This window comes from Rattus norvegicus, chromosome 12 (assembly GCF_021556685.1).
Source record: "Rattus norvegicus strain SHRSP/BbbUtx chromosome 12, alternate assembly SHRSP_T2T, whole genome shotgun sequence".
Taxonomy (NCBI): Eukaryota; Metazoa; Chordata; class Mammalia; order Rodentia; family Muridae; genus Rattus; species Rattus norvegicus.
In genome coordinates, this window is record NC_141545.1 from 51,082,166 (window position 1) to 51,366,767 (window position 284,602).

A 284,602-nucleotide genomic window follows, 5' to 3' on the forward strand; every position below is an offset into this window, starting at 1 on the left:
CTACAGGGTCAATATGCCTCCTAGGGGTTCCCATGGATCAGAAAAGGAGTGTCACGTCATATACGGTTGAGCATCTCATGGGGGACGTCCATGTCTTCTTTCTCCAGGAAGGAAGGGCATAGCTGGTGCCAGCAGCCTAGCTACCTGTGTAGCTGCTACATGGGCAGAAGCCAGGGCAGCCATGGGCAGCCTGCCCTGTGGTAGGTAGCTCAGCCCTCAGGTGCTGTTTAGTCCTAGTCTCCAGTGTGGGGGATGCAAGCTGTCCCGCCTGCTTCTTGTCCCTGGAGAGCCAGCTCGCTTTTGCAGGAATCTGACAAAGAGCTTGAAACCTCCATGTTGCACACACCAATATGTGTGTGATGAACAGATACAAACACAGGGTTATGGGTGAGTGGTAGAGGGCAGGGTGAGGTCACAAGGCAAGGCAAAAGTGGCCACTGTCTGGGCAGGTGTAGGCTAGAAGGTGGAGTTCAAGTGCTGTGTGCACAGACACATGGAAAGCAGCTGTGTAGGTGAACACTGCAGATCACACATGCCCTGTGCCTATAAGTTTTGAGTGCCTCCATGGGTGGCACCCGGCTGTTCACATATGCAGCCCTGATGCCTGGGAGGGTCCCCAAATATCTGGGAGGTTAACTCATGGCGCCCAGCAGTGTAGGGATTGGAGGAGGCTGATAGGAGCTGGTACCACACATGCAGATTCCCAGATCTCTTGCCTACTGGGAATGGTCTTGAGGCTACCCTTACTTCGGGGCCTCTGCTTGCACTGCTCAGGAGTGTGGGACCCCAGCCACTATAAGGGTCATGCTCTATGGCTGCCTCTTCCTCTAAGGCTCAGGTCTCCATTTCACCCCTGCATCCCAGTCCTTGTTTAAAGGTCGGCTGCCACGAGGGGCTGACTGTGGAATAGATTTGTGTCTGAATATTTAACACACAGAGCCAGAGAGCTGCAATGCTGTGTGCCAAGACCATAAGGCCCTGAAGGAGTGGTGGCACCCCACAGGCAGACACGGGGTTCAGACATGGGATTAGAGTACCAGGATGTGTTTTGAAAGCGTTAGTAACAGAAATACCAGGGCAGAGTCCGTGGTGAGATACTTGTGGTCTGCACTCAGTGGGCATGTACTACACCATTTTTGTGTTTGGAAAAAGAGAGGGAAAGAAGAGAAGGGAAGGAGGAGGGAGGGAAGGTGCGACCGAGAGGGAGGGGAGGTAGGAAAAGAAGGGAGGGAGGGAAAGATAGGAAAGGAGGGGAGAAGAAGAGAGGGGAGGGAGAAAGTGGGGAGGAAAGGGAAGAAAAGAAGGGAGAGAGGAGGAGGGGGAGAAGAAGGGAGGGGAGAGAGAAGGAGGGGAGGGGAGGAAGGAGAAGAAAAGGGAGGGAGAAAGGGAGGGAGGGGAAGGAGGGAGAGAGAGAGGGGAGGAGAGGGATGGGTTGGGAGGGAGGGAGAAGAGAAGGGAGAAGAGGAGAGGGAAGGGAGAGAGAGAGAGGAAGGGAGAGGGAGGGAGAGAGGAAGGGAGGGAAAAAGGTAGTAAGGAGGGCAGGGGAAGGAAGGGGAAATAAGAGTCACAGCAACTTGACGTCTAACCTGGAGATGTTGAGCATAGTGAATATCCTCTGTGACCTCCTTGGTCAGAGCCCTGTCAGGCCCAGCTCCTAACCAGGCCACTCAGTCCCTCTTTTCAGAATCCACAGCATCTGCCTCCTTTCATCTCCAACACAGACCGATGCTGTCAACGTTGGCCAGAAACACCGAGCTCCTACCGCATGCCTCCTGACTCCTCCACCTACCCAGATCCTACCCAGACTCTCCTGTGTCAGGGACATGTTCCCCATCATGCCTGGAATCCCCCACAGACAAGTTTCCCATACCCGATGGCTGACGCCTGCTTCCGGTTCCCATGGCAGCACCTAGCACGTGCCCACGAGACCCCCTGCTCAGCTCTTACATCAGACCCGAGGCTTCTCTGGAGAGACTCAGAGTTCTGGAATCTTTGTCCACACTATACCACTCCCAGCCTCAAAACAAGCCAACCAAATAACAGAAAAAGCATCCAAAGTCTGATAAAAAAAAAAAAAAGCCTTCAGCAAGTCATCTTGGCACAACAGCAGCTTCTGTCCCAGTCAAGACTGTCTCAGGCAGCTTAATTATCCTAATTAGAAGCCACATTAAAGCATGATTATAACATAAAATTTGAATTAGCTGTATAACACGCCCAAATTTTTCGGTACGTTTATCGATTCTGTTCCTCTGTTCATCGGAAGGCCACAGTAAAGTTAGATACATCTAGTTCAATTAGAACAAGCCCCAACCAACGAAGCTCATTAGCAGTTGTCCCTTGTTGGGGACAGTGAGCTGGGAAGGTGCATTGTCACAGGCAACAGGGACCACAGTCCTTCTGGATCCTGCATGGGCCAGGCTGTGCTATCCTCCCTCTGGATAACTGTTTTGAAAACAGATGTGTGTTGGGAGTATGTTAAAAAAAGGAGATGTGGTTGGTCCTAAGGGAGAAGGTGTGCTCCACTGGTGACCGGCAGCGCACAGCATGTTCAGGTGTGGCAGTGTGGCTTTGAATCCCAAGAGCCTCACGGTCATGGCCTCACCGCCCTTCACTACCTCTGTGGCCTGAAGAGTCTTTCATTTGGGGCTAGGGAGATGGATCAGGCCTAGCCTAAGGCAAGTTCCAGACCAGTGAGAGATCTGGTTTCAAAAAGTAAGAGTGAACGGTGCCCGGGGGACAACACCTTCAGTTGTCCTTAGTTAGCCCGCATAGGTACCCACACACATGAACATATTCACACACACACACACACACACGCACACGCACACGCACCACACGCACACCACACACCACACACACACATGCACACACACACCACACACACACCCGCACACACACCACACCACACACACACACACCACACCACACACACACACACACACACACCACACACCACACACCACACACACACACACACACTAATGATAATAATAATAGTAATAATTTTGATTTTGCATAGCAGAACCTCGTCTCCCACAGCTGTGGGCAGAAGCCCAGCAGAAACCTTTCCTTCAGCAAAGAATTCATGTCAGGTGCATGTAAGCCCAGTGTCTGAAAGGCTTGGGACACAGTGCCTCAGGATTTTGGATATTCACACGTTCATAATAAATTACCCTGGACCCAAGTCTAAATCTGACACTCGCTCGTTTGTTGTTTTTTTTTGTTTTTTTTTTTGTTTGTTTGTTTTGTTTACGAACACTTTCCACACACAGATGACGATCGCTTTAGCAAATATTCTCAGTGTGATTCATTTTGACTGAGACCGCCGAGGTCAGAATTTTTCCACTTGGGCCTGACTGTTGTTATGCAACAGAGTTTGTGTCTTGGAGCACATTGGAGTTTGGATTTGGGGATGTGTGCCTCCCGCTGTCTCCTGCTTGAGAGTTGCTGTGATCTTCATTGACGTCACTGACACCACATCTTTAACTTCACCCGGTAAAACTACCCTGGCTCTGAAGAGCTCCACAGTACTGTGGAAACAGCACCGTAGACTTCAGGTCTGGGAAGCCTCCAGCCTGGGCCACACATTGGCTTGTAGCTTAGGTCTTCTGATCACTGCTCACATTTGCAAAATAGACATGACTTTCAGGTTCTGCGTGTGAGGAGAGATTGGGACCACCCAGATATCCTACCCTGTGCCCTGAGAGATGGTGATGACACACCTCAGGTGTCTGGTCACCTCTGCAGCCAGTGGCTTGCAACATAATAACTATACCTCAGCCCTGATCTTTTTCTGGGCACTGTTTCTATCCAGCCAGTGTCCCCTGTGCTCTGGTGGATTCCCCATCCTCCCCTGTGGTGAGGATGAGGTCATTTGACAAACTTCTGACCAGGAGAGCATAACTTGGCACCCCACTGGAAGGCTGTGAGCATGGGGCTTGGTTATCAAAGTGATTGGATCTGGAGAAAACTGAGCCAAACCTTGGAGGGGAGGGGCCTGAGTCGAGGGGCTTCTGTGAGGACATTTCCTAGGATTAACTGAGAAGGACCCTTACCAGAGTGGGAGCACCACCAGGGAAAACTCACTTTGCGTTTCCTCTTCTCTAGCTGCCTCTGCCGTCAGAACCCAGCTTCTTCAGCCTCCATCGTGGACTGAGGACTAACACCTCTCCAGAAAGCTTCCAGGCTGCTGGGACCAAGCTAGGGCTACTGAGATCTCCAGACCCTGGGTACGGCTTCTGAGAGAGCCCAACACCCTCTCTAGTAGTTGGAGTGCCAAGCTGTACATGTATGTTAATATGACAAACCTCTTTATGTGTACAGTTATTCTACCAGTTTGTCCCTCGGCTCCTAGTACGCAAGGAAAGGAAGAATCACCAGGATATCACACAGCCACAGCATGCAAGTGACCTAGGTCCTCAGGTCATCAAAGGGATACAACTTTGGGGAGCACTGAACCTTACAGACTCCAGTGAGTGGCCACCAAAGCCCTTCTGCACAAAACCACTAAGTCCTGAAGCCCTTCAGCATGACAGACTGATGACCCTGTAGATTGATGTCATTATGTAGGTGAAGGCAGACAAGATAAAGCGAGGCCTGTCACTGGGCAAGAAGGAAGGGTGGTGGGGAGAGAGTTTTTAGAAGGGAGGGAGAAGAGGAAAGAGGAAGCTGGAGTGAGGAGGAGGGAGCTGACGACGGCCGATGTTAAGATTCTTCTCTGCTCATAGATACAGGTTATTATGACTATTTTTAAGGTGTGGGTGTGTACAGGATTTTGTGTTATCTAGATGGGAAAATTATATCTTATCAACTGGACCAGAGGATATTGTATGGTGTGTTCTTTCATGTGGCAACTTAATTGAGTTGAAGAGAGTGTATGGTGGCGGGACACACCAGGCCCACCACGTAACTTGGATGTGTATGCCTGGCATGGTGGCAACCCATCAAGAGAGCTATGAGTGAGGGTAGGGTGGCCTGACAGGGTGCTGCGGAAATGCCTCTTGGACTGCCCAGGTCAGAAAGTACTTGGGGACAGCGTGAAGCCACTGAGACAAATTAGCGCTAGTTCCAATGGCCCACCAGAGTCATAACTAGCAAGAGCGTGTCCACCAGGGTATGCTCGAACCAGTTGTGCCTTTTTTATTTTTTACTGCAACATGACCCTGCCTCTAAACCAGACCTACCGGGAACTTCTGGGCCCAGGGCTTATGCAGCTCAAGGCTGGTCCCTCACAGTTCAGAGGCCACAGGTGGCCCAAACAAACACAGAAAACAGAAGAAACCCACAACATAGCTATGTGGCCCTCTCATGGAGCAGAGTACGCACACAAGTAAACACAGCCAGTGCCACCAGCATCGACTGCTTCCCCTGCACCCTAATTACACCTACTTCTACTTTGTGCTCATGTCATAGATTTGTATTAAAAAACCTCTTGTTGGTGACGTGGGGAGACGCTCAGTAAGAACCAAGTTCAATTCCTGCTACCTACTTCAGCTCACTCACAACCACTGTAACTCTAGCACTAGAGGATTGAGTGCCCTCTACTGATCTCTGACAGCACTGTATTCTTGTGCACATACTCTCACATGAGTGCATGCATGTGTGAGAGCATACATACACACACACACACACACACACACACACACACACACAATTTTAAAAAGAAAAACATAAAACTCCACTCACTGGATGCAAGCTCTGGATTTGCCCACTAATGAAGTTGTCTTAGTCAAAGTTTCCATTGCTACAATGAAACACCATGACCAAAAAGCAAGTCCGGGAAGGAAGGGTTTATTCAGCTTACACTTCCACATTGCAACATTGCAGTAGAAACAAAGTCAGGACAGGAACCAAAGGCAGGAACCTAGAGGCAGGAGTTGATGCAGAGGCCATGGAGGTGTGCTACTTACTGGCTCGCTCCTCATGGCTTTATCAGCTTGCTCTCTTATAGAACCCAGGACCACCCGCCCAGTGATGGCACCACCCACAGTGGGCGGGACCCTCCCCATCAGTCACTAATTGAGAAAATGCCTTAGGGCTGGATCTCATGGAGGCATTTTCTCAACTGAAGCTCCACCTCTCTGATGACTCTAGTTGTGTCAAGTTGACACAAACCAGCCAGAAGTCTTCCTCCTCTGTCCATGAAGCAGGCAGATGGCTCAATTAGGTGGTTGGCAAGTATAGTCATGGGCTCATGGTGGCTTTTAGGTATGCAGTGTCTTCAACAATGAGGAGCTTAGCACACTGTAGTTGGGACCTCTAGCACACTGTAATAAGGACCAATAGACTCTGGGGTAGATTTGGTTCCAGATGAGGCCCTGGACATTCATCTGTGGCTGCAGCTTGGGTTAAGAGCCTTCAGTCCAGTGTCTCAGAGGCTAGGTTGCATACTGTTTCCCAGAGCATGATGGGTAACCTTGGTTGGGACCCAGGCATGGGAAAAGGACTGTCAGAGGTTTGTTAACATCCTGACATGTATTCTGGAAGGATAAGATGCACCCAGGCACCCTTCAGCATCTCCCAGAACTTCTCTCCATTTTATGTTTTTTTTTCTTTTAATTCGGTTCAACCAGTGTTTATTGGTTTTCTACATGGTCCATATCCCGAGTTTCGCACTCCCAGATTCAACCAACTGTGGCCGAAAACGGTCAGTGACACACCTCGGATCGAAGACTGGCATCTCCTGCTGGCACCTGACAAACAATATGGGAGATCAGTACAATTCCACAAGACGCACGGCACCTAGAGGTGAGTGAAAGGATGGGCAGGCGCTGTGCTATTTGAATGATTTTGTGTCCCAGGAGGATTCTGAACCTCATCAACTGTATTAGACCTTGCTGGACACTGTACAAGACTCCAATCTTCTCCAACTGGAGAACCTTGGGGTTCAGGATCCCACGAGAACTAAAGTATGTTTGAAGGGACCATGGATGTCAGAGAAAAGGAAGCTACCAATGGAGAGGATGATCAAGGAAGAGGCGAGCAGATATGGGGGAAGGGGAGATGTGTGAGGAAGGAAGTAACCAGAGAGGGAAGCCAGAAGACAGGGGCTCCCAGCAGACAGAGAGCCAGAGACACTGATACCCATGCTAGGGTTTGCAGCCCCTGATAGTGTAGAGTATTGGGGAGTCACGGAAGCTGTACATTAGGGGCAGTGTTTATCCTACCCGTGAGACTTCAGGGCATGGCTGTTATTGAACTGCCAGCTTGAGACACAGACAAGGGAGAGCCTTTGTTTGACAATCGACAACTCCCTTTCCTGTCCTGAGCAATTTTGTATCCATTCCCTCCCATCAAGCAGAAACCTGAAGTTTTCCAGACAGCCCCGCTGCCATGGCAACATCAGGAGAAACAAACAAAGCTCACATCAAGCAACTAAACACAAAGCCTGTGCGGTCTCCATACCATTATTTTAATAATCAGCCATGGCCATGCAGGGCCTCGAGCAGCAGCAGGCTTTCTTGGCACTGCCGCCAACATGTGTTTCTCTCTTGAGATGGCTTCAAGTGCTCATGGACACGTGGGCCTTGGCACTCAGATCAGTAGCCAGGAGTAGTGTAGACCCTTACTGTCAACAGTGGTCACCAACTCCTGGGCTTGGGAAAGCCAGGTGGCCAAATGGTTAGAGGCCCCAGCCTCAAGCCAAGCAGCCCTTGGGTGTCCAAGATGCTTCTTCCAAGCTGATGGTGGTTCATTACATCACCCTGCTGAACCTCTGTTTACCTGGTGCAAAGTGAAGATCTATTCGGCAGTGGGGGTGGGGGTGGGGGTGGGGGTGGGAGTGTCATTCGAAGTTTAACCAGGCTTTGTTGAAAACCTGCTGGAGCTTCATGTTGCAAAAGGTCCCTGTGTTTACCAAGCCCAGTCTGCACAACATCAATAGTATGCATACAAGCACCTAAATAAACACAGAAGGTGTGTGGATAGTTTCCTAAGCTAAGAAAAATCTCAGAAACTGGAGGAGGCCTCTCTGGAGTGGAACCCCAGGGAAAGATTTGGCAGGTCTTAGGTCAGAAACTTCAGAAAGGGGTACAGACAGATCTGAACAAAGAGATATGCGATGCCACAAGGCCTTCCCTCCAGTACTGGGAAATGGGGAGAAGACTCTGAGTTCAAAGCCAGCAAAAAAGTGAGACTCTATCTTTTTTTTAAAAGGTAAACAAAATAATGGTTTTTTTAAAGATTTTTTATGCATATGAGTACACTGCAGCTGTCTTCAGACACACCGGAAGGTGTTGGATCCCATTACAGTTGGTTGTGAGCCACCATGTGGTTGCTGGGAATTGAACTCAGGACCTCTGGAAGAGTGGTCAGTAATCTTTACCACCGAGCCATCTCTCCAGCCTGAGACCCTATCTTAAGCGATGAGAAGGGATCCCATAAAGAGGGTTCTGTGGGTTGGGTAGGAGTTCAGCTTAGTATAAAATAGTATGACCTCTTTGAGTGGTTGTGAGGACTCGGTGGACATCAGACGTTGAACTGCTCACAAATGTCAGCTTTCTCTCTCACCAGGGTAGGTACGGTAGAATCTGTCAGTCACTGGGTATGAATGAAACAGTGTAGCAACATTGATGTTCAGAAGTGGGAGGTGCGATGCAATCCGAATCAAAGAGAGTGAGGCACATCTAGACTGAGCTCAGGGGTCAGACTTTTGGGGTCCACAATGACTCAGGCTCTTGAACTTTAGACTACGCCAAGGTCAAAGTCCTCTGGCACAGTGTCGGAAAATGGACCCGCACAGACTTAGTGAGCTTAGGTGTGTGGCTTTTCCCTGCAGGCCTCAGAAGTTCCACAGACGTTCCTGCCCTCTGCCCCTCCTCTTCTGTCCCCCTGAGTACTGAGGCTGGGCTTTGGCTAGGAACAAGGATGGAATACAGATTAGCAGGAGGCTGACCCAGCCTGACCCCTTCCATATCCCACACTGAAGAGACTGGTAAGGTTTGAGAAGGAGGCAGAGAGCTCTGGTATGTTCCCGGAATTGAACAGAGCAGGCTGTCTGTGTTAATTCTGCAGGAAGCCAGTCACCCAGAAAACGGATCTGACTGGCCGAGTGTCTGGAAGGCTTGGGAGCATTCGTTTCTCGGTGCCCTCGGCCTCAGCCAGACTTGTGCCTCGATTGAGATGCTGATAAATTTGCTTGGTGAACCCCACCTGAGCGGCTCTCTGCCCCCACCCTGTGTGAGCGGCTCAATACCCAGTGCTGACCAGCAACTCCAGAGGCAACAGCATTCACCCCTGCTGAGAGCCCTGCTAAGTCAGGCTGGGTGCTCAGCTCCCTCTGACAGTGACACTGCGGTCATTGATGATCCATCAAAGATGGGGAAAACTGAAGCAGCTCACAAGCTACGTCCCAGGATGGAGCTCTAGCTCAAATCAAAGAGTGTCTGACTCCAAATGAACCCACTGAGCCCAAGCACAGTCATGCTCAGGCCTTCAGAATCACGAGGCTTAGGATAACCCACCATGCAGAGAAAGGCTGCTCTTAGTGACCTGGAAAATGGGTGTGTTATGGTTTGCAACACCAGACTACGTAAATACAGAGTCCTTAATTAATGTTTCCTCCCTTTTGAGGCTGGGCACATAACCCTTCATGAGGAGAATCTCCCCCACAGGCTTGTAGATGTCAGCGGCTGTGGGGTGTTTCTGTCCCCCATCTTTGAGCTTTTTCTACGCCCGTGGTTGTGCTTTTTTCCATGCTCTTGGCTGTGCAGTAGCTTCCCATCCCCTCTGGCCTCAGGAGAATGCACATCAGTCAGCAGGCTGGCTTTGTGTTATGTCAACTTTCAGTTGGAAAGTAGAGGCCCTGTCTTCTAGCAGCACATCTCCAAGGGAGTCAAAGGGGCAGAATGTCCCCTGCAGGTGATATGGGTGCCTGGGTGGGACAGGCTACCTCACCTCACACTTGGCTATGTTCTTGCCGGCTTCCAGTCTGAGAGTGGTGTGGGCCCAAGCTTCCCACTAGGGGTTGCAGAAGCTGTGCTCCATGATGAAGACCAGATAAGATTCTGGAGCCTCCGTCTTCAAAGACATGAAGGGGGAGGGGTGAAGGAGGTCCATCTCCTGAAATACCTTCTATTGGCATTTTTAAATTAAACCCTGCTTGTCAGTGACCTCTCCTTTTATATTGGTTCCTCTCTGCTCAAGACAGCATATATTTTCTCCTCCAGTGTCAGGTGATAAAGTCTTTCGGTACACAGATGTTCCTGACAGCACACACTTCGTCTGAACAGCACATGAAGAAGCATGGACCTCGATGGCCTTGTTGAAGGAGACACAGTCATTAGTAGGAACATATTTAAACTGCAGGCTGTAACGTTTTGAAGCCCAGACTTCCAGACGCTGTGTGAAACTGATTCCCTGGCACAGAGCATTGGTCAGCTGGAAAGGACATGGGCATTTGGGTTGGCAGGCATCACTAGACAGCCCTAGAAAGCAAGAGATGATATCCACCGTGTTTGTGGCCTGATGTACTGTTTGACATCTAAGAACCATTCATTGAATGCAAAGAAAATGGGATGGTGGGTAGATAGATGGGCAGATGGACAGAGTGATAAATAGTGAATAGGGAAACAGAAGGAAGAAATGATGGGGCAGAGGGAAGGGAAGGGGGAAGGAGAGGCTAGTGGGTAGATCATGATGCTTGGATGGGACAGTATGTGATGTACCTTCATACTGTGAAGAGACAAACAGCTAGATGGAAAGGTAGTGCATTATAAATGGATGGTTAGAATGGGAGGATGGAGAGACAGACGGCTGGACACATTAATGAATGGGAGGAATGGATGGGTGTATAGATGTACAGCTGGGTGTGTGGATTGTTGGGATGAGTGGATAGTGAGTGGATGGATGGATTATGGATGGATGAATGGATGGGTGAATGGATGGATGGATGGGTGTGTAGATGGATGGATGGATTATGGATGGGTAGATGAATGATGGATGGATTTGTGGATGAGTGGATGGATGGATGGATGAATGATGGATGGATTTGTGGATGAGTGGATGGATGGATGGATGGATGATGGATTTGTGGATGGTGGATGGATGGATGGATGGATGGATGGATTTGTGGATGGGTATGCCAATGGGTAGATAGTGCATGGGTTGGATAGAATAGATGGTGAGTGCTTGGATGGTTATGACCAGATGGGTGGGTTGGTGGATGTATGGGTGGGTGGATGGATGAGTGGATGGATGGGTGGGTGAGTGGATAGATTGAGAGACCAACTCCAGAGAGGCTACACACTCACTCACAGAAAGACACTCAGAAAGGCAGAGAAAAGGTCAGAAGCTCCAGCTTCCTCTCCACTCAGTGTTGATAACAATTGCTCAGACTGAGGCCAAGCCCCAGACTATGCTTTGAGCTGACCTACCCCTGAGGTCCTCTCCTCACCCTGTAAGCCTGCACAGTGCATCCTGTCACAGTTTGAGGATACTGTTGCACATTGTCACTCCACATGGAAGGCATCATTTTTATTCCTACTCCTCTGGAAGAGGCAACTAGAACCCAAAGAACACAAGTCCCTTGTTCTTGGCCTTCTGCGAAGGCATAGCTGAGACCAGGGTCCAGCCTTTGTCCTCACTGCTGATTTTAACTGCACAAAGGGGATTGCACACACACAGCAGGATGTAGGGAGGTCGGACCTACAGGCTCACTCCAACTGCAGGAAAAGAACCTGGGGTTCTCAACCCAACTGGCAGTGGGCACAGGAGGTCCCCACTGATCCCCCTCCCCCAAGCGAAGGCCAGGCATTATCTGGCAGTAGACAGAGCACAAACCTGGGCACAGCTGGACCGTGCATGGTGTTGAGCGTGTCACCTCACCTCCCCACACCTCAGTTTGCTCTTCTTTAAAATGGGTCTGGCAGTGGGGAAGACCCTCCCCCCCCGCCCCATAAGCTACTTCTGTTCCCCCTCTGACCCCAGCTGGATCTCCTTTCTGGTGACCTTCATCTGCCCGACACTCTCAACACTGTGTCTTCAGACTACTGCCTTTCCCCCCTTTACAGTTTGAGCACACGTGGAACTAGTTAACTCCTGCTGTGGGCTCAGTGGGTTGAGAGTCTATGGCACTGTTGTGTCTCCCCTCCCTGACTAAGAGGTGACTGCAATGATGGACTTCTAGCTGCCTGCTGGGAGTAGGGGAGAGGGTGAACATCCAAGAGGAGCCACCATGTCTCAGCCCAGAGGCAGCCACCTTGTTGCAAGGAAGGATTGTGTTTGGGGACAGGAGTCTGATTTTCAACCCAGGCCCGGCTTTGAATCCATCCACCCTATCACATCCTGGGTGAGTGGCTTTGGTCAAGCGGGTTCCAGGGGAGATATTGATGATCACCGCGATCACTGCCGATCATTATCAAATTGAAACAGAGACCACTCCAGAGTCTGGCAAGCCGTGGGTACTGACAAGCCTTCCTACCCTGCTCTCCTATCTCCGTTCTCCCCTCCGTGTTTCTGTATCCCTGCCCTCTGCTTCTGATCCTCAGGGTTTACTGAACGTCCTGCTGCTAGTCCTAGGCAGGCCTGAGAGTGAGGGGGTGGGCCAGGCCCCTCTTCACAATGGGCCCACCCTCATGCTTCAAGACAGGACAGCATGTCATTCCCCTAGAGGAGGAACCAGGACTCCTGCATGTCCTTCTCAAACACCCCCCCCCCCCACACACACACACACTTTCTGAGACTTGACTGGCCAGGCAGAAAGCTTCCTTCAGCCCAGATGAGTATGGAGGAAAGAGGATTCCCTCCATCACCTTCAGCCCTCTAATCTGGGCTTCAGGCAAAGAGCATCCCAAGAGTGAGTGAGGGGGTCCTCGGGAACCAGGAGCAGAAGAGTCCCTCCTCCTCCCTGCTCCCCTCCCACCTCCCATGCTCTCCCCTCACCACACTCCTTTTTCAGGGATTCCCAGTCTCTCCACTCTGCTAAAGACTTTTTTTAACCCCCAATTGCTACAACCTTCTCTCCATCTGCTCCCTGCTTGAGCAGAGTGTCAAAGTAGGGTGGGGGAGGGAAAGGCGTCTAACTTGGGGTGAGGGGCCTGGGAAGCCAGCTGGGCCTGTTAAACTCTGCAGAACAAGGAGAGCAGTCTCCCTTGGTGTGAGGCATCTCCCGCCTGGCCCTTGGCCAACGCCTGGCTATAAGTGGCTGCTTGTCTTCCTCACCCACTGCGCCCCATCTCCTCTGTTTATGGAAGAAAGACGCGTTGCTAGAGAATTTGAACTGGACAGAGGCAGTCAGAGGATGGGCCTAGACCCAAAGCTTTCGCTGGGGGGATGGGGAAGGGGGAGGTAAAACAGGGCTCAGACTCTGGAAGCTCGAAGGATCTGCAGGGCCCTGTTGAGAGTGCTAATGTAGCAGATGGAGCTGCAGTCATAAAATGGGTGGTGGGTCTTCACCTAAGAGTCTGTGGCTGGGCGTTTCCAAGGTGAAGAACCTCTTGGTATCAGACAGGATTCCGTGGACCTGTGTATTGGTCCAGCGAGGTCCCTGGATGCAATCGGTGTGGCTTCCTAGGTCACCAGGACTCTCTGTGGAAGCACCAAGGCATTCGGCGGATAGGGAAGAGTGGGGGAGGGGAGGAAAGGGTGGAGGCGGGTGGGGCCCTCAGGGGCCAGAGAGGGCTGTACAGTGGGGATACAGGCCAGGCTGCTGGCGGACTGGGTTTGCAAGGACACATCGGGCACTCTTCCGCCTCATCTGACTGTCCCAGCATCCTCAAAGAGAGTGGGGACCACTCGGGACCGGGCGACATCACCAACTTCTCAGGGCCGGAGGGCCAGGCTACCCCGGAACGGCCCTCGGCCGCCTCCTCGTGCTCACTTCCCTAGCTCGCTCGTTCGCTCTCTCTCTCCTGCTAGCTCGCTCGGGCCCCAGCCCCCGCCCTCCGCTCGCTCGCCGCCCGCGGCTCCTCCTCACTCGTCCGTCGCCCGCGCCCGGTGCAGCTCGGCCAGAGCCACGGCGGGCTGCGTGTCCGCCAGGAGCCGCTGCCCTGATCCTACTGCCCGGATCCCTCTGCCTGAATCCCGCTGCACCAATCCCTCTGTCTGGACCTCGCTCTGGGGTCCGGCTGCTCAGAGCCTTCGGTCCAGATCTCTCCCTCTCCCTGGACCGCACTGCCTGATTCCGGCTGCCCGATCCTTCTGCCTTGATCCCACCGCACGGATCCCTCTGCCTGGACCGGCCACACGGATCTCTCTGTGCCGACCCCGGCTCCGTAGCTACAATGACTGTGGCACCGCCACAAGCCGCGGGACCCGACAGGATCTCTCTGCTCCTGGTCGCCTTGCTTCTGGGGAGCCCCGTGGCAGCTCGGGCGGAAGGTAAGAACCCTGAGGGCCCCGGCCCAAAGAGGGTAAAGTTGTTGCGGCTGACCCGAGCGGTCGGGGGTCTCGGCTGGTCCGGGAACACTCGCGCCACCCACGGGACCTTCCGGAATCCGGGCTGGGCACCTCGTCCCTGCCGGAGAGCGGAGGCGGGGACGCATCTGAAGGACTCCCGCCTTGGGTTGCGGGTCCTTCGTCGGTCTCTGGGCTGAGGACAGACTCCCTTTTGCAGTCCGGAAAAGCTTCCCGGAGAAGCTCCTGGGAGTGGGGTCCTCTCCAAACCTCCAGATTCTGGAAGCTCTCTGCAACTGCACCCAGGGCTGGCTGCCAGGCTATTCTGCCAAGCTCTGTGGAAGAAGATAGGTATAGGAAGCGGACAGCTGACTGCCTGTCTCCAGAACCAGATTCCCTCCCATCCCACCATCCCACGCTGTCTCGGACTATTCGGAGGGGTTGTCTCCTGGATAGAACCTAGCCAGGTGTCAGAAAATTGGACTTGGGTGTGGCTTCCTCCGATGGAGGGGAGCTCAGGGCTCCCAGAAGTTGGTGAGAAGAGAGATGTTAGAACCTCGGGGGATGGGCCCCTTTTTTGCCCTCTACAGTCTCATGGATATTAGGAATGAAGAGAGGGTGCTAGTAAACCCCACGTGCTTGCAGCTTAGGAAGGAGGGACTGAGTTTGTGGAGATTGTCGGTTCCTTCATCTACCTGGGGTACACCTTCGCTCCACCCTGCTGGGGTCCCAGGAAGTTATAGTGAGATGCTGAAGTGTCGAGAGAAGGGAGGCAAATAACTCACCGAAACCTGACCCCACCCCCAGCCCCGGAGCTATGAGGTGAGCTAAAGACATCTGGAGAGCCTACTGTGTCAGCTATCGGGGTTGGACCACTTAACCTCCCATTCTCTTGGCAAGGTGTTTCCTCTCGTGGTAACTTACAAAACAAAGCTGGGAGTCTGCCTGAGCTGGTCACAGCCTGGGGCGCTCATCCCCCACCCCTGTCCATCTGGAGTTCCATTTCATTGGGGTCTTCTTGGTCTGGAATTCTGGAAACAGACACGCATTGCCGCTTCACCGCGGGGAATTCTGGGCCCCTGAGTTCAGCACCAGAGTCCCCGGACAGCTCTCGGCTCCAGGCCCTAGCTCTGGGTCCCATCTCTTGCTCAGGGCCTGGAGTGCCCTCCTCAGCATACATTAGGCCTTTTATTCCCAGTCTGTTGGGCCCAGAAATGAACAAGGGGAATGATTTGCCCTCCTTTATTTAACAGAAGATATAATTAAGAACACCTCCCGCCCCCACCCCTTGTGAGACAATGGTATTTCCAATTTACACCATGTCTGGGCAGCTTCCCTAGAAAAGATGGGAAAAGAGATTTGGTTTGAATCAATGGTCTCTACCCAGCATGCCCTTTCTTAATTAGCTGCCTCTTTCCAACAATCTCGTGGTGGCCTTGAACCGGATCCAGATTGCCCTGCCCCAGCTCTTAAATACACATACACACACACACACACACACACACACACACACACACACACACACACACACTGAACAAACAGAACTCAAAGATGTCCAGAGGCTCACCATCTTCCCAAAGTGACCCTACCTCTGAGTTCGACATTCTTCTCTAAGGCATCACCATGGGCATGGGGGTGGGGTCCTAATGGCATGTAGGAAAATGTCACCCAAGATCAGAATCCTGTATCCTGATTCCTCAGTATGTGCCAGAGTGTAGGAGGGAGAGCAGGATGTGTGCGTTTGTGATTTCAGTTTTTAGACATTTTATATTTTGCAACTGCCCCACACCGTGGTTGGTGAGCATATAGTTTTAATTAACTTCAGGTCACTGCCAAATTAAAGTCCACCAATGTACTTCATCCAAAGGCTCGTTACTAACCGTGGGGTTCCAACTGAGTCATAAGAAGGGAGCTAGGGTAGCCCACGGGCACTGCCAGTTCTCATGGTCCATTTGGAAACAATTGATCTTCTGCAATAAATTCTATTTTTAGCCGGCAGCTCATATCCACAAACCAGAGAGGAGAGGCACCAGAGGAGCCCAGGGTTGCAGACTTGTCTTCCTGCTTGCGGTGCGAGGGGTGGGAACTTGTTGCAATGTTCCTATGCAGGGTGCGCATTCTCTGGGCCGTGGTTGCTGAGAATAAAATGTAGCTTGTTTTTCTAAGAGGGCCTTTGTGGCCTAAGACGTGCACGTGAGAGTAATGCACATATAAGCTAAGACTGCAGAGACTGACGTTTCTTTTCTTTTTCCCCTTGGACTAACAAAGCAAATTCAGTATTTTTCAGTAAGCCTCTGACATGTAGTGATAGGTATCATTGTTACGTTGGTGTACTTCCGTATGAATTTGCTATCCTTTCGCAAGGAGTTTTGGCTGCCCCCACCAGAGACGGCCGGACCCAAACTTGAAAGATTCATCTTTTATCCACACAGTTCTGCTGGGCATTAGGGAACAATACCGACTTCCTTTCCTTCCTCTTCCATGTCAGAAAAAGATATTTCCTGAACAATTTGGTTTATGACTTTGGGTTAGGAGTCCGTTCCTGCAAGCCGTTTTCAAGGGAGCGCAGTATACAGGTTCTCCTGTGTGCCGGTTGAGGCGGCATGGCAGGCCCATACTGCATACCTCCACTAGGGGCGCTCAAAGCTGCAGCTGGTGACTGAGGGCAGGAAGGAGGCAAACACGTGTATGTCCAGTTGAAAGCTAGGGTGTTCCTCAGCCTGGTAGCTTGAGCACCTGGCTCTACACCCTCCGGCTGGAGGTACTTGGTCCTTATTTCTCAGGGAGAGATTACTGCCGGCTTTTGGCATACAGTGAAAAGGGGGATGCAGAGAGGGGAAGTTTGCAGAGGATGCTCTCCTGGAAAGTGTCATTGCAACTCAGACTCCAGCTCCCGTTTGGACTCCGCTATAGAGGCAATTGCAAAACGAGGGCCGCGCAAGGCTGCTCTGGTGAGCGGTCGGGCTGAATTTGAAAAGCAGATCAACAGGGTTCAGGAAATTTTTTTGAAAATCAGAGCTGCTTCAGCCCAAGATCTCAGTCTGTTCATTGCTTAGGTGCGCTCGACCTTCAGAGAGATCATCTTGACTGGGACTCTATTCTGCCATCTGTGGGACATAAATAGAATGGGGGCTGATGGGATCAACCTGGAAGGGTAGTTGTAGGATTCGGTAACTCGTGTAAAAGGAACTAGCATACGTTCGCACACAGGCAATGGTTTCCTAGTCTCCTAAGAGCAAACTTCCTTCCAAACAAACAAACCAAGTTGGGGAGGAGGGCCAGCAGGCAGCCGTACTTCCCTGTCCACCGCCATTTAGAGAGGGGGATCTCAGTAGCACACAGTGTAAACTGCTTTTCTTCCCAGACACGGGACACTGCATGGCTTTGAACCCATGACCAGGAATCACAGTTAATGGCAACAAAAGATGACAGATTGGAAAGATGACATTAGAGGGCCGTCCTGTGTGCCAGTTTCTGATATGACTCGCTCTGTTAAAGCTACTGTAACCCAAAGGGTGAAAAAAAGAAAAAAGAAACCTCAGATTCTGTGGCTGGAATCCCTAGTCTATAAATCACAGTTCTGGCGGCTGGTAGTCCTAGTTCATGGAGCTAACAGAGTTTGTCTGGTAGGAACTGTCTTCCTGGCTTGCAAAATGTCCATTGTCTCATGGGGCTGCAAAGATAGTGGGGTCTGGTGCCCTCAGTTTGCAAAGGCAACCATCTCATTTTGGGGCTCAGCCTCCTCCCCCTCTCCCCCTCCCCTTCCCTTCCCCTCAGCTTCACCATAACTCAGTTGCTACTGATTGGTAATTTGTGTCTTTGATGTACTGATGGGAAGGGAATTGAGGAAAACTCAGGGCACAACTTTCCTTTGCTGGGCACCACTTCCTGTACCCCAGCAAGAGATCCACAGGGTCCTAGCTGTCAGCTGTGTGCTTTAGTGGAAGAATGGAGCACTATGGAATCTGACGGGTGGCTGTGTGACTTTCGCCAGGGCTCCAGGGCTGGCCCTGGAGGGAAGCAGCAGATACCAGGAGGAGAATTCTACACAAGGCAGGGAAACCCTGGAGCCGGCTTTACTCTTGGGGTTAAAAAGAGAACAGGAGACAGCAGGAGGAGGGAGACAGGCACACTTGATGATCCTCATCTCAAAGATATAGACTGTGATGGTTTCAATATGCTTGGCCCAGGGAATGGCACTATTAGGAGGTGTGGCCTTGTTGGAGTGGGTGTGGCCTTGTTGAAGTGGGTGTGTCACTGTGGATGTGGGCTTTGAGGCATTGATTCTAGCTGCCTGGAAGATGAAGATATTAAGCTCTCAGCTCTGCCTGCGCCGTGCCTGCCTGGATGCTGCCATGTCCCCCCTACCTTTGATGATAATAGACTGAACCTCTGAACCTGTAAGGCAGCCCCAATTAAATGTTGTCCTTCTAAGAGTTGCCTTGGTCATGGTGTCTGCTCAGAACAGTGAAACCCTAACTAAGACGTAGGCCGTTGTCCTCCCTGTGCCCTGAATCTCAGGAGTTCCCTAGATGAAAGGGGGGAAAGGATGGTGACTGAGTCACTCATTATCCTTCGTTATGGACGGAGAGTGGCCTTTTCATAAGGGACTGGAGTCCAGTTGCTAAGGACAGACTGGTTCCCATGCGGCTTCCCACTGGTTTGTATGTGGAAGCAGTTCTGAGGTGGCCATGACAATGACATAGAACAGACATGCTGACTTTGTAGGGGGCTTGAAGCAGGGGCATGGGGTGCCTCTGCAGACCTGTGTGGACTCAGTTAGCTGTAACAGACTGTGTACACAATGAAAACGCTAATTATGGAGTGTTGGTTTTGTTCCAAGCCTTGCACTGAGTGGTTTGTAAAGATCATGGAGCAAATCCTCACCACAAACCCACCAGGCAGAAGAGTGTGTTAGTCCTGCTGTGCAGATAAGGGAAACTGAGGCTCAGGGAGAACAGGTGAAGGGTATAACAAATGGGTCTCAGACGGCATTAATCCCAGTCCTGTACTCTGCTCTCCTAACAGGGAGGGTAGGTGTCATATTTAGGAATCTCATCATGGGAGGCAAGACATGAGAAGGGTGTCAGTGGATTCTGCTGGGATGTCTATTTCATTACAACCAGTCTCTTGGCTGATTGTGGCGGCACACCCATCATCCCAGCACTTGGGAAGCTAAGCAGAGGATTGCGATTTCCAGACCAGGCCATATAGTGTGTGTGTGTGTGTGTGTGTGTGTGTGTGTGTGTGTGTGTGTGTGTGTGAGAGAGAGAGAGAGAGAGAGAGAGATCTTGTGTGTGCTATCTTGTGAGTGTATTTGTGTGTACTATTGTGTGTGTATAATCTTATGTATGTGTTTGTGTATGCTATCAGGTGTGTATGTATTTGTATGTGTGCTATCTTGTGTGTATACTCTCATATGTGTGTGTGATCTCATGTGTGTGTGCTATCATGTGTGTTTGTGCTGTCTTGTGTGTGTGTTTTCTTGTATGTGTGCTATTTTGTGTGTATGTATGTGTGTATGCTCTCCTATGTGTGTGTTTTCTTGTGTTTGTGCTGTCATGTGTGTGATCTCATGTGTGTGTGCTATCATGTGTGTGTTATCTTGTATGTGTGCTATTTTGTGTGTGTATGTGCGTGTGCTATCATGTGTGTTTGTGTGATCTCATGTGTGTGCTATCATGTGTGTTATCTTGTGTGTGTGCTATCTTGTATGCATGTTTTCTTGTGTGTATGCTATCTTGTGTGTGTGTGTGTGTGTGTGTGTGTGTGTGTGTGTGTGTGTGTTATGCAGATACAGTCACCTGTATACACAGGTTTGGAGACCAGAGGCTAACATTGGGTTTCTTCCTCAGTAACTCTCAACTTTTCTTTTTGGAACTGAATCTGGGGTTCACTGATCCAATGACACTGGCTGACTAGTGAGTCCCAGGGGTCCATCTGCCTCCATGTCGCCAGTGGTGGAGTTGCAGACACACTTGCTTGCTGCTGACCTTCACAGGGTGCTGGGGTCTGCATTCAAATCCTCATGCACATCCTGCAAGCAATTTACCCACTGAGCAACTTCCACAGCCCCCAAATCGTATCTTCAAAATATACCTCTTGACACCAAGCCCCATGCTGTCTCCCTACCCAGAATCCTCTGACACAGCAGAAGCTGACTGGCTCCAGAGACATGGATGTTGAGTGCACTCTGGTGACTGGCACCATGCCTGGATGAGGAGGATAAACTGAGTCAGAAGTGAAGGTGTAGGGGGCAGTGCCAAGTTACTGTGATAGTGACTGGTTGGTATGTCATGGGAACATGCTGTGGTTATAGTTCCAGGTCTTAGTCCTCCCAGCATCCCTCCTTTCTGTAGGTGGGGAAACTGAGACTTAGAGCAGCAAAGATTTCACCTCTAGCTGTCATCCAGAGGGGACCAGGGAAACTGTGAACCCAGCCAGTTCTGTGAGAATGGCTGCTTACTCTGGGTCCTGACCTGTTGTAGAATCATAACAAGGGGGTAGGGAGAACTTCACTTCCACCAAGGTACAGCTACCAGGTGTGGCCATCTCTGAGCTCACTAAGCACCAAAGGCTGCTGGGATGGAGATCTCAGTCAGCTAGAGTTGCCCTAAGTTCTCAAGAACTTTGGAAAAGGAAGCTTGGGGTTTATTATGTGCAGACAAGAAGCCAGGCCAGGGAATGACCCGACCCCAGCAGCCTTGGTTCACATGGAAACTGACTGAGATTCCTCATTAGTTGAAGAGAAATCAAAATACAGGACCCAGGTTCAGCACGTCCTAGCCACAAGCCAGAGTCTTTCCATCTGCTGGTGGATTGCAGCAAACATATTGCCAGATTCATGAGGCTGCCCTCACGGGACTGGGAAAAGGCAAATCAGGAGCTTGACACTCATCAAGTAGTCAAGCTTCAGGAAGGTGTGGCTACTCTGGAAGCCAAAGACCCCCCAAAATACCAACTTCCTTCTCTTCTCATGAGGGGAGATGGATTTGAGAGTGTGAGTGTACTACATTCTTCTCTACATTCTCCCACACGATCTTTGTCTGTCAGCTGACATCCCTACCTGGGTTCTACAGAAGGGGAAAGTGTATCTCAGGAATTTCTCAGGCGCTTTCTCAGGATCTGTGATGTCTTGTTTTATGTCTACTTGAAACAAGTTAGAGTCACTTGGAAAGAGGAAACAGCAGTTGAGAAAATGCCTCCATCAGATTGATACGTGGCCAAACCTATGGTACATTTTCTTGGCAATTGACAAGGGAGCAGGGTCATCCCTAGGCTGGTGGCCCTGGGTTCTACAAGAAAGCAAGCCATGGAGAGAAAGCCAGTAAGCAGCACCCCTCCACAGCCTCTGCATCAGCTCCTGCCTCCAGGTTCCTGCCCTGCTTAAGTTCCTGTCCTGACTTCCTTCAGTGAAGAACAGTGCTGTGGAAGTGTGAGTCGAGAGTAAACCCTTTCCTCCCCAAGTTGTTTTGGTCATGGTGTTTCATCACAGTAACAAAAACTGTAGACAGAGGTCTCACGGGCAATGCATGACAGTGGCAGGATTCAAACCTAGGATCTTCAGATTCCAAAGCCTAGCCTTGTTCTAGATGGTGAGCCATCCTGAAGAACCCTCTGTCAGCACTCCACACTGGGATGTGTCAGCTTGCCCTGCAACAGAGCAGTCACCCCAACTTTACTACAGGATGGCTCCTATGTGAAATCTATGTCCCCACAGCCCTGACTGTCAACCTAGGACAACTTCCTGTAGGCTCAACTGAGACCACAGATAATATTCCCAGTGGGAATGTTTCAGAGGCCAGTCTGGAGCTGTTTGCTGCAGCTCCCTGAGCCTTGGAGATTAATGTTCAACTGTGTGGATGTGTCCAGCTCGTTGCTCAAGAAAATAGTTTCTATTGCTGCTATGATGATTTGACTGGCCAACTCCTATTCATCCTTCATCACCCCATTCCTGTAGTTTCTTCTCCTGTGAAGCTACCAGTTGCTTCTCTTCTCCGGTTTCAGCCTCCTCCTCCCACTTCATCCTTCAGTGATGGGCAATTCACACACCGTTTGTTCACATGCCTCCCTTTCCTTAGATGGTGTCCTCTTCCAGAGGCTTGGCTGGATGTTAATGTGTCTGAACACCCACCCCTCAGCTGGGTCTGGCCCCCGGTGAAAGGGCGCAGACCATTTGTCAAAGATGCCAAATTACTTTCATCTTTGTGGTGAGCTTGGGTTGAACCTCCCAGGTTTGTTTGGTCTCAGGCGGCCTCATCTTAAAAGACGGCAAAGACACGGTCCTCCCTCGTAGGGTGGCTGCAAGGAAAATCAATGAGGTAACAGAGGTGAGATTGCTGAAGGCATCTACAAGGAAAGGATGAACAGAGGGAAACCAGACATGAAGGAGGAGAAAAATACACCCTGTAATGAGGGAAGACCCCACTTGGAGCAATGCTGTACAATGACGGGTGTTCTGGAGGGCCTCCAGAAGCCATCTTTCTTTCCAGAGAGTGTGCTGGGTGCAGTCAAGCTCATTGTCAGATAGAGACTCTGCAGATGCCCTACAGGGTCTCAGGCAGCTCCAAAATCAGCACATGTCCCGCCGAATGCTGGGATAGCACAGCAACATTAATAAATGTCGGACTTCGGAGTCGGCAGCCTTGTTTTTTAATGTGCTGCTAGGTCCGTCCTTACGGGAGTCACTTTGAGTCCTGAGCTGTGTAACGCCAGCCTTTCCCGCTGTGCAACAAGCAGACAGTGGGCCCCCACACGAATCAGTGTGCAACCCCTGCAGCTGTATGTGGCAGCCCTGGTTGTAGATGTGCACCACACCCCTACATTAATCTTCAAAAGGAGGGCACAGGGCGCCCGCCCCCCATCTCATTCCCTGAAGATTTCTGAACAGCCCTCTACTTTCTGCACCCCTTTTAAAGCAGGTTTAGCAAGTTGTAAAGCTAATTTGGGGCCAAATGCCTTGGAAATTAATGCAAAATATGTGGAATCAAGCCTCATTTTCCAGGGCTTCGGGAGGGGAAATTTGCCTAATTTATGGCATAAATAAAAATAATGTGTCGAGGCTAATCTGCATACTTTTACTTCGATTGGGGTTAAAGACAAAGGTTTTCTTTTTATTATTTTGTCTTTGCTCTTTCTTCCTTTTGTTCTTGTACTTTTATCTTGTTTTTAAGGAGAGCCTGTGATCTCTCTTATTAGTCCAAACGTCAAAGGCATCAGCATGTAAACAGGTCCCCCACTATTCTCTGTTCCTAGCCTTCTCAACTATGAAGTGAGCATGACAATGGCCCCCAAGTGTGGCTACAAGGAGGACTTACATGCTGAAGAACTCAGAGCCCAAGCGTGTACTAACATACAACAGGACCCTTGTGACAGGTGTGCAGGACAGGTGTGCAGGGCAGGTGTATCACCATCAGCAATAGCCACACCTGTTTAGAAGTCATGCCTTCCTTCCTGTATCCTGTGATACTCCAAGGCAGGACGGAGCCTCGATTTTCTCCATTGTCAGCTCTCGCTACTACATGCAAGTGGAAATATGCCACCAGGGTCAATATTCAGGAAGTGTCTATGTTGGAGAGAGAGAGAGAGAGAGAGAGAGAGAGAGAGAGAGAGAGAGAGAGAGTAAGCACACTCACCTCTGCAAGCACAAACGGTGGTCAGAGGTCAACTTTGGATATGCACATCTTTTTCTATGACTTTTCATTTTACATTTTAAGACAGGGTCTGTCACCAAGCCTAGCAGTGACAGTTGGGCTCTACTATTTGGATAATAAGCCACTGGTCCTCTCGTCCCCCACATCTGTGGTTACCAGAATGCATAGGTCATGCCTAGTTTTAAAGTGGGTTGACTAGGTGCCAGGCATCCAAACTCAGCAAGCACTTCACACTTAAGCTGCTGTCCTGGGGAAGTGGTTCTTAAACACACACACACACACACACACACACACACACACACACACACACACAGAGACAGAGGCAGAGAGAGACAGAGAGAGACAGAGAGAGACAAAGACAGAGACAGAGAGACAGGGAGACAGAGAGACAGAGACAGAGACAGAGAGACAGAGAGAGACAGAGAGAAAGAAAATGGCAGAGAGAGACAGAGACAGAGACAGAGAGACAGACAGAGACAGAGACAGAGAGACAGGGAGACAGAGAGAGACAGAGACAGAGAGACAGAGAGAGACAGAGAGACAGAAAGTGGCAGAGAGAGACAGAGACAGAGACAGAGAGTGGCAGAGAGAACTGGTGTGCTCCTTGAAAACTCAGGGCATCAGCAGGTTTCCCTTGGGAGTCTCTCACCTTTGCAGAGCAAGCATGTACTAGAGATGTAACCATGCCCTCCCCACCCACCTGCCCGGTTTATGAGCTGGGTATGGATGAAAGTTGGGCCTTCCCCGGCATCTCAAGACAGCAGTATCCTCTCGGCTTATAATAACAACCAGGGACAGAACTCGCACTTTTATGATTCCCAGTAGATAAAACATTTTGTGTAGTGCTGAAGAGTGGCATGGCTTTACAACCTCACGTCTGTGCTCTCCTTCCCCAATTTAAGGCATTTTACAATCTCCTTTAATAAAATTGAAGCGCTGAGCAAAAGGCTCGGGTCCAGGTGAATGCATCCCCCTGCTCTCTCACTGGTAGCTGATGAGCAAAGATCGGCTCATCCTAGCCACAGGCCTTGGGACCTCCCTGAGCCTGGGCCCCCGTGTGCATGAGGTCCTCTCTTGGCCACTCAACTCCCTGAGTTCTAAATCAAGTAGCCCCAGGACGCCACAGAGAAGAGACTTGTGGAATGTACTAGAATCCCTATGGTTATTTCATGGACAGGTCCACAGTCAATGATAGAAAGCCACTTCCTAGTGAAGTCAGGATCTGTTCACTCTTGAAGATCTACTGTCCGTCTGAGACAGTCTAGCCGTGCTGAGTAGGTAGTAGGTGTGTGGGTCATAGCAATATATGAATAAGGAGTTTAACCTGAAACTGAATTGTTTGAACCCGGGTGACATTCTACTGCACCGCCTCTCCCGTCCCTGGTGAACCAGTTAACTCCAAGCCGCCAGCACCGGAGGCCCATGAACCCCAGGACTACTATCCGCAGCCAAACAACCTGGCTCTCTTTTCGGTTTGCCCTCTTCCCATCCTTATAAACGACTACCTAGTTAATGCTCTCTAATGAGCCAAATAAATGTGTCACTTCCAGAGAGCCTGCAATACCCATCCCAGAATTCACAGGGGCGGGAGCAGAGCCTGCTCTCTATGTGCCCAACTCCGTTGGTCACAGGAATGCACCTCCATTTCACTCTGGGCCAAGCATGGGCAAACATATCCCGATTGATGCTGTGTGGTGGGGTCCAGAGGTGCAGCCGAGTGTATCTCATAAAGTATTAACCTGGACAATTGGTTAATGAGATTTGTTCCCAAGCAAATTAATGATCCCAGGTCCTGGGGGAGGTTGATCGTAAGCAGCAATGAGAAGAGCCGTTCCTGATGCATGGCATGGGATCCTGCTACTGCGCCTGTTGTTCACAAGCAAAGCTGCAGAGCCTGTGCTGGGGAAAAATGAGTCCATTTTTCAGATGAGGAAACTGAGGGCCATGCAGCTCCATGACACAGCTGCTTGGCTCTTTGCTTTCCCAGTATGACCTCACCTGAGGTGTTCATTTACACCTCTGATTCTTACACACTGGTGGCCTGCCATTCACAGTGGTCTGTAACTAGTGGTCTCTTTTTTTGTGGTTGGAGTAAGATACAGGATTCCTCACAGATTCCCAGCAAACCCTTCTCAAATCCTACTGCAGCTGCCTCCCTCCTCCCACCACCTACCTCATCCTCATTGAACCTGATAGGTGTGCGGTCTCCTCATTCACAGTGTTTGAGCATCTCTTTGCCAGGAGGGCATCGAAAAGGCAGGGCCTGACACAGTGACTCATCCCTAAACAGCAAACAGTTCTGTTGTGTGGCTCCTTCCTGGGCTCCGCTCTGGCTGTTGGAGCAGGAGAGAGCAATACCACCCTCTGGGAGCGTTGACTTTCTCAGATCCACCCACCACTCATTCACAGAGGCCATCCGTGCGTGCATGCCTTTCAGTCCATCGCTACTCATTAATATTTCATGAGCTGCGCTGAATCCTTCTAGCATTTACATGGTGGGGTTAGTGATGCCCGTGTGTTCTTGGAGTGTCAGAGACAGGGTGGGCATGCTTGCCTGTGACCACACAACATAGGAACATTGGGACCAGCTGGTAAAGTGTACTGTATGATTTTGGAATTGTTGCTATTCTTCTCTGGGCCACCATGTCCTCATCTCTGGAGTCTGTGTTGAATCAGTAGAAATCACACAGGATATTTGGTAAGACCCAGAAGCCCTGGTAACACCATGTCCACTACCTGGAAACCACAGGTGGGCTTCTCACGCTGGCTTCTGGGTATTTCTGGTGCTTTGGTAGACTGTGTGTGTGAGTGTGAGTGTGTGTGTGTGTGTGCGTGTATGTGTGTATATGCATGTACGTGTGTGTATGTGTGTTCACTCGTGCATGTTCATGTGTGTGGGCTTGATGTTGACACTGGTGTCTTCCATCATTGTTCCTGGCCATATTGTTTGGGGCAGAGTCTCCTACTGAATGTGGGGGTCACCAGCTCAGTGAGGAGAACTGGCCAGTTAGCTCCAGGGTCCTGCCTGTGTCTGCCTCCCTGGTTCTGGAATTTCAGATGTGTGTTTCTATGATCACATTTTTTATGTGGGTGTGAGAGACTCAAACTCAGCTTCTCGAGATTGCGCGGCAGCAAGCTCTTCCCTGACTGAGCCGTCTCCCCGGCCTAGACGGCTGGTCACTAGCTATCCCCTCAGTGTGCGGTTGTTACATTTGTGTTTATGTTCAGTGAAGCCTGCACATTGGCCCTTTGAGCCAGCCCTACCTGTACAACGGCCACTGAGGCCTGAAGAGATGGGCTGACTAGCTGCAGCTCACACAGTAGGTATGAGTCCTGCCTCTGTGAATCTAGAAGGGTCACCTTTATCCCGGTGACATGTACGGGGTAGATTATCCTCCCAGCCACCTCATTCTGTTCTCAGTGCAGCCAAATTCCCGTGGCCCCTCTTCCTGAAAAACCCAGTTAACTCTTTTAATGAGCCACAGAGATGTGGACCGTGAAGTGTGTGGTCAATCACATGCTGACCTCCTGCGTGCTGGGTGCAGGTCTTTTGTGTTCCAGGGACAGCATGGCGAGCATGAGCCCATCAGCCTGCTTCTTTGCTCCTTTGTTTGCAAGAGAGCAGCTGCAGCTGGGGTAGGTGGGTGCCCCTGCCTCACTCCATGAAGAAGTGGTCTGAGCCTAAAGCATCTTAACGAGTGATATAAAGCTGGTGAGGTTGGTGTCCCCCAAGAAGAGGGCAGGGCAGTTCAGAGGTGATGTTAAAGAGAAAGGTTGCTCCAGGCTGGGGAGATGCCTCAGAGTCTAACATGTTTCTGCACTAGGAAGGGACAAGAGTTTGGGTCCCCAGAACTCACATAAATGCCAGTCCTCAAAAGGCAGAGATGGGTCCTAGCAAGCAGGCTAGGTAGGGAGTTGAATTGGGAGCTCTGGGTTGAGTTGTGAGACCTTGCCTTAGTAAATATGGTAGAGAGCAATCAAAGTAGACCTCAACACTAATGCCAGGCCTTCACACACACACACACACACACACACACACACACACACACACACACACCACATATACACCACACATATACACACACATACACCACCCACACACACACACCACACATATACACACACATACACACATACACACACATATACACACATACACACATATACACATATATACACACATATATACACATATACACATACACACATACACACATATACACACAAGCATACATACATACACATATATACACACATACACAGATATATACACACATAACACAGTTATACACACATACACACAGATATACACACGTATATACACACATATACACACATACATACACATATACACACATACACATATACATGTATACATACATACACATGTATGCACACACATATACACACATATACACACACATACACACACACACACACACACTGACACAAGCACACTAGGAAACAAAGGCATCCCTGAGGCCAGGTGGAGAGTACAGACTGAGTGGATATGCTGTGTTTTCAAATACTCGATATCAAGAAGAGGTGGCCTTGCTAAAATGCTATGATTTGAAGATGCAGTGTCCCCTACGAGTGCCTGTATTTGAAGGCTTTCTCCCCACCTTCTGGAGCTGTCTGGGAGACTGTGGGACCTTCAGGAAATGTAGTATCATCAGGGACTAGGGGAAGTAGGTTTATAGAACCAGTCATTCAGGCTTTTATAGAACCAGCCCCTCGTCCTCTGCTCCCTGGTTCCTGACTGTGGACATAACTTGAGCAGCCATCTCACACTCTTACCCTCGAACCCTCCTGGTTTCCACAGGCTACCTTCCTAAACCATGAGTCAGCATAGATCCACCTCCCCCTTAAGTTACGTCAAGTATTTGGCCCCAGCAATGAAAACCCTTTTAACACTAAGCAGATGTGTGGAGGTCTTCCTCTACATTGGGCTTGACACAAGGTTCTGGAAACTGAGGTGTTAGACAGACAAAATTGTCAAAGTAGAAGAGACAGGACCCCTCAGGAACATGTGAACAGATGGGAGATGAGAAGAGGGTCTATCTAGCTCAGTTCACAAGCAGGGTAGGGCCTGTTTGAGCTGGAAAGAAATGTTGTTTATGAGGCAGGCAGGGGCATTGACGAACAGGCCAGGTCCCCTGGGAGCTCCTTGACAGTTTCCAGACCCTGTGTTCCCCGTAATGTAGCCCATGGGCTGCTTTGTGCCCCAGCTAAGGTCAAGACATTGAAGTGCTGCCCCTAAAGCCCTCTCTGGGTACAACCTTTCTCCAGCACAGGAAGGGAAGGGTGGGTGGGTGTTCAGAGGCTGCTGGAAATCTACAGGCTTCTAACCTGGCTGGAGTCTCTCGCCCTTGCCCTCTCCCCTACATGCCAACCACTTGGAAGCCCTTCTTTGTTCCTCCCTGAATATCTCGAACACAGAAAAGGCAGCAGAGAAGGAACTAGAAGGTTATCAATTAAGGCATATGATAATTAGTTCACGGTCCCTCCTCCTGAATCCCGATCAGACCAGACAAAAAGAATTGGATGTATGCTACCTACCATTTACTGCCTGCCCAACGACACTAGGTAAATTAAATGACATTTATGGTACAGCTTAACTATAAAAATGTGCTTGGGGCAGAAATTAGACGTAGCGAGCTTGTTCTGGCAAAAGACATTTTTATAAACGCACGAACACCTGAACCAATTTGGAGGGCCTGTCGTTTTGATTTAAAGCAGCGATGGACGACGCTGGGCTGATCCCTATAGAGAATGTGTGATTATCCAGATGAGAGAAAGCTTGCAATGCCAGCGTCCTCAGGGGTCTGTCTCAACTCAATAGCACCATGAGAAGAGTGGGACTGACCTGTGACTGCAGCTTTGTCCCTGCATAGGCACCATACATATACCCCAAGTTGTCCAAACGTCCCCTCCTCCAGAGAGCCCTCCCAGGCCTGTATGCTGAATTAGCAGCATCCCAACCTTTGAGCTAACTACTGTTGCTCAATCCCAGAGCTTAATGGCTTGAAATAACAGGAGTCTCATGAGCCTGTTATTGCACTGGGATCAGCATGGAAGCTGCTTCACTGCACAGGGTACTTAGCAGAGCCCAGGGCATCCAGAAGCTTCAGTGGGCTGGAAGGTCCTTGGGGATCACCCTTGATGACTCTGCTCACCTGGACCTGTAAGTGGAGATCCCCTCCTATACACCCTGCCCCTGGCTTGGGCTTCTCCCAATGTAGCCCCATTCCAGGAGTCAGGGGTGAGCTTGTCTAGTAGAAAAAAAAAACCAAAGTTGTCCTCAGAGGCAGCATTAGGTTGTTCACTCTGCATTCTTGAAATCAAATCAAATTCCTGAGGCAAACTTGGATTCAAGGGGGTGTGGCAGAGACCCTGTGGCCTCTTTTCCCTTCCTCGAGGTGTTGTCCCTTCCTCGAGGTGGGCTGTCGACCCAACAGGTGCTACACTGTGCTCTCCTTTCCACACTGAGTTGTGGGTTTCTCCATGTCTGTTTATTCAGAGAGGAAAGCCCTTGGCTTGTTTGTTTTTGAAATGCTGTGGATTCGGCAGAAATACCACAATCCTGCGTGCTTACTTCAAGCACAGTCCCTCTTGACCCGAGAGAGTACTCTAAAATGTGGTGGGATCTAAGGGTATTAGTATTCATTTATAGAGTTGGCGGCTATAATGGTGGCAGGTCGTCATAACAAGGATTAATATCAGTCATAAGTATTAATAACGGAGGAACTCCAATTGCTTCAGCACTAACAGATGCGGCTCTGCCTACACTTAAACCGTGTTTGGCTTTTAGAATAGGCTTCTATTTTCATCCACTTCCTCCTCAGCCTGACCAGAAACCTTGTGAGCCCCACAGAGACATCCATAAGAGGCCTGTTTACACATATGGAAACTGAGGCAGCAATCGGATCCATCAGCTTGCTTGCAGATCGTTTATAGGGCGCTTACTACGTGTCCCTCACAGAAGAAAGTCAAGGTCCTGCAGCGATGCCGTGAGACTGGTGCAGAATGGTCATGGATGACCGTGTCACGGATAAAGAGACAATCATGCAGATGTGAACTCCTGTGCATGGCTTCACAGCTGAATTCACCTAGAACACAGAAGTCCACAGATCTTTCCAGAAGGCTACCCTCACTTTCTCCCAGATCATTGGTAGGGAAGAGGAGTGAGACTCGGTCTCACTGTGTAGGCCAAAAAAGCCTTGAACTCACCATGTAGCCTCTACCTCAGGACCCTCCTGCCTCAGCTTCCAAACACTGGATTTACAGGTGTGAATCACAAGTCTAGCCTCTAAATCCTATTACTTTGAGCTGAGATCGGAGATAACCTCTGTATAGAGAGGGCATGCCAGTGTCTGAGGAGATGTCTCAGGAGATACGGCACTTGCTGCACAAACCTAAGGGTCTAAGTTTGATGTCCAGAACTCCAGTGAAAGAGGAAACCTAGGGGCACCTGCTTCTAAATCCCAAAGAGCTTCAGGTCCCAGCGAGAGACCCTGCCTCAAAACCAAGACATGTTTCTGAAGAACTGCACTGTGACCTCTGACCTCACCACACACATGTACACTCACCCACAAACACCCACACATACAACATGCTAAATTAATTTAGGAAAAAGGCCCACAAAATACAACTGAGGGCTCTACCTTGCCAAGACCCTCCAGTTATGTCATGACCCTTTTTGGGCACATGAAAGCATTCGTTCTTGGTCTCTGTCCTGCCATTGAGCACTGCTGATGCTGATGTGAGCGAATACTAATTATCTGCCTGTGGGTTCCCAAAACAGACCCCTGTGATTTTGGAGCATTTTCTACACAGCCCAAGTTCAAGTCTGAAAGGCAGGTTAGTTCAGGGTTATGCATGTCCAGGCTACCTGAGTTCAAATGCCTCCCTGTCCAGTTGTGAACTGTAGAGCCACAGAAACATTATTTCATTTCCTGGTGTCTCAGTTACCTCATAATTAATGGGGGTTCATCGGTGTGTGCTTCACAGGGTTGTGGAGGTACTTAGGCCCCACAGAATGCCGTGGCTTGCAGACTCGTCCTTGAACAAACCACTGCAGCTACTGTGTGCTTCAGGAATCCATCCCCCACCCCTGGGTTTCCAGGATATGGACTGAGAGAAAAAGACAGAAAATGGGAAAGCCATCAGCTGAGAAACACCACAGGAGCACCAAGGAGATGTCAGGGAATTGAGGACCTCCCTCTTCTCCTGTTGTGTCTCAATTGACAACACCCCAGGGACTCAGGGAGTGAGCACAGAATAAAGTACCACTGAGTTAAGCAGATGCTCCTCCATGGAAGCGATGGCAGAGTGATATGAGACCGTCCTGCCTCCTGGACAGCAGGGGACTGAAGGAAGATGCTGGGGTTCACGGCAGGAGCTACTCTTGGTTATAAAGCTCACTCTCACACCAGGGCCAAGAGACTGGAGCTAGAGATCATTACGAAACAGCCATGACCCAGTGACAGCTCCCAACCTGCCACCAGTTGAGCCCCTTCCATTCCCAAGGCCTCAGTCTCCTCACCCATAAATGGCAAGATTGGATTGTACAGTCTCTCTCTCTCTCTCTCTCTCTCTCTCTCTCTCTCTCTCTCTCTCTCTCTCTTTCTCTCTCTCTCTCTCTCCTTTTGTATTTATTATATAAATATAATATAGCTGTCTTCAGGCACACAAAAAGAGGGCATCAGATCTCGTTACAGATGGTTGTGAGTCACCATGTGGTTGCTGGGATTTGAACTCAGAACCTCTGGAAGAGCAGTCGGTGCTCTTAACCACTGAGCCATCTCTCCAGTCCAGGATCACACAGTCTCTAGGATGCTTCCACACTTGACCTTGGGCAAACACTGGAGTGTTAATGCTTTTCCTGAAGGACAAAGTGTGAGGAGCCAGGGGACAGCCACAGACCCACTGTGTGACTCTGAGGAAGTCACCTCACCATTCCCTCCATGTGTCCTCCCGGTGATGTGTCTGTGTCTGTCCACGTGTCCACCCATCAGGATCTCCTACCCATTCATTGTCTATTCTACCCTTAGTCATCACCTAAGCATCTTTCTGACCTTCTGTCCATCCATGCATCCTCAATCCATGCGTCTGTTAACCCATCACCTGTCCATCACCCCGCCATCTGTCCATTACTGGGACATCTATATAGATGGTCATCTCTATCTCTATTGCCTCCGTTAGGGTTTAACTGCTGGGAGCAGACACCATGACCAAGGCAACTCTTATAAAAGACAACATTTAACTGAGTCTGGCTTACAGGTTCAGAGGTTTAGTCCATTATCATCAAGGTGGGAACATGATAGCATCCAGGCAGGCATGGTGCAGGAGGAGCTGAGAGTTCTACATCTCCATCTGAAGGCTCCTAGTGGAAGACTGACTTCTAAGCAGCTAGGACTAGGGTCTTAAAATCCACACTCACAGTGACACACCTCCTCCAAAGCCACACTTCCTCCAACAAAGCCACACCTACTCCAACAAGGTCACACCTCCTCTAACAAGGCCACACCATTTCCAACAAGGCCACACCTCCTCCAACAGGGTCACACCTTCTAATAGTGCCACTCCTTAGGCCGAGCATGTACAAACCATCACATTTCAAACGCATTATTGCAAGCTTCTTTATAATGGCGCAATAAAGAGGATTTGAATTTGTGGGTTTGGAGGCAAGTGTGAGCCTGTTTAGTCCAGCCCGTCTATATCTCAATATAAGCCAGACATCCACGGATCATTTATCCATCGGTTCCTGCTATCTATTCACTAACTCATGCAAGCCTCTTCAGCTACATTTATTGGTTTGTGTGTGTGCTTGCGGAGGTCAGAGGACACCTGTGCGTAGTTAACTCCACCCCGTAATATGGATTCCAAGGATGAACTCAGGTGGTGGGCGTGGTACCATTCATTGTCCCTTTACCTAGCCAGAGAGCTGTCTTGCCTTCCCTAAATTGTCCCTCTCTCTCTCTCTCTCTCTCTCTCTCTCTCTCTCTCTCTCTCTCTCTCTCTCTCTCTCCCTCTTAATGGTTCATCGAGGACACACACAGACCCTTCCATACCTCCGTGTATTCGCAGTGGCTTCCCAACCCCCCATTGGTTAACATATAGATCGTTTTATCTACCCATCCCCCTTTACACTGCAGCCCGACTCACACCAGACCATTTGACTAAACGGGCTCACGCTGGAGCCCCAACTCCTCCTCAGACAAGTTTAAATCCTCTTTATTGTGTCTTCATAAAAGAAGCTTGCAAAGTGGCTTTTGAAATTATTTTGTTAGTAGCTGTGTTCTCATTCTATATTTTTCCTGTAATTTCCTCAAAGTCACCACGTATCCTCAGAAATCCTTATAAAATGAGACTCTAGCCCATCAGCCCTCTCCAAACATAATGAAACTTTTATGAACACTAAATTTATATATATATAAAAATAACACCGACATAATGGAGTAGTCTAGAAACATTTCATTTAATCCTTTATTAATTTTGCCTCCAAATTCTTTTTTTTTCAGCTAATATATTGTTGGCAGCTCTCAGGTGTTTTCGTGGGCTCTTAAAAAGCATGTAGGCCTCAAGGCCTAATGGGTAAAATGGGACGTTTCCCAGGCTGTTCAGCCTGCAATTCCAGGTTCTCACTGAGCAGAGGGGGCAGCAGGTGAGGCAGAATGGCTGCCTGGTCACTGAGGGAGTGGGAGTCCAAGCCAGATGGAAACAGCCAGAGGGCTTCAACCTCCACAGGGCGTGGTGTGGGTTGTCTCACCTATCTCTGCCCTCTGGACACTCCTGTCCCTAACAGAAACACTAAATCCAAGTCTTCACTGTATTCCAGCCCCTCCTCCCACCAGTGCATGGGGTGGGGGGAGGTGAGGCAGGTTGATGGCATGTTGCGAAACTGCAGATATATTTCCTGTAATCACAAAGGGAACAGAAGGTCCCCCTCCCCCAACCTCCCGACATATAAAAGGAAGTTTAAAGAAATGTGAAAGGTTCAAGATGATGAAGGCAAATTGTTTTTACAGCAGTGGGGTTGGGGATGGAGTGTGTGCACTCCACACACATGTGCACGTGTGCATATACATGCATGCGTGTCTGTATCTGTGCATGTGTGTGCAAGTGTTTGTGTGTGTACACGTGTATGTAAGTATGTGGGTGTATGTATGTGTGTGTCTGTGTGTGTTTGTGTATACATATCTGTGTGTATGCATGCATGCATATGTGTGGGAGGGGGTGTGCTGCATGTGTGTGTGTGTGTGTGCCCCCGTGTACATGTGTGCATGTGTATGGGTGTGCCTGGATGTCTCCATGAATATGTGTGTTTGTGTGTGCGTGTATGTCTGTGTTTTTGTGTGTGCATGCATGCATAGGTGTGTTGGTGTGTTGGTGTGTTGGTGTGTGTGTGTGTGTGTGTGCGCGCGCGCGCGTGCATGGAAAGAGAGGAGAATTGTCCACAGAAAAACCCAGGAGAGACAAACTTGGCTCTGCAGAACATGCCTGAGCTGGTTTTACTTAAGGGCAGGGGGTAAGGTTGAACACTCCTGTGGTCTCTGCACTTGATGGGTGAAGGAGAAGGAGTCCAAGGTCTAGGCTGGCCTGGGTCACATCCAGACTCTGAATCAAGAAGCAAAAAAGCAGAGACTAGGAAGGCAGCTTACTTAGCAGACTGTTTGCCTCATAAGCACAAGGACATGAGTTTATCTGAAGAAGCCACACAAAGAAACCCAGCACTGGGGAGGAGTAGAGAGACAGATTCCTGGCCAGTTATCCCAGCATCTCCTGAACTGTGCCTGGTCTGGTGGTTTCTTCATTGTGTCTGCCATATTATCCAAAATAGCTGATGTGTGTTAGCTCACAAAGGGCTCTGCACTTGCTTTTCGTGTATTGTATCTTCTCAGGCATTTGGGGAGGAGTAGAAAACTAAGCATAGCTGTCCCACCCCAACTGGTGGCCCACCCTGGAAGCCCCTTGCAGACCTGTTCTGCCTGTAGTTTCTTGTCATGAGGGTTACTCAGACAGACTCTGCCCACTTCCCTGAATTCAAAAAGTGGGAGCTCTGTGCACTGGTGGGCCAGCCATCTGTGGTCTGTGGTCTGTCTGCACATCCCACCAAGCTGAGTGTGCTCTTTGGGGTCTGCACTGACTTGACCAATGGGCTAGTGAGTTATAGGGTCTGAGGGAGGAGAGAGCTGGGGACTCTGGCAAGGGTGAGAACATCAAGCCCACTCGGTAAGAGCTTGCACTCTCCACCTGGACCTTCCTCAATATGTATCCTAGTCCACCGATCACAAGCTTGGGCAGCCACATCTCAGACTCCCCTTAGAGGAAGATGATAGGATTGGGGCCCACAGGTCATGGGGATGCATCCCTGTCTGCAATCCCTCCTCAGGAGGCTCAGAAAGGAAGCTTGCTAGGTCGAGACCAGCCTGGAACTAGCTTTGACTGCCTAAGAAGACCCTGTGTTTAAAAAGAAATCAATCCCTGCCACCCCCTAACGGTACCCATGTGAAGGGATTTTGTGTGAGACACGGAAGACCATTCATCACATCCTAAGCTCCAAAGAAACAGAAGCGGCTTGCATGGTCTTATTTTAACCCAGCCTAAGTCCCCCTCAGCCTCCAGAAACCATTTGGAGCCAGCTCCCCTCACTGACACATTTAAAAAGCAGTTGGTGTTGGACATAAAGAGATGGGGAGGTGCGTGCTGCAGAGCGTCCCCACATGCCCCCAAGCCTCCCAGGCACGGTCAGGAGTGACTCAGGGAGCCAAGTTATTTCTGCTCACCCTTAGTCTCCTACATGCTTGTTGTTCGGATGGGCAGACTCTGCCTCATTTTTTCTAAGCTAAGTTGAGCCCTGGCCCTTGGGTTCTCTGCTACACACACCCCTGCTACCTGTGAGAGAGAGGCTGCCCTGTTACATACAGTGCAGGAAGAGGCCTGGAGAATGATGTTGCCCAACTGTGCAGGGAACACCAGCAGCTTCATCTGGTCACTGAGACAACGGAGAAGTCATGGGTACCTCATTGACTTATCATGAAGATCTAATTGTGTCTAACCTTCGAGTTCAGGGTACAGAGGCTTCAGAGACTTCCAGCAAACTTCCAGCCAGTCTTTGCTATTGCAGCTACACCTTTTAATTTTTTAAAGATTATTTTTAACTGTGTGTGTATGGTGTGTTGTGAGGTGTGTTTGTGTGTATATGGTGTATGTGATGTGTGTGTATAGTGTATGTGCGAATGTTTATATATGTATGGTGTATATGTGATAAGTGTGTATGGTGTATTGTGAGGTGTGTGTAGTGTATTTGTGTGTGTGTATGTATGGTATATGTGATATATGTGTGTATGTGGTATGTTTGTGTATTTATATATGTATGGTATATATGTGTTAAGTGTGTGTGGTGCGTTATGTAGTATATGTACGGTGTATGTGTGATGTGTGTGTGGTATATGTGTGATGTGTATGTGTATGGTATATATGTGATGTATGTGTAGTGTATTGTGTAGTGTGTTTATGGTGTATATGTGATGTGTGTGTACTGTATGTATGTAGTGTGTATGTATGGCATATCAGTGATATGTGTGTGTATGGTGTATGTGTGATGTGTGTGTATGATATATGTGTGACATATGTGTTTGTATGTGTGTATAGTGTATGTGTATGTGTGTTTTGTGCATATATATGTATAAGTTTATATGTATATAGTATGTATAGTGTGATGTGTATGTGGTGTATGTGTGATGTGTATGTATGGTTTGTGTGGGTGTGTTTGTGTGTATTTCCAGATGCTAATGGGTACTGGAACAATGTGACTGGGTAGGGGAGCCTTAAACTTTGATCTCCAGGATAAGGGGCTCATGGAGCAAGAGCAGTCAAAGCCGTGACAGCAAAAGTCCTGAGGAAACTGTGGGCTGATCCTGGTGGTGTGAGAGCCATGGCCAAGGCCAGCAGGGCAGGGATGGAATTTGTGGGTGAGGACAGGTATATTGGTGACTGAAGCGGGAGAAGCAGGCTCCAGAATGGACGGAGCCTTGCAAAAAGAAAAACCACCTAAGCCCAGCAAAGAAGTTCTGACAGACACCACAGAGTGGGTCTGAGCTCAGTGTCGGAGATTCATTTCAACTGCTTGGTGGAGAAGCAATCGGGGAGCATCTTCTATGTTGCGGGGAAGCGGGGAGCACAAAGCCATGGCTTGAACTTGAGTGAAGCTGTGCAGGCATGGGGAGGAGGCAGGCCGATGTCGTCAGTCCTGTTCACGGTGCATTGGACTGATTGGGCCGCCATTGAGCATAAAGAGGGAGACCCGAGAGCCTGAGGAGTTCTTGTCAGGTCTGGGTGGAGAATATCAATCCTCGGCCATGCAGGGCTAAAGTACGCATGCGCATCTCAAGATGCGTGCTGTCATCTCATGCTGAAGCGGGTGGACTGTGAGTTCCAGGCCAGCCTGAGCTTCATAGTGAGACCCTGCCTCTGAGTGACAAATCAAGGTACCCACAGATAGCCTGACATGTGGGCACGCTCCTCAGCCCTCCGGGATCCTCTCTGGGCCGTACTCGTTCCTTCAAAGCCTCTGCAGCAACCAGAACGATCCCGTTTATGGATTTTTTTCCCCCTCACTTCATGCGTGTTTTGTCTTGTTTTTATTAAGAAAAGGTCTCACTTTGTAACCCAGGCTAAACTCAAATTTTACTATTCTCCTGCTTCAGACTTCTGACTGCTGGAAAGACAGGTGCACACAATCATATCCGCCTGGGTCATCCACCCCTTTTCATTCCAATTCATCCAACATAAATGGGCATGGGGAGGGGCCGTGGGAGGGGCTGTGGGAGGGATTGAGGGAGGGGTATAGGGAAGGGGCCTGGGGAGGAGTCCTGGGCCTGCACGTGGGAGGGGCCAGGGAGGGGGCGTGGGAGAGTCACGGGGGAGGGGGCAGGGGGGAGGCACAAGCTACCCAGTTCCCTGTTAATCCTCTCTGTTTAACCTTGGTCTCCACACATAGTGGATGCTCATTCGTCACTGCCGGTGTTTACCCCACGGCCACCTGTACACATGGCTTTGGCTGCTTGCCAGCTGTTGTGTTCCAATCAACACGGCCCAGTGGGTTCTTGATGCTTCTCCAGCCAGTGGAGACTCTCCCCAGAGAGCTGCATGTACATCCTCCCTTGGGGGAGAGATCTGCAGTTCTGGGGCAAAGTGACCAGGACCATTTGCTGGTGTAGGGACAAATGAAAGTCGGTGTGAGTGTTCTGTTATGGAAATGGGGTGGTTGGTGGCCTTCCAGGGAGACCCAATGTCAACTGACTGTGGGAAGAGTTAATAACCACTCCCGGCCCAGCCAACTGGGCTCGGTTGCTAAGCAACTGCCTCCCGGAGTTACATAATATGAAAGAGAAACACTTATTTTTTCCTAAATGGAGCAGGGTTTCCTCGGTAATGGAGGCATTTTCACCTTGATGTTTCCTGTCTCCAGTGGACCTGGTGACTTAGATGTGACCATAGCCTTGTGGTAGCCTTGAAGCTGCTATGACCCCCATCTAAAAATGTTCCGAGATAGTAGCAAATGAGACAGACCACTGGGTTTCTCCCTCATGTACATGGAATTCCCAGGCACCCCCTGGCTCCATCTCTCTCTGGAGATTCCTGAAAGGGATCAGATGACAGCACTTTGACCCACCTAAAAGCTAGGTTACTGCAAAGTGGGACAGGGTGGAGTAGCTCCTGCCACTGGCTGTGTCCTTGCTCCAAGCTCCCAGATGTATCCCGAGCAGAGATAAAGCTGGTTATCCTTCAAGGAGTGGTATTGGAGATGAGACCTCACTGTTCTCATCTGTGAAATGGACTCAGTGTTGGTAGTGGTGGTATCCCTTTGTGATCAAACCAGCCTGAAGAGTCGTTCAAGACTGCAGCCAAAATCTGGTGGACTGAAAGCTGAAAGTACTCCAGAAACCCCGTATATGTTAGGTGTCAGGGAGGTGGGGCCAAGGCTAGAAACTGAGCAGAGGGTTCCTGTGGCCGCCTGGGGTGGACAGGAACTGCTGAGGCTTCTGGGCAGAAAGAGATGGCAAGAACAGATAAACCGCAAACAAGATTTGGCAGGCAGGAAATCACCACTGAAATAAAGTATCAGAGACTAAGGCATTTGTAAACAATAGAAATGTATCTCTCACCCACGCTGGGCATGCTGGCAACCTTGCTCTGGGATAGGAGGGCTTTCTCCTTCCGAGGTGTCCTGTTACTGCTGTGTCCTCTGGAGGGGACAAGTGGTCTGATTTTGAAGAAGCCAGAAAGCCAGAGAGGGTTGCAGTCAGGCCCACCACCACTTCATACAGTACTATCCCATTGGACCTTGAGTTCGGGTTTTGAACAAACGTTTAAATCACAGCAAGAAGGAACTACAGGGTCAAAGCAACTTCCCACAGAGATGGGACTATGAATATTCATGACAGGCACATCTGATTTGCATACTAGGTAAATGAGGAATTGATTTATAGAAAGCCCTCCCACTGAAGTCTTTTAATTTAGTCATTCTTGATTCCACGAGGAGCTGCAGAAGTTTTTTAAATGTACAGGTGGCCAGACCCCACCCTGCTGGTGGGTTCTAGAACTTTCCCTTTAATCCCCCCCATGCTGACACAATGTGAAGGGGCAGAGTGCTCTTCATCAAGGTCTCCACTGAAGCCAAGTGACTTGCCCAAAACCACACAGGCAGTGGTGTAGCTGAGACTCCGCTCTGACTCCAGAATCTTACTCTCACGTGTTCCAGGATTCTGTTTCTCCAGGCACATTGAAATCGTGAGTTTTGGCACCCTCGGTTCCTTTTTCCCGAACATTTCCAGAATCTTCTTTTTGGGTAGAACAAAATTTCCTTTACAGTTAGTGTTGGCAGTGTCCTGGTGACTGTCCAGACATCAAGGTCAATAGGTTTCTAGTGTACTTGAGGCAGCAATGAGTTGCTCTGCCATGCCAGAGTGGTCAGTCCTGAGCCAGGGAGGTAATTCCAGGTTATCCGGGGCCCAGGCTCCTACCTCCTCAACCTCTGGCTTCCTTTCATTATCAAAGATGGTTGCTCTAGAACCTGACCCTCATATGCATTTTTTTGGTCCAAAAACAGGGTAGAGAGGAGGTCAGGACTTCCTCTCCCATCAGAACTTAAAACTTTCAGTTCCACTTGTTTCCCATTGGCCAGAACATAGTCACGTGACCATAATCAATGCATAATTCTAGAACAGCCTCGTGACCCTCCACTGGTCAGGCGTGTGCTGAGAACTGTGTCACTAGACAATCCTACTATGAAACATGGGCTCTCACCTTCCCCCATGGGGCTGGCCTGGCACAGTTCAGCCACTGACTAGAACACGGTTGTGTGGTATGAGGCTGAGCATTCTCAGTGGCTGTGTCTTTAGTTGAGAAGTAGAGACTTCATCTAAAGTGGGGTAGAGATCCACAGGGAGGGGATGTTAACAGTCTCAGCTTTGCCAGGTTCTTGGAGGTTTCCTCAAGGACTTGGGGAAGATGATGATGATGATGTGTGTGTGTGTGTGTGGGGTGATCCAGGACATTAGGAATCATCAGTTCTGGACAGATCTGTGAAAGAAGGTCCTTCTGCCATTGAAAATATGAGGCTACTGATGTGGGGAACAGGAAGCATGTCTCAGGCCACCTGCAGATCAGCCACAGAGAAAACTAGCTCAAAGGCAACCCTGATCAGTTACTGTGTCTGAGACTTTGGTCCAGGAATGAAACCAAGGCTTGATCCCAAAGCCCAAATAACCCCAGTGCTGAGGAAGCAGAGACAGGAGGATTTCTGGGGCTCACCAGCTAGCTAGTGGAGTGAAATTGACAAACTCCAGCTCCAGGGAAAGGCCCTGTCTTTTGTCTCGTGTCTCTGGCTCTGGCTGCTGTTTCCGCTCTGGGCTGTTCTCCAGGCCCCTCTCTGGCAAGGGGAGAGCTTGTGACAGAGGATGTCTGAGATGGATTTATTTACCTTGCTTTTGTTCATCCAAGGAGATCCCATGACTTGACGGCATAGGAAGCCACTTTCTACACAACGATAACTCAGGAGAGAGGAGACACAATCTTTTTAATTACATTAGCTTCCTGATGCCCTGGGAGAGAGGTTAATTTAATTGAGCCTCTCCTATATGAAGTCCCATTACCTCTGGCTGTTTTCCAAACATATTGATGTGTCAAAACTTGAAGCAGAGAGGGATTCCCTTGAGATAGACGGGAAGACTCACCCGAATTGTCAGCTCAGCTTTGCAGGAGACTTGGTTACCTTTCTTCTACCTGCCACTCAGCAAACAGTGTCGATCGAGCACATCAACATGGGAGATGGCTGCGGTCTCTCAGCCCTCCCCCAGCTTTCAGGCCTAGCCAAACAGATAAGATTGCAGAGAAAGCTAGCACGCACAGGGGATCTCCTACATTTCAGGGCCTTATATGCATCAGGAGCCCAGAATTGACCAAGCATACCATGTGAATGCCCTTCAGATCTCTCCTCCGCCCTGGGAACTTGGCACTGCTCATGAAGTTTTATTTTAAACTCACAGATAATTGTATATGTTCAAGGAGGACAGGGAGAAGTGTGTCAATGAGGCTACAGGACTTGGTAGTCACCAGCAAAGATCACACTCACAGGAACAGGAAGTCAAGGCCCAGCTGCTGCCCTGCTCCTGCCTCAAACCCATCCTCCTCACTAAAGCCTTCCCCTTAACTCCCCTCCCCAATTCTAGTGGAAAACCTATGAAAATGTATGTGTGTGCATGTGAATGTGTGTGCACATGTGTGTGCATGTGTATGCACAAATGTGTGTGCATGTGTGGAGGGTGCTGAGGAATCTGTGAGGTGCCTGTGCGCCCAGCCCCTTCCTTTGGGAGACCACGGCTGCTCCCTGAGGCCCGAGACATCTTGGTTGCCAGAGTTTCTTGTTTTAAGAATAATTTCTTTTTCAAATGATTTCTTAAAGTTACATGTTTTGAAGGTTTATAAGAGAACAAGAGAAGGCCTTGCCTCAAACAAGAAGAGACTCTCCATCTCAAACAAGGTAGAAGGCAAGGACTGACCCCAAGGTTGTACACACACACATACACAGAAAGAGAGAGAAAGAGAGAGAGACAGAGACAGAGACAGAGACAGAGAGACAGAGACAGAGACACACATAGAGACACACACAAAGACACACACAGAGAGAGACAGAGACAGAGAGACAGAGAGACACAGAGACAGAGACACAGAGAGAGAAGGGGTGGGATGGGTGGGGTAGAGAAAGGGGGCAGCTGAGGAGTATTCTCTCTTCCCCCTCACTCCTGGGTCCTGGCCCATCATTATCAGCAGCTCCCCACTGAACAATCCCTATGGGTTCTTCTCTGTCAGAGGTGGCGGTTGCTGATGCTAGGGCATCCAGTAAGGCAGCAGGAAGCTCATTTCCTGCCTTCATAGCCTTAGCCAGGCAAAAGAGACACACGGGGCCTCAAATCCATGATGGCACACCCTCTGAGGAATGAATGGAGGAGGCCTGCCTGTGCTATCTGTGGAATTGTTCCTAACCTCTGAGAGAGATGGGTGAGCAGCCCTGTCTGCCTCCTCCCCCATGCCTCCCTTAGAGGCACAAAGAATCCTGAGCCAGAAGGACCAGAAGGCGCCAAAGGTCAGCTCCAATTCCCTTTTTGGTAAACACTTCAGGTTCCCTGTGCCCCTTTCCTCTGAGGAGGTTAGTGGCGGAAGAGAGGGATGGTTTAATACCACCCAAACACACACACACACACACACACACACACACACACAGAGAGAGAGAGAGAGAGAGAGAGAGAGAGAGAGAGAGAGAGAGAGAGAGAGAGAACAGAGATGGACCCTGTGCGATTGGGAACATTTCCACCAGCTGTGTCATTGAGCTTGTGGGCCATGGGTCATTAATTACCATTAACTAACATTTAATAAAAATAGTATAAAATAATAATTGTCACCGGGCAGTGATTGCTTTCCTTGGTTCCAATAAGCAAGGGCTTGGCATTTTGGCATTTTGCATTTTGGCAGCATCATTTTGTGGGGAGGTGCAGGCCAGTTCCCATCTGCATCTGAGCTGTTCTCTGAGGACAGGAGGTCTCGGCACCCTAGGACCGACCTCAGCGAGGCCATCTCTTCTCTTCTTAGTATTGATATACAATCCATCATTAATAATTAGCTCATTGTACAAGGTAGTGGGTCTCACTGTGACGTCTCCAGGCTTGTTCGTAAGGTGCTCTGATTGTGTTTCACCCCTTGGTACCAACATTTACCCACTCTCCCTCCTTGCAGTGCCCCGTCTCTCCCCACGAGGCCTCCCCCCCCCCTGTGTTCCTGTTTACAGTTCACACACAGAGAGAAACTTGTGTCCCTGAGCCTGATTTGTTTTGCTCTGAGGGCTGATCCATCTGCTCCCCGCCACCGTGATCATTTCATCTCTCTCTGGGGCTGAGCACAAGTCCCCTGTGTGTGTGTGTGTGTGTGTGTGTGTGTGTGTGTGTGTGTGTGTGAGAGAGAGAGAGAGAGAGAGAGAGAGAGAGAGAGAGAGAGACTTGTCTCTATGGCAGGCTGACTCCTTAAGGTGCGTACTCAAGAGCAATTATCGGGACGGCAGTAGAGCTGATTAGGGGGTGTCTTGGTCGGGGTTTCTATTCCTGCACAAAACATCATGACCAAGAAGCAAGTTGGAGAGGGAAAGGGTTTATTCAGCTTACACTTACGCATTGCTGTTCATCACCAAAGGAAGTCAGGACTGGAACCCAAGCAGGTCAGGAAGCAGGAGCTGATGCAGAGGCCATGGAAGGATTTTACTTACTGGCTTGCTTCTCCTGGCTTGCTCAGCTTGCCTTCTTATAGAACCCAAGACTCCAGCCAAGGGATGGCCCCACCCACAATGGGCCCTCCCCACCCATCCCTTTGACCACTAATTGAGAAGATGCCTTACAGCTGGGTCTCATGGAGGCATTTCCTCAAGGAAGACTCCTTTCTCTGTGATAACTCCAGCTTGTGTCAAGTTGACACAGGAAACCAGCCATCACAGGTTGGGTAGTTGGTTCCGTTGTTGTTTGTGTTTGAGGAACCTTCATGCTGATTTCCATAGCTGAAGGGAACCTGGCTGGTCCTCTGTCCAGCATCTCACTCAGCAAGAGGGTGTTATAGCCATGCCTTTGAATTTTGGGAGAATGTCTGAAATTCCCAAAATGCATTCTTGAGTAGCCCAGATCTTTGGGCACATGAGTCTAGAACCCAACCTCTGGGCCTAATTATGTGGTCTGTCCAAGACTTTGAGGAGCCTCGTTAAGATCATTCTCAGCATCAGCATCATCAGTCATTATTATTGTTATTATTATATTGTTATTATTATATTATTATTATTATATTATTATATTATATTATATTATATTATTATATTATTATTATATTATTATATTATTATATTATTATTATTATATTATTATTATATTATTATATTATTATATTATTATTATAATTATATTATTATTATTATTATTATTATTATTATTATTATAGTCAATACTATATTCCATCATGGAGCATGTGTGGAAACCAAAGGACAACCTTGTAGGAGTCAACTTTCTCCTCCTCCGACCACAGGTTGTTGGGTTCAAACTCCATTTGTCAGGCCTGACAACAAGTCCTCCTTCCATGCTGGGTCCACTCAACAGTCTCAAGCCTCTTTCTGATCACCGTGACTCCTCGGTTTCCCATTCATACCTTATTTCATCATGTACTGTCCTTCCATGGGGATTGGGCGTCCACATGTGCAGGGGACTGGAGTGGCCATGATTGCCACACAGACTTGCTCTTTTGGGGGCTTTTAATCCATGGGGTGGAGTGGGCAAACAAGTAAAGCCAAGACTCCTAGCAGAGAGATTCCTGGGAAAACAGTATTGGAGTAGTTAAAATACGAATCTGGGGCTAGAGAGATGGCTCAGTGGTTAAGAGCACTGACTGCTCTTCCAGAGGTCCTGGGTTCAATTCCCAGCAACCACATGGTGGCTCACAACCACCTGTAACGGGGTCCGATGCCCTCTTCTGGTGTATCTGAAGACAGTGTGCTCATAGACATAAAATAGATAAATCAAAACAAACTACAGTTTGGGCAAATGTAAAGTGACAGCCATTTGCTGGCCACCATCTCAAGCAACATTACATGTCTTAACTAGGTACCAGTCATGCTGAGAGAACACGCCTGTAACTGACATCCCCCCACCCCTATTTTACAGATGACAGTTAGAGAAATTAAGCCATCTCCCCAAGGTCACACAGACCATTAACCTGCAAAACCCAAACTTAGCCTGTCTCCAAAGCCCTGAGAGCCAGTGTGTATCAGGGTCCGTTGCTTCAGCATACCTACCTTCAGTGTGGGATTGTGTTCAGCGGTAGGGAAAAGCTTCCACAGGAGATGGCTCCTCACCAAGAGAAGAAAGATGTGAGAGGTAAAGAGAACTGCAGGCCTATTGAGCTCATCAACTTGTCTCTCGGAGGGTCAGAGGCAGACAAGCAGGCTCAGCGCAGGGCGTTCTCTAGATCCTCAAACTGCTTTTTCCAGAAATGTTCAGCAGGGCTAGAGATTAAAAGCTGAGGGGTGGAGAAGGGGTCGACCCCTGGGCTCTCAGGCTGGACAATCAATCCTGCCTGTGCAGCAAACTCAAAGCCAGTAGAGACCGTCCCAAAAGAAGTGGGCATGGCTCTCGGGAAATGACACCCAAGGTTTCCCTCCAGTGTCCACACGGACACCTTGCCGGCCTCTCCTGTAGCACTCCCTCAAAACGTCACACGTGAGAAATTGCCTTATTGCCAAGGTTCCTCCCAGGACTGCAGAATGCTCCCCTAAAAATGTCATTCCTTAGAAAGTACCATCTGGAGCTGGAGAGGTGGCTCGGGGGTCAAGAGCATTGTCTGTTCTTTCGGAGGTCCTAGGTTTGATTCCCGGCATCTACACAGTGTCTCACAACTGCCTATAACTCCAGTTCTAAAGGAACTGATGATCTGATGCCCGCTCCTGTGCTGTAGTAAATCTCCAACCCCGATAATCCTGTGCAAAGAACATACAACTCAGTTATAATATTTATGAGCTGCACCTCTAGATTGGGCAGATTTACCACTACACTAATCTATTTCCCAGCTATGAGGGTGCCTTCCTATTTGCTGCCTCTCCAAGCCATGTGGTTCTGTCCCATCTTCCTTCCCTCTCCTCTTCCTCTGTCTTCCTCTGTCTCCTCTATCCCCTTTTCCCACGCTCCTCCTTCCTCTCTCTCCCTCTTTAAAACCTCTGGTTCCACCTTTCCCTTCCACCGCCCAAACACAGGCTCTAGCCTTTACTTGACCAGTGAAAATGGGGAGAAGGTTCACATGAGATCACCTGAGTATGTGATCTACTCCTCAGTGGGGGAAGCCCCTTTGGAGGAAACAATTAGCATCAGAAAACCAGGAAGATCCGCACCACTCCTGACCTTCACAGACACCAGACATGCACACCCAGAGCTCAGATATACACGATGGCAAACACCTATACGCCTAAAATAATAAAATACTTTTCACTTTAAAAGATAAGGAGAAAAATGCTCCCCTCCCTGCAGGAATCAGCCTAAGTGTCGTTCGGTGTGACTCCTCCCGACCTCCTGAATCTCTATCCGGGACACAGATAATAATGTGTTCTCTGGTTTTAGGGCTCTGCGGAGTGCATAAATGGGATTTCAACATTTAATTAAGGGCTTACTGAATAAGCTGCCTCTTTGTGAGGTCTCCCCTTCCCATATCAGCCTGACCTTTATGAAGTGAAAACTCTTGTTATCATCCTTCCCCTGGAAAATGAGGAAGCTCACCCAGGAAGATAAGAGAGCCCACGGCAGGGGTCCACAGAGGATCTGAGTAGTGACAGTTCAAAACCACAGACACAGAGGACTCTTCTCTCCTGGAGAGCACAGAATCTCAAAGACTCCGAAAGCTCGGTGACCCCAAAAGCTCTCGGTGACACTGGTTACAATGCAGCCTATCCAGATGCCCCAGCTCTGGCATCAGGTAAATAGGAAATCCACTCATTCCGGAAGAAACCCAAGGCACTAAGGCAGGACCCTGGGGGCAAATGTGTTTTGAGCTAGGAAAAGTGGTGAACCCAGAGACACGGAGCCATCGCTGTCTGGGCAAGCAATTTAGAATTCGGCTGAGGCATCGTGCTCAGAGCTAATCTTCTGTGCCTGATGAAGCCACAGTCATTTATTTTGAGAGCTCCGAGGACAATCTGTTCCTAAAGGGGACCGCTGGAATGAGCCGGCATTGTTATGAACCCTGACAACCCCGATTTCCTATTTAATGAATCTAACATCCCTCTTAAAGCAGAAAGCATGAACTTCAATTTTAGCTTCATTCATTCTGACATGGCCGCTCTTGCCCGTGGTAAATCTTGGGGCGGATGCTCTCTCCTGTTTCTTGCCCCACATTGTGTCTCAGGCCCCTGTACACACCGCGGCCGCCATGTGATGCGAGGATCAGGGTACTGCAGCTCTGTGTAAGTGCCTCAGAGGCCGGGCGGGCACTGTTAGAGGAACTGACACCCCCGCTTTTAGCTATGTTAAGAGCAGCATCTCAGGGCCTTAATCAAACTCCCCTTCTTCAGCAAAGGTGTGTTTCTTCCTCATGTTTGCTGGCAGAATCCTAGGAATGAGTTGGAAAAGGCGTTTGCTGCTAATGTCTATGGCTGTGGGTGGATGTAGGGATCCCATATTAGCAACACTCTCTGTTTTGTCTTCCTTCCTTCCTTTCTCCCTTCCTTCCTTCCTTTCCTCCTTCCTTCCTGTCTTCCTTCCTGTCTTTCTTCCCTCCTTCCTTCCTTCCTGTCTTCCTTCCTTCCTGTCTTTCTTCCTGTCTTTCTTCCCTCCTTCCTTCCTTCCCTCCTGTCTTTCTTCCCTCCTTCCTTCCTTCCTGTCTTCCTTCCCTCCTGTCTTCCTTCCCTCCTTCCTTCCTTCCTGTCTTTCTTCCCTCCTTCCTTCCTTCCTGTCTTTCTTCACTCCTTCCTTCCTTCCTGTCTTTCTTCACTCCTTCCTTCCTTCCTGTCTTTCTTCCCTCCTTCCTTCCTTCCTTCCTTCCTGTCTTCCTTCCTTCCTGTTTTTCTTCCCTCCTTCCTTCCTGTCTTCCTTCCTTCCTGTCTTTCTTCCCTCCTTCCTTCCTTCCTTCCTGTCTTCCTTCCTTCCTGTTTTTCTTCCCTCCTTCCTTCCTGTCTTCCTTCCTTCCTGTTTTTCTTCCCTCCTTCCTTCCTTCCTGTCTTCCTTCCTTCCTGTCTTTCTTTCCTCCTTCCTTCCTTCCTGTCTTCCTTCCTTCCTGTCTTTTTTCTCTCCTTCCCTCCCTCCTCCTTCCCTTCCTTCCTTCCTTCCTTTCTTCTGCTCTTTCCCTCAAAACATTTAAAAATGTTTAGAATTACATTTTATCTGGACTGCTGACCTGGCACAGCCCCTACGATCCTGGTGACCTGAGTTGAGTCCCCACATAAAGGTGGTAGGAGAGAAGTGACTTCCACAGAGTGGTCCTGTGGTTTCCACGTGAACATCACACACAGCACACGTGTGTCCCCAACACACACACACACACACACACACACACACACACACACACGCACGCACGCACGCACGCACGCAATAATAAAATAAGCTTAGAATTATACTTTCTCTGTTGATGGTTTTACCAGATCTTTGCAGTTTGGGGAGGCCATGAGAGGATTACAACATGCATCCTTAACTTCTCCTGCCATGCTTACAGTTAATGCTGAGCCACTTTACATAAATGTTGGAAAATTCCAAGGCCTTGACCTTGGACCTACAGTCTCATCCTTCAGGGCTCAGTTCTCAAATTATCATACCACAAGGCTATGCTGGCTGGCTGTCCATCTGCCTGTCTGTCTGTCTGTCTTTTCTTTCTTTCCCTTTCTTTCTTTCTTCCTTTCTTTTTTCTTTCTTCCTGTCTGTCTGTCTGTCACTTTCTTTCCTTCTTTTTCTTTTTTTCTTTGAGCTAGAGAGATGGCTCAGTTATAACTGGCACTATTTTCTCTTAGAAAAGATCTGGGTCCTATTACCAGCATCCACCTAGTAGCTCACAACTGTCTGAACTCCAGTCCCAGGGATATGACATCTTCTGGCTTCCCTGGATACTGCATGAGTGTGGTGCACAGACACATGTACAAGCAAAACAGCCATGCACATACTCATGTGCATATGCACACACACACACACAAACACACGAATAGAAATAAAATCCAACTGTTTATGTTTTTTGTGTGTGTCAGTGTATGTCTGTGTGACAGTGCGTGTGCCTGTGAGTGTGTATGTGTGTTACTGTGTGTCTGTGTATGTGAGTGTGTGTACCTGTGTATGTGTGTGTTAGTGTGTGTCTGTGTACCTGTGTATGTGTGTGCCTTAGTGTGTGTCTGTCTACCTGTGTATGTGTGTGTATTAGTGTGTGTCTGCATGTGAGTGTGTCTGTGTATTGTGTATGTGTGTTTTTGTGTATGTCTGTGTGTGTCTCTATATGTGTGTGTGTCTGTGTGTGTGTGTGTGTGTGTGCACACACACGTCCACATGCAGAGGTTGGAAGACAACTCTCAGAAGTCATTCTTTCCTACTGTGCAGTCCCAGGATTCAAACTCCAGTTGTTGAACTTGGCATCAGGTATTTCAACTTCCAAGGCTGTCTCCCTAACTCTCTTTTGTCTCAAATAGAAGGAATGTGTCGAGCTGGAATGTAGTAGGTTGTTAAAGTGTTTCCTGCCTATGCCTATATGGCATAAAGTCAGATAATGACACACACTTGTGGCTCCAGCTCGCAGGAGGTAGAGGCAGGAGGATTAGTAAGGTAAGGTCATATGTGGCTACATAGTGAGCTAAAGGCCAGTCTGGGCTGTATGTGACCTTGCCTCGGATAGAAGATAGGTGATAGATGATAGATAGATAGATAGATAGATAGATAGATAGATAGATAGATAGCTGATAGACAGACAGACAGATAGATGATAGATAGACAGAAAGATAGATAGATAGAATGAAAACGGCCCTATATATCCTAAAGATAGTAAGAAAATATGAATTGCTTACTTGAACTTAAATATTGATTCTTTGCAATATGCTAACACTTTTTGGTCATTATTTCTCTTCAATCTGTGGGCTTCCTTTGGTGCTGGGTGTGAAATGTGTTCTATGATATAATTGTCTTCATTTCACTTTGATTCTTGGAAGGATGCAGAATTTGGCTTTGAGGGATTTTGTGTTTTTATTTGTTTTTGTTTGTTTTTTAACACCTCTAAGACACTAGCCCACTGAGTATCTGGTCCTATAGCCTACAGGACAAGTTCATGAGGCATCCTGGGCACACACATAGTAGGTGCACATGATTCATTCTGCACCTACTGTGTTGCATTCAGATTATGTCTCGGATGTCAATGCTCCGACCAGACTGTGCCCTGGGAGACTTTTCTTTAAACTTGCCATGTTCAGAATTTGACTAACCTGAGACTACAGATGTGTTTGTTTCACCAAATGGGACAGTTTATGCCATCATACATTTACGTTTCCCGCCTTTGCCGTGCTGTTTCGTCTGAGATGAAATTACACTGTGTGTGCCATCGCTGATGCTGTGTGTCCCGGGAATCCTTTTTCAACTTCCCTCCTTCATGTTGAAAAAACTCCCTGTGGGTCTGTTCTCCAGCCTGCTCCGTCTCTTTCTTTTTCTCTCTCCTCCCACAGCCCCGTCACCCTACCACTTTTAACTTATTCTGTGGGTTTTAGACCCTTTTATCCATTCTAAACTTCGCACCCATTTTTGTGCTGTCTGACTCACTAGTGGTGTCTGTCTCCCCACTGACTTCTGGGTGTATTTATTGACTTTAGTTAAAGCAGTTTTCTTAAGATCTACACATCCAGGCTACTTGGGATGTCTGTCAGCTAAATGTCTTTTTCTTTAAATTATATGAAATTTTCCTGATTCATGTGCAGTGCGCATGTGCATGTGTGTTTGTGTGTGTGCATTTTATGTGCATGTATGTTTGTGTGTGCATGTGGTAGTGTGCATGTGGGAGTGCATGCGCATGTTTGTGTACTTGTGTGTCTGTGTGATTGTGTGCACACGTGTGTATGTGTGTGCATGCTTGTATGTACATGTATGTACATGTGCATGTGTGTTTCTATCTACGTGGACTCACTTGGAGAGATGACCATACATGTATGTGCATGTGTGTCCACGTGTGTGCATGTATGTGCATACCTGTGCACGCGTGTGCATCTGTGTACATGTGTGTGCGCACATATGTGTACTCCTGTGTGTATGTCTGTGTGTGTGTGTCTGTGTGTGTGTTTATATATCTGCCTATGTGTGTACTCTCTTGGAGGGATGAACATGTATGTCTGTGGAGATGCATGTGAGAGACGTGTGTTTCTCTATGACTCCTCCATCTTATTTTTTGAGACAGAGCTTCTCACTGAACCTGGAGCTCACTGATTGGCTAGACTACCTGTCCTTCAAGCTCCAGGATCTTTCTGTCCCCACCTCCCAGTATATGTACTTGTCTCTGCATCTAGCACTTTATGGGTACTAGGAACTGTAACAGGTCCTCCTGCTTGGGCAATTGTCACTCCCAGGCCTTCCTAATTCTGTGTGGGGATATTTGGGGTGTCTGGGTACTGCTCATAGCATATTGTACAAACTTAAGATTTTGGTATATCCCTCTGAAGAGTGTTGACTTTTGTTTTTGTTGGCAATTGATCTGGTTGGACTGTACCCAAACTCTGCCTTTTCCTCGGCAGCCTGACTCCCGGTTCAGTCCTATCTTTAGCTCAACTGCCTACTGTCGACTCTCCGTCAGATGTGTAAAGCTTTCAAACCAGACTAAGACTTAGGCAGTTGATACATGGAGCATAGGGCTTCTCCTCCACTGTCTCCTTTCAGGAACTCTCCCCTTACTTCTTATCGGCTGTGGTGGTGGCCAAGTCTGCCTTCTGCTCTCCACACCAGAAAGATGAATCTTTCAAGTTAAAGAAAAACAAGTAAACAAACAAAAGCTGGAGCTGAAGCTGCAAAGCCACAGGAGCAGCTCACCCCACACTGTCTTCTCTGTTCATACTTCATCTATTTTACAGCCTACTTTTGTTTATCTTCTATAACCTTCAGTGTTGGTAGCTGTTGCTGTGGTCTGTGTGTCAGTCTCAGGGTTAGGAGGCTCCCACAGTGGTAATGTTGAGAGGTGATGTTAGGATGTGGGGTGCAGGAAGAGTTACAAAGTTGGTACCTACCTGCATCTCCACACGAGCTCCCACCCTGTGTACATTCACACCTGCTCTCCTCCTTCATGATGGGACACACGTGGAAAGCGTCCCAGGGCCAGTGCCCAGCTGTCACTCAGAAGCTGACCCTTGTTACTGCGTTTCTATATTTTCAAGATCAAATACACCAGGAAGCACTACTGCTGGAATTCCAGACTGCCCTTGTAGGAGCTTTTAAGGGCACCAACTAGCAGGAGAAAGGGGGTGGGTCAGAGAGAGAGAGAGAGAGAGAGAGAGAGAGAGAGAGAGAGAGAGAGAACCAGAGACACAGAAAGACACAGAGAGTGTGTCAGAGTCTCATGTATGATGTACTTTCAGTCAGTATTTTGTCTCTATTTTAAGAAGAATGAAGCCACCTAACTAGAACATTTCAGCCTGACCCACACGTGACTGAGTGGCTTCTGAACAGCACAGACATGCCTCATTCTGATCTCCCACCCCTAAAGGCCGTGTACACATCCCAGTTGTTCAGAGGCATCTGTGTGGTGGGCACTGGGTGGCAGTAACATCTGCTGGGAAGATAACACCCCTTCATTGTCTTGTCTCTGGAGGATACTCCACTCAGAGTGGTCAACTCAGACACACAGATGAGGCTCCAAAATCAGCTCATGAAGCCGATGTCACATGGATGGGACCTTCTGGAGACTACTCTGCTGTCATGTCCATGCAGCCCCAGTATGGATTTCTGAGGGTTCTGGATCTCCTGGGTGGGCTCTCAGCATCCATCCAGAAGGCTAGGGAAAGGCAATGAAGTCACACAGGGAAGTGGTCCCACAATGTACCCTTATGCCATACAACTCAGTCAGTATGTAGCTGCAAGGGAGGCTAGGTATGTAGTAAAGCTCTGTACCCCAGAGGAAAACAAAATGTGACCTAGTGAGTGCCCAGAAGCACCTGTCACATGGCCCAGTTGTCATCTAGAGGTGTTCAAGATGTCCACTCTCAGAGGGAGAAGGGACAGACGCCACCTCTGGTTTTCAGGCTCCTTCCTGGTAGGTGCTTGTTCTGTAGAATGAGCCGGAGCATGCAAGCTACCTAAACGTCATCCCCCAGAGCAGGATGAATTCATGTACAGCAAACACAGAGAGTTTGCCCACAGCCTTTCAACTTTGTAGAGCAGCTGCACCACAAGACCTTCTGCTCTCCACTTTCAGTGTCTGACAAGTCACATGTGGCACTCAAGCCCAGGTTATGTAGCGCAGGCCTTGGGTGAGGTGGTTAGTTTGGCTGTAATCTGCTTTGGAGAATTCTGAGTGTGCTTACATTAGGCTGGGCTGCGCTGTGACTTCGTGTATTTGATGTAAGATGTCCTTAGTTTCTGGTGAGCCCACGGAAGGATGGGAAGGGCAGAAGAAAGAGAGGAGGGGAGAGAAAGGAGAGGAAGTAAAGTGGGGCAAGAAAGGAGGAGGGAGGAAGGGGGTCAAAGAAAAGCCACCTCCCAGCCTCCATACCCACCACATTCCTACACGCAAAAGAGAGCGTGTTCCTGTAAAGCAAGGAGAGAGAACTGAAGGCTGATTCTCAGCTCGCTCTGCCGTGGGCAGCATCACCTGTCCCCACCTGCAGGCAGGGTGCACGCCCATTGGCCCTGCTCTGGGGACCATCAGCCAGTTTCTATTGTTAAAAAGCCAGCATAACTGTAAAGGTGAAACAGCTTTCCCTGAGCAACCAGGGAGCCTGTATCCATCTCTTCTCCGCCCCCAGGGGAGGCGGGGGCGGTACCACCAGAACACTCATTTCCCTGAGTGGGTTCTGATCAAGGCCAGAACATTAGGGTGGTCCTTCCCTCCTCTTTAAGGGAACATGGTGCTTCTTTCAGAATTCATCGGGACATTTTGGAACACAGACAGCAACAGCGGAAGGCACTCTCTGGTGATAATTTGCCTTAATTCCATGTCAGTGGCACGCTGCCTGGCCCCACCAGCCTCCTCGGAGGCGGATGCTTTTGTGCTTACTCTGTAGAGAGTGGGTGAGCTCCTGGGCTGCCCAGCACCTCCATAGAAGCTTCCTCCCTTTCCATCTCCTCTCTCAAAGCAATGGTCTGATTCCATTCCAAAAAACTCCGGGGCCCTGAAATGAAAGGAAGTCTCCACGTTGCCAAGCAGAAGTCTGAGAGCCTGAACTATCCATGCCCGTGTTGTACTTTGGTCTGGAAAGTCCTTTGCAGTTCCTTGAAGTTTCTTGAAGTCGTTCCAATATCTAAATGTAGGATTTTACGTGCTGATCATGGCTGCAGATATCCCCAGGAGATACAGCGAAGGTCCTATATGGGACTCAACATTCCCAGAAGCAGAAAGCTTTGCTTCCCTGAAATGCAGGCTCCGCTGTGGGGAACATTACTGTTTCTTCCCTCTGTAGACATCTGGCTCCGTCTATCCTACCTCTGAGCCCCAGGTCCCTCCAACCCTGGAGTTCTGTGCGGAGGGGAGCAGGCTCTGCTGGGTGGAGATTACCATGGGGCAGAAAGGAAGAGGCAAGTTCTAGGCTGGTTTCATGCCATAGGCCCTTCCCCCTGTCAATCTCCAGTCCGCCAAGTTTTTAATCCAATGGAGTCTGAGGGAATGAGCTTGGACGGATGGCTAATGACGCTAGCCATTTTGCCGAGGATTGTTGCCCTCTGGAAGCAGGCCACAGGCAGTGCTATAATTTAATCACCTTCCTGTGGATTGGGGAGGCAGACTCAATTCTCCCATAATGGAGATGGCTTCATCTCATGTTCACTATAGAGCTAGAGTGTCTGGTCCACAGGGCCCCTTGCACTCAATCCAGTCAGCCCCGTGGTTCATGGAGATCCAGCCGGCATCAGGGAAATGGACCGGCAGGCTGGAGACCTTCCAAGCCTGCTTAGGCATTCAGGAACTATTCACACACACACACACACACACACACACACACACACACACACACACACACACACTGCCTGCTATATGCCTGGCAGATGATAGCAAACCAAAGAAACACAATCCGTCATCTGACAGAAGTCAGGAAGAAGCGAAGAACCAAGGGTCTCCCAGGGCTTGTACTTAAATGATGGCCTCCAGCAGCCTAGGTGCACAGATTGGAAAGTCCTACCACCATGTGATTAAAATACGGAGCAAACACGGATGATAAGAAGGTGGCAAGCTGGGGGTTGGGGATTTAGCTCAGTGGTAGCCTAGCAAGCGCAAGGCCCTGGGTTCGGTCCCCAGCTCCAGAAAAAAAAAAAGAAGAAGAAGAAGGTGGCAAGCACAGGAGTCCCGTGGTTGAAGGGAAGAAGAATCCTTTTAAAAATTAGACACCTCTTGTTCTATTGTTCTTACCCTCTTTCCCCTTTGTCCCTTCTCTCCCCATTCCCCTCCCCCTTCTCTCTTCATGTGCTCATGGCCAGCCTCTACCTCTCTCTCTCTCTCTCTCTCTCTCTCTCTCTCTCTCTCTCTCTATCTCTATCTCTATCTCTATCTCTATCTCTCTCCTCCTCCTCCTCCTCCTCCTCTCCTCTCCTCTCCTCTCTCTCCACCTACTACCCTCTTTTTTTTTCTTTTCTTTTTTTTGGAGCTGGGGGCCGAACCCAGGGCCTTGCGCTTCCTAGGCAAGCGCTCTACCACTGAGCTAAATCCCCAACCTCCCTACTACCCTCTTAACACCCTTCCCCATGCCCTGAATAAACTATTCTATATTAGAAGAAGAAGATGGAGGAGGAGGAAGGGGGGGAAGGATGAGGATGAGGAGCAGCAGCAGCAGGAGGAGGAGAGAAATTGGACACAAGCCTGTTCCTTGAAAGGAGAAAGGGGGCAGAGAAATCTCAGGCCACCCAGGACACTTCAGACCAGGGCATGACTTCTCTAGGAAAAACCTATTGGCTTTGTACCCCTCTGGAGTCAGCCAGAAAATTCTACTTTTATCTCTATTATGTACTGAGATTCCTTTTTAAAAGGGGTGTGTGTGTGTGTGTGTGTGTGTGTGTGTGTGTGTGTGTGTGTGTTCCAAAGCAGGCCAGAAGAGAGTGATTCATCCTTCAGGTTGGAGTTACAGACAATTGCGCAGGCAGTTGTAAGTCACCAGACGTGGTGCAGGGAATGGAATTCGGGTCCTGTGCGAATAAGTGCTCCTAACCTCTGAGCCTTCTCTCCAGCCCCTCCTGGGGTCTTGATGTTCTTATTGGAATAAGAGGCCCTACAAGCCAAAAGAGACGGGTGAAACATGCTACCCAGGACGTCTCAACACCAGAGGCCCAGGAAGCAGACCTGAAGCCTCCGGATTGAGAAACCCTGGGTGGGGAACGAGGGGGAGGCAGGGTGTGCGGTTTAATGAGCAACCTGTAAATGGCAGTCAGGTGTCCGGGCAGCAGTGGAGGAGACGCTGAACTGGAGCCTGGGTCGCTGTAGTCCTGTTCTTGGGATGGAGTTTGGAAAGAATGCCACACAGCAGGCACACTGTGTGCTGTGACGTCATGCAGGAGCTGCAAATTCTATCACCTGAGCCCAGCGCAGTGACAGCCATCAAAGTAGCGAGGACAGCTGAATCCTGGAGCCCAGAGTGAGGCTTGGCGAGATGTCTCCATCGTCCCTGTCCCCACAGTGGTCACCGTCCCACGCCTCTGTTGCCTAAAAGGAGGTTTAACTGCCCCACAGCACCTCCCTCCAGATCTAGCCCAGTTGCCACTTTATCCCAAGGAAGGACTTTTCTGGTATCTCAAAATGTCATCCTCCCAAAAGAAACCACCCCCAGTTTACCCCAGAGCGTAAGGGAATGAATCCGGTTGCTGGCCCCAGTCACTGACTAGAGGCTACTGGCCACATCTATGGGCCCCTTTGTTTTTTGCTCTGCAGGGTGGGAAGGATACAGTCCACTATTATCAGGGAGGCTGTTACAGAGGTTCCCATCTTCACCACTTTAGAGGACCATGGGCCACAGTCAGCTACAAAGGAACCGTTAGTGGATCTGTAACCCAGCTTGGCTCACAGGCCACACCCCAAAGACTCCTGTGCTGTGGCTTGGGAAACCCAGCTTCCCCCTGTCCTTTCATCTTTGGGAAGAGTCACTCACTAGATCCTTCTCTCGACTGCTTGGCCTCTGCTCTCAGCTAACTACGGTTCCCCAGTGAGAGCACACTCAAAGGCTCTGAGCCATTGCTCAAACTGAACACTATGGAGACCCAGAGCTGGCTTGGTGGTTGCATGGTGTTCTTCTGCCCCCCAACACTTTCGAATCTAGGGACAAGCAGACTCCTCAGACCTTCTTCCCCTTCAAGAGAAACTGATACCTACTTGGAGCAAAAGGATCTGTGAAGACTGATGCTTCCTGGCTTTGTCCTACACCCTGCTGTGTGTCTTTGGCTGGGTCACTTCACCTCTCTGAGCCAGTTTCTTCCTCTGACAAGGGGAAGTGACTCGACACCTGCCTTGCCAAGCTATTCTAGGATTCACAGAACCGATCCGTGAGAAGCATCCAGTGCAGGGTAGAGAGAAGTTATAAATGTCAGCTATTCTTAGCTACTCCTGTTCTAGACCCATTTTCCCAGGGAGGACATTTGGCAGGACCCCAGATCACAGGGCATAGCTTCCCCGGTGAGAATGAAGAAAAGCCACGAAGCCTGAAGGAGTCAGAATCCCACCCACGGGGTTTCTGTGAGAGGCCCTGGCTTGGGCAGTTTCCGAAAGGAAGCAGCTTGTTCGGAAGCAATACAGCTGTCTTGTGCCTCTTCAGAAGCCTCCACAAAGGGCTCCTCGCCCAGCCATTCCTAATTCAGAGAGGAGGGAGGGACAGACACACGGGCAGCCTGCGGGGACAAGCAGTCCAAGAGCAGACACTGAAGCAGAGCGTGACGTGGGATCCGAAGAACGAACCCGATGTGGGTCTGTCTCTACCAGAGACATGGAATTCTTAGGACTTTCCCCGCTGATGATAAGACTTTCTATAAACAACTCCATAAGATGGGCGTATGCCTGCTCGTAGTGTTAGAAGAACCTGGTGCAGGGCTAGAGAGGTGGCTCAGTGGCTGAGAGCACAGAGGACCCAGATTTGATTCCCAGCACCCACTGAGCGGCTCATAGGTGCCAGTAACTCCAGTTCCAAGGGATCTGTCGCCCTCTTCTGTTTTCCCTCGGTACTGCAGGTATCTGGTGTGCTTATGTAGAAGCAAACAATTAACACACATAAAAAAATAATAAATTTAGAAGCATCTGAACAGCTAGGTATTCGGTGGACAGGAGCTAATGGTGGTCTGTTGAACTAAAGAAGTGTCTAGAAGGAGGGGAAGAAAGGCTACAGGGAATGTTTCTCAGAACTGTACTGCTTTGAATGACTGAGATACATTGTATAAATATGACATTTACATAAATTGGTTAACTTATCTATTGGTTTTGTTTTGAGTTTTGTGTTGAGACAGTGTCTCACTGCATGACCTAGGCTGGCCTTGAACTCTTAGTCCTTATGGGCCCCCACCACCACATCCAGTTTTAAACTAATGTTAATTGTAGTGCTGAGTAAGATTGTGGAGGGCCCTGTTCCTCTCTTTCTTCACCTAGAGATCTTTCTGTGTAGATTCTTCCCCACCAGCTTGGAATAGTTGAGCAAAAGTACAGGGGCCGTTCCTCTCCCTTTCAAAGAAAGGTTGACACTGAAATGAAAGAAAGGTTCTGTCTGTGGGGAAAATTAGAGGCCCAGTTCCCTCTGGGAAGGACAGAACCAACTAAAGGAGACATAGCCCACCCACTCTCTCCCACATACCCATACTCCTCCACAGCACACCCCACTCTGTAGTCTGAAGACAGGCTGTTGCAAGTGGGTTTGTCTGAGGCTTTCAACCCAGTGGCCTCTTCCAATGCCTCACCTCAGGGAAGGAGGGTTCCCTGGAAAAGCTGAGGTATCAAAGGTGACACTTATTTGATGAACAGGGACACCTCTACAGATCGTAGACAGTGTCCTGAGGTTGGACCCAGACTCACAACACTGAACTGTCCTCTTGACCAAAGCCCCTACAGTTCCTCATTTTGTGAAGGAAGTGCATGATGAAGCCATGGAAACTGACTTGAACCAAGTCCCTCTTCCCCCTCCCTCTCCTCAGCCTAGAGATCTCTTGGCCTGCAGCAAGCTTAAAGGGCTGGCCTCTCAAAGAAACCAAGACAAAGGGGCTGAGATCAGAGGAGTAGGGTGAACTGCAGCCTGGGAGGCCCATAGGGTCAGCAAGGAGAGGTGAGCAAACACCTCCCCTACATTAGCCTGTCCATGGAACTGGTTTAGAACTCTCCAGAGAAATCACTTTACTCATAGAGGGTCATCTAACCTGCCTCAACATGGTAAATATTTGCGTCATTGTCCTTGGGTGATTAAATAAACTTAGTTGCAAAAAAAAGAACAGCATATGCCTGCCTGTATTCCTGACTGCACTCTAATACATTCTGACAACTCCCATTAGAAAGCATCCTCTATTGTCCCAGCATGTATCTGAAGAAACTGAGGCACAAACGGGGAAAGTCTGGTGATCCAGGCCTCGCAGGGGCTGGGGGCAGGTCCTGAATGCACCAGCAAGTGTTCATAGCAACAACTCACTAATGACATGTCACCTTGTTCACCCAACAGCCTTGGGGACATTGTGTTTCCTTTCTGGACCACAGTTAAGAAAAATCTCTTTAGAAAGTGCAGGATTGGGGTTGGGGATTTAGCTCAGTGGTAGAGCGCTTGCCTAGGAAGCGCAAGGCCCTGGGTTCGGTCCCCAGCTCCGAAAAAAAAGAACCAAAAAAAAAAAAAAGTGCAGGATTTACTGGTTCCCTGGGCTCAGGGGAGGGTTCTCATCAGGAAGGTTCCAGAACATTGTGAAGTTCACATGGGCAATGGATGACAGGTCCTCAGTTTGGGAATGAGTGGTCAGCCCCTGATGTTTCCCAATCCTGTTTTTGTTGCTACCTTGTGGGAACATCCTGGACCTTCCTGCTTTTCCTGGATGTTTGAGGCTCACACACCTGGAGCACGGTCCATGAGGAGGAGATACAATGTTCCTCTTCTCATTTCATTTACCCATGAACAGTGCCTTGTGAGGAAAGAAAGTCAACCTTACTTGGTTAGTTGGGGAAACTGAGGCTGGGAGAACAGATTGCTGCCTTTCAGTCGGGGACCTGCCCATGTGACAGCAGCCATCTTGCCCAAGACACAGGAGAATGCTAGGATAGCTGGAGAAAGATCTGCAGAAAAGAAGTGAAGCGCACATACTCTTTGGTGAGGAGGCTCAGGTTATTTCTTCACGAGGTACCACGTTTGAAAAGTCAGCAAAACGGAGGCATGACTGTGCTCCTTAACACCTGTGATGACTGTGCTCCTTAACACCTGTGATGACTGTGCTCCTTAACACCTGTGATGTTGTGTTCCTTAACACCTGTGGTGACTGTGCTCCTTAACACCTGTGATGACTGTGCTCCTTAACACCTGTGATGGCTGTGCTCCTTAACACCTGTGATGACTGTGTTCCCTAACATCTGTGGTGAGTGTGCCCCTTAACACCTGTGATGACTGTGCTCCTTAACACCTGTGATGGCTGTGCTCCTTAACACCTGTGATGACTGTGCTCCTTAACACCTGTGATGACTGTGCTCCTTAACACCTGTGATGGCTATGCTTCTTAACACCTGTGGTGACTGTGCTTTTTAACACCTGTGGTGACTGTGCTCCCTAACATCTGTGGTGAGTGTGCCCCTTAACACCTGTGGTGATTGTGCTTCTTAACACCTGTGTCTATGCTTCTAAAATACCAAAGGAGAAAAGTTTGATTTGGGCTCACGGTTTCAGAGGGCTCTGTCCATCACCACTGGCCTCACAGGCTCACAGAGCATGGGGGTAGCAGGAGTATGTAGCTGAAAAGAGTCAAACACATCATAGTGTCCCAGAAAGGAGAAGACAGGCAGGAAGTGGACAGGGAGAACACACTACCAAGAACCCACTCACCACGACCGACTCCCTACAGCCTGGCCCTAGCTCCCAAAACTTCATAGTTTCCCAAGGGATCAGGTTTCAACAGTGGTCTCTGGGGATCCCCCGAGGCTCCCAGCCCAGATGTAGCTCTGTGATCAGGAGGGACATCGATGCCTTGTGGTCGTGGAACAGTGAGTGTGCTAGGTAATAAATTACTCCTGCGACGAAATTCCTGACAGAAGTAACTGAACGACAGAAGGGTTTGTTGTAGCTCATGGTTGCAGAACACAGTCCACCATGACAGGGAAGCCAGAAGCGAGAGGCAGCAGTTCACGTGGCACCCAGTCAGGAAGCAGGAAGATGAAGGCTGATACTCAGCTCACTTCTTTTTATTCAGCCCATGGGATGGTGAGGCCTACACCCAGGGTGTGCCTCCTTCCTTGGTCAAATCTCTCAGGAAACGTGCCCTCAGACAAGCTCAGAGGTGCATCTCCCAGGTGTCTCTGAACCCAGCTGAACTGAGAGTGAAGAGGAGCCATCCCCGTGGCTACAGAGTGAATAAAGAAGCAGCCGGTTGAGACTGGCGGACGCACATCACAGGTGGGAGTGGTCAGGCACTTCCACTAAACCATAGTGGTAGCCTATGGAACCTCTGGTGACCATAGATGACGTCCCAGGTGTACCACGGTCCCACTGTGGGCCGTGACGCTGTGGGCAAGTGGATCTATTTCTCTGGGCCACAGTTGTGATGACCGCAAGATACAAACACAAACTCCTTCAACAGATGTTAACTGAACATATGCTGCCGTGAGCAGGCTTGGACCCAGGCTCTGATGCTACAAGGCTGAGGGAGAGGGGTAAGTCCATGCCACACGCAGTGCTGGTATCTGTAAAGATCTGAGAGTCAGCAAGTGAGCAGCAGTAACCACAGGGCCCTGGATGCTGTGCTGGATTCCCTGGTATGTTCTGCGCTAAGGCAGCCAGAGCAGCCAGTGTGCCAGCTCTGCAGAGGAGCCCGAGGCTCAGGAGTACAGGTGATGTTAGATGACGAGATGATCAGCTCATTTACATGGCTCTTCCTGCTGGACCCTCCTTAGGGGGTTGACCTCGAGAAGATGTCTACTCTGGGGCTGTTTCGTCATCTGTAACTCAGGGACCTGACCTAATCTGGCTGGAAGGATGCTCTGCGTGGCCTTTGATCTGTGGGATGCTCTCATAACTGTGGACAGTATTATCGTCGCAAAGTCTCTGGTAACACTGGCTGCTGGTGGCCATGAAGCAGCGGAGGCTTAAGCTGCAGAAAGGAGAGAAGTCTGCCTCTCCTGGGAATTCCTAAGAGGACAGAGTGTTGTCCCACAGGACGATACGGGGATATCGTGTGTGTTCCTCCACAGAGAGGCTGTGTTGTAAAGCAAAAGACAGCCAGGCTGGGGGCAGAGTGGTTGGCCATGGCTAGGCCTGGCTGGCCACGGGCAGCAGTGGTTCAGAGAGTGGTGGGAAGATGGGAGAGAGGCAGGGGCCACAGAGGTGGTGAGAGTCTGTGCTGACTCTAGGTGGGATGTGAGGTCCCTGCTGAGATGACCCCAGATCAGGACCTGACACTATGCAGTGGCCAGAGGTCAGAGTGCAAAGAGCCCAGCAGGAGGGCAGCTGGGAGGTGCTGCAGTCTTCAGGATGAAGGCTGTGGAGGTGGAGACAGGACGAGTGCCATGGCGGCAGAAAAGAGAAGAGGCAAAGAGCTGGATGCCTTCGTGTGTGTTCTGTCTCTCTGACTCCCTCTCTCCCTCTCTCTGTGTGTATGTGTGCACATGCGTGTGCGAGTGTGTGTTCATGTGACAACTTAAACCCATAGGCTGGGACGTTGACAAAGAGCAAACGTCCTCTTGGCTCCACTTCTGGAGGTGGAAAGTCCAAGGCTATGGCGCTGGGATGCTGTCTGTCTGGCACGCGAATGTGAGAGTCAGTTATCCTACACAAACCATTTAGGAGACACATTTAAACAGAGCTCAGGGTATGTTTGTTAAGTCAGGATGGCTAGAAGTTCTGTGAACGCTCTCAAGAGATACAGACCCAAGAGAGAGAAAGAGGGGGAGGGGGAGGGGAGGGGGGAGGGAGGAGGGGGAGAGAGGGGGAGAGGGGGAGGGAGAGGGAGAGGGAGAGGGAGGAGAGGGGGAGGGAGGTTAGTAAATTGGCTGACAAGATCATGTGTCAATTTAGGAAGGCAGAGAACAGAAACCAGGCTAGCAATTTTATAACAACTCACTCCCACAGAACTACCCAGGGCCCCAGGAGACCAACCCTAATCTCTTCCAAGGGTGGTGCTCTCTTGATGTAATCACCTCCCTCTATAAGTCCCGCTGCCCCTCACCATCACCATACAAGGCACTTCTAACTTCTAACACAAAAGCCCTGAGACAAACCACATCCCACCACAGCAGGTCCCAGGGCCAAGTGCAGGGTTTTGGGGAGACGGTTCCCATGTTAGAGCTGAAGTATGTGGGTAGATGAGGGTCCCTGCATCAGTCAGCTCTCACGGCTATAATGTTGCGTAACAAATAGCCCCACTTCAGGAGCTCCAAACTACAAACAGGGAGTCTGAAACCATCAGACGATTTCAAAGGAGGAGACCCGATTTAGGCATGGGACTATGGCTACAAAAGTTCTCCAACAAACCTGTTTTCTTTTGCGGTGTGGAGGAGAAGTTACTAAAATGGATGAGGAACTCTGGACAGAGGGAGGAGAGAAATTAATAGTCGGGGAAGCTGTGGAGATACAGTTCCAAAGCAATTTGTAAAGCTCCATCCCAGCCGTCCTACGAGAGAGAGAGAGAGAGAGAGAGAGAGAGAGAGAGAGAGAGAGAGAGAGAGAGAGAGACTTGTTCGTGCCCATTTATCCCAGGCCCAGGCAATTTCAGCTTTCTGATTAGCTTCCTGTAGCCAGCAGGGACTTTATCAGGCGGATAGCTTGTCACGTTAAACACAGGACGAACTTGTCACTGGTCAGGGAGCCAACTTGGTGGGAGAGATTGGCTCGCCTCCCCTAATCGATGCCAACCCCGCGGTGCTGCGAATCACAACTGCCGCCAAGTTGGCTCCTGTTCCTCCATCACCGGCTTTGAACTGTGGGATCACTCCATCTGTCAGAAGCCATTAGATGCTCAGGCGGCTGATGGGGAGACGGGACGGGCGTCCTTTCAAGGACAAGCTGCTGCACACATAAGAAAGAAAGGGGTTCTGACGGCCACACTTGATGGGCGTGAGGCATTGGATGGTCGCAGCGGAGTGACATCCGGCAAGATGCCCGCAGCCATGTTGGAGTGATACACCGTGGGCCTGAGGAGAGAGGGATGTGGTGTTTTTCTTGAGGAAGGCTGTCGCTGTGAAGATGGCTGTGAGCAGCGGGGACAGAATTCATCAGGGGAGCTGTGGGACTTTGTGGGCTTTGTGGAGAAAATGTACTTTCCTTCCTGGAAGCTGAGCTTCCCTAGAATCTCACCTCTCAGCTGAGATCTGTCCCTGCCCCCACAGGGCGTGCTGGCTCAGAGTCCGGCACTACTCAGCCCCGTATGTGTTGGTGGAAGAAAGTTTGGAAGCCGTTCAAGACTCTTTGCCCCTCAACATCCCCCACTCAGCCAAATGTAGTTCTCTTCCCACAGGTTCTTCAAAGTGGCCTGTTTACATTACCCCAGCACAGGCCTGCCTACACCACCATCACCTCTTTCTGGACACCTCAAGACACACGCACCCCCAGTCCTCCCCCTCCCAGCTTCATCTCCCCATTGCCCTGTGAGCAAAGACCAAAATGATCCATCCAATTCGCTGTTACCAGCATGACCCGGTTGTCTGCCCGCCCCTCACTGCTGCAGGAGCTGCTCCAAGGTCTGGAACTGCGTCCTTGCAGCTCCTCTGAGTTCACTTCACCATATTCACATTCTGCATCCCCACCAGACATCTATGGCCAGGCCTTGAGGTCTGAGCTGCCCCAGCCAGCACTAGCCTCAGAGGGCAGTTGCCCTCTTTGTTTTCCCATAATTGTGTGTTTGCCTCTGACTCTGGACTCTGCGGTGAGCTCACTGAGCACCCATGTGTGTCCTCTCTAGCCTTTCTCTGCCACAGCTGATGTCCCAGGCTCCATGACAGGAAAGAATGGCCATGTGATGCTGTCTGCCCAGTAAGACCTAAACTCCGGCCAACGCTGCAGGTTTTCAAAGGAGACCAGGTTCCTCTTTGATGTTCTTTTTCCATTGAAGGTTCTTTGAAATCTATAGACGGTGCAGACAAGCCTCATGGTCAGTCTCCAACCGCTGTAGAGTGAAGAGCAAAGGCAGGTGGGAGGCTTTCCTGGCTTCTGTCCACACATCACCCACCTCTCCTCACTGTTGGGTTATTGTCCTATTTCTGGAAGCTGACCTCACTTCTCAGCCATGCAGACCCCATCAGGAGACAAACTGTGTTTGTTGTTTTAGTTCAGCTTGCTGTTTGTTTCTGGTCATCTGGGGACAGCATCTGCCCTGCAAACACTTACTGCATGAGTGTCTAGAGGGAGTGCCATTCTCCCTCAGTTCTGACCTCACTTCCTGCTCTGTGGGTGGTGAGCTCTTTGAGCCACAATTCCCTTAAATATAAAAACAGCTGATAATAACAGCATGCTCCTCGGAGTCTAAGAAGGTTCTCCAGGAACCAGTGACATACCACCTTAGAGAAACTCTAGTCACTGGCTAATAGTCACTGGGTCTGTGCTCATGAGTGACAGCTCTCCTGCAACCTCCACCCTGAGCTCCAACGAGGCACAAAGCTTGTGGTGGGTGCTGGAGGCAAGCGGGTGGGTAATGGGCTATGTCTTCCGGCTTAGAGCCCAAGAAGAGGTTTGCTCGAATGTAGGAAGAAATTGCAGTGCCTCTCAATAGATGTGGGCTGGTGCTGCAGAAGAAAAATTATGCAAGAGTTTCCCTGGGACGGCCTGGAGCCCAGCTTTCTCTCTCCCCTCACTAACAAGCTCATGCCTATCCTGAGGTGACCAAGTGTCAGGGGAACACAAGAACATGGTTACCACAGTGCGTGGATAAGAACAACCTGTCCACCTTGAAGGATGAACTGGAGAAGTGAGTGTTTGTGAATGAGTGGATTCAGAGATGGGCAAGTGTTCCCTGGGAGTCAGATGAGTTCTTAGCAATGGGCATCTGGAGATGGTCACCAGCAGGAAGTTCTTCGGTGACAGTTTCCTAAGGGTGGGGAGCAGGGATGAGAAAATAAAGAAAATAGGAAAATTGGGACCAGGAGATCTTGCATAGGCCGGTGGCTCACACAAGCTAGTTTATTAAGAAGTTCAGCGTCTTATCTACAGATTTCAGGGTGATGTGGGCAGGAAATGTGGACCAAGTCAGCAGAAAACCATCGTGCAAAGGGACAAAGTCAGCAGCAAGTTAATCAAGCAGCATTGTGCAAAAGGAGACACAGTGTATCTCAGGGGTGTCACCGACAGAGCACATAGAGACCTTGGGACTGGTAACGCCAGTCTCTTCAGGAGGAAAAAGCTGGGTTCCCAGGAACTGAAACCTTAACTCTTTCAGACTGGACCTTGTGAAGTCTGTCCCTGGGCAAGGACACCCAACATCCCATTGTGGCTTCTGATAAACCAGGCTGCAGGCCAAGGACCGGAGTGGGGAGGGGTGCATATGGTGAGACAGAGGCCATGGATGCTGGGTATAGTTGGGTGGGATGTCGGCTGCTACACACTGTCTGCCTCCCACCCCAAGGTCCCAGGTGTGACAGACTGTCGTTGCTTCCTCCAAACTGGGAGCCGGGGGAGCATCAGAGCTGGGGGAGGGGAGGGAGGGGACGGAGACATCACAGGTATGCCTCTTCCTCCAGGACCCTCCATGGAGGGGAACAGATGAAGGATAGGACTTTGTCCTTGAAGCCAGAGCTGGGCTTTGAGGGTAATTAGGGTCCAATGAGGTCACCAGGGCGGAGCTCCTAGGCAACCATGATGGCTTTACAGGAGCAGAGAGATAGCCTGAGGGGCCCTGTAAGCACGTGACCTCCTGCTGTGAACAGGCTGAGGTAAATCAAGCCTGTTCTCTCTATAGCTTGCCTAGTTTGGGGTGTAGCAAGCAAAGAAGAACATTCCAGTACCCCTTCTGAAGGCCAGCGTCCCCCTCTGGCCCTACCAGCAGTATGGCAGGGACGCTGTCATGCCGGACAAGAAAAGCAACGGTTTTGAGCCAAATGCTCTCCCATCACCTGACAATGACCCCCATAGCCCGGGGAACCATCCTGAGGTCAGAAACAGGGAGCGAGTGATTTCAGGCCAGCGAAGGAAAGCATCGGTGGACGTTTGTAGGGTGGTGGTGGTGGTGACTATGGAGGCTACGTACATTGTGAGAGAAGTTTGCCCCGGAGTCCCTGGCCCTTTTTGTACTTTTTTTTTTCTTTTCTTTTTTTCGGAGCTGGGGACCGAACCCAGGGCCATGCGCTTGCTAGGCAAGCACTCTACCACTGAACTAAATCCCCAACCCCCTTTTTTGTACTTTTAAGACAGTGTCTCACTAAGTTGTCCCCAGGAAGGCTTTGAACTTACGACCTTTCTGCCTCAGTCTCCCCAGTAGCTGGGATTACTGACCTGGAAATTCAAGCCTGCCTTATGCCTCGTATCGTGACCCTAGTAATAGTTTCAAAGGTGTGTGCATGTCGGAACTTAAAACCGAGTCATGATGTTTACTCGGGCACTGACCATGAACGAACACTGCATACGATGTACACAGCCACACTGGTGGTTCCGTAACAGCATGTACAAGGGGAAAACAAAACTGTTTTTAAAGGTAAACAAAACACCACAGTGGCTGAAGAGGTGCCATGGCTTTGGCCAGAGTGGAAACAGACATGTGGAGTTTGAGGAACCGTCCGGTCGGTGCCTTGACATCCTGCCCCTGTGGTGTGGCCCATGACCACAATTGAACTTGAAAGATTAAAAAAAAAAAAAAAAAAAACTCAAGTCCTGGGGGCTGGAGAGATGGCTCAGCAGCTAAGAAGAGCACTGTCTATTCTTCCAGAGGTCTTGAGTTCAATTTCCAGCACCCAGACGGTGACAGCTCACACCGTCTTTAACTGCAGCCCATGAATTCTGATGCTGTCTTCCGGTGTGCAGACGTACAAACAGATGAAATCACCACCACCACCACCACCACCACCCGCGCCGCCGCCGCCGCCGCCGCCCAAAAAGCTCAAATCTTGGGCCTCTCCCCACATCTGCGACATCTCTCTGGTAATGAGTCTCAGCCTGGCAGGTCGTTTTTCGATGGCTCTAAGCTGCGGGCATACAGAATGGGTGCTGAGCCAGCATGAAGCCAGGTTCTGAAGAGCCAAATTAAGATGTTAAGCAGAGGCCCCACCCTGTCCAGACTAGCCTAGGAGACCCCGGTGCTCAATCATGCCCTCTCTGTCTCAGAGTTCCCATCACATGACACTCGCCACTGTCATCAAGGCACAGGTACAACTCAGCAGTTGTGTGGACCCCTGTCATGTAGAGCTGGCCCTGAGCCAAGATCGTGGCACCAGGGCGCTGGGACAGACCATCCTCCAGCATGGAGACAGAGGCAGGCAAAGCTTCAGGGTCTGTCAGAGCCAGCACCAGAGCTGATGGCACGGCGAGCTTGTAAACGTCTATTTTACAGTGGGGGAAACTGAGGCTAGGGAGAGGTAGCCACTTGAGTCCTGCTTCAGAGAAAGACTGAATGCTGATTGCACAGGTTCCCATGTACCCTGAGGGAGGGTCAGATTTACTCAGCGCTAACTTGGCCACAGTCACAGGGCTGAGTGCCGGAACCACAGCCAGGGGCACACAGATGACGCTCTGCCTCCAAGAAATGGCAGTTTCCAGAGCCATGACGTTTACGATGCCCATGAACTCAGGGGAAGAAAATGCACACACTGAGTATAAAGGAAGCCTGTCCAGCTGTGGGCTGGACCAAACAGGAACCCAACTCCCACTGGCCCGGCAAGAGGCACAGCTACACAGTGAGGCTAGGAGCCAGGCGCTGGAGTCCTGCTCATCTGCACAATGACCAGGAGATGAAGTTTGCCCAGGCTGCCCTTCCGTGGTGCCTCAAAGCTCATGACTCTCTGTCAAGTCCCAAGAGACAGACTATCATCTGCCTGCCTGACAGATCATCTTCTGCTGGTCTCCTTGGAGACTGAAACCACCCCGACCACCCTCATACCCACCCTGAGATGCACAGTCCCTGTCCAGTGGGTGCATCAGCTTCATCTCCAGCTGTAGCCCTGACAACCAATGTAAGCTTTAGGGTTGGGGGTCGGGAGAAGCCCCAGAAGCCAACTTGTTCCAGCATAAAGTGATGTGTACTGTTACATAGTGAGACTTGTCTCAAAAAGAAAAGGTAAATGTACCCTCAGGTCTGAACCTTATTTTCTATGACCTGTGACCTATGACCTTGCACGAGCTATAGGGTCCCTATGAGCCTTTCTTTCCTCTTCTGTATTGGGGTGACCTTGACCTGTCAGTGGGATTCCATGGGTAGCTCGGGAGAATCAACTCTCTTTGTTCTGTAGCAGAGAGCGCGAAGCCAGGGTCTCCTTCAGGCCAGCAGATGAGGTGTACCCAGCACACAGTAGCCTGCATGTCAGCCGGCCGACCCTGCGCTCGGGCAGCCTGGCCCCACCATGGGTTAATCTCACATCAGAATGCAAACACAAGGGCTCCATTCAGGCTTGCGAGCTGCTTTGTCCCTTAATAGACTTTAACAAGGCTCAGCTCTCACTGAATCAGCCCTGGTGTCACATTGCTCTCTCTTTAGAGATGTGCTGTCCCCTCGTCACGCTGCAGGAATGACAAGGGTGGCTTCCACCTCACCCACAGGGTCCCAACCTGGTCATGCAGATGAATGTCAGAAGGGTGTTTGTAATGAACTAGGGACCCAGGGGGGCCCTGAAAGGACTCCTCTGAGTCCCCATTCCCCTTCTTGACAAGGAGAAAGTAATATCAGCCAGTGAAGAGAGCAGCTGTGCGTTCCCATTACCGTAATAATTGGATGTGCAGGGATTAGGAAACCAGAGAAGCCAGGCACACAGCCTGAGGCCACACAGCTTTCTCCCCATCCCTGATTCTCCAGGAGATGTGTCATAGGACATGTATATCCCTTCATCCCACATCTGCAGTCATAAAGCAGGGACATTCAGAGACAGACATCCACAGGTGGTATTGTCATAGCGCATGCTTGCAAAAACTAGAATCCCCATGCCATCACTCAGCAGCAGAATATTAAGGAACAGGCGTCCCCGCTGAGTTCGTCCTTGGCTGATTGCGTATGGGGCACACGGGCATGCAGCATGTGCCTAGTACACAAGTCCATGTCCAAAGCCATGGGACAGGTGTGACTAGAAGTCAGGGTGGGGACACATGGCTCCTTAGGAACACAGCACTTGAGCTGAGGTTGGGCAGTGAGGAGGAGGCAGACAGTGGAGTCCTGGGACAAGAGGGCACAGGGAGCAAGCAGCCTCTGAAGCTGGGCATGAGGAGGGATGCTGAGAACCAGCAGGGGCTGCTCTGTGTTGCCAATTTAAAAGTCTGAGCTTAGTCTCCGTCAGGATGTGAGTTGGCCACCCTGCCCTTGATGGGACCTTTCTGACCACCTTGTGGAAACCAGGGTGAATGGATACACGGGAGCCAGGCAGCAGCTCCTGAAGCATCAGGCAGATTCCCTGTGGCATTCTGGGAAACTCCAGGGAAGGGTGAGGTGGTGGTGGTGGTGGTGGTGGTGGTGGTGGTGGTGGTGGTGGTGGTGATGGTGATGATGGTGGTGATGGTGGTGGTGGTGATGGTAGTGATGGTGGTGGTGGTGATGGTGGTGGTGGTGATGGTGGTGGTGGTGGTGATGATGGTGGTGATGGTGATGGTGGTATTGGTGGTGGTGGTGGTGGTGGTGGTGATGGTAGTGATGGTGGTGGTGGTGATGGTGGTTGTGGTGGTGGTGGTGATGACAGTGTTGATGATGGTGGTGATGATGGTGGTGGTGATGGTGGTGGTGATGATGGTGGTGGTGATGGTGATGGTGGTGATGGTGGTGGTGATGGTGGTGTTGGTGATGATGGTGGTGGTGGTGGTGATGATGGTGGTGGTGATGGTGGTATTGGTGGTGGTGGTGGTGGTGATGGTAGTGATGGTGGTGGTGGTGATGGTGGTTGTGGTGGTGGTGGTGATGACAGTGTTGATGGTGGTGATGATGGTGGTGGTGGTGATGGTGTTGGTGGTAATGGTGGTGGTGGTGGTGGTGGTGGTGGTGATGGTGGTGGTGATGGTGGTGGTGATGGTGATGATGGTGGTGGTGGTATTGGTGGTGGTGGTATTGGTGGTGGTGGTGGTGATGGTAGAGACCAATGTGCAGGGCAGAGGTCCGGGCAGCATGAGACCTTCAAACTGTTCTTAATGGGAGGTTTGGACAAGACCAGTATTTCACAGGTGGGTGTGAGCCCTGGGTAGCAGTTCACCTCCCTGGGGCAGCTTGTGAGGCCAGTGTTCTGTGCACCGAGGTCAGGGTCAGAGCCACTGCAAGGGGCTTGGAAAGGAAACCAAGCACTTGTTCTCTGTGGGCCACAACACTCTTCCTCCATCTGTCGCCTCCCTCTTCTGCCTCTCCTCCCCCCTCCTTCATCTGATTCTCCCCCCTCCTCCTCCATCCGGCTCTCCTCCTCTCTTGCCATTGCTGGTCTCCCTCCACCCTTGCCGCTGCCTTAGCATGTAACCACACCCCTCTTACATCTGAGACAGGGTTTCCCTGCAGTAGCAGGCAGAGTTATCCATCCCTGCCTTCTGGGTCCTAATCCCAGTCGTGCCATATTCTAGCTGGGTGACCCTGGGTAAGTGTCCTGTCCTCTCTGAGCCTCCACTTACTGTACTGCCAATTGGAGGTAGAAGCCTACTGTATTTACAATGTGGGGATTTCCAACAGTGTCTCCTTTGTGGTATCCGGTCAAACACATTCAGTGAAAATATGGATTGGACGCACTCCAAGACTGGTTTATAGACTACCGCTGCTGTCGTGGTAATAAACCGACCGTTTCCGGGCCTGTGGGTGTTGTTCTTTCTTCCCCTATCCAATTCCCAGGCCACCGATCACCAGCTTCTGGGCCCCATATATCAGTCTGCATCCTCGAGAGCAGGTTTTCTGTGACCTCCTACGCACTGTGTGCACAGTGACGGTCACATGCACTCTTCCATGGACAGGCATGTCACTCCTGCCATGCACAGCTGTCACTCACAAGAGAGACAAAGCGGCTCCCTACACAAGACTCCGCATGGACGAACGCTGTTGTTTCTCTTAAGTAAAAGCCAGGAGTGGGATTTTTTCTTTTTAGGAGTAAATTCACCTTGTGATTATTTTCTGCAGCAACTGTGGCATTTGACAAGGTCCTCGCTTGGCTCTGCAGGGAGTCCCAGCTTGGGCATCCTGATGACGCCCCTAGGACATGCTTCTCCCTTTCTTCCCTTCAACACTGGGTGAGCCTGGCTAGGCGAGTGCTCTGCCACCCAGAGGCACCCCAGCCTCACCCTGCCTTTAGGTTCAGATTATTGGCTCTCCCTTTCTAACCTGCATGAGCCGGATGACTGGTGCCGTGGATCCCGGTCTGTGTGTGAGCTTCTTGCCGCCCATCTTTTGGTTGCACCATCTCTCTGAACCCCATGACCCTGGGGGAGGTGGCTGGCGTCCTTGGGCTATCAGACCAGAGAGGCTGACACTCCCTCCGTGCCAGACTCTGATTTTCGTCTTCGTGCCGGCATTCTCCAAAGAGCTTTTCTCTTCCTGACATCCAGTCTTGCTCCTTCCCTGGGGTTGGTTTTGCCCCTGGGATGTCAGGACCGGTCTCCTGATTCAGCATGCAGTGCTCACCAGGTGACAGACGTCACCATGACCCTATGAGGAGAGGATGGAGCAGAGGGCACAGCGTGGCACCCGGTGCCTTGTCTCTGTCTCTGTATCCCTAAGTCCTCAGTTTCCCCTTGTGAGCAGCGCCTGCTCAGCCACCTTATCTCTGAAGTCCGTTCCTTGCATGGACGAGTGTTAACACCTCCAGAGATTGCGAGTGCATAAGAACATGACGCTCAGAATATCAGAAGCACCCCCTACACCCACTAAGAACCTGAAGCCTTCCTCTGGAGCAGGTGTAGCTACTGAAATCTTCTTGTTGGCATTTGGAGGAGGCTGGTATAACCCCTCACCCTGAAGATGTCCATGTTCCCCCCTGGGGTTCTGCTAGGATTCGGAAGAAAAAAATAAACAAGCCTTTGGGCCAGAATTTGAGCCAGGGTCCATATGGTGCTAAAGTCAGAGCTCACCCTCCACCAGGCCTGACTCTGGAGGGGGGTGGGAAATAACAGGGACAGCACATGGGGACTGGAGCCAAAGAAATGTTCCATCTCAAAGATGCCGCCGTGTATTCCCTCCAAGCAGCTGCAAGGAAGAAAATAGAGTGGGCTGGACTCAGCGGGGAGCCGGGGGGTTTCTTTCCCATTTAATTTGTGGCTTGCTTAGCTGACATGATCCTGGGAGGGTATCTCTGCAGAGAAGACCCTGGTAAGGTACTGGCAGCCAGGACAGTGTTCCTCCTCCCTGGGAGGTCACTGGGTGAGGGACAGCTCTTCAACCTGGCTTCTCTGCAGAGGGGTTCTGCAGAAGGTAGCAGCCCTTACTTGTTACCTTAACAACTATAACAGGCCTGTTTCAGATGTCCACTACCTCCCCCCCAAAAAAAACCATATAACAAACAACATAATATCCACTAGTGATTAAAAAAGAAAGAAAGAAAGAGAGAAACAAAGAAACAAGAGAGAGAGAGAAACAAAGAAATGAGAGAGAGAGAGAAACAAAGAAACAAGAGAGAGAGAAACAAAGAAATGAGAGAGAGAGAGAGAGAGAGAGAGAGAACTGTCTAGCTCATGGTGCCACGGAGAGACATCTTATGCAGAGGACAGAAACCTCAATGAGTGGGGGAGAGGCAGCGGTTAGGACTGAATTGTCAGGGGAGGCGACTGGAGACTGAGAAAGAGTTCAGTGGGGCAATGATCTGTAGTTTATTAATGTCCCGTACTGTTTTATGAAAGTAAAATTGGATGTGACCCCTTGTGTGTTTCTCCAGACTACATACACACTTGCAGGATATAGGAACAAGGTCTTTCTCTCATCGCTTGGAGCCATGAACACAGGACCTGGACCTCAGAGTCCAGTCTCTTGAACCACTTGGGATTGGCTATTTCTGGGGGCAGGGCTGCTCTCATCTGGTGGGTTGCAACCTCCTTGCAGGTTGAATGACCCTTTCACAGGATCATGTGTCAGTTAACCTGTACATCAGGTGTTTACCGTCATAACTGTAGCAAAATTACAGTTACAAAGTAGCAACGAAACTAGTTTTATGGTTGGGGGTGGGAGGTCACCAGACCATGAGGAATTGTATCAAAGGGTCACAGCATTAGGAAAGCTGAGAACCACTTCTATAGAGCATTTGATCACACTTCTAGTCTCCACTCATCAAATACCAGGACCATCCTGCCTTCCAGTTGTGTCTATGGACAGTGCCCAGTATCCTCCAGGGGCAGAGTCATCTTTAACCTGCTACCCTGGAATCCCCACACATGCTTTCTACTCCTTATTCAAACCCTGAACAAGTTCTAAATCTGTATGTGCTCGGCATTGGGGATCCAGAGACATTTAAGAGAACTCTCGACCAGCCGTGTGCAGAGATGGGCAGTGCGCTCTGGCATGGAGGCTGTGAGACTACAGGGATGTGTGGATGTGTGTCTGAGGGTGGCTCCCTGGGAGAGCAAACACTTGGAACTTGGGAAGGCCACAGGCAGGGCACCAAGGAAGGCAGCGAAGTCTTTAAAGCCACGAAGCTCACGGCAGACAGTGTCCCCGAGGCTTGGGCTAGTTTTATAGTATCGGCTGATAACACACCTGGAAAGAGGGACCATCAGTTGAGGGATTGCCCCCATAAGACTAGCCTGTGAATAAGTCTTTGGGGGCATTGCTTTTATTGCTATTTGAAGTAGGTGGGCCCAGCCTACTGTGGGCCGTGTCACCGTGGGCAGGTGAGCCTGGAGTGTCTAGGAAATTCGGCTGAGCAAGTCGGGAGGAGCAAACCAGTGAGCAGCCCCCCTCCAGGGCCTCTGCTTCAGTTCCTGCCTCCAAGGTCCTGCCCTGGCTTCCCAGGGTGATTAACCATGGCTTTAAGCACAAATAATCCGCTTCCTCCCCAAGTTGCTTTGGGTGGGGAATACCGAGGCAATAGAACACAAAGAAATGCAGTTAGCCTGGCCCTTTGGGGTAGCACCATACCTCTATCTGTCCCTGAGACACAGGGACAAGATCAAAGGATACGGGTGTCACCGAGAAGAGTCACATGTAGTCCCCAAAGCCACAAAGAGAGTTTCAACTTAGAGGCTGAAGACAGAAACTGGGGCAGATTAACTTCAAGCACAGCCATAGACACAGAGAGCCTCAGGATCTCCTGGAGCCAATGTGTGTGAGGCCTGGAAAGGAGATCCAGGACATCAGTGACCTCTCACAGCATAGATCTGACTTAGCTCTGCATAAGAGAGCAGGCTGAATAAGCCATGGGGAACAAGCCAGTAAGCGGCTGGAGGGTCTGGTCTCCACCTTGGGCCATTAAGTCATCTTATCTCTGCCCACAGAGATCTCCATGCACCCAGAGACAGGAAAGCCTGTCTTCATTCCCCTTGTCACTGGACCTACCTGAGCCTTTTGAGTTGAAATCAAGCTGGAGCCGAGTATGCTGTGCCTCTCCAGGGAGCTGGCCCTGTCCATCCATTAGGTCCGTGGGCACCGTGGGACTGTCCATTACATCTGGATGGTATGCGGCTGTGGGTGGCTCCTACCCGAAACAGAATCCTCATTTAACAGTTTATCTTGTTAGTGCAGGAAGTCTGGCAGATCTATCCAGGGACGTTGGTGCAGTTTATGCTAAGAAGGCAGAAAGTGACACGTTGTTAGGTTCTATGGACTTAATTGGTGTCTTAGGTTACCACTGTTGTGATGGGACATCTTAATCAAAGACTTGGGGAGGAGAGGGTTCATTCAGCTCACACTTCCACATTGCCGGTCATCTGCAAAAGAAGTCAGGACAGGAACTCAAGCAGGGCAAGAAGCTAAGACAGGAGCTGATGCAGAGGCCTCCGGAGGGGAGTTGCTTACTGGCTTGCTCCCCATGGCTTGCTCAGTCTACTTTCTTATAGAACCCAGGACCACCAGCCCAGGGATAGCCCTGCCCACAATAGACTGGCCCCACCCACAATGGGCCTGCCCCACCCACAATGGGCGGGGCCCTCCCAACCAGTCTCTAATTAAAGGAAGGCCCTACAGGTTTGTCTGCAACTAGGTCTCAAGGAGGTAATTTTTTTTCAACTGAGGTTCCCTCCTTTCAGATGAGTCTAGTGTGCGTGTCAAGTTGACATAGGACTCTGCCAGCACAATTAGTATGACTCATAGGATTCGCCAGCACAATTAACACGAATTGTGACATTTATTTTCAAAGGCCGCAGTTGAAGAGCTAAGCCGCAGTTGAAGAACTAAGCACCGGAGGTAGCCAGCCCCACCATTCTGGAGTTACTGAGGCAAAATACCCAACGAGAAAAACTTGAGGAAGGGAGGGCTTATTGCGACTCACAGTTAAGTATACTAATTACCTTTCTGTTGCTGTGATAAAGATAACACAAAAAGCAACTTACAGACCGAAGTTTATTTTGGCTTATGTTTTCACCACGGCGGGCATGGAGTGACAGGCAGTGTTAGTGCAAAGCTGCCTGATAAACACCGCGTTTGTGCAGGAATAAAAACAAACAGGAAGTGGGGCCAGAATATAAACTGTCAGAGACCACCCATGATGCACTCACCCAACAGCGCCACCAGCTGGTGACCAGTGTTTCTGCTGGGGACAGTTGACTCTGAAACCATACAGAAGACCTTGGCTTGGTTCCCGGTCAGAAGGAGCAATGAAGCTAGCTTGCTTTCTCCTCTGTACTCAGTCCAGGGCCCCAAGGGATGGGGCTGCCCACATTTAGGGTGGATTTTCCCACCTCGATGAGCCCAGTTGAGAAACTCCCTAAAGGTATGCCCAGAGATTGGTTTCCATGGTGATTCTAGATCTCGTCAAGTTGATGGTAGTAACCATCAAACCCACCCTGAGATTCTCTGAAAGGGACTGAGAGGGGTCAAGGCTTTTGGAATCATCCTGCAAAGGCCTGAGTGGAGGCTGAGAGCATCAGGCAAACAGCTGCGGCTTCCAGTTGGGGAGTGTGTGTGTGTGTGTGTGTGTGTGTGTGTGTGTGTGTGTGAATGGGCATGTTGCATTCGTGCATGTGTGTGTACAGGTGTGAGAGCCTGCATGTCTGTGTGTGTGTGTTCTCGAGTACACTGTGTGTGTGTGCACACACGTGTAAGCCTGCATGTCTGCATGTGTATACATGCACATGTGGGAGCTTGTATGTCTCCGTGTGTGTGTGTCTGTGTCTGTGTGTATGCATGCACATATGTGTGCACATGTGTGCAAGCCTGCCTGTCTACATGTGTAGGTGTGTACACATGTATGAGTCCACACACTCAAGAGTGTATGTGCACACATGTGCAAGCTTGCATGTGTGAGTGCAAGTGTGCCATGTCTGTGTGTGTATGTATGTGTGCATGTGTGTGAACCTACATATCTGTGTGTGTGTGAGAGTGGGTGCACACACTCAAAAGTGCACACATGTGCAAACCTGAATGTATGCATCTGTGTGTTCGAATGTGCTCTCTCTCTCTCTCTCTCTCTCTCTCTCTGTGTTCGCGTGCGTGTGTGTGTGTGCGCGCGTGCATGCACACGCGCGTGCTCGCGCTTACCTGTGCCTGTGGAGGTATGGAGGTGTTAGGTATCATCTTCAACTGCTTCTCCACCTAACTTTCTGAGACAGGATCTTTCATTGGACCCAGAATCCACTGTTTCTGCTGGGCTGCCCAGCGAACCCCAAGGGTCCTCTCATCATTATCCTCCAGGCCCAGTGTTGGGACGGCAGACACATGTAGCCATGCCCAATTGTAACATGGATATTGGGGCTCTGTACTCAGTCCTTGTGTTGCTCAGCAAGCACTCAGCCATCTCAGTCCCCTCATCTCCTTCTCCACATATTTTCACAACCTCTCGAACAGGACAGGGTGGCCCTCAGAATCTAGCAAATACAAAACTCCTCATGTAGAGGGCTGGAGAGATGACTCCGTAGTGAAGAGCAGTGGCATTTCCCAGAACCTACATGGCAGCTCACAACTATCTGTGACTCCAGTTCCAGGGGATCTGTTGCCCTCATACAGACATGCATGTAGGCAAAACATCAATGCACATAAAATAAAAATAATTTATTAAAAGAAAAACTCCTCATGTATTTGCAGGAGGGAGAGCTGGGGGCTTTGTTCAGTAGCAGAGAGCCTGCCTGGTGTAAACAAGACCCTGGTTTGCATAGCTAACACTGCAAAGAAACTGAATAAATAATTTAATTTAAAATGTTTGAAGGAAAGATTGCAATGTCAGAGGACACACAGCCACTCTGCAGCTGGGCCAACCGGGCTGAGCCTCTAGCACTCCCTGAGCCCCATCTTGTTGTTCCGCATCCTAGAATGGTAGTGGTACCAAGAGGGGCTGGGGGGGATGGGACATGTCATACCTGTGAGGTGTTTGCACAAACCAAACACTGTACAGGTCACTCACAATACGAAAAGCACAGAACTGGGTGTTCGTTATTTTACCAATGCAACATCAAGCACAAAATCATCTCCTGGCTGAGAAGACGCAGGGAGGATGAAGCACACCAAGAAGGACCCTCCATGTGGCCCTACCCCGCTCCACTTGAGCCTTGGCCTCCAGGCCCATAACTGTAGAGAACATCTGGAGGATATTTTGGTTTATTTTATTTTATTTTTTTTCCTAATCAGCAGAGTGTGGGCATGCCATTTCACAGACTGGCTGCTTGAGTGTGCACCTAGTTACAGCTGACTGCCTCGGATGATTGGTTGAGGGGCAAGTTCCTGTTTGTCCCTAATCTGTCTGCAAGCTGAAATCATCTAGAATATTCATTTCCCAGTCTGGATCCAAAGCCTGGGAGAGTTCTTGACGGACGAGCTGCTGGGTCCTGGAAACCCTCAGATAAGATAGAGAGTGATGAGACAAAAGCCGTCCTTTGAGCCACGTTTTATTTGATGCTACAGACAAGCAGACAGACAGACAGACAGACAGACAGACAGACAGACAGGCAGGCAGGCAGGCAGGCAGGCAGGCAAGCAGGCGGGCAGAGACACAGACAACAGAGTGACATTTCCTCAGAATGATCTCTGAGGAAAGAAATCAGCCCATGTGGCAGATGTGGTGTCTCTCAGACCTTTCTTGGGCTGGGGCAGTTTCACAGCATAAACCTGCAACCAGGCATCTCTCAGGGACAAGGTGGGAGGCAGGGTGAGTGATACCAACGTCCCCTCTCACATAAATTCACTTTCCCAGGTGAGATCCTGGCACTTGGGAGGATGTTAGCTGAGGCCCTGCATAGAGTGTCTCATGGTGGGGTATCTGTGATGGGATTTTGTCTGGCTGGAACGTAATGTGGGTTTTATGCAAGCTGTCTGGTCCTTGTGAGTTCAAATGTGCATCGGCCCCGTGGTTTCCAGAAAGCACTGCTTCCTTGGCGTCACCCAGCACCTCTGCCTCTCACAGCCTTTGTGCTGCTTGCCCACATGGATCCCTGAGCCTTGAGGAGAGGGGAGTATGGTAAAGACATCTCATTTAGGGCTGAGTGCTCCAAAGTCTCTCTGCACATTGTCCCGTTGTGGGCGTCTATGTTAGTTCCCATCTACTGCAAGAAAAAGCTTCTCTTGCCAGGCTTGAGCTAGGCACTGATACAATGTATCCATATGTCACTAGCAGTCATTTTATTGCTGTTTCTTTAGCAGAATAACGGTAGTGGGTTTTCCCGTAGCCCCATGACATATCTAGTCTCAGATTAGAAATTTGTTCATCCATGCTCATTGCTGTTCTATTCGTAATAGCCAGAAATTGGAAACAGCCCAGACGTCCATCAGCTGATGAAAGGGTAATGAAAACGTGATACATTTACACAATAGAATATAATTCAGCTGTTAAGAAAAATGAAAATGTGAGATTCACAGGTAAATGGATGAGTCTAGGAAAGAAAAAAAATCATCCTGCATGAGGGAACGCAGACCCACGAAGAGAGAGACTGTATGTTTCCTCTGACGTGTGGATGTTAGCTTTAAGCTTTATATATGGGTGTTTCATTTCCACGGAGGCTGAGAACAGAGTTCCACAGAGAGGAAAGAGGGGGTAGAGGGTATCCCAAGGAAGGGGGAATAGAACACAGTGGTGGAAGACAAAGGGGAAAACAGAATAAGAAAATAACATAGAGAGGTGGGAGATCTCAGTAAGGGAGTGACATAGGGAGGGATAATGAACACTAAAAGCCTCTTGAAAAGCCTTGTGGAACCAACCACTTTAAAAGCTTCCTAAAAATGCGCACACACACACACACACACACACACACACACACACACACACACCACATGGAATTTAGAATCACTATCTAATGGGGGAGACCATGTCCTAATTTAACATCTCAGGCCACCAAGTAAAACCTCCAGTTCCAGGAATGGGTTACTCCGTGTTAAGTCATCTACCATAGAGGTCTGTTCCACTAAATCTCCAGAGAGGAGGAGGAAGGAGAATAGTCATACCCCTGCCTGAGATCCAGGAAAGTAGTTCCCAGATGCAGAGATTGGAGCAGGAGCTGACTGAAGGAGTAGAAGGGGGTGACCTGTATCTTGTGCTTTGATGATAAGGTCTTGCTTCAGATGGGACAAGGCATGGATTCTAGGATGGGCTCTCTCTCTCTCTCTCTTTCTCTCTCTCTCTCTCTGTCTCTGTCTCTGTCTCTCTCTCTCTTTGTGCATGCATGTGTACACATGTGTGTGAGTATATGTATATATGTGTGTGTGATTGCAAGTTATGAGTTCATGTGTGTATATGCATACATGTGTATGAGTGGTGTGTGTATATTGTATGGCTGTGTTTTATAAGTTCATGTGTATGTGCATACTCATGTATATACATGTGTGTGAGTGTGTGTCTATATATGTGTGTGTGTGATTTGCATTATAAGTTTGTGTGTGTGTTTGTGTATGTGTGTGTGCACATGCATGCCCATGAAGAAATTGGCATATTATGACAATTGACATATGTGTATCATGGTACACATATGTACCATAGAGATCAGAGAACAATTTGCAGGAGTCAGTTCTGTACTTTCCCTTCCACCTTGGGGTTTCTAGTGATCACACTCAGGCTGAGTCACCTTGCTGGCCCCTCTATGTATTTTGAGACAGGGTCTCTCACTGAACCTGGAGTTCATCAGTTGGGCTAAGCTGGCTGACCAGTGAGCTCTGGGAACCTGATGGTCTCCTCCTCCCCTGCACTGAAACATGCTGCTGTGCTGCCTTTTATGTGGCGGCTGGGAGACTGGGAATCCAAATTCAGGTCTTCGGGCTTACACGACTGGCACTGTACCAAGAGCCGTCTCTCAAGCCCAGGCTGGTATTGCATATGCTTCTACATGAGCACCGTTGGGCTGAAAGCTCAGGACGGGAAACACAGTGAACCTCCTAAGAGCTAAAATAAGCTTTCGATCTGGAAGACACTGAGAGTTGGAGAGGCATTCGTAAGGATGGCTCTGTGACAAGACAGCATCCACTCTGCTTGTCTTTCGATCATGTCTAAACTGTTGGTGAGCACCAAGATGAGCAGGCATGGTGCCCACCCTTCTACAGTGCCCAGCAGGAACAAGGCTTAGTCCCTGCTTCCTGAGACACCGCAGTATGCAGTGACTGCACCAGCCACTGCAGATCTGCCATCACAACCCCAGCCCAGGCACATCCCCGCCCCTGTTGTTGACAGACTGTGACCATGAGTCAGGCTTCCTAGAAGCAAATTGGTTCTACTTTCCACTTCCGTTGGCAGATAGTAAGCCTGAGGCACAGAGAGACCGAGCTGCTGTATTGAGGGTCACACAGCTCGGCTCTTGGGAAGGAAAAAAATCAAATCAGGTTTCTGACAGGAACCCATTCTGGTGTCCGATGGACTGCCTGACCTCTCAAGTGAACCGCTGTGAACTTCCCCTGGTAGGATGTCTACAAAGCCACCAGCTTGGGGTGGTGGGGTGAGCAGTGACTTCAGATCCCCTCCCCCAGATCATACCTCCACGTCTTCACAGTCAGTCAGGAAGTACAAGCTGGTGGACCACCAGGCTCTCTCGAAGCCGTAGGAGGTGCTGTCAGACCATTTGGGGTCATTTGCACTGACCTTTTCATCCATTAAATGAGTGAAAAGGGATCAAAAAAAAAAAAACTCATGTTGCAGGGAGTGGTGAGAAATGAGATTTAAATCCAAACTCAGTCCCCAAGACTCTGAAGCCTGGTTGTTTCCCCTGACCTTGGAAAGACTAATTCAGGACAAGTGAGCAGCCTCACCCTGAACCCTGTTCCTAACCCTGTCCCTGACCCTGACCCTTCCAGCCCCTCTGCTACCTCCTCCTCTCCCACATGGGCTTGAGCAGCGCGTGCTGGTGGTGGGCTACCATGTTCTAGGGCACAGGAGGGTAGAAGAGCTGAGAGGTGAAATCTCTCTACACCTTCCACACTGCCGGAGGCCATCCTGAATCAGTGGCTGTGACTGAGTACACCATCTCATGTTTTTCTTTCCCTCCCCAATCCTTGGAAACTCCAAGGTCCTGGTCCCCCAATCTAGCCAGGGACTGGAGCCATTTGGGGTGACACTGCTCTTCTTTGCCTCTTTTTATTGTCTGCTGGTGTTTGTGGGTGTTGTTCTTCCCCTGCATCCACCCCCGACTCCCAGTTAGGAAGCGATGGCTATCTTTGGGTCCTGCTGTGGCATCAACCAGGAAAGATGCCCTCCTGACCCTCCACCTCTGCCCGGGGGTCACCTCTGCTTCACGTGCCCTGCTCCCATTTTCCATTTTATAGGAGCATTGGAATAACACCTGACACACTGCTGTTTGTGGGGCTGCTGTAGGTGCCAGTGATCAGTCAGCATTAATTAGGCCCTTACTGCATACTAGACACCAATGTAGGTAGTTGGAGTGCATCCCAGAAACAAAAGCACAGGTCTGTGGCCTCGAGTGACTTAGGAGCAGCTAATCATCAAGAATTATGGGGTGGGGGCTGGGGACCTGGAAGGGATGGATCAGTAGGCAAAGTGCTTGCTCTCACAGGAAAGCCAAGCCTGTGGCACATGTCTGGAAGGCCAGCACCCATGGATCGGCATGGAGACGCAGGATCCAGGAACACAGTGGCAGCCAGTCTTGCCAACATTGTGAGTTGAAGACTCAGAGACTGTATCATAAACCAAGGAGAAAGAAGGGTGATAAAGTTACTTTGTATCATTATACTTTGTATCTTTATAGTCAAGGTTGACCTATGGCCTATACACACACTGTGGAGCACAGGCACACACACACATACACACATATACCATGGAGCATACACACACACACACACACACACACACACACACACACACTATGGAGCATTTACACCATGGATCTCTCTCTCTCTCTGTCACACACACACACACACACACACACACACTATGGAGCACTCACACCATGGATATCTCTCTCTCTCTCTCTCTCACACACACACACACACACACACACACACACACACACAGATGCACAGCAAGAAGCACGGGCTTTTGAGCAAGGGTGTCACTTGTTAAGAAAGGGAACACAACAGTGTCTTTGAAGGCTCCTGAAGATGGTGTTTGACCTTCAGACCCACTGACCTGCAGCCTTTTCCAGAGGCAGGAGTAAAAGAGTCACCTATGGCCACTGTGTCCCACGCCCATGTGATATGCTCCACCATGTGATAGAGTAATCTCCATGGACATGCTCTGGGCAATGCCACACTCAGTAGATGGTGCTTGAGACCCTCCAGCCATCAGCATCCCAGGCACAATGCAAGCCGCTGTGGTAAGGCAGAGTTGGTGCTCTGGGCTTGAGGAGAAGGGGGAGGGGTGTGCCCAGCCAGGTTCCAGATGTCCCTCCAGGAACCCCAAGCACCTTGCCTTTTGTCCTCCAAGGGACACAGCACACATGAAAGAGAGTGTGTCACAGTCTGCTCAGAACCGGCTCCTCTGTTGGAAAGCGAGACTGGCTACACCTGCTGAACCAAGCCCCAGCATTAAAACGCCCAGTGAAGTTCATTGTTTCTGCCTTTGATACATGGCAATTACACGGTGTGTTTTGCTCATTAGCAGCAAATTGACATGGACGCCATCCTGCTTTGTAAATTACCACCGAGCTCGCTGCACCTGTTTGAGAAAAAAAATAAAATAAAATCCGCAATCACCATTTCAAGACACTTTAGAGACAAGCAGACGCTTCTGGTACTCCCTTAAAAAACATCCTCTGGGCTGTTGGGCTTCTGCTTGCTTTGCAGAAGGGCCACTCTGCTTCATGCTGCAGGTTGCAGAGACCTCTGTCAGGGACAGAGCAAGGGAGACCTGGAAGACAGTCTGATCTTCCTGGACAGTTAGGAGGGAGATGTCACAACTACCTCTGAGGTCAGGGATGTGGCAGCATTGTTGGGAACCCTAGTACTCAAGGGGCCCAGGAAGATGGACTTCTTTGGGGGACCTGGTGGGGTACAGATGTTCCACAGGGGCCCCAAATCTCAGAAACAGAAAATCACTTGGCTAAATCACACAGCTTGCCTTCTCAAGCTAGTGTCAGGCTGGATGCTAGGATCATGGTGCCTGATCTCCTTGCCTCTGTCTCACTACAGCTGTGCGGGACACTGAATGACTTTCCACACTCAGCACTTTTTACTGGGTCTGGATATGCTGCCAGCCAATCATCTTCTGAGTTCATATTTCTAAAACCATCACGTGCATAAGAGTGGGGACAGGTTTGAATATGTCACTTTAGGGACAACAATTTGAGCTGCTACAAGGAGAGAGAAGTAAAGGGAACACACACACACACACACACACACACACATGCTATGTCAGGTGGAGTTAAGGACAAAATGGTGAGCATGTAGAGAAGTCTCCTCTGAGGAGAAATAGATGGATAGATGAAAGGAAACAAAGCCCTCGCAGGCAGCTGGGAAAAGAGCATTTACCTTATAAGAAGAGCAGGTGCAAAGGCCCTGAGGTATGGCCATGTTTGGGTTTTGATGTCAGGAATGTTCTTGACACACTTGCTGCTTTGTGAGGGTTTTTCTGGTTTATGTATGGACGGTGGGCTGCAAAGAAGCACTGAAGGGGTGTTCCTGGTCTCAAGCCGTGGCTTAGTGCAGAAGACTCTCCGAGAAGAAAAGCCAGCAAGTGACAGATGGCTCAAGATGTGAGTGTGCGCACATGTGCGTTTGCTTGTGTGTGTATGTGTGTTTGTTTGGGTGTGTGCATGTGTGTGTGTTTGCTTGTGTGTGTATGTGTGTGCTTGCTTATGTGTGTTTGCTTGTGTGTGCACATGTATGTATGTTTGCTTGTGTGTGCACATGGTGTATGTTTGCTTGTGTGTGGGCAAGTGTGTATTTGCTTGTGTGTATGCATGTGTGTTTGCTTGTGTGTGCACATGTATGTACTTGCTTGTGTGTTTGCTTGTGTGTGCATGTGTGTGTTTGCTTGTGTGTGTGCATGTATGTGTATGTGTGTGCTTGCTTATATGTGTTTGCTTGTGTGTATGTGCATCTGTGTTTGCTTGTGTGTGTGCAAGTGCACTTGCATTCACTTTGGTCAGTGAACTATAATGTACGTTGTCCCAGTAGAGAAGTCTTACAAATCCTGACAGAAAATCCCAGTAGCCTCTGGTGAGCAAGACTTCAAGCCTTAGTTATCTGCTGAATGCCTTTGGTGGGAATTCCTGGCCGCTTGGAACCCCAGAATGAGACACTAGCTTCCCATAGTGCAGCGGTGAGGAAGAAATGAAGTTCTTCACTGAAGACAGAGGCCTCGTTTGTCTGTGTATTTTATTCCATGTGTATGTTTGCCTGTGCGATGCATGTGTGCCATGGGTGCAGAAATTTGGAATGGCCAGCAGAGGGCACAGGAGCTCGTGGAACTGGAGTTCCAGATGGTTTTCAAGCCCCACATGTGAGTGATGGGAACTGAACCCAGGCCCTCTGCAACAGCGCCACCTGGAGGGAAGCCCTCTAGAAGGAGGTGGGATCAAAGCGAGCAGTGAGTGGGTGCTCTCTGGCAGGAGTGGAGTGCGGCTCTCGTCTCTGGATGTGGTTGTTGGCTCCAATCGGTCTCCCGGGTGGCCAAAACCGGAGCTCTGTTGGTAGCCGACTTGGCAGGAACTCTGTTTCCCACATCTTTCTTCCATGTGCCTGCTGTGGGATCGGGGTGCTGCACAGCCCTGAGGAAGCAGTCCTGTACAAGGACTTGGATGCCCAATGGGCAGCTGTGTTAGGACGGGAAGGGAAGCTCAATGCCAAAACAAGGAGCGTGTGCTTGCTTCTTTGGGGTATGCAGAGCCAGGGACTTATAAGCACGGGAAGAGCCAGGATTTGAACTTGGCAAGAGATAATCATTTGGACATCCTGTCCAGGATGGATATTTGGAAACCAGAGGCCCAAAGAGGAAGTGCTACCATACCTCTGCCTGCATAAAGTTCTGTGTGGTCCCCCTGGCCCTGTGAGGTGGGGAGGCTGAGCATCCAGGGAAGGAGAAGAGGCAGCAGGTCTGGGAAGAGATGAAGGGTTTCCATGGCAACCTTTGCTTGCCTGTAGCCAATGTAGCTATTCAGATTCCCCAGGCACCGTTCCAGTGGACCCTGAAGCCTTTATCCCAGGGAGCCAAGCCAAGAACCTGAATTTAGAGACTCGATGCTGTGCAATTGGAGAAGAGAGGGAGAGAAAGGCCAAACAGAGTTGTGTTTCTCCCTAAGACTGGGAGGCAGGCACCCAGGCAGCATTTGAAATGCCCCTGGCCCTACTCCCAACAAGAACCTCTCTTCTCCAAGCAAGAAAGCCTCCAGGCCTGCCCACCCCCACTGGCTGGTGTCCTACACCGTTTTGGGATCAAAGGATCTGGGAGATGGGCTACTTTGAAGGCTACTAAAATGGCTTTTTCCCATTCCCCAGGTTCTCCGTACACCTCTAGGTGCCAGGGTAGGTGAGGCAAAATACCAGGGGTCATTTCCTCTCTGCCATCACTATTAGAGAATGACAGCTTCGTTATCAGGACATCATGTTCTCTCCTCCGTCTGATGACACACTGGCAGGCGACCTTCACAGGGACCAGTAGCTTCTGTTCCATATCCTGACCTCACATATCCTATGGGATGTCTGCCCTCTCCTGTGCCCCCTGGGCTAGTATTTAAGGACCTTGTTCCTGCTTTTGGCCACTGATCCCTGCTCCAAGAATTGAAAAAAGTGAATCTCCTTTAAAGGTCCCCTTTTAATTAATTTTTGAGACCAAGTCTGGCTTATGTAGCCCAGGATGACCTGGAACTCATGATTTTCCTACCTCAGCTTCTTGGGTGCTGGGATTACAGGTGTACTCAACCACACACGAAGCTCTAAGTGATCCATTTAGCTGACATACTTCAGTACCAAAGGGGGAAGCACACGTCTTTTGCCTTCCCTGACTGAGACACAAGAACAGACTTGCTGAAATGAAACCTAATTACACCGAGAAGGATTGGGCTGTTTCTGCTGGAGTCTGGCTGGGACAGCTTGACTCCAAGCACTCTGTCTCACTCTAACTGTATGTCCTCTGCTCCCTGAACATCTCCACCAAGTGTGGCCGGTAAGCCTTAGTTCTGAACCACAAACCCTAAATTAGATAGAAATGTCCCAGTTCAGACTGTTACACAAGCAAAGTCCCAGATATACAGATCACCTGTGCATCCAAAAAGTAGGTTTGGCAGACTCTGCACCCCTGCTCTCAAATAATAACTTTATACTAACCCTAAAGATAAACCTACCCTAACCTCAAATCTAACTCTAACACCGACCTCAAATTTCAACTTTAAGACCACCCCAATGTTAACCCTAATGCTAACCCTAACTCTAACCCCTAACACTAACAGTAACTGTAACACACAGTACTAAACCCTAACCCTAACCCTGATCCTCATCTCAAGCTATAACATTAATACTAACCCTAACCCCAAGCTATGAAATTAATACCCTAACCCTAAGCGTAAATCCAAAGCCAAACTCTAACCACAACACTGACCCCTAACCCCAACCCTAACTGTAACACGGATCTCAAACTACAACTTTAATACTATCCCAATGTTAACCCTAAATCTAACCCTAATTCCTAACCCAAACTGTAACCCTAACCCTAACAGTAAACGTAACCCCTAACCCTAACCCCTAATCCTAAGTGTAACCCTAAACCCTAAGCCTAATGCTAGACCTATACCAAGTCTAAACCTAACCTTAACCTTGTAACCTAACACTAAACATAACCATAACCCCTAACTCTAACCCTAACCCCTAAGCCTAACCCAAACCCTATAACCCTAGACCTAACACCTAACCCCTAAATCTAATCCTAACCTTAACTTTGAGTTTACTCCAACCCAACCCCAACTTGGTTGGAAGGATAGAAGGGAGGGGAAGGAAGGGAATGGGGAGGCCAGCCGCCCCTGACTTCCCTGCGTCTCCTGTCTACTCCCACGGACTGCCCACTCTAGCCGTGACCACCGTCACCCTGTCATCTCCATACCAGTGCAGTTGGCAACAGCTACCACACCCACACTTGTCCTAGTGGACAAGGGATCATTTTCCCTCACCCTGTCCGAGTTTCCCCTTCCTTCACTCGCCAGCACTCAAAGGAAGAAAAAAATACTATTTCCAAGAACTGAAGGGTCAATGTCTCCGGCCACTGTGGCTTTCCCTCACAACACTCATTCTCCTGGGATATTACCGTCAATTAAATTAAATGCACTAACATTTACTGGATGCTTGAGGCATACCTGTAAATACTTGCTGCCTGTCACTGGTCTGCAGAGTTGGGGCGGCTCCTCTGGAGGACTGAATTAATTACCTCTTCACAGAGCTGGGGAGCTTCCAGCCCAGTTTCATATGTGTCCCTCCCAAGACACCACCTCAGCCTCAGCTTTCCCATCAGACAAATGGGGTGATAACGTGAACCTCAGGACACCAGGTGGAGGCTACCTACAAGGAGCCAGGAGTAAAGGCTCCGGACAGACTTTGCAAGGTCCAGAATGTGCTTCACTGTGTTTGAGTGAGAGGGAGAGACAACTCTGACAGAGATGTAGGGAGCCCCCAGATGCTCTTCCCTCATGGAATGGCCAGGCCAGCAACATTCATTTCACCAATACTGAGCACACCAACTCTAGTGATTGGAGGATGTTAGGGTAGAGCACACACACATGCACACAAACATGCACACAACACATACATGCTCACATGTGTACACACACATACACATGTATACACTCACACATGCACATACACCATACACACATGCACACATATGTACGCATACATACCACATATAGACATACACACATGCACATACACCATACATACATGCACACATGTACACATACATACCACATATACACATACACACACTCCACATGCTCATGTACATGCACATACACTGCACATGTGCACACATACCACATACATGCACACTATACACACAATACCACACACATGTGTACACATACACACACTACACATACACATGCACATACACCACACACATGCACACACATGCACATGCACACACATGCATGTGCACACACGGGGGCAGTTGGGAGGGAGAGAAGTAGAGAGAGAAGGTATTTCTCCTCTTGCAGTTCTGGAAGGTAGAAGCTCCATGTGAAGATGTCAACCGTCCTACCCTCTTTGCAGGCTCCGCAGAACCTTCTCTGCCTCGTCCACCTTTCTGGTTCCTGGAGGCCTGGCTCTTCCTTGCCTCAACCTCATCTCTCCGTGGTCATATGGATGATGGTCACACGAATGCTCATGGAGGCTAGAGGAAATGTCAAATGCCCAACTCTGTTACTCTCCTCCTTAAGCTTGTATCTGTTACTGAAGTGGATGCTCATTGTGCCACAGCGAGGCTGACTGGAAAGCAGGCGTGTGTTTGCGTGTGCATGCAGAGGTCAGCCTCAGGTGCTGCTCCTCAAGCTACATCCACCATGTCTTCTAAGACACTGTCTCTCACCAGCCTGGAGCACACTGATCAGGCATATGAACTGTGTTTTCTGTTGGTGCGTGTCTGGGCTGATTTGGAGTCTCAGCTCTTGTGAATAAAGCCTGATACAGCCAGCACACAGGTTTCTGCAGTGGGACTGGAGTCCCCTGAGGACATGGTGGACTGGGGCAACTGGTTTTTAAGTGCTTTATTTTGTGTCAACGCTTAGAAGCTGCAGCCCAAGCACAACCCTGTGCCTCTGGGCTAGAAACAGACAAAAAACGAATGACCCTGCTCACTTCAAATGGCTATAGGAAGGACTAGACTTAGGTCCCACTATCCCATGTCCATAGTGACCTAAAGTCCTCAACTAGACCCTGCCCCTTAAGGGCACCATCTCCATCAACAGTGTCACCCTGGGGCCAGGCCTGTAACAGGAGACCTTGGGGGACAGTCAGCATTCAAGGGCAATGATATTCTGGTGACGGGATCATAAAGAATCAAGAGGGGTGAAATGTAGTTGCAGATCACAGAGAAGACAGAGACCCTCTTCCCACAATTCCCTCCCCTCCAGCCCAGGGCTTCTTAAACTCCAGTGTCTACAAGTGGCCCTGGGAGCTGGCTGCAGTGTGAGCTTTGGTTCAGTCAGTCTGGGGCAGGCTCCAAGACAGTGCATATCTGAAGAGCAACCTGGTAAAACTGCCCGACCATTGGTTGGTGGTCTTGGAGCGGGGTTCCCTTGGTGCTCCAAGGTGTTGGAGGGATGGGGATAGAGGCAGCCAGGGAGGGATAGAGAGAACATAGAGAGAACAGACAGCAGTTCTCTCTCTCTCTCTCTCTCTCTCTCTCTCTCTCTCTGGAATGCCTGGCTGCACACAGGCCTGGCCCTGGTTCAAAGGCAAGACTGGATACATAATTGTATTTAGATGCAACATCGCCCAGCCTGGCACTGAACTGGGACTTTCTGCTCTGCCCACTGAGCTGTCCCTGAACCAAAAGCCTCTCTTCAGAAGGCTTTCTCTAGAAAGGACCTTCCCTACAGGGACTAACTGAAGCAGGGTTTGAACACAGAGCTGACTCCAAGCCTGCCCCTCCCACCTAAAATACACATGTTAATTCTTAAAGCTCAGATCCTGCCTAATTTGCAGGAACATGAATGAACTGGTTGTCATTATGTTCAGAATCACAATATGTGTGCCTTCTGGTGTGTACCTGTATGTATCTATGTGTACCTGCATGTGTGTGTGTGTGTGTGTGTGTGTGTGTGTGTGTAGCAGTATGTGCCTGTGTATGTCTGTGTGCACACCTACATGTGTCTGTGTGTGCCTATGTGTGTGTTGTGTGTACATGTGTTTGTGTATGTCTATTTGTGCCTTATGTATATATGAGTATGTGTGTGTGTGTTTGTGTGCTGGTATGTGTCTATGTATGTTCATGTGTACACCTACATGTATCTGTGTGTGTGCCTGTGTGTGTTGTGTGTACATGTGTGTTTTTGTGTATGTCTCTATGTGTCTGTGTGCCTGTGTGTGTGCCTATATATGAGTCTTTGAGTGCATGTGTGTGTCTGTGTATATCTGCATGCATGTGTGATTGTGCACGTGAGTCTGTGTACACATATGTCTGTATGTTGTGCTTGTATGTGCCTGTGTATCCTGGTTTGCCTTTGTGTGTGTGTGTGTGTGTGTGTGTGTGTGTGTGTGTGTGTGTGTGTGTGTTATAAAACTAGAAAGCAGGCCATGAAGGGGAAGGAGATTTTGCAGAAGAGAGGAAGCAGGGTGGTTCACACATGTAGCAGAAAAGCAACTCTTCGAAGAGGAAGGGACCCAGCAGGCTGTGGAGGTGGGAGCGGATAGAACAAGGCAGGCAGGAACATGCCACAGAGCAGTCCGCTACTTTGAATACCTATTGAACAATGAAAACAAGTGAATGAATTACCCATAGCAGCTCATTAAAGGGTGGCAAGCCAGCACGGTCCCTCTCCCCCAGACACCTGGCCACACACAGGCAGCTTTGTCCAAAAACCTTCTGATCCTTACAGGCAGCAGTCTGGACCTGGCATCTGAGCTGGACCCCAAGCTGGCTGCCTGGGGGCTTTAGCTGGTCCAACCCTCACTCCTGTCTGAAGCACCCCCATACCCCCACCCTGCGTGTCATAGAATGCAAGTCTAGGATGATGAAGGCAAGCTCAGAACCCACCAGGTCTCTGCTAATAGGCCCCTGTGTGACTCCAGGCTTTGCTTGCATCTACGGCCTCAGCCTCCAGCCTCCAGCCAGCTCTTCCCAGAGAAACCCGTCTGCCCACCTTGCCTTCTAACTACCCTATGTTGTTTTGCTTCTGTTCGTTACATTGTTACTCTTCCATTAGCCTGGCCCTCCTACCTTCTTGTTTATTTGCTTTAAAATACCAGAAGAAACCGGGTCAGGACTCTGGATTCTTCATTTCTGAATCCAACACGCTGAGTAATAAAAGAAGTCCATCGAGGGTTCCCTTGTCGCTGTTTACACATTACTAATGAATTTGTCCCTTCAATACATCACACGCATTCTCGGGGGGATGGTTCAGTCTCTCTTAAAAGCAAACCTAGCCTCTGGGTTCCCCTGTGCACATAATTCTACCCAGCACCGAAATAGACATGGAATGTATCTTCTGTGTTAAATTTTTATGGAAAATTGTGTTATAAAAAGAAAAAAGGATCCATGGGATGAGCAATAATGAAAAAAATAGATAGGGCAGTCAATTACGATGAGGTAATTCAAAGATACATTTTTTTTTGAAAAGTGGTTTTTTTTACTTTATGTGCATGAGTGTTTTGCTTGCATGTATGTCTGAGTGAGGGTGTCTGATGCCCTAGAACTAGAGTTACAATTGTGAGCTGTCCTGTGGTGCTAGAAATTGAGCCCCGGAGTGTTTGGTACTCTTGACCACTGAGAGACCGCTGAGCTGTCTCTCCAGCCCCCAAAGTTGTATTTTTTAAACATAGATGGTATCCAATCTAGAGAAGATATTGAAAGTCTTACAAGGACACAACGTAGGTGAGAAATCACAGGAAGTGTCCTTCATGGAGAGACACATTCCTCAGACGGTTACACCAACAGCAGGAGAAACTGGCCCAGCCCAGGTGCGTGAGAGGCAGGGTTGTTTTGAATGTGAAAGTCTCCTTGTAGCTTGATGAGCAGCTCTGGTGAGGAAGAACTGTAAGAGCTTCCTGACCTTACCCAAGGGCTTCCATTCCTCTAAGAAGTCTGTGGCTGGAAAGGGATGGACAGGGACAACATTGCGAATGGAGATGTTGATCAACCTTGTAGTTGCCATGGGGACAGGAGAAAAGGCAGACTTGAAGAGGGAGAGGACAGAGCAGGGAGACACTGGCATGTGATGAAGGCTCCAATTAATGCCCCCTTCAACCAGCATCTGGGTCAGGCACCTGAGCATCGTCTTATCGGGGATTCCTGGGTGTTGGGGGTTGTCATAGTTTCATTCTGACATTGTGATAAAACACTGGCCAAAAGCAACTTAGGAGTGGAAAGGTCACCCTTTGTCTTAAACTTCTAGGTCACATCCCATCACTGAGGGAAGAAGTCAGGGTAGGAACTCAAACAGAAGGTAAAAGCAGGAACCATGGAGACTAGTGCTAGCTGGCTTTCTTACACAGCTCAGGCCCACCTAGAGAATGGTGCCGCCTACAGTGGACTTGACCCTCCTGCATCAATTAACAATCAGGAGAATCTCTCACTGGCACACTCACAGGCCAGCCTGATAAAGATGAGTACTCATTTGAAACCCCTTTTTGTTTGTTTCAGGTGAGGACTAACTAACTGGCTGGTTATACTAACTAGGACAAGAGTCGTAGTGAGAAATGTCTATAATACAACCCTAGGAAGCAACAAGTTAAGAGAGTAGCTAGCTACAAACACAGAAGGACACCTTTGAAGCTCTGCAGACCGCCAGAGTATGCCTTCATCCTACCTCCTTGCTGGGGTGCTAGAAGGGTAAACAGCTACTGTCCAGAGCAGTCAGACCTTGCCAGGGGCAGACATACTAGAGTAGGCTGCAGCAGATGCCAGCATCCTAATAGGATGTTTTAAAGCAAGCGTGGGAAGCACTTGAACAGAGTGCATACTAACCAGGCCTTGGGGCAATAGCATGTGAGACAGGCAGGGCCTCGCCTTCATGAAACCTGTGCCCTACTGCACAGACAAAAGGTAATCTGTTTTAAAGTTCCTGAATGTACAGTGTTGCACGGTAGTGGAGTCGCTGGTCTCCAGGATCCAGGGAGAGATGATTAAGCTGAAGTTCTCTGGAAGATCAGGAGGGCAGGGACAGGTGGGAAGAGGGAGCTCTATTACACGGAACATCCTGTTGTCTCAGCCACCCTGCCTCTGTGCTCTGCTCACAAAAGGAGCCAGGGAAGTGAATGAGCAAAGAGATTAAACTGGGATCAGAGAAGCCAGGAGCAAAAAAAAAAAAAAAAAAAAAAAAAAAAAAATCGGAGTCTGAGGGAGTGAGAGGAGGGGAGGGGAGGGGAGGGCTGTGCCAGGGGACTGGACTGGTAGATAAGCTGACAAGTGGCTAGAGGAGAAGAGCCAGCCCTGAATGCAAAGCAGGCTTCTGTTTCCCAAGCCCTAAATCTAAACAGCCTGAGGGTTTTACACCAACAGAATGCAGGAGAAGGCGGCTGTTCAGGCCTCTCTGGTCCTCAGCTCCGAAGACAGAAGATTCACACCCTTGTCTGCAAGGTCATCAGCCTGAAGATGTCTTCCTACTTCTTGCCCTACTCCAGACTCTGCTTGGTCAAACTGGAGCAACCCAGTCCCTTAGAGTATCTTCTGATCTCTTTTTTTCAGACTGTGTCCAAATACACAAGGAGCAAGAGATAAACTAAACTTTAGAGGGAGAAAGGTGAGAAGGGGGTGGGGGGAGGTTAGGCCATTTTCCCAGTCGGAATGCAGAAAGCAGACAAGAAGTTAATCTTGGCTATAAAACCTCAAACCCTGCCTCCAGGGACGTGCTTCCTCTATTGAGGTTCCTCCTACCCTGGCTTCACAAATTTTCTTCACACCCCTACTAACTGGGACCAGTGCTCAAATGCATGAACCTATGAGAGTATTTTGCAACCAAAGTGCACAGTTTTTGAAGGCCTCTATCTTGCTCTCACATACAAGGCTGTCTATCTTTCTATCTTACCTATCATCTATCTGTCTATGCATCCACTCATCCACCCGCCCACCCATCCATCTATCTACACATCCATGCATCTATCCATCCATCCATCCATCCATCCATCCATCCACCCACCCATCCATCTATCCATCCATCCACCCACCAATCCATCCATACATCTACCCACCCACCTATCCATCCATCTACCTACCTTGTCTGTCTGTCTGCCTGTCTATATCTCCCAAGGGACACTCATTACATTTGGGGACCCCTGACCCTACAACATCAGTACTTTGTCCCCATCTAATTGGAAATGCAAAATGTAAGACCTGTCCCAAACCCAGGGCCTCCATTCATTGTGTGAATGTCGAAGAAAGCCTCAGACAGGTTGGTTAATGAGAAGCAGGAATGCACTTGACTTTTGATTCTGGAGATTAATGGATCCAAGGTCAAAGGAGCCACAGCCAGGAGAACCTGTGTGCTGCATCATCCCCTAACAGAAGCCAGGAAGACAAGAGTGCACATTCAGGCTAGCTAGTGATTCACGTTCATTGTGGTGAAAGATTTGTCCCAGAAAGGTGAGCAGGGATCTGTTCCCTAGGCACAGGCTCAGGACTGCTCACTGACCTCCCACAGTAAGTAGGTAAGTAGGTAGGTAGGTAGGTAGGTAGGTAGGTAGGTAGGTAGGTAGGTACGTATGTACATATGTAGATAGATAGATAGATAGATAGATAGATAGATAGATAGATAGATAGATAGATAGATAGATAGATAGGGTGGGTGGATGATGGTTGGATGGATGAATGGGTGGATGTATAGACAGACGATGATAGGATAAGAAAAATAGACAGACAGGGTGGGTGGGTGGATGGATGAATGGGTGGATGCATAGACAGACAGATGATAAGATAAGAAAAATAGATAGATAGATAGATAGATAGATAGATAGATAGATAGATAGATAGATAGATAGATAAATAGATAGAGTGGATGGATGGATGGATGGATGGATGGATGGATGGATGGATGGATGGATGGACAGATGGACGGATGGATGAATAGATGGATGGATGGGTTTTTGTATGGATGGGTGGGTGAGTAGATGGATGGATAGATGGATAGATGTATAGACAGATGATAGGATAAGATAGATATATAGAGATAGACAGATAGACAAACAGACAAATTCCTTAACTGAAGGTGGCTGGAGAAGATGCTGATGCTGAGGTGGGGCTTATGCTGAGGTCTTGAACTGAATCAGGAAGCCCCAAGGCAAGAACACGGGTGCTGTCCTTCAGCCTGTGTGGAACAACTTTGTGGTCCCTGCAGTTGAACATCTGGCATCGTGATGGGGGAGGGGGGAGTTGCAGATCCAGGAGGAAAGGGAGTGTTTAGCTTCAGCCAGTGTCCAATGTCTTTTAGAAGCCCCGGGAAGTTATCACATCTGACCCTGATAACATCTGTATTAGGAACAAGAAGCAGCTCGGACTGCTCACTCAAGATTAGCCTTAGCTATTTCAGGAGGATAAATGGCTCTGCCAACCCCACACCGCTTTATCTGTATGCTCTGCCAGCCGGCTGCTTTCTCCTCCCGCTGAGACAGCCATGGGAGGACTCCTGGAATAAGCCTGTCATTTCCAGTTGGTTCAAACTAAAATGTCTATTGTGGGTATCTAGCTGGCCCTGTGGAGTAAAGAGCCACAGGGAGCAGGGCCAGCAGAAGGCACAACCTTATCTTTGTCTGCCCAGCCTGTGGAGAGGAGGGTATGTAGCTCTCCATCTGTCAGACAGATATGACCTGAAGGCACTATGCATGCTCAACACTGAGGAAACAAAACACTAGCCCTTAGCACTCAGGTAAGACAGAGAGACACGACCAGCTTCGATCATGTAAGCGTCATGGAATGAAGAAGAGAGATCCCATAGCTAGAAACAAAGGAAGTAACCTTGGAGAAGTTTGGCTCAGTCATCCGGGGGACATGAAAGTCTGATCTGGTCGTCTCCATTTCTCTTGCTTCTGGTGCAGTAGGTGCATGAAGCACATGAAAGAGAAATATTCTGGGAATATTAGGGTGGCCTCCAGGCACCCAAGAGGCATCCATTAAGACATAAATAAATCCATTCCTTGACAGAAAGACAACATATAATAGGCATGTGCCCAGACTGCCAATCTTCAGAGATCACCAGGAAAGACAAAGCAAGTGATTGACCCAAATGTGGCCACCAGCCAGAATGAAGCTCTCTCATTCACTCACCTACTAGGTTTACCGTCTGCTGTACCTGGCTCCCTGAGGCTTCCGGATCTCTAAACAAAGAACCAGCACCCCTAGAAATGCCTTCTACTGAGCCTTCTGATCAACTTACTAGAATTTCTATGATGAGAAGTTAGAATGTTGCAAGTCTTGGACTAAGTTATCTTCAGGCCCCTTCAGCTTTTTGTTGCCCTCCTCTGTGTAGTCTGACATCTTTATGAACTGTTGCAAAAATTCGCTGCAAAATACAGGTCCTAGCTTCCACCAACCATGGGCTAAAGATGCTATTAGAGAGCAGAGACAGAGGGAAGATCTCCATCCTCTGTGGTAACTCATCTGCCTGGGGGTTCAGCCACAGTGTGTGGAGACTTGACTTCTAAGTACTTTACCCTGTTCCTATGAAACTTTATAAAATGGCCCCTCCCTAGAACATGGAGTCTGGGGTAGTCTGCATCTGTGTTCCTAGGCTGTGGTAATTAGTGTAATAAACTCTCTCATACCCTTTGAAATAAGAGCAGTATTTTTGCACCTACATAGGCTCCTATTGAGCAGGGCAGATGTAGTGTGGAGATTGCAGACAGGACTAACACATGGAGGCAGAACTATCCAGAAACCTGTGGAGATGATGTCCAAGCAGAAGCCTGATAGCTGACCAAGAAACACCAGCCTGTGGTAAGGAGGCTGCCTGCGGGTACAGGGTTGCACTCAAACACCCCAGGCCTGAAGCCCAGCATGGCTGATAAATGCTCTACAAGAGATCTGCGTGAGGTTACCAGAATTGAAGTCCGTGTCAGGAGGAGGGGATGGCTTAGCACTGGTTTTTCTTATTTTATACTCTGAACAACCACGTCAACTTCACCCTGTGTCATATGCCGCCTGATTGACAGCTTTGGAGGTCAGACACTCTCCCACAGGAAGCCTCCCAGAACATCCCGCAGTGAGATTCCTCGTACCTATCCCTGTGCCCTTCTGCCATGCCAGTGCCGGAGTGTGGTACCCAGCCATGTTCTTCGACCTCCAGCCACATGGCGGCGCTATGACCACAGCGGTCACTGCAGAAGCTCAGGCATGGACTAAGCATGCGGATCCGCCGCCATTTGTGTAACATGGGGCAGGTGTGCTTACCTCTCAGAATTTCGTCGTCCTCGTGTGTAGAACGAGGCTGTTAGTTGTATCAATACCTGTCAGGGCACACGTGAGAACTAAAGGGGGGACATGAAGTCTCCAGCCTCTAGTCTCTGTCCCTCCCCGGGAATCCATGGCTCAGACCCAAGAAAGACGCCATGCTGAGATGAGGTATCCACTCTCACGCAGCGAGCAGCAGACCTGCGGGTTGGAATTGTCATCGCTAAGACTCTGGGGTCAGCGCGGTCCCTGCCCTGCCTTAATGCATTTGCTCGTCCCTTCTTATCTGTGCTCTTGAGTGAAATGGGCTGTACATGCCTCCACTTGACATTCTAGGCAAGTGTTTGAAACAGTCTCCACTTCCTGCAGTGTGGCCCTCAAGGCACAGCCAACCATCTCCCAGCCTCACATTACTCTGGACCGTCTGCCTCAGGAGAGCATCCATCCTCACCAGGGATGTCCAGTGTCCTGCTGGCTGCCCCCTTCTCTGACACCCACCCCGGCACCTCATCCAAATGAACGCTAAGACCCTTGGTTCCAAAACAACCTGTCCAGGTTCCCAACAGCCCTTTGAGTCTCCGTGGCTTCAGCGTCCCCTATCTGGACCAGGTGTGATGGTGGAGGATGGAGTGACCCTTGGAGGTCTAATTAGGGTTTCCTCTACACCGTACTCCAAATCCAATTGCCAAGTCCTGAAGCTTCCAGCTTGTACCCAGGCTGCCTGCTCTGTCTCAGGTCGAGGGTTTCAGTCACAGCTCTGAATCAGAGCCAAGAGTCAGCCAGGGCCCTTCCCATTCTGGATTCCCAGTATGCTCCAGGGCAGGCAAGGCAGGGCTCTGGTGACAAGGAGGAAAGAAGCATGTAAAATCTGGTCACATGTAGTCACATGACTACAGAGCTCAGATTGGAGAGGCACAGAAAGCAAGCAGAACCTCTATGAAGCCTGTGTTGGTGTTTGCAGCTGTGCAACCTTGGGCCAGTTACTTAACCACTCTGAGCCTCCATTCCATTTACTACACAAAAGATAGTGTTTTCCCTTTTTAAAATTTATTTATTTATTTATACCTTCTAAAACAGCCATTTTCACGTGTCCATACTTCAGACAGAGCTTAGCAAGATTTTCCTCTAAAGCGCCGGGTTGTAACTTAGTCTGCCTGATACAGCTGAGGAAACCAACAAAAGGCAACCATTGACAGCACATAAAAGGAAAGGCACACTAGGTCCCAATAAAGTTTTATTTACACAAATAGGCAGCGGGCCAGATTCGGTCCAGGATCTACAGTTGGTATAATTTTACTTTCTTTGAACCTACGTGTTTTCCACTATGGAAGGAAAACAGAAAGTAATGGAATGAATCCAGATCTATGTCCAACTCTCTTGTATCCTCTTCCAGACTAGAATCACCCCCAATATCCTGCAAGCACCATGCTTGAAGTGAGGTGAGAGCTCACAAGCCACACCCACACGGAGTCGGCCTCCCTCGCCCCGCCCACTCTTGATGACATCACGGACCATTCCTCTAAACCCAACCCCCAAGCTCCTCCCTGTGGCCCGGCCTCCTGGAAATACATAGGGAAGCTGGTGAGGATCAGGTGAACCTTCCTCGAGTCACCCTGTCCTCCCTGTGACCCAGTTGTCCTATCTACAGCTCTGCTCTCCAGCAGAGCAGCGTCCCCGGAGGCTGATGCGCACTGTAGTTCACCCCAGCGCACGAACGAAGGAGTGGGTGGAAGTTCTGAGAGGGAAGGAAATGGATGCTTCCAGAAAATTAGGCCAAGTAATTCCCGTCTTCTCCAGGGGGAAATTATTTAAATAGCATCTAAATCAATTTCCGTGCCATTAAATATTCTGGTCTTCGTTTTAATTGAGACGGTGGCATCTTCCCTAAAAAAGAGAATCGCTGTTTGAAGCGCGGTGTAGTCTTTCCCTCTCGCTGGAGCCCACAAGCCCACTGGGAGAGCAATTATCTTGCAGGCCACAGCCTGGCTCACTTCTAGAAGGCTAGCCTGAAGTCTGGCTCATGTCTTGAGGGCTAGCCTGCAGTCTGGTTCATCTATAGACAGCTAGCCTGCAGTCTGGCTCATCTCTAGAGGGTTAACCTAAAAAGGTCCGTCTGATCTGTAGAAGGCTAGCCCACAGCCTGGCTCATAGTTAGAGGGCTAGCATGCAGCCTGGATCAGCTTTCAAGGAATAACCCACAGCCTAGGTCCTTGTTTTTCATCAAGAAATGAAGCAGATCTCCGAGTGTGCCCGGGGTGCTGCGTGCTCTGAGTCCTGCACGTAACAAGCCAGGATACTCTGTCTCCTTGGCAGCTGGGGGTTGGTTGCATGTGGTCAGGTTGCCTTTTATCCCAGGGGCTGACAGAAATGTCTGATTACAAGGGCCAGGGATGGGGACACAGGCTCACCCTAAACTTTGAAAGACCCCTCCCTTCTCATCAAACGTTTAGGCATCCTCCCCACGGTTCAAGGCATGAAAGGGGCTCCCAGTCAAGGAGGGAAGAAGCATGTAAAATAGAGAGAGAGACAGAGACAGAGAGACAGACACAGAGAGAAACAGAAACAGAGACAGAGACAGTGAGAGACAGAGATTCAGAGACTGAGAAACAGAGACAGAGACGAGCTTTTAGCAACCACGGACATTCCCAAGGCTGCCATCCCAGGGCAGGTAAGCCACCATTACTGATTTTTGGTCCTTATCTGGCTTCATCTAAACTCTGTAGCAGGTACAGGAGCCTGGCTGGAAATCAATCAAAGAAAAAGAGCAATTAATTCTGTAGACACACCAGAAAGGGAGCCTACCTTGCAAAGCAATGTGATGTTAGGTTGAGCCAGGGGCTTGTGGGCTGGCAAAGAGGTAAAAGGTCCTGATAGTAGAAGCGTGTGACTGAAGTATCTCTGTCCCTACAGCCAGTGCTACTCGGAGTCCCTTCTGCTGCCACTCTGAACTCTGAACTCTGAACTCTCAATTGCTGGTGAGGTGGTGCCCACGCACCCATTTCACAGATGAGGAGACTGAGACTCCTCCCTCAAACTCTCATTCCCAGCAACTGCTGACTTCAGTTTCAGGCTTGGGCAGCAACTACTGGTCTTTTCCTTCCACCCTTCACAAACACAAGGTGTTTTCCAATGCTGACGGGATGTTGGGAGTGTGGTGTGCCTCATGGTAGGGCAGGACAGTGGGTACTGGCGAGACTTCCCCTTCAGAACCTTGATTTTCAGCCTAAAGATTTTAACGTAAGTCTGGATGAAACCTAAGTTCTGGGAAACGTATTTTACGATGTGTGAGCGAACTGTGAGTCAAGAGAACGGAGGGAACACTCGTGCGCGGATGACTTGGGAGTCGGGTATTTCAACCGAGCTGAAGGCATTTTCCTCTAGTTGTGAGACTTCCGAAGCCCTGACCGGGAAGGTAGGCTCCACAGTCTTCTGAGACTCCGAGAAAGCATCTGGAAGCTCAGAAAGCATGCCAAGCTTTCCGGAGGCTGAACAGCTAAACCGGTCATAGAGCCAGGGAAGGAAGGAAGGCAACGTAATGACGTAAGGCAACCGCCGCAAGGTCAGAGGAGACTTCACTCCCAGACTCCAGACAGAAAGAGGTCAGAGGCAGAGCTGGGGTGGGGGGTGCTGGATTCTCACGGGCAGCATACAATGGAGCGCTGGGATAGGGGCTACCTCAAGACCCCTGGGGTCTGAGGCACACCAGATGTGCACACACATGTCACCCTATGGCTTTCCAGGCCAGCTTGACGACTGTAGCACCTCCTCCGGGCCCTCCATTAAACTGCAGTCCAATCTCCATCCAAAGTTTTCCTCTGCACTGGGACCGGGTCTGGCTACAGAGGCAGGAAAATGGAGCTGGCGTCCAAGCCCCTGTATGGCTTGGTCTTGCCCGGGCTCCAGCCCCTCAGCAACTCTCTCCCTTCCAAAGCAGCTCATCCTCTGCAGCCTCGGGCTAAATTAGACCCTGACACCGTTTTAAAGCCACGGAAAGAATTCAGAGTGGCCGAACTGTCCACCCTGATCACCCTGGGGTTGCATTTCCCACCCCAAGGTGGACGCACTTCCCACTTCTCCTGTGTTACCTGGGAGGAAACAGGCTCAGCAAAGGGGTAGGTCTGCCAAGGTCAGGAAATGTCAGATAAGGTCAGTCAAGGTCACAAAAGGTCAACCAAGGTCAACCAAGGTCAGAGCTTCTTAACCAGTTGACCCTCTATTCTCATCTCTCTTTCTCTACCTCCCTCACTCCCCACCTTCCTCCTTCCATGTGTGTAGTGGTGGGTGTTGCACATGTGTAGTGTGTTGCACATGTGTGTAGTGTGTGCTGCACATGTGTGTATTATCTATATTGCACATATGTTTAGTGAGTGGGGGTGGGTTGCTCATGTGTGTAGTGTGTGTGCTGCACATGTGTGTTTTTCGTAGGGGTGTGTTACACATGTATATACCATGTGTGTTGCATACATGTGTGTTGCCCATTTGTATTTTGGGTAGGGATGTATTACACATGTGTGTACTATGTGTTTCACATGTGTGTGCTGCTCGTATGTGTAGCGTTGCACATGTGTATAGTATGTGTAGCACATGTGTATGCTGCACATGTGTGTAGTGCATGTTTTACATACATGTGTGTTACCCATGTGTTTTGGGTAAGGATGTGTTGCACATTGTGTAGTGTGTGTTGCACATGTGTGTGGTATGTGTTACACACGTGTGTTGTAGATGTGTGTGTTACACATTTGTATAGTGGGTGTGGAAGCAAGAGGTCAACCTAGGGTGTTGTTTCTCAGGTGTCATCTACCTTATTCTTTTGAGACAAGGTCTGGAGCTTGACAATGGACTAGACCTGCTGGTCAGTGAATGCAGGGATCCCCCTGTCTCTGCCTCTCCAGTCCTGGGACCACAAATGTGCACCATATGACCAGCTTTTTCTGTGGTTTCTGGACTCAAACCCAGTCTTTATGCTTGCACAGCAAGCACTGTGCCAGCCAGGTTATCTATCGCCCCAGCCCAGCCTTTCTTTCTCCTCTTCAATCTGAGCTTCCCTCAGTACCCAGGGTTCCGAAGCCTTCGTCAGGACACATGTGTATAAAATGCATCCAGCTAATGAGTTGACCTAAAACCTGCACGGACAGGGGCGGGGTGCACACAGCCCAGACCTCTCCACTGGTCACAGTGCACATCGGGACTCCTTCCCTCTTCACTGGGAAAGGACTTGTCCCTCCCACTGTGGGACAGAGCAGCACCCTGGCCTTCCTAATGCTGAGAGACCCCCCCCCAACTCTAGCTGTCCCCAGCAGTGACCATGCAAAACCCCCTCAGCTGGAAACCGCCAGCCACAGAATGTCACGTGATGACTGCAAGGGAGGTCACATGATGACTGCATGGGAAACCACGTGATGACTGTAGTCATGCAGATGTGCTGGCCTTGGCCTTGGTATTATGGGATGTAGTGTGATTCTCATGGGACAGTGGCGCTGTGACTCGTTTAGGGAAGGTTTTGCCCCACCACCCAAAGGTCTAACCCAGAGCATCGGAAGCATAATTTCAATACCACCCTGGGAGACTCACGTGAGAAACACGGGGCTCCCAGGCCCTCCCCCCTGACTCCACACTCATGTCACTCAGCTGTCTTGAGGGGCAACCGTGCCTGGAGTGCAGGTGGAGAAAACGCCACCACACTGGCTCGGGTGCTCATCTGAGCAAATGTCCCTCTGGAAGTGACAGGCAAATCCCATCCTCTACCTCAGCAGCCTTCACCCCAAACTCTGACATCTGCTACTGACACAGCATGGACAACCCCTAAACACCCTCCTCAATCCCGCTACAGCCTCTGATCAAAGGAGACGGAGAATATGGCGTCTTCGTGAGGCTAATAAGCATGAGTAAGCATGAGGCCCCATCTCTCCCTACCCTGCTGACGCTGTCTGCCAAGGCCACGTGTACAAGCTACTTTCCTCGTGGCTCCAGGAGCTGAGCTACCTGGCCCACAGCCTCAACAGAATGTCGCAAGCCTCATGCCCAGAGAGACACCCTGGGGGAGAGGAAGGGAGCCCTGGGGTTAGGTAAAATGACTGCAGGAAAGCCCCCTGGAAAAAGGGGACCAGAACCTAAGGACATTATCCCAGGGTTAGACACACCCAGGCAGGCACGCGCTGGCTTCCAGAGCTGGGTGATAGCAGCTCATTTTTCTGAGCCTCGGTTTCTACATCTGCTAAATGGACCCCCCAACTGAGACCCTGTCATTTTTCCTTCCAAGTCCCAGAAGTTTTAATTATAACTACAAAACCAAAGCTATCCCTTAAAATCACCGTCCAAGGTCATCAGTCTGGAAAGAACACTGGGAATTGACAAATTATGCTAGATCCATTCTATTGTATCCCAGATGTATTCTTTTGAGGGGGGGGGTAAGCATTTACATTTCTCTGAGCCTCAGTGTTCTCTTCTGTGGAATGGGATAATACCACCACCTGCCTCTCAACTGAGCAGAGGGTAAATGAAACCACCCATGTAAAAGCGCTGTCAAGAGGGCTTGGCTCATGAGCTCTGATCACCAGCCGTCTCTGCCGTCCCCAGCATCACTACAAAACTACAGTCAGGAGCAACCCTTAGAAACAGTCCTGAGAATCCCACCCCCACCCTGCTTCAATCCACATACTCGTGTTTTGGCTGACAAAGTTTCTCGGAGACAAAGTTTCTCGGAGACCACAGCTTTCATTGTGTCCCATAAGTTTGGGTATGCTGTACCTTCATTTTCATTAAATTCTAAAAAGTCTTTAATTTCTTTCTTTATTTCTTCCTTGACCAGGTTATCATTGAGTAGAGCATTGTTCAATTTCCACGTATATGTGGGCATTCTTCCCTTATTGTTATTGAAGACCAGTTTTAGGCCGTGGTGGTCTGATAGCTCGCATGGGATTATTTTAATAATTGGCTCATCTCTAAAAGGAAGGTCACAATAGCACTATTCCTCAGACCCCCAAGCGAACTGAACCATTTCTTCCCTGGCTGCTAATTTTTGCAGTGAGGTGAATTGGCTTCTGATTCATAAGTCAATCATCTGTACACACACACACACACACACACACACACACACACAATCACACACACACACACACAAACACACACACACTGTGCATTTGCTTCTTTAAGGATGAGAATGCATCCGTTCGTGCCTTAACTTTAGAAAGTGGGGAACACGCTTTGGGAGGTGGGTCCTCGTCCCCTACCATCCTGGCTTGACACACCTCCAAATCCATGTTTATAGGCAGGCTGTGTGGGCTCTTCCTTTATTAAAGCCGAGGCTCCCACCGAAGGAGACAAATCACTAACTTACCCTGGGTCTTTGAAGCTCATCTCTGAACAGTGCAGCTCCCCTCACGGGTCTGATTTCTCATCCATGGAATGTGGGTGACCTGAGGTTAGCAGGGTTTCCCACTCGGGCTTCCTTCCCCCACCTCCCCAGACTCAGATGTTCATTTATTTAAATGAATCACAGTGTGTCCTCTTCTTGGGGCTGCATTGCAAGAAGTCACGAGGTCCAACATGAGCCGTGAATGGAGGGGGTGAGTGACAGAGGCTGGGGAGAGAAGAGAGGCAGGTGTGCAGGGTGAAGAGGGTTCAACTAGTAGGGAGCCAGCCCTGCTAATCAGGGTTAAAGACGCAGGCGCAATCACACAGTGCCGGCAGGTCTCTGTGCTTACTCACAGCGAGGGAGGATGCACAGCTTGCTGATGAAATGTAAATGAATATAAAGAATGGTCCAGGATTTCTGCACCCAGCATGAGTTAAAAAGGACGCCCATGGGTTGGAAAAGAGCCAGGGCGGAGAGGACAATGGTCAAATAGTCACTCCTGTCCTGTGACATTCACTATGCGATCTTATCCACTTGGCACCTGTCAGAATCCCCTGCAGCCCCCAGGCTCCTGAGCTACCTTGGGGGCAGCTTGGGGGTCGCTTTGCACGTATACTCCCCTGTGTTTGGAGAGACATGTGTCTGTGAGCACAGTGTGCTAATCAGGGTCCCAAACCATGACATCAACCGAGCAAGGGCACCAGCTGAGCATCCGTCTGTCCTGCCGATGCAACCAGGAGCCATATGCCGTGCGTGACTCAGCTGCCTCTTGCTCTCTGCATGTCAGCTGAAGCTTGCTTTCTGGGAAATGGTTTGACCAGCGTTAGCATCCCTGAGGCCAGAAGTAGCTCCTGTTTGAGTTTGTTCAAACCCAGAACTATTTACACACAAGCACAGTGTCTTGGGGGTAGAGCGGAGGCCGGAAACAGACTCCATTCCGTTTTGTGGGCGCCTTACATACTCGGCCTTGAAGCTACTCCCTTACAACGTTTGTTTTCGATGATGCTGTTCATGAAACCAAGTTTCGTGGCATGAAATTTTCCACCCGTGGTGTGATGTGGGACATTTTGGGTTTCCAGATACGGGATGCTCAGCCTGTAGTGTAAACAGCCCAACAAGATGTCATTTAGACAAGAAGGCCCTGTGTAAGGCACCAAGTCTGACCGTCTACACTGCAAGTGAGCTCATGAAGAAGTGTTTCTCGGGGTGCCTTGTGTGTCAGGTCTGTAGTCACAGAACAGGTTCTAGAGAGGTACTGAAGAGATGTAAGCGATGCCTTTAAGCGAGCTACCTATCTTAAAGGGAAAGTGGGGTACAGAAAAGACTGCACAGGGGAGAGAGCTCCCCAATTCTGTGTCTGGTGACCTTGGTGGTGTTGAGAATTAAGGGAGGGGACTAAATCCCAGGAGATAAAAACCCTATGCAAGGGACAGATTTTTTTTTAAGATTTATTTATGTGTGTGAGAACACTGCCCCTCTCTTCAGACACACTAGAAGAGGGCATCAGATCCCATTACAGAAGGTTGTGAGCCACCATGTGGTTACTGGGAACTGAACTCAGGACCTCTGGAAGAGCAGTCAGTGCTCTTAACTGCTGAGTTATCTCTCCAGCCTCACCCCTCCTTTTAAGATGGAGAAAGTTAGACGCTTTAAATCACAGACATTATAAATCAAGTAGGCACTTTAAATCACAGACATTATAAGTCAAAATGCCATTGATGCCTTGGACTTCGATCCCTGGCTGCTCTTAAGGGTGGTTTGGCTCTCTAGAAGCTGCACTGTGACAGTGTGAGGTCGGCCAAGAAATAACAAAATCCTAGGTTCAAAGGGCAACCCCTCCTGAGTACCGGAAGATCTCACATCTTCATAAAGCTGAAAGCTCGCCGTGATAGGAGCCAAGGCTGTAAGTCAGGAGCCAGGTGTGCTAGAGGGGAGGGGAGAGGTACACAGATGGGTGGGACTTAGGGCAACTGAAGCCCCTGAGATGCTGAGACAGATCTCCGGAACCTTCTAGGGAAAGATAGGAAGTTGAACTGACAGTGAGCTTAAGGGGTGTGGCTTGTACGGGCACGGTGGTTGTGTTGGAAGCACGGTGGCACCAGGAAAGGAAGTGGGAGAAGAGGCCTGCCTCATAGTGAGGCCTAAGGCAGGTCTCACCACAGCTGCTGATGGGGATGAGCTGCTCCGAGCTCTTGCCGAGGTGTGATGTGAGGGAACCAGAACCTGCCAGAGAGGAGCTTGAAACAGACCATGAGGATATGGATGGATGGATAGATAGATAGATAGATGGATGGATAGATAGATAGATTGATTGATTGATTGATTGATTGATTGATTGATTTTCACGTATACTGATGACTACACCCTCCCCCTGACACATTCAGAACACGCTAAAGTTTATGGACTCAAAGGAACATCATTAGACCCCCAGCACATACTCAGCACCCTGAACCTTCCTCCTCACTCCCCCAGTGCCTGGCACCACAAGAATCCAAACATGTCTCCTAGACAGCTTTCCTTGCTCCCTCCTACCACCACACCCCATCTTCTCTCTGTTTCCCTCCTCACCACCCCTGGTGAGTTCAGCAGACACCTGAGGGTGTCTGCTACACGGAAGTGTTATCTCATCAGGCAGAAGGCAGCACCTTGTTGCTTGGAATTCCCGGCTTTCCCAGGACCCAGGCTGATGAGCTCTAGTGCTCCAGTGCCTCTGTTTTCCTGACAGAAGGAGAGAGGAGCCGAGGCACAGAGGGACAAACGGACGATGCCTCCCAAGTTAGACAGCATAGCAGTTGCTCAGCTTGTCCCTGGAGAGAACAGCCACATCAGGTGTGTCTCATTGACACACACACCCCTCCTGTGTTGCTGTCACTAACACGCACCCCGTCCTGCATGGCTGTTGTAGTCTGTTTGCCATGTGTGTCCCGCTAAGAGCAGGGGTGATGTCACACAGCGCTGAGGGGCGGCTGGAGGAGAACGTTGGTAGGCATTCTCTCACAGACGGGCTGGTGGGTGAATGGGTTGATTGACAGCACCCTCGCAGAGTGCTGAGTGTGCGTGATAAAGGAAGAATCAGCCATGTGTAACTGAGATTTCTAAGTGCTCCGAAAGAGAAGAATGCGTTTAACTCAGTGGTCCCTGGGGCCTGGGGAAAAGCCCATTAGAGCGAGTTATTAACTCGCTGCATTTCTGAAGCCCAGGATCCAATTTGACTGAGTGCAGTGGGACTTGGTTTCGCGTGGCTGTCAGCCGGCTGGCGTTTGAGCTGAGTCCTCGGGCTGAGTGAACTGCGGGCTACAGGCACAGCTCATCAGCCTTGAAGTTGGCCCCGAGTTCGGAGTTAGTCAGAAAGATTTGCTTTGTGTGCAGGCAAGGGCATTTCAGTACAAAATCAGAAAGTCCTTGCATGGGCAGGGTTAGCAGCCAGAACTGCCTCCTGCGGGGCTGGCACCCAGGGCCTCAGAGGATGGGTGCTATGGCTGTGAGTCATGGAGTTCATCTTCACATGAATGTTCCCTTCTGCTCCTGTGAAGGTTAGGAGGTTTCATCACAGCACATGGTAGCCCCCCAACACACACACACATACACACACACATGTGCACATACACACACACACAATTCACACACACAAATTCACACACACATGCACACACAACCACACACACATGCACACAGATGCATACACACACACGCACATGCACACACACATGCACACACAACCACACACACATGCACACAGATGCATACACATGCATACAGATGCATACACACACACGCACATGCACACACACACACACACATAAGTGCACTCAGGCATGTACACCTGCACCTAGGAGACAAAACTGAGTAGAAGCACAGGAAAAGGAGAGAAGGCAGGTCTCTGATCCTCCCAAATGCAGGGTATCACTCGAGCCCAGTTAGACCAGGGACTATCAAGACAGATGAATTAAAAGGCAGCAACAATAAATGCTAGCATGGGTGTGGAGAGGAAGCACTCACTCCCTGCTGTGTACAGATACTTGTGGCCCTTACAGAGACGGTTTGAAGGTCTTCAAAACATGAAGTTCACCATCATATCTGCCAACCCCAGTCTTGGCAAGTACTTAAAGGATGTGTCTATGAGGTACCTGCAGGCCAACACCTACTGCAGACCTCACAAAGCAGGGGATATGGGATGAGGGGTGAGTGAAGATGTCTCCTGACAGACAGATGGAGGGAGTCATTGTGCTCTGTGCTCACAGTGGAATACTATGCTGTCTTAAAAGAGGAACACTGACACTCGAAGGGGCGTGGGTGGGATTGGAACTCATGGTGTGATGTGAAACAAGCCCAGAACAGAAGGGAGACCCCTTGCTCATTTGTGACCCTGGTGTCTCGGGTCTCCTACAAGATGACAGGAGAAAGTGGTCTCTAGAGATGAGGAAGAGCTGCAGGTGAGGAGAGAGAGAAATGTGGGTAGGCAAGGGTCTTGATGATGGTATTTGGAGGCACGGTAGGGGCTCTGAGACCTGCAACAACCTATAACATTTCATTTCAAAACTTCTGGAAAAGAGAGGCCCAGGGCTGGGTCCCTCAGTTTCAAGACTGCTTGTTGCTCTTACAGAGGACCTGTGTTCAGTTCCCAGAATCCGTGTTGAGTGGATTACAGCTGCCAGTAACTCCAGCTCCTGAGAGGCCAACGCCCTCTTCTGGCTTCCCTGGGTATTGCACTAACATGCAAGATCACAGAGAGAGAGAGAGAGAGAGAGAGAGAGAGAGAGAGAGAGAGGTGCACTAACCTCCATGTGCATGGAGAGACTCATATGCACATAAGTAAGTGCACTAGCATGCATGTGCACAGAGCAAGACACACATATGTGCATAAGTGCACTAACATGCATTTACACAGAGACACATGTACATATAATTAAAAATAAAATATAATTGTTTTTCAAAAGAGAGAGAATCAAAGATTCCCAGTACATGAAAATGATCATAGTTCATGCTGGGGATGTGGCTTCCTTGATAATGTGCTCACCTAGCATGCACAAAGCCCTGGATTCAATCCCTAGAACTTCATAGTGTGGCAGCCCTTGGGAGGTGGAGGCCAGAGAAGCAGGAGTTCATATCACCCTGGCTACAGGAGAAGACAGAAGTGCTAGGTGCCCTGGTTTCATCACTGCACACGGGAGCAAGTTCCACACTTTGCCCACTTTTCTGACTTCCTTTCTCTTGCTGTGATGAAATCACCCTGACACAACAGAACACTTAGAGGAGAAAGGGTTTATTAGAGGTCAGGATTTCACAGTCCATTGATGCAGGAAGTCACCATGGCGGTGACCTCACAGCCAAATCAATGTCTCCTCTATTACACAGGTCAGGTCCTCTTGCCTAGGGAATGCTGCTGCCCACAGTGGGCTGAGTCTTCCCACATCGATTACCTTAATGAAGGCAATTCCTCTGATGTGTTGATAGGATAGTCCAATGTAGACAATCCCTCATGGGGAGTCTTTGCCCAGGGGATTCTGGGTTGTTTCAAATTGGGCATTAAGGTTGACTGTTGCTGCCATAAGTGCCCACAAACGATACATACGTGTGATGGTTTTCACTCACCAGCAGAGTGTTTTAATCCTCAGATTCCCAAGATGGACTGCTGTAACCTCAGATGTGGTGGGGGGAAGAGGATAAGAATAGCTTGGGGGAGGTTTTGAGGTATAGCTTCCAGAAGACCACAGGGAATATGAGGGGAAAACACCAATGGTCATGGCACCCAGAGGTTCCTTAAGGGACGCAGAGGCAGGAGTCCTGCCTGGAATATGAAGCCATGGAGAGAATCTCTATGTTGGACAACGGAGTGGTAGATTTGGAGTGAGGCTGTAAGAGAAGCGGTAAGCAGCTCACTCTGTGAGTCCAGATAAACCTGGGACTGATCCTGGCTTTGCAGGGGTGGCCTGTGAACGCACCTCGTGCCCCAGCCTCCATTTGTTCCTCTAAGGGATGTATAATCTCCTTCCTAACGAAGCCAACAAAGAGTGACATGGAGCACCAATGACAGCACACTGTGTCTGCCTACCCTGTCACCAGCAAGGTCCAGTGGAGCAAAGCAAGAGACCTGGTCCGTCACTGCCACTGTGTCAAGGGGGGACGCCTGGCTTCCTGTCCCTGATATGGTGTCACTCGTCCTCTCAACCATGCTTACAGGTGCTCCCCTCCTCCCTGTCTCTCCCTTCTTCTCCCCCTCCTCCTCCTGTCCCTCTTCCTCCTCACCTCCTCCTCTCTGACTCCTGTCCCTCCCCCTTTCCCTCCTTCTCCTCTTCCCCTCTCCTCTCTCTTCTTACCCTCCCCTTCCTTCTCCTCTTTCTCCTCCCCCTCTTCCTCCCCACACCTTCTCCTCCCTGACTCCTCCCCCTCCACATTTATCTCACCCCTCCTCCTCCCCCTCCTCCTCCTCCTCAAATTTCCTCATCCCCAACTCCTTCCCCTTCTGCTCCTACCCCCTCCCCTTTCTCCTGTGACTAGAAGAATGGGACGTATTTACGAAGGGCTAACTGAGCCAGGCCACAGCAGCTCACCAGTCATTGTAGCCATTCATCAGTCACCTTGCCTGACTGCAGAGTCATCAAGACCAAGCACCGCTCTTGCTGCTTCCGTCCCCGTGGTACAGGAGCTGGCAGCCCTGACATCATCCTCTCTGGCTGCACACTTGACCTGTGGGGAGAGGCAAGGAGTCAAAGCATTTACACCAGTGGGCTGTTGCCCACCGAGAAACTCAGGAGCCAACCCTGACTGCAGCCACATTTACACCCAGTCCCAGCTGGGTCTCTCAGATTGGGTACCCTGACCTGTCACCTCTTCTACGTAAGTCTCAGCCCACCTACAAAGACAGTCACCATCAATCCCGAGATAAAAGCCCTGGGGAATGCCAGACCACAGCCTTTTGAGCAAATCCACATCTCTGATCTTTTGGGGCAAATGGAAAAATTTCATTCCAGAGGAAGCTAAGCTGTGGGAAGGTGGATGAGCCAGCTTCCCTCTCTCCCAGGGTATGTGACTACAGCTGGCAGGTCTTGAATCCACATCCATGAATTCTCAGCACTGGGCCAGGACCCCATGTTTGGTTTCTAGATGACCTTGATCTTGTCACCCATACCCATCCCTTCTCCTTGATTCCTGGCCCCTGCCCCTCTGGAAGGATGCTGGCTGGTGGTCAGCGCCACCCAACAGGTGCTTTGGTTACTGCCAATCTGTGACTGTTGAGGTCCACAGAGATCACAGCTGTTCAGCAGCTCCATGAAAGTTAGCTAGACTTTCCAACTGCTGCTCAAATCCACTTAGACGGTGGCACCTGACAGGCCAGAGACTGTGGCTCAACCACTGCTGTGTGCACAAAACAGTCAGTCCAAGGACCACTGTCCGCAGAAGGAATCTCTCAAGACCTTTGCTGCGGTGGTGGCTCACACTGCTCTGGATTCCCACAGAGAAGACGCTATGATTTCCACGAGGAGAGACAGCAGCAGCTGGCACCTGCTAAGTGCTGGCTGAGATGCAGACCTTCTCCTAGGAACCCTGCACATCAGCTCGCTGAGGGATGACAGCCCCAGTGAGCAGCAGACAGTTGCCACACTGGACAGCTGAGCAGACAGAAGTGCTCGGGGAGGAAGGTGCAGCATCTCAGGGATGAAATGAGGTTGATTTCAACAGCTCTGCTGGGCAGTTTCTGGGCCAAGCTTCCTTAAAGAAACTATGTATCTGCCACAGTTCAGCTTAGAGTTTTCCAATCTAGGATGCTGTCCTGGTTAGTTTTGTGCCAACTTGACCCAAGCTAGAGTCAGCTGAAAGGAGGGAACCTCAATTAAGAAAGTGACTCCATTAAGATCCAGTTGTAGAACATTTTCTTAGCTAATGATTGTTGGGGGAGGGTTCAGCACATTGTAGGTGAGGCCATCCCTGGGCTGGTGGTCCTGGGTTCTATAAGAAAGCAGGCTGAGCAAGCCACAGGGAGCAAGCCAGTAAGCTGTGTTGCTTCAAGGCCTCTGCATCAGCTCCTGCCTCCAGGTTCCTGCCCTGACTTCCTTCAATAGGGAAAGGAGGGAGCAAGCTGAGGGCAGTCTCCTCTCTCTCTCTCTCTCTCTCTCTCTCTCTCTCTCTCTCTCTGTATGTATGTATGTGTGTATGTATCTATGTGTCTGTGTCTCTACCTCTGTCTCTCTGTGTACATCTCTGTCTGTCTTTCTGTGTGTCTTTGTTTGAGCCTGTGTCTCTGTCTATCTCTGTCTCTCTGTGTGTCTCTGTGTCTCTGTCTCTCTGTCTGTATCTCAGTCTCTCTGTCTCTGTCTCTCTCCCTCTGTGTATGTCTCTGTGTATGTGCATGTATGTGTCTGTCTGTGTCTTGTTTATATCTCTGTCTGCCTCTGTCTCTGTCTCTGTCTCTATCTGTGTGTCTATGTGTTTGTGTCTCTATGCCCCCCCCCGCAGTTCTCCAGTTCTCAGCCAGCTTCACAACCTTACCTCCTTGCTTGGTGGACAGAACCTAACTGTGAGCTAAAGCAAACCCTTTGTCCCTAAGCAGCTTCTTGCTGGACGTTGGGCCACAACGATGAGGAAAATTCCCAACATGCTGCTGTATATTATTTCAGTTCTGCCCGAAACACCTTGTCTTCCTTCTAATGCTCTCTCCTTTTTCTTCTATGCTTCTCTCCTCTGCTGGGTGTAGTGCCAAGCACACTGGGTGGGCTGCTCTCTTTAATGTGCACATCTGCAATAACTCTCCTCCAACAGGGCACGAGCCAGGTTTCAGGGAAAAGGGGATCCAGTGCGCAAGATCACACAGGACCAAGTCAGCACTAGAAACTTACAGCTTTGGGGCTCGGGCATGGCTCTGTGAGTAGAGTACTTAGCTAGCATGTGAGGACCTGGGTTTGAGCCCTGACACCACATGGTATGGGCATGGTAACACATACCTGTAATCCCAGCGCCCCAGAAGTAGAGGCAGGAGAATCAGGAAATCTGGTTCTTCAGCTATGCAGCAAGTTTGAGGCCTTCAGGAGCTATAGGAGACCCTGTCTCTAAAATGAAAGAGAGACGGAGAGGGGGGAGGGAGGGGGAAGGGGAGAGGTAGAAGGAGGGGATAGAAAGCGAGGGGGGTGGATTTGACAGTTTGACTCCAAAGGGGCACGGTGAAGTTTAAGCTTTCCCTACAAGACCTGATATCTTCTGCAGTGCTGTTATCTGCTCCTTATAGATGGTGTGGAGGCTAATCCTCTGTCAGAAAAAAAGAAAGTGCTGATTTTAAACCATCGAAAGAAAAAGCAGTGATGTTCCCAAAGCCATTCTCTGATGGAGCTCAAATCTTTGCCTGGGCAATTTTTTCTCTGGTGACACTGGGCACTGTGGGGAGCTGTGTCCCGGTCACATGTGGGTCAACAGGGAGAGCAAGGAGCACTCACTCCAGGACACATGGCTGCTTAGCTGTGAAGCCTGGTGATCTGCTCTGGTCTGTGTGCCTTCAGCTTGCAACTATTGTTGCAATTTGTTGTGACATAATTTCAATGTTACTCGAGGACCATGTTTTTACTCTCAAGGTTAAAAGCCACATACTAGCAGGGTCCACAGGTCCCACCCACCCTTACCAGCTCTGGCCCTAGAGCTCCTCCCTCAGGCTCCTTGCTCTGTGGCAAACCTCATTCCCAGCACCAGGTCTCTACCTGTATTCACACATCCCTCATGAATCTGCCTCAGGACTAATCAAATAACTGTGTCTCTTGCAAAGTCCAGTGTCATGAAGTCTGTACTCTTGGCTTCTGTAGTCTTAACCCTTTCTGGGTCCCAGCACAATGGGCCTCTACTTTTTAAGAAGTAAGTGGGAGAAGAAGGAGAAGAGAAGTCTGTAAACTAATGGCTACCTGCCCAGTCTGGGGTGTCATTTTTAGAGGCTACCGTCTAAAGCTGACAGGAGGTGAGGCAGGCCCAAGCTAATGTATTTTCTCTCCTCCCCAGATGGTGGTCCAGAGGGAGACATGCACCCTTCCACCGCCTACCTCCTGCCCTCTGCCTTGCTGGAGGGCAGCCTGGAAGAGGGGGTGACATCAGCAGCCCCAGGTCCCCTGCCATCCCGGGAAGCACTGGAAGCACTAGAAGGGTCCTTGCCCCCTCTGTTCCCCGATGAGGCCAGAGTCCAGCATACCCCATCCCTAAGGAAGGCTCTGCCGTCCCTGAAGCAACTCAACTCAGCCCGGAGGCAGTTGAGGCCCCTGGCTACCCCGACAACTCTGCAGAGACTGGGATCCCCTTCCTCGGCTACCACGAAGCCACGTGAGCCTGGAGACCCGGAGCAGCCTACAGCGCCTGCGCCACTGCAGATCGCACCCTTCACCGCTCTGGCTACTACACTTCCACACAGCCCGCAGCCCGCGCAGGCCCCCGATGACAGCAGCCTCAGTAGCCCGCTGGACAAGGGTGACAATGAGCTGACCGGGTCTGCCTCTGAGGAGAGCCAGGAGACCACCACGTCCACCATCGTCACCACCACCATCATCACCACGGAGCAGGCCCCAGGTATACGAGGCTCATCTCCCACCCTTGCTGTCCTTCATTTCTGGATTCTCCATAGTGTGTGTGGAACTAGAGGTGGGGGACATGCTGTCACTGAACAGTCACTCCAGCTGTCTTTTTTACTTTGTTTTTGGTGGGAGTGTGTGTGTGTGTGTGTGTGTGTGTGTGTGTGTGTGTGTGTGTGTGTGTGTGTGTGCGCGCGCGCGCGCGCGCGTGTGCATGAGCATTGTAAAGAGAACTCAGGTCTGGCACATAGCTAGGCAAGCAAGCGCTCTACTATAGAGCCACACATGCAAAGTGCACTGACTTTTCCCGTCTACTGGCTGTCCCTTACTTTGTCCTCTTCCTCCATACAGTAAACCAAAGTATTCAGAAAATTTAGTTGTATCAGTCCTGTGAACCCCACCCCCCAGACTTCTTCTTCCTATTTCCTAGACACTGCTCACACAGCGTTCTGCCGTCATGGGGCTGGGGATTTCTTGTAGGTGGTCGAGAGCCTTTGTAGGGAGGATGCTCATTTCCTAAACCTTTCTATGGAAGGGCCTGGAGCTTAGGTGGAGGCTGATATGCAAGGGAAATACGGAGACCCCCAGCAAGATGTGGATGGATTGCTGAGCCTGATCTCCCAATCTGGGTTCTGTGCTTCTCTGTGTTGGGGCCTCACCGGTCAAGCTCGCCTCAACTTGGCTGCTCACTGTGCATGGAACTAGAGTTCTCCGTGGGTGGAAAGAAAGGTCCATTGGGGAATGAACTGCCAAAGCCATCTGCACCCGAAGAGTAGAAAGTTGGAAAAGCAATCAGATTTTATATGACAGCAGGATGTGGCGGGTCTTTGAGCTGAGACAGGCTGTTAAGATTGACCTGGAACTAGATGCCCTTGCTAGAGCATCTTTGGGGCAGATTATTGGAGGTTCCTGGTTAACACAAAGTCACTTTTTTACTGCATGTTGTAGGGAGGTGGGGTGCCACTTTGGATATAGTAACTGTGCTGTGTGAGCATAGTCCAGACGGGGGCCCTCCCTGTGCTTTGGTTTGCCTGCCTTACGGTGGCAAATGGAATGGCATTCTGTCTAAGAATGAGCAGGGCTGCTCCTGGTGACTAGTTACCAGTCAGGACCGGGCAGAGTTCAGCACGAGTCTCCTCTGTACCTCCATAATAGCACATCTGCAAGTGAGCTCCTGGGCTGGCCACGCAGCCGGGTGTATCCTGATGCCAACGTTTGTTTCATTGTAGCTCTCTGCGGTGTGAGCTTCTCGGACCCCGAGGGATACATTGACTCAAGTGATTTCCCTCCTCAGCCCTCCAGCAGCTTCCTGGAATGCACCTACAATGTGACTGTCTACACTGGCTACGGGGTTGAACTGCAGGTAGCCTAGAGTGCGGACCATGTCCTGTCTGGGTTGCCCTTACTGTCACACCTCCTTTCCCCAAAACACGGCTGCTTTAGTTGGGTTTTGCAGAGAATGGGAGTTCCCAGGTGTATGTCCTACTGAGGCCTGAAGATGTACAGAGGCTATGTTGGCAAAGCTTTAGATGTGTTACCCAGAAAGGAAGTCCCTTAAGGTCCTGTTTATTAAACACTAGCAGGTACCAAATACAGCACATGTGTGCACGTGTGTAGGGGTGCACAATACCTCCCATCCACACTCTCCAGCATAGACAGCAGAAGTAACAGCAAGAGCCTGGCCTGGAGAAGGGTGGGTCACCCTGCAGTGCAGCCACAGTAGAGAAGAGAGACCTAGAAATGAAAGAGTGTCCTTGCTTGCCCTCTCGTCGGTCCACACAGACAAGATAGACTGTGTGAGTCAGCACCCAGTGCACTGTAAGCACAGGAGCTCCTCCCCGGCCTGTTGCCCCAGCCCTCTCTGTCTCCCCCATGGATTCCCAGGTGAAGAGTGTCAACCTATCTGAGGGGGAGCTGCTCTCCATCCGAGGAGTGGACGGCCCCACCCTGACAGTCCTGGCCAACCAGACTCTCCTGGTGGAGGGCCAGGTGATCCGAAGCCCCACCAACACCATCTCTGTCTACTTCCGGACCTTCCAGGATGACAACCTTGGGACCTTCCAGCTACATTACCAAGGTAGGGTCTGCTGAGGCCAGCCAGATGGAGACACTGGCCTCACTTTCCTCTGACACCCAGTCACAGTCTTGGGGGTTTTGTGTGCCAGGGACCCACTGGCACTCCAATTAAGTCAGCAGAATCCTCCTCCATGACTGAAAGCAATGGTTGTTAAAGCCAAGAAAGGAAGATGCATAATTTTGGAACTGGAGAGGGCTCAGGGAAAGAGCGTGCTCTGCAAGCATAAGGAGCAGTGCTCCCATCCCCATAAGGAGCAGTCCTCCCATCCCCATAAGGATCACAGCTCCCATCCCCATAAGGATCACAGCTCCCATCCCCATAAGGATCACAGCTCTCATCCCCATAAGGAGCAGTGCTCCCACCCCCAGAAACAACATAGAAAGTCAAGCCAGGACTCACCTGTAGCCCCAGTGGTGAGGGATGGAGACAGGAGGATTCCTGGGGCTTGGTGGCCCGCCTGCTTAGCCAAATCACCAAGCTCCCAGTCAGCGACAGAACTTACCTCCCCAAATCTGGTAGAGAAACAGCACCCAGCCTTCCTCCCAAGAGTCGCCCCTCCATCCTCAGCACAGTACAGAGCCGCTGCCAGGATGTGGGTCACACGGCCTCCTGCCCACGGCTGAAGCGCTTAGGTTGCTCCTTTCTCCGCAGCTTTCATGCTGAGCTGCAACTTTCCCCGACGGCCCGATGCTGGAGACGTCACAGTGATGGATCTGCACTCTGGCGGGGTGGCCCACTTCCACTGCCACCTGGGCTACGAGCTGCAGGGAGCCAAGACGCTGACCTGCATCAATGCCTCCAAACCGCACTGGAGCAGCCAGGAGCCTGTCTGCTCAGGTACCACCGGTGTTCACCAACCAGGCAGGGGCGGGGCAATGCGAGGCGAGGGGGCAGCACCCTCTACAGCGGTGGTTCTCAACCTTCCTAACGCTGTGACCCGTTAAGACCTCGTGATGTGCTGACCGCCAAACCATAAACTCATCCCATTGCTAGTTCATAACTGTGGTTTTGTTGCTGTTATGAGTCTGATACGCAGGATATCTGATATATGACCTTTAACCCCCAGAGGGGTCGCGGGCATCTCGGGTAAGGCTCTTCCCTCTAGGCTGTGCTGTAATATAGTGCACGCAGTATGAAATCGGCTTCTGAAGATACATACCACACGGCAGTGTTCTGTCCAGTGGAAACTTTGCTCCCTAGCAGTCACTCGACAGCGGACTTGGTGGTGGCTGTTGTCTTCCTTATTCTGAATTCCCTCTCCATAATGATGAGGTCCTGCTTATCCCTTGTTTCTTTTGTTGTTTGGACTTTGGGGGTGGCTTCTGCTGTTCTGTTTTGTTGTTTGAGCTTAGTCAACGTGGACTCAAAATTTGGTGACGGCCACCAACTAAGGTGGTCTGGTGCCCTCTGGTGGCGAGAAGTAGATGGTGCAGGCACGCAGGTGGAAATCTGGACTTCAAGGACAGCGGGATCCTTGGCCAGTGGATCTGACATCCTTCAAGGACCCTGCCAGGATACACTAGCGTCCACTGTTACCGGGTTCTGCAGCCACGGTTGGAGCTGTGAGGGTCTGGCTCTCCAGGAGTCCCCGCCCTGGTACAGGATGCATGTCTAAGTTACTGCTCTGTGGCTGTGAAGAAACATTGTAACTATGGAAACTCTTCTTTAAAAATACAGAGAGAGCATTTCGTGGGGGGGGGGGTTGCCTACAGTATCAGAGGGTGAGTCCATGATCATCACATCGGAAAGCAAACAGGCATGGGGCTGGAGCAGTAACTGGGAGTTTTGCATCACAGTCCACAAGCAGGAAGGGGTGGAGGAGAGAGAGACACAGACAGACAGACAGACAGACAGACAGACAGACAGACAGACAGACAGACAGACAGACAGAGACTAGGCTTGGCATGGGCTTTTGAAACTGCAAATCCCACCCCCAGGAACTAACTTCCTTCAACAAGTCTACACCTCTTAATCCTTCTCCAACAGTTCCACTCCCTGGTGACTAAGCATTCAAATATATGAGCCTATCAGGGACAGCCATTCTTATTCAAGCCACCACAATATGTGACCAGATGAGAAAACATGGAGGTGCAGAGGGGGGCAGAGAGTGCCAGAGAGGGGTCACAGGGATAGTGTCACAGAGCAGGTGGGGACAAGAAAAACCCTGTCACCATGACAGATAGGACTCAGGAACAAGAGGTGATGGTAGGCCAGAAACCAGGGAAGGAAGGAGACCCCAAGGAGCCAGCCTGTTAGAAGCTGAGAGGGAGGTACCAAAGGGAAGATCATGGGTATGGGTTTTCCCTGCCAGTGAGCTATCCTGGGCAAAGGCTCAGCAGATTTGAGGAAGCCAGCATGTATCTGGCATGCAGAAGCAGATGGTTATCTGTAAGTTCAAGCCCAGTCTGGTCTACCCAGTGAGTTCCAGGACAGCCAGGGCCACCTAGTGAGACCTTGTCTCAAAAACAAACAAGCAAAAGAAGAAAACACACACACACACACACACACACACACACACACACACACAGACTATACTGAGGTCAGAAGAAAAGCAGCAGCCTGTTCCTCGTGAGGGATCTGTCAGGGGTGAGACCATGTCCCCCGTTGCCCCACCCCAACCCCAGTCACCGATGGCACACCCTAGGTTTCAAGGGCTCCACTGGCTTGTGCAAAGTCTGTCACAGGTACATGACACAATGGAGGTTTGAGCCTCGGGCTGACTGACAGAGGACAGCATCCGTGGGATGGAATAGGAAGGGAATTTCATGCTCAGGAAGGAAGGACGGTTTCTGTCCACCCTGTCACACAGCCCAGTCCAGGGCAGAGGAGAGCTGTCATAGCTTGTCTCCTTCTGCCAACCCATTCCCACCACATTGTCATTCAGCAGTCCGTGAACATCTACCATGTGTCAGGAACTGAGCTGGGCCTATGAGGGGAGCCAAAGCACCCTTTCTTCATCTGTAAAGTGTCCACTCTGCCCTCCACCCCCAACCCTGGATCCTTTCTGAAGAATCAAATGTCACTGTAAATGGGAATGGCATGGAGCACACCTGGCCCATATCCCAGGGACTCTACTCATTAGCTGTGTGTCCTTGAGCAAGTAGTTTAATGTCTCTTAGCATTACGCCTATTAGAATTTTTTACTCCTTTGCAAAATGAATAGTTGTTATTTGTCCAGCAAATGCTTTACGAAGTCAAGCAGAGCGACAAAGAATGGCCTCAAATCCCAGCACTTGGGAAGTTCAAGCAGATTCACAGCTCAAGGCCAGTCTGGGCGACAAAGGGAGACCCCCTTTCTCAAATTTTTAAGAATTAAATGAATAGGAATTAATATTTGCTGAGAACATACTACAAATCATGCCATCCGGCGCTGGGAGCCACTAGGACTTACTGTCATCACAGCCAAGAGCCCAAGCTGTTGTGAGATGTGTTTTGCAGAGAAATTCTTAGAGGGCAGCAAGCAAAGGGCTGTGTCCCTGCTTGAGAAGATGTGTGAAGAACTCAGAGATGGCGGTGAGTGGCTGAGGCACACTGATCGGAAGTCTTGCCTAGGGCATGCTCAAAGCCCCGGGGTTCCATCCCCAGCACGTGTGGAATCTCAGGAGCTGGAGGGAGGAAGATCAGGAGTTCATGGTCATCTTTGCCTACACAGTGAATTTGAGACCAGCCTGGACTGCATGAGACCTTGTCTTCAAAAGAAAAGGGGTGAAGAACTCTCGGAGAGCGGACTCTCAGGACATGGGGGGGGGGAGCCAGGAGGACTCTTTGTCCTCTGAAGAAGAGGCCAGCTCTATAACACAACTGGTCGGATCTGCCTGCTTGTGCATTTCTGCTCCTTTGACCCTGGGGGAGAAACCGGGGTTCCTGTGTATCTTCAATCCTCTTCAGGGTCCTTGGGATCAACTCCCAAACACCACATTAAAACAGACCCTCCATTTGACCCCCTGAGACCGAATCCCGGCATCTCTTCTCTGCCGTGATCTGACAGCCGTGCAGCTCCTGTGGGCCACAGATCATTTGCGGCGTCACCTCGCCGTATTATTTTAGCGTAAAAGTGTTTTACGGCTCTGGTTAAAAGAAGATTCCAGAGACACAAATGTACAGAGGACTAGGACAAATCACCTTTCTATCCCATGGTCTCAATCTACCCCTGCGGGTCACTCACAGGAATGGGCCAGGCAGGGCATCAGCTAGCACACTTCTTCAAGCTCTGGGATTCGTAAACAGTGTCTGAGAACGCAGTGTTGGGTGGCTCTGTGAGACCCCAACGTGTGCGGGGGAGATGTGCTCTGGCTCTGGCTTTGAATCTGAGGATGAAGGCGGAGATGCACAGCTTCATCCACAAGCCAGTTCAAATCTCCAAAGCTTCCCCTAGGATTCACTCCCAGAGCTCTTTTCTGGGTCAGGGTGTTCCGACATGGTTTTAAAAGCTTTTTTTTTTTTTTTTTTTTTTTTTTTTTTTGCTGAATTGCACCTCAGGAAATGGTCATGATTCTCCTGGTGAGATCCTCGTGAATAAGTAAAATTATGCCTACAGCCCACACTGCTGTTTTATTGATCTGTTTCAGCCGGCCGTTGGTTGGGTAAAGTAGAACACAACCGGAGTTTCTTCCATTCTTACACTCCACGCGTAGTCCTAAATTGCATGCTTCTCCCCTGAACTGCTTCTGTCTGCCCTTGGGAATGATTTCATAACGAAAGTCTAGGCATCAAGCCAGGGAGATGGTTTGGTGACTTAACACACTTACTGCCAAGTCCCCAAGACCCACATGGTGGAAGGCAAGAGTTGATCCCTGTGAGTTGTCCTCTGGCCTCCACACAGGCGTTGTGACGAGCACACACATGCACACACACACACGAGTGAATAAATGTGAATTTTTTTAATGAATGTCTAGGCACAATCAGCACCACAGAACAGTCTTAAATTGAGGTTCCCCCCTGCAACAGCAGAGTGGCATTGGCAGATAGAGGCATGGAGGGGGTTAACAGGACAGTGACCCCTTCATGTGTTCCCAGCTCCACCCTGGCTAGAGGGCTTGAGTGCAATCAGGGGAGACCAATCCCACCACTCCTCTCTGTTCTTCCCTCACCTCCTGGCATGTCACTTTCTGCACCCAGCCCCGTGTGGAGGAGCAGTGCACAATGCCACCATCGGCCGAGTTCTGTCCCCCAGTTACCCGGGAAACACCAATGGCAGCCAGCTCTGTGTGTGGACCATCGAGGCTCCAGAGGGCCAGAAGCTTCACTTGCATCTTGAAAGGCTACTGCTGCATGAGAAAGACAGGTGAGCTGACTGCACCAACTGCTCCTCCTCAGCATAGAGAGGGTGGAGTGGGTAATCTGGGTGTGGCTGAAGCCCTGGGGAAGTTGATAAAGATCTTATGGCCCTCTGCTTCTGGTCAGTATATTGAGGCACTCTGTGGGAAAGGAGCCTTCCTGAGCCACCTAGGAAGAGAGGGAAGAAGGAGATGGGAAACATACACAAACATACACACCCTCACACATGCCCACACACAGGTACACATGCATTCGCACACACCTGCATGCACACATTCATGGGTGCACACATAGCCCATACATCCACACACAGAGACATGCACACATCCACACATGCATGCATACATACATGCATGCATACACACATACAGACACAATGCACACACACATGCACACATGTACACACTCATACCCTGAATGCACATATTCATGTTTGCACACACCTCCATACATCCACATACCCAGCAATGCATGCACACACATGCATGAACATACACATACAGGCACACATGCATATGCACACACATGCACCCTGCATCACACATTCATGCGTGCACACACACCTCCACACATCCACATACCCAGGGATGCACACACACACACACACACACACACACCTGCATGCACATATTCATGCATGCATGCACACACATGCCTGCATACATACTTACAGACACACATGCACATGCACATACATACACACAGGCATGCATGCATACACCTGCAGGCACACATTCATGCCTGCACACACACACACACACAAACACACACACACACACGCGTGCATGCATGCACACATACATGCCCACATACGCACATATAGGCCCACATGCACATGCACAAACATGCACACACATGCACACACATGCACGCACACACACACACCTGCAGGCACACATTCATGCCTGCACCTCCACATACCCACACACCCACACATCCACCCAAGCATGCATGCACACACACATGCACACATACACACATACAGGCACACACGCACATGCACTCACATGTATGTGCACTCACATGCATGAACACACACACACACACACACATACTGCCTGTGACTTGCTCTCAGGCATCTCTTCCCTGAGTGGAATGAGAAGGTGCATATATTGAGCACCCCTCTGCACAAAGCCATGATTAGGCTCCATGGAGAACAATTACGATACACACAGCACTGTCCTGGGAAGACAGGAGGCAGGGATGGAGAAACTCCCCTGGAAAGAATTAGGCAGGCTGGGTGGCAGACCTCTTCCTGCATCGTGGGACACTGCCTAACTGCACATTGCTGTCCAAGCCCCACCTCTCAGCGCAGAGCCACCCATGACACGGTAACTACTCCTGGTGCCCCTTACTCACCACAACCCACCCTGCACCCCGAGAGACTCAGAACAAGCAGGCGGTTTCCATTTCTGTGAGGGATGAGGAAGACCGAAGGGGCAGGATTTGAGTTCAGAGGGAGATCCCGGTGAGCATCCCACACACACCCTCTCCACTCTGGCCCGGTGTCACCGACCCAGAAAGACATGTCAGTATCCCTCTGCCTTTCCTCTACCTAGGATGGTTGTCTACAGTGGACGGACAAACACGTCAGCCCTCTTGTACGACTCACTCCGAACAGAGAGCGTGCCCTTCGAGGGCCTGCTGAGCGAGGGTAGCAATATCCGCATCGAGTTCACCTCTGACCAGGGCCAGGCAGCCTCCGCCTTCAACATTCGCTTTGAGGGTGAGAGGTCCCCTCCTTGTCAGGTCCGGGGGCAGGGAAAGTGGGTGAGGGCTGAACCGGGACCTTGGGATGGGGAATGTGCTCAGTGTGAGGGACCCAGACTGACCCACGATTTCCAAGACAAGCTTTCCGTTTTATTGTATTGATATCAACTTCCTGCTAAGCAGCTCTTGTGCTGGTGCCTGGTCCTGTCTTCCCTTTCTCTTTCATTCATTCATTCATTCATTCATTCATTCATTCATTCCTTTGTTTTGAGAGACTGTCTTAAGTGCAGATCTCATGCAGCCCAGGCTGGCCTCAAACTCAACAAGCTGACCAGGATGACCTTGAACTTCTGATCCTCCTGCTTTTCCCTTTCAAGTACCAAGATCACACATATGAACCACCTTGTCCGGCTCCTGCAGCACCGGGGATCAAACCTGAGGTTTCCTGAATGCTAGGCAAAACTCTTAACAGTGGAGCCCTATTTCCATCCCTTCCCCACTTCCCTTTTGGCTTTTTGAGGCAGGCCGTCTCTAATATTCCAGGCTGGCCTTGAACTCACAACCTCCCATCTCAGACTCACTATCGAAGGACTCGTACCTGTGCACCACTACACCAGGCTTTTGTGTGTGCTCCCTGTGTGACTCTCACCACACAGAGATGTGGAACTGGTGTTTCTGCTCACAGGAGAGAAGCCAGGGATATCTGGAACCTCACTTACAATGTGGCTGCAGTGGCTACCAGCCTGCCTCGGAGCCCTCCTCTGCCCACCTCAAGCAATGCCTCTGGGGGCCTAGCCTCCTTCCAAGAATAGGTTCTCTGACCCAGACAGACCATGGTGTTCTGTGTACCCTAGGGACTGTAGCTCAGGCTTTCCTGGAAGTGGGTGGTCCCATTGAGGGACAGACATTGTGCATCCAACAGCAGGACCCAGAGTGCTGGCATGGACAGAATGTAGGGTCCCAGTTAGACGGTCCTATCTGCATCATACACAAAAAACACAAGGTCGGAGGATCCAGGTGCCTGGCCCACGTCAGAAGCATTCTGCTCTGGAGCAGGGTCCCCTCAGAAGCCCAGGCTGGCCTGGAAAATAGTGTAGCCCAGGCTGGCCTTAAGCAATGACCTGTCTGTCTTAGGCTCTCTAGAACTAGGATTACAGATGTGAGTTTCCATGCTCTGAAGTACCTTGCCTTTATGAAATGTCTAAGCCACAGGGCTGTCTTTTACCTCATCTGTCCACTAACACTCTCTGTGTCCCAACCTCAGCCTTTGAGAAAGGTCACTGCTACGAACCCTATATCCAAAACGGGAATTTCACCACATCGGACCCCACCTATAACATCGGTACCATTGTGGAGTTCACCTGCGACCCTGGCCACTCTCTGGAACAGGGCCCAGCTGTCATTGAGTGCGTGAATGTGCGGGACCCATACTGGAATGACACGGAGCCTCTATGCAGAGGTGAGCCACCACCTTCCCCAAGGCCAGATTGCCCAGAGCCTGGACCCCAGCAAAGAACAAGACCCCAGCCTAGAAGGGGTAGTCACATTACACACTGGTTTCAGGATGAGACATTTTCCAGACCATTGGTCCTCTGGGTCTGGTTGCTGCTGGTTTTGAGAGTAATCAGAAAATGGCACACCTTCCTGCAGGCTCAGGACCTGCAGTGCACAGCAGCTGTGACAGGTGAGCCCTGAAAGGGTGTCAGCTCCTACAGACCCATCCTGTTTCACATTCTGCTGCAGTGCATAACCCAGTCAACAGCACGTGGCATGGTGACATGGGTGACCGTCACTGTTGATCATAACTGGGCACGCTGTTGAGAGCTGCATGTCCTGTGTGACAAGACCTTTTCTACAGCCACATTCAGTAGACACCAGCCCCATTCATGATGAGGAATCAGACATGGAGAGAGCGCACCCAAGAGCATTGTAGGGTCAGTGGAAGAAACAGTGGGCTTAGCTTCCCTGTGCTCAGAGCCCAGACAATATCGGCTGTGACAAACTTTCCCCAACACTGGCTCCCTAGGTCTTGCATCCAAGGCCACTGAACCCTGGCATGTGGAGGAGTGAAGGTTGCCCTCACTCCTGGTGACCACCTGGCAGTTGGCGAGATGTCATTGCCTTGCCCTGGTGAGGGACTGGCCCCTGAACTAAATGTGCTCCGTGAAGAGAGAATGTGTTGAGGCTTCCACCTCTGCCATGCTGAGGGCTTGCCAAGGCAGCAAACACTGGGATTGAGAGGCTAGCCGCTGCATCCCTGCTGCTGATCCAGGCTAAACCTTTCAGAGACTGGAGCCCGGTCGCCACCTGAGCACTCACTGGGGCCAGCCAAGGTGCTGCAAGCTGGTGGCCTCAGTCATGATCCATCATGAGCCAGCATTTCCTGACGTCTCAGAGAAGGAATCTGATGCAGTCAGACCATATACACACCTCATCCAAATCTGGCAGAACAGTGGGAACTAGTGGGAAGTGGGGGCTGTCCTTGATGGGGAAGACAATGCCAACCTCCGCCCTCTCGGAGCTGCAGGTGGGGCCAGTAGCCTTTATTCAGCACATGTACAGACACGTGCACACACGTACATGCACACATAGACACATAGACACATATGCATGCACACTCGTGTAAATGCACACATAGACACATATGCATGCACACTCACGTAAATGCACACATGCACACATAGACACATATGCTGCCCCACCACTCCACCCCATGCCACACAGGGACCCACAGATGCCAATCTCACCCCTACCCCCAACCCCTGCAAACTCCTAACCACTTATGCTGTGTTGGCTTCCTCACAAGGGTGTCCTCTTGTCTGTCTGTTGCAGCCATGTGTGGTGGGGAGCTCTCTGCTGTGGCTGGGGTGGTGCTGTCTCCAAACTGGCCAGAGCCCTATGCAGAAGGTGAAGACTGTGTGTGGAAAATCCACGTTGGGGAGGAGAAGCGGATCTTCCTGGACATTCAGTTGTGAGTGTCTGAGGCGCCTTTCACCCAGGCCCACTGCAGCAGGCAGATGGGGGAGGAGCTGACTTTGGCTTTTATTGTTCCCACCAGGATTAACTGAGCATCTAGTACATGCCAGGGAGCTGCAGAGCCCTGGGGTTGCTACAGCAACACAACAAGCAACTATCACTAATTCCTTCTGCTAAAGAGACTGATGTCCAGGGAGGGCGTACACAGATAAGCACACTCAGTTGACCTCAGTTGGTCACAGCCACTGGGGATTTGACAAGAAGGAGGGGAAGGAGGGTTTCCATAGCAGAGTTCAGTGTACAGATGTGCAAGGGTCCCTTTATTTTATGTTCAATACTAGGTACTTACATATCTATCGTGAGTGGAGGCTGGGGTGTGATCGTCATGGCATGTGTGGGACAACCAGGGGACAGTTTATGGGGGTCAGTTCTCTCCCTCTACGTGTGGGTCCCAGGAATTCAAAACCTGGAGGCTGGCAAGATCAAATGGCCAGTGTGGGCAGGAGTGAAGGGCGCTGGGCTGTGAACCCCTGCTATACTACAGTTTGTTTTTCCTTATCTGCCTTCCGATGCTAAGTAAAGATTTTCCTGTCAGTCTGGGGGGGGGGGTCTCGCCTTACTCCACCTTTCTCAGGCTTAATACAGACCTTGGATGGCACTTGGTGACTGGGAAGTGTTTGCTGAATGGGGACAGCTGCCCTAGGCTGCTTCCCACGTCCCCTGGGCATAACCACAGTGTGCTCACCCAGAATACCTCCCAGCTCCCCAGGTGGGGAACCCTGAGCTCGGAGTGAAGGTTCTGGCTCTGGGCTCTTATATCTGATGTTGTCACCCTGCCTGGAGGGCAGCTTCCAAGGATTGCTGGGGGCGGGCAAAGAGAGCAGCAGCCTCTGGTGGCCTCTCAGCCACTCCACCTGTGAGATGGAGACAGGGACAGATGGTGGTGTCTGGAGATAAAAAGGTTTTCTGGCATACCCAGGTGGCTGGGAAGAGGCCAGAAGCAGGAGTCCAAGGGCCTCTGACTCTCCAAGCAGCAGACTGGACCCACAGGCCTAGTAGCCATCTTTGGAGTGTATATTCGTTGTGTAAAGTGATGGTATCTGTGGTGCAATTTGACCAGATCCATCCCCACCCTGCCTTCCCCCTATCATCACCCTCCAACTCTTTCAGTCCCCTCAAACAATTTCCCTTATCTTAAAAAAAAATCCAGATTTTTTTTTTCATCTGGGAGAAAATGCAGCATTTGTCTGAGTCTGGCCATCTTGTTCAATTACAATGGTCTCCAATTCCACCTAATCTCATGCAAATGGCATAATTTTGTTTTTCTTTGTGTCTGAACACAACTTGCTACGCAGACATGGCCACGTTCTCCTCACCCATGTGTCTGCCCGCAGATGCCTGAGCTAGCCACATCACCTGGCCGTTGTGAGTTGCCACAGGCCTACATGTGTCTGCTCCCAGTGAAAGGCTGACTTACTTCCTGTGGAGACTGCCCTGAGAACTGCTTGTGGTCCTACTCTCTACCTTCAGGTTCCAGAGACCCCCTCCCCCACACGCCAATTGCCAACAAGATATCCTAGTGCGGACCCCCTCCTGCCATGACAAAGTGTTGCCAGAGTCCGTGTCAGTCTGTGTTGTCATTCATGTTCTCGACAGCAGCCACGCAGACTCTGGCGAAACGAACTTCTAATTTGTCTGTCCTTTTTGACTAAGGGCGCTACACACTTTCTCATCTTTATGGGTCTGTGTTGGCTTTTAGGAACCTGTCTGTCCGGTTCATTTGCTCATTGATTTATAGGGTGATTGGAGACTGTTTACTTTTTCATGGTCTCTGTAGACAGTAGCTATCGATCCTTTGATGTGGGGTTGGCAATTGTCACTCCAAGCTGTCATTTCTTAGCCCTGCTGGTAGCTTCTCTTGCTTTCGAATTCCCTGCAATCTCGTCTCTTGATTCTTGCTGCTGCTGAGCTGGACTCCCTCGGAAATCCCTCTGTGTGCCGGTATCTTGGAGTGTTTCCTTAAATTTCCTCTAACGGTTGTAATTTCGGGTATTAAAGTGACTTTTTTGATCCATGTCGAATGCATTTTTTCCGGAGAGCGGAATAGATCCGTGTCTGCTATGTTACACGTTTCCCTGGCACCTTCTGTTGAAAATATTCTCTCTCTCTCTCTCTCTCTCTCTCTCTCTCTCTCTCTCTCTCTCTCTTTCTCTCTCTCTCTCTCCTCCAGTGTCTGATTTGGGCACCCTGTCGAAAATCACATGGCTGTCACTGTGTGGGTTCACTTCTGGGTCCTCTATTTTTTCCCTCAGGTCTATGAGAAAGGGCCAGTCATGGAGGTCATCTTGGGGCTCCTCTGAACTGAAGCTTCAGAGAGAAAACTCCGTTCTAAAGCGGTGTGGGGTCTGGGAAGACATCTCGGCCAGGCTTGCCTCACAAGCATGAGGACCTGAGTTCAAAGCTCCTGCACTCATGTAAATGACAGATGGGTGTGGCACTGGACATCAATCCCTGTCTTCTACATGCACACACATACATGGGCATGTGCACCCATGGAACATGCATGCACAAGGATGTGCACACGAGTTGTTGCCTCCTGCTCTTGTGATGAGTTACAAGCATACAGTTCTGCTTATGGGAACACCGACCCATGGAAGCTATCAGGCAAACTCCCCAAGCTGCCTCAGAGAAGGATTGACTCCTAGCTTCTTGTTTCTAAGGGTTCTTGTCCCACCCAGCATCAAGCTCCACCCAGTAAGTTGTTGAGGATAACCCCCACCCCGATTTCTACTTATCTTGGCCTCCTCTCTTTGCAAGCCTCCCACGTGTGCAGTTTTGCCCCGCATCAAACCATCCACCTCCGTGGGCGCCTCACTTGGCTAAGGGTGGAGGGAAAATGGAATCTCTCTCATCTGCCCTGCTGCGCACCAAACACTCAATTAACCTTCAGCTTAGCACCAGATCAGTTTTGTGTCCATCTCAAAGCCTGCACATGACAGAGAGGCTCAAACCATCAACTCAGAGTCCTTCCCCACAGTCAAGCCAGGGCAGCAGCATCAGGTGGAGAATCGCAAAGAACTGGTGCCCTCTCTCCTTGTTACACAGGCAGATGAACCGCGTGTTGGCACCCCAGTTTCCCTCCTCAAAGCATTTTGGGGCTACTCTGTACAGATGTTAGGAAGGAGCTGATGGGAGAAGGGACCCCCAGCCCTGTAGGGCCAGACAGTGATGGCAGGAAGGGAGAGACACTAGTAGGGCATCCCAGAGACAGAGATCGGGGGCTGAGGGAAGCCTCAGTTGGCTGTGGTCAAGCTTCTGTGGGTCTCCAGTGTGTGAACCCTTCCCTCTTACTGGCTCTTTCCTCACACCTCCTAATAGAGAAAGTTATATCACCAAGGAGCTGGGCAGGCAGCTCCGTGGGGAAGGTGCTTGCTGCTTGAGATCTGAGTTCAAGACCGAAGCAGTTACATAAAGCCAGGTGTGGTACCATGCTTCTGTAATCCCACTGCAAGACAGGAGGCAGAGACATACCAGTTATCTGGGCTGTGCCCACAATCTTCTCAGCTCCTCGGAAGGTCGCTCCTCTGACTCCACCTTCTGCCACACACAGCTGGACTTCTAGGCTTCAGCTAGCCCCATTCCATTGCTGCTGCTCTTGGTGGTCATCCCATGGTACTGGCATCTCCAAAAATGCTTGGTCCCTGCTGCAACTGGGCTGTGCTTCACCAACAGCCTCGCCACGGCTCTCTTCAGGGATTCCAAACCTGCCACACAGTGCCAAGCCTCAGCTGCTCTCCAGGACCCTTTCACACCTTCAAAACCAGTACTGCCTGTGTGACTCTTCCAGCACCAAGTTCAGCTGCCGGCACAAGGTACAACATCGGCAGCTTCTGGAACACAGCTTCTGTGTGCTGACCCTGAGGAAACAATTCCCGGGAGATTTCACCTCAATGATGCTGGCCTCTTCTTATTGACAGCCGATTCTTCACCCGCAGCTGAGCAGCATCCACCCTCCCACTGAAGCAAAGGTTTAACTTTATTTTTTCTTATCTCATGTTAATCAAGCTCCAGCTAGTCAGACACCACAGATGTACAAAACATGCACTAAAGTCTCGGCTCCCATCTTAAACCTCACAAGCCAGGCCTTCTTCGTCTATACTGCCCTTAACCGTCTCATCTTCCAAGCTCCTACAGGACAGCTCACTGAGCTCTCAACACTCGATGGCTTTCCAAGTTCAAGGTTCCAAAGTCCTTCCTCAACTCGTCCCATAACACATGGTCAGGTCCGTCACAGCAATACCCCATTCTCCTGGTGCCAATTTCCGTCTTGGGGTTTCTACTGCTGGGATGAAACACCAGGACCAAAGCAACTTGTGGAGAAAAGGTTTATTTGGCTCACACTTCCATATCATTGTTCATCACTGAAAGAAGTCAAGACGGGAACTCAAGCAAGGCAGGAACTCAAGGGAGGCAGGAGCTGATGCAGAGGCCATGGAGGGTGCTGCTCACTGGCTTGATCTTCATGACTTGCTCAGCCTACTTTCTTATAGAACCCAGAACCACCAGCCCAGGGATGGACACGCCCACAGTGGGCGGGGCCTACCCACCCCATCAATCACTAATTAAGAAAATTCTCTACAGGCTCACATACAGCCTAATTGTATGGAGGAGTTTTCTCAAGTGAGGTTCTTTCCTTTTGGAAAACTTTTAGCTTGTGTCATAAAACCAGCCAGCACAAGGAATAAGAAAACTCTCCATGGGTACCTGGCTAGAGCTCACCTGTATGACATGAGGGTAAAGCACCTAGCTGTATGTTGCCTGTGTCCTGAGAAGTTGAGTAAGGCTGGCCAGAATCAAGCTTCTAGGCATGGCCGAGGTTCTTGGTTACCCTCCGGGTCTGCAGTGAGAAAGAGCCTAAGTTGAACAGAATGACAGGAAGCTCACAAGGTTTGGGGCTGTTGAAAGGATCAGGCCTTTCAGAAACCACTAACTCCATACAGGATAACAGGACAGGCACTGGGAGGGAAGAGCCCACGTGAAGGCTCCCACTTGTGAGCGAATGAAAGCCTTTTTAAATAAGCCTGAAGTAAAAATGGCCTGAAAAAACTCCTTGTGGTGAAGGGAACCCTGGAGACTTGTACCAGGATTCCTGACAGCAGTCCTGCCATACAAGGCAGGATCAGAGAGTCTCTGCAAAGAGGGCCCAAGAGGCCAATGCATGAAGCTATGAAGATGAGGAAGCCTTGTCATGATTGCAGGATACCAGAAGTGCCAAGACCATGGGGGGCATCCACCAAGGAAAGGTGCAGACACAGAGAAGAGGCAGACCAAGAGAGGATGTGGGAGCTGCAGGTGGGAGAGCTGGAGGAGAGGGGGACACCTACGTGTTTATTCCATCCTGAGCCCCAGATGCATGACAGACATGAAGCTGAAGGGTTTGGGGTTTCCCCGGCTAGGCTTCTGTCTTACTCTGGTCTGATCTTTTCCTGTCGTGCCTTCGTTCCTGCTATTTGGAATGACACATCCACTCTGCCATCGTGTGGTAGTCCCACAGAATTTGCCTTTTGACTTGAGGGAGTCACAGCTAAAGGACTGTTTAAAGGCCATTGGCGACTTTGGACGTTGGGTTGGGTGCATTTAGAGCAGAGATGACCATGGACCGATATATGGGCGTCAGGGATGGAATGCTGTGGTGTTGTTGTGAGATGGCTTCTGCAGATCTGCGAATTCGATTACCTAGTTCCCAACTAGGTAGATACTGTGGAACCTTTAGGAAGTGGAGCCTACCTGGAGAAAGTTAGTCACTGGGGAAAGGGGTTCCGGGGTCCAGTTTTGAGATTTTTACAGTCAGCCCCACTTCCTGTCCACCCTCTACTTCCTAAGTGCACATGCAGTATGACGGGATGATTCACATTTGTGCTGCCATGCTACCTGGTCAAGATGGACTGTGTCCCTTGAGGCAAAACCACACACCCACACACTACCATGCTCCCTTGAGTAGCTTCTTGTCAGAATGGGATCACAGCCAACTAATACATCGTGGAAGCCTGGAGGATCTGGGACCTCATTTAACAAAACAGAAAATGGCCAAGACCGAACTCTGGACTTCACTGGGTCACGGACTAAGCAAGTGGGTTACCTTGCGTGGGCTATGTTTTATTATTTTTACAACCCAGTTCCATTGCCAGCTGACTTTCGGGTGCCCTAAAGCTGCATATAAATGGGCTTTCCTCTCTGCTGAAATCAGCCGTTTGACGGATGAATCACAAGCATACATGTGTGTATAATTCATATTTAAATGAGTGTATAAGCTCCAGCATTCTTCTCTATGTTTGCCTGCCTAAATCAGCTCACAAATGCCCCTTGGACAACCTTTCAGGGGCAGGATATCTACATCAGGGTCCAACGCTTGTCTGGAAGGGATAAAGGAAGACAGGTGTTGGCTCATTGTTTCTTCCCATGTACACTGTGGAAGGCAAACTCCAGCTGCATAGTTACAAACCTCATCTACCACCTTCTCCCCATATCCGGGCTCCAGACCAGCCCCTCTCCACCCCCACTTTCCTATCTTTCACAGTGCTTCTAAAATACTTCCAAAACACAGCCCAGATGTCTCACTTGCCAAAATAAACGCACCCAGCCTTGCAAGGTTCACATTGGCTTTGTTACATACTCTTAACAACAATCCATGAAGCAAAGTTAATAGCCACTAAGAAATATAAAATAACCAAGCTAAAATAACGCAGGGTGTCCCCAGACAGCAGAGAACCTCTCTTAAGGAAGGTCCCGACATCTGAACAGACTGCACTATGTTTGCAACAATGTAGAAATTAGGGATGCCACCCTTGCCGGCAGTGAGACCCATTCCCGTGGGTTTGTAACTATTTTCTGACATGTAGGCCTCCAGGTGGCCTCTACCACATTTCTCAGGGACATGGACCTGTGGCCTTTCAGAGAATGGTGTCATCTACGAGTTAAGATCCCAGGCTCCCTGGGCGGTAGTGATGTATGTGCCTTTAACCTCAGCACTTGGAAGGTGGAGGCAGGTTGAGTTCAAGGCCAGCCTGGTCTACAGATCAAGCTCCAGGACAGCCAGGGCTATACAGGGAAATCCTGTCTTGGAAGAGAAAGAGAAAGAAAAAAAAAAGATGCCAGGCTTGTCACAGACAGACCCACTTGCCTTGAGCTGTAGGTCTCCTGTGGTCTACATAGGCGGCTTCTTTCAGTTTCCCTGTCTGCAAAGTGGAAACAGTCCTCCAAAGTGGAGGTAGTGTGAATCCTTCACAGGAAACATTGTTTCTAGGTGAACATTGAAGCTAGGTGTGGAATCAAGAATTGTTCGCAGCTGTCCTGTAGGGCTGGCTACTCTGGTTGAAGGCTCTGAGGACGACAGAGGTCAGTATGAGGGGTGAGAGCCCCAGCATGGGTCACAGAGGTGCTTGGGGCAAGGCCAAGTTGGACAAAACTTGAAGATGTGGTCCATGATGTGTGCAGGGTGCCCGACCTGTCAGTTAACTAGTAACTGTCAGGGCCAAGAAAAATCAGGGTTCGGGCCTCAGCGAATAATCTCTGGTAAAGCATGCCCCCTATACGCCCCTATAGACTCCCATAGGCCCCTATAGGCTCCCATAGGACCAGGCGATAGGGGCCCGTTCTAATGTTGAAACGGGAAAATGTAGTGTTAGGGTCCTACCTTAATTTGGATTATATTGCTGTGGTAGAAGACCAGGACCAAAAGCCAGTTGGGGAGGAAGGGGTTTATTTGGCTCACTTCCACATTATTGTTTGTCACTGAAAGAAGCCAGGGCAGGAACTCAAGCAGGGCAGGAACCTGGAGGCAGGAGCTGATGCAGAGGCCATGGAGAGAGGTGCTTCTTACTGGCTTTTGGTCCTTCGCTGCTCAGCTCTAACCAATGGACACGGCACACACAGCCATAAACGCTCCAGAGGGAGCTGAATGGAGATGGCAGGGGGACAATTGTCCATCAGCTTCAAACACAAGGACTTGGTCACCTGCTGGACCTCATGGCCTCTGGCTGGGGGAGTCAATGTGCCACTGCCTCTTAAACCCTCCAGGTGTCCTGTTCCCAATGAGAAGGACAGCCAACACTGAGACTCTGATCTTAAGTCTTTCCCTGTCACACCTCTACCTTCCACCTTGTGTGCCCTCTGACCCTTGTCTGTGTCCTCTGACCCTTGTCTGTGCCCCTGACCCTTGTCTCTGCCCTCTGACCCTTGTCTCTGCCCTCTGACCCTTGTCTGTGCCCCTGGCCCTTATCTCTGCCCTCTGATCTTTGTCTCTGCCCTCTGATCCTTGTCTCTGCCCTCTGACCCTTGTCTGTGTCCTCTGACCCTTGTCTGTGCCCCTGACCCTTGTCTCTGCCCTCTGATCTTTGTCTCTGCCCTCTGACCCTTGTCTGTGCCCCTGACCTTGTCTGTGCCCCTGACCTTGTCTGTGCCCTCTGACCCTTGTCTCTGCCCTCTGACCTTTGTTTCTGCCCTCTGACCCTCACCATCATGTTTATTTTGAATAATCACAAATACACTTTTGTTTTTTTGTTGTAGGCTGGTGGGTCATGTGATACTGAGTGGTACCTCACCCTGCACTTGTCTCAGCACCTCATGAAGACTTAGCTGAGTGTGGCAGCTTTGGAGAGATTCTAATCAGTCCTGACACCCACCTCTCTCCTCCACACCACCCCAAGGCAGCCTCTCCCAATTGCAGCTGTCTGCCTTGCACATGTCTCAAGATGTAGGTCCCGAATTCCTGTCCCCCAAACGTTTCCAAGTAGCTGAGGGCCCCTGGAGACCTACTATGTTGAATCTGTGGAGTATCCACCTTCCCCTGCACACAGTAGGTGCTTAATAATAATTATGGGAGAGTCAGGTCGAGTCTCCTGAGCTCCAAGAACCCCGGGCATCAAGCATCTATTGCTCCAGCAAGTGCTGGGTGAAGCTTGAGTGAGCAAGTGGAGACTGGCCAGTCCTGCCGGACTTGGACTTTGTGGTCATGTCATAGCTCCAGGCAGGAGTTCAGGCTGGCTCCCCTCCTCTATCCCGTAGCAATCTACATGCAGCCTTAAAGGGTACAAGCAGCTTTTGTTTCAAGTCCTCCGAGGTTTATTTGTTCTACATAAAAAAAAAGAGCTGTGTGTTTGGGTAATGATAAACAGACTTTTATTTTGAATAATCACAGGTAGGCTTTTGTTTTTCAATAGCATTTCATGTGCAAGTGGGCTCGGTGAGCCAAAGGTACATTCAGCAATTCATTTTTAGCGCAGTTATAAATGAGTTCATGCTATTATAGCTAAGTAAAAGTTAAAATTCTACAATGTAAGGCTGAGGCTTTTTGCCTGGAGCAAGGCCCAGGACTCAGAGAGCTGCCTGTATTTTGTCGCATGGGAGCACACGGCCCAAACACGGGGCCATCACGACGCGCAGCTCTGTAAACAGTCTAGCCTCAGCCAGACACAAATGCAAAGAACCCAGTTCCCCAAATGCCACCCTGCACCCACCTAAGACACCATGCTCCTACTGTGAGATGGGCTGACAGTGTGGAAAGTGTCCATTACAAAATGCACCCTGTCGTCCTGAAGGCCACACTAGAGCAGGAATTGAGCACCGAAGTCTGGATTGCAACAGGGAACACAGAAGGTATGGCTTCTGAAGAACAAAGCCTCCCAGTGCTGGGAAGCTTTCGGTTAGGGTGGCCCTTTGGGCTGCTATGTGGGAGCCAAGCCTGAGAGAGGCCAGGCCAGGCCCCCTCGGCCCCTCTGAGAAGCTCAGCTCTCCGTACCCTGGTGCTTTTGTCCTCTGCATCATCAGACACCATTGTCATTCTTTGTGTGGTGGCCCCAGCTTCAGCTCCAGTCAGCTTCCTGGGGCATGGCAGCCCATTACTTAGGATTGGCTTTCGGCCTGGCACCCAGTAGACGGCTCAGTGCTGGGTGCTCCTGCTGCTGTCGGTGGTGCTCCCACTTCTGCCTCCGGTGCTCCCGCTCCTGCCGGCGGTGCTCCCGCTCTTGCCGGTGGTGCTCCCGCCGCTGCAGGCGCTCTCTCCCCCGAGTCAGAGCCTCCAGGTACCACTGCTGCTCTTTCCACTGCTGCTTTTGCCATTCCAGCTTCTCCTTTCTGATCTCCAGTTTGCAGAATTCCTGATCCAGCTGCTGGAGCTGTGTCCGCAGCTGCCTGTTTCGTGCATTGACATCTTGGCAGAAGTCCTCGTGAGCCTGTTTGGCTGCAGTGTCCCAGGCCTTGGTCTTCTTCTTCAGCTCCCTGGTGATGTCCTCTCCAGACTCCAGCAGGTTCATACCCTCCACTTGCTTCTCCAAGGCGGCCCTCTCCCTCAGGAACTGAAAGTGTGCCTCTCGGTCCATGAAGGGGATGTTGGCTACTATGCTAGCGTGCTCTAACTCTAAGGCTTTTATCTCCCGATCCTGGCTCTCCTTTATGTGTGCGATGGGCTCCAGGGCCTGCAGCTTCTTCTTCAAGCTGGCGTCGAGCTTCTTGTTCCGCATCAGCTCCTTCTGGAGGTCTTCCCTCTGTGAGGTGAAGGTGGAGACCAGCTCTTGCCTCCTGTCCTTGATCTCTTGACACTGCTGGATGTAGTCTTTCCACAGGGAGTCGTACTTCTCCTGGGTTTCCTGGTTTTTCTCCTTCAGGTACTCCAGGAAGGGCTTGTTCCCTGCTTCCTCGTAAGCCTTTTCATCCTGGAGCTCCCTAGTATCCCTCAGTAGCACTGCCCTCCGGAACTTAGCCGATTCCTTCTCATGCTCCAACTGATTCATGACCACCACGGTCCTCTTCCTCACTTTCTTCTCCAGTCGTGTCATTGACTCCGGCTTCAGGTAGCTGTTGAGAATGGTCACATGAGGAGACTCTGGAAAGCCTTCTGCGAGGCAGCCAGTGAATTCCTTGGGATCCTCGAGGTCGCCATGGCTGCTCTCCTGATTTTTGAGGCTGATGCTAGCGGAGGAGCAGGAGCTTGTGTCCGTGGGCTTTCTGTCAAGGGAAGGGAGTCCAAGGAAGGATGTGTCCTCTTTCTGTGGCTCCTGTTCTGTGGAGACTAGCTCCGGCCATCTCACCCTGAAGTCACACAAGGCCCTTTTCCTGGTCAGGAAAGTCTTGTATCTGGTTGTCAGGAAAGCAGTGTCTTCATATTGAGCAAGGAACGTAGAGGGTACCGCAACCTTGACCCCTTCTCTCTGGGGGAAGATGGTAGCACGCCTGCCCCTCGTGTCCCAGTTTGGGTAATTTTGACCTCGGGGTTCCATAGTCCCTTCGCCTCCTGAGGGCAGGGCGCTGCCCTTCACAGATTCCACTACCAGGTGCTCAGCACCTTCTGCAGGCTAAGGTAGCCCCAGCCGGCCATCGTCTGGGTCCCTAAGCCACCACTTTCCCTACATTGCCCCAGCTCTAGCACAGCCTACCACCTTTGTCCAAGCCTTGGAACCAAGTGGGTTCTCTGCACAATGATGGCTCGGAATGTGGAATGTCCTGGGAGTCTAATTCTTTGACCTGTGAAGGCCCAGGGAGAGGTGTCTGCTGCCGCGTTCACACCTGCTCGTTTCTGATTCTACTCATTTGGGTCCTCTCCTCCCGTGGGCTAGTTGGGTAAGGGTCCTAGATTCCTTAATTCTTTGCTCTGTTTCCTTTCTGTTTGGTTGGTTTCTGCTCTGATTTTTGTTATCTAGTCCCATCTCCTCGATTTGGGTTTGGGCTGTCCCCATTCCCCCAGGATCTTTGGCTCCACCCTTAAGCCATTTCTTCATGTTCTTTCTGGTGTTTTCACGTAAGCACTTAGGGCTAAAAGCTTCCCTCCCGCGACCGTTTTTGATGTGTCCCAGACACTTCCTTATGTCGGTCTTCATTTCCATTTAATTCTGGGATTTTTTTTTTAATTTCTTTCTTGATTTCTTCTCCAACCCGTTCACTGCTCGGCGACATGTTGTTTAATCTCCAGTTTTTGCACCACTAGAGATTCATCTGTTGTCGATTTTAAGCCTTATCACACCGTGGTCAGATGGAATACACAGATTTGTTGCTGTTTCCCTCGATGCGTAAGGATTTGTTTTCTATCCCGGGGTGTGGTGTGCGTTAGAGAAGCTCCCATTGCCCGCTGAGCAGAACTCGTGTTCTTTGACGTTTTGATGAAATGCCCTATAGATAACAGGCTCGCATAGCACATGATGTCGCAGCGTGCTTACGTTTCTCTGTGTGCTTTTGTTGTCGTTGTTCAGATAACCTGCCTACTGGAGAGAGCGAGGTATTGATCACTGAGTTGGAGTCAATCTGTGTCTTTAAGTCCAACAGGATACTTTTTGTGAAATTAAATGTATACACATTTAGGATTGTAATGTCTTTTGGGTTAATTCCCTTAATTAAAGGAAATGTCTTTCTTTACCTCTTCCCGGGCCCATCTGCTTGGTGTAAGTTTTTTTCACCCTTACACTTTTAAGGTGGTTCCTACCTTTGAAGGTAAGTTTGGTTTCTGGTACATGAGAAGATGCATTTGTTTGGCCAGCCTGTGTCTTTTGATTAAGAAGTTAAAGCTGTTAGTATTTAAAGTTATTATTGAAATGTATATGGTGCTGGGTACGGAGGCACCTCTAATCCCATTGCTCTGGAGGCAGAGACAGACCTTTGTGAGTTCAAGGCCAGCCAGGGCTACATAGTGAGACCTTGGTTGTCTCAAAAAAAAAAAGAAGAAGGAGGAGGAGGAGAGGAGGAGGAGGAAGAGGAGAAGGAGGAGGAGGAGGAGGAGAAGAAGAAAAAGTAGATGAAAGAAAAGTTTGTGTTGATCCTGCCTCTGCTTGTGTGTGAGTGTGTGTGTGTGTGTGAGTATGTGTGTGAGTGTGTGTGGGTGTGTGTATGAGTGTGTGAGTGATGTTTGTGAGTGCGTGTGAGTGTGTGAGTGTGTGAGTGAATGTGTGTGTGTATATGTGCATGAGTGTGGGTATATGTATGTGTGTATGTTTGTGTGTGTAAATGTGTGCATGTGAGTGTATATGTGTTGTACGTAAGTATGTGTGAATGTGTGTGTATGTGAGTATGTGTGTGTATGTGAGTATGTGTGTGTGTGAGCATGTATATGAGTGTGTGAGTGATGTCTGTGTTAGTGTGTGTGTGAACATATGTATGAGTATTGTGAATGTGTGAGTGTGTGTGAATGTGTGTATGTGTGTGAGTTGTATATGTGTGTGCATGTGTGAGTGTGTGTGCATGTGTGAGTGTGTGTGCTTAGTCCTATTTTGTATTTCAACAATTATACTTTTATTTCCTTTCTGTACTGTCTTGGCTGTGCTTATTTCTCTGTTAGGTCCAAAGTATCACTTCCACTATGCACTGCAGAGTTCTTTAGTGGACATGAATTATTTTAGCCTGTTCATAGCATATTGGGAAACTTTTTCTTTTTTCCCTCAACTATGTCAAATAGCTTTTCTAGTAGCCAGGCCTCTGTGATCTTTCAGAACTTGACGTACCAGACCATTCTGGCTTTTAATGTTCCCATTGAGGAATCAGCTGTTAGTCTGGGTTTTCCTTTAAATGTGACTTGTGATTTCCCTCTTGCAGTTCCCAGTGCCCTCTCTTTGTTTTATATTTTTAGTGCTATGCTGTGGGAGTTTCTTTTCCGGCTCCTCTATTTGGTGTTCTGTGTGTTTCTTGTGTCTCTATGGAAGCATCTTTGCTTGGTTTGGGGAAGTTTTCTTCTATGATCTACTGAAAGACGTAGTCGGTTCCATTGGTCTGGAATTCCTCTTCAATATGCCTATGAGTCCGAGACTTTGTGCTTTCCCAGTGCCTTGAATTATCTTCGTGTTTCTATTGAGTGCTTTTAAATCTGTTAATATTTTGCTCCTGTCTAATAATAATTTACTTTATCTTCCAGTCCTGGCATTCTTCCTGCTTACTCCATTCTGCTTATGAAGCTTTCCACTGTGGCTCTGATTGGGTCATTGGGTTTTTCAAATGCGTCTTTACTTCAGCTTGAGCTCTCTTCAGTATTTCCGAATCTTTATTCAATTTGAGTTTTATAATCCTAAATTGTCTTCATTCATTCATTCATTCATTCATTCATTCATTGTGCTTTCCTGGGGATCCACTCGTTGCTAATCTCTCTAAATTCACTGAGCTGTTTGTTTTGCCTAAACCCTTTGCATTCTTCGATGGATTTCATAGCCGTTCTTGTAAACTCTTATGTCCAGGAGTTCATCTAGGTGATTTGTTATTGGGGAACCAGTCTACGGTGGGTCTGTGGCTGGGAGGGGTGCTTGTGACATCCTGTCCTGGCCCTTCATATTGCTTGGGTTTTCTGGTAAGACCTGGACATACAGACTTTCATGGTGGGTTATATGTCTGAGGTGAGATTTAAGGCAGCTTCTGTGGTGGCAAGCTTGGTTTGGGGTTTGCTTGTGGATCTTTCATTTTTGGTTTCTGTTGTCGCCCAAGTTTCTTTCGTTTCCGTCAATCAAACATGAAGAGATGGTAGGAAACCCCCTCAGTTGCTCGGGGACAATTTCGATTGGAGGAAAGGGAGTGACTCCAGTTAAGAAGTGTCCAGGAAAGCAGGCAATGGGACCGATGGTGGGATCTATTTAGGCTTTGGTACCTGAGTTCTGCCAGGGAGTTAGGGATGGTACGGGCGGGGTCTTGGGCACATACCGGGCTAAGCTGGCACATGAGCTGTGAGACCCAAGTTAGGCTTAAGACGTGGGGATGGTGTGGGCAGGCAAGGTTCCAGGAATTTACCAGGATACACAGGAGCACAAACGTGCACCCGATCCCAACCTAGGTTAGAGGCTGGGTGGAATGCAAGCTTCCTAGGGTCTTTGAAACTCACCAGACTGGACCAGTGCACAGGATGTGCAACCTGGGCTGCATTTGAAGTTGGATATGGAATGGGTGGGCTAGCATCCAGTGACACACCAGACTGAACTGGAGCATAGGAAGTATGACCCTTGCTAGGTATGGAGGTTAGACATGGCGCCAGGAAATGGGGTGGGGGGGAGCACTAGGGTCAGGTAGACTCAGCCTGCTAGGCTGGTGTACAGGATGGGCCTGTAAGTTGGGAAGGGCGCAGGAGAGGCTCATGAAGCTGGCCTGGTGCAGAAGATGAGATACTGACCAGGTCCGGTGATTTCAGAGGGTTCAGGTGGGCTAGGATCAGGCAGACTCGGCAGGCTGGGCTTGCACCTGCCCCGTGTGTCAGTAACCTTCACCTCAGTCCTCAGTGTCGGTGGCAAGGCCTTGTCCTGCAGATTCTCGCATCACCCTTGAATTTGGGTAATGGTAACAGGCTGGAGCGCAGCTCCTGCATAATGCACTCACCGTTCCTCACACAAGGGAGAACTCCTGATTCTGAGGAATCATAAGAAGCAGCTCGCCCTTCTCCCTCGAACAGGCAGGCTGTGGTCAGCAGGGCCCAGAGAACCACAGTAATGTCAGGTGACCTCATCACCTTCGCTCAGCTTCTTCTGCGTCAAAGAAAAAAGACCCACGGCACATCCCCAGCACACAGCCCCATGCCCAGCATGCCACTGCACCATCAAACACTGTGGTTGATGGGATAGTGAAACCAGCCGGTTACTGTGCAGGATATGGCTGCACAGACCCAACTGGGGAGAGCCACTTTATAAAGGCACCTTCCAGAACCCATGCGTCTACAGGTCTGCCTGTGGTGTTTATGGGAGGGAGCAATGTGTCCTGGTCCCATTTACTGCCTAGGCCTTTCCAGCCCTGCTTCCTAGCCTGCAGCCTGGCACAGTGCATATCTGAAGGAATTCTGTGTCCCTCGAAAGGTGACACGGCGTTTATGCAGACAGGCAGGAGTCTCCAGTGACCCCCTCCTCCTCTTCTCTCTGCCCATCAAGCCTGAATCTAAGCAACAGCGACATCCTGACCATCTATGACGGAGATGAGGTTGTGCCCCACGTCCTGGGCCAATACTTTGGCAACAGCAGCCCTCAGAAGCTGTACTCCTCCACGCCGGACCTCACCATCCAGTTCCACTCGGATCCTGCTGGCCTCATCTTTGGCAAGGGCCAGGGATTTATCATGAACTATATAGGTAGGTACCCTAACCCATCCATCTTGGTTGTGTCGGAGGAAACGCATGGTGGTTTCCCATGGGTACATCTGTGTGGATGCTGAATCTGTTAGTGCGCAGGCATGGTCATGTGTGGCTGTAGAGGGGTAGGCTCTCGAGTCATGAGGACCAGGGTTTATGTCCTAGCACCATTGTGGAAGTCTGTGTGATCTTGTGAGAGTCAGTGAGCCACTCTGAGCATCTTCTCGTGTGTGTAAAGTGGAAATACTGAGTGGTCTTAGTTAGGGTTGTACTGCAGTGAACAGACACCATGACCAAGGCAACTCTGATAAGGACAACATTTAATTGGAGCTGGCTTACAGGTTCAGAGATTCAGTCCATTATCATCAAGGCGGGGAGCATGGCAGCATCCAGGCAGGCATGATGCAGGAGGAGTTGAGAGTTCTACATCTTCGTCTGAAGGATGCTAGTGGAATACTGGCTTCCAGACAGATAGGGTGAGGGACTTAAAGCCCACACCCACAGTGACACACCTCCTCCAACAAGGCCACACCTCCTCCAACAAGCCACACCCACTTCAGTAAGACCACACCCACTGCAACAGAGCCACACCCACTCCAACAAAGCCACACCTACTCCTCCAACAAGGCCACACCTACTCCTCCAACAAGGCCACACCTCCAAATAGTGCCACTCTCTGGGCCAAACATATCCAAACCATGACACTGAGGAACTGATGAGAGCACTTAGAAAATGTGACCTCCCAGTACTAAGGCATGTTGTATTTTGCCCTCTGCCCTGATGTCACTGCACATACCCACCTCCCTCTGCTGGCACCTTCTCAACCCTCATCTGCTCTCTGTCTCCTGACCTAAAGCCAGCTCTTCCTAAGATACCCTTTCTGCTGAGTTCTTAAACATGGCAGCACCACCTGCCTGTCCTCCTTCACCTGCTTCAAGGCCTGTACGCACAAGCAGGGTGCATCTTCCTTGGTTCCTCAGAGTGACCGATGAACCCTCCATAAAGCAAAGCAAGAAAAACAGCACATGGTCAAGGTTAAGGCCAGTTCACATCTCACTCTCCATCACCATAACCACCATCACCACCACCGCCATCATCACTGTCATCACCATCATCACCACCACCACCACCGCCATCATCATCATCACCACCACCACCACCACCACCATAACCCACAACACCACAACTGCAGTAGCCACCACCATTTACACAACCATAGTCACCAGCCCTTTAGCTCTAACTAGCAGGACATGTATACCACAGCCACAGGACCTATACCCACACCACCATCATCGCCATCATCATCACCACCACCTCTATCAGCATCACCAACAATACCAATAGCAACAGCCACACCCTTTCCTAGCAAGTGGGATGACAGCTTCCCTGCTTTTCCTGTCTTCTTTCCTTGCCTCCCTCCATCCGTACTCCTGCCTTTCGAGACATGTCTCAGATCCACACACATCTCTCTATACCCTTCCACGAACACTCCCTTGGCCCAGTCCACCATCACCCACATCAGTCAGGAAGGTAGGACACCATGACACATTTCTTACCTAGCACCAAAGAGACTTGGGCATCCAGCAGAGCCAACCCTCTCCCAGCCTGGCAGAAGCTGCCCTGGGTCGCAGAGCGTGGCCGGGATTGGTGAATCAGGGTGGAGCCGAAGCTCACACCCAGGTAGCCTGGTTCCCGGCTCTCCATGTCCCCTGTTCTGTGATATTCTTGTTATATGTAGATCTCCTCAAGGTGAGAGGGATGGTTAATGCCTGACCGCTCATGGCCGGGATGGTGGGACACCCTGCACATCCTGATAACAAGGTTAAACTGGTGGTTGTGGTCTGTGCTAGCTCCTCCCGGAAAGTGGCAAGGCATCTTAAATTCAGGATGCAGCAGGGAAACAGAGGGCTCATCCAGCCAAGCCCCTGATTTCTATACCACAGAGCTCCTTGGGATGAATGAAGGTTTCCCATGCTTCGCCTGGGAGATTTCTGGCCTCTTTCTAACACCGACTTTCCTGTCTGCCCTTCTCTAAGTTGACAAGGTACACCTCTGGCCAGTAGTGACCCCAGGAGACTGGCACGGGCTCCCATAAGGCAGTTACTTTTGTCTTCTCAGCTGGCAAGCAGCCTTCACCCTCATCTGCCTCCCCCACTCACTTCTCTGACTTTCCAAAAGGCTAAGGCAGGCATGCACACTCTCCATCCTGCTTCTTGGACCTGGCTTCCTCCCCCTTCTTATGCTGCAGATGGGATGTTGCTGCTGCAACTCCTGAGATTTTCTCATGGGCGGGGCACAGATGGATGCCCTTCTGATGAGTGCCCTTTGGAGGGAAGGGTTCTGGTGGCTTTGCTCCCATCCGTCTCCAGAGCCTCCCTCTTCCTCTCGGCTGTAAGATGAGGTCATCCCATGGTTCCTCTATGGCCCAGTGCCCGAGCCAATCTTACAGAATGGCATCAGCTAGATGGCAAAGATCTGACTCCATCCAGGGCTGATCAAGGTGACCCCGGCATCTGGCCAGTGTCCTAAAGAAGTGTTCTTGTACACTGAGTGTGAAGCCGTGTGTGCTGTGAAGGTTCAGGGCTGGTCATGCGTGTTACGTGTTCACTCCTCTAGTTAGGGAGTAGTAAATGAACTCTAACCTAAGGGATAATGTCCCCTGCAGTGCTGTACTGAGGACTGAAGGGTTCCACTTGATCCAAAGGCAATCAAATGATTGATTACTGATACCTGCTATGAGCACAAAGTAGGCCCATGGTGCTTGTCTTAGGGTTTTACTACTGGGAGCAGACACCATGACCAAGGCAACTCTTGTAAGGACAACATTTAATTGGGGCTGGCTTACAGTTTCAGAGGTTCAGTCCATTATCATCATGGCAGGAAGCATGGCAGCATCCAGGCAGGCCTGGTGCAGGAGGAGCTGAGAGTTCTACATCTTGATCCCTACCAGGATGTAGAACTCCTGGCTGCAGCAGGAGACTGTGTGCCACCATAGGCGTAGCTTGAGCATAGGAGACCTCAAAGCCCCGCCTCCAATAGTGACACACTTCCTCCAACAAGAACATGCCTCCTCCAAGTAGGCCACAGTTCCTAAGAGTGCCACTCCCTGTAGCCAAGCATTCAAATACAGAAGTCCACGGAAGACAAACCTATTCAAACCATTACAGCACAGCATGTTTGATACTTCTGGGCATTTATTTTGCCCAGAGATTGGTTAGATCCTGGTGCTATATGGCCATGAACATGAAGTCATTAATTCAGATTCCTAGTGCCTGCCAAGGCCTTCACAGACCCATAATCAAATACACAGAGGTTCATACATCTTATCAGGCCTGCGTTAACCGCCATTTGGCTGTGCCATGTGGAATGGACAGTGTCATGATCCTTGACCTCATTCTGCAGTTGAAGACGGTGAAGCCAAATGTGTGTCTCAAAGATGACTGGAGCTGTACCTCTTCTTTAAAAGAGAGGAAGGGCTAGCCTGGGCTCTGGCTTGCATGAATCCCTAAGAGCCAGGCAGGGTGGGATATGCTCTTAATCCTAGCACTCAGGAAATGGATGTGTGTGGATCTCTGTGAGTTCAAGACCACCCTGGTCAAACAAGGCTTTATGGTGAGATCCTATCTTTTTTAAAAGGGGGTGGGGGAGACTCATGAAGCTCTGGGTTCTATCCCAAAACTTCATAAATGACTCCCAGCATTTGGGAAGAGGAAGGTTAGAAATTTAAGGACATCTTCAGATAGGCAGTGAATTCAGGCTGACAGAAGACTTCCTGAAAGTGGAAGAAAATGAAGAGGCGAGGGAAGAAGGGGGAGGGGAGAGACAGAGACAGATCAAGACGAAGCAGAGAGAGTTGTTTGACTACCAGAACGTCTCCTTGCTTGCAGCAGGGTTAACAAGAGCTTAAGGAGACAGACAGTTTGGGCATCTCCACACCCCTGGGGGAAAACAGAATTTCCATTTCCCTGGTAGCGACCTCTGGAAACTGAATGGTGTGTGTAGGTGACTCAGTCATGCTACCCAGGGAGAGAATGATGTGGAGAAAGTAAAGTCACTCCTGCCACAGAGGGGACAGAGTTCTGCACAGGGGTATGGTACAGCAGCACCCACTGAAGGTCGGATGGCCAAAGCTTTCTGTCTAAATGCCAGAGAAAGCCCACGGCGTCCGTCCCATCTCTCCCTCTCAGTCCACCTTCCAGCACAGGCAGCTGCGTCCCAGACTTAAAAATAGGGCCCCCTGTCCTCCCCTCCAGGCCACTCTAGAAGCAATTTCCCTTGTCCTCTTTCGGCAGACAGCCTGGAGAGGTCCTTTCTCCAAATAAAACTGCAATAACATCCTGGGGGGAGCTTCTACTTCCTGCTCAGGGCAGCTTTCCTTGGGCGGTCAAGAACGCCGCTGTCCTTAGAAGGACACAACACTGGGTCGGGTCTGCTCACTGTACACTCTGACACGAGGACAGTTAAGAGTAAGGTTTGGACTGTCACCTCAGTGACAGGGTTTTGTAGGAGGAAGAGAGGATCCCACCAGTGGATAGCTCAGCGACGCCTTTGAGTGTCCTGGGTTGTGGACAAGGTTCTCCGCTGGCTTGCACTGGCGGTAAGCTGTTGTCCTGCTGTGAACTAATCCTCCTCAGGCTTGGGGGGGGGGGTAGCTGTAAAGCACATGACTCTGAGTCTGAAACCTCTCCTCCCAAACCTAAGGAAGATGTCTTTGTTTTAAAGAGGTGTCACGGAACGACTCCTGCTCAGACTTGCCTGAAATTCAGAACGGCTGGAAAACCACTTCCCACACGGAGCTGGTCAGGGGAGCCCGGATCACATACCAGTGCGACCCTGGCTACGACATCGTGGGGAGTGACACCCTCACCTGCCAGTGGGACCTCAGCTGGAGCAGCGACCCCCCGTTTTGTGAAAAGAGTAAGTCAGCTTTCTTCTCCCTAAGTTGTTGAGTAGAAAAAGCCACCCCCAAGGGCACATGCCACATGGTGTCAACCACATGTTTAAGGTAGGAGCTGGCTTCCTCTCTTGAATATTGGAACCCTGGTTTCTGGTGCCTACAACCTAGTGGAAACGTGAATAAATAAAGTGCATGGGGTGGAGGGTGACAGGGGCAGTGGGGGCTGTAGTAAATGATAGTGTGTCCAGCCTGTGTGGAAGCCATGTTGACTCTTCAAAGCCAAACCCATCCTGCTCCAACTTTACCTCCCTCCTAGGCAACTAGCTTCCTTCCTGCTGACTTTAGGATGCTGCCCCAGGAGTACAGGGCCAGCCATGAGTAGTGGCTATGCTCTTCGTCCTGAAAGGGGGATAAGAAAGGGAGTGCTGCTGGCTTCTCCCTGGTGTCCTACAACAAGGGAAGGAGCTGAGCCTGCAAGCCGCTGGCCTCTCCTCCCAGCATCGAAGTCCCAACCCCAACCCTGTTGCAGGGGATGTCAGGGTGATAGTCTGATATTCCTGTTTCTCATGATCAGAATCAGAACAGCTCAATAATGACATATGTCGGCAGAGGATGAGGGGGATGGGAAGGGATAGGGCAGGAACTGGGCCATGTAAGAAAAAAGACAGCAACCGGGCAACACAGGGAACTCTACTGAAGAGCTGCAGTCAGTCACATGTGCACACACACACACACACACACACACACGAGAACAGGTGTGGAGCCTGCAGCACCTGGCACACTCAGACAGACACAGGCAGGCAGGTAGGTGGGTGAATGGATGGATGGACAGATGGATGAATGGATAGATGGATGGACAGATAGGCAGATGGGTTGATAGGTACAGATGGGCCAGGTCTGTGACATTTCCTGTGTGAGTATTTCTCTGTATCCATGTATAGATGTACACCTATATCTGTGTGTGTGTGTGTGTGTGCGTGCATATGTGCATGTGTGTGGAATAACCCTGGACATGGATATATATGCAGATAAAATGGAGTTGTAGACCATATGTTTAATATACAATGTGTATGATATATACATATACATTATACATATACATACACATGAGGTAAGTAACACAACTGTATGTGGCATATAATATGTCTCTCTATATCTACATAAAACTATATCTAGATGGATGGGTAGACAGACAGATGGACAGATACAGACAGATAGGTACATAGGTGGCTACATGAATAGACAGATAGATAGGACCGACGGATGGGTGGCTAGACAGACAGACAGCTTCAGGTAGAAATAACTGCAAATAGATACTGCATGTGAAGGGATGAGCAAGAAGGGATCCGTGTGAAAGGATGCGTGTGAAGGGATGTGTGTGAAGGGATCTGTGTGAAGGGATGCATGTAAAGGGATGAGCGAGAAGGGATGCGTGTGAAGGGATGCGTGTGAAGGGATGCGTGTGAAGGGATCTGTGTGAAGGGATGTATGTGAAGGGATGCGTGTGAAGGGATGCGTGTGAAGGGATGCATGTGAAGGGATGTATGAGAAAGGATGCGTGTGAAGGGATGCATGTGAAGGGATACGTGTGAAGGGATGCGTGTGAAGGGATGCGTGTGAAGGGATGCGTGTGAAGGGATGTGTGTGAAGGGATGCGTGTGAAGGGATGTGTGTGAAGGGATGCATGTGAAGGGATGTATGAGAAAGGATGCGTGTGAAGGGATGTGTGTGAAGGGATCCGTGTGAAGGGATTCATGAGCATCAACTGTCCATGGCGGCTCTGACTAGGATGGTGGACACTGTTCACATCACTCAGGTGTTCACTTCCTTCCTTTTTAATTAGTTTACTGTTTCCCTTTTATCTGTATTGATTTTTTAATTAAACTGTAATTGATGCTTGTTTTCTAGTGTCAGGCATCACAGAGAGAAGAGGGGCAACCCTCACTCGGTTCCCTCCACTCTGGACATTGTTCAGAATTTCATGGAATGGAAGCTCAAACTGAGCTGTCCCCTTTCCACCATGCTCCCCACCTGTGCTCCCCCTCTTCCATGCTCCCACCATGCTCACCCTCCTCACAGTGCCCCCACCCATGCTCACCCTCCTCACAGAGCTCCCCACCCAGGCTCACCCTCCTTACAGTGTTCCCCACCCATGCTCACCCTCCTCACAGAGCTCCCCACCCATGCTCACCCTCCTCACAGAGCTCCCCACCCATGCTCACCCTCCTTACAGAGCTCCCCACCCATGCTCACCCTCCTCACAGTGCTTTCTGCCCATGCTTACCCTCCTCACAGAGCTCCCCACCCAGGCTCACCCTTCTCACAGAGCTCCCCACCCATGCTCACCCTCCTCACTGTGCCCCCACCCATGCTCACCCTCCTCACTGTGCCCCACACCCATGCTCACCCTCCTCACTGTGCCCCCACCCATGCTCACCCTCCTCAGTGATGATGTATACTATAGCAGTAGGTTCAAGACCTAGTGGAAAATCCTGGGACACATTCAGGAATAGCATTCTGGGTCTCTTCCCGCCTGTCCTGTTCTCCAACCACTTCTTTGTATCTGCGTGCTGTGTCCTCAAAGGGCCAAGGGCTGACTTGGGAAGCTTTCACAGGAGAAGATCCTCCTGTAAACCTTGGTGACCTGTGCATCACTGTGTGTCCATGTGTTCTTCTCTTGGCAGTTATGTACTGTACTGACCCCGGGGAGGTAGAGCACTCCACCCGCCTCATCTCAGACCCTGTGCTGCTAGTGGGCACCACCATCCAGTACACCTGTAGCCCTGGGTTTGTGCTTGAAGGGAGCTCTCTTCTCACCTGCTACAGCCGCGAGACAGGAACTCCCATCTGGACGTCTCGCCTGCCCCACTGTGTCTGTGAGTCCGTGTTCAATCCGGGGTCATTGTCTCAGGCTTGCTTCCTGCTGCAGAAGAGAAAGGCCTGGGGTGGGGAGGCATCACAGTGCACACGCCACCAAATGGCTGGCACTGACGGGGAGCTTATGTGAACAAAGGCTTTCAGGGAAACAGGGCAGCCTGCTGCCAAGCCTCCCTCACTTCTCTCTCAAGGACTTGGCTGTTGTCTTCTTGTTAAGAAGAGGGTGCCGGGGCTGGAGAGACTGCTCAGTGGATGAGTTGCTGGCCACACGAACTTGAGGGCTGGAGTTTGAATCCCCAGCATCCCAGGATAAACATGATCAGGATTCAGAGACAGGAGGATTGCAGGCTAAGCGTCTGTCTGGAACTCTGTTCAGAGAGAGCTACCACCTCAGTAAAGCAGAAGGTAGTAGAGAAAGATGCCCATTGTCAGCGTCAACCTCTGGCCTACACACACACAAACACACACACACCACACACACACACACACACACACACAAACACACACACACACACACCAAAGTGTGAATTCAGTCACACATGTATGCCCACATGATGCCAACACACACATGCTTGCAGGACAAGCATATACATGGAAAAAAAAGAGGGAGGGAGGGAGGGAGGGAGGGAGAGAGAGAGAGAGAGAGAGAGAGAGAGAGAGAGAGAGAGAGAGAGAGAGAGAGAGAACAAAGGGAAGATTTTAAAGCGAGGTATGGGACATGTCTGTCATCCCTTTCGGGGAAACTGAGGCAGAAGGACTGAGAGTTCACAGCCAAGCTGGGCTTTACAGGGAAACCTTATCTGAGAGATAGAGGAGAGGAATGCCAAGGTTCAGAAAGGCCTTGGCCACCAGCTAGTTAACACTAGTTACCAGCCGGCTAACAGAGAGTTCAGTTGCAAGGCCAAGCTTCTGATGAGCCCCAGGAGTCCTGTTCAGCAGTCCTGCCCTCAGCAACTACTGACCAATGTGGTGCAAGGCAAGAAAAGGGCTTCACACATCACCAAGGTTTATTTAAAACAGTTGTGTTCACAGCACCCATTTTGGGCGTCTCACAACTGCCTGTAACTCCAGCTCCAAGGGACCTGACTCTGGATACACTGACGACACTGAGACACACTGAGACAGACGAACAAAACACACCTGAGCCTCGGGAGTCTGGGGGACCTAGGAACTGATACTTAGATAAGAAGAGGGAGAACAGAGCCCTGGCAGCGAACACCTGGGTGGCCTTGGCTCCCCCTCCAGGGGGAATGCCCTCTGTGACCTGTTACCCAGGTCTGGCCCCCAACAATTCCAGCAGCAAGTAGCCCCACCAGCAGACAGGCAAAGCCAAGTCCTGCTCGACTTGGGCAACACACTGCTGCCTCGGTGCCTCTGCTCCTGTGAAGAAAGGAAAGGAAACAATCTGAGGTGTGTCATTTCTGATAGAGGAGAGAAAGTAGTCAAAGGTGAACACGTCCTCTCTCCTTGGCTTGTGACCAAGATCCTGTTTGGCACCTGTGTGCAAATTACAGAGCTGGGTTCACGGGGAACAGTAGCCTGCATATCCATAACTAGATACTTGAGGCAGACTAATGTAGACAGAAAAAGGGATCGTTGAGCCCTACTGCCCCAGTCTGTCATCTTTAGTACAGGGGGGTTGATCTGATGTGCATCTTGGTCAGAGTTTGTGGCCAAGCAGAGAGCTGGGTCCAGGGTCCCTTTAAGGGAACAGCCAGATGACTCCAGGGCCTCCACTAGACCCCATCTCCCAGTGTCACCCTTAGGAGCAACCCTCAACACAGAGACCTGTGAGGAACACTCAACATCAGACATAGGAGCAGACTCCAGAGCCCAAAGTATAAGCTCTGGGCTCTCCCAGAGATACCCACCTATTCAGAAGCCCCATTCTTGCAACCAATGCAGCAGAAACCCCAGGCGAGAGGATGGGCCAAGCCAACTATCTCCAAAGACAGCCCCTGCAGCAGGCTATGAAAGCCCCAAGATCCTCAAACCTGGAGCCTCCCTCCACTGGGTCCCAAGTTCCTGGACAGGTGCAGGACTGAGTGGAGCCAGCTTCCCTGACACCCACACTAATGAGCTCACAAGTCACAGCAGGTGTCAGGACACTAGGAGGCTCAGGGAGAGCCTGAGGAAGTGGGGAGAGGAGGAATGGGGCAGCCTCACTGGAGGAGGGGAGAGCCGGAGTATCACCAGGCTGGGATTAAAGCTTGACCATTTTCTCCTTGTGAGACACTGGACAGATGAGTTACCTGGGCCTCAGTTTACTCAGTCTGTGAAATGGCAATGCAGCAAGTTGTTGTCAATGGGTGGCAACTTCTCAGAAAGCCTGTCTCCACTGGCTAATGGCCAAGCAACTGTGGCAGGTGCCCCAATAGTTCTTTGCCACAGATAAGAAGGGAGGGAGAGGGGTTGGGGATTTAGCTCAGTGGTAGAGAGCTTGCCTAGGAAGCGCAAGGCCCTGGGTTCAGTCCCCAGCTCTGAAAAAAAGAACTTAAAAAAAAAAAAAAAGGAGGGAGGGAGACGGTTGTATCTGTCTCCCAGGGTCATTGGAAGATCCTATAAAGACATGATTTTCTGAGCCAGCTCTGGTGGTGTATACCTGTAATCCCAGCAGTGCTGAGGCAGGAGGATTGCAAGTTCAAGGCCAGCCCGAGTTGCATAGTAGCAAAGTGACAAAGCTGGCTGCAGGCTGCTGCTGGAGAAGATGCAGGCATTTTGGTGATGACTGCTGGGACCTCAAAGGCTTGGGTATCATCTATCCAAAATGAACATTCAAATACGTCAGCTGTGAACAAAGTGACAAATTAGCCATACCGTGATGTCACCTCTTCTCCACGGCGGCTGGAGGGGACACACCTCTGGACACGTCCGTGTGGAGTTTCCAGAGAAAAGACGATACAAAGGGGACTGCATCTCAATGCCTCCTGACTGTGGGTACAGTGTGACACTGCCTCATGCTCCTGCGTCTGTGCCTTTGTCATCCCGGTGGATAATGAACTGTGAGCTAGAATAGACCCTTCCCTTCCTTAATAGCTTGGGTTAAGAATTGTATCACAGCAACCAAAAAGCAAGCAACACGTCAAAATGAACTGTCCATTTCAGAATAGCATCCTGCAGCCAGGCACGGTAGCCACACCTATGATCCCAGCATGGGGAGGGGTCGTCGGGGCAGCACCAGGATTGTAGCATCATTCAATAATTCAAGATCAGACAAGTTTACATCATCAGAGGATTATAGAGAGATTCCCTGGGGTGCCATCGCCATCTGCTGGTCACTTCTGGGTACTACAGGGCACTACAGGGATTGCAGGGGGCTTTGCAGGGTACTATGGGGGATTTTAGGGGGCTCTATTCTAGGAAGGTGGGGACCAGATCCTCCTTAATGCTCAGCATGGCTGAGCCCTGGAAGGACTGAACAGAAAGAGGCTCACAGTCTACATTCCTGCTGGCCTGGCACAGTCGGGTTCTAGTCAGCCCTCCCTTCACAGAAGGAGGTTCTCCAGCGCACAAGGCTGCATCTGTCTCCTGCACCCACCATTTGTATCAAGCTCCTCACTTGTGTGTCTATGGACTCATGAGAACAAGGAGTGTACAGGATCTCAAGGGCAGAACACTGAGTGACCCACCCCAGTTTCTCTGCAGGTCCCACATAGCTCTGGGAAACGGAATGAGTGTCTGTCGGAACTTGCCTATACTACCAACTGTATGGTGGCCTAGAAGGTCCCTTTCTGCCAGCCAACCTTCTAAAAGTTTTTGTCAGGTTTAAAGACAATAGCTCCAGTGTCAAGGGTGGGAGCCAGTGTCCACCAGCTGACCTGTTCCAGATGAAAGCCCCAATTCTTCCTGGCCCTGATGGCTGTCACTGATAGACCTTTATCCATTCATTCATTTTCTCTCTGGGAAACTGAGACCACTTACACGGCTGACTGAGCAAACATTGGCTGTGAGGTAATAGGGCTGACGGAGATTGTGGCTAAGAAGCATTCGGGCTGCTCTGCCCCAGCAGATCACTGCCATTTGACTACCAGCCTAGCCAGTAGTGCCGCCTCCAAAGAAGCAGAGATCCGGCATGACAGGTCCTGACTCCTGACACTACAGAGCTACTGGGGGGGGCTCATCTGTCTTCTGCTGTGAGCCTCCAGCCTCAGTCCCAGGGAGGGAGCCAAGTTTAGATTTATTTTCTTTACTTCTGTGAACAGTTGGGACAGAGCGCCATCTAGAAGCAATTTCCAGGGGAAAAGGGTTGATTCCAGCTTAGCGGCATGGCGAGGGGGAGGTGGAGGGGAGGCTGAGTTCGGGCTGCTGGACACATTGTATCTGCACTCAGAAAGCAGACGGTAAACAGGAAATGAGGCGAGGCATAAAACCTCAAGGCCCACCCCCCCCCCAAGTTTTCCAGGGACACTTCACCTCTTTTTTTTTTTTTTTTTTTTTGGTTCTTTTTTTCGGAGCTGGGGACCGAACCCAGGGCCTTGCGCTTCCTAGGTAAGCGCTCTACCACTGAGCTAAATCCCCAGCCCCGACACTTCACCTCTTAAAGGTTACACCACTTTCCCAGTCAGGCAACAAGTGTTGAGTCACACGAGCCTGCTAGTGGCGTTTCACATTCAAAGCACGACCCTCCTCATTCTAGTGTGCTGGCACATCATGTAGCATGTTAGTGGGGTATGTTAGGTGGCTGAATCACTGTTTCCTGTGAACCAAACCCTGCACTGGGCTCTGGGATCCTGAAATGATTGAGTTCCCGGAAGGAGGAGCATCAGAGAGAGAACGCACACCATCACCTCTTTCACGGTGCTGGGGACACTAAAGAAGCTTCGAGGGCATTGGAATCCCTAGGGACAGACCTGGGCCAGCAAGTCCTTAGATGCATTTTACAAAATAAAAGCCAACACCATTTGAGGTCCTTGCCGTAGGCCACAAGTCTGGGGTCCTTGTGGTGGAGCCTGGACAGGGAGGGCAGGGAAAGGGAGAAGACGTTCAGCAAGTCTCAGGGGTCCGGCCATACTCAGGGGATGGTCCCAGAACTTGCCTGAGACAAAAGGAAAGTGGTAATGCAGAGACAGAGAGAGGAGGAAGGGAGAGAGGAGACAAGGCAGAGAGGGAGAAGACAGGTAAGGGAGGGAGGAGAGAGGGCAGGGAGGGAGGAAGAGAGGAGAAGAGAGGAGACAGGTCAGGGAGAGAGGGGAAAGGGCAGGCAGAGAGGACCCCTCACTTGCCAAGGCACATGTGTTTAGTGCAGGCAGGCACAGTCATGGGAGAAAAGACAAAGTAGCCCTGGAGGGCAGTTGGGAGCAGTTGCCAAACACCTCCAGTTCCTGTGAGCTTAGGCAGGCCACTTCCCCTGAGTCCTGAACCAGCAGGGTTACACCAGAAAAACAGATGGAAGCCACAGGCTTTCCTCAGGCCCTTCTCTCCTGAGTCCTGCTCACCTAGGAGCACCTAAAGTCACTGATGAAGCTCTCATCTTCCTGAATGGCCGGCAGCAAGCCCAGAAGGTGACACTAAAAACTGAGGCTCTTCTCAAACCAGCGTGAGGGCCCACAGGTGGGGCTCAGATAGAGAGATGCTGGAACCTGCACGTCGTTAGTAGGACTATAGCATGGAGTACCTGACACACCTTCAGAAATCAAAACGGGCTGCCCTGGGACCCAGTGGTTATTTTTCTGGTGGTCTACCCCAAAGAACCAGAAGTGGGACTTGGTTGGATTTGCACCCCCACGGTGATATCAATACTGTTTACATTAACCTAATAGTGAAGGTAAGTCACGTGTGAAATTGGGGCACAGGAAATGGTCTGCTCATCCATGGAATGCTATTCAGCCTTAAAAAAAAAAAAAAAAAAAAAGCCCTAGGACTGGAGAGATGGCTCAGCGGTTAAAAAGCACCAACTGCTCTTCCAAAGGTCCTGAGTTCAATTCCCAGCAATCACAACTATCAGTAATGAAATCTGATGCCCTCTTCTGGCGAGTCTGAAGCAGCAACAATGTACTCACATAAAATAAATATCTTTAAAAAAAAAAAAAGAGGAAGAAGAAGAAGAAAAGAAGAAAGCGAGAGAGGGAGGGAGGAAGAGGGAGGGAGGGAGGAAGGAAGGAAGGAGGGAGGGAAGGAAGGAAGGAAGGAAGGAAGGAAGGAAGGAAGGAAGGAAGGAAGGAAGGAAGGCAGGCAGGCAGGCAAGCAGGCAAACCCTAGCCGGGCTGTGATGGCACACGCTGTTAATCCCAACACTAAGGGAGCAGAGGCACGGGGGAGTCTCTTCGTTCCAGTCCAGTTTGGTCTACAGAGTTCCAGGACAGTCAGGGCTACAGAGAGAAACCCTGGCTTAAACAAACAGAAAAACAAAAACAGAAGTGCTTATGATTCAAGGCAGGAGCCTCGAGGATCGAGAATCTGTTCACCCAGGGTACAGTCACACCAGTATGAGTTCACACGGAGACCGGAAGCTGGAGTACGGTAGATGGGCCTTAACGATAGTGGTCCGCCTCAACAAAGGGCACTGGGTCCTAGAAGTAGGCTGTTCACGGATAAGTGGGTAAACTTTGTGAGGATTTTGCCACAGTTTAAAATCTTGTGTCTGAGGGTTTGTGCGGAGCGGTGCTTCCTGGCAAATGGCTCACCCAGAGAGTTCCACCTTTAGGGTCTGCCTCTGCCTGGACTTGGCGTCCGCAGTACCCAAGAACAGCCACCAGGGGGAGGCGTGAGCCTGTTGGTTGCAGCCACTTGGCTTTTGGCTCTCCAGGCAGTTGACCCGGGTAACGCAGTGTTTTACTTACTGCGTGGGCACTACAAGTTGGAGGGAGGAAACAGTAGACAGTCCGTGGCAGGTGGCGTCGGGGAGAGATTCCTGGAGGTGAAATGAGTGGTGGGACTAGATCGGAACACACCAGACTGGCTCTGAAGGAGTGGACTGTCTTTTTAATTGATAATCGATCGCCACCATCATCCATCCCTTACTGAGCGCCCTCTACAGGGCGAGGACATTCTCCATCTCTTACACCTGGGCCCTTGTGGGGTCCTGCAGCCATATTCCCATTTGCTAAGGAGAAAAACTGAAGACCAGAAAAGGTGTAATACTCTCCTTTGGAGATCTCACAGCTAGTAAATGGGAGAACTGCGTTCTGTTTTGTTTTGGTTTGGTTTGGTTTGGTTTGTTTTGGTTTGGTTTTGTTGTTTTGTTTCTTAACCCTTTGCCTTCTGTGGTACCTACATGTTGTCTGTATCCAGAGATGGTAGACAGAGTGGGAACCATTTGGGCGAGCCGGGTGGAGGGTGCGAGGTGGGGTTCTGGAGAGAGGATGCCGCCGGGTGCGGTGCGCTATGTCACCCAGAGACTGGGACTGCCTCAGAGTCGTGTCTGCCTTCATTTCAGCCGAGGAGTCCCTGGCGTGTGACAACCCAGGGCTGCCTGAAAACGGATACCAGATCCTGTATAAGCGGTTGTACCTACCCGGAGAGTCCCTCACGTTCATGTGCTACGAGGGCTTTGAGCTCATGGGCGAAGTGACCATCCGGTGCATTCTGGGACAGCCGTCCCATTGGAGCGGGCCCCTGCCCATCTGTAAAGGTAAAGTGACCCAAGGAACCAGGGAGAGGGGAAACTGAGCTTGCTCTGAGGGCGAGTTTCATGGAATCCAAATCCAGTGGCTGCCTGTCCAGTCTGGTTTCTTTTCTTTTTCTTTTTCTTTTCTTTTCTTTTTGTCTTTCACATATGTGTTTCTTGAGACAGGGTCGCATGTAGCCCAGTCTAGCCTTGAATTTCCTTTGTAACCAAGGCTGGCCTTGAACTCCTGTTCTCCTGTTTCTACTTCCCAAGTTCTGGGATGGCAGGTGTGCACTACCAAGCCAACTCTTGATCCCGTTGTGTTTATTACTATAACAAAATACCTGAGAATGGATACTTTATGAAGAAGTCTGTTTGGTTCAGGGTTGTGGAGGTTAAGGCACGACTGGGCACCTCTGGGGGATGCATGCCTCCTGCTAACGTAGGGCCACCCCACGGAGGGACAGAGAGAACACACCAGCTCTTACAGAGCCACTGCAGCCCAGTCATGGCCCCCTCTGAAAAAACATCAACCTATAAATCTGCGCACTAATTCTCCAGTTGAGAAGCCAGCCAGCTTCTCAGCAGAGGGCGTCACGGCTCCATTGGGGGCTTCAATTAGTCTAAATCTAATCAGGAGCCCTGGGACTTGCAGAGCGTGCATGCACGGTGGCCAGCACAGCCTGCCCGCTGTGGGTGTAATCTCCCGCTTAAGCCTTCACTTGCACACTGCACCGGGGAGTGTCCTGGTGGGCGCAGTTCAGTGTTCGGCCAGCAGGGTGGCGCTGGTAATGGAGCGTGGGCTATCATCCCAGCACCTTGAACATCAGGGCTTTATAAGAAATAGGAGTTTATGAAAACAACTTATAAGATTACTGCTCCCAGTCAATAAATAGGGGAGATGAATATAGTCGGTATCAGGATCCTGAGTCACACATCATTGGAAACAATATAAAAAGACCCCACGAAAATATTATATAGTTAGAGGTGGTGCTATACGCCCACCAGAACAGCAACTGGGAGGCTGACAATGAATGTTCAAGGCCAGCACAAGAGGCTGTCAAAAAAAAAAAAAAAGCAAAACAAAATGTTATGAGCTGTGATAGAGGCTAAGGCTGTGGGTTAGAAGCTGTGTGACCTCCAAGGCCTCGCCGCACCTCTCTGAACCCATTTGCTCTCTGTAAAGCCATGGTAATGAACCATCCCGTGCAGGAGGGGATTGGCAAGGGGTGGGCAGGGATGCACGAGCTCTGGGCATGGTACAGAATGTGTGGCATATGCCACCGCCATCCATGACACTGAGGTTGCTCACCCGTCTTGTTCCTCTTGACGTCACGGGAGGTACCATGGGGAGCTGTCCTGCTAGACACCATGGGCACCACGCTCACACCGCACTCTTGGGGCCCAAAACCTCTGCTTCTGCAAGCAGTGAACTCCCTAGGCATTGACTCTGCTTCCTATTTCCCTTTCAGTTAACCAAGACAGTTTTGAACATGCGTTGGAAGGTGAGTCTTACTCCCTCTCGTAAGTTCTAATACATCAGGCAGCTGTGCCTGATAGCTTCTTCCCAGGGCCTCCAGACATAGGTACGAGGGCTGGAGAGAGGGATAGGCAGTTAAGAGAGTCCACAGCTCTGCAGAGGACCTAAGTTTTGTGCCCCACACCCATGTTAGGCAGCACACAACCACCTGTAACTCCAGCTCCAGGGCCCCAACGCCCTCTTCTGGCCTCTGTGGGAACTGTACCAATATGGCGCACACACACACACACACACAGAGACAGAGACAGAGAGACAAAGAGACAGAGGATAAAGAAGGAACAATAATAAAAGCAAGAATAAATAATATATAAAAGCAAAAAACTAACAAAAACAATAATAAAAATTCACTTACGTCCCTAAGTAGAACCTGAAGAGATTTTACAGTGGCCTTTCAGTCAGAGAAGCTCCATCATGCCCAACAGCTTCCAACCTCCCCCCACCCCCCGGTGCTGTAGAGATGAGAGACTCACCTCACATCCTGGGCAGAGCATCCTCGTAGCTGCAGTAGCAAAAGCTGCTGGAAGCAACCCTGCTCCCTCTGACTCTGCTCCCTGGCACAGCCACCTCTCCTCCTGGGTGTGGCTTGTTCTTGTGAACAGGTGGCAATAGCTAGCCAGGGTTCTCTCATTTCTGAGATTCCTCCCTTCAGTTCTTGTCTTAGTCACCTGTCTCCTTGCTGTGACAAGACTCCTGGTGAAGGCAGCTTAAGAGAGGAAGGGCTGATTGTGGTCCAGGGTACAGCCTGTCATGGAGGGGATGCACAGCAGCAGGAGCCTGAGGCAGCTGCTTCACCGCGCCCATAGTCAGGAAGCAGAGATGGACACTGATGCCCATTCACTGTCTCCTTTGTCTTTGGTCAGGGACCCCAGCTCCCTGGTATGGAGCTGCCTGTGTCTAGGGTGGGTCTCCCTCCCCATGTAGACCTTTCCAGATGTCTCATAAATACACCTCAGAGATGTGTCTCCTAGGGGATTCCTGAACCAGTCAGGACAACAGGAAAGATGAACACTCCCCACACCTGAAGCAGCCTGCCTTCCACACCATGTCCAGTCAGTTCAGTGCAGGACGGTGACCTGCTCATCTTCCCTAGGAAAAGCCATAACCAGTTCAACAGCTCTTCCCGTTAGTGTAGTGTCTGGCAATGTACAGCATACACCCGTGAAGTACAGGTCCTCAGCCGATGGTCCTATGACAGATGCATGTTAATCCAGCAAAGTAGGGCAGGGGACAAAGATAAGTCTTGAGGGTAGTGGGTCAGCCATTCATCTTAGGAAGCAGCGTGTCCTCACATCTGTCCCTCTGCCTGGGACTCCCTGGCTTCCTTTTGCTGTGCAGTGAGCCATAGTAGCAAGGCCACCGGGGGCCCGATGCTCAGGGGGTATGAACGGAGCCAGGGTCCTGGGTGTGCGTGTTCATTGTGGAGGTCAGGGGTGGTTATTTTCACCCATGAAGGAAGTGGCTGAGGGGTTACAGATGGAAGGATAGGTGGGCTTTGTGAGACTCTGCCACAGAGGGGCTCAAGCCTCTAGAACCAACATGGGAGAGGAGGATCCACCCTCAAACTGTGCTGGGATAAATGTCTGCCCATTTATCCGCTATGATCTCTGCAACTGTCACATGTGCTGGGAGCAGCAGGAAGCTGGGCAGTAGAACTGTCAGAACTGCCCCCAGGTCACCCCTAGGTGCATCTCACAGACAAGCTCATGAAGGGACCCCCAGCCTGGTGCAGCTGCTCACAGAAGTGTCCAGAGAACAAGGCAAGGTCGTTCTGGAACTTTATCCAAGTCACCCCCTGAATTGAATTTTAACCAAATTCCTGCTTTCCAATGGACCCCATAGCCTAGGGTGACTCTGGGCTCCTTAGCAAGGGCCAGCGACCCTCTCTGTCTCTCCCTGGCTCTCCGGTGCCTAAGGCCGTGGGATGTCAGCTAGGGAGGGGCACTCACATGACAGCCAGGTTCCTCGTGGGTGTGGGGCTCGTGGGAGACATGAAGCTCAGTGGTTTGTGTGCTTAGTAGCAGAAGCAGCAGCAGAGTCCTCACTGGAAGGCGGGAACATGGCCCTAGCCATCTTCATTCCGGTCCTTCTCATCTCCTTGCTACTGGGAGGAGCCTACATCTATGTCACGAGGTAGGTGGGGTCGTGCAGTTGTGAGCCGCACCTCTGGGCCCCCCCCCCCCCCCGGCATCTCTGCCTGATGCTTGGAAACGGTGGCCTCTTGGGATATGAGAGGCTGCGGTCAGGATCAGAGAGCGTCTTGGTGCCTCCCGGTTCCCCTGTGGCTTCCCCGGGACCACCATCATCCCTCTTTTCACCAAACAAATGCAAGTGTTGATCCCTGGTGCTGAAGGTCACAGCAGTTGCCCTCAAAGTGTCCATGTCTAGAACAGTCACAGACACATCTACCACATGATTTCAGAGCCACTGCCCTGTGCCAGCGGCCTCTGGGCTCTGGGCACATCACGGTGAGCAAAGCAGACTCCAGTGAGGAAAAGTAGCCGTTCTCCAAAGCACGGGAGGAAAGCAAGGACCGGTAGTTGATCAACAGAAGAAACCCGGAGCAGAGGTTGCATGCTCTGGTGGGGTGGGTGGAAAAGACCATACTGAGTATAGCTTTTGAGCGGACTTTAAAGTGCTAGTGAGTGACATGGGAGACTGGCAGGTAGAGAAAGCTGTGTGAGTCGTCCTTGTAGACCTCACCCCTGCCTTCCACAGCACAGTATGTGGTGGGTTAACCACACAGGACGAGGGTTAGAAAGATATAAAGTACTTCCCAAGTCAAATCGAGATAGAGAGGCGTCGAGGCTGGCTTGCTGAAGCCCTATGGGGTCTCAAGGGGAGAGCGCTTGGCCTCAATGGGACCCCACCCGCTCAGGGCTGTGTCTAGTACCCCATGCCCTTCACAGAACCTCCCATCCCTCCGGGGAAGCAGGGCAGAGGTGCAGCTCTGTTGTCTGTCTTGCAGGTGCCGACAATATTCCAGCCTCCGCCTGCCCCTCATGTACTCCCATCCCTACAGCCAGATCACTGTGGAAACTGAGTTCGACAACCCCATCTATGAGACTGGGGTAAGTGGTCCTGCTGCTCCTCCTGGAGGGTTTCCCCCTTGCTCGACCTAATCCCTGAATGAGCAGAGTGCTGGGAGAAGCCAGTTCTGCTCATTGGTGATTAATTAGAACTCAGCTTGGAGCATCCAGGGGCAGCATCCGTGCCTAGCTGAGCTCCACTTCTTGAAAGCAGCATGAATCCTGCTGCTGTGCAGGCTCCCGTGGATGCTGATGCTACAGCCGTGCCTCACTCACAGACAAGCACGTGATCTGACAGAGAGAGAGAGAGAGAGACAGAGACAGAGACAGAGACAGAGACACAGAGAGAGACAGAGACAGAGAGACAGAGAAACAGAGAGAGAGAGCGTCTTTTGGCCTCCCTGTCAGGAAAACAAAGCACTCTTCTATGAACCTGGGTGGCCAGGTTCACTCACTTCTTGGGGCCTCTGGGTGCATCAGGAGTTAAGCTACAGATGAAGCGTGTGTTGCTGGCCTCAGGTGACTTGCATTTTGAGTCCCGCTCCTTGTGCGGCCAGGATGGCCAGTAGGAACACAGAGAACGTGTTCGGGCCCGGGAGCTCCCTGTCCTCTTCCAGCTTTGTGCGTCCATCCCGCATTGGATGCGCCGGGTGCCACAGCCCGGCTGCAGGCTCCAGAGTGCCGCAGAGGGTGGCTATGTCTGCACTAGGCAGCGGGGCCCTTTCAGCTCCCTCAGAAGCTTCCAGCGTCGCCAGGAACCGCAGTGGGTTGTAAAGCTACAGGTACAACCACTCGCTCTGGCGAGCAGAAAAACCTGGCAGAGCACACGGGCATCCACGGTGGTGTGGGATGTACCACTCGATGGGCGCGTGACCCTCAGACTCTTCTCCGTGACTCAGGAGGACGGGGAGGTCCAGCGAGATGACAGAGGCTCAGACAAGACTGTAGAGGCTTGACTTGACATCCTGAGCCCTCCAAGCCCTCCTGCCTCCCTGAGCCTCCATCAGACCTGCCCATAGTCTTGATTAGTCATCATCCAGGAGGACCACGAAGAGCTATCAGGTTCCGTGGCCGCCTGGCGGGGACCCTTGAGGTGGGCAGGAAGAGTTCGTGAATCTGAGATGTAGACACGGATAAAGGTTAGAAGATGTCAGGCAGGCGGAGCTTGTGAAAAGATCCAAGGTGCACACGGGAAACCTCCAGGCTTAGGGCTGTGTGACAGCTCTGTCCTCAAGCCAGTGTGTCGCAACTGCCGTTAGGAAAGGGGCAAACCTGCCCCTTGTCCACACCGACCTGCCACCATTTCCTGCTCTGACCTCGAGTGTGTGGACACTCAGCTTCAGGGCTCACAAGCCACAGTTGACCGAAGCTTGGCCGGGGAAGGGTTCACACCACCCTGGCTCACAGCACCTCCATGGTCCCTGGGACATGGAGATTTGTGGGTAGTAACAGTAAAAGAGGCAGTTTACACACGGAAGCGAATGAGCTTGCAAACAGGCCAGAGTTGGATTGTCCAGGGGCCTGTGACCTCTGACGGGTCCCTTATGAATGGTAGAAGTTACCAGTTGAATCTAAAGCTGAGGGCGGGGTTCTGGTCATCTGAGCTTGGCTTTTTCCACATCTGTCTTGATGCTTCCCCCATCTCCTACCTACCCAGGCCTAACCTTTGGAAGGTGGGGACCAAGAGAACACTGCACATTCTGCCCATGGTATTTCCCATCTGCCAGGAAGTGTTGGTGTGACTGTAGCTGTGTTAGCCTCGGGGGAAGTGACTATGGCACTTCCAAGGAGGAGCCTGTGACTTCATTGGCTCCTGGTTCCAGCTCAGGGAGCAGTGGAGAAGGGGACTGGCCACAGCTGTGTGGTCCTTATTCCCCTCTCAGATAGAGGCAAAGGTCCTTGGTGGATGGAATTTGAAGGATGGATTCCTATTGGCTGGGGAGGTTCCGATCACCTGAGAGCTAGATCACTTCCTGAGGCAAAGGGAGATGCTAGTCCCATCTGAGGGTTGGGGTTCCCAGAGGACCAGCTATATCAGCTCTGCCCCCTCCCCCACCCCACGTTTTCAATCCCTATGGTCACAGTGTTGGCGGGAGCTCAGACCTAAGAAGACGACACAGCTCATCCATACACCTGTAACAGTGATTGAGCAGAGCAGACGCAGACTACAGTGTAAGGTCCCAGGCCCCAGGCTAGGGACATAGGGAAGTGTGGCACCCTGGAAGCCTTGGGATGTCACTGTGCCACTCAGGGCTTAACCCATCTGTGTCGCTCTGTCCTGCAGGAAACGAGAGAGTATGAAGTTTCCATCTAACAAGAGCTGCCCCGGAAAGGGGGGGAACTTTAGAGACAGACATACATACGGACGTGAACTGTCAGGACCTCCTCGGACATTCATCAGAGACCCTGTGGCATTGGGTTGCAGCCCAGCGTGGCCGCCATCTTTCCGCTACACTGTTTCTTCGCTGTACTTAACTATATTTAAAAATTGAAGGCATTGACACCGGTGAGTTTGGTACATTGCGGCTGCAGCTAAGGTCACACAAAAGCCTCCATTCCCAAGGCAAGCAGAGTGACGAACAGCAGGTCAAGTTGGGTCAGCCGTACCAGGCTTGGGCTGCACTGTCCTGCATGGTCTTCAGCCACACACCACAGCGTTCTCGGGACAGATGGAAGCCCTGGGGTTGTCGGAGTGTGTCTTGTAGGGTTGCCTTGGAGCGGAATTTAGCCTAAGTACTTAAGCCCGTATTTCCCCCTCCAAAACAAATTCTGTGTCCTGTTCTCCGATTTAAAACTCCTCTAAAAGGTCTTAGCCCATCTTCTTCCCATGGCCTTCCAAAGGTAGCAGAGATTCTCCCAGAATTCCCTGGGCCCAAGATGAGCAGGCAGACCCTTTCTTAAAAGATGATTAGGCCCAAAGCACCATCAGGGAAGAGGCACAGGGGCCCTGGGGAAGGGGACTTCAAAGAGGGATGGATACCAGATGAGTACTGGAGCCCACCACAGATGGCATGGTCATCCTGAGGCTAGGGTCATAAATCCACAAGCAGCTTGGACTACAGAGTCCCCAGGTCTGCAGGGGGGAGGGAGGGATATGCCCTGACCTGAAAGCCAAGGGTCTGCTCCGATTGTCACCTGGGCTCCTAGACAGGGTTAGGATAAGACAGCACAAAGTCCAGCCTGAACCACAGTGAAAACAAAATGTTTCCGAACAGCAGACCCTCCCGGCCTTCAGCCACTTCTCTGTTAGCCTTCGTTAAAGATTGTGACTCTCCAAAAGACTATTTTCTAAGTACAGTCATAAAGAAAGGTGTCAGGGTTATGTTCTGGATGAGACAACAGGCATAGGGGGATGATCACTTGAGGGCTATGTCTTGACCAGGGGGTGCTCTGCAGCCAGACATGGCCATTCAGCCTGGAGGATCCTCCCTGTGTTCTCCTGTGCTGTCTAGGGTAGTTGTGTTAAATGCCTGGGTTTCAAAGAAGAAAAAGCTCTCTCTGGATGCAGGGCTATAGGAAGTGCCTCTTCTCAGCCCTCATCCTAGCAAGGATGGACCCATCTCCCTCCAGGTATGTGTCTGACCACTGTGGCTGGAGTTGTGGCAGGGGGCATTCTGGTCACCCAGCTAATCTACCCACAGAGGAACCAGAGGAGAAACTGTACAGGCTCTAGGGAGCAGGGGCCCCTTGTGGAAAGACCTATTATGAGTCATGTGCCCTTTCTCCCAGAGGCAGAACTTATTCAAGATGCTTCCAACCCCAGCCCTGGGTCACCTGGGAATTCTGTCTGTGCCGTTTGATATTAGTCCACTGTATGCTCCTGTGGAAACTAAGCACTTGCCTTCTATAAAGGCTGACTGTGTGTCACCCTTCTAACCCTGCTCCCTAAAGCTGACCAAGTCATCTCTTGACTATTGGGGGTGGGGGGAGGGTAAAATGTTGTTTTTTTTTTTTTAAACAGGAGACCAATGTCTCAGTTCTGACTTAGTGGTACAGTCGGTGTGGCCGTGTTTTAAAATGTTGTTCTAGCCTAGAGGTGGATCACAAGAGCTCACAATGTACAATGACTGAAAGAACATGCTGATGTCTTTGTTTTGACTTGTTTTTTTAAATACCTGTGTATTTGTAATATGTAAAGGTTTGATTTAAAAAAAAATGTTACCAGTGACGAAGTACCAGATGCCAGTCCCAAGGCATTTCATGACGGCCCATCCCTGTCTGTCTTTATAAGATGGAAATTTGAACCCATCGGGATTAAATATTTTTCGAACGGGATACACTCGTGAACCCTCCCACAAGCACCTCCCTGTTCTGACGTCAGTGGGGACACATGTCTCGGAATGTGCGCATCCTTCACACTGATTGGCGCAGGCAGCACTGTCAACACGCACAGCTCCTCCCTCTTCTGCTCAGAGCTCATCTTCCCCCTTTAGCTTGCCTTTTGGTAGACTCATTTTGCCAGCGTAAGCATTCTGACCTCTGCCGTGGGGGAGGGGCGCGGGGGGGAGGGCCATCTTTCCAAGCGATCACACCCCGAGCCTTTGAAGACAGCTCTTTGGAGAACTCACAGACCTCAGGGGACAACTCTGGAAATCCACACACAGCCCTGGAGAAGGAGAAAGGTTAGAGCCTGATTTGGCACCATGGAGACGCCAATGAACCAATGGGTAGCTTCAGGAACCATAGGCAAAGTGACCTCTTCCTTTGGTGGTGACCTTCCTGCGTCTTTGATGAGGCCCGGTGAGATGGCACTCCAGGCCCGGTCTTGTGCGGCACTCGGCACCCACAAAGTCAGGCGTCTTCTCGGATGCTTGCTCTTTCATTTATCATCAAAGAGAATTTAAAGAAAAAAAAAGGCAAACTTTCTAAGCTAGGAAAAAAAAAACCGAAATGAAATCATTTTCCACTTTGTATATATTGCTCTTAATAAAACAGTTGTAAAAGAATGCTGGATCTGGGTTTTTGCTCTGAAGCTGCTGGGTGACACCAAGGGCTATGTTTCCGGTTTCTGGGGGATTGTTTCCGGTTTCTGGGGATCGGGGTGAGGTAGCAGGTGCTGATACTTCAGATGGAGAGGCAAGACTTCTCTGCAGTGGCCCCGGGCACCCTAAGAACAAGACCTGTCGGGGGAACTGCTACAAAAAGAGAGACCAAAGTTAGCAGAGTTAGGTGGTTCAGTGGTTAGAGCCGCCAGGTCCGACGACCTGAGTCTGGTCCTGGGACCCACAAGGTAGGAGAAAGTTGGCTCTAGCTATCCTCTAACCTCCTGGTGCACGGTATGCACCCTACACATAAACAAGCACACAAAGGAAGTAAATATAATCGTAAAGCTTTTTTATTTTTTTAATTTAATAGACCAAAAAAAAAAAAATTGAAAGCAGTCCACAGACTTTTTCCTTCTGGTAATAATGTATTTGAGCTCTATATAATTTTCAACTGTGTTTTCCAAAAGAAGACACCAGATCATTACTAAGGAAAGAGGAGGAGGAAGAAGTGGAAAAAGAGAGAGGGAAGAGGAGGAAAGAGGGAGGAAGAGCCAGGAAGGGACATGCTCCTATAATCGCAAGACAGAGAGGCAGGACTATATAATTCAAATCTATCCTGGGCTACATAGTAAGACTATGTCTCAAAAACACAAAAGTTTCCAGAGATTTCAATGTTCAGTTTCAAAGTTTTCAATTCATATATCTATATATCTTTATCTGATAGACTTTCTCAGTAAACAGGAGTGGAGAAATGCATTTGTTGCTACATCAGCACTTTGTGCTTCTTTGTTCGTTTCTTTCTTGAGACAGGGTCTCAGCCATGAGCCATAGCTTTCTCAGCCTCAGGCAGTGCCTTGTGCTTGATTTCATTAGCAACAATACTGTTACTTTTTCCCAATCTGCCTCACACTGGGCTTGCTTCCCACACACCTGCTGGTTTGGCAGTCTCTAGAGTTAGCTTGAATGGGTGGGGTACCAGTCTGGAGAGTACCCCATCTCCTGATGAGGAGGTAGACTGGAGGCCGGTCTAGTCCCAGCCCTCTTCCTCCCAACCTTAAACCCAGTCAGGTGCCTTGGAGGACAGCAGTCTCTCCATGGAAGCACCATCATGATGACAGAAGTAAAAGTGCAGCGGACAGGTGAGGAAGCTTGGGTCTCAGAAGAGCTTGCATTCCTAGCAGCAAAAGATCCAACGGTACAGCACGAGCCAGTCATCAACCACGAAGGAGGTGGTGGGCATGCATATTCTAGGGCAGCAGGAGTATGGGAGTTTAGAAATGCCATTTCCAACATTCTACCAGCCTTTCAGGGTTTTTTTCCCCTGTGAACTTTCATCCAAAGTGTCTCCCTCACATTTCTTTGGTACGCAGCCTGTATGCACTTGTGTATATAGAAGTCAGAGGTGCCTTAGTTAGGGTTTTACTGCTGTGAACAGACACCATGACCAAGACAACTCTGACAAGGACAACATTTAATTGGGGCTGGTTTACAGGTTCAGAGGTTCAGTCCATTGTCATCATACCAGTGCTCAGGCAGACATGGAGCCTGACATAGGAGACCTCAAAGTCCACCCCTACAGTGACACACTTACTCCAACAAGGCCACAGTTATTCTAACAAGGCCACACCTTTTCCAACAGGGCCACACCTCCTGCAACAGGGCCACACCTCCTGCAACAAGACCACACCTCCTCCAATAAGACCACACCTCCTTCAACAAGGCCACACCTCCTCCAACAGGGCCACACCTCCTTCAACAGGGCCACACCTCCTCCAACAGGGCCACACCTCCTTCAACAAGGCCACACCTCCTCCAACAAGGCCACACCTATTCTAACAAGGTCACACCTCCTAATAGTGTGAGCCAAGCATTCAAACACTTGAGTTTATGAGGCCCAAACCCCTTCAAAGCACCACAGAAGGTAACACCAAATATCATCCTCAGAGCACCATTCACTCTTTTGAGGCAGGGTCTCTCACTAGTCTGGAGCTCACCAAGTCTCAGGGATCCTCCTGTTTCTGCCTCAAAGTGCTAAGTATCTTTTGAGAAGCCCAGGCAAGTATAAAACCTACAACAATCATCCTGCCTCAGCATCATAATTGCTGGAGTTACAGGTGAGCCTCCGTCCCCATGTGGCTCAAACTAAGCCACTGTGGCAGAGAGATTTTTTTACCCTGGGAAGGGGGGCAGGCATTTTGCCCCAGAGCCGGAGGTCCTAGTGAGAAGCCAGGAGTCACAGACCTGTCCTACACTTGCAGATGCAGGCAGGTGTGTCAGCAAATCTCATTTCAAGGCTTGTCAAGAGCAGGCATGCATGTAGCTTAACAACAGCAGCCCATGCTGTCAGCTGCAGTCTCCTGCCAGCTGAGGCCAGAGGACCTTGGTGTGCAGAGGACTCTGCAGGCGAGCTTAAGGAGAGGATGGGCGAGCAGGGAGGGCATGTCCCATGCTCATTGTCCCAGGCTCTGGCAGGCCCTCAAGGATGACCTGTAATGGGATCCCCCCTCTCATAGGCCTCCCTGCACAGAGTTGAGGCCACAGAGCTCAGAGGGCAATGGTTGTAGTTGATGGGAGTGTGTGATTGCTGAGGCCAGCCTGGGCTGTGTGTGACCCAGAAGAAGGGAGAAAATGAACCCCTGAAGGTGGGAGGTGAAACAAGAGGGTGTCACAAGGTGGAGGCAGCATGGGCTCAAGACTGAGACTCTGTCAGAGAGAGAGAGAGAGAGAGAGAGAGAGAGAGAGCGCATGAGAGAGTGCAAGAGAGAGAGCAAACAAGCAACAGAGAAAGAGAGGAAGAGAGAAAGATGGAGAGAGAGAGAGAGAGAGAGAACAGAAGAGAGTGAGCAAGCAACAGAGAGAGAGAAAGAGAGCAAGGGAGAACAAGAGCTAGAGAGAGAGTGGAGAGAGGAGAGAGAGAGAGAGAGAGAGAGAGAGAGAGACCTTGCCAGAGAAAGACAGCAAAAGAACATGAAGGGGGGCGCAAAACCCTGCCAGAGAGAGAAAGAGACAGGGTAGGGGGAGGGAGGATACTGAGAGAAACTCTGAGTGCCTGTGAGAGAATTTGAGGACAAAGCAGGTCAGGTCTAGCAGCCAATCAGGTGGTCATGTGGCTGATATAAGTAGGAGGAGCTATAGGTAAGGAGTAGGCTCTGGGGAAGGGGGTGAGGTGGGTTGAGAGGAGAGGATGGTGGCTGGTGCCTTGCGTTCTGGCCCCTGGAACATCTTCACTACTCACAAAAAGCCACTAGGTCAAGGCAGGGCCATGTTCGTTCCCAAGGCTACGGCGTGTGGACCTGTGCCCACACTTTCTGTCACCAGAGAGTGTCACAGTGAACATGTGGGCTGGATGTGCTCAGTTCATGACTGTGGAGCAGGATGACTCGTGGCAGTGAAGGCTGAGTACACGGAGCCCAGGCAGGCCATTGCCAAGGCTCCTCAAGACAGTCCTGTGGCCACAGCCATAATATCAGTCTCCAAAATGTCCCTGCTCCCTTGGCAATGGACACAACTTTGTATCCTGACCTAGCAGCCAGGCAGCCCATACTGATCAGGCCTAGATAGAGACACAAGGTGTCACAGCAGGACCTGTGGGCAGAGGCATGGGGCATGAACACAGCTTGGTCTCCTGGTCATCCAAGTGTGGGCCTGCCCTGTCCAACCTTCAAGAGCTCCAGCTTCTGGGTCCTGTACCTGCTGACTGAGCTCCTACTCAAATATATCAGAAGTGAGAAGCCTGTCACCCCACAGGGCTTCATGCAAGCCTGGGATACTGGCTAGGGGTCTCTGGGAATGGAGCCAGTGGAGAGACACTGCATGGCACCCGAAAGTACACCCACCTCTGCTTCTGTGAGGTCAAGCCTCCTCTGAGGAAGGGAGGTGATGAGGCAGGAGGTTAGCTTGGAGTCTGCAAGGACCAAAGGACTGAGACCAGCCTTGTGATGCCCCAGAAAGGACTCTTCCAGTCTGCTTTCCACTTACACAGCAAATGTGTCCTCATCTCCCCACCCCCACCCTGCTCTACAGCAAGGCCTCCTTACCTCCTCCCACCGCAGTCACTCCATACTTGACATACTTGACAACAGCTAGAATTAACTAGAATCAAAGCACCTGGGCACACTTGTGAGGGTACACCTGGGAGAGCACACCTGGGAGGGCACACCTGGAAGGGCACACCTGGGAGGGCACACCTGGAAGGGCACACCTGGGAGGGCACACCTGGAAGGGCACACCTGGGAGGGTACACCTGGAAGGGCACACCTGGGAGGGCACACCTGGAAGGGCACACCTGGGAGGGGTTTCCTTGATTGGATCATTTGAAGTGGGAAGACCCACCCCCAATCCAGATCATCTGAGAAAAAGCCACCCTTAATCTGGGTCACACCATCTGGTGGCAGCCTGCATAAAAGGACACAGAAGAATGAAGTTTTTGCCCTTTGTCTATTTGCCTCACCCTCGATGAGGAGTTCATCCACCCTGCTGCTGAGGCGTCCCTTCAATGGCATTAGAGCACACTTCTTCAGGATCCCAACACATACTAAAGACCAGCCGAGGCATCCAGCCTCATGGACTGAACAACTGTCGGATTCTTGGATGGTCAATTGGTAGACAGCCATTGTCGGACTAGCTGAGTCATGGCCTGTAAACCACCTCTAATAATAACTCCCCACCCCACCTATGTGAGTGTGTGCATGTGTATGAGTGTGTATGCAAGTGTGTGTGTTCGAGAGTGTGTGTGTGCCTGCATGTATGTGTCCACATATGTGTGTGCAAGTGTGTATTTAAGCATGTGTGAGTGTGTATGTTTGTGTGTGTGAGTGTGTGCACATATGTCCATACACATGAGTGAATGTGTCTGCATTGGTGCATGTGTGTGTATGTATGCATGTGTGTGCAAGTGTATATTTAAGTATGTGTGAGTGTGTATGTTCATGTGTGAGTGTGTCCATATATGTGTGTACACGTGTGTGCATTGATGCATGTGTTATGTATATGCATGTGTGCATATGTCTGTTTGCCTGTGTGTATGTGTGTGTATAAGTGTGTATGTAAGAGAATTGTGTACACACGTGTGTAGTCTATCAGTTCTGTTCCTTTAGAAACCCCAACTTATGCATCATTCATCTCCACACTTTCCCTGCGGGGAGCTGGCTGTTTTCTGTGGATAATGACATCTGATGAAAGGGGCCCTATCCAATGAAGCAGAATTCTGTCTGGATAAATGCAGGCTGCCTTTCACTCTTGTCAGGGAAAGAGAAACCAAGGTCATTGCTATCTCTCCCTTGCTCATGAAGCATGCCCAGGCTTTATTTGTGTGTGTGTATTTATGTATATGTGTGTATGTGCATATGTATGTGTATATGAAGAGAGAGAGATGACAGAGGAGACAGATACAGAGCAAGAAAGAGACAGAGACACACAGGGAGAAAGAGATAAAGATATAGCTATGGTCACAGATACAGACCACAGATAGATTTGCATGTTTACCACAGTCTCCTGGCTTCTATAATGTTTTACTCACAGAGACTCATTTCTAGCACTACAAAGACGTTTAAGGCTCTTAACTTCTAGACCTGTGGTAAAAAAAAAAGGGGGGGGAGTGGGGATGAGTGGGAACCAAAGCACCAGGCCCACCACAGGGAAACTCCTTTCAAATCCCCTGTCGGTCCCTGCCAGAGTCATGTGTTCCCTAACACCTTTTCCAGGCTCTACTCTTCCAAAACTTGAGCAAAACTCTCAGACCCAGGGCTCTGGCCCTCTCATCAGTCTTGTCTGCACCCCCAAAGCAAAATGACCAAAAAGACAAGATACACAGTGGTTTTTATAAATAATCGAAAAGCATGTAAATCGAAAGGCACCTGTGCCTTTAACTCTGCGGTGCCCAGCCATGGTTCTGAAGACCGTGTTCAGATTTCAGAGGTACCCAGTCATGGTTCTGGGTGTCTGGCCACAGTTGTAGGATGCCTGCCCATGTAGGAGAGTACATGATCATGACTCTGAGGTGTCTTGCCATCTTTCTGGGGTGCTTGACCGTGGTTCTGAAGTCCCTGGACACTGTGTAGTCAGCGAGATGTGTCCTGACCCCATCTGAGCTGATGGGGGGAAAATGGAATTTGAATCATGCTAATACCGAAAACAATGTTGTTATTGGAAATTAAAACCATTGTGAGACCACCTGCCTCGGCTCACCGTCATGGCCGTCAACATTAAACCTACAATGAACGTCAGAGAGGATGGGGAGAGAAAGAAACCCTATTCGCTGTTGGTGGGAGTGTGAATCAATGAAGATATCATGGAATTTAGCTCAGGGGCTAACCAAAAGAATTAAAAATAGGATTATGACATGACCCAACCACCACTCCTGCATGCATACCAGGAGAACTCCATACCCTTCATAGAGATATTTGCCTGCCGTAATTATTGTGGCTCTGTTCCCTAGAACAAAGAAGAGTCAACCAAGTTGTCCCCAAGTGGATGGATAATGAAATTTTGGTGTGTAGGCACAGACTGGAATAGTGTCCAGCCCTGAAAAAGAAAAAAATGGAATCTCGAAATCTGCAGGAAAAAAAAATGATTTGGCTTAGAACATTTTTGGTTATGAAGTGAGGTCACATAATCGCAGAAAGAAATAAACCACCTGCTCCCTCTCACGTGTGGAATCTAGACAGTAATATATGCACGTATACAAATGTACACGTAGATACAGCACACCGTGCAGACAAGAAAGGCTGAATACATCTGACCAATGGTGGTGGCTCACACCTGTGATCCCAGCACTTGGGAGGCAGAGGCTGGCGGGTCGCCGAGTTTGAGGCCAGCCTGGTCAATCATACAGGTCGAGTGAGTTCCAGGACAGCCAGGGCTATGGGGAGAAACTCTGTCTTGAAACCCCCTTCCATCCAAAAGAAAGGCTGAATATCGGGTGGGGGAGGGGCAGAATGGTCTCCTCTAACAAGGCCGCACCTCCTCCAAGGCCGCACCTCCTCCAACAGGGCCACACCTCCTCTAACAGGGCCACACCTCCTCTAACAGGGCCACACCTCCTCTAACAGGGCCACACCTCCTCTAACAGGGCCACACCTCCTCCAACAGGGCCACACCTCCTCTAACAGGGCCACACCTCCTCTAACAGGGCCACACCTCCTCTAACAAGGCCGCACCTCCTCCAAGGCCACACCTCCTCTAACAGGGCCACACCTCCTCTAACAGGGCCACACCTCCTCTAACAGGGCCACACCTCCTAATAGTGCCACTCCCTGGGCTAAATTTAAACAAACTACCACACGCACGCTGTGCTCTTGCCACAGCGGAGGTTTTAATCACAAAGAAAAATAAAACTGCCATCCATCCTGTGTCCGTGCACAATCCCATAGAGTCCTTGAGGTTTTCCTGTGCTTTACTATGTGTGAAACTGATAGACATGCTAAACATCACATTCCTGCTAGCTTGGGTGGTACAGGACTGCAATACCAGCACCTGGGAAGCTAAGGCAGGGGGATTGCAAGTCTGGGCCAACCTGAACTATGTTCTAAGTATGAAAAAGAGCCGTGTCCTAGTTGTAATGAGTTGACAATGCAGGGTGGTTCCAGAAGGCAGGAAGTGCCCGTTCTTGGTGCCCAGACCCAATATCTTTGCACACCACATCCGTGAAATACAGCCTTGTTGTGCCCTTTGATATCTGCCCTTCCCCACTGTGCCTTCTGCTCCTGAAAGCACCAGAGTTCCCATGTAACTAGAAAGAAGCAGGGAGCACCTTGTCCTGTCTCTGATGGTAGCTGATGTGAGTTCTTTGCGGCGGCGGGGGGAGGGGGGGGAGTCGATGGAGTCTTAGCTCTCCATGGATTTAACTTGGGGTAATCAACAGCCCCCAGATACACCTCAAGCCAGTGACTTAGCCTGCCATTGTCTCGCACCCAAGAAGAATCAGGGCAAGAAGAGCAAATGAAGATTTATTAAGGAAAAAGGAAAGCGGCTTGGCGGGGGGGGGGGGGGGGGGAGCCGGGGGGGGGCGAATCTGAGGAACGAATGCCACAGTGTGATCTTCCCAATGGCCTCTGGGAATTAGAGCCAGAGATCGGCCAGTGCCTACGCAACCCAGACTTGGTCCCTGCGTACTTGGACCATATAAAGGGAGATCACATGACTGCAGACTGACCGAGATGCTCTGCAGAATTCCAGAACTGAGAAAAAGACCGGCATTGTCCTCCCACACACGTGCAAATAGGTGAAGACCACAGACTCCCAGCGCAACGAGTCCTGCCTGGAATTTGCTAAGCTCCAATACCTGGGACTGCTAAGACCATGTCCCACCAGGAACAAATCTCCCGGACTGGGAAATGCCAGGCGGTGACAAAGTCGCCCCACAATCACAGGAATAATACAGGTGCCAGTCGCCACACCTGCTCCACTGGTGGCTTCAAAGGCGAAGACATTTGAAATGGTGATTTAAAGGCATGTGACGGCTCCCAGGCCCCAAAGGCTGGAGCTGGACTTGGGGCTCATCTCACTCCACTTCCCTTCCTCGAGAAGGTCAAGCTGACAGAGTCAGAGGAAACCCCCAGAGCACAACCCTCTCACCGTCCACTTTAACCAACAGACTGACAAGTGTTCCCAGGTGGCAATTCCTTTGCACCGAACCTGCTGCCGCCTCTTCAAAACACTGCTGGTCTCCATGGAAACCAGAAAAAGCACTCTGGCTGGGAGAGCTGCTGGGAATTGCAAATTGAGATGCCCCAAACTACCCCTGCCGCACACTTCTAAGCCCTCATTTGGAAAAAGAAACAGTAGCTCACTGGGGGTGGGGAGGTCTTTAAAAAAAAAAAAAAAAAAGACTCAGAGAGCATTACCAGAGCCCAGCTACCCTGTCTGATCCCCAGCACACTTTCTAGATCCCAACCTCCTGACTGGATTGCTTCCTTTTCAAAAGAAGCTCCCTCCGGGGAGATGCAGAGAGGGTATCTGAGATGCTTAGGCTCCTGGAGTTAAGGTCCTGTCTGCTGTTTATAAAAACGCATGCCCTGACAAGGCTGCACAGGTCACGATGTGCCTGCAGGCACCACGCCACCAGAGAGTCCGCTGCTGCTGATCTCCCTCCTTTCCAGGGCTAAGAAGGGAGCTATCTGCACAGAGGTGATTATATTTCTGTTCTCAAAATCTGCTATCTGAGACAGGAATGCAGAATGAAAGGCGAGGGCTCCTACAAAAAGACGCCAGGCTGGCACAGCCCAAGAAGGGATTTTTTTTTTAAAAAGACAACCAAAGTCATATTTTTAAAAAGTACTTAGAGCAAAGCTGTAGACCGAAGCTAGCCGGGGCGGCACAGTGCTTGCCGAGCAGAGGCGGGTGGAGCTGGACACGAGGTTAGCTCAGACTACACGAGACCCTGACTCTAAACAAGGTAGCTAGACAAAGTGAATTTTTCCATCTTTTCTTTTTCCTTTCATGAAGTCTGAGCTTGATGTCTGGTCGCTCTTCTCCACCTTGTACTAGGATAGCTTTGGGGGCAAGGTGCCTGCCACGCGTGTAGGCTGTGCATGGATGCCGTGCACGGATGCATGAGACCTGGCTTTCAATCCCTAGGACCCACATAAAAGGCATCCACTTGGAATCTTAGCACTGAGGTGGAAGATAGGAGGGCAGCTGAGGAGGGTGGCCAGTCAGCCCGTAAGAGCCGTTGTCTCAAGGAACAGGTGGATGGCATTTGAGGAAAGACGCCAAGGTTATTTTCTGGCCTCTACATGCTCACACGTGTGCACACAATGACACTTTACTTCCCTGTTTCAAACTCATGCCATCCCATCCTTCCCTCCAGCTGCCCAGGAGAGGAACCTGGGATTAACTCTGTCCCTTCTTCAGCCCTTCATCCACTGTCTCCACCCATTGCCATGACAATGACTGGGTATGGAGCACAGAATTGGGAAGGTGAGACAGGAGGATTGCTATGATCTTGAGGCCAGCCCGGGTTACAGAGCAAGTTCCAGCCTGGGCTACAGAGTGAGAGCGTTTCAAGTATTCTGTTTTTATTTGGGACTCAGTCCTGGAGGCACAGAGTCGGAGAGTCTGACCTGCTAATGACCTTCATGCTGGCTCCATCCCAAGGTGGCACAGAATACCATGTGGCAAGAGACAGCAGGTTCGTGCGTGTCTGGTCTCTTTGTTTCTTCCTCTAAAACCACCAGAAACCAGTCATACAGGCTCACTCTCACGACCTTGTCTGGTCCTAATCACCTGAGACCACACCCTGGATGCTTAGTCGGATTTCTGGATTTCTCGTACCACTCAGAGCCTGATGATGGGGACCGAGTGACTTCAGCATGAGCTCAAACCACAGCCTCTGCTAACCCCTGTGCTCATTGTATGTTGTCATATGTTCAGTCTATGTTCACCTTATGTTTAGTCTATGTTCACTGTATATTCATCTATGTTCACTGTATGTTCACTCTTTGTATATTCACTGTGTGCTCACTTTATGTTCACTGTATACAGTCCATGTTCAGTCTATGTTCACTGTATATTCATCTGTGTTCACTGTATGTTCACTCTTCGTATATTCACTGTGTTTACTTTATGTTCACTGTATACAGTCCATGTTCACTGTATGCAGTCTGTGCTCACTGTATGTTCAGTCTATGTTTACTGTATGCAGTCTATGTTCAATGTATGTTCAGTCTATGTTCACTGTATGCAGTCTATGCTCACTGTATATTCAGTCTATGTTCACTGTATGTTCACTCTATGTTCATTCTGCCTTCATTCTATGTTCACTCTATGCTCATTCTATGCTCACTGTATGTCCAGCCTATTTTTACTCTATGTTCACTGTATGTTCTCTCTGTGTTCACTGTATGAACATTTCTCAAGTTGTTCTGTCTTTCTCAAGATCACAACCACTATCCTGCGTCAATGCTCTTTACTTCTTGCAGTAGCCTCTGGCTAAACCCTCTGCTCATGAACTCACCCTCCTCCTCGGGGCTATCCTTGGGCAGTCAGCCTGTTCAAGGGTAGACTAAAGGCTCCACCACAGTGGGACTGTGGTCCGCAGCCTGATCATTGACACGGGGAACAAGGACAGAAATCCAAACTGTATGTAATCCATGAACTTCAAGTGATGAGTTGGCTGTTGAAATACAGTTTCCAAGAGGATCCATCGGCCCTGGCATGCAGGATGAGTGGGAGGGAGAGCAGGCTGGAAGGTTTCATGAGCACAGTCACTATGGCCACGGGAGTGTGTGTGTGTGTGTGTGTGTGTGTGTGAGAGAGAGAGAGAGAGAGAGAGAGAGAGAGAGAGAGAGAGAGAGGATCACAAGGGAGACAAAAGAGCTAAATCTGGGGGTAGCAAATGAGTGAACAGGGCTGTGCTTGGTGTCCAATAGTCAAAGCAAGGGGTCTGGAGGAATGTGGGCCAACAAAAAGCCAGGCAGTGTGTGACAGTTTGTATATGCTTGGCCCATGGAGTGGCACTATTAGTGGGCGTGTCATGAATCACATGAACCACAGGTAGTTAGGGCTGGCACATGGGTAGGGTGAGAAAAGAAATTTAATGTAAATGTGCCCAGAGTCAGTGACCTCATGTTCCAGTCCTGCTAGGCTGGGCCCACCATTTGTCCCTTTGACCTTGGAGAACAGTTGCTCACTTGTGGGGCCTCTGTTAGATGTCGAGACTTGGGTGGGTCACAGGTCAGAAGCCAAATGCACAGGCCTGACACAAGGACGTTGAGTGAAGGAGCAAACGTCTTTCAGAGGAGACTCGGTCTCTGGAGAATTTTGTATTAACTTGGAAAAGCTGAGAGGGTTATGCAAATTAGCCTATTGACCCAGAATTTTCCTAATATTCTGCATTGTGCATAAGGTTCCCCTCTGCACAAGTGGAAAAAAAACTCCTTGGCGCCAATTATGGGCTTGTTGATGCATGTCTCTCTGCCACAGCGACTGGGTCCTATGCAAGTAAGAGCCCAGCTGAATAGAGGTGTGGTCTCATTGGAGGAGGTGTGGCCTTGTTGGAGGAGGTGTGGCCCTGTTGGAGGAGGTGTGGCCTTTTTGGAAGAGGTGTGGCCCTGTTGGAGTAGATATGGCATTATTGGAGTAGGTATGGCCTTGTTGGAGGAGGTGTGGCTTTGTTGGAGTTGGTGAGGTCTTGCTGGAGTGGGTGTGGCTTGTTGGAGGAGGTGTGGCCTTGTTGGAGTGGGTGTGTCATTGTGGGTGTGGGCTTTAAGTCCCTCACCCTAGCTGTCTGGAAGCCAGTATTCCACTAGCAGCCTTCAGATAAAGATGTAGAACTCTCAGTTCCTCCTGCACCACGCCTGCCTAGATGCTGCCATGTTCCTGCCTTGATGATGATGGACTGAACCTCTGATCCTATAAGCCAGCCCCAATTAAATGCTGTCCTTATGAGAGTTGCCTTGGTCATGGTGTCTGCTCCCAGCAGTAAAAATGCTAACTAAGACACAGTGGGGTAGCACCCACATTTAATCCCAGTACTTGGAAGGCAGAGAGGTAGATGGTTCTCTGAGTTTGAAGACAGCCTGGACTACAGAGTGAGTTCCAGAACAGCCAGGGCTAAACAGAGAAACCCTGTCTTGAAATAAAAGAAAGAAGAATAAAATAAAAGAAAGGAAAGGAGAGAAGCATGTTTTGGGTCTGGACTTGGACAGAAGTATCGAAAAAAATTATCTGCTGCAACACACTTGCACGAACATGCACACATCAGCACCATCACTACCAACCGCCCTATTGCCATGACAACTCCAATCACCTACCACACTGCACTCCCTGCACTGTCCCCGCCCTGCAGGATGCTCCAGGCAGGCTTGGGTCCCAGCTCCACCTTCCCACCAATGCTTTGTCATCAGAGACGGACCTGGAGCCTAAACCCTCTCTGCGAGTCTGGAGCATCAGGCCGTCTGTCCTGTCAGCATGCGTCTTAAATTTCAGGAAGTCAGCAGAGGCAATTGTGCGGCTCTCCCTGTCCCTCTCCCTGCCAAGCCCACCCCTCCGTGCCCATGGAAACATTGACTGTGGACACATGCATCCTGAGGCCAGCCGAACAAGCGCCCACAGGGACAGCCGATGTCGTAGGGGAGAAAAAGAAAGCAAGAGAATCCAAAGAGCCGGTTAGGAAATAATAGGAAAATTCCTCCTTCCTACACGGAGTCTTCTGGGGAGTGGAGGAGGACTGGAGGCATGTTTCTGACCAGACCCTGTCAGGACTTCCCTGCTGTCCTCATGTTTCCATTCCAAGCATTTGCTTAAGGCCCAGCTGTGGCTGCTAATTGGTCACTGAGTTAAATGTGTTAATGGCACAGCCGGCACAGCTGAGTAGATTCACTCGCAGACACATCAGCTAAAGACGGCAGTATCTCAGCTCGGGAGCAAGTTGGGCATCTTGTCATGTTCTGGGCACAGTGAAGAGGGACAGCCTCAGTGCAGGTAACTCTTAGGTTCATAGTTCATCCTGGGAAGCTTTGACAAGGCTCCTCGTGTGACTGTTTTGAGCTCAGTGCCTGGATGCCTCCGAGAGATTCGGAGGTAAGCTGGGAGAAGTCCACACCACAGGGAGGCACTAGTTATGTTCGATGATCCAAGTACTTCCCAGTGTGAACCCTCCCCCCAGGTCTTTGCACTGGCCGTGTGAGCCACAGCTTATCGAATCCAGTCCTGCCCTCGAGGTTCTGGGTCCACCCGTGCTGGCTGGTTCTGGTCAACTTGACACAAGCTAAAGCTGTCTGGCATGAACTTCAGTTGAGGAAGTGTCTCCAACAGACTGACCTGTAGGCAAGTTTGTGGGAAGTTTCTTGATTACTAACCCAGCCCACTGTGAGTAGGCCACCCCTGGGCGTTTGAGAAAGCAGGCTGAGCAAGCCAGTAAGCACTGTGCCTCCATGGCCTCTGCTTCCAGATTCCTGCTGGGGTCCATTTGTTTGAGATAAGGGTCTCACTACGTAGTCCTGGATGACCTCTCTGTATAGACAAGACTGCCCTCCAGCTCACAGAGATCTGCCTGCCTCTGCCCCCCAAGTGTTGGGATTAAAGTCACCCCCCCTCACCCTCCCACCTCCTCCTTGAATTCTTTTTTCAAGGAATGACCCAGGATATAGAAGCCAAATTAACGTTTTCCTCTCCAAGATGCTTTCCATCAGAATACTTCATCTCAGCAACAGAACGGAACTGGATCACAGACAGAAAAGCTTGTGGAATCAGCTTGCAAGTCTGCTGGTGAGCAGTGTGGGAAGCCCAGGCATGCTGGCCCTTAGGGCTCAGATGCCAAATGTCCCTTTCTCAAAGGATCCTTTGCTGGGCCTCAGTGGGTGGATCCCATCACTGAGTCGTGATTGGATCCCAAGGGCTCCGTCTTCCTCCTCGGTGATGGGCATTTGATAGCGTTATTGGAAGTGATGGAAATCATGAGACTAAGACTGGGAATATGTGTGTCCTTGAAGGGTAACTCTTGCCCCTCCCTGGTCCTGACTTAGGAGACTGGGGGATGTGACCTTGAAGGATAACTCTGCCTTAGACATCATTGTCATGGTGACACAGAGCACGGTGGGGTCCCAGAGCATCCCAGAAAACTAGTGTACGTCCAACGTTGAGAAGGTTCCCTCTAACAAGTGCCACCAAGGAGGTGCCCAACGACTCTGAGTCCTCTGAGGTCACCACATGTTTGTCCATTGACCCACTCCTCCCCCAACTTTCTGGATTCACTCACTCACTGACACTGATCAGGGTCCTCCTGCCAGCCACTGGCTTCCAGGCTCCCTGCCCAGCCCCACTTGGGATGCTTGGTTTGCATTCTCAGGGCTTCCCAGTAGTTCCCTGGCTTTTCACAGTCCCATCCTGATCCCATGAGTCCCTTCTATGTGTCCCACTCCATAATCACCCCCTTCCCTTTTCAGTCCATCTCTGTACATGTGAAACTGCCCAAACCAACATGTCACTCAAATGTGCAGTTGATCTATGTGTGTTATATGTGATGTGTATATGCATACGAGTGTGCATGGGTGTGCTGTGTATGTGAGTTGTGTATGCATGTGTGGTATATGTCCATATGTGTGTGTGTGTCTGTATGTGTGTATGTATGTATGTATGTATGTATGTATGTATGTATGTATTGTTGTGTATGTGGTATATGTGTGTATGAATGTGTGGTGCATGTATGTACCTGTGTTATATGTATGTATGTATGGGTAGTATATGTGTGTATGTGCTTGTGTGTGGTATGTGTGATGTGTATACAGCACATGTCTGTGCTGTTTCCGTATGTATGTATGGTATGTGTGTTTATGTATGTATGCTGTGTGTATGTATGTTGTGTTGTGTCATATGTGTGTATATGTACGTGTGGCATATGTACATATGTGCATGTATATGGTATGTGTGATATGTATATGCATGTATGTGAATGTGCATGTGTGTGCTGTCTGTGCATGACTGTGTACTGTGTATGTATATGTGGTATATGTGTGTGTAGACCAGATATCTTCCTCAATCACTTATCCACTGTTTTTTACAGATATTATACATTGTATTACTATTATTTATTATTAATTAAATTATTATTATCGAATTGTGCATTAGTTTTGGTCTATATGTGTGTGAGTATGAACACACCACATCCATGTAGATGTGAGAGAACTGCTCTCAAGCATCCGTTCTCTCCTTCCACCATGAGATCTGGGATTGAATTTAGTCGTCAGGCTTGTGCAGCAATCCTCTTTATCCACTGAGCCATCTTGCCAGCCCCTCCTTTTCTGACACAAGGTCCGAAGCTCAGTATTCAGCTAGGCTGGCTGGTTAATGAGGAATGTGACATTCTCTATAATGGCTAGCTGAAGGGTTGGCCAGGGCTTGGTGATGGCTACACCCAGAGAGGTCTGTGGGCAATGGTGAAGCTCTTCCTGTCTGCACAGACTGGCAGTTAAGCAAGACCCTGACTGGAGGACCATGGCTTCAGGGACATGCTCCCTGTGGCTAAGGAAGCTGAGGGTGCACAAACTGAATGCCTGTCCCTCCCAAACCAGAATGTGTGTTAGAGATGTGCCTAGGTCATCTGACTTAAACGGGACAATGCTCCTAGATAGTAATGAGCCCATTACTACAGATGGAACACTGAGGACCACTGAGCCACGTCTAAGGCCACGTAGGTGGTGATGGGTAGAAATGGGATTCTTTCACACTCAAGTCTAAACAGCACAGAGCACGGTGAAGGGAAAAGTGGCTCCCTTCACCCACTGCTCACTCAGTGGACAGAATCTGGACTTCGTGGCCTTAATTCATCAGTTAGTGAGTCTACATCATCATGACCTGACCACCCCCGACTCCACCACCAAATCAGTGAGATAGAACCTGGCAGAGCTGATAAATTACTACCGGGGAAGGGAAAATGCAGACCAGGAGGCTGCATAAGAAAAGAGAGATGTCCCTAAGCCATCTGTCCATCTTTCCATCTGGTCTAGGACTCTACAAACTCCCAGGTGTGGGAAAGCCAAACCAGTGGATGAGGGTTGCACGTACAGAAACAATCTGTGGAGCTAGTTATTCTGTTGTTTATTTGTTTATTTACATGCATTTATTTCCAGGGTCTCAGCTTAGAACATCGACCTAGATGAGTCCTTGCTCACCTCTCAAGGAGTGTGGCTGGTGATCAGGGCACTTGTTATCTCTCCCCTTGGACTTAATGGTTTCTTCTCCTTGCTTCCTTCTCCCTGAATTCCAGGAAATTCTCCCTACCTGCAGTGTGCCAAGCCAGCTGGCCAGGCGAGGTATCTGTGCCGCCCAGGCTCCTCCCTCAAGGTAACACGAAGCTCAGCAGGACAGACGTGCTGCAGGCCTGGCCCTATACTGCAGAGACCTTGGTCTGGATGTGCACTGGGCGAGCCATGCCCCAGGCAAACTTTCACAGGAGTTGCAGATCCAGGACACATCTCCAGGGACGGCCAGCCAACAGAGGACGCCGCATGCTCATGCAGGCTGCGCTAAGTCAGCACCTGGAAACCTTACGGTCTGAAGTGATGCTGAAGTCTGCCCTTGCTCTGGGCCTCAGGGTTCCTGAAACTCAGACATCTTACTGGACGGAAGTTAAAGGGGTTGGGCAATAGTTGAGTAGACCCACAAGAGGCAAAGTTGGCCTCTGGTACTCCAAACAGGGATCCCACATTCTTGATGTGTCCCATTGGTGATGAAGATATTGTGAGCCAATATCTTCCTCTTGTGTCTCAAAGGCCATTCTTGGACCTCCCTCTGTCCTGATGTTCTAGCAGGCTCACTGTGAGGACACACCGGTGGGAGATCTCCTCTTCCGCATCCCGGTGGAGATGCGAGGAGGATGCCACCTCTGGTCAATTTCCTAAGGAGACTGAGTAAGCACTTAAACAGCGATCCTCCTCGGCTGCTGCTCCTCCTCGACTGCTGCTCCATGCTCTGCCTAGAGTACCTGACTTCTCTGAGGATGAACCGACACCCATAAACAAAGTAAAACCTTTCCTCTTCGAGTTGTTTCTGTTTGTGGTATGTATCCCAGAAACAGAAACCAAACTAGGATACATTGTAAATATTTATGTCTACAACTGTGACCTGGGCTATGCTTAACCTTGATCAGAGAAGGGCCTTTGTGCGGAGAGCAGCAGCGGATGCTGAGATGCATGTCTGGTCAAAGCGCTAAGAATATGAGACTCAGTGCTAAGTGGGACATCAGCCCCACAGCTATTATGACCGAGGCTTGGGAAACATGGAAAAGTAGTCAAAAGGGATATAGGCGATGAGGAGGAAGATGGGTTGTGGAGCACCATCTTTCGGACATGATCCAACCATTGCACTCAGAAACTCAAAGCAGCAACGATCACCTGTGATATCAAGTCAGCCAATGTGATATATCCAGTGACCTCCAGGCCCCAGCCCTTCCTGAGCTAGGAAGTGAGGAGAGTGTGAAGGTTTGTATATGCTTGGGCCAAGTAATGGCACTATTAGGAGGTGTGGCCCTTTTGGAGTAGGTGTGTCACTGTGGACTTGGACTTTAATACCCTTACCCTGGCTGCCTGGAAATCAGTATTCTGCTAGCAGCCTTCAGATGAAGATGTAGAACTCTCAGCTCCTCCTGCACCAGGCCTACCTGGATGCTGCCATGTTCCCACCTCGATGATAATAGAGTGAACCTCTGAACCTGTAAGCCAGCCCCAATTAAATATTGTCCTTATAAGAGCTGCCTTGGTCATGATATCTCCTGACAGCAGTAAAACCCTAACTAAAACAGGGAGGGAGAACCATTTTTTTTTTTGGAAGCTGTGGCCATGAATGGGTTTCCCACACTCCAGTGGATGCCGCACACTCTTGGGCAGCACTAACTGGACTTATTGGATAAATAAACAAATAAAATAACATTAAAATTATTTTTATTTTTAAATTTATTATTACTTAATTTATAATTATTTATTTTATTTTTAATTTATTTTTATTTTTTAAATAAAAATTAATGAGTGAATTAATGAGAAAATTTTAAAAATAAAGTCACCTTAATATTATTATAAAAATAAGAAAGAAAGAAAATTGGGAGAAGGATGTTTTGGAGGAGCTATGGGGGGAGCTGGAGGAGAAAATGGGATTAGATATTGTCTTATTATTAGATATTTTGTCAACAGACACATATACACACCCATACATACATACATACATACATACATACATACATACATAGACACACACACAGACTTGCACACAGACACAGAGAGAGAGAGAGAGAGAGAGAGAGAGAGAGAGAGAGAGAGAGAGAGAGAGCCCTTTCCTCTCTAACTTTTTCTTCCTATGGTTTAGGGAGCTTCAAACCCAAGGGTCTGTGGGACACAGACAGGTAACACAACCTGCCAACTGACCAGCCTACTGACTTGGTCTGGCTTTTGTTTCCTCACTTCTGATGGGGATGAGGAGTCAGGGGAACAGCTCCTCCGTCCCAGCACTCACAAACACTCACAATGTAAAGGCAGTCAGCCAGCACCGGGGATCATGACCATGGCAAACTTCATATATACATCCAGCCACTATGTAATCCCATAAGCACGTCCCACTGTGGCTGGGCAGTCTCTTTTCAACAGAGACTGGAAAGTATTCTTCTTTAAAAGACTTTAAAAATGGTTATCATTATCGTGGGGGTGACACGGTGTGTGTGTGTGTGTGTGTGTGTGTGTGTGTGTGTGTGTAGGATCAAAGGACAACTTTGTGAAGTCCGTTCTCTCCTTCACCACATGGGTTCAAGATATGGGACTCTCCATGTGTGTGCAGCAAGCCCCTCTTCCTGATGAGCCATTTTGCCTGTCCTGGGGTGTTTGTTTGTTTGTTTGTTTGTTTGTTGTTTTTTTTAAAATTTTTTTCATTGGTATGATCGTTCATCTCAACTTGATAAGCCGAGTGGATGGGCCTCTGGGAAAGCCTATGGAAGATTACCTTTATTAGGCTCAGATGGGAAGACCTGCCCACTGTGGGAAGCACCATTCCCCAGTCTGGTATGCTGGACAGAATATAAAGACAAAAATGCGCTGAGCACAGCCTTCCTTGATCATTTTTGGGGGGAGTGGGTTTGGGTTTTTTCGGGGGGGGTTGTTGTTTTTTGCTTTTTATGTTTTTTCTAGACAGGGTTTCTCCATATGACCCTGGCTATCCTGGAACTCGCTTTGTAGATCAAGCTGGCCTTGAACTCACAGAGATATGCCAGTCTCTGCCTCCCAAGTGAGAAGATTAAAGGTGTGCACTATCTTGCTCTTCCTTGACTGTGGATGCAACCTGAGTGTCTACTTCACAATCCTGTCATCTTGGCCCCTCCCTGATGAACTGCCCCCCCCAACCCTTGAGCCAAAATAAATCCTTTCTCCAGGAAGTTGCTTCTGTTACCTGTTTGATCCCAACTAGACAAGAAGCTAAGACAAGAGATGTCTTTCCAATGCTGGTTTCTTTGGAAAATCTCTCTGAAGACTACATTGCAGGCCCCCTGGTGCTAGGTTTCACAGTGCTGGCCCACATTCATTGATGCCGTGTGTCTGGTGTGCTTAGTGAGTAGTGTAACCCCAGAGGCCACCCCAGGGAGCTTTTCCAACTTTAGAAGTAGAATCCTCTTCTGCTGGGGCCTGGAGAGGTGGGCTGAGGGCTGGAGCAAGTCTGTCTGTCTCCTGTGGGGAGCCCATGTGTGTGCCTGGTAAAGTATACACCTTCAGTCTCAGCCCTGAGGCTGCCCCGGGTGGGATTTCTGTAGGCTCAAAGGCATCCTGATCTATACAGCGAGCTCCAAGCCAGCCAAGGCTACATAGAGAGACCCTGTCTCAAAAAATAAATAAAAATAGGTTCTTCTATTTCTTCTTGTTACTTCCGGGGCCAAATATTGATCAGTCTATTGACATGTCTGTGCCTCATTTGTACAGCCAGCATCCATTTGAATGCCTGGCACATTCAGTCATGGGCTATCAATAATTTACATATGTGTGGTGCATGCTTGTATATGAGGGGGTGTTGCACATAGGTATGGAAGCTATGGGCAACCTTGGCTGTCTTTCTTTGGGAGCTGTCTGCCTTGTTTTGGCCTGGAACTTGCTGCTTAGGTTAAACTGTTCTGTCCGGGGTGTCTGTCTCTATTTCCCCATGGCTGGGATTAGTCACAGGCCTCTACCCTTGATTCTGTTGGTTTCCTTTTTCTAAGGTGGGTTCTGGAATCAAACTCAGGTCTTCACCCTAGCACTTCGACCGCTGAGGGAAGCCCCTAGTCCAAGCCCAATAGCGTCAGCATCACCCCAGCTGGATGTACAAACGGAAACCAGCATTTGGTCCCAGTCTGCTCCCATAAGATGTTCTCGTGGGGACAAAGTGTATCGTCGAGACAAGAGGGAATCCTACGTCAGGTTTGGCTCCAGGCAGCTTCTCATCATTTCGGACTTGAAGCCATCTTTGTTTTCCCTGTAGGAGACATGAGGGGTGCACACCTGTATCCTTTGTGCCTAACCTGCCTGTCAGTTTGATGTCATTATAACAAAATGCCCCAAAATTCAATGCTGTATAAAGGAGTGAGGATTGTCTTTGCTTTGGAAGCTGAGAATCTGTGATTGGGCAGCCCTTTGTGTCTGACTTCTGACGGATCCTGGTCTTTGTCAAAGAGGGAGGTACTACATTACAGGGCAACATAGAAAGCCAGAAAGATTCAGGGGCCAGACTTGTTTCTTTTTATAACACGCTGCTCTCACAGGAACTGACATAATTCACCCGGAGACCTACCTTAATCCCTTTTGAGGCTATCAACCAACAACAGAGATCTGGCCACCTTCTACTTCTCCCAGAAACCCCCCCCCCTTTAACACCATCACCTCAAGAACCCATGTGTCAGCACATGTCAGTTGCCCAGAGCTTTTCCAAGGCACCTTAGGGACAAAGAGGGACCAGATCACACTGGTTAGTTAGTTTTGACATCCGTGCGGCAGGATGCGGACATGGCACACAGCACATCGGGAAGGTGTGGTGGTAAACAGCTCAGGTGCGACTGGGACTCCTCACTTCCTTATAACTCAGGGGGGCAGAAAAGAGCAGACCGGGAGAGGGTCTGTGCTGCAAACCTCAAGGCTGATTCCAGCAAGGACGTCCTCCTAAAGACGTCACGACCTTCTAAACAGTTTCATCAGCTTGGAACCAAATCAGGGCTTTCCACATTCAGACGGTAACACAGTGACCCAGTAAGAGTAATGAGGAAGCGAGGCAGGCTGACCCAGTGACAGGCAGTGGCCAAAACAAGCAGTCTCTGCAGAGAGGTTCTGGGTAATTCAGTTACTCCAGCATCTGGAAGCAGGTCCTGGCTGCCGCGTGTCTGGCCCCACAATTTACGCCATAAACAGGAAGTTCAAATGCTAAATGGATGTCAGCAGTGCGTTATTGGATTAGTGTGGGGTGATTTTGACCATCCTTGGAACACTTTCACTTTGGAACACCTGCCTGTGGCTCTGTTTTCTGGATGGAATGCCTGGGTGTCCATGCCAACCAGATGAACGCTACCATCCAGTGCAAGACCCGTTTGGAGAAATGCAAACTCATCTCCTAGAATGCTGGGCTCTGACTTCTCTTGGCGGTTCCCGGAGCAAAGGTTCCCTTTCCTCTGGGGAGCAAGTGGTCTCTTAATTTACCTCCTGTGTTAGTTACTTCTCTCATTCTTGTGACCAAATATCTAGCTCAGCGACTGCAATCTGCCGTGGTGCCCGGAGTTCTTCCCTCCTTAGTTAAATATATCTGAAAACACTCTCACAGATTTGCCTAGGTATGTCTCCCAGAAGACTTCAAATCCTGTCAAGTGGATGGTAACATTAACTATCACACCACACACACACACACACACACACACACACACACACACACACATGCACACACATGTGCACGCACGCACACAATGGTAACTTAAGCAGACAGGAAGTCCACAGAGCCCCCAAAGGTGGTACCAGGGACACCAAGTTGAACCACACTGAAATGACCTCTCCTGTGCCTCAAATCACTCAGGTCACATTAGAAAACCACAGTCCGAACTTTCAAACACTCACTCTCCCTCCCTAGTTGGGTTAACCCTTCTTCATCTGTGACATTTCAACCATTTAGAGAAACAAATCAAAGAAACCATGTCATGGCTCAGCTTTATCAAATCATAACATTTTGCTTCATAGATTTGGTATTTTAAAACCTTTTTAAGGTTGTGGTTATTTATGTGTATGGATGTCTACCTGCATGTAGGTAAGTACACCACATGCATGCCTGGTACCTGTGGAGGTCAAAAGAAGGTGTCAGATCTCCTGGAACTGAAGTTACAAATGAGCTGCCATGTGGGTGTTGGGAATTAGACCCAAGTCCTTTGGAAGAGCAGCCAGTACTTTTAAGAATTGAGCCATCGGTCCTCCTCCGAAAAAAAGAAAGGGGGAAAAAAAAAAGAATTGAGCCATTTCTCTTGCCTTGGCTTTGATATATTTTAAGAGTGCATATGTGAGTGTTTGTGCATATGTATGTGTGTGCATGTGTGTACACATGTATACATGTGTACAAGTGTGTATACATGTGTACATGTGTGCATGTGTGCGTGTGTGAGTAGTGTTTATGTATGTGCACATACATGTGTGTGCATGTGCATTGCATGTGTGTTTATGTGTGTGTGCAGATGTGTGTATGTATGTGAATACATGTGTTTTCACAATCATGAAGGCCAGAGGAGTGCCCTGCTATGTCACTCTCTGCCTCATTTCCTTGAGACAGAATCTTCCTCTGAAGCTGGAGTTAGGCTGATGGCCAGAAAGCTCCAGTGATACTCTTGTCTCTGCCTCTGGAACATTGAGTTCACAGGCTCACACACAGCCATGCCTGGGCTCCTATGTGAGTTCTGGTGATCTGAACTCAGATAGTGCTTGTATAGCAGGCATACTTACTCAGAAAACTGCCTTGTCAGTCCTTGCACCACAAATGTGCTGCCTCTGCCTCTCCTATTGCTTAGCGGTAACTACCAATCTGCATTTGTACTGCTTGGTCTCACACAATACTCTTATTGTTAATATTACTATATATTTTATTCTTTACTCTGCAGTACACACCAATACAAAGTTTGTCTTAATTCAATTGCTAATTATAGGCTGACCTTAAACCTGTGGCAAAACTCCTGCCTCAGCCTCATGCAATTCAGACATGACACTTCGAAGAGCTTTCTAGGCTGATGCATTCTGTCTCTGGCTTGTGCCACCATTTTTCCTCTTTGTGAATTTTGTTTTTCACTCCTTGAAAGTTCATTGTGTTTATAATTTTTTCTATGTAAAAAAATGGAAGGAACGTTCTTGAACATATACCCTACTCTGAAAAGGTATCCAGAGCAAAGGGTGTTAAACTTTCCTAACTTCCAGCCACTATCAGAAAAGTACGTTATGCTGGGACTCGGGTCTCTCTCTTCACACATGCAGGCATGGACACATGCATGCACGTGCATGCGTACACACACACACACACACATGCACACGCACGCGCACACACATACACATATACACACACACGCACACATGCACAGTCATTTTCTGTCACTCCTACTTTGCTCTGAGTTCTTAGGTATTGAATTTTGTCAAAATTGTTTTCTGCCTATTTATGATAATGGTTGATTTTAAACCATCAGTAGGACAGGCGAGATGGCTCAGTGAGTAAGGGCTTGTGGCACCACGCCTTTCAGCCTGACCTGTAACCTGGACTACAGAACAAAGCTCTACCTAAAAAGCAAGTTAAATTAGATACCGTGGAAAATGCAGACACTCCCTCTGCTCTCCGTTCAAAGCCCTTCACACACATACACACCACATACACACAACACACACATATATGCACATATATATAAATACACACATGTACATGCACACACATAATATACCCATACACACTACATACATGTACATGCACATATACATGTACATGCACATATACATGCACACATACACACTACACATATGCACAAACATACACATACGTGCACACATGCAAACATACACACATGTACATGCACATATACATACACAATACACAATACACAATATACACATGCACACATACAAACCTACACATGAACATGCACACATACACAATACACACATGTACATGCACACATACACACTACACACATACACACTACACATGTACATGCACATATACATGCACGTATATACAGTACACACATGCACAAACACACACATACACACCACATACACATACATGTACACACATACAAATACATGTGTGTACATGCACATATACATGCACACATACACATTACACATATACACACGTACATACACACATACACACACATGCTCACACGTACACAGCATCTGCAGAAGCAAGGAGTTGGGTGGCCCACAAGCTCCCACGGTGGTGTAATGATAGGCTGTGCAGTCTGTAGTGGGCTGCAATGGCCGCCCTCAGCAAGACAGGAGGGAGGAGAGTACCATGGCAGCTGAGCTGAAGGCAGGCAATTTAGAGGCACCAAGTCCTAGTCTCTGCCCTTCTGATGGCACAGTGGCAGTGTGTCCATGACTCTCACCCCATGTACAGAGTCCTGAGCACCCTTTTCTGCCAGAACTCACCTACTAAGGCCGTTGGAGCTTGACATAGATTGGAGTGATTTTCATCTTCTGAGACTCTCAGCAATTTAAAAATATGAAATGGCCAGAAAGGTTAGCAGAGCCCTGTCTGTAGTCTGGCTACCGAACAAATAAACACGCTTAACAAACACAGAGCCCTGTAATCACAGTGGTCACAAATAATTACAAGGTTCGTCAACAGTATTAATTCGTAATGCACTGCAGATGGTGTAGCCCGGGAATGGAACGCATACAGGGGACCGTGTGAAAAGACGGTGTTCTTTATGCATAAGTGCCTTGGACAAAAGCTAAATTTGGGCAACTTTCGGAATGTGAAACAGGACACGAGCCCCATTCTTTCTCTAGCCACTCAGCCCAGATACTCAGAAGGAGCAGGGATGCCTTCAGTGCGCAGCCCTCCATTGTCAGCCTGCATTTGGCACCCATCCTTACGTACATCCACCCTTGGTGCATTTTACAGGCTCCTAATTGTATTGAATGCACGAATCTAAGTCATACTCATGGTCTGACCATTTGTTCTCGACTTATGGCTTATGGCACCGGTTGCGGAGGCCCTGGGACTTACAAGAGGTGGGCCTGGTTGCAGGAAGTAGGCGGTTCAGGTGGGCTTTGGCTGACCCTGTTTTTTGCCACGATTTCCTGAGCCTACACCACACGTTTACATATATATCATCCCTCCATGGGTTTTCTGCCACAACGGACTGAAAACCGACGACCCGTGAGCCCAGATGAGCTTTTCCACCTCAAGAGGTTTCTGTCAGGTGTCTTGGTGGCATCCCTGCAAAAGAACCTCCTGAGCCAATGAACGTGTTTTGAGTCACTGTATTAAAATAAAAAGTGGCAGGGGGAAATGCTCTACTTCTGGAGTTGTAGCAAGAGATCAAGTGACTGACGTGGGGACTCCAAGGCATGAAGTGGGTTCTGAGCCAGGAAACAGAGGTCTTGGGTGAGGGAGATGGGTTCTCGATCACCAACTGTAGAAGTGTGAGCTTGGTTGAAGGGCAGGGGGTTCTGGGACCTGCCCGAGGTGGATCCTGGACAAAAATGAGGATTCTAGGCCAGTACAGAGATGCATGCTGGGATTGGAAGCAGTAGGTTCGAGGACAGACACAGATGGGCTGTAGGCTGGCATCCCACCCCACGCTCCCAGAACGCCCATGCACTGTTCCTCGGAGCCCACGCTTCCTTGGGAACTCGCAGCGCGATGTCCCCAGGCCAAGCTGAGCAGCCCCTTCTCCCTCCAGTGAGCTGGGCATAACTGGCCGTGGCTAGCTAGACTGGGCCTCCCTGTGGGCAGGCGCCAGGTCTGCAACAGCTCCAGTCGGCAGCGCCCAGGCGGGGCCGGGAGCCGCCGATCTTCCAGGCTGTTCTATTTGCAATTTCATCCCACGTGTCCGCGGGGCCTCAGAAGTGTGTGTGGGATCCATCACAGGCAAGAGGGGCAAAGGGAAGGACACCGAGGGGAGGAGATGCGGGAGGGAGGAACGAACGGAGGGGCTGCGGGAGGGAGGAAGGATCGAGCGGGAACCAGGGAGACTGAAACGCGAAGCCCCCGGACCTGATGCGCGTACCCGGCGCGCGGCGGGGCGGGGCGCGCGGAGCCCCCCGCGGGCACGCGCGGCAGGTGCACGCGCCGGGGGTCCCGCGAGTCCCGCCCCGCCGCCCCCTCCCCGCCGCCAGGCGCGCGCGGCATTGTGGGAGTTGTGGTCCTCGGGGCCGCCGAGCGCAGCGCGGGCGGCACCGGCTCCGCGGGGCTCCGGGCTCGGGTCGGGCAGCGGCTGCGGGCGCGGCAGGGGGTGGCCGTGTCCCTGGGGCAGTGGCGTCGCCCTGGTCCCCGCAGCCGCCCGCGCAGGTAAGCAGCGTCTCGGGGACTGTGGGGCTACTGAGGACGATGCTCGGGGTGCCCGCGCCTGCATCCCCGGCCGGCCCAGGGCCCGCGGTCGCCTAGCACCGGCTGCGTGCTGAGCGCCGCTCGGGCTGGACCGCGCAGCGCAGCATCACCCCCACCTTCAATCCTCCCCCTCCTCCTCTCTTTTCAGCTTCCTCCTTCTTCGCCTGTTTTCCTGGTCCCCCATCCTCCTCAGCATCACCCACTTTGACCCACCTCCCTGTCCCGTGAATTGTCACGCGCCCTAAACCTCCTTCTCACTTTTCCAGGTAACCCTCACCATCTCCTCCCCTCAATACCTGCGTTAACGCATCTTTCTGACCTCTCCGGGGCCTGTGACACTGGCGGGAGATCGTGAGGAGGGAAGGTCCCTAGAAGGGAGGGATTCTCTCAGGACAGCTCTCTGCCCCCTTGGTACAGAGGATAACAAGCAACGCAGCCACCCGAATCCTCTCTTGTGGTGTGCTGTACCTTGTGATGCTTTCGGGGGTCCCTGGGCTTCACCTCAGGGTGACCCGGGCTGTTTAGCATCAGAAAACCTCCTGAGCTGGTCATCTGATCCGGGTTAACTGGGTCAAGTGGAGACTGCCTCCCCAGGCATTCCTCACGTCAGAAGTTATCTTTGATTGGACTTGGAATTTGGCCTTTATTCCCCAGAGCCCACTGATCTTTGAGATCTGAGGTGCGGGGCTGCATGATGCCGGTCCCTGATGGGGACCGATCTGTGAAGAGAGCCAGAAATGTGCCTCTACCCATCATCTTGCTGCCACACATTCTATCCAAACCAGAGTTTATTTTCTTGTCACAAATCCAGCTCTGGCTTTATGTGTCCCTCTCTGGGCGTAGGGGCCGCCAGCCTCCCGGGTTGTAAGTCAGGTCCCAGCTCCCTCTCTTAATGCTGGATTTGGTCTTGTGGAGAGATTGGAGTCTCTCCTTGCTAAGTATTTACTGCTTTGCCTTAGGAACGGCTCCTGTCTGCTTTGTCCCTGGAGTCTGTTCTGAGGAGGGGAAGGGCTGGTGGTGGAGCGCTCTCTCAGCCACCCACCTGGTGTTTTTGTATCTACTTTTGACATGAGCAGGTTGGCGGTAACTCAGTTTCAAGAGTCAGGTATTACCTGTCACCAACCCAGTCTCCGGGCATCCGAGGAAACCTCGGCAGTTTTAAGAGTTTCCTCAGAGTCTATGAACACCAGGTGAGAATCTCATGCAGAATCTTGGGAACTCTGGGCTGTCTTGAAGAGCAAGTGCAAAACAAAACACCTTTCTGGGGCTTTCCCCCTTTTCCCAAAGAGGAAGCAGCTGGGACCGATGGCATCACCCATGGAGGATGGGTGTCAAGCCTAACTCGGGCTCTGCATCTTGAGAAGAAGCTGACTTCTCCTCTCTCTGCTCCTGTACTTTTCCTAGAAGCATGAGTCCCCATGAATATTCAGCGTGTGTGTTTTTGTCTTCCTGAACATTATAGTCAAGTGATTCTTTATTCAGCCAACACCGGGACGGTGCCGGTAGGTGATGAATGAGCGCCGAAAGTTTTCCTTGACTCGGGGAGTGGACATCACCCCAGTCAGGTTTCTTCAGCCTTTGCCTTCCGCTTGGGGTGGGAGCCTTAGAGCATGCCCCACCTTCAGTTTGCCTGTCGATCACGCATGGCAAATTTATTGTGACATTATCCCCAGCCAGCTGACCGGTGAAAGCACTGGACCTTAGAGAGTGGGCGTGCCCTGCGGAGGCAGGTGTGTACACCTGGTCCAGCCTATGTCTAGTTTGGGTATATAACTTTTCTACTGTAGACTTCCAAGAGCTAGCTGGTCCAGATGTGGGGGGGCTGGTCTTGTTATTGTCTCTCTCCTCCCCTTGGGGAGGAGGGAGGATCACTGGAGTGCTCCAGCTGTGCTCCCCCAGGTGCTGTAGACTTAAGGCCCAGCTGGTTCAGGGAGTGGGGGGGGCTGGGGGGGAGGTCTTGTTATTGTCTCCCTCCTCCTCTTGGGGAGGAGGGAGGATCACTGAAGTGCTCCCCCAGGTGATAGAGCATTTTTGGGAGAACATGGATCTGACTGCACCACCTTGGAGTGTGAATGGGGAATGGTGCGTGGCAGAGAAACCTGGGGACACTCTGGGTTCTAGAGCCTTGAAGGGGGCACAGTCGGGCTTGCATCGTGTTTTACAGTGATTTGGCCTCCACGTCCCCCCACCCTCCACCCCCGCAAGCAGGGTGGTTGGCAAAGCTGTGTCAACCAACTGCTCTCAGAGGTGAGAAACTGAGTCAGGGGCTTGGAAGGTTTTCCCTTCTGTAACCCTGTGGGCGAGGCCACTAGGTCACCTCCTGGCTGAGTGGCAGAAAGAGCCCTGCCCCCACCACAGAGGTCACTCCAGGTCACCCACTTGCTCTTCCAACTGATATTAACCTGACTTACAGTGTGTTTGGGAAGAGGAGGGGGAATGTGATAGCCCTCTACTGTATGAGGCTGGATCTCCATCTTCCTGAAACTGTTAGGCCTTTTCCAGTCACAACACTCATGCTGCCGCTCTCTGGTTTCCATCCCAGGTTTGGACATCATGAAAGCCCTTTCATGGTGGCTGACTGCATTTGCAAATGGGACCTAAGGCAGAGCCACCCTCCGCCCCACTGCAGTGACTTTTCCTAGTGGGCCCAGCTGGCAGGCCTCACTGTTGATCAATGGAGCCCTTGGCAGGGACCGAGGGACAGTGGCAGCCATGCCTCCCCCTGCCACCACCACTCCTTCTGCCGCCTGCTAACCTGCACGCTGTGGGTGCCCTAGAGACCCCCAGAGGACTGACCATCTGAGCCAGCTTCCTTCGAGCGCCGAGTCCCCCAAGATGTGGCTGGAGTGGCTGGTAGCCTGGAGCTGGTCTCTGGACGGCCTGAGGGACTGCATCGCCACTGGTATCCAGTCCGTGCGGGACTGTGACGGCACAGCTGTCATCACTGTGGCCTGCCTGCTCGTCTTGTTTGTGTGGTACTGTTACCATGTGGGCCGAGAACAGCCCCGACCCCACGTATCCGTCAACTCCCTCCTGCAGGGTGTGGATGCCAACGGGTTACAGAACGGATCCATGTACTGCCAGTCCCCTGAGTGTGTGCGCTGCACGCACCACGACGGCCTCAACCAGAAGCTCTACCACAACCTGCAGGAGTACGCCAAGCGCTACTCATGGTCTGGCATGGGCCGTATCCACAAGGGCATACGGGAGCAGGGCCGCTACCTCAGCAGCCAGCCCTCTATCCAGAAGCCGGAGGTCTTCTTCCTGCCTGACCTCCCCACTACGCCCTACTTCCCCAGGGACGCCCAGAAGCACGATGTGGAGCTGCTGGAGCGGAACTTCCAGGCCATCCTCTGCGAGTTCGAGGCACTCTACAAAGCCTTCTCTAACTGCAGCCTCCCTCAGGGGTGGAAAGTGAACAGCACCCCCAGCGGGGAGTGGTTCACCTTTGACTTTGTCAGCCAGGGCGTTTGTGTCCCCAGGAACTGCAGGAAGTGCCCTCGGACTTACCGCTTACTCGGCAGCCTCCGGACCTGTATTGGGAACAATGTTTTCGGGAACGCCTGCATCTCAGTGCTGAGTCCTGGGACCGTGATCACGGAGCACTATGGGCCCACAAACATCCGAATCCGGTGCCACCTAGGTACGTGGAGGGGCAGAGAGAGTCCCCAGCACGATCTCTGGAGGAAGCCTCAAGTCCGATGGTGCCTTGGCTTCATGGGTGCTTTGGTCAAATACCAAAGGCGCTCATTCAGCTGGATGCTGCAGTGGCATGCACCTGCAGTCCAAACACTCTAGAGGCTGAGGCAGAAGGGTCAAGGCTTGAAGGGCTAGCCTGCACTATTTGTGTGCACTTGTATGCATGTGTGTGCCAGGGCCAGAGGTCAGCCTTGAGTGCTGTTTCTCAGGTGCTGTCTACTGTGTTTTGACAGGATCTCTGGGGGGGAGGGGGCGGCACTCACTGGTTAGGTTAAACTGGCTGGTCTCAAGCCCAAGAGGGCTCTATCTCTCCATTATCAACTCCCCAGCCCTGTGACTACAGTGTGTGCCGTGGTGGCTAGCCAGTTCACATGTCAGTTCTCCAACTCATGGTTATAACAAAAGCACTTTACAAAACTGAGCTGTATCCCCAGTTCTAGAAGACAAAAAAAACCCTTTTCTTGGTGGCGGTCTGTAAACAACTGTTAGTGCAGAAGGCAAAACTTGTTTCTTCTTCTTCTTCTTCTTTTTTTTTTTTTCTTTTTTTCGGAGCTGGGGACCGAACCCAGGGCCTTGCGCTTGCTAGGCAAGCGCTCTACCACTGAGCTAAATCCCCAACCTCAACTTGTTTCTTCTTATCCTCTCAAACTTTGATCCATTCTCCTGTGGTGCTCACACATGCTCTCTGCCAAGGGGGCCTTACACCAACCTAACCCTAGCACCTGGCAGGAAAAGCTCTATCTGAAAGAAGTCTGGAGGGGAAGGTGGTAACAGTGTTCTCAGTCTTTCCTGTCTATTCCGTGAGCCGCTGGCCACACGTGGCTGCGGAGGGCTGGGGCTGTGGTCAGTACAACAGCTGGTCTAACGCTCTCACTTGACTTAAGTTTGCGTATCCAGGTATGTCTGGTCGCTGCTGTGCTCTGCGATGGCTGACACAGAACCCACGGGGGTTCTGCTGGTGACAGAGGTCCCCGATGGCGCCCAGGAGGCTGTGTTTAAACTTTCCGAGTTTATCACATGGATAAATGGTGCCCGGTATTCTGGTCACTCTACTCAAATCTCAGGGGTCTTGTGCACTGTGTGCGTGGTCTTCAAATTGAGTCTCGAGTTCAGCTGCCCCTGTACCTAACCCAGAAAGCAAGGCCAGAGATCCCGTGGCAGAAGTTCTCCCTTGGGGATCTGATAGGATGAGGTGTGTCTCAGAGTGGTCACCAGAACTATAGATCATGGAAGCAGAGTTCACAAGTATACAGCGTCTTCTTCCTGGTGAAGAAAGCTAGCGACAGAGGCCACGGCCTCACTGGAGAACACATTAGAGCAGAGGGTGCTGAGCTGGGCGGCATGGCTTGCAGAGGATGAGTGTCCTGTTTAAGCTCTGGTGGGGTTCCCTAGTGTGCTTTTCAGGGCATCTGTGCCAGTTGCTAAGTTTCCCATCCCCTCTCCCCCCAGCAGCTCTGCTCCCTCTGCTCTCTGGGTGAGGATTCTGGGTAAGGTAAGGTTTGGACTGGAGATGTGGGTGCTGAGAAGCGACACTGTCAGAGGGTGACTTCAGAGGGGATTTGACAGGCAGGCAGGACAGGGTGGAAGCTCTAAGCTGGAGTCTAGATCCGTGGGCAGCAGGGGTGCTGGGCAGGGTCTGAGTCTCCACTGCCTCGCTCCAAGATGGACTCCCGGCACGCGTGTTGTGGAGAAGTTTGGGGTCACAACTCACTAAGTGGCCATTTGGCAGAGTGCCTGGCAATCTCCTCCTGAGTGTGGCAATGACTCTCATGACTACACAGTGCTGTGTAAGGCACGGCCTCTGCTCCAGGAAACAGTGGACCACAAGGCTCTGGAGGCCAGCAGGTTTGGACTCAGTCCCTTACCCGTCCACCAGGGTCAGACTCTGGGAACCCCCGGGGCTGTTTGGGGACCACAAGTAAGGGTGCATGTGGAGTTCTTGGCAAGTGGAGGCCATCACTACTACCAGGTAGGCTCTGATCCACACTATGGCTTTGGTTAATAAAACTCCGGTTGTAAACAGAGCTGGAGGGATGGGGTAGGAACAGACCAGGCGGGAGCAAACGGCAGACTCGGGCCAGGCTGCCACTCGGGGCTGTTGGCAACGGGAGTAAAGGTTTTTCTTTTGAAAGCTGATGCCTTGTGGGAGCTTTTGATTTACACGGCACTGGGATGAACCCCGAGTCTCCCGCATGCTGGGCAAGTTCGGAAACACTGAACTGAGCCTCAGCTACAGTGCTGTTCAAAGGCTTTGGGATGCGGAGGAGGGGAAGGCCTGGGAACCCATGTGGTAGGGATCCAGGTTGTTGGGTAGGCAGACTGGGAGCAGGGCATGTGTGGGCTTTGGGCTCTGGCGTTAATATCTGTGTGCAGGCACGTGTAGAATGTACACGCCTTGCAGTTTTGATCCTTGCCTCGGGCCAGCTAGCAACTTACAAGGAGTAATGCATCTTTGATTCCCCTGGGTGCAGCAGGAAATTGTCCTTTGGAAAGGGTTCTGCTGTAGGGACTTTTGCTTGGATGAAGCTAGCTGGTTTGAACTCAGCATCCTGGATTCCCATGGCTCCCAGGTCCTGAGGTCTTGAGGGCCTCCAGCTATTAACATAAGCAAAAGGGTCTAGGACCCAGACCAGATGGAACCAGCAGAGGAGGGATTTTGCTGGGAAACTCGGTGGCAGCCAGCCCGGCCTCATCAGTCCCCTGTCCTGAGAAAGACTGACCTATCTGTTGGGCTGTGAGGAGAGTCCCATATGCTGTTGGCTTTCATCCAACAGAAAGGGGATGGGGAGGTGGCTCAGTGGGTGAGGCACTTTCCCTAAAGCCTGTTGTGCTGAGTTTGATCCTCGGAGCCCTCAGAGGAAGGACCGAACCACCTCATGTAAGTAGTCCTTGAGTACTCATTCATGTGTGGTGTCACGTGTACACCCCACACAACACGGACACAAAGTTTTAAGTTAGAAAAGGAGTAGAAACAGTGGTGGTGCCTGTACCCAGAATGCTCAGGTAAGAGAGTTGAGAGTTCAAAGCTAGCCTGGGCAACACAGTGAGACCACACCGAATAAACAAAATAATGGTTCAGAGTTGTACTTCTCACGGCCCTGTGAGGCTGAGGCTGTGCTGGTTGCTAGGTGGATGTCTTAGTCAGGGTTTCTATTCCTGTGATAAAACACCATGACCAAGAAGAAGTTGTGGGGGGAAGGGTTTATTTGGCTCACAGTTCCACATAGCTGTTCATCTTTGGAAGAACTCAAGACAGGAACTCCAGAAGGATAGGAACCTGGAGGCAGGAGCTGATGCAGAGGCCATGGAGGGTGCTGCTTACTGCCTTGCTCCCTATGACTTGCTCAGCCTGCTTTCTTATAGAACCCAGGACAGCCAGCCCAGGGATGGCTCCACCCACAATGAACTGGCCCCTCCCACAATGGGCGGGGCCCCTCCCACAATGGTGCTACCACATCAACCACTAATTAAGAAAATGTTCTACAACTGTATCTTACGGTGGCGTTTTCTCAAATGAGGTTCCCTCCCTTCAGATGACTCTAGCTTGTGTGTCAGGTTGACAGAAGACTAGCCAGCACAGTGGGCGCGGCATTCTCTTCCACTCATGACCTACTCCACAAGGATCCCTAACACCATCGCCTCAGGGTAATCTTAGTCTTGGCGTGGTCGCAGATAGTGCAGTGTGGGCTCCAGGGGAATGTGTGGAAGACTGAAGCTTTTGTGTGCTCCGCAGAGCAGCCCAGCTCCGTCTAGCAACCTTGAAACCTGGCCACCTTCACTCTCAATCCTGTGCTTTTCCCCCCCAAGGTCTGAAGACTCCCAATGGCTGCGAGCTGGTGGTGGGGGGTGAGCCCCAGTGCTGGGCAGAAGGCCGATGCCTACTCTTCGACGACTCCTTCCTGCACACCTCGTTCCATGAAGGTGGGTGTCGCCTCTTTCAGGGCTTGCCCACCTGCTTGCTTTGTACTTATTAGACTTTCCAAAGAGAAGTTTTAGAGTACCAGACAAAACTTACCAGGAAGTCCCACGCCTCCCATGTCACCTTCCCATGCAGTGTCTCCACGTGGGTATTACAGGTGACAGGTCAGCTTCAGCCACCGTGACCTAAAGGCCGTCATCACAATCAGGCTCACTCTTAGTGTCAGATGATCTGTGGGTTGGGACTGCATCTAAACTGTCTATTCTGACAGTCTCACTACCCTGCATCCAGGCAGGCTTGGTGCAGAGAGAGGTGAGAGTTCTACATCTTCATCAGAAGGGAGCTAGGAGAAGACTGACATCCAGGAAGCTAGGAAGTGGGACTTAAAGTCTACACCCACAGTGATACACCCACTCCAACAAGGCCACACCTCCTCCAAGAGGGCCACACCCCCTTCAACAAGGCCACACCTCCTCCAACAGGGCCACACCTCCTCTAACAAGGCCACACCTCCTCTAACAAGGCCACACCTATTCCAACAAGGCCACACCCCCTTCAACAAGGCCACACCTCCTCCAACAGGGCCACACCCCCTTCAACAAGGCCACACCTCCTCCAACAGGACCACACCTCCTCTAACAAGGCCACACCTATTCCAACAAGGCCACACCCACTCCAACAGGAACACACCTCCAAATGGTGCCACTCCCTGGGCCAAGCATTTTCAAACCGCCAGAGTTTCCTTCACCCACCTTGCTCCAAAGCACAGGAGGCCTCATGAACATTCACCATTTGGGAAAGGGAGGTCTTTCCATGAGCACTGGCCCTACAGCTCAGGCCATGTTGAGTTGTGCCAGGGTTAGCCTGAACCCCTTATGCTCCTCCTCATCAGGTTCTGCTGAGGATGGCCCACGGGTGGTCTTCATGGTGGACCTCTGGCACCCCAACGTGGCAGCTGCTGAACGTCAGGCCCTGGATTTCATCTTTGCTCCAGGACGATGAGAACATTGCCTGGGCCGGAGCCAGGCTGAGTGGATGGGTAGACTGTGTTATTGCCTACCCTGACTGTGCTCTGATCTGTGCTGGGAGCATGAATGGCTTCCTGTCACTGCGGGGCATCTTTCCTTTGGTTACTGGGAACTTCCTAGGTTTCTTTCCCTTTCTGGCTATTTGCTGGGACTTCTGACCTACTAGTGTGTCCCTTTGGCTGTGACCAGAGGCTCTGTGCCTCTCCCGTCTGTGTCACTTTGCTACCTGGTGTCCTCTCCGTGTTCTGGAATAGAGTAACCAAATGGCTGTTTTGTCTAAATGTCATCATCTTAAACTTGTGTAGCTGTCTCAAGAGAGACCAAAAACAAAACAGAACAGAATGCCACAGACCAGAAGCCATTGAACCAGACGGCTTGGCCTCCGAGGTTGGGGTTTCAAGGACCCTTCACTGTCCCAGAGCAAGAGACAGCCTGCTGCCTACACATCTGGTTGGCCTCATTATGGGCTTGCCAGATACCATCAGGGTGGCGCGAAAGTCAGAGCCTGGGGAATCCGTCATTATTGCTGATAGACCCCGAATCTATATAGGCCCTTGTGGTGGTGACCAACCTGGGCCTTTTCTTTAGCCACAGCTTCCTACAGAGCGGGAGACCAAGTGAGGGTTCTCAGGTCAGCCATAGAGCAAGGATCCACTTAGCTCACTGCCTACAGAAGCCTACTGGTGAGCCCGGCCTGACACATGCTGCTGCTGTGGTTTCGAGTCCACAAGATTGTCAGGAGGCATGCTGGGTCGAACCTTTGCCACCCACCATGTGATCAGAGTATCCATCATGCTCAGCAGTCTATTGCCTAAGCGTTGACATTCATGATGCCTGTGTGTCCAACTTTCACACGCTAGACTCAGAGACGGCAGAGTTGTCGCCAGGTCTGTCAGCACTGTCACAGGAGCCCATGGGTGTGATGACACCAGAAACAGCTTCAGACCCCCGGATCCACAGAGGTGGTGCTGAGTCTTCTGTCTCCTGAGAAGACGCAGTTCTGTTTCCAAAGGGAAGGCCGGCTGGCGTTTCTGAGTCCAGCTGATGGGAGAATTCGGTCAGCCAGACACTCTCAGTACACACTCCGGAGCGGTGGCCCCGGAGGGGTGGTCTGGAGCGGGACAGAATAAACAGGTTGCCTTACAGGTCCGACATTAGGTCCAAATGCAAAACCAGCCACCTCAAGAAGGTAATTTGATGGTGTCAGTCCCACAATGGAGGGAAAAGCACCCAGAATATTTCTCTGCTCAGAGTTGGGGAGGGAAGGAAGGAAAAGCATCACGCTTCGGGGCTTTTGCACTTGGGGGTCTCAGCAGAGCCCCTCGAGGGGCATGATTCCCACATACCCTGACTGTCCCCACCACATGCCAAGGACATGGGTAGGGAACAGGAAGTATAAACGGAGCATTGCTGGTGAGCGATGCGGTCAAGTAGCTTGTGAGAGAAGGCGGGACCTGAGCAGTGTGGGGCTGTGGCTTTTGGTTCCCGAGTGGCATCACAGAGATGGCTGAGATCATGGTCAACACTGGGTGGGGACAAATGGCTGTCCTAACAGAGAGGAGCAGGATGTAGCTCAGAGTGGAGCACTGGCCTAGCAGGCCTGAGGCTCTGGGTTCCATCCCTACCAGGTACAGAATGTAAGTATGGGTAGGAACAGGCCTCTGTGATGTGAAGTCAGCTCCAGTGGTAAAATGGACAATATTTGTATTGTAAGAGTTACAGATTCTTCCATTTTCCTGAAGAAAGAAAAAAAAAGTCTTCAAGAAAGGTGGACTCAGGCTCGGCTCCTGGAGTTCACTCTCCTGCGGCTTCTGGAAAGCCATGTCCCCTCTCCTGGTCTCAGTTGGTTCCCTGCGGATAGGACCTGGACAGGCATGGGATCCCTTTGCATAGCAGAGCCACAGATTACCAAGAAGGGAAGGAGGAAGGACAGCCTCCTGGGCACTGGGTTGCTTGTATTTGCTCTCAGTGCTGGGGATGGATCTTACGGTCTTGTACATGCTAGCCAAACCCCCTACCACTGATCCCCACGCAAAACCCTAAGAGCCTGGCAAGTTTCGATTTGAGGGCTGGACTGGTCCTGACCAACCAGAATCCTGAATTCCCATCCTGTTATGTCAGGGTTGGGTGTGCGGCACCCAAGTTCTTATGCTGGGACTATTGAGCAAAAGACAGCCAAGATGCCCACATAGGAACTGCAGAAGACTGGCCGGTCCCACTGTGGAGTCCATCGGCATCCTGGGGCAGCTATGCTTGAAGCCAAACCTGCCTGTTGACTTTGAGGCTTCACAGGCAAAGACACCGCACCGATTACTGAGCCAAGTTTGAGTGGTGCTTTCTGTCCTGAGCCACCAGAAGTCCCAACCCACTCAGTCTTGTCCTTGGCATGAGTCTCCTGCTTGCTTCATTAGCTTAGCCTGACTTTTTTTCATCAGGCAGTATGATGTCAGCATTCTGAGGACGAGAGGGCCTGTGCAGGTACACACATGCACTAATGTGTGTAGGCTAGGGGCCGAGGCTTTTCTAAGGATCCCCGCTTCGCTGCAGGCACCGGAGCCAGCAGGCTTCCCCGACATTTACTCCTTAGCTGACTGCTGCTTGCCAGATGTAAACACAGCGAACGGGGACAGAAAGAGGCCACGTAGAGCTGCTGACAGATGGCCATGGACACACTCAAGCTGACTGTGGTGCTAGGTGGCAGGAGGCGTCCATATGGGACCTTCTGGTCACCTCCCTCCTACCTCTCTCCCTAACTCCACTTCTTCCCACGTGGGAGCTGACCTCGAGTTCATGGTGACTGCTTAGGGGTTTTCGTCTGGTTTGTTGCACGGCTGGGGAATCTAGGGCTGCATGCATGCTGGGCAAACATTACTGTTGATTTACACCTACGGGTAGGATTCTAGGCACCCAGTTCACCATTCAGCTGCCTTCTAATCCTGTACTGGGCAGGTGCTTTGCCACTGAGCTATGCCCCCAGCCCCTTGCTGGAGGAGTCTAGGGAGGGGCTCTACCACTGACCCAAGCTGTGTGAGGCCTGAGCTCCGTCCCAGCTCAGCTGTGGTGCTGGGGATGCCTGCTCTTTGTGTTTCTCCTCAGCAAAGACTCACATAGCCTCTTCTGATGCGAGTTAAAATGTAGCCATCCGATTTACAATGTAGCCATCCCGAGGCAGTTTAAGGTGCTAGGATGGCTACCCCACCCCCCACCCCCACCCCCGTGTAATCTCCAGTTCAGATTTGGGTGTCCTGCTGGAGCCTGTGTATTGCCCATCTCCTAAGGCGTGGACATATACCCAGGCCCCACCTTGGTACGGAGGCCCCAAACAGCTGATGTCCTTCCTAGACGCTCCCAGAATGCCTTTTACTGGGGTGCCTGGAGGGCCAGCATCTTCTAGACTTTGGCAAGAAGACAAAGACATTGAGCAAGCTGACCGGGAGTGGGGCTCGGGGGTGGCAGTGTGGGGGATGGAGAGACACAGGACACGATAATAGCTTCTCACTGTCCCTGGTAATAAGCGCTGTAACGAGAGCCCAGGCTGATGCCGGCACCAGCTTGGCGCCTGGGGAGTGGGGTGAGTACAGTGCCTCCACAGGCCTCTGGCCAGAGCCCTGAGCCATTACCTTGGCATGCTGGGGCCTGACTGTGGAAAGGTGGGACAGAGAGGGACTGCCACTCAGCAGTTTTCACGCAGGAGTCAAAGACACACAGGAAGAACACTGGCCACTCTCCCCTCGGGAGCCAGCAGTTGAGGGCTGGGAGCAGGTGTGTATACTGGGCAGAAGGTGGGTGCAGACTGTGAGCACCCTGGTGCATGACTCCCCGGAACTGCATCTCAAGATGGTAGGCACCTGTCATCCATCAAGTAGACTGGCTCCTTTGTCTACTGCTAGGTCTGTCACTTACTGTGCATCCTCTCTGGGCTGTGGGCCACAAGCCCTCCCCAATGACAGCCACAGCCTTCAGGAAGCCCTGTCGCCACTGCTCTCCCTGCTTTCTGCCCACTTGGGAGTGGTGACCTCCCAGCCAAGGACAGGCAGAGCCTTTCGTGCTGAAGCTCCTTTGATAGGCTGGCTCCTCAGCGTCCTCACCAGGCCTGCCTCTCCCACGAGCTACCTACCTAGCCCCTCTTCACACTCAGCATCCGGTCTGCCGATACATAGGTGTGGCAGAATCCTGCAGCGCCCGTAACCGATGACTGTACGTTGGCTTGGACATCCAGAATTCCCTCTCACAGCTCTGGAGGGCAGGAGTCTATCTGGGCCTCTTCACTCAAGCAGGTCTGTTCACCGGTTCCTGGTACCCAGTGGCCATTGGCTTCCCCCTCAGCCTCCCTGAATGCACCAAGAATGGCACTTAGGGTCTGCCTGGACACCATGGCACCACAGGACTGTTTCCACACGTGTCACTTGGAAGTGATGTGACTGGATTGTTTCCCGGGGGCCCAGGTCATTTCCCTCGTGGGAATTGATGGCCAGATGAATCTCTCCTGGGAACAGTGCCCCACAGTTCAGAGTGGGGCAAGGAACTGCCCCTAGCAAGGTTTGGTGTTCTCAATCCCCTGTGGTTTCTACTGTGGACAGTGTGTGGGATCTTTTATTCAGGCACACGGTGACATTCTGGGTGTCAACTATGCAACTGAGGATAGAGCTCTCCTGCAGACACTGGCCCCTAGCACTACCATGGAGGGCCTGGGGTTCACCTAGTACAATGTGAGTCTGCCATAGACCAGGCAGAGCCTCTGCTCTGGGAACATCCCACTTTTAGAGGGTGATTTTAACAATGTGGGACTGGGGCCATATACAAGCTGTCCTGCAAGGCCAGACACCTAGGATGCTGGAGCAGAAAGCTGGGGGTGGATCTTCTTTCCCAGCAGCCTCCAGGACAGCCACTAGAGATTGTGGGAGCAGTATCAGGTATCCCCCTTGACAGAGCAAATCGAATGCCTGCAGCAGTTCAGGACCTGAATTCCTATGTTAGCCCTGGGGTAAGGGGCCAGGGGTCCTGCAGACCCAAGGGGAGTAATTCCCAAGACTCATTTTGGTGTAAGTGGCAAACAGCTTACATATAGAAACCACAAAATAATCATCATCATCCCCTAAAAACTGTTAATGTCGAGCAGCCCCCCTGCTTCAGGCAGCAGGAGGCCTGCCTGGCTGTGACCAGGAATGGGGAGGAAGGGGCCTTCATATAACTTCCCCAGTCCTGCCCATCCACACCCTGGAGAGGCTGGCTGGCAGTGAGCTCGCACAGTAGTTCAGGCAGCCCCGAACATGCATCTTCCTGCCTCTCCTCAGAGCTGGGATTACAGGTGTAGACACTCAGGTGGCTTAGCGGGTAAGAGCAAGCACACAGTGCAAGCCTGAAGACCCAAATTCAGAACCCAGTACCCTCATAAAGAGTTCACCAACCCACACATGCACATGACGGCAACCACGGCACTGAACAGCCAGGTTGGTGAAGCTGTGTCTCAAAGGAATAAGGTGGGGAATTACAGAACACACCATGTCCTTCTCTGTCCTCCACACATGTAACACACACACACACACACACACACACACACACACACACTAACCACTCGAGATGTCCATGCTGAAGAGGGTCGGTGTTCCTGACTTATAGAAAAGCTCCCGAGGATTTTTTTAAAAGAACCTCCATTCAGGGCTTCTCACCCAGTGGTGCTCAAGCCATACCTCATCCTGTTACAACTGGATTTAGAATAAGCTCATGGGAGGTACTCAGCTGCCCAGCACTGGTCCTTAAAATCAGCTGTTTTAGTAGAAGGCACTGACTGGTGGGTTCAAAGTCACCCTGCTAGGGTGGACGGGAGAGGCTATGGTTTACAGACAGCAGAGGGAGGCCGGTGACATTCCTTGAGATAGCTTTCTGGAAGGATCCTCAAACACGGTAGTTGGTAGTGCCACGAGCAGGAAGATTCAGTGCCTCTGCACTCCTGAGTACCGAACTCCAGCCATACCATAGGCTGTTGCTCACCAAGGTCAGCACCAGGACTTAGCACCAGTTAGCAGAAGGGAGAGCATGCTGTGCAGTGCACCTCTGTCAGAACAAGCTGTAAATTAATCATGAGGCTTCCTGAGAACTGGCAACAAACTCAGAATGAGTTTCTTTCCAGAACTGGTCAGGGGCGGAGATCAATATACCTGTGCCTGATTGGAAGCAGGACAATCATGGAAGACTGGAGATCACTGTGGTGTGTATCGCCACTGACAAGCACACTGGTGTGTACAGTCCATGGGGAAACATACAGGCAGCCCTCCAGATCCATGAGTTCTGTACCTGTGAGGCCAGGGAATATGGGGAAAGAATTCCCATCTCGCCACCATGCACAGTCTCTACAGCATAGTACAGACACTCCCTGCACAGCAGGCTTGTGGGGTTGGTGCTGCCCATCACCTGAGGTGAGGTCAGTCTACAGGTCTGTGTGTATGGGTTCTATGCAGAGGCTCTGTGCTCTAACGGCGACTTTAGAATTCTGTATGGAGAAGGGGCAATGAAAGAGACTGCACAGGCACACTCCGCGTCCACACTGACCTTTACTCTGTCACAGAAATAAATGCTAGTCAGTTACTCAGAGCTCAGTTTGGTCATTTTATTTTTGAACCTTTGGGAATCTGCTTCATAAGCCTGGAACTCAGCACCATAAGGTTGCAAAGCACCATGGGTACCGCAAGTAAAGTCAGCTGAGACTCCTGCAGCTGCCTTCCTGAGCCTGCAGCCTGCTCTGCACTGTACTCCAGTCACTCGCACATGACAGAGCCTGAGCCCACTCAGTTTCATGCAGCTGCCACTGAAGAGCAAGGTCCTGCTCAACCGTTAGCACTGGGGACACGGCCCCGTGACAGCAGACCGTTAGCACTGGGGACATGGCCCCCTGACAGCAGACCGTTAGCACTGGGGACACGGCCCCCTGACAGCAGACCGGCTGCACCCAGCTCACAGCAGGTTTACCCCATGCTTCAGCAGCTTCTGCTTGGCTTTGCCCGAGAGGCTGAAGGCACAATCCTGAGGGTTCGGGAAACCAGAGCTGCGGGCAGTGGGTGCCAGCTGCTGGAAGTAGGTCTCCTGGGCAGGGTTGCTGCAGGCGTACACAGCTGTGGAGGCATTCCTATCGGGAGGAAACAGGACAATGGCTCAGGGGTGGCTGGGGGCCCTAGCTGGCCACCCCAACACCACTAATGCCTGCTGTAGCTCGACTGTTGCTTTGACCTTCAAGCCTGGGTAACAACTGTCTTCTTGTCTTTTCAGCTCTGGGTCTGAGGTGGTTGCAGCAGAGCCAGAGCCCTGCTCTGGGCCTTCACTCCTCACAGTAGGAGGGACTGTCCCACCCACCAGCCAAGGAGCCTGGAGCCTGTCAGGAAGCAGGAAACCTGGGCTCTCAGGTTGACAGAGGGATGGAGCGCTGCACAGAGGAGGACCTGTGATAGGGATTCCAGAGGGTAGGTGTTGGGTAACCAAGGAAACCCCAGCTGCATATTGGTAGCGGAGCTCCTGACAGCTTGCTGCTCATCTGCACCGTGTCCTTGAAGCCATGCTGCTCAGAAACTAGGACAGAGGTGTCCCACACACACATGCACACTGCCCAAGGGTCAACATCCACCACATCCATTTGCACTGCAGATTTGATCCCCCACACCCCTGTGATCTTTCCCTAAAACCTGCAAATAAATACCCTAAAGGGGAAATTTGGGGAGAAAAAAGGGTTACCTTACCCCATGAGTATGACACCAATCTCATAAAGTTCATAAGAACACCTTTACAAATCCACAAAATGGGGCCAGAGGGAGCTTGACAACCTCAACTCCACCCCTGAAACCTCATGATAGAAGTGGGGCCCGACTCCTGCAAGCTGTCCTTTAACCTTCATAAAAACATATGCACACACACACATGCACACACATCACACATTGATGCATGTGCACACACAGAGACACTTGTGTCACATCACACACACACACACACACACACACACACACACACACACACACACACACACACAAAACCCCACAATCAGCATCCACTATGATGCTCCCCCACTTTCAGGAGAGACTGCCCCAACTTCTCCACTTTGTGAAGTAAACTTCATCTTAAACTGTGTCTCAGCTGAGTCCTTCCCTGGCAGGGCACAGGATCCAAGAAGAGATCCTCACCTGTCAACCTCCCCCTGGTCCCCCCTGGCCTCTATACTCTTCCTGCCTCAAGCCCACCAAGACTCAGCTTCCCTAATTCTATTGATAGTGGGGTCAGGGCTGCTAGGGCTCTGTCCTTCAGCTGTCTCCTGTTGGATGAGGGGTTTTAAGCCCCCGGAGACATCTAGAAGTTTCCTCTCGAGCCTCAAAGGGAGTGGAGCCTGGTGGGAATCCCCCTCTCCCCAGTCACTCCTGTGGGGCAATGCCAGCCCTCCTGCTGGCAAGCAAGGAGCCCCTGGCTTTACTAGAACCCACAGGGGTCTATGTGCCAAGGAGCTGTGTCTGCATTGCTGTGGTAAGAAGCCACCCAGCACACACCTGCCCTGGGCTCAAGCTCACACTGAACCCTCTTGGCTCTAAGAAGCTGGCGTGGGGCAGGTGTCAACATACGGTTGGTGCCGATTCCCTGTCCACAGCCACACTCAGCACACCACATCCCAGGGCAGTGGCTTCAGATGCAAGTCACACTTAGGCTGCCAGCTGTCACCAGCAGCAGATGATTCCAGGCCAGACAGCTGGCGGGCATCCGTGTGGCAGGCTCTGTGTGCCCCACTGAGCCCAGATCCACAGTTCTCACCCCGCTACTGGGACCTGTGGGGAAAGAGCACGCACTGCACAGCCATGGAGGCCTGGGGTCAGACCCTGGCCTTCTGCTCTGTGAGAGAGTGACCTGGGATGTCACTGTCCCCACACGTGCTCACATTTCTCACTCTGAATGAGTGAAGAGTCCTTTCGTGGCCAGTTCCGAGAGCCACAGGCCAACAGAGGCAGAGGAGGTTCTCCCTCCAGCCATCTAGACTTTCTGCTAGCTTCAGAAAGCATGGAGAGAAAGGACAGCTTGTTTTAACATCTGGCTTCAGAAATAATCCACAGATGGTGACAGACACCTGAAGATTAGGTAGCATGACAACAGGAAGGAAATGGAGCCCATGTTGTCGGTGTCAGTCACAGATAGTGGAAACCGAGACAGCAGTGCCTCCGAATGGTGCCACAGGTGGGCTCTGTGGGTGATGGGCAGTGGAGAAATGTCTGATTCTGAAGTGTCTGCACAGTGAGCTTTGTTTGTAATTAGAACCCCGTAGTGTTGTCTGGCCCACCCTCAGGAATGGTGCGGCCCTGCCCTCTGTGATGGTGAGGACTTAGGGCACTGCCATTATCGTAATCTGACCCAGACAAGCATGGAAGAATGGCCTCTAAAGGGACCAGCCAGGCCTGGGAAGTACCCCAGTGAGTGGAACTGTGAGGGGCTGCTAGAAGAGGGGTTCAGAGGCTCACCTGATGGTCATCTCATACAGCATAGGCAGCTGGGCAAAGTCGGAGTGCATGAGGTTGACAGCCTGCAGAAACCGGCGGTTCTGGGGAGCAGCCACCAGGGGCAGGTTGGCTTCAGGAGGAGACAGAGGTGGTGAATGGCAGCCCTGCCTGACTCCTTGTGCCCAGTCCTGAGTGGAGGGGGTGGGGCGGTGAGGCTGGAGCTTGAGTGTGGGCCCTCAGTCCATATTACCGCCCTACCGCTACCTTGGGAGAAAGCACTGCTAGCCCCACTGCAAGCCACACCAGCTCCTCACTGGGCTCTCCTTACCGCGGGTGAGTTCTCACTGGGGAAACAGCAACAAGAAAGGCGCAAAGGACGTGTGTCAGTGAGCTCAGGGGCCACTGCCTGGCAGAGTGCTATGTGCTGTATGCTATGAGCTGTAGCACTGCTATGACTGGGGCTGGGTTTTCCCCCCACCCACGAGGAGCTGGTGTCTGTACCTGTCCCTTACCTGAGAGTACGCTCTGGATGCGGTCATAATGCAGGAAGTTGTATGTGCTACCTGTGGGGCTAGTCTCATCTCTGGGCAGTGTCTCCTTCAGATGGACTTCCAGCCCATTCAGTGATGCCAGGCTGCTGTGGTACTGCAGAAGGGATGGGAGTGGGTCATAGGCTGGACCTGGTCACAGTTGAAAGGTAAACACCTAGATAATGCCTCAATGGTCACCTAGCAAAAATAGCCAGGCACTGTCTCCTAAAAGATTGTTACACTCATCTGCTGCTTGTTTGTTTGAGACAGGCCTTCTCTCTGTAGAGCCGACTGGCTTGGAACTCACTGTGAAGACCAGGCCGATCTAACCTGTGGAAAGCTTCTGCCTCCTCCTCCTCCTGACTGCTTGGATTATAGGTGTTCCCCCCCATCCCTCCCCCGGCCCCTTCTCCTCATGTGGTATGTGGTGTACATGCAACTCAGATGAGGGCAACAGTGCCCTTCAACAGGGGTTCCAGGTGACTGAACTGTCCTCTGTGGGTGCTGCCATTGCACTCAGGGCCTCTGAACAAGCATCAAGAACTGCTCTGAGCCCAAGTTGTCTCTCCAATTCTGGGACTGTCTGTTTTAACAGTAATGGTGGCCTGGTGTTCCAGTGTTCCCCAACACCAGCATGGCCTGGGTGAGGCTCACTGTGAATTGATCTCTCCCATGAAGCAAGTACAGCTTCCAGGAGACAGAGGAATGCTGGTCCTGTGGCCTGTGCTCAGGGCTTGGGGAGGGACATGAGCTGAAAAGGCTATAGGAAGGGGCCACACACTCTTGGAGCTCCAGCAAGGAAGGAGTGTGTGAACAGATTTCAGAGAGTGAGCCACTGGGTGAACACAGCCAGTGCCAGGCACTTGAGCCACTGGCTTCCCCTGAGAGGGCACAGCTGAGAAAGCAGGTACAGGCAGAGCCACCTCTGTCACTGACGGTCAAGAGCTCACCAATACTGGGTTAGCAGACATGAACGAACGAGCCTAGGTTTGAAAGTTGTATGTGCCTGAGGGTAGGAAAGACACTGGAACACCCAGGGGAGCTTGACACGCAGCCACACCCCACCTTCTGGACCTCAGGGACCTGATAACAGCCACCCACCTCAAGTTGCTGACAAGGGAGAGGAAAGTGAGCCAACTGTATCCTGTTCCTGCTAATGTTCTGCTTAGCTTGCAGTCAAGGTAGAGTTGCTTAACCACAGAGCAGCACAAGGCCTGACCTGTGGAGGAGGCTTCTCACTGATGACTAGGTGCTGCCATGGGTACAACAGGTGACCTGCATGTGTACTGATCAGCAACTGTTACCGTATTTACTGTGACACGTGATGAGTCTACGGGGTGGCCACTGAAGGTCACACCACTCACACACTGCCTGGTTTTGAACCACACAAAGCTGCAGAGCTTGCAAAACTGAGAATGCCTGCCTTCTGGGTACCTGAATAAAAAGCCCACTGACTGGATACGCAGCATGATCTTGGAATGGCCCGAGGAGATGGAGGCATCTGACTTCAGTCCACACTGCATCTGAGGGCGGGTGACTGAGCACTGTGGGCTGGAACAGTGTGCACGCAGCCTACATGGTTGAGATAGGAAGCTTCTCCACTGAGCATCTCACTAGGTGCTCCCACCCTGACTTCAAGTGGGCATCGCCTCTAACACAACCCTGATGCAGTGGAAATCCATAGTCCATGTAACTATCATGTGTGCAGGGCTGAAAGCCAGGCCCAGAGATTCTAAGTGCCTGGTGGGATCCTCCTGCACTTCCCCTCGACAGCACAGCTACATTCTCTTCCCAATCACCCCCTGGGCCGCCTCCTGCCAGCCCTGAGAGATCCACAGGAACTCAGCCTCTTCCAAGGGCTGTGCCTCCATCCGCCATCCTGTGGGACCACTCTGCAGAGACTCTGGTTGCCTCCAGAAAGCAGCAGGAAAGCCGCAGCGAAGCCAAGGGATGCACTTTCTATCTAAGACAGGGACAATAACGAAAGGTCTCCTACAGAGCTGACTTGGGGTCTGTGGTTCAAATCCATTCTAGACCAGCTCACTGCTCAGCTCTTAGCTCTCTCCTCCAGAAAGCACTGATAACTCTTGTTTCCCATGCCCTGCATCCCATTTCCTGGGCTAACCAGCAACAAGCACAGGTAAGCTGGAGGCTGTGGTGGGCACCATGTGGCTGGCCTTGACAGACACCTCCCACAGCGGAGGCTGCAGAGGCCTGAACCTGCTCCTCTCCCCTTCCAACCTTTCTGCAAGGGCAGATTAACCTGGGGACAGAGGTGAGGGCAGGGCAGTGAGAGGCAGGGGAAACTCTAGACCTGCCTCTTGCATGACTTCTCTTCCCAGGAAGGAGTTGTGGGGCCTGCCTTCCAGGACACATCAAACACATATAACATGCAGACCACCCCTCCCCAAGGCAGCCTGGGCTGGGTCTCTTCAGAAGGGGCAGAGGCAAAGAGAGAGGATTCTGTCTATTTTGCTGCATCCAAACACCAGGCCTTCAAGGCAACACTCCTGAGGTCCAGCATGGTGAGATCTGAGGGGAAGGAAGGCCCAGGGCTGCCCTGTGTGAAGTGGCAGCCAGTACCCTCTGTTACACTAAAGCAGAGGTGGACGCAGCCATGTTATCACGGCCACATGAAATGAGGACATACAGAGAGCCTCCATTCTGGGCTGCGGGCAGGGTCTGTGGAACAGAAGGTGCCAGGCAGCCTGTCCTGGCTCCAAGGTGACCAGCTCCTTAGTGCAGGGCCACATGGCCTGCATGCCAATGAGACTGCCTCAGAATAATGTGGGTTTAAGAAGAGAAACAAGTGGAGCCCCAGAACACAATTTGCCCTCAGCAACTTCTCTTCCTGCCAACTATAGTGAGGCTGTCACCATGGCAACTCTATCGCCAGCCTAGACCCTAGAGCTCAGTTCACTGCTTCAGGAAAGTGGTTATTCAAAAACAGCCCTGTAGCGACATTTTTGAGAATTCTGGAATTCTGGTTTGAAAAAAAAAAAAGCACAGAAATATTATAAAACTGCCCAGGTGGAGATGTGGGGCTGCTCGGATGGTCCGCAGCAGCTGACCATGACTTGACTGGTGCTCTAGCAAAAGCATGGTTTTGTCTACTGCAGATAATTTCTGCAGCATGAGACTTTTGGAATTTTGGTACTTTTCAGAGAGAAATGTGAAGGCCCCAAGAGGTGGGTGGGTGGGTGTTGGTCGCTTAGTAGGGCGGATTGTAGTTTGTTAGTAGCTATCTTCAAAGAAGAAACAAAAGGAAAGAAATTAGATTCAGGAATCTCTCTCTCTTCCTCTCTCTCTCCCCTTCCCCCTCTCTCCCCTCTTTCTTTCCCTCCCCCTCTCCCTGTATCTTTCTCTCCACTCTCCCCTCATTTCTCTCCTATCCAGTGTGAGGCAGTGAAAGCAGGGGGGGGGGGGATAAAGGAGGGAGGGAAAAGAAGAACCCACAAAGTAGCCAAGGCCAGCTACAGAGCCTGTACCGCCAGTTTGGATTCCAAATGTACTCTGGGAAGGAGCACCAAGTCCCCACGTGAGGCCCCCACCCCAGGCTGCCATGTGCTTCACAACACTGATGCCGCTGCAGTGCCTGTGCTGCCTCAGCCAGGAGCTGGGCCAGGAGCTGGGCAGACTGGCCTTGCCCGTGTGGCCTTGCTACCTCAGAATGGGAAGCTGACCACTGCTGCTGGAAACATGGCACCAAGGGAGGAGCTGTCACTCACACTCAGCTCTACCTTCTCCAACACCTGGGCTCCAGCAGGAAGCAGGAAAGGAAAAGCCCAGAGCCTGTCTGCCTGTTACAGTGACGTCACACATGTATGGCTACAGTGACGTCACGCATGTGTGGCTACAGTGATGTCACGCATGTGTGGCTACAGTGACGTCATGTGTGTGTGGCTACAATGATATCACACATGTGTGGTTACAGTGATGTGACGCATGTGTGGCTTACACGCCCTCAGGGAAGTGGGCACCTCAGGGAAGTGGGCACTGGCTGGTCCACATTCTAGGGGAAAGTGAGGGTACAAAGGAGCCAGGGGACACTCACCACCTCCTCAATGGCTGCAGTATCACTGCCAAGAGTCTCTTTGGCCAGCAAGGACAGCACTAGTCCGTTCACACTGTGAGTGTAGAGGTTCATGGGCATGAGCCCTGCATGGGGCCCAGATGGGGATGGATTGAAGCCAGTTCTGTCTGCAGAGGGGCTAGGGCCCTGAGAGTCAGCCGAGTGGGAACTGCGTGCCAGGGCTGGGAGTCTGTCCTGAGCTCCACTCCCACAGGGCTCCACACCGGGCTCTACACCCTCAGGATGTTGGGGAAGAAGTACCATAGTTCTGCTGCTGGGGAGAGGTTCTGTGCCAGGAACGTGGGTGTGGCCATGGGTGAGGGGAAGGTCTGCAAGCGCCTCCAGGCTTCCGCCCTCGGGTGGCCTCTCAAGAGGGGAAGGGTCCAGGCAGCTGCAAATGGCTGTGTCTTCAGGTAGTGTGGGGGTGTCCCGGCTGACGCAGAGAGCCTGCAGATCACACGAGGCAGGCACAGGCGGGAATGCGTCCTGAGCCTCAGAAAGGTGCATTGCAGACAAGTCCAGTTCTTGGGAGAGACACAGTTCCCTCTGCAGCCTGCCACTGAGATCAGAGCTCCGGTCACAGGCCTCGGTGCACAGTCCTGTGGGCCCAGCACGCTCCTGCTCAAGCCTAGGTGAGTGTCCTCCACCACATGGTGTGGGCTCCAGGACGGTGGCTGATGTCCAGGCATCTTCCGCCCCAGTAGGGGTGCTTTGATCCCAGGGAGGGCACTGAAATGAACTTTCCTCCAGTCTGGCAAACAGAAGAGATGTCGCATCAGCAAATGTGGGACAAAGGCCTCCATGGGGACACTGAGGCTCTGATCCTCTGAAAGGCACAGGCATTGATGGCAAGTATATGTCTGTGTCTAGAGAGCTCAAGATGCCACAGTGGTTAAACAAGGAAAGTAAAGAGAGACAATAACTGGTCCTCGGGGCTGGCCGCAGTAAGTCACACACAGCTCAAGGCCCCTGAGACCCTGGCTCCACACTCAGTCCACACTTAGCTTGCTCCATGCCCTGATGCCAGGATACTGCTGATCAACACGGACAAGCAGGGAGGAGACAAGGGAGGAACTCACACTGTGAGAAGCCCTGGGAAGCCCAAACCTACCGAGGGTCATGCTCTACTGGGAACTCATGGAGGCTGGCCACCTCCTCCTCACTCAGGAAAACAGGGGTGATCTGCACGGCAGGGGGTAATGCTGGTCCTGCAGAGAAAGCAACATGGGCAGGACCCCAGAACGAGGCCGCCTGGCCAGAGCTGCAGTGCAGCGAGGAGAGGGGAGAAGGGAGCTATAGACAAGACGCACTGTAAGAACGGTTTCCAGCTTGCTAAGGACTCGGCCAAATGAGGCTTCAGAATGAGGCCAGAGCCCCTTGGGGATGCCACCTCATCCTGAAGAGATGGCGACACCAGCTTCCTTCCTCTCTCCATCACTACACACTGGACATGAACTAAGCAATGTCACAGATGGAGTCACAGGGGGGCATGCCCCAAACCATGTCCTTAAAGATCAAGGTGCTGCAGGCCAACTGTCCTTACAGCTGTCCTAGACCCTGCTGCTGACATGGAGGAAATCCACACAGGAGCTGGTCCAGTTCTCTCTGACTCACCCAGGAGGAAGACAGCCCCACCACTGCCCACCACAGCCCACCACAGCCCACCACAGCCTACCACAGCCCACCACAGCCCACACTGCCCACCACAGCCCACCACTGCCCACCACAGCCCACCACTGCCCACCACAGCCCACCACAGCCTACCACAGCCCACCACAGCCCACACTGCCCACCACAGCCCACCACCACTGCCCACCACAGCCCACCACTGCCCACCACAGCCCACCACTGCCCACCACAGCCTACCACTGCCCACCACAGCCCACACTGCCCGCCACAGCCCACCACTGCCCACCACAGCCCACCACCACTGCCCACCACAGCCCACCACTGCCCGCCACAGCCCACCACTGCCCACCACAGCCTACCACAGCCCACCACAGCCCACCACAGCCCACACTGCCCACCACAGCCCACCACAGCCCACCACTGCCCACCACAGCCCACCACAGCCCACACTGCCCACCACAGCCCACCACTGCCCACCACAGCCCACCACTGCCCGCCACAGCCCACCACTGCCCACCACAGCCCACCACCACTGCCCACCACAGCCCACCACTGCCCACCACAGCCCACACTGCCCACCACAGCCCACCACTGCCCACCACAGCCCACCACAGCCCACCACAGCCCACCACAGCCCACCACTGCCCACCACCACTGCCCACCACAGCCCGCCACAGCCCACCACTGCCCACCACAGCCCACCACAGCCCATCACTGCCCACCACTGCCACCACAGCCCACCACAGCCCACCACTGCCCACCACTGCCCACCTCAGCCCACCACTGCCCACCACAGCCCACCACTGCCCACCATAGCACGTACCTGTTTCCTGTGTGGCAGCTCCTGCTCCAGGCGGCCTCTGAAACAAGCATATGCTTAGGTTGGCACCAGACGTCACGCTCTCTTGATAACCGTCAAGAACTCATGGCGCCGTCTGCTCACAGGACTCAGCCAAGCCCAGGGAGCTGGAATGACCCTGGCTGGCCCAAGAGCCCAGCAGATGGAGCAGGGCCACTGGCTCTGAGAGGCCAGGAGGAGGCAAAAACTGGGCCCACTCAGGCTTCACAGCAGCAGCTCAGAACTAGTAAGTGTCTCCCATGAGAGTTCAGAGCAAGGGTTCCCACGCGAATCTACCTTCGCGAACCCAGTGTAGAGCACAGCCACAGAGTCTGGGAACACAGCCCAGTGGCAAAGCTCAAGTGGTCTTGGGGTCCATTCCCCAGCAACACTGAATAAACAAACAAACTTATGTAATCTCTTACTCTAAAGCTAACAGTCCAATAATACCTGGGAACTTCCCCTTGAAGTAAATGCCTTTTACTACTTTGAGGCATTAGTAAAATTCAGTAGTTCCATTTACAACTGCATAAGCAATTACACTCACTGTAAAATCTCTGACTAGGACTAGAAAAATCTCTGAGGAAGTCTGCGGCAACTCATGCAAACCAGCTGACCCTCAGCCACAGACTAGAAACTAGTAGTCACCCTGTACAGGTGAGAAAGTGTTTCCACTCTAGGGGCCATGAGCCCTTGTCCCAGCCACAGACCACCGCTGTTGCACTGGGCAGCAGCAGCAGGAGCAGCCAGAGCCTACAGCAGCAGCAGCAGCAGCAGCAGCAGCAGCAGCCAGAGCCTACAGCAGCAGCAGCAGCAGCAGGAGCAGCCAGAGCCTACAGCAGCAGCAGGAGCGGCAGCCAGAGCCTACAGCAGCAGCAGCAGCGGCAGCAGCAGCAGGGGCAGCCAGAGCCTACAGCAGCAGCAGGAGCGGCAGCCAGAGCCTACAGCAGCAGCAGCAGCAGCAGGAGCGGCAGCCAGAGCCTACAGCAGCAGCAGCAGCAGCAGGAGCGGCAGCCAGAGCCTGTGGCACCTCTGGGCAGCCAAGTCCCACATGGTGCTTTCCTTTTACTAGAAGGATGGGAACCCTGTCCTCCCTCAGTGTGGATTCCCAGAAGCTGAGTCAAGGGAGACAGACAGAATCGTCCTTAAAGCTCCCAAACGCCAACCATGAAGGTGGCCCTCCAGACGCACCACCCACAGGAAGCCATCACCCTCCCAGGCTCCACATGGCCGCTCACTCTCTTGGTGGGAGAGAGGCCAGTGAAGTGTTTGAAACAGAAATACACAAACAAGACAAGCCTGTGGCTCAGCCTAGGGCCTCAGCATTGGGGAGATGAGGCAGAGGGATCAGAAATTCAACCCTCTATGTAGAGCAGGAGAGGGGGTGGGGGCAGGCAGGGAAGATGGCAACTGTAGTGAGAACTGTGGGCTTACGTTGTTGCCCGGGCACTTCCTCCCTTCCCAAGACAGGAGTCTCACTGTCTAGCTCTAGCTGTCCTGGACTTGCATTGTAGACCAGACTGGCCTCACACTCACAGAGTTCTGCTGCCTCTGCCTTTGGAGTCCTGCTGGGATTGAAGGCCTGCACCACTAAGTCACCTGCCTGTGGGCAATTTCATTCTTGATGGTTGTGTGTGCTCCTCATACAAACACAATGACTGCACATGAACTCAATTTTTTCCCTGGGCTGCTGGCCCTCCCTTCCTTCCTTCCCTTCCTTCCTTCCTTCTTCCCTCCTTCCCTCCCTCCCTTCCTCCCTCCCTCCCTCCTTCCCTTCCTTCTGTCTGGTTTTTGACAGAGTCTTAGCATGTAGCCCAGGGTAGCTCTGCATTCAAGATTGTCCTGCCTCAGCTTCCCAGGGCCGGCATAAGAAGCAGACAGCGCCATGGCCAGCAGTTTTCCTGTCTACTTAAGGATGTACTCTTCACAGTGTGCTCACTGCCATCAAGGCTATGCTAATGGGAGCTGAATGCACACAGCTCTGCCTGGCTTGAAAGACCCAGTGCCCAAGCCCACCACACAGGGCAAGTGCCTGCTTTTTCTCCCATTTACTCTTGACCATACCAACAGATGAAGAGTTGTGACAGAGTCAGTGAAGAAGTGCCCCAGACTGTCTACCACGTGGAATCTGCCCCACCACGCTGGATGGTGAGTGTTCTGGTAAGCCTCCCAGCAGGCTGCATGGCCATACCATACCTGGTCTGCAGCTACAGTGTGATGAAGCAGGACCTTGGCAGTGAGGGAAGGTGGCAGCTGGGAATTCACAATCCTGAGGGTAAGACACACAGACAAGAAGGCCATAAGAAGAAGTGTTGGGACCTCTGAGCTCTGGAGATGCCAATGTCCCTGGACGTGGAGGGTCTCAGGGTGTAGTTGGCAGGAATTTCATGGGGTGGACTCTCCGTGAATCTTCTGTTCGCAGGAAAACAATCACTGTACCAAGCACTCAGAGCACAAAGACACACATTGTGTCAGAGGGAGGAGCTCCTGTTCTGAGGTCTAGGCCAGCCGGTGCTGTGTGTACAGTGAGACTGTCAGAAACCAACAGAAACAAAAGCACCCGCACTGCATGGGTCCTTGGGGCTATGTCTGCTTGCACAGACAGCAGAGGGAATCAGCATGTGTGTCTGTACACAAGTGCAGTGTGGGACAGCCTGGCACAGTGCTGGCCACAGCATAGCTAAAAGCCAGGTAGAAGGGCCTCTATCTCTGCAGTTGGTACACAGAGGGGTTTGGACCCTTTGGCACGTGAATTTCATCCGAGGACTCTGGAAGCAGCCTATCTTTGTGAGTTCAAAGCCAGCTTGGACTACAGAGATAATTCCAAGGCAGCCATGGCTATATGGTGAGATAATGTCTCAAAATAAAGTGTGTGTGTGTGTGTGTGTGTGTGTGTGTCTGTGTGTGTGTGTACACATGCATGCACTCACGGGAAATGCTATGGCATGTGTGGAGGTCAGTGGGAACCAGTTTTCTCCTTTTGCCTTGTGGGTCTCAGAATGGAACTTAGGCCTCCAAACTGGGTAGTAAGTACCTTTACTCACAGAACCACCTTGTCTGCCCACAGATTCTCTTTGAAGCCATCTATGTCGAAGAGACATACAAATTCATACCGAGGAGAACAGGGGAGAGGGAAGGATGCTGCTCATGGGGTCTGTGCTTGGCTCTCCACACCTGCCCATGCCTTTCACTCTCCAGCAAGGGTCTCCACGCCCCCCCAGAAGAGGAACTGGGCCCAAGCTACTTGTCCAAGACGACAGAGCAAAGAGGAACAGAGCTCAGGGCTTGAATGGCCCCCAGCCCTACCTCTGGAGAGCGCTGGGCGCTGGCTGAAGCACACCTTGCAGCCAGTGCCTTGGCCATGGCACAGTGCTCCTTAGAAGGGGCTGTCAGGCCTTGGGGCTCTGTGTACAAACAAGGAGGGCTGCAAGCAGCTGGGTAGCTCATGCAGCCCTTAGCACAGCCTCTACTAGCAGGGCTGGCTGCTGCCCACAACGGGCTCTGTACTGCATTCTACCCACTGACTCCATACCAAGACACCCAGACTGAACAGTTCCCAATTGCAAGGGGATACTGCAGACACTGACATGGAACTAGAGGGGAGAGTGAGGAGGAACCCGCAGGTGGAGGAGAGGTGGGGCTCTACTCACAGTCCTTCATAGAGGATGCAGCCAGCTAGCACATGGGGTGAGCGCTGGCAGGTCTGTAAGATGAGGGCTGCCTTCAGCAGCAGCAGGGGCTCCACCTGGGGAAGATAAGGCACACGAGCGAGCGCGTTTACAAGTGCTTGGGGTATCTGGGAGCAGGCTTCAGAGCCAAGGAGGGGGTTATAACCCAAGCCGGCCCACAGTTCTTGTAAGTAATCAACTGCTCAACCATGAAAATCACATGAGCCTGTCCAGAACTGCCCAGACACAGTAGCCTCCTGCTGGTGAAAACCAGGTGGCCAGGACAATGTAAGAGAGGCAGACACTAGCAGAGTGATGTCACTCCCACTTTTGTCCCCATCCCATGCCCACTACGGGCTCTAGGGATGCTGAGTCCCAGCCACTTTCTCCGCTGAGAGACAAGGGCCTGCCACACAGCAGACAGTGCTCACTGGGTCACTGTGAGGGTAAATGGGAGTGATTCAGAAACAGAACTTCCTGCCTCTCTCACATACAAAGGGGTTCAAATGTGAGCCAGGCACATTGTGGGAGTCATTAAAGCCTGTGCCATTTGTTTAGAGAACGAAGAGGCCCTCAGGCCTTTTGGGCCAACCCTTAAGAGACAATGATGACACCCTACGAACTGAGTGTTTGCTTGGTCCCTGTCAGTGCAGCCTCACTGGCCTTCAGACTGGTCCAGGAAGGCCCTGACCCATCAGGAGACAGCAAGGCTCTGAGAGGCAGCTTGCCTCTCGCACAGCAGCATGGAAACTGTTCAGCTGCTGGAAAGCACACTCCTCTCACTCCCCTGGCTACGTGCTCATCAGCACAGGTGTTCTGAAACACCTCACAGCCCCATCCTAGAGACTCACACCCACCGCCCCAGGCTGGCAGTGATCGGGAACTCCCGCAGACTTACTTTGGTGCGGTCCAGGTTCCACAGGGCATTGAAGATCCTGTGCGACTCGCTGGTGCTCCTGAGGACTTGTGTGATGAAGGTATCCCACTGCAACCTCAGCTCTTCCTGAGGATGGCTCTGAGAGAGAGTCAGGAGAGGTCAGTGCCTGAGATCAGGATACAGGATCTAGGTAATGGTGGCATTTCTGCTGGGGACTCCCCATCCCATTCCTGTCTGACCAACCCTGTTGCAGAATCAGGGAATACAGTGCTGAGAGGTAGAAAGAAGAGCAGACACAGGGGCACACAGGCATCCCCAAGGGCTCTAGGGTTAGCTATTTGACATGGAATCATGTAACAGAGACAGGCCCAAGGAAGGCCTGGTCCAGCAGTACTGATTTCGAAGGGCCCGATGCTCCTGGCTCCCTGCACTCTTACCTTGTAGGCCAGGGAGACAGGCCCCATGTAGAAATGAAAAAATCCAATGAGCTGATCCAGAAACTGCCTGCAGCTGGCATCGGAGAGCTCCACACCACAACCCAGAGCCTGCAGAGGGAGAGCAGACATTTCTTGTGGCTTTTCTCTGAGGCCACAATTCTCAAGAGAATCCACACTCTCTATGGCACCTGCTGCAGGCCCATAAGGTCATTTCCTAGCCAGGCATGATAGCTGAAGCTCCAATCCTAGCAGTTGGGAGACTGAGATAGGATGATCAGCCTGGGCTACAAGCAGGGTGAATTTCAGGTCAATCTAAGCTACAGTGAGATCTAGAGAATTCCTCAGTAGGGGACTGAAACATGGCTCCTCAGTGGAGTGTTTATCTAACATGAGTGAGGTCTTCATTTGAAAACAAAGGGCAATCACTTTGTGTGAACCACAAAGAAAGAGTCCCTAGCTCAGTGGACTTAGTCTCAAGATAGAAATAGGGGAAGAGCTTCAGAAATCCACAATGAAAGAGAACTGAGCAGGAAAAAAAATCACCTTGCAACCCAGAGAGGCAGCAAACACCTTGAAGATCAGGGAAAGAGAAGCCACTTCCAACAGGTGAGCAGACAAACTCTGGCAAGTCCTGCCTTCAGAACAAGCCCACAGCCCTCACAAGGGCGACAGGGATTCCTCAGGACAAGTCAGTGGCAGAGGAAAATCCCACCCTCTACAGCAGTTAGACTTCTCTGTCTCAGAGGGCAGCCCCTTAAGACCTGGAGTGTTTACAGAGGGGTGAAGAGGCAGACGAGCTAAGAGGGTGAAATACTCTATCCTTCAGAGAAGCTCCTTAGGCTCAGAAAGGAAACAACATAACACAGCTTCAGGAAGTCCCTGAAACTGAACAGATTCACTAGGCCCTTCTCTAACCAAGAGATATAAGTGGTAAACAGTGCTAAGAGTAACTGTGAGGAGCCCAGCTGCCTGGAAAAGGCACCTATCAACTGAGGCACCAGGAAAGGACACTCTTCAACCTGTGACTGCCTGCAGGCTGTGCAGAGTGCTTGAGGTTCCTAGTTTTCATAAGCTGTTGCCCATGCTGGCTGGGCTTTAGTGATGTAGCCGTCTTTGAGTTATTTCTGCTCCTGTTAGAACCCCACCCTGCTAGGAGATATCAAGGAGAAGCTAAAAACTAGCTAAAAACATCTAAGATGGTTCCGCCTGCCATGTATTAAAATCTACGATGGATCTGCTCCTGTAGGCAAGGTCCATGAGATTTCATTTTAGGAAAGACTCCTGCTATTAATATGCTTTTCCTATTGTCATTATTAAATATATATTACGGTCACTAGGCATTAGACCACTCTTTTAAGCAGATCTCTGCAGAACAACAAAGATGTTCTGTCTTGTAGTGATGCACAGTAACCAGCTGGTTTCACTATCCCATTAACCACACTATTTGATGGTGCAGTGGAGCGCTGGGCATGGGGCTATGTGCTGGGGATGTGCCGTGGATCTTTCTTTGACCTGGCATTACTATGGTTCAGCCTGCCTGGTTCAAGGGAGAAAGGTGAACTGCTTCTTATTATTCCTCGACTATGCAGGGCCTATCCCAGAAGCCTCCTCCTCAGACACCTCTCCCTGCTTCCTGCTGCTCCCATGGGTCTCCTGGCCAGGAAGCATTGAAACCTCCTGTGCCACAAGCAAGTTGGGGGTGGGGTGGGGAGTGGGGGTTCCTCAACTGTTCTTCAGAACATGGAGAGCCAACCAGTGCAGTGGCCATGCTTGGGGGGAGGGGTCCTCTGCTCTGCACAGCTGCTGTTTGTGGAAGGTTTTCCTCCATGTCTTTTCCTAGGTCAGTCGCTCCACACTCGGGGCCTTCTCAACACTGTAACTGGGGTCCAGAGGTGGTTGTGTGGGATACAATTTTGAGGCGGCTCTCCCTTCCTGGGAAACTAAGGTAGCTGGCTATATAAGCCCTACCCTTCCCATCAGGAGGACGCTCATGCCACAGGGAACCCAGACTGTGCCCAAACTCCACACTGCAAAGCTAAGTCAAAATCCTGGAGCCTCCAGGTCTTCGGCACTTTCCCTCCCTTCTTCCCTCCCAGCCTGCACAGTATAGCTCATGGGTGCAAAGGGTCCTCTGGACAGGGCTGAGAAAACCCCGATGCTGTCTGCCACAGGCTCCAAGCCTCTGAAGCTTTTCTCCCATGCTAGCCTATAGTGCTAAGCCCAGGGTTTATCCAGGCCCCGCCCCCTTGACACAAGCCCCGCCCCTCGCCAGCCCCGCCCACCAGAGTTAGTGACTAGGCTAACAGTCCACATTCTGCTCTGCCTGGGCCAAAGAGGCCTGTATTTCTAACACTGGAAAGACGTGGGGGAGGTGGTTGCCTGTGACTATAGACCTGAGGATAAACAGAAGGGGCTACTGTAGCCAGGAGAAAGTGCTGAGCTTCTGAGTTTCTGGTAGCAGGATCTGGGAGGGGCAAAGCCCTGCACCCAGAAGGGGAGGAACTATGGAGTCCCAAGGCCATGATTCTACCACCTGGGCAGCCAGAGGCAGACCAGGTACCCTTTACCCTCAAACTGGAGCTGCCAGCTTGCCCCATAGACAGGAAGGCAGGGCTGCTGGACCACAATTACTTCCTGCAAGGGATGAGACAGTTAGGATAAATGAAGACTTCTCTGTTGGGGCTTTCCTGTCCAGGAAAAAGGCCATACAAGACTTCCGGGTGAGGTGGCCAGAACTAATTCTCCTGGATGAAAAGAAAAAGGAGGAATTTCCCCTAATTGGCAAAAGTTCCTCTGAGTTTTTCCATACTCCCAGCACCTGCTCCTCAGCGGTCAGCATCACCAACACAGACCTGGAAAGCAGCCCCAGTGAGCTCCTGGACTCCAAAGGACGGTTTGCTGTTGACTCCCAAACCTCTCTTTTAGAGTCTCCACAAATGATCATTCTCAACAGGTATCTGAAGCCAGCGTCAATGACAAGGCTGGAGAGGAGAGTGAGGAAGAGGACCCTGGCGGCCATGAGAGAGCTGGAGCAAGAGATGGACGCGGTTAAGGGACGACGGTCGGTACTCATAAAGGATATCAAGGATATGAAGAAGGAACTATTATATGAGAAAATGGACAGCAAGCCATTCCTCGAGTACCTGCAGCAGAAGAAGGAGGAGAAAGAGAGGAAGTATGACTCTCTGTGGAAAGACTACATCCAGCAGTGTGAGGAGATCGAGGACAGGAGGCGAGAGCTGGTCTCCACTTTTACCTCACGCACGGCAAACCTCCAGAAGCAGCTGATGCGGAACAGGAAGATTGAGGCCAGCTTGAAGAAGAAGCTGAAGGCCCTGGAGCCCATCGCACACATAAAGGAGAGCCAGGATCAAAAGATCCAGACCTTAGAGCTGGAGTACGCCAGCATAGACCCTGATGTCTCCTTAATGGACCGAGAGGCACACCGTCTGTTCCTGAAGGAAAGGGCCGCCTTGGACAAGCAAATGGAGGATCTGAACCTGCTGGAGTCTGGAGAGGGCATCACCAGGGCGCTGAAGAAGAAGGCCAAGGCCTTGGACACTGCAGCCAAACAGGCTCACGAGGACTTCTGGCAGGGTATGAGAGCTGAGAACAGGCAGCTGCAGACACAGCTCCAGCAGCTGGATCAGGAATTCTGCAAACTGGAGGCTGGAAAGGAGAAGCTGGAGCGGCGGAAGCAGCAGTGGAAAGAGCAACAGTGGTACCTGGAGGCTCTGGCCCGGGGGAGGGAGCGCCTGCAGCAGCGGGAGCACCACTACCAGCAGCAGCGGGAGCACCACCCCAAACCACAAACAGCTCCACAACCAGCACTGGGCCGTCTATTAAGTGCCAGGCCGAAAGCCAATCCTAAGTAATGGGCTGCCATGCCCCAGGAAGCTGACTGGAGCTGAAGCTGGGGCCACCACACAAAGAATGACAATGGTGTCTGATGATGCAGAGGACAAAAGCTTCTCAGAGGGGCCGAGGGGACCTGGCCTGGCCTCTCTCAGGCTTGGCTCCCACATAGCAGCCCAAAGGGCCACCCTAACCAAAAGCTTCCCAGCACTGGGAGGCTTTGTTCTTCAGAAGCCATACCTTCCGTGTTCCCTGTTGCAATGCAAACTTCGGTGATCAATTCCTGCTCTAGTGTGGCCTTCAGGACAACAGGGTGCATTTTGTAATGGACACTTTGCACACTGTCAGCCCATCTCACAGTAGGAGCATGGTGTCTTAGGTGGGTGCAGGGTGGCATTTGGGGAACTGGGTTCTTTGCATTTGTGTCTGGCTGAGGCTAGACTGTTTACAGAGCTGCACGTTGTGATGGCCCCGTGTTTGGGCCGTGTGCTCCCATGCGACAAAATACAGGCAGCTCTCTGAGTCCTGGGCCTTGCTCCAGGCAAAAAGCCTCAGCCTTACATTGTAGAATTTTAACTTTTACTTAGCTATAATAGCATGAACTCATTTATAACTGCGCTAAAAATGAATTGCTGAATGTACCTTTGGCTCACCGAGCCCACTTGCACATGAAATGCTATTGAAAAACAAAAGCCTACCTGTGATTATTCAAAATAAAAGTCTGTTTATCGTTACACAGAACAAAAGCCTATTTGTGATTTTTCAAAATAAAATATGAAGGGTCTGAGAGCACAGACAAGGGTCAGAGGGCACAGATAAGGGTCAGGGGCAGAGACAACGGTCAGAGGGCACGGACAAGGGTCAGAGGGCACACAAGGTGGAAGGTAGAGGTGTGACAGGGAAAGACTTAAGATCAGAGTCTCAGTGTTGGCTGTCCTTCTCATTGGGAACAGGACACCTGGAGGGTTTAAGAGGGAGTGGCACATTGACTCCCCCAGCCAGAGGCCATGAGGTCCAGCAGGTGACCAAGTCCTTGTGTTTGAAGCTGATGGACAATTGTCCCCCTGCCATCTCCATCCAATTCCCTATGTAGTGTTTATGGCTGTGTGTGCTGTGTCCAGTGGTCAGAGCTGAGCAGGGAAGAACCAAAGGTTGCTGGCAGGATACTGAGCGGTACCTCACCCTGCACTTGTCTCAGCACCTCATGAAGACTTAGCCAGTGTGGAAGCTTTGGGGAGATTCCAGTCAGTCCTCATGTCCACCAATCTCCTGCACACCACCCCAAGGCAGCCTCTCCCAACAGCAGCTGTCTGTCTGTCTTGCATATGAGGCAATGTGTGCTGCTCAACAGTTTCGCAAGGTAGAAAGAGGAGGATACAACTCTTTACTACATGAAGCTGGTATTTCCCTGAGCCAAAGCAAACAAGGAAATACCAAAGAAAGAACACACAGTGCAATGTCTCTCATCAACACAGATGCAAACATTTCCAAGTCTGGTAAACTGTAATCAAGGTCACAGTGAAAGCTGGGCACAGTCATGCAGGCCTTTAGTTCCAGCACTCGGGAGGCAGAGGCGGGCGGATCTCTGTGAGGCTGAGGCCAGCCTGGTCTACATAGGGTCTTCCAGGACAACCAGGGATGTTACTCAGAGAAATTTCATCTTGAGAAACAAACAAGAACACAGTGAGAAGATCATATGCCAGGACCAAGTGGGCTTCATTCCCAGGGTATAGGCTTGGTTTGCCAGGCAGAAAGAAATCCCCTTGTAAGTGTAGGTGTAACTCAGCCCTCGAAAAGACCCAAGACAGGAACTGCACTAGCCTCTCACTTGACATGAAGAAGGCCGGCAACAAAGTCCCGCATCTCTTTGTGACACACAGGCTGAAAAGTTCTGCTCAAACCTGCTATGACCACCAGAGTGGTCAGCATCCCTGCCAGATGCAGGAGACAGAGGGCAAACTCCTCCACATTCCCTCAGTCTGGTGTCGAGTCTTAGCTGGAGCAGTAAGAGAAAGAAAGACAGGGACGGCAACAGACGATGAAGATGCCGAGCCACCCAAGCACACAGACGGCACGTTCTTCATCCCAGCCTCGTGGCGGACTCAGCGGACCCCGCTAGAGTGGGTAAACACCCCCACCGAGGGAGCACGGCACAAAACCAGACTCCGAACGAATCACTTTTCTGTGTAGCAAAACAAACAAACAAAACACCGAACAGCACAAAACAAAAATCCAGAGTGGAGGAGGCTAAACGAGGAGGAGAAAGACTGGCACTCTGAAAACTCGGAAGCACTGAGGAACTGACGGCCAGGAGCACAGGGAGACAGGACGGTCCTCGAGCTGGCCGTGGCTACCTCACTGGCAGTGCGAAAGTAGTAAACAGCATGAGGCAGTCCAAAGCCAACATAACCCCCATCGAAATTCACACAGCGCTCCTCGTCGAACTCAGAAAAATAATCTTGTCACAGGGAGACTTGACGTCAAATCACACTGCAGAGCCACGGCCAGGAAAACAGGATGCCAGGGCCACAAAAGCAAACCTGGAGATCTGTCAGAGAGCAGGGGACCAGCAACCCATCACATCTATGCCCACCTAAGTCTTCATGAAGCTCCCAAAGAAAGCAGCTTCCTTAACAGAAGAGCACATTGGGGCTGGCAAGATGGCTCAGTGGGTAAAGACTCTAGCTGCCAAGCCTGAGGATAAGAGTTCAATCCTAGAGATCTACATGGTGGACAGAGAGAACCAATGCCAGCAAACTGTTCTCTTACCTACACATACCCATCATAGCAGGCGTACAGACAGACAGACACACGTGCGCACACACACACAGAGTGAATGAACAGCAACAGGAATTGACAGAGCGTGAGGTGTGGTGGTACAAGCCTATCATCCTAGCACTTGGAAGGCAGAAAGGCAGAAGCAGAAGGTCAGGAGTGATACACAATACACAATGTACCCATGAATCGTAAGGAAGCCATGGCATCTCAGCAGATGGATGGAAACCAGTACAGTAAGCAAAATAAGATCCAAAAAGATAAACACCACATGTTTTCTATAGAGAACTTAGATTTGTTTCTTTACATTTTGGGGAGGTGGTGGTCAGCACACGTGTGTAGGTCAGAGGACAGTTCCCAAGAGTAGGTTCTCCACTGTATGGATCTTAGGGGTCAAACTTGGGTCATGAGGCTTGGTGGCAAGCCTTCTTCCCACTTAGTCATTGCCAGCCAAGGATCTTAGATTTAAATTTACACTGTGTGCATGCGTGTGTGTGTGTGTGTGTGTGTGTGTGAGAGAGAGAGAGAGAGAGAGAGAGAGAGAGAGAGAGAGGAGAGAAAGTCATATTTTTTTAATGAATGGATGTTTTGTCTGCATGCATGTCTGTATACTATGTGCATGGTAGTGCTTGGTGAAGCTGGAAGAGAAAATAGGTCCACTGGAACTGGAGTCACAGATGGTTGTGAGGCACCATGTGGCTGCTAGGAAACCTGTGCCTGAAGACGTCATGCTAGAACCTGCTGCTGCCTGTGCTGACATGAGACATCAGTTTAAAACTCTTCTTCACCTGACCCTAGCCCACTGCAGTCAGGCCAACCTCGACAGATTCCAAGCACTGTCTCCCCAGTTCTAGGCTGACCGGAAGGCTCACTGCCTAGAGACTGCCCAGGCCTGCTGGGAGCTGCACCTGCTCTGGGAGCTGCACCTGCTCTGGGAGCTGCACCTGCTCTGGGAGCTGCACCTGCTCTGGGAGCTGCACCTGCTCTGGGAGCTGCACCTGCTCTGGCAGCTGCAGCTGTGCTGAGGCCATGCCATGCCATGGTATGGTAAACTGGGCTGCCATCACAGACACTGCAGAGGTGGAGGGCAGTAGGTGACAGGGTCATGACAGTTCTAAGTGAACAATGCTGCCCCACCCCCACCCCATGATTACTCTCCAAACTCTCAGGACTCCTAGTCACACTCACAAACTAGCCAGAGTCACCGGGCATGGGATTGAATTCGGGAGAGACACTGCCCACCCTAAGAGTCACACAGAGCTGTCGATATCACAGTATGCAGGACTTCCTGACCCACTCGTGTTCACGGTCACCTAACTTAGGACCTAAGTAGGTGCTTAGGAAACTCAGCAACAGTGCAGGGATGCTGGGTAACCAAATGGGGAAAATCACCCCTGACCTCCATCCACACCACTGACCCACAGAAATCCAGGCGAGGTTACAGTCACAAATTTAAAAGGAAAACCAATTAGCTTCTTTTTAAAATAGCAGGCAATAGTGTCTTGGGCTACAGAAGGCACCGCCCACAGAGGATAACCCTGAACAGACACCTTCGAGACAGAACACAGCTCATCAAGGAAAATGGGCAGGCTGCAAAATAGACATGTATGTGCACACATATACATGACACGTGCAAACATAATAAGTAAAAATAATACAAGGACATCTGCCACGTTCAGAGCAGGGCACAGAGCAGGGGTGTCCTGGAGAAGGCCTAAGTATGGCTCAGGGCCAGAGCACATGCTTGACATCACGAGGCCCTGGCAGAGTTCTCCCCTGCACCACAGCCGTGTTCAGAGAGCACTGAGGTCTAAAGAGCAGCAACGGTCAGGGAAGGAACACGTGTTATCATCCGAACACTTCAATACCAGCTCTGCCAAGACTTACCCACAGGTAGTCCCCATCCACCCTGAGGGCAAACTTGAGGTTCCGCAGACGGATGAGCATAGGCGGGGTGCCGGAAAGGTCCCACAAGCAGCGCACAACTCCAGCAAGCTGGCCACAGAGCAGCTCCTGCTGGTCTAACAGGGTCTGTGGGAGAAGCACACAACGTTTTACCAGACCGGCCCTTAGCACATACCTTTCATCCCAAACAATGAAGGTAAAGTTAGTTTGTAGAAGGAAGAAGCATCCATGCCTGAAAGTGATGTTTAACTGAGTGGCAGAAAAAGTGACAAATCAGAGAAAGATTTGACAGAGTAGGGTATGTCCAACCCTCATGAGAAAAAGGAGGGGAGAGAGGCTACTTAGGGGGAAAGACAGACAGTACAGGAGGAAGAGAGTACAGTACAGGAGTACAGTAGAGTTCAAGGAGAGCAGTATGGTGGAGTTGAGAGGGAGAATGGAGCAGCGCAGAGAGGGAGAAGGAGGCAGTTTTACCAGGAGAGTTTTACAGAAATAGATTGAAAAACAAGCTATGTTGGGAGAAGCCTCAAGATGGCAGAAGCAGCCTTCAGGTTAAAAAGCAATTGTATTCTAGCCTATGTCAGAAAAAAAAGCAATAGCCTTAGGTTAGAGCAAAGCAGTCATGCCTAAGCCTGCACCTACAGTTCTGCCTGAATTCAACAGAGAATAAATCCGGTTGTCAGGTCACTAGGCAACCCACCCTACTTTTCCCTGCTTGGCCAATTTACCCAGCCAATATCCTGGTCATCGAGCCAGACCCATTCTTTTGTGGTTACCTAACCCCTCCCCACACTTTGTTTCTACCAGTAAATCTTCTGCCTGAGAAAAATTAAAAATTGTCAGCTTGATCAGACCTCTTTTCTTGCTGTCTGTTCTTTGCGTCTCTTGTCCCCCATTCTCTCCTAGGTGGACCCCAGACCCTGGTCAACTGCCCTGCGAGTTGGGGCAAAGCTAGACATAGCTGAAGACAAAACAAGCCAGAGAATGAGGAGCCAGAAACTTAGAAAAGATTGGTAGAGTTAGTTTCAGGCCAAACAGAGCAATTCAGAGACTGAGAGAAAAGCCAGATTGAAATCAGTCAGCTGGGAGAGGAGTTTGAGCCAGAACAGCTGAGGTGAAGCCAGCCAGAGCCCAGAAAGAGCTAGGAAGGGTGAGCTTACTCAGCAGCAAGTCCCAGAGGCTGCAAAAGTCTAGGCCTAGGTAAGACTGTACGGAGGCTGGAAGCTTCCAGGACTAGGCCCGGGTGAGCAAACGGAGGCAGTGAGCCTCAGAGACGACACTTACGTCAGGAAAATGAGTCACTTTTACATCTGTGTGTGTGTGTGTGTGTGTGTGTGTGTGTGTGTGTGTATGCTGTTAAAGATAGTTTCATACTGTGCATCCCTGGCTGTCCTGGAACTCACATTATATATATCAGGGATCCCTTTGAAGGTGATAGTGATCACAGGGCCCAGTTACTACATGCTTAAGGATCATAATAAACAGTGACACCCAGGCTTGGCAGTCTACCCCTGTAATCCTGCTGCCACAAGAGAACCCAACATTCAAGGGCAGGGACCAGAGAGGTGGCTCATCCACTCAGAGCACTTGTTGCTCTTGCAGAGATCACTGGAGTTTGCTTCCCAGTACCTACATAATGGCTTATAACCATCTATAACCATTCAATCCCAGGAGATGCCGTCATCTTCCGCCCTCTAGGGGCTCTAGGCACAGACACACATGCAGACAAAACACTCATGTGCACACATGCAGACAAAGTACTCATATGCACACATGCAGACAAAGTACTCATATGCACACATGCAGACAAGACACTCATATGCACACACGCAGACAAGACACTCATGTGCACACACGCAGACAAAACATTCATGTGCACACATGCAGACAAAGTACTCATATGCACACATGCAGACAAAGTACTCATATGCACACATGCAGACAAGACACTCATATGCACACACGCAGACAAAACATTCATGTGCACACACGCAGACAAAACACTCATGTGTACACATGCAGACAAAACACTCATGTGCACACACGCAGACAAAACACTCATGTGCACACATGCAGACAAAACACTCATGTGCACACATGCAGACAAAACACTCATGTGCACACACACAGACAAAACACTCATGTACACACATGCAGATAAAACACTTATATGCATAAAATAATAGTAAAAAACAAGTCAAGAGCAGCCTGGGTCATAGGGCAAGATCCTATCTCCAACCCTTTCCCCACCACACAAGAAAAACAGCCATGAAGAGAGTGTGGTGGAGGGGCTGGAGAGATGGCTCAGCGGTTAAGAGCACTGACTGCTCTTCCCAAGGTCCTGAGTTCAATTCCCAGCAACTACCTGGTGGTTCATAACCATCTGTAATGGGGATCCGATGCCCTTTTCTGGTGTGTCTGAAGACAGCGACAGTGTACCCACATACGTGAAATAAATAAATCTTAAAAAAAAAAAAAAAAAGAAGTATGTGGTGGAGCCCTGGTGACTGGAGTCAAGCTTTCATAATGGTGGCTGGGTGATGGGCTGCTAGAGACACAGGACAGGATGTTACAAGAAGTGCAACTGCCATCCCTGATGACATCCTGCCTGCCTCACGGAATGGAGCACGGGCCTCATCAGATATCTACAGCCTGCTACAAATGGAAAGTAAAAGGAAATCTGTGAGCAGATGTCACTTAATGTCACCACAGGGAGGAGACCATCCCAACCCAGAGTGTGGTATTCTAACAGGGCAGTTCAGCGATCTGAGGAGACAAGGAGAAGACAGGATGGCTGGTATGTGGGGAATGTTAGTAGAAGAGGGACTCAGCACAGACTAACAAGCAGGCTATGGGCGTGGTCAGGGTCCTGGTTAGGGAGTGTGGGGGAGGAGATAAGTGGGAAGTGGAGTCAGGCAGGGTGGTGTCAAAGAACACCAGTGTGAGCCTGGCTGCAGCACCTGTCAGAAGTGCTGTCACTCAGGGTCACTCCATCACTGGTGGGTGAAATGATACAATGTCTAGAGCTTGTTTTAAACTTCTCTAGGAAAAAAAAAAATAAGAGGGATCTTGGGGCTCACAGAATTTGCAGTGTTTTCAGCTGCCGACCCTAGGACACCAGAGGAGGACATCAGATCCCATTACAGATGATTGTGAGCCATCATGTGGCTGCTGGGAATTGAACTCAGGACCTCCAGAAGAGCAGTCAGTGTTCTTAACCATTGACCCATCTGAATAACCATCCAGATCTTGCTGAATAAAAGCTTCATAAAATTAGCTGATCAAAGCCTTAGGAGCAGGACGTAGGCAAAAAAAAAAAAAAAAAAAAAAAAAAAAAAAAAAAAACCTCCTCTGGCTACGAGAGCCAAAAGGAAGCCTAAGCTGCTTGGGAATTTAAGATCCAGACACTGTCTGGAGCCCAGCTGCCACGGAGGCTGAGAACTCTGTGAGAACCTGTCTCAAAACTTCAAAGAGAAGTAAATAAAAAGAGGGAGAGCTCTGGGGAGAGCACAGAGCATGCACCTAGCCCCGTTTCATCCCCAACACATCTTAAAAGAGACCATAAGCACGAGTCGCTGCTTACCTGGGAGGGATAGAAGTAGCAGATGCCGGCTCTGGTTGGGTCTCCTTCTCCCTGTACCTTGGAACCATCGTACAGGAAAAAGTAGTTCCACCTGGCAAGAGAACAGAAGGAAGCCATGGGTTCCCCACCCTGCTAGTGACGATGATAAGCCTGGGACACTCTCTCCAGTTCCTGGCTGTGGGAGGGCTTGGTGCTCAGCGGTTGCCAGGAAGAGTCCAGCAGCTACAAGCAGATAACGCCACTGACAGTGCAGCACAGGCAGACCACAGATCCGCCTGTGCACAGCCGTCAGCCCATCTGCCTGCGGGAGGAGGCAGCCGCTCCTGCAGGAACCAGATCACCCAGCGAGGACTGCTGTTTGAAATCATCACTCCTGCGGTACAAGCACACAGTCTGCCATGCTTTCCCCGTCTGTCTTTAGGTTCTGGTAACAAAGTGAACCCCTGGGCTTCTCCTGAGCATGCTGGTGGAAAGCAGCCCTTCTGAGGACCCATGGACTCACTTAACAGATGTGTATGGAGGATCTGCCATGGACCTGCTCATCCATAACAGGAAGACAGCAGCCTTTGAGAAGCCAACAGAAAAACACCACACTCCTCTCAGACTCTCCAACCTTACTGGCAGTTTAATCTGCCTACTTTTCCAGATTCCCCAGTACAAAGGAATCTTTCTTCTGAGTTTCCAGAACCTTCTTTACTTTTCTAAAGACCTGGAAAGATCTCACTCTGTAGCCCAGGCTGACCTCAAACTGCACAACTTCCTGCCTTTGCCTCCCTCCCAAGTTCTAAGACTACAGCTCAGCCAGGACTGGCTCGGGAAGACTGTAGCTCTGAGGTAGTCATCACTTGGCTGTGCAAGGTGAACTATGCAGAGGCTGGGCTTCAGTTGAGCACACGGACCAGGCCAGAGTAGCCCACTTCACTTTCCTCATGACAGACACCTGTCCCAATATCATTCTCTAGGCCCCAAGGCTTAGTGTGCAACTGGCTACAGGTTACATGACGATCAGAGAACGTTTGTGAATTTTCAAAGCCTGCTGTGGACCACCATCTACCCTGGTCCCCTCCCACACTCTGAAATCACCCCCTCCTCTAGGTACACGCTATCTCGGGCATCATTTGGAGTAGCTCCCCGTAATCGATTGCTAGGTCTGCTGAGTCTAGTCAAGCCACCCACTTCACTGTCACCTCTCAGGAGCATTTGCTGAACCAGATTGTAAAAAAGGATCGAAGCTACAAAGGGTGCATGAGGGAACCAAGTTTCAGGCAGGCATTGCACAACAGCCTTCAGAGTCAGACTGGCCAAACCTCAACTTCAGCCCTCCTGCCTCTCCACAGACACAGACACAGACACAGACAGACACACCCAGGAGATCATGATTGGTTGCACCCTCCCTGTCATCTGCCTGCAATGCCTGAGGTGCAGCTGGCAAGGTATTCTGGGTTTTGCTTATTTTTGCTGTATTGAACCGAGGGTCTCTCGAGTTCTAGAGAAACACTCTACCACTGAGCTATATCCAGCCCAAAACTTGCAAGGTTCAAACACATACCCTCTGGAGAAAAATGGCTTCCACATCCTGGAAGCAGCTTCAGGCAGGCCTAGACACTTACCACGCTGCTGACTTTGTCTCTGGGGGAGTGGTGTTGGCCATTTACTCTCCAGATGGCTTCACCCTCTTCATCTCGTATTCCTGCTAGAAGCACTTCTCTGTCCCCAGCTGGTGTCCCCAGCCCAGTAATGCCAGGTGTGGTCAAGCCAGGTGGTTTCTGCCTCTTGTTCACTCTTTAATCAATATGAAAATGTAACTTCCCTTCTGGGCAGGTTCACTTCCAAAAGTATCTTGCACCGCTGAGAAGTCCAGGAAGAAACAGGCTGGAGGCGGACCAGATTGACTCAACAGTCTGTGGTCTGCTTTCAGGAGCATCCATATGGCTGTCTACGCTGGGACCTGTTCCAACTCCCCTCAGGAATCTCCACCACAGGGAGAAGCATGCTGGATGGGCGGAGGCAGCTTCTGAGTTCCTTCAAAAGGTCCAAAGTTTCCAGTTCACACACACACACACCAGTAACTCAGCCCTGAGTGAAAAACAAAGAATCGATTCTTTCAGAAACCCATGACCATGCATGTGACCCACAAGGTTCAATTTCAAAACAGCTTTCAAAGCTTATGTTTCAGAATCAAAAGGGATCGGGTAGCAGATACTTCAAAGGCCCTTCGTCTTCTCAGCAGAAAATATTGTCTGGTTTGCAGAAGGGAAACCATACAACAAGGGTAGAAGGTGGTGGGTGTAAGGAACCGCACAAATCAAATGGTCCCTAAATTAAGGAACTGGCACTCAGGCGCCTAATCAGAATGTGTGCCTTTCAGAGTACAAGAGAGAACTTTGACAGAGGGCCCTTCATTACAAACTCCCACCAGGGGAAGATAACTCAGTGTATCATGGATACTCTGACAGAAAGAACCTTGGCCTCATTTACTCTAATCCTTGGCTCCTCCAAGGGAACTGTCCAGAAACAGGTGGTTCGAGCCATTAAAATTACTATTCAGAAGGCCGAAATCTCCTGACAGACATATTCACCGTGTGGATAACAGTAGGGGGAAACACAAAAATGATTTAAAATGACAACTTTTTGGTCATTTTCATCTATAGTCCTAATCCCACTTTTCTGGTTAATTCCTCCAAGGACACGGTCTCCAAAGCTGGCCACAATTCTGCCATCTGTGGAAAGACAGCGCGTTAAAGTCTCTTAGGGAAGGAGTCAGGCACGGTAGCTCAGGCCTTTTAATCCCAGCAACGGGGAGGTTGAGACAGGCAGATTGTTGAGTTCCAGGCTAGCTATGGCTACAAAGCAGGACCCTGGGTACAAAGTAGGACCCCCTCTTAAAAGCAAGTAAACTCTCTTAGAAAGAAGGAAATGGGGGTTGGGGATTTAGCTCAGTGCTAGAGCGCTTGCCTAGCAAGCACAAGGCCCTGGGTTCGGTCCCCAGCTCTGAAAAAGAAAAAAAAAAAAAAGAAAAAGAAAAAGAAAGAAGGAAATGCCCCCCTACACACACTTGCGAACCAGAAAAGGCCTAAGTATCTGTCATTTCAGCTACACACACACACACACACACACACACACACACACACCCCTCGTTCTGCAGAGTACCAACGTCTGTGCAGGGACATCTCAGTTCCTGGAACCCACCCTTCCCATTCCCAGAGGTCTGGTCGAAGGACCTAGCAGCTAGTTCTCAATGGTCCCGATGAGGTCAATGATCGTCTTATGGGGACCTGAAGAGGCCCTGGCAGCCTGAGGGGACAACAGGAGGGCAGTCCTGGTGCGCGCGGGGACGGAGGGAAGTCCCTCGGTGGTCAGGAGCCGGGACCCTGCAACCCGATCGCCCGGGTCTCACGCCCTTAAGCCCTCCGAGAGCCCGGGCTCCGTACGGGCCGCGGGACAGCACCCAATACCTGCGTCCTACAGCCAGGCAATCACGCGCGGACCCACCTCCCGCCTGTGGGGGCTTGGCGATGACGTACGGTGTGACGCGAGCCTGTGATGTCGGCGGCTTGGCGGCCGCTCTGGCGCGCTGGTGACGTCAGTGACATGGCGGCGGTCGTGGCGGCTTCCGAACGGTGGAGTGCAGTGGCCCGGCGGAGGAAGCGCGCGGCAGGGAGACGGCCGCGGCAGGGCGAGGAGCCCCAGGCAGAGCCGGAGGCGGACAGCGAGGCGGTGCTGCGCCGCCTGCTGGAGGCCGAGTGAGTGTGGTGCCGAGAGGCCACTTCAGCCTGGGTCTCCCCAACCGGGAAGTGGGTGTGCCAACACGCCTGGGAGGGCTGAGCTCCCCTCGGGTTGCACTGTAGCAAGCTCTTAGTAAAACTGCCATTCCCGCCGCTGCGGTTATAGCAGATTGTCATTCTGTGCCCCTGTCTGCCGTCTTTGAAATGGAGATTTTAATATAGGAATGCTCAGAGGGTAATGTGATGAAACACTCCCCGCCACCTGGTAAGCTCCAGGGCCAGGGCGTACAGTTCGTGTTAGGCCCAGTGATGATTGTTTTCTTTAGTTCGTTGGTTTTGGTTTTATTCGTGGTGGGGGAGGAGGGTGTCACGGTGTGTGTGTGGAACCCAGAGGACCACTCCATTCACTGAATAGGTTAGGATCAATCAAACTCAGATGTCAGGCTGATCCTTTTACCCTATAAACCATCTTTCCAGCTCTGGATATGGAGGCAGAATCTGGTACTATAACGTAGGCTAGTCCAAAAGGCTTAGAACTGGAGGAGATCCTGCCTTTGTCTCTCCTAGTGCTAGGATTACAGGTGTGGGCCACACACCACATTGGTTATTATCAACAATGTAAATCGAGGTTGCAGCAAACATAGATGGCAACGTTTGCATCAAAGTTTTACTGAGCAGCAACTGTGTGCACGCTTTTGCAGCCTACGTATTTCACAGCCCCCATTGAGATCCTGGGCACACCAAGAGACATACAAAGATTATTGTCTCAGTCCCAGGCCTTGGTGACTTAAAACCCCATGCTTCCACCTCTCCATTATTCTGGACTCTCCTATCTCCCCATAGCCTGGTCTGTACCTTCTTACAGGCTCATAGCAGAGGCTACGGCATGTTCTGCCTTTTCTAGTTGTGGTCTTGCAGGGCAAAGTTACAAATGTTGGAAGCATTTCAGATGGGTCAGAAAGGCTGTGATGAGGCAGACAAGTGAGACCCAAAAAGCAGTGGTGACCCAGAAGTTATCTCTGAACATAAAGGTGCAGCTGAGGGGACAGATAGAAGCAGCCAGTGCCTTAAAGTCTCCAGATTAGTGAGATGACAGGGCCTGGGCCTTGAACTCTCAAGACATGCACCAGATAGTCATTGTTTCCTCAGCTACTACAGAATCTCCCAGAGTGCCCTGCTTCTCCCAGCACCCTTCCTGGGGTGTGGTCTTCACTCCAGAGCATGGAGAATCTGGTCCAGGACTACTTAGAATGTACAAAGGACCTCAATGTATTTGTAGGTCTCCTGGAGGCAGTTCCTCTCCTCTGTGTCCTAAAACATTGCCTCTGGCATATTTAAATTCATCGTTGATTGTTTTGCCCTAGGCTGTGGAAACCAGCGACTTGAATAAAGAGCTGACCAGACCCTTAGACTTTCCCTTTGACCTTCCCTTTAGAGTTATTGTAGTGGGAAAGCTGTATATTGAGTTCCTGCTGAGTAGCTTTTTCATTCCCCCTGCTACTCCCCAGTCTTGCAAGGACACCCCCATCAGAAAGGCTAAGTCTGAGGACTTCCTAGTATTTATTGAACTGCATCTATGCCAGGCCAAAGAGAAAAAACAGACCCAGACCATCCCTGGGCAACCAGAGCCTCTTGATGGAGAACCTTTTTAAAAAGGACCCAGCAGTCTACATCCAGGCCTTGGGAATGCCATTCGGTACGGGATGGCTCTGCATTGGAGGGTCCTCCGTCCCCCATGCATATGGCTCATGGTCAGGGCTAAGAGAACGGAGATGAGCTGGCCATATCTTCTCAACAGGGAGGACCTGCGGATCTCTGATTTCTGCAGTTCAGCTCTGGGTGAGTAGGGGTGAGTAGGGGAGGTGGAGGGGTGGAAGGAGGTGCCTACCTGAAGGTGGGAAAAGGACACTCTCCATCCAAGGACATTTTGCTTCACAGTCTTGCTTCTGGTGGGTTCTGATGCTGACTTCCTCAGAGCTGTGTCTTCAGCACTGTCTACTACAGTGGAGGTGGTGGTGTATATATCCTGTAGTGTAGCTGTGAGAATTAAGTAAGGTGGGAAACTCTTGGCTCTCATACAGAAGGCAGTAGGTGCTATTGGTCATCAGGATGGCTAGATTATTTACGGATCCCACTTTTTCCTTTTCAGTGTAGACCTTCCCCCTTGCAGATGTGTTCTCAATATAGTATGTTCAGCATGGTCCTTAGGGATGGACAGACCATGTTTACACTGACTCACAGAGATGGACAGGCCGTGTTTACACTGTATTACAGGCTCCTGTCTTAATCACTCAGATGAGCCTCACCTGTAGGCTGCAGTCCCCAGAGTTGAGATTGGTAAATGAAAGGCAGCATCGAGCTACCATCCAAAAAGGTTTTTAGGGTTCTCTTCCCAGCAAGGATTTACTGTCTCTGGATCAGCCTTTCCTCACAAAGAACCTCTACAAAGATGACTTTGCCACGTTGGTGAACAAAAACAGCTTGCTTAGTGTTGAGACAAACAGCTTCTTTTGTTTAGGATAACCTAGAAGGAAGGCCAGGAGGTGATGTGGGCAGTGGTTTGAACCTAGCCTTTCAGTTGTCTTTATAGAGGTCATCAGCATTCAAGAGCACAAACAGGGGTTGGGGATTTAGCTCAGTGGTAGAGTGCTTGCCTAGCAAGCGCAAGGCCCTGGGTTCGGTCCTCAGCTCCGGAAAAAAAAAATAAAAGAGCACAAACATCTCTTTAGACACATGGCTTTAGAGGCTTTTATCACAGTCTCAGGTTCGGGGATGTAGAGTTCAGGGTCCCTCCTCTAGTGGTCCAGACGCAGATCTTAGAAAGCTTCATTCCAGGTGTGGAGGGGTGTTGGGCTTCTTTCACAGTCCTGGCTCCAAGGGATCAGAGTATGCGACATGACCACATTTGGGGGAATGACCTTTCAGAAACCATCACCGAGTGTCTTAGGAAGCAGCTGGAGCAACTGCAGTCCCTAACGGAAGCTCTTGGAAGACTGCACCTTGGCTCATCACCTGGTGGGTCCGGGGAGCCCTTGGCCTTAAGCACCTCGAATGTGAAGTGTGTATGCTATGGTCTTGGGACCTTTGCCTCCTGCCCCGCTGCTCGGATCCAGCTTGCTTTTTTGCTTCTCTTTCTGGAGAAGTGCCAGGTGAGCTTTGCCTCCTCTCCCACCCCTAGCAATAGTGTTTGTGTGCCTGGAACTAAAATACCCCTTTTCCTTTCAGATCCCCAGAAGTCACTGCTGGGTCTATGACCCTCTATTCAGTCAGACTGAGGTTTCCGTTCTCACCTCCCTGGGTGTGACAGTCCTCAGTGAGAATGAGGTAGGTGCTTTCATCTCCAGACCACCCACCTCTGCTAGTGGTCAGGCTTTCTGTGACTCGGTGCCCCACTGGCCCTGGCATGCTAGCCTTCCTAGAGCCCAGTAGTCACTCCCAGTTCGGACTGTTAAACCACGAGAACTTGAATCAGCAGCATGAACTCATGTGTAGGATTTGCAAATCCCTCCAGTCCAGAGCCTGGAGAGATGGCTCAGCTGTTTTTGTTTTTGTTTTTGTTTTTTTTTTTTTCCCGGAGCTGGGGACCGAACCCAGGGCCTTCCAGTTGCTAGGCAAGCGCTCTACCACTGAGCTAAATCCCCAACCCCCGGCTCAGCTGTTTTAAAACAGAAACAAACACATGGGTAGAACCTTGTGGGTCCTATCTGGGTTCTGTATGAGTTCTGGGAATCACTCAGGTTGGACTGGCCTGGTTAGGTGATAAACACTTTACCCACCTCCCCTTTTTTAGGGTCTCTATGGCCCAGGATGGTCTTAGCCTCATGATCCAGCTGCTCAGAGCAGCTTTGAGTGCTGGCTCTATGCAGGGAAAAGCAAATAGGTGGGGCTAGAGGTCACCTATAATATGTAGAGACCAAGTACAGCAGCAAGGTTGACCTGTGCACTAAAAGCCCTCAGAGGGCTGCGTCCAAGACCACAGGCAGCTCCTGTGGAGGCAGCCATAGGACACCAGCATGGGCTGATGCCTGACAGAAGCTGCAGGGAGAGTCTCACACAGAGGCAGCATGACCAGACAGCCATTAGGTGACCGAGCCCCCACTGTGGTGAGGATGCGGTGATGCAGGGAGCCTGGAAGATCTGGAATGTAGGACGTGGGGACAGTCATCACATGGAATACCTTTCTTTGGTCAGCATGGGTTCCTTCTGGACACAAGTCCTTGAGTCCCATACAGACATCCAGCCTGCTCACACTTGCCAATGCAGCCCTGCCACAGCAGAGCTGGGATCTGCACTCAGCTCCTTAGCACACGTCCTGCTGACTCCACAGGAAGGCAAGCACAGTGTCCAGAGCCAGCCCACTGTCTTCTACATGCCACACTGTGGGACAGCTCTATACAACAACCTGCTGTGGAGCAACTGGTCTGCAGATGCCCTGTCCAGGGTGGTCATCATCGGGAACAGTTTCCAAGGCCTCGAGGAAAGGTGAGTGTCAGGAATGCCAGCCCCGCCTTCCCCATGAGGAACCGAGTTAAAGGTTTAAGGCAGATGTCAAACCCTGGGTCCAGCTTAAGGCACTGAAGGAATCTGCAAGTGTCCCTCTTCTGAGGGCAGCATGTTTGGGCAGCCATGCTCTAAGTGTGCGGACCACTCCTGATCTGCTTCCCAGTGCCTGCCTGTGCTGCCCTCCTGCACATCCCTCAACCCTTCTGAAGTCATCCTGTTTTTTACCTGTTGTTAGTTGAGAAAGAAAACATGTACTTCCTAATTGCATATGTGTTTTTTATTTGTAGGTTGTTGGCGAGGATTCTTCAGGAAAATTACTCATACATTGCAAAGGTGTCTGACAGAATAGCTGGGCTGGGGTAGGGGTGCAAAGCCACACTGTCCATCCACAACCAGCTGGTCCCTCTCCTAATCTGTGCCCTTCACCCTCGGGGTGAGCCCAGCATTCCCACTACCCGTGGAACTGAAAAGTGCTCAAATACAAATCCCCATTTCTTATCTCAAAAGGACAGTGGGGTAGGCAGGTGAACAAAGAGTGGGCCATGCCTAATGCCTGTGTCTGGCCCTTTCCACTCAGATTCTGAAAGGCCTGGAGGAGTTCCCACTGCCTCAAACTCCCCAGTACACCGACACCTTCAATGACACATCTGTCCACTGGTTCCCTCTTCTGAAGCTGGAAGGCTTATCTGAGGACCTGTGGGCATCCCGGGAAGAGCCTGACTACCAGAACTGTGAGGACCTGGAGATCATCAGGAAACCCACAGCCACTCAGCTGGAGTAGCAGGACACCATTCTCTCCACCTGGGCCAGGGGCCACAGTGCACACCACACCAGCTCTTTGCTAGGCCGGGACTACAGCCCGACTGGGGACACTGAGTCACATCCTGCCCTGGTGCCATGGTCTCCCAAATAGAGACGTTATTTACCAGCTTGTTTCACAGTGCTGTTTATTCGCCTGTCTGTCGTGGCCCATGTCTACTTGGCCATGTCGATGAGGCTCTGCAGGGAGGTGGGCACCCACGTCTTCTCGCCCTGCACAAACACCACACCCCGGTCAATGTAGATGACAATGCGGCCAAAGGTGTAGAGCTGCTTGCCCTCGTGCCGCTTGCCAATGACAGGCATGAACACGATGTTGTGCTCCTCCGCCTTGGTCTCAATGAGGTCCTTAAAGTTCATGGGCACAGAGCTGGCAGCCACACCAATGCCCCTCTGTGCCATGTTCTCAGCCTCCCGGCGCTCCTGCATGGCCTCGTACTGGAAGTCCTTCCTGCGCTCCGTGTGGGTGAGGTAGGCAATGTTCTCCCTCGCACCTGGCTGCATGTAGGCACCTGAGAGAAGGGAGAACAGTGAGGAGAGGTGACCCCGGGTACGCAGAGCCAACACCAGAGCATCATGATGACATGGTATATGACTTGCTGCTTAAGGACCTGGGCAAGAACATGATTTACTGCATGCTTGGGAGAGTCAGTATCACAAAATTGGTCCAGGAGCTGCGTAGCTAATATCAGATATCAGAAGTGATCCTCTCAGTATCAGATGAGATGTGGACCCTAAAGTCACCATTTATGAGGTCACCTTATTGTCTAGCATGGCCTACAATTGTTATTCTATCCCTTGCTACAGAGGCCTCTCTGTAGAGCGGAAAATTGGGATCATTGGTTAGGAGTATGTATTATGTTTGCAGAGTTTGATTCCCACACCCACTTCAGATGGCCCACAACTCTCTAACTCCAGGTCCGTGGGTTCTGATACCCCTTCTGTCCATCCCTGGCACTGCACTTGTGTACAACAGGATCATCCACCAGGCACAGACACAAACATAATTAAAAACTTTAAATGGAAAAACGTTTGAGGAGCTAGACTATGGGGACTGAAGGACCACAGTGTGACCCAAATGCAAACTTGTGAGAAGTACAGGAGAAGCAGTGCTGGAAACATGGCTGGGCTGGCTGAGGTGACATGGGGACAGGTACAGAAGACAGCAGCTCCCTTCCAGCCACCGCCCTGAAGCCTCGGAGCCCTCCATAAACTCTGGGCCTCACTGAGAACTGAAATAGTGCCGCTGTGCATCAGGCTAAGTAAGAGGCAACACCCTTTGCTTCTGCTGTGACCACCTTCAGTCTACTCACAGCGCAGCGCTGTGACTTGCATGGCCCTTGACAGTGAACAAGGACCAGGTGCTGTGGACATGAGCTTAGCTCTCGTAGGCTGTGAGGAAGGCACTGATACTGTCTCAAGGGCACAGAGCATGCGTCACACAGAAGGAAGCGACTATCACCATGTGTTTTCTGCACAACAGTGTGGGAAGGCTGCCTGGAGCCAGATTCAGCTATCAGCCTATGACAGGACAAAATGGTGGGGCCTCATAAGTAACTAGGTCCACAGGACACTAGACAGAGTAAACTCCCAAAGGACCAAATAAAAATAAAAATGTCACGTTTAGGAAACAGTCCCAGGACACCCCCAGTAGGAACCCTACTGTGGTGGTTTGAATATGGCTGGCACTATTACGAAGTGTGGCGTTGTTGGAGGAAGTGTGTCACTGGACGAGGGGGCTTTGAGAGCTTCCTCCTAACTGCCTGAGAGTCAGCTCCTCCCTCACCAGCCTGCATGGACACTGCCATGCTCCCACCTTGATAAAGGCCTGAACCTCTGAACCTTGTCCTTATAAGAGTTGCCTTGGCCCTGGTGTCTGTCACAGCAATGAAACCCTAACTGAGACACCTGCTCACCAACATTAGAGGACACAGCCCTGTTCATGATGTCGAGCGCTTCGTTGAACTTGTCCTTGACAGAAGGGTGTGCCAGCACCTGGTCTGAGAACATGGACTTCCAGCCCAGGTACCACTTGGTGATCTCCTCGTAATTGGGGCTATTACTGAGCCAGGAGCACAGCACCTGCCAAAGAACACAGGATACTGAGTGGTGACCACACATGGACCACAGCACTGAGAGCGAGTGTCCCCAGGAGCAATTGCTGCATTCAGTGTTGCTCCTTCCAGCAGCCCACACTACAGAGCACGGGGAGCTGCGGTGTCTAGCAGTTCCAGTAGAATCTGGAGCCAGACTGTGGCCTCTGTGCTACACACTTGATCTCCACATCCCTGACAGGTTCTCTGAGGAGCTGAGACGAGGCGCTTCGCAACTCCACCCCATGTCCCTCCTGTGCCACAGTGCTCACCTGAAGCCACTTGGGGAAGAAGTGCTTCTCCAGCAATCCCACCAAGCTGGAGACGGAGATCATGCCCTCCCAGTCCATCACCCAGTAAAAGGCGTCCATGTGCTGCTGGTGGGGGTTGATGACGAGCTCACCCAGGCACATGCCTGCAAGAGAGATGGCAAAGCAGACTCTCTAGTCTCCTGTCTGCTCTGTCATTCTACCCACAGTGAATTCCGAAGATTCACAAGCACTTAAAAGGCCAGGGCCGGGGCTGGAGAGATAGCTCAGCAGTTAAGAGCACTGACTGCTCTTCCAGAGGTCCTGAGTTCAATTCCCAGCAACCATATGGTGGCTCACAGCCATCTGAATTGGAAACTGATGCCCTCTTCTGGTACGTCTGAAGACGGCCCCTACAGTGTACTCACATAAATAAATCTTAAAAAAAAAAAAAAATAAATAAAAACAGACCATTGGCTTTCTGGTTCTGACATCCAAATCAGTCAGGAAACCACAAGGCACAGAGAGCCCAGAGCCATCACTGCAGACCTTGGCCAAGCTGTAAAGGAACAGCAGGAAGGCCCTGGTTCCACTCCCATCTATCTCTGCTCTAAGTAGTATACCTTCTGGTAGACACTGAGTAAGCTGCACTCGGCCTCCAGGTCCCTGTGTCCTTACCCAGCTTGGGCACGATGTTCCTGAGCATGAAGGCCTCCCAGGACCCAGGGGTGAGGACCTCTTTCCAGGGCTGCAGGATGAGCTTGGCTGAGGCATCGCTGGGGTGCCATTTCTGCAGTGCACTAGACAGCTTGCTGCGGACAGGGGAGTAGAGCGGCTCCAGGCGGGCCTGCATGAGTGGCAGCCACGGGTGGATCCATGAGTGGATCGGGACGGTGTCTGTCAGGGGGTTCCAGTTGTCCACCTACAGGATGAGTGGAATGAGCAATGCAGCCCATGGGCAGTTAATGACACTGCAGTGCTGTCCTTAGGGAGAGGCCTGTGTGTAGGGAGGGCAAGACCCACCATGGAGGTAAATAGTAGGCATTCTGTACTCTAGGTCCCTCCATAGAAGAAAACCAAACATTCAGGCCACCAACTCAAGCCTCAGCATAGCTCAAGGTTCAATAAAGACACTGAGAAAGGCAACTCCCACTAGAGGGAGGTAGGGGAGGGGTACTATGGAGAAGACTACGATTAACACTGCAGGCCACCAGCCATGCTGACACCCTTCAACCTCAGGACTTCAGTGCACAGTTAAGAGACCCAGTCAGAGCCCCGCCCTACCTCCTTCTGCAGCTTAGGGAAGATGAGCTGGTCCAGGATATTGTCCAGGATCCACACAGGGATGATGTGTGCCCAGCTGTCCAGGAAGTCCACCATGGGCTCACAGTTCCTGGGTTGCCACTGGGCGACAACATTCCGAACAAAAGGCATCCAGACCTCCCACATGAGCCTGCGAGAGGCAAGGCAGCTGGTCAGCCACACTGCTGGCTTCATGGTGCTCAAAGTGTACCAGCCCACAGACCACCACAGGAAACCTCAGGCCAGTCCCCACAGGGGTCCCTGTGATGTCTTAGCTCTCAGCCTTGGGCTCCTCAGTGATGCCAACACTGGCAGGGTTGCTACAGGCTCATGTGGCTGACAGTGTCAGCACAGGGTCATCAGCTGCTTTCCCATAAGAGCCTCAGTTCACAGCACCTCTCACACCTGGGGTCACAGCTTGAATGTCCCCTCCTGAGACACCTGTCCTCTCCACGCCTGGCGCATTCTTAGTTCTTACTAGTGCCCTGCACTGCCTTTTCCAGACTGGGCCAAAGGTGCGCATGGTCAGGGTGAGCCCAGCTCCTGGACACTCAGGACTCTCAATAGACACATGGGTGAGCACATCTCCAACACCCCCAGCCCAGAGCAGTGCTGGGGTGGAGCAGAGTCAACAGGGCCAGAATGGCTGTCACCCAGCCTTTAGCACAATTCCTGCTCCTTGGAGAAGCAAGGGAACACAGTGGGGTGGGGCCTGGAAGGGAACACAGTGGGGTGGGGCCTGGAAGGGAACACAGTGGGGTGCGGCCTGGTACCTGTGGAAGGCATCTGAGGACAGGTCCTGGCTGCTGTGAGACAGCAACTGGTCGTTCTCCAGGAGGCTCTTCCACTTGGAGATGATCTGGGTGCCGTAGTTGCTGTCCTGCAGAACACCAGCATCATCAGCCTTCCCAGCTCGGCAGCCATGCCCCAGCCCAAGAGCAGGCTGCACCCTAGCTCACCTCAAGGGGGTGCCAATCCTTGAAGTAGTCCTTCACAAGCGGGTAGACGATGGCCACAGCGAGGTCTGCGCGGTCCGCCAGGCGGTATTCCTCGTAGTACTTGTCCTGCAGTGTCTCAAAGATGCGGGCACACTCATCCAGCGTGAGCGGGTCAGCGCCATGGGGCTGCATGCGGTGCTCACATTCCTCCACCAGGGCCAGCACCTTGCTGAGGTTGGAGATGACCCGCTCCTCGTGAGCAAGCACCTCGGCTGTCTTCTCGAGCTCGTGCGACAGGCTGACCACCATGTCCCGCTCGTACTGCAGCTGCCGGTCGCTCTGGATGATCTCCTGCTCCGTACGCTCAATGAGCAGCTGCAGGTTATGCTCCAGCTCAGGCAGCGCGAAGCCCGGCACCTTGGCTTCCTTGCCAGCTGTGGGAGGCAGCTGCGCGAGCAACGGCACCCCTTCATCGGGCACACTGTGCTTGTGGCTGATCTGGCTGTAGCTGTAGTACACCTTCTGCTCCCGGCCTGTCATGTCGATCACCTATGAGAGAGACAGGTCACCACCCCTTAGCACCATTGATCAGGGGAGATACAACACAGAACAAGTGTCAAGAGCTCTGCAAACAGACAGAGCTGTCAGACCGACACCACCTCACACTAACGGGTGACAGGCAGCTGCTAGCACTGCTGTCTAGCTACTTAGAAAGTGGTAACACCCCCAAGTGTCCATCATAGAGATGGTGGCCTTCCCCAAGATCCAGCTACCCCAAAATCTCACTTCATGCACAACTATGATAGGCCTGATATCTGTGGGCCAGGCAGAACCACACATCAGAAGTCTTCAAAGGTGAGAGAGGTCTTACTCCTGACCCATCAGCAGGCCGTTCCTACCTGCTTACTGCATTCCCAGAAACCCTCTCCTCCATCTCAAACAGTGCAAAATTTACCTACAAAGGAATCTAGGCCAAACCCAAAGGAAGCTGCAGGCTGCATACAGGCTCCAGGGTTGGGAGCTATGCTTATGACAGTCAGCACAGGGAGGTGTCGGGCATGGAAGCCAGGGCCTGGCACGTGCCGTGCTCAGATTCAAAGTACTTACGTTAGAAGTGTTACTGAATTCACTAGACATGAGGACGTGTACTTGTGCACACATTCATACACGCTGACACACACACACACACACACACACACACACACACACACTCACACACGCTCACATACACAGACACATACAGATACAGCGTCACCCCACCCCCACCCTAATTATCTACTTATCAGGCAAAGGTTTCAGAGGATAGTCAGGGGGACCGATGTGAGACCCTCCTACCTTGACCTGAGAGAGCTCCTTCTGAGGTGCTGTGAGCTTCTTGCTGACCCTGCCTTTGGCTTTCAGCTCCTCCACAGTCTTGTAAGAATACTTTGGCTTCTTCTTGCTCCCGCTGGGGTCTTTTCTCCACTGGCTCAGCTCCTTCTGAAACTCCTGAGGCAGAGGGATGCAGTCAATGACAACAGGAGGGGCCTGTTCCATAGTAGCCAGGCCAAGGCTTTTAGCATGCCTGTAGCCAACATCCGTGTATAACACAGTGGGATGCCAAAGGCAGGGGCCCCAAGGGAAGGGAGAGGCTCTGCTGGTCCTCCGCTGACTCTTACAGAACTTAGAAATAGCACTGAGGATTAGAAAATGCTGGCCCCAGCCAGCAGAGCTCCATAAGAATGGTGAGCAGAGGGTAGCAAGTGAGAACACGCCTGCCCTACAGGCCAGATCCATGGCTGACATCTTATTCTCACACCGACTTAACATGTCATTTCTTTTCTTTCAAGTATCTAGAGTTGCAGCTGTTCAGGAATCATGGCACCTGCTCTCCCAGGCCCTCTCTGAGCTGACAGAGCCTACCATGCAGTCAGAGTGCATGCACCTGAGTGCCTCAGTCCCCACCCTGTCACTGTCTCACAGCTGCCCACCTCACTCACACCTAAGCCCAAGACACCGTGTCGGCATCAGGTGAGCAATGATCCCCAGCAGGGCCTGCCACATAAGTGGGTGTGGGGACATGCAGAGGCCATCAGCATGTGCAGGCCACGTGTAGCAGCTGCGTGCAAATGGCCCAGGCCATGTGCCGCCCACATAGCAGGCCCCCACAATACCTCTTCTGCCTCCTCTTCGGAGTCGGCCACAGGGAAGTCCTGCAGAGACTGAGTGGTCCTCTCCGAGCCGTAGGCCCCCACAGCTCCCTTGCCTTTCCTCTGCTTGGCTTCAATGGGGTTGATGATACCTGAACACGGGCAGGAGAAAGACCAAAGACTTTTCAGATCCCAGCCATCTATGTGAGGATACCAGGAAGAGCTCTCCCTGCTCCTCACCAACAACACACCGACTCAGGTACCTTCTCTGTGCTCAAGACAGTGCCACACACGCCTGGGACTCAACAACTGAGGCACTTCTGAGGATTCGGCCCTACTGTACTGACCAACACAGGCACCAGAAACCTGCTGAGGACAGCTGTGGGCTGGTAAGGGCTCACAGTGCTTACAGCTAACTTGTGTAATACGGCTAAGCCCTGGAAATAAACAGGAACAGCATCTTCACGAGGACTGCTGCCCTCTCCAGGTTCTCCTTCCACTTCCTCACTCAGTGTTGCTGAGACCTCAGGGATGCTCTGCCATGCTCTTCCCAGCACTGTGTCAGCACTACCTGAGACAAACCGGTACCTTTGGGGCCTTGGGGTGGGAACTACAGAAGACACTTCTGACTGGGACCCAGTTCATGCTAAAAGGGGCTAAGTTCTTGCTCCTGGTGGCTCTGAGCCAAGGTGGTGAGCTGTGTGTGCAAGGGCTGTTTCTCAGTGGAGCTTGTCAGGGAGACAACATGGGTTCTAGGTAGTGAGCAGCACAGGTGCATCTTCAGCCAGTGAAGGTTGCCATGCTGTACCACGCTGTGCCACACTGTGCCACGATGTGTGCACTGGCCTGCCTGACACTGAGTTGCAGACTAAGAAAAAAACCCACAAAGCAAGGACTGCAGAGCTGGCCGCTCACACACATGACCGCAGCAGGGCAAGTGGCTGAGGACGCTGTGCTTAGAAGAGCACACTCTGCTGCAAAGGCAGCTGTGAAGCAGCCAAACTCCCATCAGGAAAATCTATGGAGCTGTAGGTGAGACTGCCAGATTTCAAAATGTTAGCAGGTGCTTCTGTAGAGGCACAGACCAAGCTAAAACAGATATATTTTAGGGCTGTAGACCCTAGCCCTTCCCTTCTGACTTAACCAAGTACTCTACTGAAACTGGGTTCTGAGAAAGTCGAGCAGCTCGGGAGTGGGAGTGGCCCATGCTGCCAAGCCCGGCTGCGGCGTTAACAGCTACTTCTGTTCAGTTTTGAGCTTAAGCTTCCTTCCCTGGACATCACCCATACTTGATGAGCTTCCTACAAGGAAGAGGTAGATAATAAGGCGAGCCTCCCATGCCTCCCCTCCACCACACTCACCCTGGGCGTTCTTCCCCAGGCCCCGCCCAGGGACGTAGCCCATCTTCTGCAGCAGCTTCTGCCCGATCCCTTTCGTGTGTCTCTCCCAGCTGCCAAAGTCCATGAACGACTTGGTTCCTCCAGCAAAGCCTTTCTGGCTGGGCTTAAAATTGCCACCCTGCAAAGAAGGTGAGATGATTCTGGGTGAGAGAGAAAAACAGAGAATTGGAGGGAGCTCAAGCCTAAAGCCACATTGCATTATGAAAAGCAGCATTTGGACCAAAACCGCATTAGTGACATGGAGGAGGAAAGAAACTGCAGGACCCAAGGGGCAGCACACACACAGGAGCTCACTGGGCTTCTCCCTGTGGAGGAAGCCACTGCGCTGGTGACCTCCAAGGGGTGCGACTTGGAGACCATCCTGCAGAACCTACCGTTTTTAACTTCTTTGGTCCTAAGTCCTTGGGAAAGTCTTCCTGTTTCACAGGCTTCTCTTCGGCATCAGAGTCCTCCGAGTCAGCCTCCTCAGCCGCCCCTTTCTTGAGCCCCGCACTGATGAAGTTGACGGGTGCAGAATAGTCTCGGGCCCTACCAACACACACAAAGTCTCCAAGTCGTAAAGTACGCTTCTGCAGCACCCTGTCCTAGAAGCTGCTCACAAGAGAATTCCTTAGAGAGAGAGGCCCTCATGAGATCCACTTTAGAGCAGTAATATGTGGATTTAACACCAAAAGGGACTCAAACCTGCTCTCCAATCAGCTGACATTTAACATTTTAAAAACATTTAGCTGTGTGTGGTTGAGTGCATGACCGTATGGGTCCCCTGTGAGCCAAAGCAGATTCCCCGAAGATGGAATCAGGGGCAGTGTGAGCTGCCAGCCGTGGCACTGGCTGGGAGCCACACTCAGGTCTGCTGGAGCAGTGCTCAATCTTCATTGCTACTGAGTCCTCTTCCAGCCCACATTTAACGCTCATGTGGTCCGTTCAACTCAAACCTGTAGCTGAAGACTTGCCACTGTCAGTAGTTGATTATGAGTTCAAATTGGGATGCAATGATCTCACTTCCCTTTGACACTTTCAAAAATGGCGCTATTGCTGCGTGCAAGAACAATCTGTAGAGTGGCTCATCCCTTTCACCCTTCATGTAGGAACCTGGTGATGGAACGCAGCTAACCAGGCTTGCCCTGCAGACATCTCCACCTCTAAGCCATCACACTGGGCCCCTTTCACAACCGAAAAGACTGTCTCAGCTCCCTGCTTGCTTTAGAGTGGTACAGTTCTTATCTAGCGTGCATGTAAAACACACACGGCATTTGTTTTAGATACTCTTTCAAGTGTAAAACTCAAACAGAACAACCCAGATAGATAAAAATCCTAATTAAAATTAATCAAAAAATCATAAGTAAAATTAAACAAAATATTCTGAGTGAGGTCAGCTGGGAGGCACATGCTGTTTTCTTGCCTTGAGAGACAGCATCTTACTATGTAGCCCAGGCCGTACTACCACACGTCCCCTGTGGACGACGCCTTCATTTGGGCCAACAGTCTTCTCCAGAGTGACCTTCCCTGACCCCCCCTGTTCTCTAGTGCCCTGCAAGTGTTCCTTGGCACAGCATGGTCCCACAGCTGCCATGCCTGTGGTGGACCAGCACGTCTCTGTCCATATCCTGCTCCCGTCACACAGTAATTGCTAAGGAGGATGTTGCCATCCCAGCTCAACAGTACAGAGCAGGATGCTGTAGTGTCTGGACAGGAGCAGGGCAGGAAACTCTTCTAGGGTGTCCTCCTGACCCTCCAGACCAAGGGCATGCAGCCCAGCACACAGTACCGTTTGCCTCCGAAGCTGGGCCTCTCCTCGTCTGAGTCACGCTCAGCCCACACTCCATAGGTGGCCTCCTCTTTGGTCTGCCAATGACGCTGCCGGTTGGGGTTGAACTCATTCTGGAGATCCCAGTCAGTGATCTCAAAGTTCTCACGCTCGTCATCGTCATCATCAAGGTGGCCTTCCCCATCCCGGTACAAGTGGGACAGAGACATGGCCAGTCACTACAAGAAGAGGGGACAAGAACAGCACTGTGAGAACCCACGGCCAGCAGAAGATCCTCCGGAGTCAAAAAGCTATGAGCCTCATAATACAACTCAGTAAAGCAGCCATTAAACACAGGATAAAATGACCAGCTCTGCAACAAGTGAGACGAGTCAGACCCGGTCATCACAGGGGTCTAAGGAACAATGCCTTTTCAGAGTCAAACATAGTGCATGCATGGGGTGGGGCCACAGACAGACGGCAGACATGCCACAGAAAGGAAGCAACAGCTCCATGTGCTATTACCTCAGAAACCAAGTTGGTCCTTTCCTTCTCCAGGGAAGTTGTACCTAGCTGATTTGCAGTTCCAGGGAAACTTTAGAGCATTTTCTGAAATACTGTCTCACAAAACTGAAGGTTTCCTTCCCAAACCTGAATGGCTTCTGAGGGATTGGAAGGAGGTGGTCTTTCTGGACGACACTTCACAGTCACGCCTAGAGGGTGTAGAGTAAACAAAGTGTTCTACCCAGGTTATCTACTTAGCTCTCTCTCATAACTGCATTCATTCAGTTCCAGAAGTAGCTTGCAAGCACTAAAACAATCCTTTAGAAAGACAAAGGCAGTCCATCTCAGTAATTTCAAAGCCAACCTGGTCTCAAAACAGACAAAACAACAAAAGCTGAACTCCCTGCAGGTGCTCAAGAAACAGCACCCTCACCAGGCAGGATGATGACCATCTTTGATTCTAGGAATAGGGAGGCAGAGACAGGTGGATCTGAGTTCAAAGCCAGTCCAGGACAGTTCCAGGACAGACAGGGCTGGCTGTTACACAGAGAAATTCTGTCTCGAAAAAAAACAGTAAACAAGGTGGGGGGAGGGGAGAAAAAGAAAAAAAGAAAGAAAAAAAAGTAAGAAAAAAGCATCTTCTACTTCCGTCCCGTGGTCAGGTGGTTTCAGGATCACCGTCATTACCAGTCAGGGCTGAGAAGTGAACCCTTCAAAATGACTGTGAAAATCAGGAACACTCAACACTACCGCCTGAGTTTAAATCACGCTTCTATGAACACCTCTGTGTGTGGGTATCACATACAAAGGCCCCGACACTGCACAGCAATGTCCTCACTATGTGACTCCATGGTGTACAGATGCACCAGTAATTGACAGCGGAGAAAGCGCTCCGTTGTTATAAACATCTCCCTACTCCTCACTATGCACCGGTTCATCACAACAGGTCTCAACCTCAGCTAAGAGTTGAGCGCAAAGTTCTCAAAGGAGCAGGAAGCCCTGGGCTCATGAGATTACCACCTCCCCAGCACAGGGGATAGTAAAAATCCCACAGTGGTCAGGAGACACTCAGCTTACCCGCGTTCGGGGCTGGTTATTTAGTGTCAGCGTCAGGACGCTCCCAGGTCCCGTCCCGCGGCGGGCCGGGCTGGAGACCTGGGCGCGGGGAGAGCATGGGACCGCCGCCATAGAGCATCAGCCCGCCCTCCGGGCCATCCCGCCACCCCGCCGCCCGCTCACCTCACTCAGCACCCGTGAATCACACAACTTCGGTCCACCTTCCCAGAGCCTGCGAGGGACCCGCTAGCCGAAACCCGGATGTGACCTGCCGGCGCACAGGAAGTGCGTCACTCGCTGGCGGAAATGGCGCGCTGTTGCCCCGGCAGCGACTTAACGCTAAGGGGGCGTGTCTGAGTACTGGAAGGCCTCGCTCTGCTTCCGGTTCCCATCGGAACTGAGGCCGAGTGGATGTCTGGTCCCTCTGCAAGCACTGGGGTCTTGGTTTGTCAAAGGCGGAGAAGGTGTTATCCCAAGGAAGCCACCGCCGGATAGAACCGCCGTGCCCATAGTGCCTGAACCAGCGTCACGGGGACCCTGAGTGATTAAAATGTCCTCAGGACCCCATGTCGCGAGAAGGAAAGGCTAAGGGCCCAGCCCCAGAGGAAGAGCTTGGCTGCCGGAGGTCCTCGCGTTGTAATCGGCGAGCGTGCTTCCTGGCTTTTGCTTTATCTTTTCTGTAACTCTGTAAACAGGAAAGGCAGAGGAACCGAAGAACTTATCTCTAGGCAGCTGTGCACAGCCTGTAATAAATTTGTTTTTTCTTTGTCAATCCCTGGCCCTATTTTGTTCTGAAATACCTGATTCTTGGGTTGTCTCTGTTAGGATAAACCAGTGTGGGCCTGGAACAGTTTAAGGAATGAGTTTCCGAAGGAGTGCCCGGGCGTTCTCGCCAGGAAGCAGTTTTCCTCGCTGCTGTAGTTATTTCTCTGGTGCTGAGAAAGAAAGGAGTTGGGCTTTTTTGTTGGTTTGGTTTGGTTTGGTTTTGGTTTTTGGTTTTTTCAAGACAGGGTTTCTTTGTGTCCCTGGCTGTTTTGGAACTCAACTCTGTAGATCAGGCTGGCCTCGAACTCGGAGATATGCCCGCCTCTGCCTCCTGAGTTCTGGGATTAAAGGCATGCACCACCACTGGCCCACAGGACGGGGGCATAGTTCATCTTACACTCTACACATCTTACAAATCTACACATAGTCTGATGCCATCTCTGGTTCTGAAACACGCTCGTTTTCTCTAGTACACTAAAAGGCTGCGTCTTGGTGGGTTTTGTTGTTGGTTGGATTTTTGTTTTTCCCCATCAGCTTGATACACACTAGAGTTATATGGGAAAAGGAACCTCAGTGCTTCCATCATCCTGATGGTCTACAGGCAAGACTGTGGGGTGGTTTGCTTGATGAATGATTGGTGTGGGATGGCCCGGCCCGTTGTGGGTGGCACCACCCCTGCTCAAGTGGTCCTGGGTGCTGTAAGAGCGGGAACAAGCCAAGAAGCAGTATTCCTGTGGCTTTCTGCTTCAGTTCTTTTTTAAATGTCTGCCTTGGACTGAAATCTGTAAAGCAAATACATTCTTTCCTTCCCAAATTGCTGTGGTCTTTACAGCAATAAAACCTAACTAAAACATTCAGGAAGATATGTTACTGAGGCTCTTGGGAAGTCCATCAGAGCCAACGTGATACTGTGGAATCAGGGTTCCTTCTTGGGGCTTATGGTCCCATGAATGGAAGCATCTAAGAACTGATACAAATGAGGTGTGTTGGGGGGACCAGGGGGTCCGGGAAGGGGGGCAGGCAAGCTGTAACTCACAGCTGCCCAGAGGAGAATGGAGAAGGGAAAAGGTGTGGTGGTGTGAGAGGGTCAGCCAGGAGCAGGGAGGGGACCTTCAGAGAATGAACAAGGATTCCCAGTACAGGGAAGTTCGAAGCATACTTGTGTTGGGAAAGAATATTCCTGCGTGTGAACAAAGTGAAAGTAAGCCAGCGAGGCAGTGACCCCGAGGTAGCAGGCAAGCACACCCAAGCTACAAGGGTACTTCAGTTCCATTCTGACGCAGGCGCTGTCTGTGACTCACCCCGTTGGTGGGAGCTCAACGTCAATCTGATGTGACTGGCACTTCGTGGTCCCCACAAAGAGGAAGCTTATGATGGGCAAGTCTCAAAAATGTCTGCTATTTGGGGCTTGACATATACTACCAGAGTGTCACAAGATGGGGGGAGGGGCTGTGAAATACTGGACTTTAGGTAAGCTTTGGTGAAATGAAACAAAAAACAAAACAAAACAAAAAACCCTTCTCCAGCTTAGGCTGTGACCAGAATTCAAATGGAAAAGACAGGAAAGGAAAAGAAATCTGGTGAGATACATCTTTAATCCCAGCACTGGGGGAGGCAGAGATGGTTGGACCTCAGTAACACCTGGCCTAGAATTCCAGGACATCCAGAGCTAAAAACTGGGACCTTTGGGGGGTGGAGGGTGGTGGTGGAGAGAGAAGAAACCAAAAAAGAATAGTTATACCCTTCTGAGTCAGAACTCTGAAAGACCCAGCAGAACCTGGGTGGATGCTCTGGGATAGACATTAGTTTAAGATGAGCATCTTTGAGCAGATCCCCCTCAGTCCTCCTTTGATTTGTCCCCCACTGGGTTAACCCTTAAGGGAGGAGATGAAGGCATGGCTCCACTTAAAGCTTCGGTTTTCAGCCCAGGTCATGACCCCTTGGCAAGCCTCTATCTCCAAAAAAATTTACATTACGATTCCTAGCAGTAGCAAAATTACAGTTATGGAATACCGATGAAAATAATTTTATGGCTGGGGGTCACTGCCTTAGGAAAGTGGAGAGCCACTGCCCTAGAGGCAGATTCTGTTCTTTAATGAGTCTGTTGTTGAGGGAAATCTGGACAGGAACAATGGAGGAATCTGCTCGCTGGATGTTCTGGTTCATTCATAAGCTTGTGTTTATACATCTCAGAACCATTTGCCATGGTGACATTCGCAGCAGGTGGGGCTGCATCAAGTCATGCTAGGATCAAATATATGAGTCTCACCTAAGTGCTGCCATTTTGTTTTCTGACTTCATTTTGATCATCAGGTGAACTGAAGTTCAGGTTCCCAGGCTCTAGGGGAGCTTTTCACCGGGCTAGACAATTTCCTCATTCTTTTTTCTTACCCCAAAGCTTAATGATTGTTCCTAACCATAAGAGAACAAATGGTTCTGACTGTAACTTGGCACAGATGTTTGTGGATTTTGGACTTTTAAACTCCGTAATGTTCTGGCGTGGGGTTGCAGTTCAGCTCCTGAAGTCTGTTCTGTGGCCGTGATTGATCAGTAGCGGTCTGGGTATACTATTTACTAAGATGAGTGTCTGAAAACACAGCCAGCTCCCGAGTCTGAGTTGTCCCCGATGGGTCAGCTTTTGCTCCCTGATTAAAGAAGACCTTGCTTTTCTGGATTCTTGTGACTACTTGTGTTGTTTGGAATTTTTCAGATCCCAACAGCAACTATCAAGACCATTATGAATACCTATGCCCACAGGCCAGTCTGATCTGGATAATTCATCAAATCTTTCCTTTCAGATGACTGGGTCAAGTTAACAACAAACACAACTAGGACATCTAGAATTGGCTGATAAATTCATTCATTCACTCATTCATTCATTCACTAGTCCTTTTAAACTGAACTGAGTTCCTAGAAGCTGGACCCGAACAGTATACTAGGCAACATGGATGAAGAAGGGTTTGCAGGAAGCATTAAGAGGAACACCAAAGCAGATCGCTGGTTAGTGACGAGTTCATTAGAAAAGCTATTAACACCACAGGCAGACAGAGAGTACCATGGTAGAGGCTCTGAGGAGAGTTCAGGGTCCCAGCACCAGAGGTAGACAGGAGGGTGGGGGCTTCCTATAGAGGACTCAGAACCCACATGGCAGAAACAGAGGTCTGTCTTTATACCTTTCTGAGGGTGGGGAGATTTCACAGACATGAGCCTAGCTGTCCCCAAGTCCCAAGGGTAATATGTATGTATGTATATATATATATATATATATATATGTATATATATATATGACATGGAATTTATTGGAAGGACTTACAGACTGTGGTCCAACTAATATAAGAATGTTGGCTAGCTGTGAATGGAAAGTCCAGTAGCTGCTCAGTACCACAAGGCTGGGTGTCTCAGCTGCTCTGCTATGTCTGCAATATAAGCTGGAATCCTGAGGAAGTGGGCTCCAATGGATGTGCTGGCAAAGTGAATGCACGCAGACAAAGAAGAATGAATACTTCTTTCTTCCATTGTCCTGATATAGACCTCCAGCAGAAGGTATGGCCCAGATCAAAGGTGTGTGTTGATCCCGATTAAGAACTGTGCCCCCCCCCACCTCAAGATCTGGATCAAAAGTGTATGTCTTCCAGCCTCAAGATCCAGATCAAAGGCTTGTTTGCCTCAAGATGGGGATAACAGGTGTGACCCCCATTTCTGGATTGTAGTTCATTCTAGATATAGTTAAGGTGACAACCGAGAAAAGCCATAGCCATCACAGCTAGTTCTCTCTCTCTTTCTCTGTCTCTGTCTCTCTGTTTCTCTCTCTCTCTTTCTCTCTGTTTGTGTCTCTCTGTCTCTCTCTTTTCCTCTCTCTGTCTCTCTGTTTGTGTCTCTCTCTGTCTCTCTTTCTCTCTCTGTCTCTCTGTGTCTGTGTCTGTGTCTGTGTCTGTCTCTCTCTCTCTCTCTCTCTCTCTCTCTCTCTCTCTCTTTCTCTTTCTCATTCTGAGAAGTGACATGAGGTAGAATGGATATGAGACCCTGGAATTTAAGCCAACAACTTTGGAAAGCCCCCCAAACTCATAGGTTGGTGCTATGTCCTTTTTCATCAAGATTTCTCAGTTCAAGGCTGGATGGTGGCGGTGCATGCCTTCAATCCCAGTACTCTGCAGGCAAAGGCAGGTGGATCTCTAAGTTCAAGGCTAGCCTGGTCTACAGAGTGAGTTCTAGGACAACCAAGGCTACACAGCCTGTTGCCTAAAACCCTGTCTCCAACCAACCCCCAACCAAAATCTTCTCCGTTCAAATGCTAGCCTTGGGACTTGGGGACATTCAAGCCCGTGCCTAGATTCCTAGTGAAGCAGTCACATTTGTAGCCATCTCAGATGGGGTTCCTAAATGACAAGGCCATCAGGAGTATGGCAGGGCCCTAGGACACTCATTTTCATCCTGTCCTATCCCCCATTCCTCCATCCCCGCCTCCACCCCCACCCCCCCATTCCTCCAGGCCCACCCCCACCCCCACCCCCGAAGGCCGTGAAAGAGGGCATCAACACGCAGCAAGTTGGAATGTAAGCAGATGAGCTTCAGTATCCACTCTCTTCTCTTAGGTAACAGAGAGCGCCTCCATTGCCGCCCCACCGCGCGTGCTCCTGACCGCTCCCGGTGCAGTTTCTGCATCCACTCAAAAGATCGTGTGGGGTGTGGGGAGCCGGGCTCTGTTACAACTTTAAATAGGCTGGTACCATAGAAACAATCCTTAGGTGGCAATTTTAAAGCTGATATTTTTAAAGTCTAGCACATGTACTCTTTCTTAGGACGGTGACATTCTGCCATGGCACATGTCCCGTTCTTATTCTGAAGCCTGTTACGAAAATAGACGCGATGTACTGAACTTGGCGGGGTTGGAAACCCAGATGGGCTGAGATCAGCAAACCTGGTTTCCCTTTAAATGCTTCGCGCAGGGTTTCAGCTTTAGTCTCTCCGGAGGCCCTGCGCGACAGAGAGAGCTGGGCTGCTTGGTGAGATCTGCAAAGCGGACCGCCTCTCAGAGGCGCGCAGGGCATGGGGGAGGGGTTGGATTCATGGCTCAGCAGGTAGAAGCACTTGTCTCTCTCTCAGAGGACCTGGATTCGGTTCCCAGCACGCACATAATGGCTTACAACTGTCTGTAGCTCCAGTTCCAGAGGCAGTTCCGATGCCCAATTCTGTCTCCCTGAGCACCAGGCATGGGCGTGGTCAGGTAGACATACTGGTGGGCCAAACGGCTATGAATTAACTATAAAAATATTTAGGGGAAAACTTAAAGCACACAGGTGTGCTGGGAACGCAGCTTGATGGATAACGCTTGCCTCAAAGCCTGAGGAGCTAAGCCAGGTGTAGGGGCGTACACCTTTAGTCCCAGCTATTGCGAGACAGAGGCAGGGAGATCTTTGAGTTACAGGCCAGCCTGGTCTACAGAGTGAGCTGTAGGCAGAGAGCTGAACCCCTGAGGCTTGCTCGCCAGCCGGGCTAGTCTCCATGGCCAGTTCCAGGCCACTGAGAGACCCTAGCTCAGCAAATTAGTGGGCGGTGCCAGAAGAACAACCTGGGGGGTCTGCCTACACCAGCGTTTCTGACAATGAGCATGCCTGAGGGGGGATATCCCAAGTCTGTCTGTGTGCTCTTCTATAAGTGACTTCTTCACGGAGAGAGCATTGCACACAAACTGAAGCAGAAGACTGCAGGCTCATGTCGAAAGATTACCAGTCACTTCTGAAACATCTGTTCAGGGATGCCTGGACAGTGGGCAGCCTGGTTATCTTAGACTGCCCTGTAATAAGGAAGCTCGGCTATGAGCGTAGAGAACACCTAACTGGAAGTTCAGGAAGCCTCTGGGCACTCTGGCTAGGAATGAGGAAAGCTCTGGAAGATAGGACTGTCAGTGTCTGCCTGAAGTGTCACGGAGCTTGACTCAGTAACTCTCAAACCCGAAGGTGCCACAATGGTAGGTTGAGCTCTCTCGGCATGCAGCTCAGCAGAAGGACGGGAATATCTGAGTGTTTTCTGCTGCCCAGCCGTGAGCCTCCTGTGCATGCAAGTAACAGTGTCCGTCCTTGGAGGCAGAGGCTCCTCTTTGGATACATGTAAGAAGGGGTTTTTGTTGTTGTCCCCTGGCTGGCTTATAGCTTGCTATATACACAAGGTTGGCATCAATTCACAGAGATCCCCTGCCTCTGTCTCCTGAGTGCTAGGATTGAAGATATGAGCCATTGACCCCAGGTGGAAGAAGGTGTGATGGTTTGTATATGCTCATCCCAGGGAGTGGCACTATTAGAAGTTGTGATCTTGTTGGAGTGGGTGTGGCCTTGTTGGAGGAGGTGTGGCCCTGTTGTAGCGGGTGTGGTCTTGTTGGAGTGGGTGTGGCCTTGTTGGAGGAGGTGTGGCCTTGTTGGAGGAGGTGTGGCCCTGTTGTAGCGGGTGTGGTCTTGTTGGAGAAGGTGTGGTCTTGTTGGAGAAGGTGTGGCCTTGTTGGAGAAGGTGGGGCCCTGTTGGAGGAGGTGTGGTCTTGTTGTAGGAGGTGTGGCCTTATTGGAGGAGGTGTGGCCTTGTTGGGTAGGTGTGTCACTGTGGGTGTGGATTTTAAGACCCTCATCCTAGCTGCCTAGAAGCCAGTCTTCCCCTAGCAGCCTTCAGATGAAGATGTAGAACTCTCTGCTCCTCCAGCACCAGGCCTGCCTGGATGCTGCCCTGCTCCTGCCTTTGATGATAATAGACTGAACCCTGAACCTATAAGCCAGCCCCAACTAAATGTCCTTATAAGAGCTGCCTTGGTCATAGTTTCTGTTTACAACAGTAAAGCCCTAACTAAAACAGATGGGTTTGTATTGTGTGTTATATGTTTTGTTTGTGTGTGTGTGGGCGGGGGGGGGGGGGGACACCAGTGTATGCCACAGTACTCATGTAGATGTCAAAAGTCAGCTTGAAGGAGTTGGTTCTCCTTTTCTACCATGTGGTTCCTGGGATGAACATCACTGTGCTTTGTAGCAAAGTGTCTATTGTGAGGTGCTGTTCTCCAAGCCTAAGTGTAGCTATCTGCAAGAGACCAGCTGTGTCTGCTCACCAATGATCACCATACCCCGGGCTTGTTGACCATCGATCGACGTTCCCTCAGAGTGAGAAGTCACTGAGCCACTCCCAAGCAATTGTCTGAAATTTTGAACTACCTGTACTTGGTCTGGGGTCCCAAGGAGGGGCCGGATAAGGGCAGGAAAGACTAAGGGAAGCTACTATCCTACCTGTGAGGACTTCCCACTGTGTCTGCTCTGAGGCACTTACACTACTGCCAGCAGCCCCCAACCCAAGCTCTGTAAGGTCTTCTTTTTTTTTTTCTTTTCTTTTTTTCGGAGCTGGGGACTGAACCCAGGGCCTTGCACTTGCTAGGCAAGCGCTCTACCACTGAGCCAAATCCCCAACCCTCTGTAAGGTCTTCTTACATTTCCGTTCCCAGGAACTGCAGTGGGATCTTGGTTTGTCAGGATCTAAGGACACTGTTCACACCTCCCCCAGGAAGGATTCTTACCCACAGACCCTCTCACCAGCGTCTTAAAATGGAAATTATTAAGCTTTTTGGAGGAGCTGATGGCATAGGCAGGCCAGTAGCAGTTGACAAAAACTCCGTAACCAGTGTTTTGGGTGCATGGGCAGGTGTACAGTCACAGCCGTGACTCCTTCTGTGGCTGGACATCAGCCGCTTGGATGTACACCTTGAGGAGGAATCTCCATTAGGCCCATCTCTTCTGTGTGTGGAGATCAGAGGATAGCAGGGTGGGGTTGGGCCTCTTCTTCCAGCTTAACATGGATCCCAAGGATCGAACTCACTGCTGCCTGTGTACTTTGAAGCTCCTCTCCATGACTTACAACGCCTGACACAGTAGGACACCGGAAACTTTTGCTAGATTCTCTCATATGAAGGACATGAGTTTGGGGCCTCTGCACCCATGTAAAGTCATATGTGGTAGTGTGTATCCCACACGTGCCTGAGCCCACAAACACACACACAGAATTAAATATTAAAAAAAGATTTAAAAAACTTCAAGACAGGGTGTCACATTGTAGCCTGGGCTCAATGTGACAGCTCACTACGGTGCACTTTGCCTGGCTCAACTGACCAGAAGCAGACCAAGCCATCAACAATTTTCTCCGGCATTATTAGCCACACCTTGCTGATCCTGTAAGTGCCTGGCAGAGACACAGGGGGTAGGCTCCATGGATGTGTATGCACGGAGACCAGGAATGCCTGATGCCAGCAGGATGGGGGTCAAGTGGAAGGAAGCATGCCCGGCAAACTGAGGACGTTGCTGAACGACCAGAAAAAAATCACAGAAGCCATAGGCAAAGGTGCTTGCTACCAAGTCTGATGTCCTGAGTTCAGTCCCCAGACCTACATGGGGTGGGACAGAATGGACTCCCACAGGTTGTTTTCCGACCCCTACACATATGTATGTGGGCATCAGCATCCCACAGCTGGGGGTCAGACTCAAGAGGAAGGGAAAGGGACGACCCCTTGGGCCCTGGGACTCCCTTCTCAGCATCACATCCCACTGTGACCTGAAATCTGTCCACATGCGTCCTGCCATGATGGAAACTACGGGCCAAGGTAAATCTGTCCTTGCTTGTCAGGTATGGGAGCAACGCAAAAGTCAGCCTGCCTCCAAAATCCATAATCCCAGGATGCTGCAAGCCATGGCCTTCCTAAGCCTCACAGCTGCTCCCAAGAAGTCAGGCCAGGTGTGGGCGCTTCTCAGCCCTTATGAAGTTGTTCTTGGCCCAGCTGGTTACAGAGCGTCTAGGGACCACGATGTACAGCGAAATCGGCAGGCCCAAGGCTAAAATGGGTCTTTGGCGGCCCGAGAGAGATCATCTCCAAGGTACTAACTAGTACATTCTCCCCGAAAGAAGTATCTAGAAGGTCTTAAAAAAAAAAAAACAAAAAAAAAAAAAACAAATAAGAAAGGAGCCCCGAGCCACACCCTCCAGAGGGCGGAGGGAGCCTCGGGCCACACCCTCCAGAGGGCGGAGGGAGCCTCGGGCCACACCCTCCAGAGGGCGGAGGGAGCCTCGGGCCACACCCTCCAGAGGGCGGAGGGAGCCTCGGGCCACACCCTCCAGAGGGCGGAGAGAGCCCCGGGCCACACCCTCCAGAGGGCGGAGGGAGCCCCGGGCCACACCCTCCAGAGGGTGGAGGGAGCCTCGGGCCACATTCTGCAGAGGGGCTGGTAGATGTGTATCATGTCTGCTTGCTTCATCTCCAACGAAACCCAGGTGTAACAGCTGAGCTGAGCGCTCTGTCCCTGTTGTCATTCATCCTTGTGGAGAGAATCACCCATGTGCACACAAACTTTACCTCCCACACTGACCCTTCTGGACTCTGCCTGTGATCTCACTTTTTCATTTACTGTGGGGGTGACGGGAGCCAGCAGTGCCTGTGGCAGCATTGGCATGTTCTCCCGTGTCACCAGTTTCCGCTTGTGAGGGAAGAGAAGACATCTATTCACTGTGTGAAGTAAGGCACAGACAGCAGCCTGTCTACTTTATTCAAATAATTAATTTCTTTTCTCTGTGAAACTGAGTAGGACTAAAGAGAGGAGAGCCCATATATTAAACTCTTAAATAGATCCTTTGAGTTCAGCGTCCAGTCAAGGAGAGGCACGGGTCACAGGTCTTATCCCAGGAGATGAGGTCACCAAGGAGCCTGTCCATTAGGGAAGATAGCAAATTCAATTCTTTTAAAAAAAGTTCTCAAGGAGAAAAAAAAAATAGAAAATCCCCAAGTCTCTGAAACCGAAGTAGTCTCTCCCTCCTCGGTGTTGCCCAGAACAGAGGTTCTGAGCTAGCTTCTGCCGAGATGTATGACTGCTCCATCCTGGCATGACCGAGAGCCATGTGCTTGGGTTAGTCCAGCTTCCGTGTGCAGGTCGAGGACTCAGGCATCTGAGCCCTGTGGAGACTGAGAAGGGGAGGTGGTGTCAGTGCGGGCGATGCTGAAACACAGCGTTTCTGCTCGTTTATTTTTGAGACAGGTCTCGCTGCATAACACTGGCTGTACTAGAACGTCATATATAGACCGGGCTGGCATAGAACTCACAGAGATACAGCTCACCCTGCCTCCTGAGTGATGGGATTAAAGATGTGCATAACAACACGGGACCTAGTTTGTTTATAGTGTGTCTGTGCACATGTAGGTGCAGGTGCCCACAGAGGTCTCTGTTCCTAGGAGTGCTCAGTACACACACACACACACTCTCTCTCTCTCTCTCTCTCTCTCTCTCTCTCTCTCTCTCTCTCTCTCCAGATGGCCTGGGAGAATCTATATTTAAAACTGGCTCTTGGGTTCTCACCTACATTTTAATCTGGCCTCAACTATCTTCTCTGAGGGCTGTTGAGGCTACAGAGTGAGTTGAAGGCCACACTGGGCATAAGTGAGGTCCCATCTCAAAGTAAGAGGGCAGGAAGACAGCTCCTTGGTACATCTGTTGCCTGAATGTGCGTGAAGCCTTAGCTTCAACAGCCCCGACCCTCCAAAAAATGATGAGTTTCAGAGAAAAGAGGCATTGATACAACCATTCCAAGCCAATCCACGCCAGGCTGGCTACTGAACCCTATATGTCGCATCTCATTTAAACAGCCAATCAGGTTAGCACCGGCTGTAGGCTGACTGAGGACCCTAACAGGAGCAGGAGGTGAAGGAAGCAGCAGTCAGGGGGTGGGGTTCTCTTCCATGTCCTTTTCTCTGGAATGAAGCCATCAGCAGAGCCACTGAGGGAGTCCTGATAGTCAAGAGACTGCACATGCCAGCTCAAAATCCCTTCCCTACCTCTTAGTGAAACAGGCACTTAAAGTCATTCTGACAGAGCCAAGGCTGCAAACAGGACTGGAGGAAGCCAGCCTCCTGCTGTGTGACACAGAAGGCCGTGGGCTCTCTGTAGGAGTGGAGCTGTGTCTTGTCACCTATGTGCCTCTGGCCCAACACCTCATGCACTCTTGGAGGAGCCCAAGGATGAGTACTGTGAGAACAACTGTATGCCCTGAGCCAAGGCTGAGGCTGTTAACACGGGCGAGCATGATAGGTGTGCCTTAGGATCTCTATCTCCATGGTCCTCCATGTCCTTCCCAGCATGAGAAGCCTCCTTTTGCTTTGGTCTAGCATTGGTCCCTACTAACCCCCTCCCGACCCCCAATCCAGAGCCCAGAGTAAGCCTCTATTCTATAAATAGGTCCCTAGCCAGTCGCCATGGAAACGAGATGGGGATGGGGCTGTCCACCTTAGTAGACCTATCCGAGAGAAGGCTTAAAAGACGGGCACTGCAGCCAGGGCTGGCAGCCTCAGTGGTGCAGTGAGAAGGCTCACCTGGAAATCACGAACTTCCCAGGTGTGGGGAGGTACTGTTCTGGTTCACCTGCAGGGAGACAGGAAGACGGAAGACTTCAAGCTCAAGTGGTGGGTGTGGGGGTTTGCTTTTCCCTTCTGGGGGGCACACGAGGACACACTGTGCTTAAGACAGACGACTGTAGCTGTATCCGTAGGATCTCCTAGGTGACAGGGCCATATTTTGTTTGTAGCCATCTGTTCCACAGCCCCAGGCCTCCACCCCCAGTGCCAACCCAGTCCTTAAAGCTGTGATCTAAGAGAACACGTTTGGTGTTTGGTGTTTGTTTTGGTTTTTGGTCCCCACATAGGACATCTAGAACTCGTGGGAAGAAAGCATCTGATACGGTTTGGCTAGGCACTCAGTAAGCCCGATGTGGTCATCCAAAAGGGCCAGCACCTCCCCCAGCAGACAGGGAAATCCTGTCAGCAGGCCACGGAAGTACAATCAGCACAAAATGTGTACGGGTGGGCCGAAGAGGGCAACAGCAAAAAGCAGCTGTCCCTGAACTCAGACAGGGTAACCTGACCATTAAAGTGGCGACTTCGTGGGCTAGTCCATTTTTCTAAAATGAATGAAACACAGGCTGGGGAAGCGACTCAGCGGGTGTGCTTGGCATGCCAGCCTGAGTTCAGATCCCAGCACCACCTAGACAAGGGGGCAAACAGCTGGCAAGGCAGAGGCAGGAGGATGCCTGAGGTTCAGTGGCCAGCTGGTGCAGCCCAATTGGTGAACCCCAGATTCACTGAGAGACTCTCACAATACAAGGTGGAAAGGGTCCATGTGTGGAGATCAAGGAAGATGCCTGAAGTTTGCATCTGGCTTCCTTGGACATGTAACCATAGGTACAAAGGCGCAGCATCTGCACGCAAAAACCAAACAGGCTTGCAAGCTGACTGTCTCAGGATCGTCCCGCCACCTGAAGGACAGCAGCTCAGCCCCTGAGGAGCAGCCTGTGCTGGCAGCGGTGAGGGCTCCACTGCCCCTGACATTGCACCATGGTCCTCAGGGACACCCCAGGACGGTGGCCCTCAGGGACACCCCAGGACGGTGGCCCTCAGGGACACCTCAGGATGGTGGCCCGGCTGTGGGAGGCGGAGGGAAACACACACCCTGTGACCCCGCAGCTCTCATTTCCTGATACAGAAGAAGCATGTCGGGGGATGTGCATGGCAACTGTCATTTTAAGTGGATGGTGTTTAATTTAGAAGCATAAAGTCCTCAGACTCCAGAGCCACCTTCCAGCCTGAGAACAAGGGGCAGGAGAGCTCAAGAAAAGGACTGCTAGGATTGACCGTAGCTAGGTGAGTCACTTAGAGACACCCCTGACCCAGTCCTACCTAGGCTTATGACAGGGGACGTGTCATTCATTGCCCTGCTTGCTCATCCATCTATCCATCCATCCACCCACCCACCTCCCATTCCACCTACCTACCCACCTACCCACCTACCCACCTACCCACCCATCCACCCATCCACCCATCCACCCATCCACCCACCCACCCATCCATCCATCCATCCATCCATCCATCCATCCATCCATCCATCCATCCATCCATCCATGGCAACGTAGAGTAGCTATGAACCAACTCTGAGCTGTGGCCCAGCCAGGGAAACCCACTCAGAATTTCTAACCTGAAAATATCCTTTCAGATTGGCTGGCGTTTTATAGTCTCCTTTCAAGACCTAGGAGAGAACATAAGTGTCACTGTGGGAGAAAATGGCAGAGAGTGAAATCCAGGTCATCACTGACTTATCTGTCCCTCTACCCAACTGTCAGGCACACACTTCTTACCCACACCCTCCTTTCATCTATGTGTCCTATTGACCTACCCATCTACCCATTATTCCATCTATCCATCACAAATCCATCAGTCTGTCCATCTACCTACCACCCATCCGTCCGTCTGTCCGTCCATCCATCCATCCATCCATCCATCTCCCCACCCGCCCATCCATAAATCCATCCATCCACTCCCATCCACCCACCCACCCATCCATCCACCTGCCTGCCTATCCGTCCGTTGTCCAACCATCCACCCGTCCGTTGTCCAACCATCCACCCACCCATTCACATACCCATCCGTCCATCCACCCATCCACCCATCCATCTGCATCCACCCATCTGTCCATCCACCCATCCACCCATCCATCTGCATCCATCCACCCACCCATTCATCCATCCATCAGTCTATCTACCCATCTTCCTTCAGCAACATTTACTGAGTGCCTCTTACTCTCCATACATGGGACAGTGTTAATCAGGTGACTAGAGTTCTTGTTCCCCTGCAGCATCTTTTCCCAAGAGGGGCACCGATGATTTGCAGGTAACAGTACACATAAACCAGCACAGGCATGGGAGGTGCCAGGAAGGCAGAGGGGTGTGGTTGGCAGTGACCCTGGGTCGCTGCATCCACATAAGGGCTGAGACCCGAAGGACAAGTAAAACCAGCCAGCTCCGACAGAGAAGAGAAAGTACTCAGGCAGAGGGTAAGCCTTAAGGGTGTGGACAGTGCCCTGACTGTGGCCTAGCTCCTGTGTCACAGCTACCTGTGGCTTGCAGCCACAGTAACCAACCACATGGGAACAATGTCATCACAGAGCTACCGAGGTCCAGGGCCCATGGGGAGACAGACTGCCCAAAGCACTCAGGCACTCATGCCTGCCCACTGTCTCCCACATGGCATTTCCTCAGCGGGGTTCCTTTGCAACAGGGAGTTGCAACGCTATGGAGATCAAGACAGGGCCCTTGCCAAGACCAGAGACCTAAGGAGGAAATGTTTCTGGCTCTTTGGGAGAAAATGGGGCAATGTTTCATTTCAAATAAAAAAGGTGCAAACAATTGATCTGATTGATCTGATAGCAGCATTCACTAGAATTCCTGTTCTATACAACAGAACCTGACTTTCCTAGGAGCTTTAGACCCGTCCCTGTGGCACACACACACAAAACTGCGCTCTCTCTCTCTCTCTCTCTCTCTCTCTCTCTGTCTCTGTCTCTGTCTCTGTCTCTCTCTCTCTCTCTCTCTCTCTCTCTCTCACACACACACACACACACAGGAACCTCAGTGTGCACTCCATTTCTGTTATTGTGTTTCTGTGAGGGCTCTGCTTTTAGGTCTAGACTACTGTTACTTGGGATGGAACCCAGGGCCTCGTGCATGCTGGGTTACCGACTCTACCACCACAGCACACCACAGCACACCACAGCACACCACAGCACACCACAGCACACCACAGGACACCACAGCACACCACAGCACACCACAGCACACCTGGCCTTTTAATTTTAACTGACATAAAGCCAACTACTCAAACTGCTTACAGTGCTGGGTGACGCCAAGCAGATTCGACCATGAGCCAGTGAGCTGCTCTTACAAAATGCCTGTGTCGAAGCCACTTACTCCCCTGAGCTGTCTTAGCCACACGGAACAGTGATTTCAACAGCTCCACTGTGAGAAATCAACACGATAACTTAGGGGACAGTAATAGTGTGTCCATCCTTTGTATGTTTGCTCTCAAGACTTGAAGGGACACACACACACACACACAGAGCCAGGGAGACGGACGGGAAGGGTGAACAGGACTACACATGAACATGAGTAGCCAGGGAGACAGGAAAGGCAGTGAAGTGAGACCCGCGACACAAATGAATCTGCTTTGAGAGGAATAGGGAAAGAGGACACCTGTGGGCCTTGAGCTCCCTTTTGGCCCAAATCAAAGTAGAAAACCTGCATCTGTCCATTATTTCTGTCAGGCAGAACACGTAAGGTTCAGGAGCCCAGAGACTGGAGCCCCCACTGAGCCAAAGCCTATTCTCACACTCCTGTGTGCACACACTCACCCGGTGTGTGTTGTTGATGACAATGGGGTCGGGGTTCCCATAGTTGGGTGGATTTGCGTACGGATCATAGCCAAGCCGGGCCAGCATGGGGGCAATCTGGGCCATGTCCCTCACCACGTCTCTGGGGATGTGGCCAGTCCACTTGGAGAGAGCTTCCAGGTTCACGGGTTTGATGACCTGGTCCGTGGACCGCTCAATCCTGGGGAGAGAGGGCAGACTTGTCAGGCTGGGGAGTGCTCCCTTCTCAGAGGCCATGGGGCAGTAAGAGGCCTGGGCATCCCTGGTCCCTGGGCATCCCTTCCCCATCAGCTGTCAGAGTGCAGCCAGGATGCCATGCCTCATGGAAGCTGCACATAGGAAAAAGCAGAGCTGTGCTCAGGAGCCATGTGCTCTAGTGATGCTGTCTAGCTTCCTTCACGTGTATACACGCATGTACAATGCTATGTGTGCACATGTACATGTGTACATGTCTATTCATGAGTATTTGTACAGACTCCAGGTGTGGATGCCCTCCATCACTTCACTGCTTTTTGGCAGTCTCTCCTGTGACTGCCAACTTCACTGTGCCCAGTCAGGCTGGCCAGTGACCCTCCAGGATCTGCCTTCCACCCCTTTGGGTTCACGAGACAGCCACGTGTAGCTTTTACATGGGTGCCAGAGATGCAGAACTCCGCTGTCATGCTTGCATGGCGAGTGGCGAGCACATTATAGCCACTGAGCCCCAGCTCCTCTTTTATTCACGATTTATTTTTCAATGTGTTTACTTATTTGTGTGTGTGTGTGTGTGTGTGTGTGTGTGTGTGTGTGTGTGATGTGTAAGGGCCAGACATGTCCGTGGTGCAGGTGTACAGGTCAGAGGTCAACCCTGTGGCATGGCTTCTCTTTTTCCACTTTTATGTAGGTTCTGGGTACCAAACTCAGCTTCTGGGCTTGCATAGCAATTCCCTTTACTTGCTGAGCCATACTGCCAGCCCTGCCTGTGCTTCCTTAAAAATAACTCGTCACATCTACGACTAGCATGGGCAGCTCAGTCTTGAGAAAAGAAAATATCAAATACTAGTGTTGAGCCTGAAGGTCTCGTGAACGTCCGCTTCCTGTGGGTGCCTGGCCTTCTGTCTGCAGTGGGAGATTTCCATGTACTGTCTGCACTTTTCAACAGCCCAAGACGGCTATAGGGGACCAGAGACCCAATTCCCAACTCTTTCCCCATCACACAGAAGGATGCTGAAGCTCAGAGAGGCACAGACACTTGCCTAAGGTAGCACAGCTCAGGAAGGGCAGACTTGACCTGCTGCCTGGGGCCTGGGAGGAGCTGTGGGGCCCCACTCACTTGGACAAGGAGACGCCCCCAGGCTTGCCAATGAGGTCCTCGTGGTGCAGGACTGTGTCACTCCAGGCGATGCCCAGGAAGTCCAGGATGCGTTTGAGTGAGCGCCGGGGATGCAGCACCAACTGCTCATAGTACACAGGCAGGCACTTGTCCCTGCCCACCTCCATGCACTGTGCGTACATCACCTCGATGGCCTTGTTCCACTTGGTGAGGCAGTCTCGGTAGCTGCTGAGGTCAAAGCCCGCGATGGTGACCTTGCGTGTGATCATGGAGTGCACGGACGCCCGGCCATCACGCACCATTAGCAGGAATTTGGAGTTGGGGAACAGGCGTGCCAGGTAGACGGACGACTTGAGTGTGAAGGGGTCCTTGTTACATAGCACGCGTGCCGGCTCGCCGTGCTTGGCGATCACCTCCAGGATGAAGGCCTGCATGGCCGCGTCCAGCACCTCATCTGTCACACCTGCCTCGTCCAGTCGCAGCTTCTCGCGGCCTGACTTGGTCCAGGCCTGCCGCATGGCCAGCACGCGAGGGATGATGCGCGTCTCCTCCCCACAGCGCACCTCAGGGTGCGCGTCCAACATGGCGCGCATGAGGGTGGTGCCACTGCGTGGCACGCCGCCCACAAAGATGAGCGGCATGGTCTTGCCGTAACGGTACTCCACGTGGTCGGCGCCGAGCATCACCAGTTCCTCCTGCTCCGGTTGCATCCTCCGTGGGCTCCGCACGCCCCCGAGCACCGCCCGGCACTCCAGTACTTGCTGCCCAAGCTGCACAGCGAGCACCAGGGCCAGAGCGCAGCCCACGGCCAGCAGCACCTTACGCACCGACAGGCGCATGCCCAGCCAGGGTCGCAGGCCCAGCCAGGGGGCCCGCCTCATGGACGGGTCAGCAGGCCCACCTGGTATACATCTGTGGAGAGAAGGACTGTGTCAGCAGGCCCATCGCAAAACAAACAGGATGCTGGGACAAGGTGAGCTCAGTGTCAAGTAGGTGCCTACTTGGTACTATTCCCCCTTCCCCCAGGGGAACATGGTGGCCTCAGAACCTCAGGTAGACAGCAAGACTCTGATCACCATGGCTGTGGGGCTCCAGTGAGGAGGGGTTCTGTATCAGTGATTGAGTGGGCTATGTGATAACAGAGGGCAGTGATGGTGGTCATTATTGAAATGTTAGAAACACAATCACAGGCCTATATACAAGCTAGTTGGGAAGCTGAGGCAGGGGGAGTCCAAGTTCAAGCCAGCGTGAAATAAATAAATAAATAAATAAATAAATAAATAAATAAATAAATAAATAAATAAGTCAGTCAGTAAGTAAGTAAGGATTGGGTGCAGGGAACCGTGGAGTATGCCTGACCTAGCTGTCTGGAGAGGCACGTGTCACAGGTTTCTCAGGTTCGAGTCCGAGGCTCCTGGGGCACAATGTACCTTCTAGGTCCTGAGAGGTCGACGCACTCCCTTAGGCTGGGCAGCGTTCAGGCCATTTTTAGTTTCTCTGACATGATTATTGGTCTCGGACATTAATCTTATGTGCCCTGTACAGTTTACATTATTGTATCCCGGCAACTACAGCTGTATTGATCCTGGCAAATTTCCACTATATTCTGTTTCTGATGGGGTACACAAAGTTGGATAGCTTTCAATAAATTGTCACTGCCTTAGTCTTGGCTGTGGCCCCTCCAACCCAAGCTTGGTTTAATTTCCTACCAGCCATATCAGGTAACCATGGCCTCGAATGTAGGTGCAGGCGCTCACAGCTGGGGATGTAGCTCAGTGGGTGCACTGTGCCTGCCCAGCAAGCGCAAAGCCCTAGGTTTGACCCCCTCCCCACCAGGACCACATAAACCAGGCATGGTGGCTAATGGTTGTGACATCTGCTATGTGGGAGGTGAAGGCAAAAGGATCAGGAGTTTGAGACCAGCCTGAAAAACAGGAGATCCTGTATTAGAAAAGCAAGCAAGCAAGCAGGTACGCACATAGGAATAGCCCACAGGCCTGATCCCTGCAGCACGGACAGGGGACTGTGTTCTCAGCTCCCTGCAGCACGGACAGGGGACTGTGTTCTCAGCTCCCTGCAGCACGGACAGGGGACTGTGTTCTCAGCTCCCTGCAGCACGGACAGGGGACTGTGTTCTCAGCTCCCTGCAGCACGGACAGGGGACTGTGTTCTCAGCTCCCTGCAGCACGGACAGGGGACTGTGTTCTCAGCTCCCTGCACGAGCTTGCTCACTATTGCTCAGTTAATAGCGATGGAATGAGTGTCTGTACGACCAGGACGTGGCACAGAGGAGGGAATGAGGCTAGGAGAGATACCCATGGTTACCCAATGAGAAAGCAGCCAAGCCAGGGTCCAGACTGAGCTGCCCCCATGCCCCATGCCCCATGCCCCATGGCAGGGGGGTTCTGTCCTCCCCTCCACCTGCAATTGGGACTTGCTCATCAAGTTGGCACTCAGGTCCATGCACCAAGCCCAGGAGACAGGAAGGCAGGATGGCAGTCTCCAGAGCACAGGTCCTCGTGAAGAAGTAGGGAACTCACAGAGGACACGCTTAGTGTGATAATGAGCTGGCTGCTGCTGGAAGGACCCAGAGGGGAGGAAGTGTCTCAGCTGGGAGCTAGTGCAGCAGGACTGGACCACAGCAGGGTCTGGGCACGATGCTCCCAGCCCGGGAGAGGAGCGGAAAGAGGACTCCTGGGCTGCAGGGATGGAGATAGGCTCAGTGCTGGAGGCTCCAGACCAGGTGGCTGGGGAAATGCTTGAAACAGGAAGGTAACATAACCTCCCTCAAGGCCTTGCTGACCAGAGGGTAGGAACTCAGTAGTGCTTTTCCAGACAGGGGCTTCCTATGAAAAGAGGAGCCAGCTACTCTCAGTCCTGCCCAGATCACTAGAAGACAGAACAGACAATGGGGGATGCTGTGTGTTCTCTGTCTTGACCCTAGGGTCTCTCTGAGTCTGAGTTCCCTGCTTTCCCTTTGGCCTTTTGCTGGAATCAGCTGGGTGGGTCCAGATTTATCTCCATCTATCACTTCCAACTCCGCCAGCGTTGTAGGCTCACTCTGAGGGGGTAAGAGGTCCACTGAGAGGAGCAGCAAAGGCCTCTGCAACTGAGCCCCAAGCTGAGGTCTGGACAGCAGAGTGTTAACAGGTGGTAGGCAGGGAAGAGTGTTCCTGGAAGAGTACACAGTCACTGTGGAGACTGTGTGACCAGGAGCCACGAGTGTCTCAGATCACACCTGAGAGCATAGAGAGGTGAGAAGAGGCATGACATTGGCTTTCACCTGAGGCTTGACAGAAATCATCACAGGAGAAGTTTCAGAGCTTGCCACCCACAGGGGCATGGCAAGTGAGAAATGAACACTCCATGAGGAAGCAGTCTCAAGCCTGGAGGCCAATGTGTTGAGGCCAGGATGGCTGCGGCCAGTGTGGCCACAGCCAGGGCTCCTGGTGGACACCATCTCTGAGGAAGTCAAGTTTCCAGCTCTGTCACAGACAATCTGGGACACTGCACTGGCTTAATGGGCTGCATGCTTGAGAAGTGCCTGCTAAGGCAGGTAACTCTTGCCCAGGGCCAGCAAGCTGAGCACTAGACCACAGTGGGGCCTCTCCTGGAAAAGAGCTGCTCACCCCCTTCTGCTAATGCTGAGGCTGCCCCCTGCTTCAAATTTGGGTCCATGATGGGCAAAACTGATTCCAAGAGGACAGAGCGGGCTGCCGAGGCCACAGCCACTCAGATATGGAAGGATGCCTTCAAGTGGTTCAAGAAACTCGCCCTGTGGACCAGAGATCCAAACTCTGCCACCTGCAATGGCTGCTGTGCCAGGACACCCTGGAAGTTGCTAAGCACACTCTAGGTGGAATTAGAACCACTGTTCTTTGGGGTGAAAAGGTGCTCTGTGTGTGTATGTGTTGGGGCAGGGGATGATTTAACTGTAGGCTGCTTGCAGAATGGGGCTGTATGAATGTGCACACGTGTGTAAGTGCACAAGCATGTGTGCGTGCATGCGTGTGTACACTTTCAGTTGGTGACTGACATAGTGACCCTAGAAGGAAAAGGGAACACAGGACTGGCAAAGGTTATCAAATGGCCAGTTTGTACCTCATTAAGTCACTCGTGTGTTTCAGAATCTAAGGTCTAGCAAACATCCTGCCCGCGCTTTGTGGTTTTATAACTCTAGAATGCCCAGAGTTGCACAGCCAGGGTCAAGCCATGCTTTTCCAGAAGAAAACGCTTCTCTTAGGCAGCTGGGACGAGACAGAGGGCAGCCCGAGGAGGAGCCATGCTGCCCTAGCAGTGAAGGCAGCAGGCACGACTTCCGCAGAACTGGGTTCAGACCGCACCTCTGCAGCTTGCTGGCCCACAGTGTAGAGAAGAGACTTCTTCCTCCAGCTGAGGGGAGCAGGGATAATGGAATTCATCTCCAACAACAGCACAGGGCCGCAGGAGGTGCAGCAAGCAGTGCCCAGGCTGCCCTAGACCCACAGTCCATCTCCTGGAGTGAGTCAGGCTTGGATGCTCCTGAATTTAATAGACAGCTGTACAGAAAGTCCCCCCACCCACCCAGTGCTGGAGACGGGAACAGGGGGGCATTAAGGGGCTGTGTCAGGATTACAGGGTCTCAGCGTAGACTCACCTCCCCTGGAGGCTCTCATTTCCAAGCACCAGTCCTCGAGCCTGGTCACCACAGCTTCCTGCCCTGACAGTCCTGTGGAGCAATGGAGATGCTGTGTCAGGGCAGGCTGAGGCAGAGGGCCTTTCGGGCTCCCCACAGCACCAGACGGCCTTTAGGGGAGAGACCTTTGCTGCCACGGGGAGTCCCTGCCACCCTCTCCCCTCTTCTCAGCCCTGGGCATCAGGAAAAGAAAACAATACAACAGCATGCCTGTCACTACCCAGGGAATGCCAGGAATGGTTGCCCAGGCTGGGCACTGTGCAGCTCCAAGAGTGCCATGTACCCGGATATGGCACTCCCTGCAGTCAGATAATGCGTGGCTTCCACCACCCAAACTCAACCAGTGCCTTCGTAAGTGCCTGTGTGTCTTGAAGCCTCACTGAGTAGAGAGACCTTTTCTAACCAGCTAACTTTAGAACTAAGGAAATCTGTTTCCCATCTCGGTCTGTGAGCATTCATAACTCAGCTTGCACACGGTGCTTCAGGTACAGACCTAACAGCCAAGAGGGCACTCGCAGCCTGGGAGGAGCATGGGGAAGGCAGGCTTCACAGACACACATGCATCACCTGACATTCTACAACCCTCCTTGGTCCTGTCTCAGAGGTTGGGATACGGATGCTACAGAATGTGGCTCTAGAGATGGAAAAGTCCCTGACCTCTGAGACCAGAGTCTCGGTTGCCCTGTCTGTACACAGGGGCTGTGAGGAGGCTTCGGCCATACAGGAGGACCCGGAACACCAGCAGGGACCGCCATTTGTGTCACAGCCGGAAGGAGCAAGGAGTGGCTGCCTGTATCTCAGATCTCCCTCTCCCGAGAATTCACTCACTCCTCACCTTCATCATTTAGTTTGTCTGTTGCAGCCTTTTCTGGAAATCCAGCTGGAGAAGGGTCTCACCTACCCCACAAGACACTCAGGCTCAGGATTCCTGGGCCTGGTTACTGACTTCCCGTGGGAAGAAACTAAGCAATCCAGGGAGGCACTGGAAGCTTCCAGAGAAGATGGAGGCAACCTGGCTGCCCCCAGGAGGCTCTTGAAGAGCTAGGTGTTCCCAGGTCTGCCAACCCCCAGCTGGCACCAATCACCCTCCAAAGAACACAGGCTCACTTGTTCTCATGAACCAACTGATGGGCCTTCCACTTTAGAGCAGGCACTGATGCACTGCCACAGGGGTTGAGAAGAGGTATAAATTCAGCCAAACTGAATAAAGTGAAAGAGTCACTTTGCTTTGCCTTGCCTCATATGCCAAAGACTCAGAAACCACTAGAATCAGTGGGGACTCCCATACTGGAGAGCGCTGACCTAGACCGTACTCTGTGGCCCCTGGAGTGTGGGGTGCTGTGTGCACTCAGCTCCTGCAGGTTCTATGTGCACCGACTCACCTGAGGTTGGAGGGAAGACTGCCTGTGTTGATGTGTGTGAACTGTGGGCTTCATGTTTGTTTTACCTGGACAGTAGCATGGAACAAATAACTGCATTCATACTGCATTCATACTGCACTGGGATGCAAACCAATTTGAGGTGATCTGCAGACCACAGAGGTGGGCCAGCAAGAAGGCTCAGCAGGTAAAGAGAGGTTCTTGCTGCACAAGCCCGGCTTGAGTTCAGTTCCCTGGGCCCACAGAGAACTGACCCCACAGAGTGCTTCTCTGACCTCCACACTCACACCACGGCCCCGTTTGCCTCATCACACATGCAATGATAAAACAACAGAGTGTGGAGGGTGTGCATAGGTACCAAGGCCTCTCGTGTCAGTGGAGGAGGAGCGTGTTGTGAGCTTTGTGCTGCCCTCCAAAGCAGGGAGAGAAGTCTGCAGGAGTAGCAGCCTCAGAAACTGTCAATACACCACAAACCCCAAAGCAGCAGCCACAAGAGCTGTCACAGACTGTCAGCCTCTGTTCTGGAGCCTTCTACTCAGAGCTCGAGCGCACAGGACAGTGAGAGGCAGGGGTGGGATCCACCTTTCTTACAGGAGGATCACAAGTCAGCACTAAG

General features: G+C 51.0%; 8 protein-coding genes across 48 annotated transcripts in view; 4 read left to right on the top strand and 4 right to left on the bottom strand.

Annotated features, from left to right (window-relative positions):
- Nucleotides 1-13,910: 13,910 nt before the first annotated feature.
- Nucleotides 13,911-170,825, top strand: Sez6l (seizure related 6 homolog like). 3 transcript variants are annotated; one of them, NM_001415749.1, is made up of 17 exons: nt 13,911-14,316; nt 117,328-117,885; nt 119,117-119,250; nt 119,772-119,964; nt 120,616-120,801; nt 125,083-125,248; nt 126,801-126,967; nt 128,216-128,410; nt 129,784-129,922; nt 145,797-145,993; nt 150,716-150,910; nt 153,575-153,766; nt 161,143-161,337; nt 162,786-162,818; nt 164,869-164,983; nt 165,819-165,921; nt 168,164-170,824. In NM_001415749.1, exons 1-17 carry the CDS (start codon nt 14,220-14,222, stop codon nt 168,191-168,193), a joined length of 2,895 nt encoding a protein of 964 aa, NP_001402678.1. In that variant the 5' UTR covers nt 13,911-14,219; the 3' UTR covers nt 168,194-170,824. The 3 variants fall into 3 exon arrangements, with proteins under 3 accessions (NP_001402678.1, NP_001402677.1, XP_087434677.1); NM_001415748.1 differs by having other exon boundaries at nt 164,872-164,983; XM_087578551.1 differs by lacking the exon at nt 162,786-162,818 and having other exon boundaries at nt 161,143-161,342; nt 164,853-164,983; nt 168,164-170,825.
- Ccdc121l2 (coiled-coil domain containing 121 like 2) lies at nt 139,078-141,397 on the bottom strand. Its single transcript, XM_087579574.1, has one exon. The coding sequence runs from the start codon at nt 141,198-141,200 to the stop codon at nt 139,824-139,826; it is 1,377 nt and encodes a 458-aa protein (XP_087435700.1). The 5' UTR covers nt 141,201-141,397; the 3' UTR covers nt 139,078-139,823.
- Nucleotides 170,826-197,047: 26,222 nt separating the features above from the next.
- Nucleotides 197,048-207,662, top strand: Asphd2 (aspartate beta-hydroxylase domain containing 2). 10 transcript variants are annotated; one of them, XM_087579062.1, is made up of 7 exons: nt 197,048-197,408; nt 198,016-198,133; nt 198,944-199,057; nt 199,272-199,369; nt 200,410-201,510; nt 205,374-205,487; nt 206,378-206,781. In XM_087579062.1, exons 5-7 carry the CDS (start codon nt 200,703-200,705, stop codon nt 206,485-206,487), a joined length of 1,032 nt encoding a protein of 343 aa, XP_087435188.1. In that variant the 5' UTR covers nt 197,048-197,408; nt 198,016-198,133; nt 198,944-199,057; nt 199,272-199,369; nt 200,410-200,702; the 3' UTR covers nt 206,488-206,781. The 10 variants fall into 10 exon arrangements, with proteins under 10 accessions (XP_087435188.1, XP_087435186.1, XP_087435189.1 ...); XM_087579060.1 differs by having other exon boundaries at nt 197,055-197,408; nt 199,155-199,369; XM_087579057.1 differs by lacking the exon at nt 197,048-197,408 and adding an exon at nt 197,676-197,828 and having other exon boundaries at nt 199,155-199,369.
- A 5,383-nt stretch (nt 207,663-213,045) lies between these two features.
- On the bottom strand, nt 213,046-243,891 carry Hps4 (HPS4, biogenesis of lysosomal organelles complex 3 subunit 2). 20 transcript variants are annotated; one of them, XR_015634031.1, is made up of 16 exons: nt 243,596-243,630; nt 241,751-242,216; nt 240,141-240,231; nt 236,540-236,683; nt 228,023-228,130; nt 227,607-227,723; nt 226,691-226,785; nt 225,237-225,309; nt 223,026-223,062; nt 221,685-221,781; nt 220,556-221,324; nt 216,484-216,616; nt 216,236-216,315; nt 215,993-216,159; nt 215,108-215,308; nt 213,107-213,636 (listed from the first exon to the last, which is right to left on the bottom strand). XR_015634031.1 is itself a non-coding variant. In XM_087578555.1 (14 exons), exons 2-14 carry the CDS (start codon nt 241,789-241,791, stop codon nt 213,465-213,467), a joined length of 1,986 nt encoding a protein of 661 aa, XP_087434681.1. In that variant the 5' UTR covers nt 241,792-242,216; nt 243,665-243,891; the 3' UTR covers nt 213,107-213,464. The 20 variants fall into 20 exon arrangements, 5 of the variants coding, with proteins under 5 accessions (NP_001100618.2, XP_087434681.1, XP_087434680.1 ...); XR_015634021.1 differs by lacking the exons at nt 216,236-216,315; nt 243,596-243,630 and adding an exon at nt 243,665-243,891 and having other exon boundaries at nt 215,993-216,101; XR_015634020.1 differs by lacking the exons at nt 216,236-216,315; nt 243,596-243,630 and adding an exon at nt 243,633-243,669 and having other exon boundaries at nt 215,993-216,101.
- LOC134481211 (coiled-coil domain-containing protein 121-like) lies at nt 230,305-232,569 on the top strand. Its single transcript, XM_087579575.1, has one exon. It carries the CDS (start codon nt 230,527-230,529, stop codon nt 231,895-231,897), a length of 1,371 nt encoding a protein of 456 aa, XP_087435701.1. The 5' UTR covers nt 230,305-230,526; the 3' UTR covers nt 231,898-232,569.
- On the top strand, nt 243,684-249,296 carry Srrd (SRR1 domain containing). Of its 2 annotated transcripts, none has more exons than NM_001305154.1 (7): nt 243,684-243,883; nt 245,664-245,704; nt 246,791-247,014; nt 247,091-247,189; nt 248,193-248,347; nt 248,656-248,701; nt 248,946-249,296. In NM_001305154.1, exons 1-7 carry the CDS (start codon nt 243,732-243,734, stop codon nt 249,147-249,149), a joined length of 921 nt encoding a protein of 306 aa, NP_001292083.1. In that variant the 5' UTR covers nt 243,684-243,731; the 3' UTR covers nt 249,150-249,296. The 2 variants fall into 2 exon arrangements, with proteins under 2 accessions (NP_001292083.1, XP_087434252.1); XM_087578126.1 differs by having other exon boundaries at nt 243,723-244,130; nt 245,449-245,704.
- On the bottom strand, nt 248,628-260,860 carry Tfip11 (tuftelin interacting protein 11). The gene is made up of 14 exons (NM_001008291.1): nt 260,788-260,860; nt 259,570-259,757; nt 259,066-259,283; nt 257,672-257,825; nt 257,259-257,415; nt 255,922-256,049; nt 255,104-255,256; nt 253,790-254,317; nt 253,604-253,710; nt 252,813-252,981; nt 252,207-252,450; nt 251,553-251,695; nt 251,104-251,269; nt 248,628-249,699 (listed from the first exon to the last, which is right to left on the bottom strand). Exons 3-14 carry the CDS (start codon nt 259,272-259,274, stop codon nt 249,344-249,346), a joined length of 2,514 nt encoding a protein of 837 aa, NP_001008292.1. The 5' UTR covers nt 259,275-259,283; nt 259,570-259,757; nt 260,788-260,860; the 3' UTR covers nt 248,628-249,343.
- A 10,022-nt stretch (nt 260,861-270,882) lies between these two features.
- Nucleotides 270,883-284,602, bottom strand: part of Tpst2 (tyrosylprotein sulfotransferase 2) — a 42,938-nt gene continuing 29,218 nt past the window's right edge. For 4 of the 10 annotated variants that reach the window (XM_087578130.1, XM_087578129.1, XM_087578131.1 and 1 more), the window contains 6 exons: nt 282,569-282,640; nt 277,933-278,844; nt 276,603-276,801; nt 274,395-274,445; nt 272,741-272,789; nt 270,892-271,339 (listed from right to left, as the gene is read on the bottom strand). In XM_087578130.1, the coding sequence (XP_087434256.1) occupies nt 272,748-272,789; nt 274,395-274,445; nt 276,603-276,801; nt 277,933-278,844; nt 282,569-282,640 (1,276 nt within the window). In that variant the 3' untranslated portion in view covers nt 270,892-271,339; nt 272,741-272,747. Of the gene's footprint in view, nt 271,340-272,740; nt 272,790-274,394; nt 274,446-276,602; nt 276,802-277,855; nt 278,845-282,568; nt 282,641-284,602 lie in introns of all 10 variants that reach the window. The other 6 variants (XR_015633942.1, XR_015633940.1, XR_015633943.1 and 3 more) reach the window with 4 other exon arrangements.

Excerpts from the sequence above, each read along its gene's own strand:
- Hps4 (NM_001107148.3), bottom strand. The coding sequence starts at position 241,791 with ATGGCCAACACCACTCCCCCAGAGACAAAGTCAGCAGCGTG. Across the intron at positions 240,232-241,750 it reads GAGACAAAGTCAGCAGCGTG|GTGGAACTACTTTTTCCTGT; the intron begins GTAAGTGTCTAG and ends TTCTCTTGCCAG. Across the intron at positions 228,131-236,539 it reads TGGATGGGGACTACCTGTGG|GCTCTGGGTTGTGGTGTGGA; the intron begins GTAAGTCTTGGC and ends CTCCCTCTGCAG.
- Sez6l (NM_001415749.1), top strand. The coding sequence starts at position 14,220 with ATGACTGTGGCACCGCCACAAGCCGCGGGACCCGACAGGATCTCTCTG. Across the intron at positions 125,249-126,800 it reads CTGCTGCATGAGAAAGACAG|GATGGTTGTCTACAGTGGAC; the intron begins GTGAGCTGACTG and ends TCCTCTACCTAG. Across the intron at positions 126,968-128,215 it reads CTTCAACATTCGCTTTGAGG|CCTTTGAGAAAGGTCACTGC; the intron begins GTGAGAGGTCCC and ends TCCCAACCTCAG.
- Srrd (NM_001305154.1), top strand. The coding sequence starts at position 243,732 with ATGGCGGCGGTCGTGGCGGCTTCCGAACGGTGGAGTGCAGTGGCCCGG. Across the intron at positions 248,348-248,655 it reads TTCCAAGGCCTCGAGGAAAG|GTTGTTGGCGAGGATTCTTC; the intron begins GTGAGTGTCAGG and ends TTTTATTTGTAG. Across the intron at positions 248,702-248,945 it reads ATTACTCATACATTGCAAAG|ATTCTGAAAGGCCTGGAGGA; the intron begins GTGTCTGACAGA and ends CTTTCCACTCAG.
- Ccdc121l2 (XM_087579574.1), bottom strand. The coding sequence starts at position 141,200 with ATGGAACCCCGAGGTCAAAATTACCCAAACTGGGACACGAGGGGCAGG.
- Asphd2 (XM_087579062.1), top strand. The coding sequence starts at position 200,703 with ATGTGGCTGGAGTGGCTGGTAGCCTGGAGCTGGTCTCTGGACGGCCTG. Across the intron at positions 201,511-205,373 it reads CCGAATCCGGTGCCACCTAG|GTCTGAAGACTCCCAATGGC; the intron begins GTACGTGGAGGG and ends TTCCCCCCCAAG. Across the intron at positions 205,488-206,377 it reads GCACACCTCGTTCCATGAAG|GTTCTGCTGAGGATGGCCCA; the intron begins GTGGGTGTCGCC and ends CCTCCTCATCAG.
- Tfip11 (NM_001008291.1), bottom strand. The coding sequence starts at position 259,274 with ATGTCTCTGTCCCACTTGTACCGGGATGGGGAAGGCCACCTTGATGAT. Across the intron at positions 255,257-255,921 it reads CCGAAGAGGAGGCAGAAGAG|GAGTTTCAGAAGGAGCTGAG; the intron begins GTATTGTGGGGG and ends CCTCTGCCTCAG. Across the intron at positions 253,711-253,789 it reads AGGATTGGCACCCCCTTGAG|GACAGCAACTACGGCACCCA; the intron begins GTGAGCTAGGGT and ends GGTGTTCTGCAG.
- LOC134481211 (XM_087579575.1), top strand. The coding sequence starts at position 230,527 with ATGGAGTCCCAAGGCCATGATTCTACCACCTGGGCAGCCAGAGGCAGA.